The sequence below is a fragment of the Rousettus aegyptiacus genome, unplaced genomic scaffold (genome assembly GCF_014176215.1).
Source record: "Rousettus aegyptiacus isolate mRouAeg1 unplaced genomic scaffold, mRouAeg1.p scaffold_m13_p_6, whole genome shotgun sequence".
Classification (NCBI taxonomy): Eukaryota; Metazoa; Chordata; class Mammalia; order Chiroptera; family Pteropodidae; genus Rousettus; species Rousettus aegyptiacus.
In genome coordinates this window covers 53,063,802-53,352,117 of record NW_023416309.1, presented here as the reverse complement: position 1 = coordinate 53,352,117, position 288,316 = coordinate 53,063,802, and the positions used below count along the sequence as shown (strand labels likewise).

The following is a 288,316-nucleotide window of genomic DNA, read 5'->3' as shown; positions in this document are numbered from 1 at the left end:
GTCGGAGGGCTGAGCTCCCGGTTGTCAGCCGGGAGCCTCTCTGAGCTCCTTAGGCCACCTACTCTCCTCATCCTGTTGCCCCTCCTTTGAACGAGTGGCAGTCCTTCGCATACTTTGGAGCGCTCTGACTTCCTCTGCATCCCTCCCGCCTCCAGCTGGAGAACGTTCTCTGCTATTAAGGGCTCGTGAGGTTAAATCGGGCCCACCTGGATGAGAGAGGCTGCTCTTCCTAACGTAAGAGCTGTAGCGTTACTGAACGACACCTGCAACGTCCCTTGTGCACATGCCAAGGCCCTGGCACAGGAACTGGGATAAGGCCCGGGTGGCTGTCGGAAAGCAAGACGAGACAGTGGAGACGCGCCCCACGGGCCCCCGCTGGGCCAGCGGCGAGGAGCGGGATGCGGCCGGCCTTGCGGGTCATGAGCAGAAGTGGAGGTTCGGTTCTGAGCGCCATGGGGAGCCGTGCAAGGCCTGTAAACAGGGACAAGACGATCTCGTTCATTTTTTTTTTTTTTTTTAATGATGAGCTGCTGGGTAGAGAGTGGGCGGGGGCAGGGGCCTGAGTGCGAGTGAGGAGACCAGGTAGGTGGCTCCTGCAGTGGTCTAGACGCCGGGGGGGGGGGGGGGCCGTGGTAGCGGTGGCGGTGGGATGGAAGGCAAGGAGGAAATACAAACACGTTTTAGAGGAGCCTGGTGGATGGAGTGGATGCGAGCAGTGACGAGAGGGGTGTTCTTAAGAGTAAGAAGGAAAGACGGCGGGAAAAACAGGTTTGGGGCTGAGGGTCACGAGTTCGGCCTCCGACCTGTGCCGCTCAAGTGGCCATCAGGCATCTAAGCACTTCTGTGACCTCGGGGAGGCAGGCCGAGGCCCCAGGCTTCTGCCCACCCCAAAAGGTGGTTCCAGCAGTCGCGAAGGCTCGAAATTCTCATCACGAGCCTCATGTCGCTGGGGAAAAGTTTTGGGTCTCCAGGAGGAGACCCGACACACTACAACACACTACACACAGCACTCGGTCGACGGGGTCTGCAAGCTCTCTCCTGCGGAGGCTGGGAGCTAGGGGCGGGGGGGAGGAGGAAGGCACACGAGACAAGGTTTTTGATGATGGGAGATGAGCCCAGGGCCGGCCCTGGGAGGTGGCGGATGGGGCGGTGCGGGGTAGGGCCCTGTGTGACAGATCTGTCTCTCCTCCACCTGACAGGTGGGGGCATCTCCTGCAGACATGTCCTTCCTTTTAGCCCAGGGCAAACTTGGGAATCGAAAGACAAGGTTTTGCGGCCCAGCTTTGCCATCTTTGGTGTAACCTCAGGCAAATCACTTCGCCACTCGGAGCTTCAGATTTCTCCTCTACAGAATGTAAATAGCGAGAGTGCAGTTCCACTTTGGGGCCGGCAATGTGAGGAGCTCTGCGGACCTGCTCTCTGCTGAAACAAGCATAACTGATGGAGACTACTTAAAGTCTATAAAAACTGTCCTAAAGGCACACAGCAGATGAAGAAACATTTGTTCAAGAGAATCTACTAGAATTTAGTGAGAACTGCAGAGTCTGTGGCTCTCGAGCCACAGCCCACTCTCTCCCTCCCACCCCCACTCACACGGTCCCAGGAGGAGGGCACCCTCCCGCCTCAGCTCACTGGGGGAGCAGGTTCCCAGCGTCTCTCACACCCTGACTCCCGTTGAAGGGGCTGAATTCCAGGGGAGCTCAGTCAAGAGAGGGGAGCTCCTCTCCTCCGCCATGTCCCTCGCCCAGGAGGACGCTCTGTCCCAGCCTCATCGGGCCCTTGCCCCAGCTCACTCAGAGGGCAGAAGAGCCACCCAGGAGAGACAAGCCGAGAAGACCAGAGGTCACTTCCCACCCAGCCTGGAAGAATGTCTCAGAGATGTTGCCCAGAGGGGAGAAGGAGTCCCCAAAAATGACTTTACTTGAAACAGTGTGGGGAGTCCAAGCTTGAGGGCACTGTGGAAAGCAACGGAGATTTTGGTCGAAACCACGAGGAGGCTGGTAGCTCCTCTTAATTCAGAGCAACAAGCTAACTCGTCACTTAGCCAGCTCACCAGACAGAACCAGGGGAAGGAACAGCTCCAAGGAACCCTTCTGGGGTCAAAACAAACCTCAAAGACTGGCCTCAAAAACTACCCTGCCCTAATGAAACTGGATCAGCGTGGAGCAATGGGGGCCCCAGGGCATTGCTGAAAACAGCAGGGCCACCAGCCGGCATTCCATGGAGCCCAATCACTAGGTGTGATACCGAATGAAGCCGACCGCTTTACGGAGAGATGGGGGTGGGCACAGTCAACGAGGGGCCGCTAGAGCCACCCACCGTCATCCCAGGGTCACTGCACACACGCCTGGCCCTCCGGAACTTCCCCTTTGTGGATAAAGGAAGTCGGGAATTAAAATGAGCACTGCAGAGCTTAAGAAGAAATCTTAAATCACTACAGTTATGGAATTACACTTAAATTGGTTAATTTTGGCAAAGCGCTTTGCAAACTGCAAAGGACTCCAGATATGTTGGGCATCATTACTACTTAATGGGGCAACCAATATTAGGTAGTAATTAAGAGGACAAATTCTAGGGTGAGGCATACAGGTTCAAAGCTCAAAGCCATCACTTCTTGACTTGCAGGGCTACCTAACTTCTCTGAGCCTCAGCTACCTCCTTTGTGAAATACGTCTCTCCCAGAGAAAACACTTATAAAGTTCTTACACACTGCCTGGTACCCGGCCAGTGGCAACCAGTGACGGCTGTAGCATAAACATAAAATAGCACCGATATCCAGCCGGGTCACTGCAGAAGCAGAATTTATCGGGACTCCAACGCCAAGCCTGAACATAGAAAACTGACACTAATTCATTAACTTGTTGGGAACAAATGAGATCTAAGGAAAGATGTACCTGCCACTTTAAAAAAGGTCCCGTCGTTGATCCGTTAGGTTTTCTGGTACACGTCCGTATTCCCGAGAAGGGTTCACTTTATAGTTAGAGGGTGCGTCGAAGGGCATTCGCCGGTGATGTACAGCGATGTGCATTGTAGTGCATTTGATGGACATTAGAAAGACTTTCGGCCGTTTCTCAAAGGCACTAAAGGATTGTTCTTTCATCCTTCAGCTTTCATCTTTAACAGAGATCACGCAAACGTTGTTTAGCGGGAGCCGTGTTGCTGGTGCCAGCTTTGAGTTTCTGCCTTAGTGGTCCCTGTCTGACCACTCTGTTCTTGCGATGAAAAGGTGACTCAGTTTCCACAGGAGGAAAGTTTTGATGGTTTCAGCCAATTCTAGAAGAAAGCAACAGAACAGAGTTACATTTATATCCTTTTTACAGTAAACTACCCTAGGAGTTTTCTTTGATTGCAGCCTCTAATATCAATCTAAGGCTAAGTGTTGGCCTTAACTAGGTATCTTTTAGATGATACAGACAATAGCTCATCTCCAGGTAGCCCCGTATTTACTGAGATATACCACATACTGTGTATGCGTTCATTCTTTAAGCCATAAACTCCCTTTACCTACTAAAATATCTCCCCCAAAATAATGTTTTATTCTTTTTTGCATCTCCAAATCCTAGAGTACACAGTGAAATTTTTGTGCTGCACAGGGGGGCTGGGTTGGATATGACTTTTGTCATGAAATACTTTCTTCAGTCCTTGTTAAGTACTTTTTCCTAAGAATTGTGTTCTATTTATTAGAATATAGAGTACTTTTGCACCCAAACAATTGACAAAGCATGCAGGTCACTGTCCTGTGCTCTCCTGGCTAAAAGCTAGGTCACTGGGTCATTGCTCTGGCTCAACCTGACATCAGCCACCTCTCTCCATCCCCACTTCGTCCAAGCTGTGAAATGCATTTAAGACTAACGTCAAGGAACACTCTGTTCACTGAGAAATTTATGTTCAACTGTACCTAATGCCCCAGGCTACTGATGTCCTATTCTCAAATCTGAGCCCTAGGTGGCAATGAGCTGTTCAAAGGCAAGTGGCTACAAGCCAGGGTGTCTATAAGGACCTGGAGTGCTAACCTGTTAATACCCACTGACCTTGATGAGCCAGCCACCTGAAGTAGCGCTCAGGAGGAAATCTGATATTGTCCCCACCCTGGAGTGGGAGGGGAAATGGCAGGTAGAGTGGCCATTCCACTCTTCACCTGCCATCCTGGGTTCTGACCAGTGGTGTGCTGGACCTAGCTTGTACCAGCTCGAAAGAGGTGACCATAAATAAATGTTCAGGAATTTTGTGAGCTAGTTGTTAAACACAGCCATTATTTAAAAACTAAGTCATATAAACTGGTAATTAAACAAATAGTAGGAAAAGAAAGGCAATGATTACTCAAACCTCAGCAAATGCTTCCTAATTAGTTTACTCTCCTGTACAACTACGCTCTCAACATCATTACAGCTACGATATATTCATGGAGATAATGCTCTCTCATGGCGTGCTACTGTGCATTTCTTACCAATTCCACCTTCAGTGATGTTACGTGGGTAGCTTAAAACCAGCCATGGGAGGAATAACTACACCACAGAAATCGGCAAACGCCTCAAACCAGGGCTCCCCACCCCCCTTCACCAGAGCGGGCTGTGATACACTCAGGAGCACACCACTCGTCCTAACCCGCCTCCAGTGGGCATGATTCTGCAGAGTCTTCAAGCAGGAGGCGTAGCTCCTGGGCCCAGCGATGGGCCCAGGACAGGTCACAGGACCCAAACAGGGCCGATCAGTTATCTGGAGAGGATGCTGGCAGAGGAAGGGTCTTCCTCCCTTTGAGACTGCAGCCTGGAGGGGTGTGAAAGCCTCCAGTTGCCCCAGCATTTTCATGTGGAGAGGGTTTGTCAGAAAGGAGAAGCCACACAAAAGGAAGTCGGTAGGGGGTGGGGTGGGGGGTGAACTTGTGATGTCACTCGAGCGCATCGATCCAGCTGTACCTGAAATTAGAACCCTTTCCTGGAGTCCTCAGATGTAGGAGTAGAAACACTCCTTTGGGTCTTGACAAATTTTAAGTCCTTTGTAACTGGAAAAGTTCTGACCTACATACCTTTCGGGATTCAAGCAGAATCATCGGGCTCTAAGTCAGGCTTTGCTCTTCTCAAGTAAAAACTGTCAGCCGCCTGCCGGGAGGGAGGGAACCGGAAGGAACAGAGTGGACGGCGGAGCTGGCCGCCTGCCAATCAAGTGGGCCCTGACCACACATCTCGTAATGTGGCAGGTCCCAAGGTGCCTGAAAGAATACGAAGTGCAGAAAATCAGATACACACTCACACGAGACCTCTGCATCCAGAGCCCGCTCCCAGTTTCAGGCACGTGGGTCTGGGACAGCTGACTTGTATTTCCACCGAGTTCCCAGGTAACACAGCTGGTCCAGGGACTTTACTTTGAGAAGCATTATGCGGACATTAGAAATATAAAGGAAGAGGCGGAAGAGGTCAGCTGGGGAGGAGGGGGCTAGTCCCCAGCTTCAGTCCTCCCTCCTCTGCGAAGGGCCTCAGGATAGAGGGTGCCCCGGGGGCCAGGTTTGTGCTACTTAACTCTCACACTTGTTCAGAGCTGATCGAAATTGGGCCAATTCCGTGGTTTTTCCTAAGAACTTGAAACTTAGCAGGGAGAGAGACAGAGACTGGAAGTCACCACAGCTGAGTCTCAAAGGCAGAAGCCTAGAAAATGGATCGGGAACTCTGCTCCTGAGGCTTCATCCCTCCTAAAGGCTCTGCGGTCAGCCTTCTGGGTTCTAATCTCTGCACCCCAAGCAGCTCGTTGGAAAAACTGGGGTGATAATAACAACACCGATTTGATGGGGTGGGTGTGGAAATTGAGTCGGTGGAAGGTTTTAGCCCAGGGCCTGGCAGGTCGTGAGGCCTCAGCTACTACGAGCTACCGTGACCTCAGCTGTCGCCACCATCTCATCCTGTTGCTGACCTGGCTCCTGCTCCGCCCTCCATCCTGGGAGCTTCCACAGCAGCCTTCCAACATATGATCCCCTTCCTTTAAGTTATCCCAAGGGGGTTCCAGTGGCTCGCAATCAAGGAACTTAAGTAAAAGACAATTACGGAGAAGAGCTTTGGGCCTGACCGCGCTGCTCGAGCACCACGGGACCCCGGAGAGCGCTCCATCCTAAAAACACAGCCTGTTCTTCATCCGCCAGCACTTACTGAGCGGCTCTTAGATGACAGGCACTGACCAGACCCTGTGGGAAAAACAAGGTCCTTTTGCCCTGAACCTGTTTCAGGCCTCAGAAGAAATCAGGGTCTGCACACGATTGGCCGAGAGGCAAGGCAGGACGCAGGGTGGGCCATCGGAAGGCAGCTAGCGAAGGTGCGATATCTCTGCTGCACTCAGAGCAGCTGGGTGGGGAGCGTGGGAAACCAGCGTCGGACCCAGGCGGCAGAGGCATCCCACCCCAGAGGCTAAGGAGCCGGGGAGTGACACGGGGAAGCCCACGGGTGGGGCCTGCGCATCCCCCAGCACCTCCCGCCTGTCCTGTGAACGGCGAAGCAGGATCAGGGCACAGGGAACCCAGCGACTGGCGGTCAGAAGCCAGGCCCCGCGCACCAGAGTGGCAAGCCCCAAGGCGCACGGCAGGGCACCAACAGCATCTCGCCAAGCAGGGCGCCTAGAAAAATGGCGGGCCACGCAGGAGCAACGCTAAAACACCCACTTATCTCTGCGGGGGAAGTCTGAGGGAGGGACCGCCGCTTCTTCCAGAAGCCTTATTTGTGCAACGGGACTTACAAAAAATATGCCCGTTGATTTAATTTTTTTTTTTTCAATTTATAAAGAAAAACCAAGGAGCCCCCTGCCCATCCCGGCCTCCCTCATCGGGTGGCCAAGCGTGTCCTGCGGTGACGTCAGGGCTGGCAGTCTCCAAGTGCACGGCGGGAGCAAAGGATGAAGATCTGCGACTCATCGTCCGGCATTCGACGTGCACCAGGGGAAAAAAAAAAATGCAACTGGCACATAAAATCTATGATTTCTCAGTTGTTATCGCTTGGGATGAGGCTAATCTTTAAAAGTGAGTAAGAGTGCGGGCAGTGCAGGAACGCAGAAACAAGGCCGAGGCGGCGCTCAAACGACTGGAGCCTGTGAAATCGTTGCCACGGCTCACAACTCCGTCAGGGCTGTGGGTTTCAGGTCTGGCGAGTCGAATGGAGACTGAAAGAAAATGGGAAGTTCCATCTCAAACCCAGTCGGAGGTGGGTGGGCATTCGATTGAGGGCAGAGGGGATGTCTGCTTCTTTGACACCCCTTCTCCACTCTGGAACATCAACCCCCCCAACACTCCAAACGCCTATACCAGTGAGATAGGTGGGCAGGGGCACAGCATGGGGGGGCGGTGGCCCTTCAAGGGAGGGGAGCACCCTTCTGGGATCGGGTCACCACACCCTGCCCCCTCAAGCCCTGCAAGAGTGTGATGTCCTAGAGTGAAGGAGCACGGACTTGGGCACCAGACAAAGCTGGGTCCGGGTGGACAGCAGACCCTGCCAAAGGCTTGGGCAGGTCACTGAGCCTCAGTTTCCTCATTAACAACAATGAAGCATGCCAGTGATGATGTGATGAGAATGGTACCTTACCTCTGTGGTCTTCCTCCCAAAAACCCTTAGCTCCAGTCTAATCATGACGAAAACATCAGACGATTAATGTCCCCAATTAAGGGACGTTCTATAATTATACGACCAGTATGCCTCAAAACTGTCAAGGTCATCAAACACGAGGAAAGTCTGAGAAATTGTCACAGCCAAGAGGAGCCAAAAGAGATGTGACAGTTAAATATAATGTGGTATCCTGGATGGGGCCTGAAATAAAGGACAGTGAGTAAACCAAAGAAACCTGAATAAAGTATAGACTTGGGTTAATGACAACGTGTTATTGATTCATTCGCTGTGACAAGGGTACCATGCTAATGTAAGACGTTAATGATAGAAAAAACTGGGTCTGGAGTGTATAGAAATTCTCTGTACTATTTTTGCAATTTTTCTATAAATCTAGAACTAATAATATAACATTTAAAGTTTATCTTAAAAATGGAAGCAAACCTCCTCCTTCACAGAGCTGCTAGAAGGCTCGAAGGGACGTCGTATGGGACATGAGTGGTAAACAGAGGCTCTGAGGCTCTGAATAAATGTTAGCTCTTCGGGAAGCCAGTAAGATAACTAGAAGTCTGGAGAACAAACCCTGGTTGAATGAGTGCTCGGTCTCCCCCCTTTACCCTTCCTCTCCTCATGCTTAGTGATTCCATATTCTTCCCCTTTTTCACTACATTCATTATTTGATCAGTCTTAGGTACCAGCACCCATTTCTAAGTTAGTTTCCATACGACTCCCATAACACTAAAGAATACTGGTAAATGAAAAAAAATAAAAGTAAACAAATGTGAGGTTCTTTTTACCTATGGAAAGCAAAATTCAATTGTGGGGTGTAACTATACAGATCCCCCACACCCCAGTGCCCGAAGTGTCTCTCACGATCCTACTCAATAACCCCAAGGCAACATCCAGACACAGGACAGAGAGCCCCACGAACACCAGGGGCCAGTGAGAGGCCAGGCTGAGGCCACACACACATTGCTCACAAACAAGGGTGAGCCGCGTGCCGTGGGGAGCCTGACTAGAGGCGAGTCAGCACCCGAGAACGGCTGCTGGGTTGTGGCCCCTGCACCCCAGGCCTGGGCTGGGCCTGCTGGGATGAGCAGGCTGATGAGAAGTGAAACCTTTGTCTTCGCACAGATCCGCCACCAGGCAGGGCGAGGAGAGGAAACCTATCAAAATATTAAGGCCATGTGGATGTTTCTGAGGGCAGAAAGATGAGCCCGGGGCCCTCTGGCTCGAAGCATTGATTCGAGGCTATCGGGTTCTCTGTTGAGTGCTGAGGCTGGATCGCAGGAGATGGGGAGAAATCATCCACTGATTACACAAATGGATTTCTTAGGATGGCCTCGGAAAGTCATATTGTCAGTATAGGTTCATTGCTTACTTTCTATAAAGGCTTTCTCCCAAGGACACTTGAATCTGTCTTATCCCTTCTAAAAAGTGAAGTCTGCTTTTTCCTTCATTGGCGGAGGCCTACAGGAGCCCCCAAATGCCAAGCACAGGCCCCACACCATGCCTGCCCACATGCTGGAGAGGACAGGGCCGCTTTGCTTGGGCTCGGGATCAGTTGGACATGGGCTGAATTCCAGCTCTGGCACTAGGGCACCAGGGACCATGCGGGAGGCGCTCAGGAGGGCAGCCCCCTCGGAGGACTCCATGCTACAGTTAGAGAGCAGCAGCCTGCCAGCTCCCGGGGCCCTGGAGCTCTGAGCACAGCCTGGGGCTCTGGGCCTTTGCTTCAAACCGTGTTGCTGTGTCCTCAGCCCCTGCCACGAGGCCAAACACAATAATAAGACACTTCCGGCACCAGCCCGTGGTGCTGCTCGGAACAGCCTGGCACTTCAGGGACCACCTCCCAGCAGGGACACAGCCGGACCACAGACCAGCACCTCCGTAGCATCCCCCACTCACCAGCCTATAATTAAAGGGACAGAGACGATAAACGACAGAAGGAAAGATGGGTACAGTTAAGGACTTTAAAACTTTAAAGGTCTTTATAAAAAGAGATATAATAGATAAAATTAGAAAGCAAGCCACAGCTAAAGATGTTTGCAACTTATTTCATTGGCAAAGGATCAATACCTATCACCTGTCAAATGTGAGGATAAAGGATTCTTTATCCTTAAAAATCAGTAAGAAAAAAAGGCAAGTCTGAATTGGCAAAAAATATATGAAATGATACTCAGCCTCACTAATAATGGGGGGCGGGGAGGGGTTGGCACATGGCATCCAAGAGGTTTAGGGTGGTTAAGAACATAGGCTGGCTGAATCCTAGAAATAATAATAATAGCAGACTGAGCAGGGAACAGGCCCCTCGCAAGGTTATGAATAACCCCAGGGAGTAGGGGAAGCGGGGGGCCTTGCCCTGCCCCCCTCCAGAGGCCCCTCCAGGAATAAGAGGTAGTTCATTTTATTTCTTTTAAAAAATTAACAATCTGAAGCAACCAGGGTAAATTATAATATTTGAGAAAGTTGCGTGGTGGGCCACGAGCGTGTTATTTTTGGAATTTTTCTGCACGCGTCAAAAATTTCAAGATTTTTATCAAACTCATCAGCCATGACAAAATGAATGAAACTATGACACTAGAAACAAGGATGAAGTCAGAAGAGGAGCCCAAGATGCAGAAGCCATTCCCTTGGGACACAAACCTGGGGCGGGGTGGAGCCGGACGCCCCTCTCAGCTCCGAGAGCCACACGCCTCGCTCGGGCCCTGGGTTACTCGTGACATTGCGAGGCGGCCTTCCCCCTGCCTAGCCTGGGGCTGTTTCTGGGACTCCCCCAGCCCATGTTCCACCCACTGGATGGACTCCGATCACAGGCCATCAAGACTGAAGTTTTAATTTGGGGCATTAAGCAAGTGTGTGACTCAAATGAGCCAAGACTGACGTTAATAAGAATACTCACCACTTATTATAAATGTGGCTATACCGTGAAAAGGCACGACCTGAGTTCTTATCATCTATTACAGACGGTCTTTCAGCAACAAAACTTTCATTTACATTTCCCGAGGTTTGGGTTCATCTTCATTTCCCATTCTTTTTTTTTTTTTTAAGTTCACTGTGTAAGAATATCAGTTCCAGTTGGGTCAAAGGTAGTTCTATTACTAATTTCCAACATGTCAAGGATTCGTGCTTTTGTAGTCCACGAAACATCCGATCACAGCAACTTGTGTTTCTGTGTGATAGCAATTAAGTTCAAGTAGCAAGAACCTATAATTTTAGGCTTGAAGTTGACTCAAATGGGTGAAAATATTTATTTTTCCTTTGCTCTTTCTATGGACTCACATAATGAATTAAATGCAGAGCTTTCTTTCTTGATTATTGCTTTGAAAGAAATTGTCATGCCTCATTACTCATTTTCAAAAAGAGATGATAGCATACTTTGTTATAGGATTTTTATGTCTTGCTAATGTCTAGAAAACTCAGCAAATTAATTCTCTCTACACAAGGTGAAATTGATTGAGTGAATTGGATATCTATAAAAGCCCATCAATTGTGACCTGAAAACCTTATAAAAGAGGGCACACAAGGACCTAATGAGAAATATATAAATCTAACACACCGGGCATATGAAATTATACTCAGAAGTTTACTGAAGATTGATCTAAGAGCCGTGGTATTCAATAGGTAATTTTTTAATATTAAGTAGTATAAATTACCTATAGGAGGTAGAAGACGTAAAAAATAGCTTAAAATGTATGCTGACATTTATAAGGAATGCCCAGAGTAAAGAAGCTAAGTTATTTGCAGGCATTTAAAAGCCGGACATATGTAAAGTTGCAGGTGTACGTTTTAAAGAGTCTCTGATAAAATATGACACCGGTGATCACAGGACAATCCGTTCTAAACCTCGGGAAACTGTAGTAGCACGTTAGTCTCGACATCGAGAGACACTGGTTCCTGCATCTCCTTGATGTAAAGAACTGAGACTCTCTCGATTTTTGTTTGCCCCGCACGCTCTTCTGACCCTTCCGCGGGGTTTAAGTAAGGAAAGTCCACACTCGGTCACATGCGATGCTGGGTGTCTCATGCTTGGTCCTCCAAACCCAGTCTCCACCCTGGGAGGCCCACCAGTCTGGCCTGTGTTAACAGCTCCCTGGCTTCCGGCTGACCTGACCCCATGAGAGCCACCAGTAGAACAAAGGCAGGAGGAAACTGAGGTTTGGAGATTATTTCCCAGAGCCAAAGGCCACAGCTCCTGTCGGGAGGTGCTCCCAGGTCCCCTTCCCTGCCCCTTCAGGCCTGAGGATGGGGACAGCAGCCTGGAGTATTGTTCCCTGTTGGTTTCCCTAAATACTCCCTTAACCCTCTGCAAATTACCCATTTATTGCATTCTTATCGAGTTGCCCACATTGAATGTGCCATCGATTTCCTGCAGGGACCTTGGCTAATGTCCTTGATCCTCCACTGACAGCTCCACCAGTGGGCCGGGTCCTGGCCATTCTGGACCGAGGTCATCTCAACAACTGGTGCTCCCAGAAAGGAGAGCCTTTTTCTTATTGCCCAAAGCAAGCGAGAGACAGGTTTGCGGCTGCATTTAGAGAGAAAACTCTGGCAAGAGTAGAGGAAGATTAGGAAGAAGCAACAGGAAGGCTGAGGGGCTTTATTTCTCCATGCCTACTACGTGCCAAGCACTGTGCTAGGTCCTGGGAAGGCTGACATGATCAGAAACAGCAGTCTCCACTCTAAAGAATGCACGGGATCTGCTGTATTATCATCACCTTGAACTGGACTGGACTTCGCTTGGCTCATTAACATCATTTGCCAAGCAACCTCAGATTTAAAAGTCCAATGCAGAAGTTTCTGGTTTATGTTCCTGAAGTAATATTTAGATAGATCAGGATAATCCAGTTCTGGATGTTCGATTCACCTTGCTATTTCAATCATCATAGGCATAGTGCAATGTCTAATTTAATTTTTATAACAGCCAGAGGAGGAAATTTGTTATCACCCCAGTTTTCCAGAAGAGAAAACTAAGGCTTAAGATCACAAAACCAAAAAGAGGTAGGGCTGGGAGTCAAACCCAGCTAATTCTGACTCCTTATACTCTTCATCTTAACCTCCACCCTATACCATAATCTTATTATTTTTTTATAATTAATCTGATCAGAACTAATATTCTAATCTAATTCCTAAAAATCTCCAACAAAAGTTAACTATGCCAAAGAACGGTATGTAGGAAAATGAGAAAACCCCCATATCATTTATACCCCCAGAAAACTATCCAAATTAACATTCACGCATATTTTCAACACTAACACATCATCAAACCAAGCTGTTATTCACATCATTCCAGCGATACCGCCACATACGTCTCGACAAAAGGGTCCTTAGAAAGGAGTCCCGGCACAGTCTGGGGAGGCTCTAATCTATTTTCGATTGTACCCGGAATATCACGGAGCCAGCTGGAGGCTCTCCAGTTCAGTCGTGCATTAGCACTTACTGTTCAGCCGGTACTTCATTACCATTAGTTATGACTGAGCCGCGACGGGCTTTTTAATGAAGTGCACACAATGTTCTCTTCATCATTTGCATTTACCATCAAACATGCTATTGTGAAGCACGGCACAGTCGGGTTTCAGTAAGATGTATACATTTAGCCTTGATTAGAGCAGGCTTTTTCTGCACCTGCTTCTCGGCAGACAGGACAGGTACTTACTGCCTTCGCTCCAGAAATGGAGGTGTGATGCTTGCTTGGTCAAAACTCACGCTTCGCTTGGAGTATCTCACTTTGTTCAGATGTCCAGTGATGGTGAGTTAAGACCGAAGTCCTGGGGATAGAGAAGGAAACAGATCCAACTAGGAAGGAGAGAGAGATGTTTGACACTTGCTTGGCAAATAGTGGAAGTACTTTGAAAGGACCCTGATGCAGAATGGCACAACCTCACTCAAGTTTTCACTGTTCCATCGCCTGCACTGGAATTTTGAGGGTGCCTGGAAGGCATAAAAGCAGGGAACCAGGAAATACTAAAAACTGATTGATGGGGCTAAATTAGTAGAACAGCAAATAGATGACAAGAGGCGGGAAGGAGATAGTTACAATTTCCCACAGGCTACAGAACCATGACAAGGTATCCAGAGAACAAATGTCAGTTACCAGTATCCAGGAGACCTGATTCATTTATGGAAATCCATCTGGTCCAAAAACCGTCTCTTACGCTCCAAGACTGGCTGACCTAGATCTGCAGACAAATAGACCTGCTGAAGTGAGGGGTTTGGGAGGCTTAGACTGTGACCTTAAACTGACATCACTTCACGGCTGCTGCGTCCTCCTCGCGTAATGTCACCCGGGGGCCCTTAAACTCTCCCCCACTCTCTCTCGTCACCACGTTAGCTCATTCGCATTGGCCATCTACAGTGACCTAATTAACTGGACGACTATTCGGTACTTCTCTATATGCCTGATGCACACCTAGAACCAATGTTCAACCTGAGATGAAGGAGGCTTTCATTATGATTCTCCCGAAATAACTAGCGAGGGTTAATTAATTAGCACCTAGTGGAAATTTGGCGCTAACAGAGGCTGACCCTGGGTGATAAAAGACAACTTTCTTTAAATAAATAAATGAAATTGAAACTCTACGTTAGACCACCAAAAAGAAGTTGTGATGATTAATTTTACGCATCAATTTGACTGGCCATGGGGTGCCCAGAGTAAACATTATTTCTGGGCGGGTCTGTGAGGGTATTTCCAGAAGAGATTAGCATTGGAATTTGAAGGCAAGTGAAAGTAACTTGCCTTCCCAGTGTGGGTGGCATCCACTCCTTGGGGGGACTAGAATAGAACGAAAGGCAGAGGAAGGAGGGGGTTGCCCCCCTTTTTTCCTGCTTCACTGTTGAACTGGGATAAGTCATCGTCTACTGCCCCCAGGCTGGGGTTGATACCACAGGCTCTCAGGAGACTAGGGTTTGCAGATGACAGAGCTTGGGACTCCTCAGCCTCCATAATCTTATGGGCCAATTCTTCATAATGAATAAATATATACATAATAAATATATACATGTAGTTGGTTCTGTTTCTTTTGAGAACCTTGATTATTACAGAAGCCAAAATTCTGCCTGAGTCTTCCCATTTTTCACTCAACTTACTGCCAAAGCTATGTCTAGATTATCACATTCTAGGATTTTTATGGGAATATTTATATTTTTAAGGATGCTAAACAATTACAGTCACTGGCATGTTAAATGAGAATAAAAATAAAAGAGGTCCTGCTTATTACAGTATCCAGAATTTTCCGTAAGGCCACTCTGTTGTGGCCGCCAGGGTCACAGTCCCTTGTCAAGCTCAGATCAGACACCAGGCCTAAAAGCCTTTGTGCAACATACACAGAGATGTATTGTCAGCAGCCAGAAAACTGAAGAAATGATGAAAATTACTAACTTTATAGATGCAAATATTAGGAAACTTAAATAAAAATTTATACTTAGTGTGGGAGGAGAGAACATTGAATTAAACAACTACATTTAGCTTTATTATAGAAAGTAGAAAAGATATGATCGATATACAGTGAAATCAATAGATAATTCCAATACACATTAAGCTCCAGATTGCACTGAAATTGTTTTTCAAATGAGATTTCCATTGCTAGAGTACCTGCTAAGAGATGCATTAGGGGAATCTGTTGAAAAACACTATTTAATTGCAAGGTGACAATAACTCTCTGAACTAATGTAAAGCCACAGATGTAATTTGAAGTTTAACACAGTGATGAAATCTTAAACCCCAGGAAGAAAAATTACTGCTTGATTCCCGTGCACTTTTTTCAAAATGTGTTCGCTTGTCTCAAACCACCCCCCAACCTTCAGCCCCAACATCCGACTCCTTGGCCATCTGTCCCCTGCACCCCGGTACCCTTGATACACACCAGGACAGTAGGACGAGAGCCAGCAAAAGTCATAATCATGGTTAATTTCCCAGTACAGCATGTCCTACCAGAAGAATGACATTCCAAAGGTCCTTCCCAGAAGTGGAGAAAATAAGGCTGGAAAGAGCTCCTTCTAAAATTCAGCTCTAAGATTCAAAACATAAACCTCTCCAGACTTAGTTATAAACCTCTTTTCCGGTAACTATGAAAACCGTACCATCTCCAAGCATCTCAGGAGACTTGGAGATCTCAGAAAATGAGAGCCCTTCAGAGGTCAAGTGCAGCATAAATCTCCTTAAGCTTGCAGCGCTCCTTCCGAAATTTAAGTTATTACAAATAATCCACAGGAGATCTGCCCACGTGCTCGATTGACATTTGTTCAGGATTTGAATGTCTTTTCCATTGTAATTCAAGGAGGTTCTCAGTGCAGTGGTACCACGTGTGTGAATCAGAAACAGGAGAATCAAGGCTGGCCACGCTGGAAGGCCGGATGGAGAAAAAATGAGAAAAAATGTGCACGCCATTAAAGAAGGTTGGTCGACCTGTTCCTGGTGAAATTTAGAGTCCAGTTAGAAAGGATCCCTCCAACTTCTGAATGAAGTCTTGCCGTGAGTAGCTTGGAGAGGGCTCCTGGTGACTTCTTACACTTCAAGAAAACATCACTGGCCCTCCCATCGTATATAACTGCTACTTCTCTAGAACATCTGGCTTATGCGAGCACCCAAAAGTTCTCCTCTCCACATTACAGCTACGCTTTAAATCACTGCTGACCATATTCTGTCTTCCCACTATGTTTTTTAAAGTACTCATTAGCTGTCAAATGGGGAGATACTATCGGATCTGTTCTATGTGCTAAGAGAGGCATTATATGTTCAGATTATTTTAAGCATGATAATGTGCTTTCAAACTTGGTTGATATAAATATCGTGTTTTTGACTGATGCCGCTCTAAGTTTAAGTCTGTCATTTGCCTGGCCTGACAGTTTAATTGTCAGCTCTTCTTCCCAACGTAACTGATGAGAGCTTCTCACTTTAGGGTTCCGTAATTGTTTAGGATATACCTCAGTAATTTTAAGCACCTGCCTTACCTCCTGGTATAGAAAAACTCATAAACCACTCCAGAGCTCTAAACAGTCCTGTGTTCACTGTGCCGCCTCCTTCGCTGGGAGGACAAACAGCGTCTCTCCACTCCATTTGACTCAAATCAGTGACACATCTCAAGATTTGCCTCTCCGGGTCTCTCATCTCACACTTCACACGCACAGCCTACTTAAGGGCGAGCTGAGCTACTCATTTAAAGGTTTAAGCGACTTGTTTACCTTCACCCTTTTGGGGGATGAGTCAGTATTTTGCTTAAGAGTCAATCTCATCCTGAGAAACTAATTTTTCCTCCCCTTGAACATGGAGTAGATGTTTCTCTTGGGTCCTTATCGAATTCAGATGACAATCAGTGGAATACCAACCAAGTTTGGAGCGGAGTGCTTAAGAGACAGATGGAAAGCATCCAAAAGAAAGTAATTAGAATAAATTAAAAGATGCAAAAAGAAGGCTGATAAAAGGAAAAATGAACTGAGACAAAAAGGCTGAGAAGAAATTCCTTATGCTACTTGCTTCACTAATGGAAAAATGTCAACTGCTTATAAACATACATTTACATAAATCACTTAGTGCCTCTTCAGAAGTCTGTTTGTCCCAGATCCATAACACCATTGTCATCAATCTTGCAGATGTATTGAATTTCCCTGGGTTTATGGGAACGTACCAAATGTGTTCAAGGTTTTAGGGCAATGCGATTGCTATTCTCAAGAAGTTCAACATTTAGGAGTCATGGCAAAATGCGACCAAGTTAAAATAAGGTTTTAACCTCAAACTGTGAATGGTGAGTGAGGACCCTACAGACAACGGAGGAACGATGGCGCCCTTCACACTCCAAAACCAATCGCCGAAATATGCGCATTAACTAGTCCGTGGGTGTGGAGTGTCAACTCTCTGCAAAGGACAAAAGACGGCCACTTCTAATCGTTATTTTCATTTGTAAAAATGACCCAAACGTTCCCCATCCACAGCGCCTGGCGTATTCGTAGTGCTCAATAAATACTTTCGAGTAAGTGAGACAGTGCCTGAGTGACATGCATCTTATCGGGAGGCGATGACGGGTGATGAAGATAGGGAGATAGATAACGGCCGCAGCTGATTAGACAGAGTTGCCACAACATACATTTTAGAGTGAGAATCAGATTTTTCTTACTACACAATAAAATTTCACAGGTAAATACTTTGCTCAGAAGTTTCTACGTTTGCTCTCGTTCCTGTCATTTTATTCCTCAAATCCACCTGCCTCAACTAATTAGACCAAAACCATTTTAAACTCAGTGTGTGGACTCCCAGTTAGATATGACAAAAGAAAGTCATCTTGTAGGTCAACCTCGGCTTAAACCTACAAAAATATATATATATTTAATAAAAGAACAGACTGTAGCCATGCCACCCTGAACAAGTCCAATCCCTTCTGATCACGGAAGCTAAGCAAGGTTGAGCCTCATTAGTACTTGAATGAGAGACCATCTAGGAAGACCGGGTGCTGTAGGCATAAAAAATAAAAAGTAAGGGATCGGAAGTTGAAAAGGTCCTTGCAATCTGTGAGGGCAACCAAAGGTTGCCTTGCCTAAAAAAAAAAAAAAAGAAGAAGAAAATTTTCTTGTCAATGACACAAGGCAATAACCATAACCCCAAAACACGAAATTTGAAGAGTAGCCACCAAATACTGAAGCACGAAGCAGAACAGTATCAATTCCAAGACTTTGATAAGTTAAAGACCCATATTGTTGGCCCCAGGAGCTACCACTAAAGAAACAATAATATAAATTGTAGCCAAGGAGTCAATACAGAAAATAAAATAGAATACTAAAAGGTATTTTATGAATCCTTTTTTTTAAAGCAAGAATGGAGTAACCGAGGACCAAAAACCAGAAGTCACAAATAGTAAACAAATAACAATATTATCGATCATGCTGAATGTAAAGATAAAGACACAAATTGGCAGGATAAGGATGGGAAATAATATATCATGCAAATCGTAATCGTAAGAGATCTGGGGTGCCGATATGTTTATCAAATAATTTAAATGCTAAGAAATGAAATATTACAGGACATAAAGAAAACTATTTCATGATGATGAAAGAAACATTTCATGAAGAAGACCTATAATTCCAAATATGTATGCACAAGGTAACAGAGCTTCAAAAACTGACAGAACTAAAGAGAGAAAAGACGAACCTACAGTTATGGTTGGAGACTCTGATATCGATGTCTCTGTAATTGATAGAACAAGTAAACGAAAGTTTATTAAGGAGGGAGAAGACCTGAACAATATTATAAACCAGTTTGACTTAATATTTACAGAATGATAAAACCAAACAACATCAAATTACACATCTTTACAAGCGCATGCAGAATGTAGGCACCAAGATAGACTATACGCTAAGCATTAAAATGAGTTCAGTAGATTTCAAAAGATGGAGATCTTACAGAGTCTACCCATAAAGAGATTAAATTTAAAATTAAAAAATTAATAAAATCAATATAATATATCTAGAAAAAGCAATGGAACTTAAATAACATAGTCCTATATAATCTATGGATTAAGGAAGGCACAAGAGAAATAGAAAATATTTCAACTGAATAATAATGACAACACAAAGTATCGAAATTTGTGGAATGCATCTAAAGCTGGCTCAGAGGGGCAACTATTGCTTTAAGTGCCTATTCTAGAAAAAAAAAGATTTCAAAACTTCAATCAGATTTGAAGTTTCATCTTAAGAAGCTAGAAAAAGAAAAACATATTAAACATCAACTAAAACAAAGGTAAAAGCAGAAATCAGTGAAATAGAAAATAGTCTAAAAAATAGAGAAACTTAACAGTCTAAGATTGTTCCTAGTAAACAAATAACAATATTATCAATTATTCTGAATGTAAAGATAAAGACATAAATAAGGATCGAAAAAAAATTAACAAAATTGATAAACCTCTGGCAAGGCTAATACATTTTTTTAAAAAGCACAAATTATCAATATCGAGAATGACAATAGAGCCTACAAATTGTAAAAGAATAACAAAGAATTATTATGAATACTTCATATCAATAAACTTCAACAACTTAGATCAAATAGAGAAATTCCTTAAGTGACACAAATTACCAAAACTGATTCAAGAAAAAATAAAAAATCAGAATAGCTCAATCTCTGTTAAAGAAATGGAACCTGTGATTCAAACCTTCTCCCTAAGAAAACCCCATTCGCAGGTGATTTTGCTGGGAGAGGCAATCTGCCATGGGCCCTGAGCACCTCTGAATTTCCTAGCTGAGTACGCCATATTGCAATGCCTAACCAACTCCAGCAATGGGCAGTTGCTGTGGCCGGTCGGTCACACAAGCAGTTAAATAGGTCAAAGCAACCACAGAGTAACTGCCGTGAATCTACTCACCCCACGGGGAGGGTACTGGCTTGTTTGCTGCTTGCCAAAAAAATGGTTCCTGAGCCTTTGGCCCTGGGTCTCTAGCTACAGCATAATCCATTGCATGTATAGCCATCTAACTGACTTCGATAAATCACATTGCCCTGTGGAACCTGAGGCAGGGAATGCTCCTGCTGTTTGCCATGCTGTAAGTAATAAACTGCCTTGCTCTGATCCATCAAGGCTCGTTGTCTACTTTCAACACCCGTGGAGTTTCAGAGGTTTATTCCGTTCCCTCACTAGAGGTTCTACCCAGACATGAGCAAACTTTAAGAGATAATGTCAATTTTGTACAAATGCTCTCAGAAAACAGAGGTGGAAAAAATGTTTCCCAACTCATTTTATGAAGCCAGCATAAACCTAATACCAAAACCCGACACATGCATTATAAGAAAAAAAATTACAGAGCAATATTTCTCACGAATATATTGCTCAAAAAAAATGTTTTAGAAATTCAGGAATAAATAAAAGTGACAACATATAATGACAAGGTGGAGTTTATCCGGGACTGCAGCATTGATTCAATATTTAAAAATCAATCAACGTAATTCACCATATTATATAATAAAGCAGAAAATATCAGATCATTTTAATACATACAGAAAAGAAATTGGACAAAACTGAACAACAACTCATGATAAAAACCTGCTCTCACCAGTTCTATTCACTTTTGTACTGCAAGTCAAAAATATAGCTATGCAATAAGACAAGAAAAATAAATAAAAGACAACGAATTGGAAAGGGAGACGTAGACAACATAATTATCTACATAGAAAAATTCTAAGGAATTTATTGTAAATATCATCAGAATTAATTAATACAACAAGGTTCCAGAGTACAAGATTGATATATAAAAATAACTTCTATTTTTATATATAAGCAAAAAATAATTGAAAAATTAAATTTTTATAAATACCATTTGTATACCAGATCAAATACATAAGATACTTAGGAACAAATTTAATCAAAAGTGTACAGAACCATACGCTGAAACTTCAAAAGCATTCCTGAGAGAATTTTTAAAAGTCCTAAGTAAATGGGAAAATATACCATGTTCATAGACTTAAATTCCCAATGCTGTTAAGATGTCAATTCTCTCAAATTGATCTACAGAGACGACAAAAATCCAAATAGAAATCCCAGCATGCATTTTTGTACCAATTAATAAGCTGCTTCAAAATTTATGTGGCGATACCAAAAATAGCCAAAACAATTTTGAATAAAAGGATGAAGCTGGAAGACTTGTGCTGCCTGATTTCAAAACTTACTATAAAGCTACAATAGTTAAGGTGAAATGATGTTACCACGAGACATATGTGTAGAGAAACGAGACAGAATACAGTGTCCAGAAATGGATCTGCACGTGCACACGACCGGCCTTGTATAAAAGCACCAAGTAATTCAATGGGAAAAACAGAACCTTTCAACAAATGGCGCTAGCACAACTTGATATCCATCTGGGGAAAAAAATGAACCTTAAAACATACCTCACGCCATACATAATAATTAATTTCAGATAGATCATAGACCTCAAAGTAAAATCCAAACCATAAAGCTTCCAGAAGAAAACACAGGAGAAAATCTACACAACTTGATGGAGCCAACCAATTCTTAGGACGCGAAAGTATCAACTATAATGATAAACCAAATTCCATCAAAATTAAGGTGCATGCTCTCCAAATGACACTGCTAAGAAAATTAAAAAGCAAGCCATATCAGAAGAAAATATTTGCAAAAAATGACACCATATCATCTTGCAATTCTAAATGCAAATACTATTAATAAGATACATTTTATATAATTTACAATTTATATATGCAATACACATACTATATAATATGGCTATCTAGTATTTGCTTTATAATATCTATTATATAGGATTTAGTCTTACATATTTTACATTATTTGTTATATATTGTTCATAATTATACAAATAAAATATACTTACATAATAGATAAAATACATTTTATTCTTATAAAACACAAAATTATTATTCTGTCCACGTTTCTGTTTGAAATTGTGTCCAATAATTAAGATAACTGAATGTAAAAATGCAGATTCATGTGCCCATATGCATAACCACAAGCTTCTAAAAAGACATAATTGTTTTACATCGCTTTAGGTGTTAACAAGTATGTTACCTTGTCAGTAATTAACGCTGTTGCAGAATTTAAATTCTTAGCATCATTAAAATATGCTTAAATTATTATTCACATTTAGCTCACGATTTTGAAAGAGCGTTATGGTAAATTATTGCTGTTGCATGAAAACTACGCACAAAACACAACCACTGAACAAAACATCACTGTTTAATAACTTATCACTTTATATGCTGGGCCCCAACTCGACAGAGCAAATTGTGTTATAACGATAAAATAATAATGCTTGCCATTCTAGAATTGCCAAATATTTATGACTTTGAGTGCATTTTACACATCTCAAATAACAACCATTATCCTCATTTTTCACATGTTAACCTTCATTCCATGTCATGTGCTTAAAATGCATACTCTCTTCTTCTAACTGCTGTACTATCTTTGGCAACATCAACTCCAAGAGCCAAGAAATATGTTTTGGGGACCGTACCAGATATTAGGAAATTTCCTTCATGAAAATACTACTTTTCTCTAAACATCTAACTTGAGAATTTCATTTTTTCAATGGCTTACATAGCCTACTAATGGCAACTATCAAATTCCTGCAGCCCTACCACTGGGCAGAATACCCCCAGCACTGACATACATAGAGGCGGGGATGGAGGGGCCCTCGGGCCAGTGGGGCTGCGTTTACTAAGCGACTCTGAACAAACTTCTTACCTCTCTAGGCCCCTGTCTCTTGGTCTGCAAACTGGAGATAACGTCTACCCTGCAGCACGATGTCAGGGGATATGTAGAGCAAGAAGCCCCTCCAATAAATAGTAGTTCTATTTCTCTGGCTCTCGGTCTTCAAAGGTCTTACAGAGATTATTGTGACAACTGGCAAATCATTTGGGAGGAAAAAAAAAAAAATCAAGGCAAATCCCTACCTTTCATCGACACACGTTCACCTAGATTAATAATTTAAAGGTCTGAAATGAAACCATTAGAAGTAATTAGGAAAAAATCGAGATTACAGGTTTAGCATTCTAGAAATAGAAAACCTATTCTCAAGCTGAACGGGAAAAGTAAAACTAAAGAACATACTGATACAGTTGACCTTGTAAAATATGAATAATTCTACATACAAAAATAAAAATCCTCAAAGTTAAAACATAAAAAGCAAATAGGGAAAACTACTTGCACTGTATGTGACAAAGAGCTAATATCTGTAGCATATTAAAAAGCTCTTCAAATATAATAATAAAAAGATCAACACCTTTTAGAAAAAAGTGAGCAAATGACAGGAAAGGTAATTCTTGCAACATCTAGCAAATATTTGAGCTACTTCTGTATGTCAAATGTCTTCAGGAACAGAGAATAGTGAGAGATGAAAATCTCAACCCGATGAGTTGATCTTCTAGTAAATAAAGAATAAATCAAATGAAGAAAACAAAAACAAAATCCTTAACAATTAAGGGAACGCAAATTAAAACAATAATGAGTTTCCACTTCTCTTGGCAAAGGCTTAAAAGATAAGAGTATGGGACAGTTGAGCAGTATGTTTTAAAAGCTCAAAATACTGCACACCTGTTTCCCAGAAATTCTTCTTTCAAGAATTTGTCCTAAAGAAGTCTGTAAAGATACAGTTTCGAGGGTATACATTGCAGTCTTCTTTTTAATAATGAAAAACTAAAACTAACCCAAACATCCACCAATAAGATGTTGATTAAATATATTACAGATCATCTATATCATGAAATACCATGCAGGTAATAAAAAAATCATAGCATTAGCAAAGTAGGTCCACGACGCTGCTGAACAGACAGAACAGGTGGCAAAAGATGTGCATGGCATTATGCTTATGTTTAAGCATACGTCTGTAGATTTAAGTATCTTTAAGCATCAGAAAGAATCCTGGATGACTGTACATCAAAATATTATATTAATGGTGGAGTTCCTTGGGTGGGGAGTCTAGGGATGTTTCTTTAAATATACCTTTCTATAGGTTCTAAAACAAACATTAACGATAAACATTATTATTTTTATCATCAGAAAAATGCTAAAGCTGTTTGCACTGGAATTTCTCTTAAGGTTGGAATAGAAGATGAACGGCGGCCAGCGGCAAACACATTCCTGACAGAATTATGCTCAGAGCAGTAACGAGTCCCCTAGGATTTAATATGAAGCATCAGTACCTAGAAGTTCTACACCTCCTCCTTCAGGTCTTTGTCATAACCAGTTCTCGGGAAATGTCAGCCTTGGGGACCAAGAAAACCAGACTTTGGGGACAACAGGAGAGTCTGTACTCCAAACAACATTTTCAACTGGAAGAAAAAAGTTCCCACAAGGCCCAGCCCGTCAATTTAAGTGGATGTGCGGTACCTGTGACAACGACTCTCCACTCCCAGGCATCACGGGGTCCCTTCGCTAGATGGACCAGAAAGACCCGAGCAATTATAACTCAAATCGTTCTTTATCTGTGGCACTCAATTTTTAATATATAAAATCCCGTTCTAAAGCCCATTTATGAAAACCTGTTACAATGAAATGATAAATCTCACTGTGATCCGTGGAGTGTCTGTGGTCTTAGCCTCTTAACCAGGAAGCAAGGAAATTAATTATTTTTATTTCAAACCCATTCCACTTTCTGTCACCGGCAGTAACATTCACACCACACCAGGAGTCTTTGGGGTTATCAGCATTTCTTGCTCTCTCTTCCCATTTTAAATTTTTATCAGAATCAAGCCCTTTTTTCTCCAAAAAAATATGCATATCATTTTCATAACTAATGCTTTTTCGAAAATAACTCTCTGACCCACCTCGTTAACGGTGTCAGTTCACAGGTCAAACAGATACCATTAGTGAGTGAACTACCATCTTTGTGAAAAGCGTGTACGTTCAAAGGGTTTAATTCAAAGGCGGTTTTTTATCTTCCCGGAAGGCGCTGCTTTGCTCGGCAACACGTCTGACAGGCTGCTGGAAAGGAGCGCCATTAGCCGGCAGTAACTTACGTTCTGGAAGGTGGGAGGAACGTGCCGGGGACGGCTTCACCTGTGTGAAGATACTCGGTCTTCTCACTGCGTCCCGCGGTGTGTGTGGCTGCTGCGACAGGTAGTCCCGCCTGCACGTGACACCTGCACTAGAATTGGAAGGGTTCGGTTTCCCGTCTCCCCACGTGAAACTCGAGAGCAGATTCTGTCGGATGGACCAGCAAAAACTAGGCCGATACCGGAATGGGCCCGACGTCCTCCTCGCCAGCTCTCCCCTCCAGCTGCAGTGACTCTGAGACATCGAGCAGCAGACTGCAGGTGGAAGACCAGGCTCCTGGTCCACGCTGTGACGTGTGTTCAAGGGTGTGATCTTGTTCTTTGGGGCTCAGCTTCCCCATCTGTAAAACTAAGGGATTGAAACCAGGAGAGAACTTTTCTAACTACGCATTGTGGGAAATCCGTAGCTATGCCTTGCATTTCTGCAAGTTTCCAGAGCGATGAAAATTAGGGGTTACATTTCTGTGGTGGCTCAGAGCTTCTGTACCAGATCTATCCAGATGGGGGTTTCTAAAAGCATCCCAGGCGTTCTGCCAATCGGCGAACCACTGCTGGAGAGAGTCACGGTGGCCTCTCCCCATCTGGCAGCGTGAACTTGACTTACTTTTTTATTTATTAAAATTACCTCTCAAAACTGACTAGAAAAAAAATGTGTTGCCTTGACCCAGATTAAAGACCATCCTCCTGAGAGAAGATGAGAGAACAAGAAAAATACTATCCGGCCAGTATCAAATGCAGACACAAAGCTGGCCTACACCTGTGTCTCAGAGCACAGGCTTCAGAAATTGGTGTCCCCACATGATCTGCAGAACAGGACCCTGGAAATGCCTCAACGGCTGTCGGCTGTCACAAACAGTCCCCTTGTTCTAACCCTCCCAGTGGTTCTTCTTCGGCCCAGAGTGGCTCCGGTTTGCACCCAGCCATCCGAATTATTTCCCGGAGAGGGCTCTTCTGCCCACTCCCATGGTTTTGGTCCCACACAAATCTTGCCCTACAGACACCCCCGGATTAAAACCTTAAGAAACTACTCTGGTATCTAACTTATCACAAGGTCTGAAAACACTGAACTCATCTGAAGACACTGTCCTCCTCTTCTGTGCTTCTCTGAGAAAACTCAGCAAAGGGATTTCTTCTTGGAAGGAAATTGGCCCCAGTACCAGCCAGGGTCCCACAAGGAAGCAGACAGCAGCGTCAACAAAGAATGAGTCAAGGAAGGGTTATTTACAAAGTGTGGCTAAGGTGACCGAGAGGGGTGGTGTGACAGCTGCTGAGGTGTTACAACCCCAAACCCAAGGGACAAAGGAGAGGGAGCCACAAAGGGAATAGATATATAGTTTATATATGCTAATAGATTATATAGTATGACATATTAAATACCTTATATAATTATATAATACACAATATAACATATACTCTGTTGTAATTATTATATATAAGTATAATATATTTTATTATATGATTTATAACTGATATAATTATACTACAGTATAATATATATTCCAATATACATTTCATTTATGAGATGAGGTAGAAAGAGAGATAGAGATAGAGATAGAGATAGAGATAGAGATAGAGATAGAGATAGAGATAGATAGAGATAGAGATACAGATGTAGATATTTCTTGCTCAAAAACACACTCCCCTGTTGGGTAGTAGCATTGAAACAACGGTGTTGCCTGGTATGACCCCATCACCAACAAATACCACAGTTTAGTCATTTCAGGTATAATAACTTGTGTATCAACCCAGAGATTCAAATCTCAAACATAAATATTTTGGCCATAAGTATATAAAGCTCATATTCTATGTTAATCATACTGATTGATCATTTTACTGGCTTCTGTTTATTAGTTCAATATCGATATGACATCATACAGAAACACAGACTTACTTGAAAACTGTGAGCAACATGACTTATTAACATTCACATCTAAAGAACCTTGATGTAATCTTAAAAGCAAAGCAACCGTAAGTACCTGCTTATATATTATTAAAGTTTATTTGAGAGTTTGCCCGGACTAACTGCGTATAAAGCCATCTGTGTGTCCTCCTTACTCTTTCCCTAAAGAACTTCGAGTTTTCATGACAACGCTCTTGAATCCATGACTTTAAAACACAGAAATTTAAAAGACACAAGTATCTTACTCTTCCATGCCATTTTCTACTTACATTTATATTACCTAGAAAAGTGCTAAAGTCTCATTTCCAGACTGAACCCTCTCATGACCTTCGGACCCAAATATTTAACTGCGCGCTAGAACTTTCCACCTGACCATCCCTCAGGTGCGTCCGGCTCGCAGTGTCTGAAACCAAATGCTGACTCCGCCCCTCTCCTTCCCCCCCTCCACCCTCATCCTGCTCCCGTGTCCTTGGCCACCACACGACACGTCACCTCCACACACCCAAATGGCAGCTGAATCACTCAGTTTTACACCCGTGGTTTTTCTCACATCCTGCTCTCCTCTCCTCTCCCCTCCCCTCCCCTCCTTTCCTCTCCCCTCCTCTCCTCTCCCTTGGCAACTGGCAACTAACTGTCAGAGGCAGAATTTGAACCCAGGCAGTCCACACTCTCAACCACTGACCCTGCCCCCTGCATTGGAGCCCAGAGCCAAGGACTGGCAGCCCTCACACCAAGCCTCTCAGGGGGTCTGAGGTCGGAGAAGGAGAGGGACAGTGAAGTCGAGAGTTTCCGTTTGCACTCTCGACACCGTTGTGTGAGTTTTGACAATAATCATTCATTCATTTGTGGGTCACATAATTTTAAAATATTAAAATTTCTTAACACTTATTTTATTTCATTCCACTAGAAAAAAAAAAGTTGATCGGCTCCTCCGTGAGCACCTTCACTCTGCCGATGCACTACAGTGGGACGTGTCCCCCCACGTGGCCCCGAGTTACATGCACACTGTCTCCCCGAAAGCAGGAGCACGTCTCGCTCACATTCATCTGGACACATCCAGGTGCCACTCAGAGCCCAACCATCTGGTGGGGACTCTCTGAACACATATGCAATGTAAGCACGGTCCTATCAAAAAGCGGTGGTTTGCTCAGACGATGGCTCGTCAAGCCAAAAGTACATCCATGGGCATTTACGGCTTCCTAGAACAGTCGTATGATTAGGCGTGCAAGCAGCCTACTGGGAATTTCAAAGCACGTGCAGCTCTTCCAAGGAGTGAGTAAAAAAAAGGATGTCAAAGTCAGTGCTTTTTTGAAAGATTATTAGATATTTTTCCCAGAAAGAAAAAACCTAAGTATCTTAAAAAGGAAAGCCATTAGGAGAATGAAAAAAATCACCCTCTTTTTTAATTTTTTTTATTTAAGTGTCGTTGGTATACAATCTTATTTTGGTTATATTAGTTTCGCGTGAACAATATAGTGCGTCAACATTTTTATACTTGACAATGTGATCGCCCCACTAATTCTAGTAATCAATAACACCCTCTTTTATGTTCACAGGTAACCACATTTGAATAATGGCTTCTATGGTCAGGCCGCCTGTCCGGGGCACAGGTTCTGGTCACCTGGTCCACAACCTGGGTGTCACTCCTTGGGACACCTGTGTAGGCCTGGACTACAGGTACAGCAATGCAACCTGGTCTCTGAACAAGCAGAAATTCCAAGTCGCTATTTAATTTCAAAGCCCCGATTCTAAGTTTCCAAGTCACACCGCACACCCAGGTCGCCAAGAGCTGTGGCTTCCGTGGCCAGTCTCCATGAAGGCTGAGAGGTGCCTGAAGCTCTCGGTTCCAAAACAGCAGAGCCGGTCGAGGGACCCAAGCACTGACCAGGGACATGACCAGGACAACTAAGAAACCAGCCCCTCCCGTGGTTCTGTTTCAAATTTCTTCGGCCTTATTTAAACGTCTCCTCAGTCCGTTTATTTAAAAAAAAAAAAAAAAGTTAGAGGACGATTTATAATTAAAGGTACATGTTACATAAGTACGATCAAAAATCATACAATCACATGGAGATGGGGGAAATGTTTTCTAAGAAGCTTAATATGAAATGATTACTGCCTGGAGTGTGAAATTTAGCTTTGAGGAGCGAGAGAGGGCTCTGATGACGGCATACTTCCTAAAAGGCCACTTAGACCCATCTGACGCTGATGCTGGGGGTCGGGGGGGGAATGGGGCGAACCCCTTTTGAAGGAAGATCTGCTCTCACGAAATGGGAGGGTCCCTCTGCCTCATGGTGAATGACTCGCAGCCCTGCATCAGCCTCTGCAGGACCCCAAAGCCCCAGCTGGTAGGGGCAGCCACTGGAGCCTGTGGTCGGCAGGGAGGTTCCCATTAGAAATCCTTGCTAAGGTCCAGGCTGAGTTTTAGTCTCACTAGCCACACACATTTCACCATCTAGCTAGCCTCTCTCCGCGGGTGGCGGGCAACGATGCTCGGCCGGAACAGGACTTCTCAACAGCCCTTTCCGTCAACATCTTTCCGTTTTGGTGGTTATGGGTCAGTCTGTAGCAGGTCCAGGGCTTCCTTGAGACATGTGCGGAGGGGCCGTGGTGGCAGGTGGCTGACTTTCAGGCTGTCTTGTACCTCCCGACCGCCGAAACTCTTCAAGAAGTTTTTCATTGATTCGCTTATAAACATTTATTAAGCCATTGCCTGGAGCCTGGCACGATGCTATCAAACTTACTTTATTTACTCCTACCCAACCTCGTTCCACAAAGGATTTGAAACAGGCTAACAATACAATATAATACCGAATACAATATATGGTAAAATAGAAATACACAAAGTGAAAAAACAGAGCCATCCGGGCCAGGGCAGGCAATCAAAATACCGGTATGCTGCAGCCATGAGCCCTGCAGGGGAACAAACTTGGCTATGAGCTCTAGCAAAGAAAACAAGGAAGCGTGACACATTCTCATCTGCGGGATGCAAGAGCTAGCATGCAAATATATCCTACTTAGTACACTTGGTCCGTGCACCGTAAGCATGTGTTTATATACATATGTATATGTGCATATATATACAGAGCCTGCTTGAATTTAAAAACCTGGTATCATCACAAAAATCACTGTTCCACAAAGATCCCCTCCCAGCAGAACAATGGTTCTCAACCCCGACTGTGCATCAGACTCCCCCGGAAGCTTTGAACAAAGGCCAGGCCCAGGTCCTGCCCCCAGAGACGGACTCAGCCAATCTGGCGTGAGGCGTGAGTAATTTTTAAGGGCGCCCCAGGTGATTCTAAAATGTAGCCTGGGTTGAGAACCACTGATTTAGGATGATCTCTATTGAATCCTAAATTAGAATTTTTAAAGAAACTTAAGGGAATTTTAAGGCAAATTCTACTATCTTCCCTATTTTCCAAAAACCGAATGACCCCTGTCACCTGTAACAACTAAAATCATCTAGGAGCATCTGCTGCTCGCTGGGCCTGGCACAGTTTACCCTGGTCCACCCTCCCCCTTCCCCTTCCCCACCTAACTCTGGCCCATCCCGCAGGTCACGGTCATCCCTTACCTCCTACGCAAAGCCTTCCCTTAACCTCTGGGCATGGCTGGGGGGTTATTCTCTGTGTGTCCCCCAAGAATCCTGCTCCTTCCACTCTCCTTTCCACACCAGGCTGGGTTGGTTCATTATGTCTCTGCCAATCGACCACAAGACCCCTGAGGACAAGGACCTCGCCTGCTGTACTCACCGGCACACCCCAGCCCTCCTGAGAACAGTACGCATTGCAGAAGCTGTGTAATACTTGTCAGATGAATTAATTTTGACTTCTAAACTCTTCTTCTCCATAAGAGAAACTGTTATATTTCAGTATTGTTTCTAAAATACAACACAGGCAGCCTGCTATAAATTTCAAAGCAGACACAGCTCTGCAAGGAGAGAGTAGAGAAAAAGAATGTTAAAGTCAGGGCTTTTATTTTAAAAAGCAATGACTAGATATTTTTCCCAGAAAGAGAAATCTAAGTATCTTTAAAAAGTGAAACCATTAGGAGAAGGAAAAATCAAACCAGAGCCTGGGAGAAAATATCGCAAAACATGTATCCGATAAGGGACCAGTATCCAAAATACACAAAAATCTCTTAAAATTCAACGATAAGAAAATAAAACAAACAATTAAAAATGGGCAAAAAAAATGTGGACACATCACCAAAGAAGATACACAGAAGGCAAATAAGCGTATGAAAAGAGGCTCTGCGTCACATGTCATCGGGAAATTAGAAATTAAAACCACCATAAGACAGCCCCGCGGACCCAGTAGATCGGCCAGTTGCTGGAGAGAATACGGAGCAAGGAGAATGCGCGTTCATCACTGGTGGGGATGCGAAATGGTACCCCAGTTAGGAAGATGCTGTGACAGCTCCTCACAAAGCTGAATGTACTCCAACCACGCAATCCAGCAATCTTGCTTCTCGATATTTACCCAAATAAGTTGAAAACTTACGTCCATGCACCAAAAGAGAACAAAACAAACAAACCAAAAAATTGCACTTGAATATTTGCAGCAGCCTAATTCCTAATTGCCAATAATTGGAAGCAATAAAAATGCCCTTCAGTATGGTAATAAACTGTGATACAGCCATACAAGCAGTTCTGTTCTCAAAGGCCGTCACGTGTGAAGCCAAACTCTCCCCAGCACACCACGTACACCTGCAACTAGACCACGGTACTGGAGAAAATTATAAGCACATCGGGAAGAAGGGGCTTATATTCATGTGTCCTTCTTGTCAATAATTAAGCCCTCCTGGGAGGGGTCTCCCTGGAGCCATGGGACACTGAATTCCACGGTTTGCAGGATGGAGCCTGACGCAGTTACCAGTGTTGGGGCTCAAAGCACTAGGGAGACAGACAGAGGCTGGATGCTTAAAAGATCTGTGATTCCAGAAGCAACGAGTTTGATCCCTTTACTGCTCGATGTTATTTTTCTAATCTACACAAGCCTTTCTCCTTTATGACTTACAGTATGACTATTCCCTTTCTTGCTACCCAGAGGAAGAACTTTCTGGACCGCTCGAAATAGCAGCGTGTTGGTTAGGAATAAGGGTCTTGGAGACAAAGAAACTTGAGTCTTAAACGTGAGTTCAGTAACTCGGTCGCTTCCTAACTACGTGACCATGTAGAATGGGCTTAACTACCTCGTTTCTAAAATGAAATAATTATGAGACCTCCATCGGATGCAGGAAATGAGATAATGCATGTAAGGGCCTGGGCGCAGCCACAGCTCAGAAGCAGTAGCATAATAAATGGCAGCTATTATATTTATTATTCCAAATCCTATACTTATTCCACAATGCCATGAGGTCTCTCTGCAGCTGACAGATGGTAATGATTAATGCAAGAACACGGAGATATTGTGCTCTCCAATGTTATCACTCCTATCTCACAGCGAATGAATCCCGTACGATGTTAACCCCTTCGCCCATCACTTCTAAGGTACCCCAAACTGTACTTGTCGAGTGCTACACTTTCAAACTGCCACCTGGCGTATCTACAGCAAATGTCTCTTTCCACTTATACCTAGTAGTAGCCAACGGAATCCATTTGAGTCAAAGCAATGAATTTGCATCATGTGGTAAGTGTGCCAATAAAAGGGACATTACAGGAACCTCATCAAATGCTGGGAGAAGGGCTCAGGCAAAATCACAGAGCATGTAAATGCATTCTCCATTTTTCCTGTGATTCGGGGCCACCCCACTCTCGCCAGAGCCATATTGAGCCACACGGGTGAGGTAGTGGTTGATAAGTGTTTAGGATGCCTGGCTTCCTGGGGATGTTCTTAAGAACCAAGAGAGCCTTTGAATTTAAAGGAATAAATCTAGACCCACTAGCTATTGCTTGGGAGGAAGTTGGGTAGGATAACCTTCCTGGTACCCTCTACATCCTACCAACATGATTGTATGCCTTAGGTCAATCTGTAAAATTTTACTGAAAGGCCATAAAAGCCAGGCCAACATGCTATGTTCACAGAAAATTCATTCTAGAACCATAACATTGAAAATCTTCCCAAGATGTCATCTAATTAGTTTTTATCTTTTGACCAGAATTTGCTCTAAGCTCTCTGGCCATGTGGCTGGCGAGCTGATTCCAGAAAGTCTGTGGATAGCCGATTAAGCCTACAGGTGCTCCGGATCTATCTGGGGACCACGAAAGCCATTAGAATAGCAAAGGAAGTGTGCTTCACTTCATTATTGCTGGTGCTCAGCCAGAGCGAGAGTCGCCACATAAAATATTAATGAAAAGTAGTTCCAGATTGGGAAAATGCAAATAACGTCTCAGCTGTTAATTTTTGTTGCCAACCCAGCAAAGCTGAGTGAAATACCAAATCCTTCTCTGCCAGCCACATCAAAGAGGTCCGACTGCCAGGCTAACCAACTGAAGCTTAGAGCTATGTTTTATTGTCCCCTGCCCACCCATTAATAATAACAGGAGGACAATAATTCAAAATAATTACAGAAGTGAAAGGTAGTAATTAGCAGTACAAATTAGCTATTAAATGATTCAGAAATTTCAAAGTGAGATGATGACCTTTTCACGTCTTATCTGGCAGTGACAAATTGGGTTCTGATTGGAAAAGAAAATAAAGCACTCTAACACACTATGGATTTTCTTCACCTCCCAATGGGAACTGAGCCGAGTTAATTAAAAATATGGTAGGAAGCATGCATTTCGGGATGTTCCTTGGTGGCTTTCTCACTTGCCTACCTGGCAGGGTCACCTCCCTCTCAGCCCATCCTCGGCATCTTCTCTCACAGTTATGAGAAGGAAATGTGAGAATTCCTACTGCATAATACCATATTACATTAACTGATGATCTAATAAACTTGTGTTATGACATTTCCCACTCTTATGAAAAATTATTGGCTGCATACCTTCATGCTGGGTGTTCATTAATTCCTCTAACGAGTAATTTCACTTCACAATAAACAAGGTGTTATGGTTCTATTCTTGGATGTTTGCCCTCTGAGAACATTGCCAGGTTATTCTTGCCAGTTCACCTGCAAAACCGCATCTCTCCTGCTTTGCTGGGGAGCATCTGTCACCACGCCCAGGGCAGGGCTAAGTGAAATACAGCCAAGTAAACTCTGAATTTACAGAGGGATTAAGCCCAGAGACCATAATTACCAGCTCACAAAAATAGTGTCCTTTCTATTTTTAAGCTTAGAGAAGCGGATTAGACAAAATGCAGGTTTTTAAATTAAATAAAGTTGATATGAAAAAGGTTTGGTTTTAAATCATAGACTTTAAAGCTCAGAGAATTTTTCAGGCTTTCAGTTTTTTGAGAAATTTTTTCATTTTCAAATCATATTAACTACCATCCAGGGCTTTGAGCATCTACTTACGTTGCTGTAATTATAACTAAATATTATTCCTGAATGGCAAAAATGTGGCACAGATGGTGCTTTATTTCTCTCACCTGCCAGTGGCAGGTGTTCTGAACCCAGCACAGCTCAATTTTCCAGCCGAGTGCATTCAGAATCCATCTAACATGGCTCTCCATGCAACTACCACCAAGCCATCGGAAATCGCATTCTAAGACTCAATCCGTTTCTCTACAGAAACAAACTCTTATCGTTCCCAAGAGACACTTTTTGAGCTCTTCAGAGATGAAGATTACCACTCAGATATATAATTTCCTCATCGATACAGGAGAGGTAATATGTGCCCACAAGAGTTGTCGCAAAGATTATATGGAATCACGTATTCCGTAGCTACAGTGAGGTTCGCCGGCACTTCCCACCTTCTAATCTGCATTCTGCAAGCGATTCTTTCAGCCCAACAAATTTGACATCCATTGCTTTGCAAAATTAAGACCTGCGCCCTATCATGCAGGCTTGAGGTGATGCCTGAATGGTTAAACTTGTGGGAGTTCTAGCTGCATGTACCAAGCATGTGTCGATGTCGAAGCCCCTCTGCAGACGGGCCTTTTTACAGGACGTGCGAAAACCTCCACTGGTCTCACCCAAAGAATTGAGGCCGCCGTGCGCTCCCTGGAGGCCCTTTGAGGTGAATGCAGGCTCCATGTGAAGGCCCTGGAGGACCCAGGGTCATCGTGGAGAGTGCAGAGGGGACAGGAGAAAACCCGAAGGCAGAGATGAAAACCTAGGGGTGGAGGCGGAATCTCGCCACAAGCAGCAAATCGCACGTCCGGCTCCCCTTCGTCCCCAGACGATCTGGTTTCACCTCTTCCTTACAACTCTCGGTTTACCCTGGGGCCACGGAGCAGACAGACGTTGTGGATGTTCCACCCCACATCTCCTCGGCCCACCTGAGCTCACCTGCAGCTGCAGGAGATGGTTTCCAGCACAGACAGGTCACCCCGCTCACATGCCTCATAACCTGGCCCTGCAGAGCTGGCTCTATTGCGAGCAGGTACAACCCAGAAGAATGAGGACCTTACCCCGCCACCACCTGTCCTCTGGACAACCCTCAAGCAAAGGGAGGGAGGGTTGAAGACAAATGCCCCAGCCTCCCCGTCTTCTGGGCATGAACTTCCCGAGACTCTGCAGACGGTCCCCATGGGGCTGAGCCCCTGGTGTCCACAGAGGTGCCCGCTCACCTGCACACACGATGGGCCCTTCTCCCTTCCCTGCCTCGCCTTCCCACGTGCCCACTTGTGCGTCCTGATATTTAACTCCCATGTAAACCACCATCACCCACATGTTCATCTCAGGATCTGCTTTGCGGGGAACACAAATTAGGGCAGGTTTTTATTTCCACTGAACAGATAAACAAGTAAAGGTAGAAAAAAGCAGAATCTTGCTCAAGGTGAATTTGTTTTCTTTGTGTTTCCTGCAAAGACGGGGAACCGGCCCCATTCCTCCTGCAACTCAGAGTGCTGGAGGGAGCTCCATGCAGCCTCGGCCTCGGAGCAGGGAGGGCGTCCCTGGGCCTTCAATCCAGGTGCAGACGGGCCATGGGCGCAACAGAGAGGCCAGGCGGGGCACACCCCAACGCCCACGGCGTCCGTGTCCTCAGGACTTAATCTATGCCCAGAAAGCAATGGCACCATCTGACGTATGTTGTTCACAGGTCCGGCCAGACAGCAGGAAGTCCTGATGAAGAGAAGCGGTCACACTCCAAGGAGGCCCCTTCCGAGAGGTGGCACCAGGAACAGCCCCATCGGGCTGGGCGCCTTCCCCTGCTCCAGCCCCCTCTGAGGGCCACCGCTCATGTATGACCTTCTCACACAGGAATTCCCGGTCCTCGTAAGCACATCCAAGAAAACGGGGCAGGAAAATCTCCAGAAGGGCAGGAAAATGCAACCATGTTCAGGATTTCATAGGGGCCCTATTTTAGTCCAAGGAGAAATTCCCTCCCCAGCTCAGGACGGAAACTGGTGTTCCCTGTACCATGTTTATTTTTTTTTTGGCTGACAGACTGTTATAAAATGAGGTTTCTCCTAAAAATAGGAATTTCCGGAGCAGGCGGGGGTTGTCAGGGGGCACCTCACATCCACGTCGCTTCCTCGGCTGGCATTCAGCCCATGTGACACCCACCTCCCTCAGAGGCTGGGGGCGCTGGCGGAGCTACGTGTGGGGGGGGGGGAGGAAAAACCCTGAGCTATGCAATGGTCCGTCACATAAATTGTTCCTCCCGGTCTGGGCATTTTAAAGCCGAAGAGAGTAGCGTTTTCATCCTTGTCACCTCTCTCAGTCCCTGCCCGTGTGGCTGGCTAAACAAACACGCATTCGGAGGCCAAGAAAACAATCCGGGAACAAGCACCTTCTCAGGACACCCAGGTTCAGGTAAGCAACAGAGAAGACTTCGCTCCGACCTGTCTTCTGCTGCTCCAAGAGCCAGAAGGAACCACTGACATCCGGAGAGGTTCCAAATAGGACCAGACTCTGCCTCACGGGGGACGCGTGTCTTTCTTAAACCAAAGCGAAATCAAGAAACCTTGCCACAGATACTCTGCAAAAACAAGCAGGGGACGATGCTCGTGGTTTTCTGTTGAGCATCTGGGAAAACAGGTCAGGAAAACTTCCACAAGGGTAGAAAAATGCTCCCATTTGGCGACAAGGAAGAGTGGAGACAAATGGATTTAGAATATAAAGTGTCACTTCTAAAATCAACAAATTCCATTTTGCAAAATTAAAACTCAGAGTGGAAACGGAAGGGAAAGGAAAAAGCAATTTTCTTATAAATCATTAAGTCTTGGAGGAGATGAAGTATTGCACAATAGCATTTCAAATGATGTCCTGGGAAGTAAAAATAATTTATGAAATGGAAATCGAGGAGAGAAAAAAAGGAAACAAATGCCCAAAAGCAGACACTGTCTGTAGTGCTTGGAGGATTCAATAATTATTTACAGTTCAGCGACTGTAGGATGATAAGCTGCTGATGGTAAATGCCCTATAAGTGTATCTGTGTTTTAATAGGAACACATGTCGAATCATTTCCTAGTACAGACATGAGACAGGACTAAGACGTGTGCCCCTGCATTAAGCACAGGGGAGGTCGTATTAGTTTGCTGTTGCTGCTGTAATAAATTACCACAAACGTAGTGACTTAGAACACAACGTATCATCTTAACAGTCCTGCAGATCACAAGTCCGACACAGTCTCCCATGGCCAAAGTCAAATTGTCAGCAGGGTCAAATTTGTGTCTGGAGGTCCCAGGGGAAGATCCATTTCCTTGCCTTTTCCAGCTTGTGGGGCCACCCGCATTCCTTGGCTCATGGCCTCACTCCTCCGTCTGCAAGGCCAGCGACAGCCACCATCTCTGATTCCCTTTTCTGCCCCTTTCATCTCCTCTTAAGGACATGTCTGGATTGGATACACGCAGATAATTCAAGAGACTCTCCCTATTTTAAGGACAACTGATTAGCAACCTAATTTCAATTTCGACCTTAATTCCCTTTCTCCGTGTGTTATAGACTGAATGTGTGCCCTGCAAAATTCACTTGTTGAAATCTTAACCCCGACGCAATAGTATTTGGAGGTGGTGCCTTCAGAAGGTGATTAGGTCATAAGAACAGAGCCTGGATGAATGGGATTAGTGCCCTCACAAGAGGAGACCAGAGAGCTCTCCTGCCCCGAGTGCCATGTGAGAACACAGTGAGAAGCCAGAGGCCAGCCTTCACCGGGACCCCACCATGCAGCACCCTGATCTCCAGCTTCCAGCCTCTGGAACTGTGAGAAATAATGCTCGTTTAAGCCCCCCAGTCTATGGCATTTTTGTTACTGCAGTTCGAATTAAGTATTACTATACTTCTGGTGTGACAAATCAAGGAAGGCTGCCTGGCCGGTTATGTTTAAGTTGGACTTTGAAGAACAAATGGGATTTTGAGATGCAGAGCTGGGGATGGAGACTAGGGCATTCCGGGGAAATGAACAGATGAAAACAAATCTTGAAGGCAAAAAAAAAAATCGCCAGTATGTTTGGTGAACAGTGAGGAGCCTGGTTTGTCTGGTTAGAGGTGAGAATCTAAATAAGGGACCTGAGGGTGTTTGGTTTGAATTGATGAGAGAACCTAATATGTAGGGTCTGGAACACCGCATTAGGAAGTGTAATTTTATTCTGAGGAAGGAAAAGACGTTATTTGCCCATGTCTAGGAAAAGAGATCAAAAGTGATGGGAGAAGAACTGAAAAGAGAAGAAAATGAGCACTGTGTTAAAGAGTCGTAGGACGGCCAAGTGAGAGGAATGAGCAAGGAAGTGACGGTCAGACCGGGACCCTGAGCGGGAGGCCAGCCGAACAGGGTGACGTCGTAAGGAGATGGGAGAAGCTGGTTGTGGAGAGTAGATGACAGGCAGCTATTTTGTTTCTGGCTTTGCCGTGTGCAGGGTCCCAGCATTACCTGTAGCTGGGTTGACCCAGTAAAGCTCCAGACACGCAGAGACAGAGCTCAAGGCGCATCCGTATGTGAGAAAGAGTGGTCTGCGTGTGGCGGAGATGGTTGCGACTGTAGAACTGGATAACATTTCTGGCACAACGTTCATTCTCTGTGACCCCTGCCAAGGCACAGGTTCTGTGGGCCGTCATCAGCATCTTTGATCTGAGAAATGAAGGTCACTGACTCACACGTTTATAACATTTTACAGAAAGGCCAAGCCCCTTACTCAACATAGACTCGTGAGTAAAATCAAGGTTTCTCCACTGCCCCTTTCCCTAGATCTCACTGTGACACTCTCCCCTGACTAGCCCTTCCCCTAGGAGCAAAGGTCAGCCCTTGCAATTGGCTGATGCAATTCCAGAACCAAATACGTCCTGCGTAGAATTGTGGTGGCTGACCTTGTTCTACACCAGCTCTTACTTTGTGTGTGTGTTATAAGGTGACGGCCCAGCTCAGATAGGATGACTAAGTGACGACCCTACAGATGGGTTACAAACTTTTAAGTTATTAGCAATGTGTTTAGCATGTTGCACTTAGATCTATGCGCACTTAAATACGCCATCTCAGCTGTCCTTGCGAGACTCATGCTGTAAGGGTGGAAATGGGTCATTCCAACTTTGCGAATGAAAATAAACTGAGGCCAAGAGTCTCTAAGTGGTTCCCAACGATACCTTGTGCTCTATCCTTTCCCTTGTGCCAAAATTTCCAAATCGGCTCCCAAGGGTCAGTGAGGTAGACCGAGCATCTACCTGAGTGCTGATGGGACGCCAGTGTGCTGTAATGTGAGTGCGGACGCTACCACGTGCTTTCTTCAGACCATCCGCTGGGCGTCCAACACAGGTCTTCTTAAGGAAGACCACAGGATTCTAAAGGGGAGATAGACTGGCACCGATCGGCTTGCCTGCTATTCTCGGTTGCCTTGAATTTAACGAGAAGAAAAATTTTTCACCAAGTACAAGATTTTGTATTTGTATTCCCTTGGGTTTTTTTTTTTAAATGTCCTTCATTTATACTAGTAATAAGAACATATATTCTAAATAATTCTCATATGGACAACTGATCAGAAACAACTAACCAGCATAATAGCATGACAGCGAATTCAAAACACGTTGACTTAGGGAAAAGACTTCAGGAGGAAAAAGAATTTTCAAAGGAAATTCAGTTAGTTATAGTCACGCAATCAGAAAGATTTACCGACCCAAGCCTTTCGCATTTAACAGATGACTCGTACACCTTCAAAGCGAACTAGCTCATCTCTACCTCATTTTACACAAAATTAAGTGAAAGGAAGGATAGAATAAAACTCAAATTAAATATTTTGATGACCAAAGTGTGCAGGATGAAGAAACGTAAATTTATCCATTCGTAGGCCCTGCGATCACCTGACATAGTCATTCAAATCAGAATAGAATGAATAAACGAACAGGACTATGAGATTGGCTTTCCAGCTGTCAGAGTGTCTCCCAGAGGTTAAGGGAACCTCCTGGGAGCAGGGAAGCTCTCTACCACTAGAGAAATTCAGGCTCATCAATCTTGCTCTGAGGATAATTCACAACTTAGAGGGAAGCTGGACCAGGTGACTGGAGATGCTTGCTTCACAGACCCTCTGTGACTCTAAGGAGAAAGGGATCCTAAGTATGTGGCTTTCAAATGTTTTGATCTATGCCCACTTGTTAAATAATCTATGCCCCTCTAGGGATTCAACGCTATAATTTTAGGAAGGGATGTAGTCATTCGCTCAACAACATGTACCGAAAACTTACTATCTTCCAGGAGCCTTTTTTATTATTATTATGGATTCAACGAATATTTATTGAAGGTTTGTTACATGCCAGGCATTGCACTTGGCCCTGGCTATAGAGTGTTACTCATGGAGATGAGACGAATACATGAATGGGATGAATTCAGATATCGATGAGCATTATAAAGAAATAAAATCAGGTGATGGTAACAGCACAGCTGGTTACTGAGGGCCCCCCTGGATTAAGAGCAGGCCTCCCTGAGATGGGTATCTTGGAGCTGAGAAGTGAACATCTGGAAGGAAGAAGCCCGGAGAAGAAAGAGCAAGATCAAAGCTCTAAAGCAGGAACAAGATGGGAAGATTTCTAAGAAGGCTGAAGTGGCCAGAGTGCAAGGAGATTAAGAGGTGGTCTGAGCGGGGAGAGGAGGCGGGTCAGGAGAGGTTTGCAGGCTACTGTAAGTCCAGACTTCATTCCAAGTTAGGTAAGCAGCCAAAAGACAATTCTAAACAGACAACCCACCACCAGCCCCTTCCTTTGGGATTTCATGAAAGACTAGAGATGCCTTAAACTTGAACATAGGTAAGAGGAACATATGTAGAAACAGAGTGAGGTGGTGAGGTCCTCTTAAGTCTGAGCATAGGGGAGTGGAGAGGCCTCAGCAAGGGACTTGAGAAACAGGAGAGCCCTGACTCTTCAGGAAGGAAGTCTAAATCTATAGACCTATGTTCAATCAGTGACCAGAGATGGCTCTGCACAAGGTGAAAATATAGACCAAGGAAGGACAGGCTGACCCAGCTACTCAGAGGAGCCTGGGTCCAGAGTTGGGGAGGAGGGTTAGAAGGAAAAGTCACTTCTCCCTAGACACTTCCCCCTTCCAATGATGACCCGATTGGGACAGGCTCTGACCCAAATGCCTTGAATTCTAACCTCTCAGTTCAAAACTCCTGGATTTCCTTGGCATGTTTGGGTCCTCGTTAATGGAGTCAGAATAGAAGGAGAAATTACTGCAGAGGAAAGTCCAAAGATGCCCCAAGTTGCCACTGCTCCTTGGCCACCTAAAACATTTCTACTAGAATGATGGAAAGCGTGACTATTCTAAAAAACCACCTGTTCGGTATTTAATACCATAAAGGAAGGTATGCTTCCACGTCCGAACAAGGATAGTCGTAGCAATAACAGGGTCGTCAGTTCACAAATGCAGCAGTGCTCACCCCATAACACCCCTGGAGATGCGAAACAACAGAAGGAAGGCCGGCCGTGAGCTCAGACAGGCTCCGGTGTGAACGCAGAGCTGAAAGTTATTGACCTTGGGCGAGTTCCTCCAGCTGATGGAGCTGCGGTTTCCTCTTCTGTACCATGGGGATTATAACATCTGCTCTCAGAGTTGCTACATGGGTTGATGAGCCATGTAAACACTTGGCAAGTCCCAGGCACAGTGTAGCTGCTCAGCAAAAATTGCTTCCCTTTCTTCCAGGTGGGATTGGCGGATCTCTGATGTTAACTTGTGCTTTTCCCCTTTCTGCAGACATTGTCAGCCAGGTGAAGGTAAAGAGAGACCCTGGCAGTGCTACACAAAACGGGGTTGAAAAATAAACTCGTCCTCCTGGAGCATGCCCACCACAGAGGGAACTCCAGCAAACGGCCCGTCACAGTCTTTGTTGCTGCTGCTGCTGCTGGCGATACTCAAGGGCTGACATAGAAGCAAGACTCCCAGCCACAGCGAGCTCGTCCTTACCCAGAAGCATCTTAAACTTGATCCACTACTCGAGAAGCCCAAATCTAAGACCTAAGTAGAACTCTCTTCATGAGAACATGCCATTCTCAATTACGCTGCTGAACCTTGAAACCTGGCACTGACTTTCCACTTCCTTCACTCCTAAAACTCTTGAGAAACCTTCCCGATGAGGGAGTTTGAGGCAGGATTATGCAGTGAGGTCCCGACATCCCCTGGTAAGTACGTAGGAACATGAGAGAGGACACAGGAGGCCACGGAGACTTTTTCTCATCACAAAACTGGGCTGCATTTGTTTTTGTGTTTTTGTTTTTTTCATAAGAATCAAACAGCCACGTGCCAAACCCCATTGGCACTAGATGGAAAACTTAATAACTCAGTTTGTACTCCTGGGAATGTGGTTAATTAATCTAGAGAAACATCTCTGGCCAGCACCTGTGTTTTCCCAGTGTGGGTCATAACCAGGTAAGAGCCATCAGGCCTTGCTGTGATATCCGATGTTATTTGTCAATGTTGAATTAAATCACAGAGAAGCTGCTTCTGCAGAAACTCCTTTAAATAAAAGCGTCGAGTTAATAACAAACAATGAAGGACAGAAATTGCTGGCAGAGATTATAACCACAAGCCACGTACTGGTGCTGCTGCAAAATGAATGTTGGAAAGCATATGAATTTTAAAATCCAAGCGAAACTAGTATCTTGCACAATGAAACACAAAGGAATTCCTCACAGATGGATCAAGTGAATGACAGAATCTCATTTCTTTGCAAAATACGAGAAACGCCCGTTTTATTACATTCAGTTTCTTTCTTTAAAAACATTCACTCGCTTCACATTTTTCGAAGCCATTATAAATTAGGCCGCACTATTGACACAGTAGACAGTAAGCTCGCAAACGTAACGTGGGCTCAGTGCTAGGGTTTTATTTGCGTATCAATCCCAGAGCGCTTGCAAGCGCTCCAGGTTCGTTCCGGAACCAGTGTGCATATGTGTCCCCGAGACCTATTTGTTGAGAAGGAGGGACAGTGAGAGAGCAGGTGGGGCTTTTGCTGAGGCTTCCGGAAAGCTGAGCTCAGGCACTAGCCAGGGGAATGGTGGTTCTCCCCCACAATGGCCCTCAGATCCTTCATGGGCTGCAAGAGTTCTCCCGAGGGTGCCAGCTACAGGGGTCCTCTGTCGTTTCTGTCTCTCTGGCACCACTGCCTCATCTTTCTCCTACTGAAGTCCGTCCTCTCTGGGATACAGCTCCTCCCAAACCCCCTTAACAATAAGGTATCACGGTCTCGAGTCAGCGCAATTAGTCTTCTCCAGGACTTTGCTGCCGGTGCTGTCAGGGAAGATGGTGTCTTCGGGGTTGTGGGCTGATGATGTTAATGGGATGCGAGGCTCAGGCTGTGGGTGGCCATCTCGCCCACCACGTGGAGAAGTCGGTCTAAGAGGTGGGAGAATGATTCCCGGTGGTGTCATTTAAGCCTCTGGATCCAACCAGATCTGAAGCCAGATGTACTCTTAGACTTGCAAGTTATGAGAGCTAATATGTGTCTCGTGTGCTTAAGCGATTTGAGTTTTGTTTCCTTGACTTAAAACTAAAAATATAAAATTGACTGTTATACCACAGACTGAACCCTGAAAGAGCTGTTCCAGATAAGGCACTGAGTGGTATTTCCAGGTGCCATTCCAAGGTCCATTCAGGATGGACCTTGAAGATCCATCCTGTGCCAAGTTTGTATAAAACACCAAACTGATGCTAAGATTCCCAGAGCGGGACTTCTTGGAGCTGTCCCCCGCTCCTGGTGCTGAAGAGGAAACCGTTAAGCAGCTTGCACCTGAGCTCTAAAATAAGAAAGGGAGCAGCAACTAGGACCCCCAGCTGCCACGGGAAGCCTACCAACTGGCTCAGTGGTTTGGGGAGAATAAGGAACCAGGCCAATTCATAGACAGGTGCCAGCAGCATCTAGATGTGTGCTGCTGTTAAGGGAGAGCCAGTGGCAAGAACGACGGTAAGCAGAAGCCCACAGTTAGCATGAACGTGGGGGCAGAAATCCAGGCAGACCCGGGGTCGGGAGCTGAGAGCTGTGGTCCCCGAGAGAGAAATGCAGAGCCCCAATTTTATAGCAAGTGAAGTACTGAAGTCAGAGGCTCTGGTTCAAGTCCCAGCTCTGACGTTCGTAAGCTACACGGCCTCAAATTAAGAAAGTAGCCGTCCTCAGCCTCGGTGCTCTCACCTACAGATTGGGGGTGTTGGTAATAATTGCTACCATTAAGACGCGTGCCCAGACTAGTTTTTATCTCTACTACTACAGTCCTGGACTCTCTGAACTGTAGTATAGTTTATGTGCCTGTTTATACGTCTGTCTCTCAAACTAAGTTCTTCAAGAGCGGAGACTATTAACTTAATAAAAAGAAAAGGAAAAATATGCAGGAGGGGGATATTCGTGAAATTAATTGGCATAGGATGTCTTACACAATTTCCGCTTTTAAAATTATTTTCCTCATTAATGCTGTTTCAAAATGGGTACCTTTGTAAGAAAACAAAACAAAACGAAACGAAACAAGGATACTACTTCTCTATCCAGAAAAAAAGAGCAGAGACTGTTGTATTCGTCTCTTTGTTTCTCCTCCTTAACACAGTACCTGAAGCTCAAAATTATACACATAACACATTAACGAAAGTAGGCAATGCATAAAGAATCACCTTATACCCTCCTGCACACAACTCTATTGCATAGATCTACCAGGCAGAAAACAAAATCAGAGACCTGGATATATGGAACAAGACAGACACCAAGTTACTGGACCTGAATATGCCAGCAGAGATCACACAAAGACGAGAGTCCTGGACTTAGTGCTATATTCCGAACTACAGGAATCAAAGCCTTCCTGAAGATAAGCCAGATTGATCCCATAGAGGGAACCTGGTTTAAGTCCTCAATGGGATGTACATCAGGGGAATAAAGAGTAAGGCAGGCACCTCATTATAATGAATTATAATAAATGCTCCATTGCCAATGAAGGAAGTAGCTATTGAAATATGTGAGACTATGTTATGGTCCAGATGCCTCTACTGTCCCAGTATTTGTCAACATTGAAGGAGATAGGGGTCATAATGTGGAATTATCTGTACTTTTCCTATATTGTTCACTCAGAAGGATGATTTAGCATCTTCCTCCAATAATCTGGAATGTGTTGGGCTATGGAGCTGTGGATGGGCACTTGAATGAATCACAAAGACAAGCAATACAGGACCTTAGGTTCTCAGCCAGGAAAAGAGGATTGTAATACATAGAAACCACTGGACAGTCCTGCCTAAGACTTGGACTGCCCTTTCTAGTTCTAGTAATAGAAGTTCAAAAGCATGCTTCCAAAGGTTAAAAGTTGCTATAGTTCATGAAATATGCAGGTATGTTTTTTGTCTTCTCTAGTTTCCAAAATGAATTGCAACGGAATTATAACTATCTAATGTACTAAACCAAATAAACAACTCTTAATAGCTCAATAAGCTTTTTATAACCTTTCCTCTAGCTCTATTATACAGTAAAAGTTCATGATCCTTAAATTCTAATAAGATCATATTGTATATACTAAATAGTATCAAATTTCAAAGATAGCTGCCCTTGGTATTTTTCTGCTTCCTATTAACTTAATGATATAAAAAGCACAACAGGAACAAAATATTATGGCTTTTTTAGTACAAAAAATCTATTCCTTGCTTCTTCTTTTATAGAGTTTAATGCACTTTCTAAAGAACATACTGAGATTATAACCAATTGACCATGAGCATTTTAGTAATTAATGTCATATTTTCTCAGATAAAAATTCCATGGGTTAGACTAAACAAACAAAAAAAATATTTCCTTGTCTGTCAGCTGAGAGAGTGTGGAAGCAATGACTCTCCCATAGCAATGAGTACGCCTAGCACTGAGATCGTGGTTTCTAACATCATTCTCCAAAAAAAGAAACCTTGGATCGATGGCCAACTCTAGGACTGGGGCAGGAAATCGATACGATGAACTTGGAGTATCTTGTGGTTCCAGAAAGTAAGGAAGTCAAAAAAGAAAAAAGAGGGAGGAGGAGGAGGAGGAGGAGGAGGAGGAGGAGGAGGAGGAGGAAGAAAGGACAAAACCACAATGATGGAGTTAAAGCAAAGAGACATCGAGGTCAGCTGGAAGAGCATCTGATGATCAGAGCTGAAACCATTACATAAAGTGCTGGACTGTAGACAGAAGATAAAATAATGCCCATGCTTCCATACTGATATAAATGAATCAATTATTAGATAAATAAATGAGGAAGAAGAGACAACTGTGCTCCAGGAGGTAGAACATAGTGCTGCTCCTGAAGTATGAGCTGCAGATAGTGACTTCATTCCAAAGAGTCAGTTCGGAAGGGAAAGGGAAAAAAGTAACTTTACAATGGAAAACTCTAACACTACATCAGCCATGTGGTCAAGGCCAACATCAACAGTGATAAAGTCCTGTTGATACTCTGAACCCTTGATTAAAAGTGATAAAAATAGTTCTTTATCTTTGTGGTATTTCCCCCTACCAAATGCCCAAGTCTGAATAACTATGGTTTGTCTCTCAGTTATTTCTTTCCATTAAAAAAGGTATTCCCAGAAAAGTAGCAACTAGACCAGCCCACAACCCAAACAATCATGCACAAGCACTTCCTTGTGACAATCATCCTACTTTGGTATAGCAGCAGAAGTACGCTATTCCCATTTGTCACACTGAATATTAAAAGAGTATGTACTCAGGGCGTTCAGTGGAATCAATGATAGATAGAGTAGATATAGTTATTGGTAATTATATTAACAAGAAAGCTGATTTTTATCTTTATATCTTTAGATAATTCCCCTTGGAAGGAGAGGAAAGTTTTGGGTGCTATTGGCTTCCTTGGGTGACATCACGTTTGAGCTTCAGTTTCTTTGCTAATATAGAACACTGGTTCTTGTGATGGCCCTTCTTCTTGCAAATATCTAAGGTATCTTTAACCATAGAGTTTTGATCCTGTTTTTCTCCTTATGTCAAAGGTCAATTACTATGCCTGGAGACTCAAAATTTTGTTTTCATTTCTTGCTTTTTGACTCTTTAAGATATTTAGCCATATGTAGATGTTTTAAATTGGCAGTTTTATCCTAATTTATTTGTTTATGACTAAATCCTCTATTTCATGTCTAAATTCATTTTTTTTTTAAATAAGAGGAAAAGCCTCCCTTTACTTGAGCCATAGGGTCTAGCCAGAATACTGCATGAAAGTCTCCTAGAATCTGTTTTGTATGTCTCCTCTTGATTCATCTTCATTTTGTCTGTAATTATGAATCATTGCACAATCTCCTCTTTGGAAAAGACTTCTGCAATAGCCTAAAGGAATACACTGCCTGCTTTTCTCGCCATCTCAAGGCCATTATTAAATTATGTACTACAGAATTATTCAAATTCTTTGTCTTTCCCATCCTGTGCTTTTTTTTTCACCATTTCCCCCATCTGAGGGGCCTAACAATCAAATGAACTCATTGATACGGACTTGATAGTCCAGAAAACTAAGTATCTAATAAAATCTTAAATTCTGTAGCAAAGTTCTGTCAGTCTCACTGAAGTTTAAAATTTTTAAATTATAGTTCTTAACTCAGCTCTAGATAAGCTTTAAATGTAGCCTCTATACATCAATACTTTGGTCTAGCAATTTTATAATGTGATAAAATGTGAATGTTCTTTTCTTAAGAAAATCCAGAAGAAAGGATAACTCATTTAGGAGGTTGAAGGAAAGAACAGAAAGAAGAGAAGGATTATAAAGTGGGTGAGGATAACACAGAGAAAGTGGGGTGCAGGGAGAGTGGGTTCCACATGGTTTGAACAGGAGTGAGCTAGAGCTTTGAGAGAAAATAACCTTGGAGTTGGCATTTTGTTTTGTGGGTTCCTTGGCTCATCAATTTTAAAGAAGCTGACCAGTGAAACTTTGAATGTTAGTATTTCCTAATTTTTCTAGAGTCCTTCTTAAATGTATTAATTTGACATAACAGAAATCTTCTTAAATGGGTATTATTATTCTAAATCAAAACATATTTGCTGTTTACCAAAGTAGGTGTAAAAGTTAAGATCACAGGGCAACTTCACATAGAAAACAAGTTCTTCTTGAGGACAGTGAAACTTTAATAGAGACCAACAAGACGGACGTAGGGAACTGCATGACCATGACTCAGAATGTGAACTAAACGAACGATCTCCAGTTGACTCGCCTGTGTCCTTATGCTGATTTTAGGGGGATAAAAGGCAAAGTTTAACCAATCACTGTTGCACAAATTGGCCACCGATCAAACAAACCTCCAACCATTTGTCTTCAAGGTTGGTTTGGATCGGATAGGAAACTTATCGGGCTTGCACCAACACCCACTCTCTGTGGAGAGCTTCTTTATATGTTAAATGGACACAAGATACTCCAAGAAGTAAAAAAAAAAAAAAAAAAAAACTGCATTAGACATTACTGTGTAAATAGTCAAACAATTGCAAAAGCAAAGCCATCAGTGAAAGACTATCTGTCCTGTTTGGATTTTTTTTTTACAAGGTACATAGATAATCTACATAATTTTCTTTTCATTTGAATAAAATTAAGCCCAAAATAAAGATTGTTGCAATATATGATTTTGGTAAATAAGTTTGTATCAACCTTAGTTCTTTATCAATAACATTAGCAATACCTATTATTATAAATGCTGATTGTACTTCTTTTTGTTGGGAGTATATTCCCTCTTCAGAGCATGGCGCTGATATTCTCACAGATCATTAATAAACAAAGTCTTGATTTCCCATTCAAGGACCCTAACTAGTTAAATAAGGAGAAAATACCCACAAAGCCTGAGATGCTGAGTTTTCTATGAGCTCCACTGCCTGTGTTTCTCCCCGAGGCAATGAACAGGCCTTACTGGGATGAATAACTTACTTCACAGCATGCTCAGAGTCCCAGACAGCCTCAGACGGAAAGCAGGAAGCCTCTCCATCCTAGACCCACTGGGCAGAGCTTTGATCTGATTCTACTGACTCCAGGGGTTCTTATTAGTGCTTCCAGAAGTCAGATGTCACATTCCCTCAGTGCTAAAGACCATGGTACAAGGCTAAGACCCAGTGGATTCGGCTCTGCATTTATAAGGAAGAATAGATCTTTTCATGAAAAATGAAATGTGTTATAGTAACAAGGTTATTGTCTCTTCAGTGGATTTCTAGTTATCTCAGACACACATTCCTGTAGTCAGAGAAGAAATAATCACTTTTTTTAAAGCTTGCAACCCATTCCTCACAATTTTTGCAAAGTCCCACTCTAATTCTTAAAGACCAGAATGTCAGCATTGCGAGGGGAGGTGGATAAAGGGAAGCAAGCGTTCTTTAGAGGCATTCGGGCAGGTGTTATTTGATGAGTTTGCATGCGCAGCCCACAATCAGAAGCTGCTGCCCCCACACGCGCAGGCGTGGGGCAGGCTCTTCGCAGGACCGGATTATCTCTGGCAGGTGCACATACACACGCCAGCCTCAGAGGAGGCGCCCCTGATAAAAATTAAACTCCGTTGATGGAAAAGAGAATATTCAATGGCTACAAAGCATCAAAGGGCAAAACGACAGCAAGCTTTTCATGAATGTATGTATAGTTGAGAATACAGGGTATGTATGTAGGGACGAGAAAGGGAGAAGGTGGTTATTGCCTTCTCTAGGGACGACCGAAATCATGTGAACGGCAGACGAATGTGGACCAGACTGCTCTGCAGTTGTATCCGGGCCGATCTCGTGATGTCAGAGGCACCACTGGAGGAGGAGGAGGAGGCCCGGTTTCTCCCTCAGCTGCCCCACCACACCCCGGGAAGTGCCGGGATCGCGCGGGCGAGAAGAGCCCACACTCCTGCGCGTGGTCGTGGCCCTCACCCTGCTTCACGGTCTCACAGCGCTTACGGTCGCTCAGCGTATCGCAGATTCGTTTGTCCCCCGACTGTCTCACCTAGTGCACTGTCCACCCCCAGGAGAGTAAAAGCTTTGTTTTGTTCACTTCGAAATCTCCAACTGCTGGCCCCACAGCATGGCGTCCATAAATACGGGTCGAACGGATGGATTCGTTCTTTCATTTATTGAGCATTCGCCGGGCACCAGAGGATTTTGCTAAGTGACTGGCATACGATTGATGAATGGATAAACCGAATGTGGTATAGTCACGCAATAGGATATTTTTCAGCCATAAAAAGAAACGAAATACCGATGCACACTACGACATCGAAAGTATTATTTAAAGTAAAAGAAGCCAGGCACAAAAGGCCACAGGTCATATGGTTCCATTTAAATGAATTGTTCAGTATAAACAAATCCATACAGAAAGGAGATTAGATTAGTGGTTGTCAGGGGCTGGGTGCTTGGGGCATTTGGAAGGGTGGTAAAAAGACCAGGATTTCTTTTTAGGCTGATGAAAATATTCTCAAATGTATCGTGATGATGATGGCACACCTCCGCGACTAGGCTAAAAACCCCTGACTTGTACCTTTTAAATGGGTGAATTACGTGATACATGAATTATATCTCAATAAAGCTGGTACAAAAATACTACATCTGGCTATATCATCACACCAAAATCCATACTCCTGCCTTTCTTTGTTCTTCACCTCTCATCAAATTCCCTTTTCTAGGAAAGACATAATAATAGAAAAACTAATGATAACGTATTCCTCAAACGTGTTCCGATTTTCTAAAACAATCCTCGTCAGCATGGGATGGCCCACGTGGGGCTCCCATCTCCCCTTTCTTCACCTGTGGGATAGGCACTGGACTAACCTATCCAGTGTCGAGAGGATATGCTAGGATCCGACTGTCGTAGAAGAAAATGAAGAATATACAATTGAACACCCTGGGAAATCTAGAATTTCCTGGCCAGGGAAGAGTTATAATTTCAGCAAGCAGAAAGTTTAATTTGATTTCTAAACTATTTAGAGACCAGGTGATGAAATATCGCCAACTTCCATAGTGCCGGCTAAGTTTCCAAAAGCAGTACAATAAAACCATCCCATCTGTTATTTATGTATTTATTTTGTAATGCAGAGTGATTCTGAAACTTAAACCCCTTAAACTTTTCTATTCTCTGCACTCTTCGCTCTACCCGAGTTCTGAACATTCCAGAATAGCAGCTTCGCGTCTTCCCTTTTTTCTCTCTCCCCTGGCACAATCTACAGACGAGCTGCCCTCGTCTGTCCCCAAGAGGACGAGACAGGGCCTCACGACAGTCCTGTGCACCCTGCACTCTCAGAGGGCATCTTTGGGTCAAAATGCAGAGAGTGGCATGTTTACATCTTATTGAACAACAGTTCGTGAAAGCCTTCTTGCAACTGCAAAGAAAGAACGTGGTTGCAAATGGAAATATTGATGTCTACAAGATTATTCAGCTTTATGGACTTGCAGAAAATCATAGTCTTTAGTTCCAAAAGGGAAAAAAAATTATTTCGTTCTCCTGTATTTTCGAAGGAAAAAAAGTAGCTTGTTTCCTTTTTCCATATACATTGAAAGTAATTAACCATGAAAAGTTAATCAGCATCAAAAGATTTCCATTGCTCACTTGGTAGGATCAAAAAAAACAGATCGAGTCCCACCTGTGACTGTGGGATTCCAGAGGTGGCGATTGTGTCAGCATAGGCATCCCCGAGGACCCACTGGGCGCTCAGCCCCGTGCTGGGCACTGGACACATATCTGTGACATAGCATTAGAGCGGGGTCTCTCGACTTCAGCACTTCCCACATTTGAGGCCAGATCACTCTTAGTCGTGGGGTCTGTCCCATGCATTGTAGGATGTTGAGCAGCACCCCTGGCCTCTACCCACTAGACACCAGAAACACCTTCCCAATTGTGACAACGAAAAATGTCTCCCGAAATTGCCAAATGTCCCCTGGGAGCCAAATCGCATTGCATTAGAGGTGCTACCGATACATGGAAAGTTCTAGAGGGGTTCAGAGCAGTAAAAATCAAGAGGAAGAGGAGCAACGTACTCCCCTGGGACCTTACTCAGAGACCGCCAGAGGACAAATGGGGCTCAATAAATGTCACTTCAGGCTGATTCGAAGAGGAAATGGCCAAGAAAAGATGATTATTGTTCTCAAGAGCCACAGGAACAAAAGGACATTTTAATAAGCTGCTGGGGCAGCCAGGGCAAGAAAGTCTCACTGTTCAGAGCATTTAAGTGGCGCAGAGTCTGTTGACTAGGGCGGCCTAACTTCCATCTGGTTCTGAGAATCAAGAGCCAGAATGCAGGGATTTGTTCCTCCTGAGTGTGGGAGCTGAGGCCAGGAAATTAGCTAGCTGCCTTCTCATTCCAAGCTTGTATAACAGGACACTTTCCACCCCGCCCAAGTCAAGCGGTCCTACTACAGGCTGGGAGGAGGGAGGAGCCAGGTTCAAGACGTGGACCGTCTGACCGTGTAGGCACACAGTCAGCTTCACAGGTGAGTACGGAGGGAGAGGAACAGACAGAGCAGAAGTTCAGAGAATGCCACCTCACTCCCCAAGTGGGCAGGGCCCAGGGCCTCATAGCATCCTGGCCTGGACAAGCCCTCAGAAGAAAGAATGTCCAGTTTAAGTGCTACGTTCAGTTTTACATTCAGTGCCTTGACTCCCTTCCTCACACCTTAAATAAAATGAACCGAAGGAAGGGAGTCCATGCGTTAACCTTCGCCTCACAAAGGGACCGCGTTAAGGAGCAAGGTGACAGAGGCTAGACAAGTGCTCCCTGCACAAAGGCTGGCGTGGCCTTAGAAGGGTGGGGCGGTTTGATTCATTTTTATGGACATGCAAGCAGTCTACATCTCTGATTTCCAAGATGGCGAAAGGAGGTGGTGAATGAGAAAAGCATCACTTAGCTCCATGAGTGAATGATCACTGCCAGCGAAGCAGTCACTCCGGGTAATTAAACTAATTTGTCTCGTGGACATGCGATGCGCCAACTCTCCGCTGACAAAGTCTCCTTCCTAGGTTTGACTTAACTCTTGGATCTTCTTTGGATGTTGAAATTACTCCTTAGCTTCTTATTCTCAGAGAGCCAAACGGAGTGTCTGTCCAGCAATCGAACACTCAGAGAACATCGGAGCTCTGGAGATGTGTTAGGCTTGCGGAAATAATGACAAAGACGGAGCCTGGTTCTGGTCCTCGTGCAGTTAGAGCTGATGTTCCATAATCACACACGTCCTGGGGACAGTGATGAACAGGACAGAGTGCCATGGAAACGGCCGCAGAGAGGAAGAAGGCCTCTCTCGGAGGTGAGACCTGGGAACGTGCAGGAGTGAGCTGAGCAAAGGCAGGAAAGGGGCTGCCCCCGCCCCCGCCGGGGAGGTGGCAGGATGGACCCGGGCCCTGGAGTGGAGGAGAGAACGCCGTGCGTGAGGAGGTGGTCACGATGGCAGTCTGGCGCAGAGGGACACCAGACGAGGCCAGAGAAGCGGATGGAAACCAGATCGTCCTGGGCCTTACTTAGCCTGGGTCCCCTGAGGGCACAATCTCTGCCCCGGAGCAGTTCGCAGGCCAGTGGGAAGGACAAAGAGGCTATTAGGGTGCAAGAAGATGGAGTAACGGGGACCGCCAAAGGAAAAAGGGGAGTTGGCGCGCCGACGTCAGGGCATGAGAGCGCCTGGGTCCCAGAGCATGAGCACAGGCGTCCAGGCGGCCGGGGGGCAGGGGACAGGGGAGGGGACCCCAGACGAAAGGCAAGGGGAGTACAGGGGCACAGAGCCCAGGATGCAGACCCGCTGGGGCAACCCGAGCCGTTAGGTGTGAGCGGGAGGCAGACGACGAAACACATAACGGGGACTGGGCCTCGTTATTTAGTATTTTACGGTCATTATAAAACTGAAAATAGATCCGAGTGAAGCTGATATCCCTATGTCTTGTGCTTTACTTTCGACATCCCTCAGCAATTTAGACCCTGTTTACCAAGAAAAGCTACACTTCTAGCTCCTAAGAAAACAATGTCAGATTTCTCTCCTAGGAGAGCCACACCCATGCCTTCCATCAGTGGTGGGCTAGAACCAGCACTGGCTCCGAAGATCTGAAGGTACACTTTCCCAACTCTGTATTCAGTGACGTCTCACTGGTAGCTTGAAATCAGCCATGGAAGAATAGTTACACAATGGAAATTGACAGACGCACTTATCCGGAGACCCAGCTGTTGAACATTTACCAACAAATCACTGGACATATCACTTAAACATGTTCCCTCCTGAGAACTAAAATGGACATCCGAGGAAGGCCAATCGAGCCTGTGTAATATCCCCGCTCAAGAGTTGAAGTCGGGATGAAGAAAGCAAAGAAAGTTCTGGCTCTTCTCTGTGTGGCTTTAATCCTATTCTCTCCCATTTAACGAAGCAGATTTCTCTCTGAAACGCACATCCTTCTCTCCTTTCCAACGTCCAAGGTAAGGAAGTGCTGGGGAGTGAGTGGTCATGGGATCAGAGCCATCGATGGAGTCAACGCCTTCTCATTCGAGAAGCTTTGTAACTTGTCCCAAATAAAAGGGCTTCTCTTAGGCTGAAATTCCGCCACGTGAGTTCAGTCTTTGGAGGATAATCCTCTTCTTCTAAAACACAAGTGTGAGGCTGGACGTTCACGGTCGGACCTCTGCCGTGAGGGTGTTCAACAGTTTGTGCCAGAAAATCCGCCAGGCAAGGGAGCAGTGTGGAACCCTGAGCTCTTGGGGACTCACTTGGACGGGGCATGAGTAACTACAGACCACTGCTCCGTCCTTCACTCTGTGCCGCCGGCCCCGCCAGGTCCAACAGGTGGGACGTGGAGCCCCAGCTCAGCGTGACTCTGAAGCCTCCCCTGACGCATTCGGACTGTCCGGCGCCGCCACAGAGCTGGGGGCTTCTCCGTCCCCCCACAGACCACTCGCATTCCGGGGCACCAGACGCCTTCCGTCGGAGCTTCTCCTGAAGTCAGCAGAAAAAGCATTTCCAGTCTCAAGTCTTCTGAACCAACAGACTGTGTGAGCCAAGGCCATGAACACTCACTGCCCCGCGGTCATGATGGTCCCAGCCCTGAACCTGCGACTTTCCTCAGCTTGTGGCACATCAGCCATCTGGACTCCCAGGCATGGCCTGCGGGGGGCGCTGCTGAGCCTCCAACTGGCCATGATTATTTTCCCATGTTCATAGAGACCTACTTGATTTTGTTGGAAACAGCCTTAGACTTTACCGATCAGTTCTGTGGGCAGTGGGGGAGGGTGCATCTTCCCATGATTCCCTGAGACAGGAGCTGGTATTTCTGTTTCCTCTCAGGTAACAGAAGGTGAGGGTTGCGGGCTGCTCTTCCATTTACTATTATTCGCATGTTATTTCTAATGATCCTTCAAGGAGCCCCAGAACATTGGGCGGGCAGGTAATGGCTCCATCTTACAGATGAGGAAAGCGAGGCTTGGAGGGGTTAAGGAATTGGCCCAAGGTCACACAGCCAAGCCTCTGACTCCTGGCCCAATACACATCCCACGGCTACACACCACCTGGTAAGACCGGCTTTCCTAAGAGCTAGCCTTGCATACAGAGGTGTAGAAAATCTTCCAGTTTTCCAGAAAAACAAATTCACCTTAGGCAATAGTGAGCTTTCCTAAATGGGATCCCATAAAATAGCAGGCGAGAGTCAGATGGCAGGAGAAGCTGAGTCCACAGGGTGAGGGGGCGGGAACGCCCAGAAGAAGCTGCCACATGGCACGTGTGGACTCTGTTCGTCCTCCTGCCCTTCCCAGGGACAACGCCCCGAGGGGCCCTGCGTAGCCTGGCCCTGTGCAGACCTGCTCCTCAGTCCTAACTAGCAGCTAACACACCAGTTTTCCAGCTCGACCTTGCTGTTCTTCTCCCAAACGCTGGCGCTGACCTCAGACTGTCAGCCAAAAATGGCTTTTAAAGCATCATTGAAAAAACCCTTTCCTGGGCAAGCGTCTATTTCGGGTAACACTCAGGATATCACAGAAAAGGGCTTCGGTTAACGAAACTTGTTTCTCAAGATGCTCAGTGTTTCAGAAGCAAAATCATCAGCTAGTTATAAAACTCTTGGCTTAAAGAGTTTAAGAATTAAAGAATGGATCCAGTATGCCCCAGGAGAGGGCCGCAAATGGCCTCCGTGGTCTAGGCGGGAGGTCCTCAACCCGAACACGTTGGACCCAGGCATGGGTGGTCAAACCCGGATGTGCAGGCCCCACCCCAGGCCAGTGAGAGCCGGATCTCTGCGGATGAGGGAGACTCAGCAGCTTTTTTCAGACGCTCCCAGGTGATTTGTCCCAATGTGCAGTCGGAGTGAGGACTCCCCAGTCTAGGCAAACTAGTGGGTTTAAAATTTATCTGATTTCAGTTTTCCAAAGAAACCTCCAGAGCCCAGGAAAATCAATCCTAAGGCAAACTAAACAGATAAACAGATACCCACATGGTCAGCTATGCAGTGTTAAAGATTATCTCCTGCATATCTATGGCAAGCCCAGAACGGTATTGAGTGCGATGAAGTATCCATGAAAATATCCCCCACCATCGAGTGTGTGACCCTACTCGCTGGAAAAAATTAAAGCCATTGTCTCTGGCCTCAACGAGGTTAAAGACTAATCTGAGCAGATTAGCGAATGCTGCAACAATTGTCAAATAAGAGTCTCAAAGGTGACATTTTTAAAATGGAAGGAAGGAAGGAAGGAAAGGAAGGAAGGAAGGAAGGAAGGAGGGGGGAGGGAGGGAGGAGGGAGGAGGGAGGAGGGAGGAGGGGAGTCGGGAAAAGAGAGAGAGAGGGAGAAGAGAAGGGTTCTCTCTCTTCTTTTTCTCTCGAGAGAGAGAGAGCCTCTCCTCCCGCTCTCTCTATTTTTGGGGGAAAAACTCAAATTATCGCAAGGACAAATAAATAAAATAAAATTCTCTTCCGTAATTCGCAGATTCCGCTCCTAGGTTTATGATACTCCAGAGTGTTTAAAATCACATAAAGAGGGATAATACTTATAAACTAGCAACAGCAACATAATTTCAATTAATTTGAAGGTTTAAACCTAGTTGATTACATAGGGTGCATTTTCAGGGAGGCTCAGGAGGGAGCAGAACGAGACACAGCCAAGAAGTCAAGCCAACCACAGGGGTATCCGCTCCCAAACTCCTGAAAACCTGCCTTTCACTGATGGCAAAAGGCCTTTTCTGTGATGAGCTGCTGGGCAGCTTTCCTAAGGCTGCCGAAATCCAAGCATTTGGGGAGCAAAACCTTCCCCGATAGTGAGTTTGGGGTCGCAGAAGGCACTTCCTTGCGGCTTCCTCTTAAGGAAAAGCTGAGCACTAATTCTGTATAGTGACTGACATTAGAGCATCTATTGCGTTAGGGAAAGTCAGTCCTTCAAAATCTGCCACTTTTGCGTGTAGAAATCCAAGGGTCGCTGGCGTGTTTGCGTTTTAGATTTATAGTTTTACACCTAAGAGCCTCTTAATTAAAATATGAACCACAGACTTTGAACTGATGTTCACATTTCTTCCACACGAACACATTGGTTTTCTTCCCAGAGCAGTGCTGCCTGGCAGCCCTGGGGTCTCCAAACGCACCCTGAGCCGGAACGGTAAGAGCAATGGCACCCCAAGGCCTTGGCCTAAAAGCCTTTCCACACACTGGCTCAGAGTCCGGGTCTGAGGGCCACTCAAAATGTAAACCTCACTCCCCTCCCCTAAGCATCGCATTCCAACTCCAAAAGCCAAATTAATCAAGCGCAGAATTGCAAGTCGTTTTGGCCTTTTTTACTTGGAAGTCGTTTGCTGTGATCTTATGTAGAGAGAATGTGGAAACCAAGGAAAATGCCTGTAACAATCACAACTGCATTACTTGGGACCAGCTAAAGATATTCAGGAAAGTAGGCGCACACACACACAAGGGCATGTGGACACACACTCACATACACACACTGTCTTGGCTGCGGGCAGAACAGGCAGTATGAAAGCCACCCAGTTTCGTGTCTCGTGACCCCGTGTGCCCACGCTTCACTGAGTTAAAAGGGACAAGAACTTGGCTGGCTTTTCCATGCTTATGTAGATGCTTTTGTCTTGGAATGTAAAAGCAATTTGAAACATTAATTAGGCTTCACATCACTGCTGACATGTCTTCTGAATTCTCTGAAGCTAGAAAAGAGAGTTGTACCCCCCCAAGACCTTTCTTGGGGGGTCCCCTAAGCAAACTGATTTCATCTAAAATTTAAACTAAGTTAGAAAAATATTTCAAAAGAATCATATACCCCAAAACAACCGAAGAGACATAAAAATGAGGAAGAGAGAGGCAATGTAAAAGGATAAAAAATAAAATATGCCCTTCGAAGTCATAGCTCCAAATATGAGGCATTATCTTACTTGATAATACTGATTCCTTGGGGGGAAATATTCTTTAAAATAGTTATCTGAATTCCTAGACGATGGCAGGTTGTTCTGAGGCTGACAGTAGGCGTTCTGCTTATGAATCCAATACACACCCAGAGCCACATTTGCTTTTATGTTTCAGGCATGAAATACTTTAATATCTACTCTGAATGCATTATCAACTTAGCAATGGAAAGGAACACTTCTAGACTCAAAGACTTCTGAAGTGAATACAATCTCATTACATTAGCTTTAAAAGAAAAAAAAATTGCAAAGAGTTTTTGTTTCATCATTTCAGTTCTTCGAGATTTTATACGTTGGCTCTCAGACATGGGCAATAACCAAAGAATGAAGGCTTGAAAAATTAATTCATGGGGTGTCTTTCTTTTGTTATGAAAAGTTATCTTTTTCTCCTAAAGACATGACACACTGACGCATGGTTTCAAGCAAATTTAATTGTAGCATCTTTCATCGCATGGGATATAACTTTGCTGCACCAGAAATGTAATTGTGAACTTGAAAGGGGGCCCCCAACTGCCCACTGGGAGCTACGGAACTGAGAACCATTTCAGAGCTTTCTGCAGCGGCCTCATTCTGCCTTGCCAGCAGGCTCCCCTCGGTTTGTCTGCTAGTTCTTGCTCAGATCTAAGTCCATTGTTTTACCTATGTGCATCCCACATGGTACTTGCCAGGGGAAAAAAAAATCTTTCCGACGCTCATCCTCCCATTCTGGAACTTGGCCCACTTAAAATATCACTTCCTGATCCTTCCAATAAGCTAAACCCCAGAGGCACTTAACAATTAAAAGAAGGGACCAGAGGCATTCGGTTGGGACATGTACATCATGCATAAAATCTAATTATTCTGTTTTATGGCACCATATTGCGAACATTGCCCAGCTAGAAATGGAAACTGCCACATAATTTAATACGTGCAGGATTCTCACCTTTATGCAATTGGAAGATAATAAATTAAGAAGTTTCTATTCTTTTGTTTCCTCCTCTAAAAGAAGTTAAAGCTTTAAAGCCACTAGAGATTTCAAGTTCACACTGAACCCCTCTAAGCCAGGCGGGGTGGATCGCGAGCAGGCACTCACACATCCGTCATGCAGATAGGCAGGCAGGATCAAATGAGGTTGTTCAGTTTTCATGGCCCTCACAGGGTTTCGTTCTCTTTGGCATCATCAGGCAAAGAACTTATAACTCGGCAAGTTCAGTCTATTTCCAAAGCATTTTCCCCCTGAGGTCTAAATACTGGTCAAGCAACCTCAGCATCACACAGCCACGCAACAGGCGGTGCCCGCCCCGCCTCACTTCCTTCCCCCACAGGCTCCTTTTTAAGAACCTCAGCCATGTGTATCAGGCAGATATGTGCTGGGTGGGTACCTCTTGAATTGGGCATGCCAGCGTGTCCCCTAAATCTGTAGATCTAAGCCGATAATAAAGAATAGCATTTAATAAGTAAGTCTTACTATGTGTACATTATAGATATTCTCTCTCATTTTCTCTTTGCAACAACCCTACAAGGTTGATACTATTATTATCCCTATTTCACAGAACAGGAAACTAAGGCCCAGAGAGGCTAGATAAGTTGCAGATGGTCACGCAGCAAGTAAGAGCAAATCTGGGCTTCAAACCCAGGCCTCTTTGACTCCAGGACCCTGCGCTTGACCTCTACTCTGCCCCTCATGGTTCCTGATACGCCATCCAGTGTCCCCCAACTGTCCTTACTCCCCCTGCGCTGGCCCCATTAGCTTCAGAGTTCTCGCATACTTTCTTAGCCTTTCCTGGAAGTGACCTGAGTTCTCCCCAGCTGCAACCCAGATTCCATGGCCCACCGGGCTATTGTGTGTCCAAGTCTGGTCCTGGCCCCAGAATATTCCATCCTGTCTGCCTTGCAGGTAACAATTCCACCAGGTTCTCTAGGAATCTGGGTACTTTGTCGTCAAGGTATCTCACTGAATCCCTCACAACATCCTGCGAAGGATGAAAAGGCACATCCACGCTTGACTAAAATTGGAGGAAGGAAAGGATGAAGTCACTCCCGCAAGCCATGCAGCGTAGCTAGTGGTGATTCCTGTTTTCCCCATTATTCCTTGCATACATGGGTCCTCAATAAATGGCTGTTGATTAACTCACAATGATGTCATTCTCTCCACCACAACTTTTCTCATTTTGTAGTAATTTCTAGTTCAGAAAAAAAATTTTTTTAAATCTCAAAAACTTATTTGTTCAGCTGTGATAAACAGCACCATTAAAAAAAAAAAAATCCCGTGGCTTAACCAAAGAAAAGTTAAGTTTTCATTCATGCTAAGTCCACCGTGGGTCCAGATGACTCACCAAGGATACTCTCCCCCGCGCTGTGGCTGCGCACGGACGTCCACATCAGCCCACTCTTACACAGGTGCCACATCGGGATGGGAATTAGGTGGGGAGCGAGCAGCAACAATTAATTCTTCCTCTCAGAAGCGACACACATTACTCTCCCACACAGTCTGTTGGCTATAGCAAGTCACATAGCCATCCATGCCCTTCTTCAAGAAGGCAGAGAAATACAGTCTTCTTGTTGTCCAGAAGTGAGGAAAACTGATGTCAAGAAAACAGTAACATCTACTACAACCAATGGAAAAGGAGAGATTTGAGAAGCGACATAATTTGAGAAGTAACAAGGCCATGTGGCTAAAAAGTGGCAGAGTCAGGACCCAAACCCAGGTTTACCTACCTCTAAAATCTGAGTCCTTAGTAGTTAAGGACCTCATCATTCTCGAGAGAGTTGTGCCCGTGGCAGAGGCCACAATGATTCTGCACTAACAATAGTACTTATTGCTTATTGGCTGATCCCACTCGATTATCTGGGGGTTGCTCAGCAGATACCTGATCAAGGCCGGCCTCTGCTGGGAGAACTTGGATTGCTCAGCTCTGTTTCACGTGCCTCTCATCCTCCAGCAGGCCAGCTTGGGCATCTTTAACGGCAACAGCATTGGTAGAAGAGCAAGCAGGCCCAAAGCAAATCATCTGACTGAGCCTGCGGTCAGGAAGTGGGAGGGGAAGAGGGAGGGTTCCGTAGTATTACACAGCAGGGGGAGCGAAGAATTTCCAGGTATATGCAAACCCTTTTCTGTAAAAGGCCATATAGTATATATTTTTGCCTTCTTCGGTCATACCGTTTCTACCGCCACCACTCAACTCTGTAACTGTAGCATAAAAGCAGCCATAGATAATAAGTAAACTGATGGGTGTGGCTGTGTTCCAATAAAACTTTATTTAGAAAAATAGGCAGCAGCCAGATTTGGCCCGAGGGCTGTTGTCTGCCAACATGAGTTAGAGCAATCTTGCACAGGGGGTTCTAGTCCTAGTTCTAGAACTCTCGGTTGTTTAGTTTTGATGGCATTACTTTTCTCTCTCCTGACCTTAATTTTTTCACTTACAAAGTGATGAGGTTGGAGTAGCTCTTCAGAACTATAAAATTCTTACATTCGCAATCCAAATTATCATGTAAACCAGAAGGTATGTTCTGGGGTCTGGTTGAAGAGATTATTCTCAGCCTGTTAATAGACTATTTATTATATTTGTCTTTAGTATTGCTGCTTACCTACTCAGGCTAAAAGTCTATAATTTTACTTGAGCACGAGTTGCCATGCAAAAGACATTGATCAATAGCAATATGATCTTGGTTTCATCAAAGTCAAATAGATTTTTCCATCCATCCAAGCAGGAAGTCAGCCAGATATATGGAATGAAAAACAAACTGACACTTTTAACGACAAATGGGTAAGCGGAGTTTTATCGATTACAAGAATTAAAAAATGAAATACTAGGGATTCAACGTTGGGTGAAACCGATGAAGGTTAAAAAGAAACATACAATTAACTGATCCAGAAGGATAAGCTCTGGCGAGGGGCGTTATAAAGCAGGAAGCAGACGTCCGCAGGGAACACAGCACTTAACTGAAAGTTATTCTGTTTATCATCCCCTCCTTTATTGGCACCTCAATAGCATGTAATTCAGTGCACTGCAATATCACAGGAGGATATTTTTGCTTTTTTTTCCACCCATTAATCTTCTGCCAAAATTACAAATAAGAATATTTATGTTAATAGCCGCTGCAAAGAGAAGGCAGCTGTGAAATGCTCTGTAACTATTCATAAAATCGGGGCGACGTGCAGAAGTTTGCGGACTCCTAACTTTCTGAAACTTTATTATTATGGTTCTCAGTGGCGGGTGCAATGTTGTCCCCAGGGGACATCTGGCAATGTTTGGGGATTCTGATTGTCCCAATGGTGGGGGGAAGGCTACTGGCATCTGGTGGGTAAAGACCCGGAAAGATGCTAAATATCCCACAATACACAGGACAGACACACAGAAAAAACCTGATCTGGTTAAGTGTGTTGGCAGCATCGAGGTTGAGAAATCTGCTTTTTCATGGATGAGAAAAACATCGAAATTGACAGCAACTTTTCAATCACTGGGAGCACCAAATCATGAGCCTACATCACATAAAAGCAACATATATTTACACCACCCCCAAGTGACTTTATTTTATAGCTTAGCAACATTTCAAGCCAGGTACACGGTGTCAAAAGATTCTGCAGGAGTGCTAGGAAAAAAAAAAAAACAACCCCACTCCAAAAGGCAGACAACAAATTCCAAAACCTGTTTCAGAAATGATAAATGACTCAAAATACTGAAAAAGAAAAACCTGTTGGATTAGCATATCACTTTTTAAAATATTTTTTTAAAAAAATAATAATAATAATTAAAAAACCCTACAATATCAAAAGCATTGTGGCCAGTTTCTAACCAAACAACCTATGTGGCAGGAGAGTCTTCACAGCATCTGAGTTATGTCTCCACAATCACATGCAGCACCAGCTTTCACTGTGACTTGTCACGATGTATCTCCGACAGGATATAATTTATCAGCTGGTCAAAGAGCTGGAAAATTAATATCTGTTTAGCTAAACAGATCACATCTGTTAGCAAACTTGTCCAAATAATTTGGCACCATTGCTTACAATATATGTAGACAGAGATTATTTATCATTTGGATTATTCCTAGAACCCCCAGGCTTGTTTTCTGTACATTGCATAGAAACGTGTGTGTACCTGCACGCATGCACACACTCTACACGTGAAGCCTTTGGAATGTTCTTGCGCAGCTTTGTGTGTTTGTTTGTTTTAAAGTGGAAGAAGCACAGAATCACGTCTGTGACTTACTTTAGTTCTGTTTCTCCTTTGCATTGTCCATCAGCCTTGCCAGCTATCGGCGCCATTTCCACTTCGAGTCATTCCTAAACTACCTCAGGGGATAGGTTTTCAGAAAAAGCAGACGAGTGTTTAGGGTTAAGTTCCAGGGCCTGATAAAAAGTTCCTGCATATGTACCTTCGCCCCCATGTATACCTCAGAGGCTACCCCCAAGCAAAAGCACATATCCTCGTGGAGAAGAGCATGAGCAGGAAGTCAGGTCAACCCAGGCCCAAAACTCGCCTTGATCAATTTCTAGCTGTGCCCTTAGGCAGATACCTCTTGATCCACAGCCCCCTTCAGGGAAAGAAGAGTCAAAATTGTCCACTTCCTGGGACTGTGTGAGGAAGAGATGAGGTCATACTTATAAAGTAGTGAGTATAGTTTCCAGCGCAAGGCCCTTCACAAATATTAGGTATTATTAGATAAGCCGAGTCTGCAAGCTATTCCATCAAGTCCATCCTGAACACGCATTATCCTGACCCTGCACTGGATGCCAAGAACAGCACACAGGAGAAAGATGGATTCTCCCCTCAGGCTGTTCTCAGTGTCACCAAGGACACACCTGGAACAGGTGGAACGGCAGATTGTCTTTCAGTTACGTATCATCTTGCAAAATACATTGGCTTTTTGGTGTTTTATCCTTTCATTCGTTTTTGGCTTGGCTTATTTTGTTTGTTTGTTTGCTTGTTGAACAAAAACCTCACCACTAAAGAAATGAAGCTGTCAGCACATAGTTTCCTAGACCCTGGGGCTCCCTTACTAAATTCAGAAAATGGCAACAATCATCTGAGGGATGCAAGGTGCGCGGAAAATGCTCCCGTGGTCCCCTGCCTCTCGCCAAGGAGCCAATGCGAGGCCAGCCTGGGTCCCCTCTTTGGCTTAGAATTCTGAAAACAAAGTGTATCAGAGTGGAAATGAGCACGAAGATGGCATGCTCCACCCCACGTTCAACGCAGAGAAACGGAGGCCTCTGCCCAGGCAGGGACCTACACTCCGAAGGAGCCGGGATGCCCTTCGGCAGGTGGCTCGATAAACCGGCACATCCAACGGTGGAATCTAAGAAGAAGTGAGCTTTCCTGCCGTGAAAAGACATGGAGGAAACTTAGGCGCAGATCGCTAAGTGGAATAAAACAACCACCACCTGAAAAGGCTACGTATTATATGATTCCAACTATATGACATTCTGGAAAAGGCAAGACTATAGAGATGGTAAACCGATGAGCCGCTGCCAGGGCTGAGGGAACAGCCAGGGGTGCATACGTGGAGCGCAGAGGACTTTTAGGGCAGTGAATGTACGCCGTACGATCCACAATCATGGACACGTGTCATTCTACATCCGTCCAAATGCACGGAATGTACAACATCGATGTAAACCACAATGTAAACTATGAACTTTGGGTAACAGTGATGTGTCGCCGTAGGTTTATCAACCGGGACAAATTCCTACTCTGGCGGGGGACACTGGTCATAGGGGGAATTGCGCATTCGGCGGGCGGAAAGTGCATGGGAAATCTGCACCTTCTCTTCAATTTCGCTGTGAATCTAAAACTTCTCTTTTAAAAAAAGTCTTTAAAAGAGAAAAACTACGTTTGTGCATCGCTGTGTGCACCCAGCCATCGCTAACGAGCACAGCACTGTCCCCGGGAACACTCAGCCCTCCCCCGCCTGCGGCTTCCCCATCTGCAGACTTTGTCCCCGGGAAATAATCCCTTTACTCATCTAGCCCTTCATCTGCTCCTTGAACTGAGGGTTTTTAAAAACAAACTCCATTTGGCAAGAGCTTGGTTTTCCCTCCTGACATCCCAGGGCGTGGGATGCTGCTGTGAGCAATGAGGAAGGGTTTTTCATGTCCCAGCCCCAGACTCGCCAAGGCCTCCCCCGCTCACCGTAACCCGCCTAACACCCCAACTATCGCCCTGGGCCCAAACGCCACGTAATTTTAATTCTAGCCAGCACCGCATGATCCCTTCCTGCAGCCGACAAGAGGATGAGTGCTAGAACTGATCCCATACTCTGCATCCTGTTTATGCAGCAGTCCAGGCCTTCCCGCCTGCCTCCCCCCACCCGCCCCCTGACCTCCGGCTTCCGGGGCCATCCTAGGAAAGGCTCACGCCATTCTGTCAGTGGTACAACCCTACTCCTGCCACCACTGCCTTCGTCTCCATCGATCATGAGCCCCGTGTGTGGCATCGACTGACAAAGTCCACTCGGCCTACACACTGACCACGCCGGACCCACAGAAGCTCTGTGTCCCCCAGCACCCTCCCGGAGGAGCCAGGAAGGAGCCAGCTGGTCAGCTACTCACCCTTCCCCCTCCCTGCCCCACACTGTACGGTCTGAGATGCAGGATCCCGCTCCAGTGATGTCCTACGCCACTGTGTTTTCTTACAAACTCTGGCCCGCCTGCCTGCGGAAGATGGAAGATCACCCTGTGTTTACTTCCTCGCCGCCCCCTCTCACCTCTCGTTTGGCCCTGGGATGTCACCACGCCCCGCTTCCCCACCCTTAAAGCGGTAGCACAGCGGCCAGCAAGCTTCCTCCATAAACGGCCGAATAATAAATATTTCAGGCTTTGCAGGCCGTACAGTCTCCGTCACAACCGCTCAGTTCTGCGACTGCACCACGGACACGGCCACTACCCGAGTGGGTGTGACTGCTCGGCAAAATTCCCCTTAAGGACGTTGACGTTGGGCTTCCATCGTAGTCGCATGTCACAGAAGATCACCGCGCTTCTTTTTTTTTTTTTCAACCATTTAAAAAGAGAAACGCCGTTATTAGCTCACGGCTCACATAAAACAGGCGGCGGGCTAAATGTAGGCCGTGAGCCGTAGCTCGCAGACCCCTGATTTACATCGCTGAGCTGTCGGGTTTCTTCGCTCACGATTTGTACAGAACTGTGTGGCACAAGCCGAAGCCTGCCGGTCTCTGCGTTAGCAGCCAAGCTTTGCTTCTTCAAGCCTGTTTTCTGGAGACCCCAGGGTAACACACCACATTTTTAATCTTTAGGCAAGTTTTTTAAATAATAATAAATGGGGGAAAAAAAATTTTTTCATAATCCTGTGCACTGACCCAGGAGCCTGAGCTGGCCCTGGAAACCAGCACTTAGTCATTCATCTGCTGTATAATTTATGGGGGCCAAAACGTGTCTCCTCTCTTTCCAAAACTGGCAAGTGCCAGCAGAGAGCCCCAGCCACGCACCCTCCGCAGAGAAACTCTGTTCCCATCACGGTCTGACTTTTGTTTCCACTTGGAGCCCACCTGGCGACACAGCCACCGAGTGGACCGAGCTCTCTGGACCTCGCGCCCAGGGCACGCAGAGGGGCTGCGTGCGGGAGCCCGAGGCAGGGCTAGTGTCTCCGCGCCCGTTCACTTAGCCAGCCGCAGTAGCCCAGAGAGCGGAAACGAGACACCTGCCTGCGGTGTGCCAGCCCAGAGGAGCAGCCAGGCTCAGGGACACGTCTGTGCCCCAGGACGCTTCCTACGCTCACAGGCTCACAGTCTTCTCACCGCTTGTGATGCTGTCGTCTTGGAATAACCTAGAAGGCGAGCGCCCGGAGCCCCTCCCGCATTCCCAGGTCGGCAGCAAGACTACAGAGAAAGAGGCAGAAGGAAGCGGCTTTTCCTCTGCCTTAGCTCAAGTCGCAGCAGTGGCCCCAAGACCAGCTCTGACAGCCCGTGCGTCTCGTCATCTCGTCATCTTGTCACCTCTGCGGAAGCAGGCGTCTGCTCCTCCTCCCCAGGCTCCTCCTTGCTCAGCCCTCACCCTGCGATTGCCTCTACTGACGCCGCTCTCCGCGGCTCGTGCTCACAGCTCCCCCTGCAGAAACGATTCGATCTGTCAGCCTGTCATCTTCCAGCACGGAGTGCCCTGTGGGCCGAAGTCCTTGAGCCAGGTCACTTAAAAGGCTACCACTGAGTTACACTGGGTTTTATTTTCTCTTTTAACCCTGCCCCCTGCCACTAACAGAGGTCACCACTCTAAAGTGCCTCGTGTGCATCTTTCTATGTGTTTTCGCGGAATGAGTACTGCGATTATGGGTGCACTTTCATAAAAGTACAGTATGTGCATGCTGTCTATCTCATTCTGGCTCCTTAAATCCTGGTTATCTTGTGAGGTCAAGCCCCACCTCCTTCATGAATATGATAAAAGTATGGATACTCTTACCGGAAAAGTATAAGAAGCAAAACAGAAAATTTTGCACACAATTTTAGCACACATGCTAAAAGCCATCAGTGGACCCCTTAGGGTCAGGAGCTCAGGTTGGACCCTCGTCAGAGATACTGGCCCTTGGCCGATATTTAAAGGCCTAGTCTGGTTAATGGTAGCCAGGGAAATAGGGTCGCATGGCACAAAGCAGAAATCTGCACACAAAGAACTTCCTGTGACTGCTCTTCTGGAAGCAGGTGTGGCCACCTGGCCACACGGCACACAGTGGATTTCCCCTCGGTCTGTTCCTCAAATAAAGGAATGCTGTGCAATAACAACCTGCAATTGTCCCTGTCCTGAAAAGCCCTGCCAGCTCTTCGGCTTCATACCCATCCCCTCCTTCTTCAAAACTCAGCACCCCCGGAGGGAGCTCTTCCTCCTCTTTACCCCGTGTCTACCCTGAACTTGTCTCGCGTATAATTATGAAACTTCTTGGCATGATGCTCAGAAAGAGTTCTGAGCAGTTTTCTTGAGGTTTGTCCCTACACTGCTGAGGGACCAGTCTGTTAATATGTGTGGGAAGAAGCAGAGAGTGTTTTTCACCTGAATTCCACGGTGGCTGGGGCGTGGGAGGTGATTCTCATGAGAAAGATGAGGCGGGCTAAACCTCATTTTCAGGAGGCACTGGTCTGTGGAAAACTCCTGTCATAAGACCTTGGCTACATAACAAACCACCACAGAACCGAATGGCTAAAAATCATTTTTTGTGTTACTTCCCATGGTTCTGTGCACTTACTGGACTTCGCTGGGCTGCTCTCGGTTGGGTCTCATACAGATGCCATCGCCTGCTGGCTGGGGCTGGAGTCGGCTGAAGGTTCAACTGGTGTGGAGGTTCAAGATGACTCTCCATTCACACGGCTGGTGGCTGGCTAGCTGGGTACCTCATTCTCTCTACTTGGCCAGCTTGGGTTTCCTCAGAGCACTGTCTTAGGGCTGTCAGACGCCATACATAACAGCTGGTGTCTGAATTCCCTAGGGCTGCTAAGACAAATTGTCACACACTGGGTGGCTTAAATCAACAGAAATTCATTCTCTCACCATCTGGTATAAGAGAAAGGTTGTGAGTCAAAGAGACATCTATAAAGGGTCTCAAGAAGTTTCACAACACATCAAGACTATCCTCTCCCCTTGGACATTTCTCAAGAGACTGGGTAAAGCTCTGAATCACTTTCCTTTGGATGTTTCTGCCTGAAGATTAGTTTCTACTTGTGATTTTCCTACAAGCCAAGATCACAAGGTTCCATTGTTTTCATATGAGCTAAATCTCTCTAGCCCTCTCGGTAAAGCCAGCTCAGGACTTTGCCCGTGAAATGTGATCAGCGGATAATGACCATTTTAAAAGCACTTATGGGTTTAATTCAGGAGATTGCACATTTGATTGGTGAAAAAAGGGATTTTGTTCCAATGGGAATGAAAAAAAACTTTCAAAAAATATCAACAAAATTCTATAGTTCGCCTTCACAAATGTAATAAGTTCCAACACGGGTATTATTGGATTTTTATAGTTGAGTATCATTAAAGGTGATGTTTGGCTAGTTGCTTTTGCAGGAAAGTTTGAATGGACAGTTCGGTTATAGAGAAGATAGCTGGCAGGTAGTCTTCAGAAGGCGAAGACTCAGAAGACACGTGCAGTGTTCCCAGACGTGGGCTGCAAAAACGGACCCCCTAAGGAAGCTGTAAATTCTTCTATCTCAAGAAATTGTTGGAGGGTGACTAAGATCCCAGGCAACAAGTGGAGATTTTGTGGCTACAGGCTTTCCTGCTCTGAGGGACTTACTTAGTTGACCAGAAAAATCAAGGGCTCTGATCACTTGGATGATGTTTAGTCCCCAGCCAATGAAACACATCAGCCTCAAGAGGGAGCCTACAGAAATACTTCCTGTTTCAACATCATAGATGTAATCTGGGTACAAAGGGTTTGAAACTGACCTGAAATGAGGCCACGTGTCCACAACCAGTATGTCCAATCAGGGGTTTTTTAGCTAATATTTATTGAAGATTTACAATGTTATACATTGAATATACATAGTCTCATTAACTCTCAGAACAGCCCTATGAAATTGGTACCAATGAAAATCAGATGTACTGGTCTGGAAATTTGGGTGGGGATGAACAGAATATTCTCTGCTCGAAAAGACTGTCTTGCATTGGGTCTCTATAAAGAAAGTGGTCTGTATATCGTCTGGATGTTTTAAACCATAAAAATAAGATAAACTAAGAATATAGTTTGAGTTTTAATAAGTAGAGCCGAGGGCTCAAAGAGGGTTTAAATATAAGTTTAAATCTATTTACATGCTAAACATATATGTGTTCGGAACAATTTATGGATGTGTATGTCCTTGTCCCTATAATCAGGGTGTTATGGTAGCCCCTCTATGTAGTAATATCATTTAAATGAAAGAGCGTTAAAAATATAAATTAAGCAGCAACTAAATATTGAGGAAGATACCACTTCATACCCGCTGAGATGACTAAATCAAAAAAGACAAACACTAACGAGTAGTAGGGCTGGTGAGTTGTAAGATGGCGCAACCACTTTGGAAACTAGTCTGGCAGTTCATCCAAATATTAAGCACATGTTTGCCACATAACCAGCAATTTCACTGCAAGAGAAATGAAAACGTATGTCCACACAAAGACTTCACATAAACGTTCACTGCAACAGTATTTATAATAGCCAAAAGGTGGAAACAATCCAAGTATCCGCCAACCGATTAATGGACGAACAAAATGTGGTATGTTTATCCATACGATGAAATCTTATTCGGTAATTTTTTTTTTTAATGAAGTACTGACCACGCTATGACATAAGGACTGTGAAAACATCACGCTAAGTGAAATAAGCCAGTCACGAAGGACCACATAGTGTATGATCCCATTTACTTGAAATGTCTAAAATAGAGCGATCCATAGGGACAGGAAGTAGACGAGTGGTTCCCAGAGACTGTGAGGACTGGGACATGCGAGGTGGCCGCTAAGGGGTACGGGGTTTCTGTCGTGTGTGGGGAGGGGGGATAATGAAAACGTTATGAAATTCGATTGTGGTGACAGTGACACAATTCTGCGAATATACCAAAAACCAGTGTTTTGCAAAGTGTGAACTTTATAGCATGTGAATTATATCAATAAACTGTTATGGGAAAAAAAAGAAAAGAAAACATATAGAAATATGTGGTTTTAGAAGTGCCACAATGGAGTACAGGACAGGGAACAGAGTCAATAATACTGCAATAACTACGTGTAGTGCCAGCTGGGTACTGGACTAACCGGGGGGACCATTTTGTAATTTATACAAATGTCTAACCGCCGCGCTGTACACCTGAAACCAATATAAAATGCTATTGGATGTCAACTCTAATTGAAATTTTGTTAAAGGGGAGAATGTGAAGGGGAAGAAAAGTTTCAAATTTCCAGTTACAAAACAAGTAAGTCATGGAGATGTAATGTACAGCATAGGAAATACTATCAGTAATATTGTAACAACATACGGTGTCATATGGTTACTAGACTTATTGTGATGATCACTTTTTTAGGTTTATAAATGTACGCCTGAAATTAATATTGTATGTTAGCTATACTTTAATTTTTTTTTAATTTTTAAAGAAAAAAATAAAATAAAAAGCGCCACAGTGAAGGGAAGGTCTGAGAACAGGGGCCGATTCAGATTTGTAGACCCTGAAATTTATACAGTTTAGGGGGCCTTTCTTCAAGAAAAATAATTAAAAGTACAAATACTATGAAACCATGTGTATATAGTTAACAATACAGTACTATATACTTAAAATTCTGTCAACAGGGTAGATTTCATGTTATGTGTTTTTTACCACAATAAAAAAAATGCAAATACAAAATTAAGTGTAAAACTGGATATTTACAATGAGAAAATAAATGACGAATTATGAATTTTTAAAAGCTGAGAAATATCCAGAACCCATTTAAAAACCGCATTTTTTGTTAACCGACTGCCTGCCACACATCTGTAGTTCTATTTTCCTCCACTGCTGCCTCATAGTCTTTGTTTACTTTTCTGTGAGACAATCACTTCTTATCATTTTCTACAGAGAGAACAGAAAGAGTTCCACTTTTCCTCTAGCATAATTGATACAAATTGTTTTTTACTACACACATATGCCAGTTTCCTCCTCCAGATGAGTCTCCTGCCTTCCCAGGACACCCTTCCCAGAGATAGAGGACAAATTTCATCTTCTCTTTGAACATGGCTTTACCTTTCTGCACTTGAATTTTCCCACACCAGCCAGGCTAGGCTGGTGATGATGTGGCGAAATTAGCTCAATTGTTTTTGGAAAACAATCTGGCAAAAAATATTAGAGAGCCTTCTAAATTCCACCTCTGAGAATTTGTCCTAAGGAAATAATCCTAAAAGCATAAGAATGATCTAAATGTTTGATATAGGCAAACAATAAGATAAATTATTATATTTAATCGAATACTGGCACCATTTCAAATGGTCATAATGTGGAGGAAATAATAATACATTTAATATTGTATAATTATAATAAGGAATGCGTGCTATAAAATTATATATGTAGTATGTCTAGAACTGGATGTGTTTTTAATCCTAAGCATAAAGAAAAAAGCCTGGAAGGGAATGCACCAAAATGCTTAACTGACTGTGTCAGGATAAGCTGATGTAAATTTTTCTTCTCTCATATAAATTTCATAATAAAAATAAGGCTGCTAAATAATCCTGTCTGTGCCCTGCCTCAGCTCATAGAATTAATGGCCCTATATATTAACAAAACAGCTGACCCCTTAGAGAGGGTTACTATGATATATTTTTTTAAATATTGTTTTTTTTAAGAACTTTCAGCAAAATCATCTACTTACACAAAGCAATAGTCTGGAGCAGGGCCGGGGCGGGGGAGGAGGGGGGATCCATTCAGTTAAATATTTTCACCTCCAAAATCACGCCACGTTCCTGTGGCTGGAACCTCCACTCGGTGATTTCCGAACGCTCAGTTACAGAGTCGGTGTCATCTCTGCCATCTGCTTCATGCCCTCCCAGAGTTAGAAATCAAAATGACTCAACGAGAAGTACACAAAGCCGCCAAGAATTGTCAGAGGTGCACGTTGCAGTCATAACAATCTGGCAGCAGCGACTGAGCCAAAGTCGGGGCACACCGGCCGCTGGATCAGAACCGATGGGGGAAACGACAAGGGAGAGGATGGAAATGCAACTAACAGCGGACACCTTGCGACCTGGACAGTATTCACAACCGAAGCGGCGCTCTGGCCGTATTTTAAACATCTGAACGTCACCGTTGAGAGAGAATTCCGTTTCAGTTCAGCCCAGGTTGGGCTTTACGCCATGGGCGTCTAGCAGCGCAGCTGTGTAATTTAAGAAGGTGAGGCCCACACGTATGAAGCTGATTCCACACGCTCATGGTGGCCTTTCTACGTCAAATGTGCGAGACCTTTGGCTGCTGAGCACAATAGAAAGAGCCCCAGCTTTGGAACTGGGAAGACTTGGGTCCATGCCCATACCCAGCTACTTCTCAGTGATGTCTCATTGGCAAGAGGCTTGTCTCCCCAGCCTCGGTTTTATCATCAGTAAAATGGGAATAAGAACTACTGTTTTACAGAATTCTGAGGAGGATCAGAAACGATATGCGTAAACATAAAAGTTACCCAGCAATTCAGTCCTAGGTATCTGCCCGAAAGAAATGAAAACATAGGTCAGTACAAAGACTTGTGTATGAATGTTTGTAGCAGCATTGTTCAAAATAGACAAACAGCAGAAACAACCCAAATGTCCATCAACGGACGACTGGATTGACAAAATGCGGTGTGTACATACCATGGGGTATTATTCAGCAATACAAAGGGATAAAATACTGATACAGGCTACAATACACACGAACCTTGAAAACATTATGTAAATGAAAGAAGACACAAAAGGCCACACATTATATGATTCTATTTACACAAAAAGTCCAGAATAGGCAATTCTATAGAGATGGGAAGTCAGTATGTGGTTGCTTAGGACTGGGAAGAATGGGAGCTAGGGAGGTGGGGAGACGGGGAGAGATGGAGAGACGGGGAGATGGGGAGACAGGGAGATGGGGAGGTGGGGAGATGGGGAGATGGGGAGACAAAAGCTAACGAGCATGAGGTTTCTTCTTCAGGGGATGGAAATGCTGAATTTGGCTGTGGTGATGGCCGCATATATCTGTGAAGATACTAAAAGCTATTGAATCATACGCTCTAAATAAATGAATTGTGTGGTATGTAAATTATATCTTGATAAAGCTCAAAAAGAAATGATATGTATGAAATGCCTAGAATAGTTCCAGGTGATCAATAAGTCATGGTCATTAGATCTGTCATTCCCATACAATGTACCTTGCTTCTCCTGTCCTAGAAAATGAACAACAAAATTTCTTTAGTACAATGCGTTTCCTTCTCAGAAGGTAATGTTAGAAGTGGAACTGCAATCCTTAGAGAGACTGTAGAGCTGACTTTTTTTCTTTTTTTCTTTTTGCAGATGGGAAAAATCCGGCCCAGAAGACTGGCAGTTCTTACTTGAGGAACTGCAAGGAAGGGACGGTTAGATCCAAATACAAAGGAGGAAAGTGGATTAACCAGTACTTTGCCAGCGGAACACAGCGACTGCAAAGCCAGCAAAGCTGGGGGAACGGGACGCGCTCCAGCCTCGGGCGGCACCCGGCGGCGGGCTGCCGGCTCCAGGCGGGAAAGCGAGACAAGGGCAGTGCGTGACGCAGCCTGGGAACGGCTCTCCTGCGCTTGCGCAGAAGCCCTGCTCCGTGACTTTATCCTACGACCGAAACTGGAAAGCAGGGTCGATGTGGGACCTTCCGGCAGTCTGTATAAATAAAATTAAGCTTGTCTAGTTTTTGTTGCATCACGTGAATATGGATCTCAGACTTCCAAATTTGGAGAGTGTAGGGGGACTGACCTGTCGTCAAGAGTGCCTCAGGTAGCATCCCAGAAATTCAGGGAACAGCCATCCTCCAGGGCCGCCAAACCAAGGCTGGCACGATGAGAGGTCCGCCAGGCGGCCAGCCTGCAGAGAGCTACCGCACACAGGAGGATTCCAAGGACAGAGGAACCAAGTAATGGTTTCAAATAAAAGCTGCAGATCAGAAGTTACAACTTCTAGGCTGCACTTGTGGGTTCGCAACTTGGCCGCCGCTCAAATGGGCGGCTCTCAGCCCAAGGAAAACAGCCATAGGGGTGCATTTATGTAAACGCGGTTCGTTCTTTCAAGGCCCCAGCATCAGCAGAGGCCACTCAGCACCTGATCCAGAGAAGCAGCTGCAGACCAGGACCAATGCCCCGGAGACCTCGGCAGCCTCTGGAAACCGCGGAGGCTGCCAGCCGCACACGAGCATCCATACTCTTCCTCTCCCTTGTTTGGCAAATCTAACTGTCATCGTGGACATCGCTAACAAGGCCACATTCCCGGCCTCTTACAGGTAGGTGTGTCCACGTCACTTAATCTCGGCCAACATATTGTGAACAGAAGTCAAAGTATTAAGAAACAAGTGTGGCCTCAGAATAACCAAATCGTTAGTGAGAAACGTTTCTCTTTATAAAGAAACTCTGGCTAATAAATGAAGTAGGAACAATAAATTAGAATATCATCATTTTACAAACCCCTATGAAATAATGAGTTTATGCAGTGATCACTGAAAATTAAAACATACACGGTCATCGATAAAGTAAACTTGCCCCCCAAATCAGCTTGAATCTGGACAAGACTCAAGGTACAACGAACAGTTTAGAGGAGATACAGAGGAACATGTTAAACTATACAATGGAGACGCAATCGGCAAAACCCAGACTGTGGGAAACTCTGGAGGACAAATGATCTAGTAACAAATAAATTTCAAAGGGCAAAAATGTGGACAGAGGGACCTGGAGATTAAGAGACACCTAACAGACTTATCGACCAACTGCAACTCGTACCGACTTGATTCAAAGAAACTGTTGGGAGGGTGAGAGACAGTGCGAATCAGGGAAATTTGAACACGGAATAGATAAGTGACGACGTTAAAGAACTGCTATGTTTTAGGAGCAATAATGGTGGGGGAGAGAGGAAACAGGCATGACCCTCGACCCGTTATTGTTGAAGCCAAATAGCGAGTATTGGGGACGAACTGTAGTATCTCTCTGCTTTTCCATATGTCTGAAATCTTCCATAGGAAAAAATCGAGTTTTTAAAAAACAAATAAATAATATAAAGTACAACGGTGTGCCACACTAGCGTTTGCCTTTTCAGACTCACCCCCAAAGCCACCCGGACGATCCTCGGGCGCCCCCTAGAGAGTAGTGTACGACTAACAATCCCCTGGAACCCAAACCGTCCTTGTCATTCTTGCTTCACATGTCACTAGAAACCCCTTGGTATTTTTGTTTCAAAACAAGACAAAAATATCCTTTTGTCTTTGACATTTTTGTTCCGAATCTCAAATCATCGCGAATGTTGTTTTCGGACACTGCCTTTACGGCATCATACCCGATTGTGTGACTTTCTTGCCTCTTTTATAGCTGGCCACTCATTCGAATGCTCTGTCAGAAAAGAACAACCCTCCCTAGGACTGCCTCAGACGCTCCTGTTCCCTTCCTCCCTTCATGGGCCTGGGCTTTCCAAGTGGAGTAATAGTTTTTTAAACGTCTCTATTTGATAAATCTCTTCTCTGCTGTCCGACCATGGAACTGTATCTATACTCTCTCTAACACCTGTGAAATCACCTCCTTCAAGCCTGTGGTGGGCACCTTACATCCTGCCTGTCTCTGGTATACGTAGGACAGAGGTGGTAATCAAATAGGCGGAGGTAATCAAATAGGGATCATTTTAAAATCTGCAAGAGCTGGGTGATCTTAGGAATTATATGAAAAAAAAAAGTGTAACATTCCATCAAGGTCAAAGGTCTTTAGAGTTAGATAGGAAAGACCTTTATGTATTTTAAAAGCTATAAAATCCAATACGGCCATCAAATCGGGTGGGCCTGCATGCAGACAGAAGGATGAAGAAACGCACATGCACGGCTTGAATCCAGGGACACGGGCTGGGTGACTGCATCCCTCTTGAAGTTGCAGAGTCTTTGACGACACAGCCCAATAAGCGTAGTGTTCAGTGGGTCCCGACGAGTAGTCAGCAGGGTCCGCTGTTCCTACAAGCCAAACTCATAATCTCTTTCTGACCATCTCGTAAAGACTGTATTTCAGACAAGCTCTGGGCTTACGCAATAATTTTGCAAAGTTGCTCTCCTACCAAGAAGAGCATTCTCTCCAAATATGCCTTTGAGGAAAAAAATCCAAGACCTTTACAGTTCACACCTACAAAGATAAGATTAGACAAACCTCACATTCTGAATCCCAGTGACCTGTGGATGCTGTTAGACAATTCAGCCACCTCGATAAAAGTCTGGCATGTCAAAAGCTCTAGGGCATTATGTTGTCTAATCTGGCTTCTTAAACGGCAAAGGTTGAATTTATGATTTATAGAGATCAGGAACAAACTAAAAGAGGTTAAGTTCAGTAGCAGATGGCACACTGAATTACTTCGGGGGCAATAAATAAGGGCAAGAAATATCAACGCTCCCAAAACATCCAGAGTTGAACTGCGAAATCGAAACAGAGATATTTGAATATTGCCTTGGAGAGAGATTATCTTCCAGGGCCAAGAGAAAGGAGAGAGCAAAGGAAGATTGGGATTACTGCGCAAATATCTGCCAAAGAATGAATGAATGAATAGTGCTGAGGAGTTAAGAGATGAGAAGAAAGGTCATTTGCTTGTGATGCGATATAGGTGAGTAGAGAGATAGATAGGTAGGTGGGCAGAAACACACACACACACACACACACACACACACACACACACACTGGAATATTATTCAGCCTCAAGAGAAGAAGGAAATTCTGCCATTTGCAACAACATGAATGGGCCTTGAAGACATTATGCTAAATGAAATAAGCCAAATGTAAAAAGATAAATACCACACAATCTCTCACACAGAATCTAAAGTAGTCAAAATCACTGAAGCAGAGAACAGGATGGTGACTCCCAGGGGTGTAAGGGGGGCTGTTGGAGGAGGAATCAGGGAGACGTTAGTCAAGTGATGCGAACTTTCAGTTACTTAAGATAAATTCTAGGGATCTAATGTACAACATGGTAATTAGTTAACAAATACTGTATGGTACACTTGAAGTTTGCTAAGAGAAAAATTTAGCAAAATTTGCTAAATTTTGTTTTCATCACAAAAAAAGAAAACGGTAACTGTGAGGGGTAATAGGTATGTTAATTAGTTTGACTGTGGTGATTATTTGGTAATATATATATATATGTGTGTCAAAACATCAAGTTGTACACATTAAATATACGCAATTTTTATTTATCAATTATACCTCAGGAAAGCAGGGTCAAGAAGGAGAAAAGTCATTTATTAAGGTATCAAATATCTGTTAACTGGGATATGTGCGCATCAGTTCAAGGCAGTGGTAAATCAGACATAGTCTTTGACTTCACGGAGCCTACAGTCCAGTCGAAAGCACGGTCATTCCAGCAAAATACCCAGCCCCGGGCTCCCACGGCCGGGGCCGGGCTTCCCGCCTCTACGCCGAGAAGGAAGAAGCCGGCCAGGCAGACAAAGCGAGGCAGCAGAGAGAGAGGACGGCGTGTGCCGCGTGCCCTCCACAGGCGCAGAGCCAGTGCCGTCCGCCTGCCCTGTCGGGCTGACTGTCGGGGCCAATGCTGGAGGCTCTACTGACCGGTAAACACCCAGCTCCCGCCCCTTTCTTCTTCAGTTCTGGGCTCAGTAAACCCCGTCCTCGTCATAACTCGGCTCTCCAGATATGGCAGAACCATCAATTGCCTTCCTAACACTTATTTTCCCTCCTTCTTAAATGGCACAGCATCTCGTGGGATGTGTGGCCACCTGGAATAAAGACTACATTTCCCAAGTGCCCCGGCCGTCGGCTTGTCCACGCGACCTCGTCCTGACCGAGGGGATGTGAGGCGCCTTCTGTGCAGCCTCTGGCTCCAGCTCCCGCAGGACTTGCATCTCCCTTCCTTTCCCGTTTCCTCCCTTCCCACTGGCTGGAAAGCGGACAGGGTGGGGGGCATTTTCAGACCATGTGGACAAGGCTACACCCAAGAAAGGATTAAAAAAAAAAATAAGTAAACAGAAGGAAACTGGGTCCTTAAGTTCTTCCCTGGGCTTAGACTTTTATGTGAAAGAAAGTCTTTCGGTCCCAGGAAAATAAAGGCCGTTGGTCACCCGACGGGATGCAGCCTGGACAGGCACCCACATCCTCCTCCGGACTCTTCTAACCCTTTGTGTGGCATCGTTATCATTTTCCTCATCCCGTTGTCACGGTACACTGTAAACACGCCGGTGAGCCCCTCCCCACCACCCATCACAGTGCCTGCACCCTCTGCAGATAACTAAGGGCTTCCCTGCACAGCCTGGTGCCCAGGTATTATTGTTTAATTCCAGGTGCGGGAGCCCGATTATCTAACGGAGGTGACCTGGCTTGATGAGCTGCCTGGGAAGGTGCAGAGGAAGGCTGGCCACACATCCGGCCATCCGAGCCCGCCCTGTTCTGGCAGAGGATGGGGAAACGGCTCGTGCAGCTAGAACATAAGTGTTTCCAGATCTGCCTGCTGAGCAGCTTCCGAAGGACAGAAACTTACGGTTTGCAAATGAAAAACAGACTCTACGACTGGACCACGTACTAGGTTAATAGAAACTCCCTGTGCTATCCCCACCCACTGTGGTGAACTACGCGCCAGGCACTGAGCTGAAGGCTCTTCACATAGTACTTCATTTAATCCTCCCTAAATAAGCAAGCAGATGAGGACACAGCAGCCGAGGGACCTGTCCGAAGTAACACCAATTATGAGATGCTGAGTCAGGCCCCAAACGCAAAATTAACCTTAACGACAACACTCGCAGCCTTCAAGACACCGAGCCCCGCCTTTCCCCAGCAGTCAGCCTTAGAATGCATATGAATCAATGTTCCATGGTAATAAAGTCACAGCGCCTACCCTCCAAGCCCTTCACAGTCCAGCCAGGGTTGATTTCCCTGTCCCTAATCGCCTGTCCTGGCCCTCGTCTAAACTCTACAGGAGGGTCAGGGTGGTGGCTCTAGATAAGGTAACAAATGACCTTTCTGAATTACTACCATTTGGTGGAACAAATAAATAATTAACCTAAAAGCTAAATTCATTTCCGGTTTAAAAAATAAAAGTATGTTATAAGGAAAACCAAGAGTCAGTTCTTTGAAACACTGAATGGAAAAAAAAAAAAAAAAAAAAAACCCTAGTAAAACAATTCAAGAAATAGGAGAAATATGTGTGGTGATGGATGTTAACTAGATTTACTGTGATGAGCATTTCACAATATATATAAACATTAAAACATTATGTTGTACCCCTGAAACTAATATAGTCTTGTGTGTCAATTATATCGTAATAAAAAAATAATGTTTAAAAAATACATAGGGGGAAGTAGAAAGTAATAAATATAAAAAATGGGACTACAGATATAGAAGCAATTAAAATAATCAATGAAAATAATTGCATATGCCAATAAATTTGAATACCCAGATGAGTGACTGTTAGTAAGATATGAAGTAACAAAACAGACTCAAGAAAAGGTATCACTGAACAATAATCATAAAATGAGTGGGAAAAAATGTCAAACATCTGCCAATAAAATGAGAACAAAGCCCAGATGATTTTACCAATAAATTCTATTTGTCCTTCAAAGAGCAGCTAAATCCTATGCTGTTTAAATTATGACAGAGCACAAAAGAAGATTTGGAAAGCTTTCCAAATCATTTTGGGAGGTAAGCATAATTCTCATTCAAAATATAATTTTTTAAAATTACAGTTATTCTCAACCAACATTACTAACGATATAAATGGCAAGCCTTACATAAGATACTAACAAATTGAATTTAAAAGTGTGTTTTTAAAGCACAACGATAAGTTGGGTTTATTACTGAAATTTTAGGATGGTTTAAAATTCTAGAGTGATTTCATATCAGGAAATCCATTGATGTCATTCATTATTTCAGTAAATCGAAGACAAAAAAAAAAAAATACACAGGCCTCTATTGATAGATGCCAAAAAAGCATTGCATAAGAATTCTAAGTAAAATTGAAGCAGGGAAAAAAATCCTAAATTTGATAAAGTATTCATTATATGCCATTAATAAACATCATATTAAACAAGGACATTCTACTTCAGGTAAAGACAAGAAAGGGTGCTCGTCATCACCGCTATTTTTCAACATTGTTCTTGAGGTTGTAAAAGTATTATTTATTGATTTTATTCCAAGAAAATCCAAGCACTTCAACTAAAAACCTATTGGAACAAAAAATATTCAATAACACAACTGGACACAAGCTAAATATACAAAAACCAAAGCTTTTCTTTTCAAAAATAATAATCAATTGGAAAACAGAATGAGATAGTACATGCCTCTTAAAATATTTTTAAAAGATATGAAATATCAAAAAATAAAATTAACAAAACATACTCTTGTTATTTAATAATCAAGAGAATGATATGGATAATTTATTTAATGGTTTCTTGATTTGTTTTGTATACAACATAGAATCGGTAGATTTTGTGGCTAAAAGAGACCTTAGAAATCAACTAGTTTGGCTCCCTTTTCACTGAAAATGAAACTGCTTCCCAGAGAGTTTGAACAATTTGACTAAACTCATAAAGCCTATAAGAAGCATGGTAAACACTGGAATCCCAATCCAGTCCGTTACTCTTCCCTCTACGTCCTGCTACTTTGATTAGAGGATTCGAAATACCAAAAATATTATTTAAAATGCCATTTGACTTAAGAAAAATAATTAGCGAATGACATGGAGAGATTATAACAGTGCATGATTGTTTTATGTACCTTAAATTATCTTTGAGAAACAAGGATCTACAGAGAAGACAAATGTATTATTATATCCTCCCAAGTTCTGAATTTAAAACTATCTACCTTCGAACATCTTTATTCAATTTGTTTCTAGCATCAGTAAAATCTCATTATTAGTCATTTTCAAAAGAAAATAAATGCATTCCTGGTTTCATAAACCTGGTCAGACAGCCTTTCGGTCTTGCACTTAATGACAGCCTGAGACAGAGAGAATGAAAGCTGCCCTGTCTCTAAGGAGGCAGTTCTAAGACGAGACTAGAGAGATGAAGATCACTTAGGGTTTCAGATGTGGTAAATCGTTAAAAGCAATTTACAAGTCAACTCTCCAAAGAATAATACAACCAGGAAGAGATTATCTGTAATACAAACATGAAGTTACTCTCAAGCCGTAATGACAAAATGCAAACATTTTTCTCACCATCAGCATTATGAATGAAAGGATGTTGTTAGTTTAAAAACCCTGCAGTTTCTGAAAATTTCCATTCCAACCTTTTTACTAACCATTTCTCCAGAAAAGTAAAATACATATTAGGAGTAGATGCAAAAATCGAGACTTCAGTACAGACTGTACCATTTTCTATTGGAGTTAATTGCTTCTCTTTCTCTGTAGACAATTGTTCACACGGTGAGGTCTTTAAACACGTGTTTTGGACATCTGTTGATTTAGCCTCCTTTCCCTCATGTTTGTGTTAAGAATACCCCACATTTTCTGTGGGGACTGCGCCTCCCCAATCCTGAGATTGTGGTTTGGGGGAAATTGACACTGTCCCTTAACAGCACAGCTACACCAGCGGGCCTTCACGAGCAGAGTAAGCCCCTCTGCCCACTACACTGTGGGTCCCCAGAGCCACAGCATGGAGGAGGGGGAAGAGTTTAAATCAACTATAGATTAAACTTCTCACCAGGACCAAAGCTGAAAGCAAAGGTAAGGAATTTGCCCAAGATTTTATTAAAGGACAGGAGAGAAGAAACTGACAAAATACGTATGTATGGCTAGAGGCAATGACTGAAAGAAATAAAAACTGTTTCTTGTTTACATCCCCACAGAGTTTGACAGGTTACAGATTTTTGTTTTTAGTTTAATGAAAAAGAACCATGATAGCAGAGGAAAAGAAAGGCCGTCAAAAGGCTATAATTTCTTTTAAATACCAAGAAGATGGCAGATGGAATTAAAGTAATAGAAAAATCAGAACTGGGAACATCCCACCCCAGGAGCTCATCACATGATCCCTGGAGAATTTCAAAATGGCAGAAGAGTAAAACCAAGTGCAGGAGCTGGCCATGGACCATGATTGGGGAGATTTATTCAAACACTACATTCAGAATCACAGCTCATCAGTGCTTGCCTGGAGCTGTAGAGGGAGGGTAGAGACTGATTTCAGAGAGGCACAGGGGAACTTTAGGGAGTGATGAAAATGTCTATATCTTGATTGAAACGATGGTTACTGGCTAAATAGACTGCACACTTAAAAATATTATATGCAAACTATACCTTATATGGAAATAAAAGACCAACCAAATGAGCAAAGCAAAGACTGAACAGAGCTTGCTGGATAGCAAGGGAGTCAGCCCCCCATTACTTGCATCTGCTGGATATTCAGAGACAGGCAAATGCATGCGAGAGCTTTATGGTGGGAAAAGGGAAGGCATCGGGCGCGCCCTGATTGGAGGCCGTTGGCACAGGGAAGCTGGAGTCAGGATAGTTAGAAGCAGGACAGGCTATGCGATAGGTTACAGGAGCATATTTGGCTTTCGCTGATTAGTCCTGAGTGAGAAGCAGGGACAAAAATTAAGAAAGCTGTTACTTATTGATCCTATCCTGGCCATTTTGGGCCAATGTTACAGGAGTTATTGTTTAACTTCCTGGATTGTCACTGGAGATAGGAGCCTGCTTCCTGCAAGTCTAACTTACAGCAGACTGGCTTCCTGGCTGGTTATTGTAGTTCAGGGGTTAGTTTCCTGGGCAGACTGCTGCAGGTGGTGGCGCAAAGTTCTGCTTTCATGTATGTGGTCTGGCTGTTGTCTATTTGCGTACTCAGTCTTACACTTCCTAAAGCTGATGTTTTTAAAAAGGGGGTTAAGAAACATATTGACTGCTTGAAAGGTAGGGATCTTGTTTAGATCTTGATTCAGACGGCTTAGGAAAGAAGAATTTATAGGGAAAGTTGGAAAATATGAACATCATCTGGATATTTTATGCATACTTTAAGCCACTCTTTCTAATTTGGGGTGTGAGTGATGATGGGAAAGTGGTACATTTAAAAGGGGAGTCCTCGTATCTGAGAGATTCAGACTGAAATGTTTAAAAGTGAACTTATACATAGGACTTGCTTCAAAATAATTTCGGGGATAGGTATAATGAAAGGGGATATAAAGGAAATAAGATTAGTCACAATAATTGGGCAATAGATATAAGGGGTTCATTATACACTTTTCTACTTTTTTGTACGTTTGAAATTTTTCATATTAAACACTCTAAGACAATTATACACATAGAAAAAAGACCAAGAGAAAATTTAACAATATATTAAGTTGCTAATGGTTTTTAGAAATAGGGTTATTGGTGCTTTCTATATTTTCTCCATACTCTTCCATATTATCAAGAAATTTTAGAAAACGAGACCTTCACGAGGTTTTTTTTGTTATAATGTCACCAATGTTACAATGTCGTCCACCCATTAGAGGGCTAATTCCGGTCCTCTCTCCTCCAGGGGCCTCCCCTGGCCCTCCCCACCAAAGGTCTGCTCCCTCCGGTGAGCCCCTCTGAAACTTAACACTTTCTCTTCTCATTAGCAGCTGGCACATGCTATCTTTGGTTATTTATTTCACATATATTTATTGCAGTTTAGGAATCCCTAAGACCATCCTTAGGTTTAATTTTTCATTAGAAGGACTCACGGAACTCAGAAAAGTCATTATGGTTATAGTTTATTACAGTGAAAAGATTCAGATTAAAATCAGCCAATAAAGAAGGCTCCAGGAGGGACCAAGCACCAGCTTCCAGCTGTCCTCTCCCAATGGTGTCGTGTGGGCAGAGCTTACTTCTCCCAACGACTCTGTATGGCAACACACGCAACGTGCCGGCAGCCGTGCAAGCTCACCCTAGCCTTGGCGTCGGCGCTGTTGTCGAGGCGTGGCCATGTAGGCATGGCCGGCCACCTGCATGGCTAAACTTAGTCCCCAGCCTCTCCAGATATCGAGCTGATACTGTGTGGCCCAAGCCTCCCACCACACATCGTACTGTTTGTATAGACGATCCAATGTGACCTCAGGTCCCCAAGTCGGCAGAGACCCTCTTAGAGGTTACCTCCCAGATGTCGGGCAAGAGCCAAAAATTTCTTTGGGCAAGGTTAACCCTTTACTAAAGAATTTCCTTTCTGTTTGGGCTGTCAGGCCCCTCAGAGGAGAAATGCCATGGATGGTTACTATTATTTGGCACGTGCTTGGCACAAAGAAAGAAACACTTGCCTCGGGCCCTTGCCCCACAGGCACTTGCTGAGAGGACTGGTTAAGAGTCTATCAGAAGTTAAAGAACCCGTGGAGTCAGAGCTTCCTCCAGGAGAAACAGGTTTCGTGATGGCAAAACCTGTGAGAACGGGAAGCGAACAGCTCAGAGAACTGAATGAGAAAAAATGCGGGTAACAATTCAAAAGGCAGGTAGAGCAGTACTATTTAAAGTGAGGTCTGCAGACCAGCAGCAGCAGCTCCCCTGGGAGCTTGTTAGAGATACAAGTTCTTGGGCCCCACCCAGACCTACCCTTCAGAATCTGTGGGGCAAGGCCAGGAATTTGTGATTTAACAAGCTCTCCGGGTGTTTCTCATTCACACCGAAATTTGAGAAGTTCCAGTGTAGACAATAGTCATGCTTGCCTGACATCCTCCAAGAAAAGACGCAGAAGGAGACTCTTATGAAATTGGAGAGAGGAAAGTCCAAGGGGGACCCACAAAGGAGATGATCGTATGGTTGGACACTTAGACACTGGGGTCACAGCTCCAAAGGCTCGTCTTCACTGAGATACTCAGCTCCCACAGAGCTAACCAAGGTGGTATCCAGGAAGGTTACACTCCCATGAAAGACCAGGATGTAAAGACTTGTTGGCAAGAACCAAGAATGCATCTAGGTCTCCCAGCTTCCAGAACGAAGACACTCTGATCTCTGAAACCAGCAATAAGACACAAAACGACCTACGTGATAAATCAACTTGATAGTATCAATGAAAAATTAAGGTACTAGGTTTTACAGATACTAAATTCCTCTTTGGTCTGAACACTATTAGGTTTAACTTTTCTCTCTCCTCAAGCTCATTGTCTCCTCTGCACCCAGTTTATGAGGAAGAATAGATAGGAGCACGGGAATTTCCATAACAATGATTTCCCCTCACGCTGAAGACACTCTTCATCAATGAGCTGACAACATAATGGACTCTTCATTAGATCCTTCAAGAACAGTAAGTCCTGGCCAAGTAAGCAGGCTCTGCCCAAGCCAGAAGTCAAGGAAACCACAGAGGAAGCGTGGTTTGCAGCAGGCCCTCCAACAAAGGAACTGTCTGGGTGACGTACTTGGTATTTTGCAAAGGGTTAGCACCAACTCTGCAAACATAATGAGTTTCATTTAAGATTCTTCAATACAAAAAAAAAAAAAAATGAATAATGAATTTGGTGTTTTGATTAGGTATCCTGAAAAAAAAAAATTCAGGTCAGATACATGTATTAAAGGAAAGGTATCAGTAAATTATGGCTGAGCAAAGAAACCACCCCAAAATTCAGTAGCTTAAACAACCAGCTACCACTTGCCCACGCGTCGGGGGGTTCTGACGATTCTCTCTGCACTCAGCTGGGATAGCTCTGCCCCACGTGTCTCTCACGTTCCTTGGACCAGACCAGGTCATGGTGGTGGCCAAGGCATAAGAGGTCAAATGGAAACCCATAAGGTCACTTGGCCTAGGCTCAGAACTGGCATGGTCACTTCTGTCTCATTCTATTGGCCAAACAAAAGAGCATAACGAAACTCAAAGTCAAGAGGGAGAGCAATGTGTTCCACTTTTACTTGGAAAAAAAAAAAATCCAAGGTCACATACGTGACAGAGAGACGGATAGAGGTGTGGCAAGAGATGGTGTCAACATGGCAATCCTAAAGTCCAACAATGCGATGTTCCTAGAGAAGAATGCATGTTCCCATAATGCATATGAATGGAAATTTCCCCGTCATTGGACACAGCGCCTTGATTTTTTTTCAGTTATGAAACTATTTATTTAAAGGTGACAGTGATGCACGTGGCTCTAACCCCCTTTTCTGCCTCACCTCCATAAATGCCCTGACTTGCACGCACCCTCCACTGGAACCCACCTGACCAAATGTTGGGTTGGAAGCCCAACTGGTTTCCAGACGTGCCCTGTAATTCTACATCGTCTTGTCTTTGCTTAGAGCAGTGGTTCTCAAAGTGTGGTCCCTGGGCCAGCAGCATTAGTGTCCCCTGGGAACTGGGTAGAAATGCAAATTTGACATCCTTATCCAAGATTTACAGAATCTGAATCTCCAGGGTTGAGGCCCAGTAATCTGAGTTTTCATAAGCCCTCCAGGTGATGCTAATACACATTTAAACATGAAAAACACTGGCTTAGAGTATCCCCCCGCAACCTCCTGTCCTGGAAGAGGACACCTGACCCCTTCTGTTATTAAGCCTGGGGCAGATACCCTCTACAGAACGCTCTCTGCCACCACCGCCTCCAGCCAACACTGTCTCTCCACTTCGAAACTCACAGCATTCATATTCACATATTCTGTGAATTATTTCTTTTTCTGTATCTTAACTCCCAAGCCCAGCTGTAGATACTGGTCAGCAGGTCATTTACTGTAGAAATTACAGAGTCAGAGGGACCTAGGTTTCAATCCCCACTAGGCTCCTTACTGGACGCATGGCCTTGGATCCGAGCCTCAGTTTCCTCCCATGAACGTGGGCTAGATTGACAATACCCACTCCATTCCACAGTGTTGTTGCAAAAGTGGAAATAAGCTAAGTACTTGGCACAGCGCCTGGCCCACAGCCAGCACGACATCTAGAACCCTGCGGCCTGGTGCTTGGCCTTCACCTTACAGCGTCTGACCCAGAGCAGCTGGACACGTTAAAGCCCGCATTAAACGTTTGCTGTTTTAACTACAAACAGGATTTCACTCTCTGGACTCTCTCCCCCGCCCTCCTGGGACGTGCAGGGTTTCCTTGATGGCCTGCGTTCGTTATTCACTCTCGCTCCTTTATTCCGTCACAAGAGAAGAGGGAGAGCCGAGCCTGGGGACATCACGGCGCGTCAGAGAGCTCACTCGGATCCCCACGTGCCTGCCTGTCTGCGAAACATGAAGCAGAGACGTTTACGAGATGCAGACTTCTTCGTGGACATCGTCTCCTGGCCTGTCGCCTCCTTTCGATTGCGTTTACAAGAGGCGAAAAGTCCATTCCTATTGAAGAAGGGTGGCACCGGGGGCATTCGGCTGTCACGTCAGTGCCGTAGGAGGACTCGTGGTCCCCAGCATGGGCCCGGACTAAATGTCCCATCACTCCAGCTACGACCCCCATGGAAGAGAGACCACGCGCCGGAGCTTTCTGAGCTGGCTCCCGGGGCCCCCGCCACCGATGCGTTAGCTATTGTCGTCCTGTCACTGGCTAATCTGACTTCTTCGTGAATAGAATACCCCAGGGGTGTGCATGGAGATGGTGACTCCTCTAAAAAGACAAAGAGAATTAAAATGTCTTAATTTCTAAAGAATTTGAATTTGTTTGCACCTAAAAATTTAGAGGTGTAAACTCTGGTTAAAACCATTGTGCAGAAAAGATGTGTGAATTCAACCATAATTACTTTCATTCCATTCTAAAGAAATGCTAATTACGAAGGTAGTTTTTGTAAAGAAATTGTTAACTGTGGGGGGAAAGGTTCAATCACTACACATTTGAAGACAAAGAATTTATTTGCTGGCAGGTAATGCGGGCACCAGAACTGAATTTCTAGGAAACAACATAATTCTACTTTTAAAAATATATATTATAGCCAATATATGTGTGGAAACATTTCCACCTTCCTGAAGGATGTCTAGACCCTGGGAATCGAAGTGCTGGGAAAGCGGCCAGTAGTAATCAGGACCTCATTTCCAAGGACGCAGGGTGGACATGACAGTGGGGGATTTTGCCTGAGCTCCGAGCTCCAGAAAGCAGAGAAAGGGCGAAGGACCAAGGATCACTCTTCTCTGACCTATTCGCAGCCACCAGCACCACCGCCCTCCCTAAATGACCCTCTTATTTTATAAAATCTCGAGTTTTCACCCTCTTCTTGGACATGGTCCCTCATCGAGGAACATTCTCCCTGTTGCAATATCCTGAATGAAATCATCTCAGTTTTCCGGGGAACTTGGGCCTTGATAGAAGGAAATTGAAAAAAAAAAACAAAAGCAAAAACAAAAACAAATAAATAAAACTCTCTCACCCATATTTTCTCCCAACTAAAAAACGATTAGCAAGTTACGAAGTAGTATTTGCCTAGCACCAGGTACAAAGTGGAAAGTAATATTCAATGAGTCGTCTCAGCCCAAACCACCTGACTTCGAACCAACCTCGCTACGCTCATGCCAACCCATGCATTTACAATCACTTTTTAGCCAGACGTCTAGCCAGATGTGGGGGCTGCCCGTTAGAGAGCTCAGCTTTTGGTTTTTTACCATAAAACTCTTCCACAATTCTGCCTGCCTTGGAGTCTCAGCCAGAGGCAAGCAATGGAGTTTGACTCTCTGGCCATGGCAAAGCTTTAAATAGCCTTTGCTCATTCTCACATGGGTGGTCTTCATTTATTTCCACATGTTAGAGTTTATTTTAAAGTAGAACTTCAATATGGCCAAGGGCTATCTCTCTAGCCCTGTATAAATATACCCAACTGTGCAAAGGTCATGTTTTCCTGAACCACTTTCGAGCCAGCGCTAACAGCTGGTTGTGAAATTAAGTCTTTATTGCTTCACATAAGTATAAGGAGTAGAGAGAGGAAAACAGAACTGGGCTCACCCAACAGTTGAGGGTCAAAAACTGAACATGACCCTACTGTGCTCTACCGTGCTTGTGTATTAGAGTCACTAATAGAACGTATTCTGGAGGATTGTTGTCCTTTTCACTTCAAGTACCTCAAACAACCAACTCTTAAATGTCTCTTCTAATTAATACTGCTCCCTCCAGCAGACAGAGAACGCACTGGGAGGATGCCAGCCTCCCCGACCGCGCCCAGCTCGTCCATGGGCTTCACTCCTTCGGCCCTCAGCTCAGGGTTCCCCGAGCCCTGGGAAGCCTGCCTGCCTGGCCCTGCTGCGTCAGCTGCCCCACCTCTGCACGCCGACCGTGTGCTACACGAAGGTAGACCAGGAGCCCCTGGAAGACAGGGACGCTGTTCCCCAGTATCGGTACCGTGCACGGCTGGTCTTGGGAATTCCATAAATGTCTGTTGTACATACATATGAATTATCAAGAAGGTAAATTCTATGCAACAGATATTAATCACTGTTAACAATGTAGCACTTTTAAATTCCTGAGCAGCCGTCAGTTTCAGCCACATCCATCCTGCCTTAGAGTCTCTGGTACCCTCTCCTCCACACAGCAAATTTTCCGTGTGAACTTGGGATTACACCATTTATCAACATTATGTCGCTCTGGAATAGGAGGCCATGCTCATTATTGTGGACTCAGTGTTATCTGGCGACATAAACACCTAATTAGAAGCCATCTCACATGTTTCAGATCTCGGATGTTTTTCTCGAAGGGCTGAAGTTGAATGACGTGCTTGGCATTTATTTAAATAACGGATACCTTTGACTGTGCCCGTACTGAAGGAGCTGGGACTGGACTAAGCATTTTACGTGTACGATCTCACTTAATCCTCACAACAACCTCCGAGGAATTATTGCTATTTAATAGACGAGGAGATTGATGTTTAGAGAGGCAAAGTAACTTGCTCATCATGGTGCGGATGGTAAGTGGTAGGGCCCAGAGCCAAGAATACCAGCTTCTGAATCACCCGTAGCTCATTCCTATGGGTGCCTGAGGAAAAGAGGAACTGAGAATCAGTGGGATCAGAACCCAAAGGGATGATGAGAAAATCGACTGAAAACAAAGAACCACATTTCATTATGTCCCCATGCAACATGTTTATTGCTCTAAGAATATCTGTTTCTTTCATCATTCTTCTCTTATCTGCAGTAAACTAGAAACTGGAACCTGAGGCCAGGAGGGTGTCATTCCTGACCCCTCCACTGGGATTTGACATGACACCACAGATCTAAGACCACGTTATGAATCTTTCGAAAGCAGTAAGTTCGCAAACTAGACTACAAGCAGCAAGCAAGCCCCCTTGGGATTTGTGAGGTCTCCATTCCCTGAGCCTAGGATGCAAGCCATAAATCACCAAGACTTATGAAGACAAGGAGGACCCCTTGAGGGCTCTGGACGCGGGAGACAGAGGCGCTGTTCTGTGCCCACCCCCCCACCCCCCGCTACCTGGGCTTCCTATGGACGCTTCCCTAAGAATTATAGTGATGCTTAAACCGATGGCCGATGCACATCTCATTCAGATTAACTGGGATAGATGGGTTGAAAAGCCGCAGTTGAGTCTGAGCACGCAATCTGCTTGACTTGTTCTCATCAGGGGAGATCTCTCCATCGGGTCAGAAAAAGGAAACCATTATGAAAGTGCTGAGTCCAGGTACTTTACATGAATACAAAGAGCATATCAAACTTTAATGCGGGAAAATAGGCCAGCTTCTACTTTTCCTCAAGAAAATAGTCCCGGTGGTAAGGCGTTGGAATATGCCACCCATTAAAAAATATCACCATTAGAGGAACCGAAACTGGGACCTGAGGATTTACTCCATCTTGGACTTTCTGTCTCCACAAGTGACAAGAAATGTGGTTTCTTTGTAGAATTTCACTGCGGATTGCTTTAGGAAAGTTGACTTGAAAAAAAATCTATTGAAATAAAGACAAAAGTTTTGTGTCGGGCTAGTCTACAAATGAAATGTTTAAGTTCTCCTGAAGTACTGATGATTTTCTAGAATGGTAACAGAGAAGCAAGGCGGGGTTAGCACTCTTGCTGACTGGTGTGTGTTATGCCTTGTCTAACTCATCTTGAGAACAAAGGGGAGTTAAAGGGAGATAAAACGGGGTCATTCCAGGCCTCGCTGACGTGCCAATTAACAGGAACTTTCTTCTCTTTCTCTCTTGCTGTTTGTCATGAACTAGAAATTGGAACCGGAGGCTGGGAGAGCATTATTATCTAAGGGGTAGACTTATTATCACTCCTTTACCATGTGTACTGTGGAGTGACTCTCAAAAGAGAATTCTGTGTCACATGAGTTGCTGCATTAATGTCCCATGGTCCTGCGTCTAAGTCTAAAACAAAGCATTCAACCAAAGGTGCAAACAGCCCAAATGTCCATCAACGGATGAAGAGATAAACAAAATGTTAGCATATCCATGTGATGGAATATTACTCAGCCATAAAGAGGAATGAAGGTCTGATATATACCACGAGGCGGATGAACCCTGAAAACGTCATGCTAAGTGAAAGAAGCCAGACACGGAAAGCCACATATTGTACGATTTCATGTATGTGAAATCTCAGAATAGATAAATCCATGGAGACAGGACGCACATTGCTGGTTGCCAGGGGCTGGAGAGAGGAGGGGACAGAGGGTGACTGCTTGCCGGTCACAGATTCCTTATGCAGCAGCAAAAATGTTTTGGAACTAGATTGAGGTGGTGATTATACAACACTGTGAATGTAATAAATGCCACTGAATTTTTCCTTTTTTTAATCTTTAAAAAGCATTTAAATTGTCAAAATATATAACTGTAAATTAGATACATTAGAGTTATAATATGCACATCACGAATAAAAATTAGTGTCTATAACACACAAGGATATATACTTTGCTGTAATTTAGATCTTAAAAAACTAATTTGCATATGACCACTGAAAAAATGACAATAATGCCTAGCCCAAAGCACTTTATCATAAGGGCAGACACATTCGCATGGGAGCTGATTTTCTATTTGGCTTCTTTCTGTAAATCGATATCTAAGGGCCACTGAATTTTTCACTTTAAAATGGTTAATTTTATGTTCTGTGAATTTCACTTCAATAAAAAAAAAAAAAAATTGCAGTAAGACAAGGCACTTGCTTTATGGCTTTACAAAAATGCCATATGGAAATTTTATACAAAAGAAAGAGTTAGGACAGTGTGATAAATGCTTCTAATAAAAACAAAACGATGAGAGCCCGCCCCCTGTCCTCCACGGCACTCAAAAGTGAGGCATAAAATCTTCTGGATGGGCCATAATCTTCTGAGGAAATATAGATTTAATCAAAGAACTATGGGTTTCAATGAGCAGGAAAACTTCCCCCCACAATATTCTACCAGCCACCCACTATGAAAACAAAAAAAAAGCAGAACAAAAAATACCTCAAACGGCAACACGTGCCAAGGTTCTTTCGTTAAAGGTGTGCTCTGTTATGTCTGCCTCTTGCTGAGCCCATTGGGGGAGCGCGATCAAAGCCCTGCCCCCGCCAGAGATGGCGCAGCAGGTTCAGAAAAGCACCAGGCACCACAGGGCGGCAAGCGCCCATGCTTGCCTGAAGGCATAAATCTGCCTCTAGGGTCCAACCTCCCCTCAGAGAGAAGGAGAGACTTGAGTTGTAACCAAATCAGGGAATCTGAGAACACTGGAAAGTTCACCTGGTGCTGTTTCGGGCTCCATAAGGTTTGCTGTATAGCATGCTTGCACAAAACCGCACTCTAAAAAAAAGGTACTGTCCAAGAGAGACACATCAGCTATGAATCCCAGGTCTCTACTCCCTCCCCTTCCCTCCCCCAGAAAGAAATACCCCAGTGTCTGAAACTGCCTGACCTGTAAAATGATTTATTGGGACTTTAAAATAACTCTGCTGACCTTGATCATAAATGGCATCAAATTGGTTTAAGCAGGTTCAAAGCTGAACTGGTGGAAGAAACAGTGCGTGTGTTTCCTGGTGCAATTCTTTCCACACAGAATGATTTGGGACCATGACCAGAACACACTGCCATTCCTTACGCACGTTCTTTTCCAGCTCCATAGGTGCACAGACGGTAGCTGGAAATTAGGCACACCTGAGTGCACGCAGGACGTACTCCATAGGCAATTACATAGAGTTGAAAGCAGGAGCTGAAATGCAAACCTGAAAGCTACATTTGTGCAGCATCTTCATTTAGAAATTCCTAGATGTTACGGCGGGGGGTGGGAATCTAATTTGTCAGTGTTAACAGGAAAACATATGTGATCGCTCTAAGAAATCCTTCACGTCGGGGCCCATGTTCAGCAGACACAGGCACGAAATGCACCGCAACACGTATGCTCTGAACTACTGAGCGCGTCTAACAGAATCTCCTTGAATAAACCAAGAAAACAAACATTCGTGCATCAAATCGATAATCAGAAAATCAGTAAACTAAATAAGCCCTAAAGATTAGATACCATGATATTGGTCTTCCTCTCTTCATTCTAGAATTTTCTGCGTATCTTTGATGGGGGGAGGGAGCATGGAATCCATCAAAATAATGAGCTACTGGCAGGCTATCTCTACTCCCCTCAAGCCATGAACACAGTATTCTTCTAACTATATTCATTCATACCAAGGAACACAAGAAAGAGGTTCATGTTGAGAGTCGCGACCAGAGATTGGCCGCTTGAGTTTGTGAACTCTCTGGAATTTTTACAGAAGGTCTTGTTTACGTGTAACATCCAAAGAGAGGATCGAAATTTTCGTCAGGCTCTCAGAGAGATCCTGACTCAATAAAGTCTTCTTGAAAGGGCTCCCGCGAGAGACTGAATGATTGATCAGAAACTGGTTTTGATTCAGCCCTAGAGTTGGCACAATCTTCACCATATTTAGAATTTCACTACATTGGTTTGTTCAACCAGTTTCGGTAAGGCAGAGAACAGTTGTAAAATTTGAAATCAGGTCTTAGAAAACGAGGCAAAAGTTACACAAGAGAACCAAATCAGGTTACACAATCAAATCAGGTTACGCAATCACATCAGGTTACATAACCAAATCAGGTTGCTCATGACTGAGGTTGACCTGATCCACTTGAGATTCGAGTTTAGATCAATTTCTGGTTTCTTCTCACAAGACCCGTGTCGGCTGTGTCCCTCCAGTCACGGGACAGCAACAGCACTACGTGTGACTTAACGACAGCACACAGCTAAAAATGAGGTATTCTCACGCCAACAATTCTGATTCCGGTTTATTCACAAGGTCACTGCTCATCTGATCACTACGATTCTCAGCCTCACTTGTCATTTGCAAACAAAACTCAAAGTTCTATAAGCTGTGCTAACATGTAGAAATTTTTCTCATTCCTCCTCGGCCATGTTCATACCTTACAGAAATTTACATGATTCAACCCTTTCTAACATAAATGGAGAAAGAGTTAGAGAGAATTAAGAACAAGGGAAAGTAACTATACTGCTTGGTAACCCCATGTTATGGGCTGAATTGTGTCCTCCACCACCACCCCCCCAAAAAATAATTCATCAATTTAAGTCCTAACCCCCATTTAGGACTTAAGAATGTGACCTTGCTTAGAAATCAGGCCACGCTGATATAATTCCCTAAGATGAGTAAGGTGGGCCATTAATCCAATGTGACTGGCGTTCTAACCAGAGAAATTGGGACAAGGACACACACACGCATACCCGGAGAAGTTCACGTGAAGGCAGAGGTTGGGGTGATGTTTCTACAAACCAAAGAACACCAAAGAATGGCCAGCAAACTACCAGAAACCAGCTCGCGGTCCTAGAACAGATTATCCCTCAGAAGGAATCAACCCTGTCTACACTTTGATCTTGGACCTCTGGCCTCCAAAACTGTGAGATGATTTCTGTTGCTAAGCCACCCAATTTCCACCCTCCCAAAGCAGAGTGGAAAGAAAGTTCATATGGAGGGTAATATATAAATAATGCTCTGTGGCCCGTGGATGTCCATGGATTTGTTCCACAAAGATTTTGAGGTACATGCCCTGGGTAGGTCCTGTGTTCCATCCTGGAGCTACAGTGAGAGCTAAATCATGGTCTCTTGATGTAGGTGCTCAGCACTGAGTTCCCTACCTCCCAGGCCAATGCTTGGGAGGACAGAAGGAGCCATGAAGAGCTTGGATGTGGCCCCAGAGGGATCTGGATGTCACCAGTAGCAGCTGCACATAACTGAGGAGAGCCACGGGGGGCCAAGGTGACAGATGCAACGTCATCCAGAGTCTGGCAGTGACGGAAGAGACTCCTGTCAGCTTCATATGCCCACAACGATGTTCATGATGCAAAAATATGGAAGGAAGACATTCTCTCATAGCAACAGTCATGACCTCTTCTCTCACTGAAAAGACATTTAGTGAAGAATTTGGCTGGGGGGACTATGGTGGAACCCCAAAGATTTTGCTGCAGTAAAACCATAGGTTCATTAAACTGCTTTCAGGTTAAGTGCAAAGTCTGTTGACCAATTTTTCACAGGGCTGATCCAGGTAAGCTGAGCTCTGCACAGAGAAGGGGAGACCCCTAGTGGCAGGGCAAGAGAGAAGAGACTTAGGGGAAGGGACAGAAATGTTCTTTTATGGAGTGAGGAAGTACTGAGAGAACCCCACCCCGCCCCCATCTCCCGTGGAATTTTCCAGTGACAGCTCCACTGCTCCTCAGTGCTTGAGGAGGGGCTTAGTGGGGGCAATCCAGCGGAAAAGAAAAATCAACACCGGACAGCTGGGTTAGGCCAGAAATTATTTTATGATACTTTTCCTATTCTTGCTCTGGGCATGTAGACAAAGAAGAACACAGTCTGACTCCATGTAAAATCAATTCCCTGAAGTAAAATTCCCCCTAATGGCAAGATGTTTGCTACACTCTTGAACTGGCTCCTCTCTAGGCAAGGAAGCTTGTCTCATTTAAGGATCATGAACACCCATTTAAATGTGTAGCATCGGCCCATTTTAATGATGAGGAAAGAAGGCTCAGCACAGCCCAAGTCACTCGCCAAAGACCGCAGTGACGTTTTGTAGAACCTGGATCCTCACCCCATCCACCAGGATGCCTCTCTCTCCAGAATGAGCCTGCCCAGCCCCTCCGTGCCTGACAGCCCACCAAACTGGAGATCACAGACTGTGTTCTTAGAAGTAAGCATCCTAGCGAACTTCCTAGGGGAGGGGGATAGTTGGAGTTGGTGTGAGAGCTTTCCAGAATGAAAGCATCTTGTGTTCATGAATTTCATGGTCAAGTTCTCCCCGTTGAATCACGTCCCCAGAAGCACTACCGACCTTCTCTTCTTTCGCTTCTGGACCCGTGTACAGAAAGACGACCTATAAAAGTTGCTTTTGTCACATTCTCCCAAATTTCAATTCACAGGGTGATAATTTTACAGCCCAGAGGAGCCCAAATGTTTCCTTCAGCAGCAGAAATCCACTGAATGCCTAGTTTTTTTTATGTTATTTGGTTTTAATTCCATCTGACTTGATTATGAGTCTATACATATTAAGAGTTGAACTCCGCCTTCAGGCTGCTGAATTATATTTTCTTAACAAGTTCACGAACTGTGGTTTATATACAATGAAATTCTGTGTAGCCATCGAAGAGTGCAGTAAATCTATAGACACGGAAGAGAAAATATGTCCACAGTACGGCAAACAAAACTAAACAAGGAGAACAGTATATAAATATGGGCCTATTCTTGTTTAAAAAAAATAAAAGGCCATTGTATGTAAAGAGGTACAAGACTGTCACACAACCACACAATGGTGAAAGCCGGAAAAAGACCCTCAAAGGACAGGGATTCGGTAGTTGGCTTTCAATTGTTTCTACTGGTTTCGTTGCTCTGAGGTTTTCTGTTTTGTTAAGGTCTGTTCTTAGGCTGGATGGTTAGTAATGATTTCAAGTCCTCTTTTTTAATATTAAATATAAATATGATATATATATTGTTATAGAAATATATATGTACTATATCATATTGAATTCTACTACATATTTAACGTTATCAATTTCCTTCTAAGAAATGCCCGTATGTTTCGATATTTTATTATTTCCTCATGTGCCACTTACCCAAGGTGCTGTGACTCGGGTCCTGCCTTTCCATCAACGCCCCTCACGTGCTACGGTGCATTCCCCCTTCCTTGCAAACAGAACCCCGGTTCTGTTCAGGTACTGAGTGTCCTTGGCTGCACAGGCTGTCTGTCCCCAAGCCCAAGAGGTAAACACCCCTTGTGATTAGTAGGCCAGAGTGGGAATTCGATTTCCTCTGCAGTGACTGGTAGAGACCTGAACATGGGACTCGGTCCTGGCCATTGGGACTGGGGGAAAGCGGGCAGTGGAGAGCGGGCGGAGGGTGCTCAGAGAAAGGCTTTCCTTCCAAATAAAAAAGAAAAGATGCAAGGGAGGAAACACTGCTCCCCCTTTCTGAATGTTGTTAAGTTCAGAAGTGGGGCCTCCCGGGGCTACCTTATGACTATGAAATGTCATCAACGAGCGGGGAATGGCGGAGCGGGAAGCGAAGTCCTTGAACGCCGGTGCCTGCATTCTGCTGCATGAGAGAAGCGGCTCCCCCTTATTTAAGCTCTTTCTAGCCAGGTCTCGAGGTTTGCAGCTGAACGCGTCCTGCAGGTGCCACATGAGGCCAGCCTGCCGAACGTCCCCTGATGGCAGAGAGACTTTTAGTGATATTGCAACATGATCTTTGCACTAGGAGAGATACTCCTATGTTATGATAACACTCCTGATGTCATCTTAGAGAAAGAACAGTATCCTGCGTCGTTCCTGTGTTCTTAGGAACACAAGAAAAGCTTCCCTTTGCAAATTGATCATAAACTGATACATAGAATATCCTGCGAGAAGAATAGAGAAATAAGCGTGAGGTCAGAGCGAGACCAGCCCTGGGGCACCCAGCCCTGGTCTGCAAGGTGGGCCGTCCCTGCACACGCGTCTCTTCCTGCCAAGGAAACGCCAGCACGCTGGGGCGGCCGCGCACTGGCCGCCCTGGGCGGGAGGGTGTCCGCGTCACAGCCCTCTCTCACGAAATCTTGAACTAATGTCTATAAACGACACGCCTTAGGGTCCAAATGACTGAAAAGCGATCTCGAACCGGTTTAAGAGTGGATGGGAAAGGGGACGCACGCGTTTAATGACTCACGGGAGCAAACCGAGGAAAGGCGCGTCCGGACGCGAGGATCTGGGCACCACCAGGACCGTCCCTCGCTCTGGTTTTCTCCGCACGCCGGCCCTGTTCTCTCAGGCGGGCTTCTCCACCGGGCTGGACGCCTGACGGCCAGCAGCCCCATCACGATGCTCCCAAGCAGAAAGTCAAGACTGTACCCACCCAAAAGCTCCGGTCGGAACCTCAACGCGGGGACCCTCTGGCTGGCCCAGTTTGGGTGATATAATTACCACGAGACCAGTCGCCATGGGAAGGAAGGTGCTGTGGGTTGAACTGTGTATCCCAAAAAGACACGTTCAAGTCCTAACTCCCGCTATCTGTGAATGTGACTTTGCTCGGAAATAAGGTCTTCGCAGCTGTAATCGAGTTAAGGGGCTCCTTAGAAGATGAGGAAAATTTGGACACAGAGACAGGGGCACGGGGAGAACTCCACGTGACGACGGAGGCAGAGAGAGACTGGAGTGAGACAGCTACAAACCAAGGAACGCCAGGCCTGCCCGCAGCGAGCAGAAGCCAGACGAGGGGCAGGCAACAGAGCCCCCCTCGGAGCCTCCGGAAGGAGCCAGCCGTGCCCACGCCTCGATTTTGGACTTCCAGTCTCCCGCACTGAGAATACGTTCCCGCTGCGGTATGCCACCTGGCCGCGGGATTCTGTTACAGAGGCTCTGGGAAACTCACCTGGAGAGATAGCACCCAGGGTGGTCAGGTGCCCACTGCAGAGGACAAGGAAGTGGGGCACTGTGAACAGCAGCCCCCAACACGTGGCTGGAGGGAAGGAGAGAACTATACCCCAGATAAGGAGGAAAGCGTCTATCGACAGGGAGAGGGTAGAGAGGGCTGGGCCAGCAAGCACGGCAGCCACCTCGTCGATATATAGCCATCGTGGCTGACTGAATTTCTTATAGAAGAGAAAGATATATGGTGTTTCATGGCAGAAAATGTTTATTCCACCATCCAAAGTCAGGAATTTATAAGCCGCTACAGTTTGAACAGTTTTGTTCTTTAAATAAGATTTGAAGTAGCTTGATTTGCTTTGACACTCAGGGAGCTCATGGATTCATTCGGTTGTGCTAGTCTGCTGTAAGAAATGTTTTATTAATTACACGCAGGATTATAAAAAATTAAAAGTTACATTCCTAAGAAGCACATATGCTATTTCAGTTACCTATCAGAGTTAACCTTTTTATCTCGGCCATAAAATTCAAATTATGCATCAAATATAATAAAGAGCTATTCCAGTGAATTGAAATTCGTTGTCATTTTAACATGCTTTTAATCTATTCGTAATTGATAACATGCTCATATTGAATGGTCACTTCAAAGATGCTAAATCGTTACTGATAAAGAGCAATCTCCAAGTGGACACTATCAGAGGCTCTGTGCTTAAAGATGCCATGGCAAGGCCAGCCCCACCGCGGCTCGAATTCTCATGAACCGCACAGACAGAATTTGTTCACGGCCTGGGCAGCGAGGAAGATTCTCCACGACCACAGTCAGTTTAAAAGTGCAGAGCGTCCAAGCGAAAGTTAAAAGTAAGGGGATTAGCCAGGTGACGACGCATCCAAGTCTGTCGACAAACGAAATGCGCTGAGACCTCACTCCTGACAGCCAACGTGTGAGCGTCGGCTGAGTGAATTCTCACGACGCTGCCCACCTTACAGAAGGAGACCAAGAAACAGAGAGGTTACCAGTCGCGCCCAGATCAGCTAACACTGTGCAAGGCACCAGGACCCAAGCCTAGACTGGCTCCGGAGTCCCTGATTGTCACCTCCCCAGGACAGGGACCCGGCCTCGTGCCTTCAACGGTCTTACGAGATTTCGGGTGAGACAAAACCTTTCCACAGGAAATCAGACAACAGTGCTCAGTGGCGTATGATGAAGATTCTTATGGAAGTCACTCCTACCAGTTAACAAGGTGTCTGATGACCCCCATGGTGCTGGGGGCGGGGGCAGGTGACCAGGTTGGGAGGACAGGCAGTGTCAGGTCAAGGTGAGCAGGATTTGGATGCTCACAGCCCAGAGAGGACCACAGTCTGGCTCTGCTTTGCCTTAAAACAGAGTCATCTGTTACCTTTCATGCAGTGTGGGCCAGAAGCCATAGGTCACCAAGAAACACATGACAAAACCAACCAGGTGAACCGCTGCAGACCCTTGGAACTAGAGGCACCAACTTATGCTGGTCTTTCTGGACTTTTCGGCCTTAGCACTAAAGTCCTGAGTCCCAGGGACTCTGTGTGTCCCTGGCAAACGAGGATGTTTAGTCACCCTGCTTGTTAAGTTATAACAGGAGAACGACAGCTTTTTGGAACGAAACCGTTTTAAAAGCAAAGCCACTGCTATGCACACGTCACCCTGGATCAGGCGACCCCTCAAAAGACTGAAGCCATGGAACCTAAACTCTTCTGACACTGCTACGTAGAGGCCGTGGGGTCTTAGGACAGTCTCCCCATCCTTAGGCTCGGTCTGCCTACCTCTGAAATTAAAGGGCTAAAGTTAGGTGAACTTTAAGATCAATTCCAACCTATTATTCTTGAGTGAACATCAGTGTTGGGGTGAGCCTCCTGACCATAAACACACACACACACACACACACACACACACACACACACACCCCTGTGAACATCTGTACAAGTTTTCTTACTTAGAGGAAAAAAAACGTTACACATTATTTTTCATTTGAGATATGAATTAACTAGAAGAATACTCTAAGATATAAAACTTGAGGTTTTTCTTTCATATCATGATTCTTTTTAGATTTTTTTAATGTTTCCTAATTTTACCGTAGCCAGTCTTAATCAATTTCACAAACAATGGAGGAAATGCCTTCGCGATAACAAGCGCGTTCTCATGAATAGTGGGCCTGGCCCCCCACACACGTGCCTTGGGGAGCCTCAGCGAGCTACGACAGGAGAGAGGCAGCAAGAGGACCCCCTCTGGCTCCAGGTAACAAGCCCCTGTGAACTGCGCTGCCACGCTGAAGATGAGGGCAGAACGTGTGTGCTGGATTGACTGGGGATGAAATTCGGTACAGAACAATTCAAGTCAACACAATCTCTTAGCGTGTATGCCAGAGGGGAATGCGACAAATCTAGCTGAAGCAGCTCAGCTTTCCTAAGTATAGTAAGATATTTGTCAGCTCTCCGCTTTTCGTGCTGATGCTGGGGAAGGGGAGAGCCTAGGCTCGGATAACGTGCCAAAAAGTACATCGCGCGCGATCCGCTCACCTCTCCTGCGTGCCCTGCTGTGTCCAGACTCTTGCTCGGTGAGTTCCAAAGGATCACGGGGCCATCTTGGTGGTCCCGGTCTGTTCCCGGAGGCAATCGTGTCTCTGTCTCCAGAAACAGACCACGTGGTCTGGGGAATAGGTTCAGACTGTGGACACCGACGCCCTTCTGAACCCACTCAGCCTTGTACTTGGCTCCTGGGTTCAACCCGCTTCTATGGAAGGCAGGCGGCAAATCCACACGTAATCATGTCGTCCTAGCCACTGAAACGGGGGTGCATCGCAGGGAAGGGTCACAGGTGTCAATCAAAGACAGCAGGACTCGATCCTAGACATCTGGCAAACAGGGCAATAAATATTTTTACTTTTTACATCCGTGAGAGGGAGACCTCATTTTTCTTTACTTGATAAGAACTCCTCCTGTGGAAATCGCAATTACACTCCCAGGGTGCCATCTCTGGCGGCAGGAGCACTAACCCCCTGCCGTTTCCTATCTCCAAGGTTAATGTAAGCGTCCGAGGTTGGGTTTATTTGAGGCACCCCTAAATACAGACGTACCCCTAATAGAGAAACATAATTAAGGGTTTAATCCCAGACTAGTAATTCTCTTCACTGCAAATGGAACTGTCAGTATGATTCGAGATGCTCCCAAATCACACAGCCACCGGTCATTCTTTCATTAGGGTTTACTTCTGAGGCGTCTGACACTTCCTCCCTTCCTCCCTCCCTTCCTCCCTCATTCTTTCTTTCAAGAAATGACGTAAATATTTCTTCCTCTGTCTACCAGAGGTACTTGACATTTCTTATCCTCCTCTTATAGTATCTTCCTAAACTTCAGTCATTTAAGACAGTGTGGCATTTACAAAAAGATAAACATAAATACCGATGAAACAGAACACTGTCCAGAATTAGACGAATACATATATGATCGGTTGGCTTTTAGCAAAGATGCCAAGGCAATGGGTAAAAATCAATCTTTTTAACAAACGATCCTAGAACAATTTGTCATCCATATACAAAAAAAAAAAAAAGAAGACGATAAAGAGAAATGAAAACTTTTATTCAGACCACAGAGAATAATTAACTCAAAATGGATCACAGACCTAACTATGAGGGCTGATATATAAAACTTCTAAAAGAAAACATGGGAGAACATGTTAGGGTCTGGGATAGGCAAAGATTTCTTAAGTAAGACACGAAAAGCAGGAACTATTTTTTAAAACTGATAAATTGGACTGCATCAAAATTGAAATCTTTTGCTGTTCAAAAAAAAAAAAAAACAACACTGCTAAAACAATAACACGGCAAGCCACAAACAAGAAAACTTGCAAAACTTAAGCCTACTCGAAATATATAAAGAACACTTACAGCCTTACAGCTCAATACGAAGAAGACAAATGGGCAAAAGATTTGAATACGCACTTCATCAAAGATGACATTCAGATTGTAAAGCGGCACCTTAATCATCGGCGAAATACAAAATAAAATCCCAATGACATGCCATTACCCTCTAGAACAGCTAAAATTAAAAAGACCGACAATAACAAGTGTTCATAAAGATGTGAGACAACCTGAACTCTCAGACACTGCTGATGGGAGTGTAAAATGATATGCTTTGGAAAAGCAGGCAGTTTCTTTTCAAGTTAACGTCCAGCTACTGTGAGAACCGGCAATTCCACTCCTAGTTATTTACCCAGAAGAAATAAAAACATATGTCCCCACAAAGCTTGCTTGCAAATGTTCAAAGAAACTTTATCATAAGAGAAATAAAAAACTAAAAAAAATCCAAATACCCATTGATAGGTGAATAGATCAACAAATTTTTGGTATATCCATACAAAGGAAGGCTATTCGGCAATTAAAATAAACTACCGATATACACAATATTGTTGATGAATCTCAACAATATTACACAAAGTGAAAGGAGCCAGGCATGAAACACAGAGATCCTATATGATACCACATATTATTTTAAATTCTAGAAAATGCAGTCGAATCTATAGTGACAGAAACGGATCTGTGGTTTCCCAGGGCCAGATGCAGAGGGAGGGGTTGACAAGGCCAGGAGGAAGTGGGCATGATGGACATCTACCTTGACTGTGCTGGTGGTTATGTGTATACACACAGTCATCAAATTCACAATTAATATTGGTGCAGTTTGTTTTCTGCAAATTTACCTCAATCAAGTTAATTTTTAAATAAAAAGGGGTGGGAGGGACAGGAACGGCCAAGAAGAGACATCGAAATACTACATATTGGCAACAAACAGAAACTTTCTTCCTGAGATAATCACAGGACTGAAACGAAATAAAAAGAAAGTAACTGTTCATTACTTGAATCAATGTTTTTATTTCTAAGATCAACTGTGAGAACACGGTGAAAAACACTGCCCTTTGTCATTTCAACTGTCTCTGGAAAAGCCTCCCTTAGCCCATCTTTGGTTCAGATTTTAATTATCAGCGGCCGATTTAGCAGGACCGTGTCGGCAACCATCCGAGAGCACAGGCTTTATAGAAGTGGAACAGAGGAGAGAGGACTGTGGTTTCGCCTAAAGATTTAAGAGAGCACCCCCAGGAGCTCTGGAGGGACAGACAGAGAGAGAGAGAGAGTGAGAGCAGAAGGGTCTGTCCTCTTGGATGCTCAGCCTCTTGGGTCCTCAGGCAACTGACCCGTTTGGTTTCCTGCAGGACAACCTGGGCAGGTTGGGGTGGAGCAGGGAACTCAGCAAACAAATAAGCAGCCCAGGTGGCTGAGGACGACAGATATTCTCAGACTCACCCCGAACAAGCACAGGGCTTCAGGTCACGAGCTCAGATGGAGGCTCCCGTTCTTTATGCCTAAATATTTAGAGTTATAAATCAAGCTGTCAGATGCTTACTAGACTTACCGAGGCCATGTTTTTGTAAGGTATATAAATGTCGAGTCATTATGTTGTGCACCAGAAACTAATATAGTATCGTATGTCAACTATAATTTTTAAAAAATTTTTAATGGAGCTATCGAACTGCTAAATGAAATGTTTTATCCTCCTGCTTTGAACAAACATACCTTCCTAATGACGGAATCTAAAATAAGTATAAAGTTAGGTTTTTACGGAACTGAAAATTGGCAAAATGTCAACACGACTGAATTTATTATCACACATGTCACGGTGTTCTATTAATGGACTATTCATGTTTGATGAGTAATAAAGGTATGTATCATTAAGTTACATTTCATAAATTCTGTTTTTCACTTTATTTCACCAAAATCATAATTATATTTTTATGATCAAGATTTTCACATCGTTGATGTTATTGATAGCAATGACCTACACGATTAAATAATCAAAGTGTAATGATATTCAACATGTACAAAATTGCAATAATTTTCACTTAAAATGTGAGTTCAAAACATTAGAATTTGAAAATTAAAATTATTTTTATGCTTTCGAAATAGGTTTTTTTCTAAAATATTCAAAAGTACATGTGGGTTGGGAGGTATATATGAACAAAGTAAAAAATTTTAATAATGAACATGTAATTTTTAATCAACAGAACTTAAAATTGAAGTTTTATTTAAGTTTTTGAAAATGTAATCAAAGCTTATTAAACATATCTATAGAAGTAAAACTATTCATAATTATAGCATTCGATTTCCATCCAGTTGCCTATATAAAGACTCAATATCACACTTGGGGTGTGTTATATTTAGACCTACCTCTATATAAACTTTAAGAATAATATACATTATTTTAATATTGCAAAATATTCCTCAGCTGCCATGTGTAACTACTGCAAGTATTGTGGTAACTTATGAGTACCTCTGAAACCAAGAATTGGAACGCAAAAAGAAGAAAATGAATGCTTCTGGGAAATAACAACTCTGTATGCAACTCTTTATGCTAATTAAAGGTAAACTAATTAAACTGTCTTTTCTTTACCTCAATCCTCTGCTGTTCGAATCATTCTTGCGCTCCAAAGCAGCTCCAACAGCACAGCCATCGCCTTCAGGGTATTTGGGGGCAGCTGCCTTTGCTTCAAGGACATAGGGCAGGAGACCTGGAGAAGCATTTCCTGGGTGTCCAAAAAGCAGATGTTGAGGTTTTAACATCGGACTGCGCCCATGCTAAGTACTAACTAGTTCCTAAGTAACAAAGCTGCCCATTTCTGTGTGTGTGTGTGTGTGTGTCTGAGAGAGAGAGAGAGAGAGAGAGAGAGAGAGAGAGAGAGAGAGAGAGAGACTGATGGAAGGAGGGAGGAGGGAGGAAGAGAAATATGCAGGACTCTAAAGTGCAGGGCACAGGCAAGTTCCACGCTGTCCAAGTCCAAGGGCAGCCGTGTTTGTGGTCTCTCTCTTAAATTTTTAGTCTGACTATATCAGCTTACTTTTTTTAGAATCTGTTAAATTAATTGTTAATTATACAACCAATTTGTGCACATATTCCTTTATTGCAAAAGCATTTAAACATTAAAGATAAGGCTAAAATTCAACTCTTTCATCCATCTCACGCTACGGTTATAAGTTTGGCTACAAGTTGGGTACAAATCATTCTCAACGCCTTACATCACAGTAACAGCTTACACTTGTGACACTTACACTGTGCCACACACTGTTCTAAGCATTTTACACCCATCATCTTTTTTCATCCTCATAACGACCTCATGAAAGAGCTACTCTTCATACATACACTCACGTATTTAATTATAGAGGAGCCATATAGCACTGTGTGCTTCACATAAAACGCATCACACTCAGGCTTAATCCTAAAACTTACAGTCATGCGCCACATAACAATGTTTCGGTCAACGACGGGCCACAAATACGATGATGGTCGCAGAAGATTTTAACTGAGCTGAAAAGCTCCTACCGCTGTGGTGCAGCCCGCGTGACCACGCAGCCCGCGCCACGTCGCAGCCCCCGTCACGTCGTAGCCCACGTCACGTCGTAGCCATAGTAACATCACAGCGCAAGGCGTTACTCGCGTGTCTGTGGTGATGCTGGTATAAAGGTACCGCTCTGCCAGTCGAATAAAAGTATACACCGCATGCGATTATACACAGCACATAATACTTGATCATAATGAACAACTATTGTTACTGGCTTCTGTATCTACTATTCTATACTTTTTATCGTTATTTTAGAGGGTACTCTTTCCGCTTACAAAAATAACTTCTCTGTGAAACAGCGTGTTGTGTCGCTCGGGCAGCAGCCTCGCACGTCGCCTGCCTCTCCGGGATTTGACTGAATTTCATGTTGTTTAGTGCAGTAAAGTAGCCTGGGAGCAGCGGGCTCCACCAGGTCACCCCGGGGTGCAGTGGATAGACCATCCGGGTTTGTGCGGGCACAGTCTGTGCGGCCCCCACAACGAGATCCCCTAACGGCTTATTTCTCATATCCTAGTACTTCGGTGGCACATGACAATATTTTGTGGTCTTAATATATCTCGGAGACATACTCCTGTTAAAATATTTAGATCATACTTTCCTTCGTCATAGCGAGAGGTGCATGTAAGCAAAATTTGCTTTTGGAAGGAAACAAGAGTTTCTTAAAGACCTTCAGAATATCCCATTTACTGAGATTTCTGGTTTCTTGATTACATAATTAGTTTCAGCTGCCAAGATTCACAGATAATTAGCTACCAGGTGAAAGGCTCGCGGCATGGCTGCCCAAGGCCGAAGCTTCCCTGTGCAAAACCCCCAGGTGGCTGTGCTTCGTTTTTCTCCCTCTAGACAGCTCTCTAAATGAAAGGGCCAGAGTCCCACCAGGCTGGTTCAGCACGATGCTCTAGACCACACACACGAAGGAGCAGGAACTGTAATGTCCATGCAAATATTCTTGAATTTAAGAAGCTCCTTCTACTCCGGACTAAATTACGGAAGAGGCAAAGTTAACCGCAGCCTCCACTCCCCGCTCCCAGCACCAGCACCCCCAGTATCACCAGCGGTTCGCACTCGCATTGGGATTGCCAATGGCACCCCCATGTGCCACAAAGACTGTTCCCCTTCCCCACCCCCACTTTCTTCTCCGCCTCACAAGTAGACAATTCTCCTCCTTGATGTAGCTTTCAACTGGGAAGAAAAGTCATCCGAGTGTTTCACACGAATCAGTGTGTGGCTGGCACGTCCCCTTTCAGCTGTCCAAAGGCTGGCTTTTTAGGATCCGAAGTCTCCATCTGGTGAATCGAGGCTCTTAGGGAAGAAGAGTAGGGACAGAGAGAACACCCAAATACTCTCTTGATTGTTGTCGAGACACAGCCCGTCAGTATTTATGAGGCATCAGACAAACTGGGACCAGACAGGGTGCCGAGTGGGGCCAATCATAAAGAAAGAAAGTGAACATTATGAGCTAACCTAAGCTGCTGGGACCGATGGCCAAGCAACGGAAGGAGAAATGGGGCAAAACACGCAGCGATTAAATGAAAACAAACATGTTTGTCCTTTCTTCTTTGCAATGGCGATGGACTTCGATTCCTTTATAAATCGAGGGTCTGGTTTTGTGCGCTAGACCCTTTCTGTTTCTTCATGGAGAGGGGTACCAGGATAATTTTTCCAACGCTTATGTGCCCTCAGATTCTCATTGGGTAAGTTTTCCACCATCACCCAGAGCCAGTTAGGAAAATAAAATTTCCTAACACCTCGGCCACCGAGGTCCCGTCCCTAGGTGACTTTCCACGGTTCTAAGGCTCTCTCGCCCTGATGCGTGGGACAGCATTGTGACATTCATCCCACGTAGCTCTGAAACACAGATCCAGTGCACTTTGCGCCTTTGGGTAAGTTTAATCAGCAGGAATATGGTGTTCGCACACTTCAAAGGGACTGAATTCCTGGACACTCTGCCCATCCCACGTTTGCTCGAGCCCCCCTCTTCCCAGAGATCCCACGGCCCAGCTCTCTGCACAGACAGTCCTCACAGAGGATCCCAACTAAATGAATCCACTGGCTTTGGTCCCCCTTGGCCCAGGCAAGAAGTACATGGTCCACACTCACAGACTGACTGCAGACTTGGCCGTGGGTGGGACCCAGACGGCTGGGCTTGTCTGAGCAACTGCCGTGTCTAGGTGGCTGACGCCAGCTCTCCCCGCCCCTCCTGTTTCTCTGGAACAGCCTACCGTGGAAGTTATCACCCAGCTCCCTAGTGGCCAGATCATTGTCCCACCGGGGCCCTGCAGTTTTGCTGTGGGGCGTATTTTGAGTTGCCCGTTCACACTTGGGCTACCGCCACCTAAAGGTAGCTGTCAATACAGGGAGTCAAGCCACCTTCTCAACAGGAGAAGGACACGATTTCTCTAAGGATGGCTCTTAGCTTGACAACAGGGAGCAGGACCCGTCCCCCAGGCCCCGGAAAGGGAGGATGTAAGCTGGCAAGCCAAAACAGCCTAACGCGGTGGGGAAGGAAACAAGCCTCAGAATTAGGAGTGTCTGCATTCCAACCCCAGTTCTGCATCTCACTGGCTAAAGGGCCTTGAGTTTCTCTGAACCTCAGCGTCTTCATCTGCAAAACGGAGGAAGCAGTCCCAGTAGATCTATAGCTCCATTGTGAGGATTAAGCGAACTCATTATTCACGTCAAACCTTTAGCGCTCCATGAAAATTTGCTGCTCTCCTTATCCAATCAGCAGACAGTCTGAGCAACTAGAACCTCCAAACATCAGAGAGTGAGCGTCCAGGAGACCCTGTATTCCAGGCCCAAGATAGAAAGCAAATCGGGGGCCGTGGCCGTGGAGTCTATGCTGCAGATAAAATAATGCATGGGCAGGAGTCGGGGAAAAGAGGGTTAATTCCTGAGGTTCTGGATTCCAAAGGCAATGGGTAAATGACAAGAGGCAGCCCGTGACCCACAGCACTTCTGGAAGGAGTGGTTGGTTTACACAGCTACAGCCCTTTTTAAAGGCCGGGACTCCTTGATCCGTCTCAGGGGTGCTTACCAGGGTCTAGCCTGGCTCCACACGACTGAGTTCAAAGCTTAGTTGGAACATGCAAGGGAAATCTCCTAGTCCCCCCATTCCTACTGGAAAGTGTTCACTTTATATTTAAAATATTAAATGTATATTTATATTTCTATATTTAGAATATTAAATAACCCCTGAAATTTAATGTTTAGAATATGAAATAACTCCTGTGCTTGGCATGCAGGATTCTAAATTATTTGAAACATGATGTTATGCAAACACTCTTTTTAAAAGTCCCCAGAGCAGTGGTATTACGACTTTAGCAAATGTTGAAATCACCTGGGGATTCCAAACGCCGAACCTGAGACACCTCCAAGATTCTGAGGTTGGAGCTGCGTTTTACCAAGGGCTCCAGAAGATTCTGGTATAAGCAGCCCATGGATCATTTTAAAAACTAAGACATGATTCACTAGAAATATCTGAAAATGCATTTTATAAATGAAATGTAGGTGGCTTCGGTAAACAGATTCTTCCAAAGTAGAAATCAGATAACTGTTATTTAATTATCTTGGGAATTTCAATGGGCACCTGGGTGGGGTGGAGGTGATTTCTACTGAGTCATTAATTCTTAGTGAAGACCTACTGTGTGCCAGAAATTGGGCTGAAGGTAAAGGACGCCATGGTGAGTAAGACGCTGTAAGAAGCTTGTTGCCCAGGGAGGGAATTCAGCTGGGGGCTCTGCCGAGGCACTCATACTTGTTTCCTAGCTCAGCCTGACTCCAACAAGCTGGGCAGCCTTGGACACAGAAGTTGGTGACCTTCTCTAGGGCTCTGTGACGGGAAGAACTGGAGGGAGAGGATAACTCAGCAACACCTCAGCTTTCTTCCAACTCTAAAAATTCTCCGATGCTACATAGAGCCCTGCCAAAATAGCTACAATCAAAATGCTCTTCCAAGTGAGAATAGATGATATATTTAACTGCAAAAGATTTTATATCTCACAAACCTTTTAAAGAATGAAATAGCATCCTAAACAGGCAGTACTACAGAGAATGGGAACCGAAAGCTCATTTCTAAGGGTCTTAACCTGAGTTCTCTGAAAGGGTCCCGGGAAAAATGGAGTTCTTTATCTGGGCATACAGACCACTGGCCTAAAGAATTCCACATACATACAGTTTGGAATATGCGCCTTCAAGAATCCTGAGCTAATTTATGTTACCTGTCAAAGTAACTCTCTTTGTGCAAAGTCATAGTGAGAATCAGTGAAAAGAAAGGCCTTTCAAACCTTATGGGACTTAAATGTTCATGAAAACAACCTCACCTTGAACCCACTGTAGCCAAAAATATAAACCTTAAAAAGCAGTACATTTCACAGTAATGATTTGCTTCACAATAGAACCCACCAAGTATTTCTTTTAAATAAACTCTTTCATGGCATCATAAATGAAATTTCATATCTGAGCCATCATCATTACAAAACTTTTCAGAAACACAAAATCACAATGGCGAACATTTTTTCAGTGCTTCCTGAGTCGACAGCCTAAATCCCTAATGTGTTTTGATTTAGTAATCTTAGGAACCTCTCGAGCTAGGTATTATTTTCCCATGTTAGGAGTGAGAAAAAAATAGGCCCAACGCGGTTAAATAGCTATTCTGAGCTGACACAATAATACGGTGGCAAAGCCCGGAGTCCAGAGCCGACGCTATCACAGGAAGCAAGGTACCATGAAAGACCAGAATGTGCGCAAATGGCAAAGGGGGCAACTCGGGTCGACAGCTGGTTCGACATTCTCTTCGGGCTCCTCCAGATGCAAAATCAGGGGAATTATCGATGTTGACCTTTGAGCTCCATCTAATCCTAATTTGACTGGAAGTTTAAAGTTAAAAGATAGCCTCGTCCCGACAGATCCAGCCAGACTCCTCCATTAGTTTATAATTTCTCAGGCTTTCTGCGTTACGCTTATGATTTTTGCCATATTCCTGTATCACCTAAACTATTATTTACTTAGCACCTTAATTTAAATTATCTATTTTATTTCAAAAGGATTATATGGTATCTTTGAACTCACTTGATAAGTGTGCTAGTTATATTTTTTTTTCAATTAACTTTAAAATTAGTATATAAGCACTTAAATTTAAAAACCATTCATGTATCCCATAAACTCATTTCTTATTATATTAGTGGCAATATATACTTCAGTAGGGACACGCTGTAATTGAAAACCTGTGGCTTCTAGAACTATGTTAAAAGCTTGTGTTCATGAGAATATCTTCACCAATAGAGACAAATGCAAAAAAAAAAAAAAAATTCAACGCAACCATCTGTGACTTTTAAGCCTCAATTGATTGTCATGAAGAGCTATGAAGAAATAAATATGGCCCTAAGGAACAGTTTTTGTGACTCTCTAATTTATGGTTTTTGTCCTCACATTAAATGTAATATAGCATATCATTAGGAATTAGATCTTATTAAGCTCTATTTTCCCCAAAAAATTAGCAAATTTTTCCTCATTGTTGGACACTTGAGTTGTCTTTGGAAGAGAAATGGAAGGCAGAGTTTTAAAGTCTCCAGTGGTCTAAGAACTAGGTTACTGACACTCAGAGCCTCAGACTCCTATGAAAAGAAATTCCCATCAAAGAAATGGCTTTTATCACAGCATGTCACTCCAGTGACAAGAACATAAAAAAGTGAAGGCAGCAACTATGGCCAAATTCTCTTCCCTCATTTTTCTCATTATTCTTACAGAATCACTTATTCATTGTTCTTGGAGCCCTGAGAGCCAGTTAATTTCTTGAAAGAAAAAGGTGATGAGCCAGAAAATGGATGAATCGCTAGTCAGCGCTGACAGCTATGAGGCTGCAGTATATTTTTAGAATATACTAAGGAATTGGGAGAACTATATGTATTGGGGCGGGGGGAGAGGGAGGGAGAGCATCTGATATTTTTCTCTGTAATTGTCATCTTTATTTCACATAGAAAAAGAAGCTTTGGATTGTAATAATGGAAAAAGAAACTGCAAGACCTTTTAGTTTTATAATTTATGCTATCATTTTACTCTGTTCAAAGAGATAAATGACATCATAACACTCTTAAATCAATTTAGGCTTGAATTTATGTTAGAAAGGTAAATGTGACCACTGATATTTCTATATTAAGTTGAATTTCCATTCAACCTCCCTTTATAAGACTACAGAACTCATTTTATAAACCGAAATCCCATTAGTATACATTAAAAGTACATCCAGAAGAACAGTCACCTTTTGTTTTAAAAACAGCCCACCAGTCCTATTGGAGGCTAAGCTAAAGGGTATTTAATACAACGACTCAGCTGAATGGCCCATAAATCACATGATATAGGCAAATAAGGACCTTGAGATTTCAGGGATAGATGAAATATCTATGCAAAGACAATGCAACCTGATGGGCGGTTAAAATTCGCCCTTACCTCCAGTTTCATTGATGCCAAATGGAGCCCGCAGATTAGGGTTTTTTTCCCACCTGCATAGAGTTTGGGGAAAATGAGTTAATAGCCTGCATTTTAAAATCGGAATGGTTCACAGAAAAATGTGGGTTTCCAAGTACACTTTAAAATACATTTCTGGCAACGCTGAGCCCACCCTCCAGTATGTACGTCACGGGGAGAGGAAGAGAAGGAGAGAGCAAAAGAGAGAGCGGGAAGGAGGGAAGGAAGGAGAGAGGGAGAGAGAGCAAGTCCCGATGGTGACGGAGCTACGAGTGCCCCGGGAAGCCACCCATCCCTCTGTCGGTGGCCAAGCCAGCGTTAATACTCGCCACCGCCCTCCATTCGAGGTGAATAATGCTGGCCACAGACGTGCTGCCGAGAGAGAAGTTAGATTATCTGACTCTCCCACGCTTCCTGACACCGCCGAAGCTTTTCAGACAAGGTAGAAGCCAAGTCAGAGTATCCGAGAGGCTGTCCGAGGGCACGTTTGGAACGTGTACGAATGTCCAACCACAAACGTTGAGGTGGGAGACATGCCGCGTCTTTCATTTCTTTAAGTCAACTTAAAGGCAGGTAGCACCTGCTAAGCAAGCCATGATCACCGCACAGAGTAATGCTGCGGGCAGATGGGAGTGACCGAGCACGGTGACCGCACTCAGACGGGACCAACCCTGCCCCCGGGGACCCTACGCAGACGCCGCCGGAAGAAGTCCTCTCTCCCAGAAAGGAAAGCGGACTTTTGCTCTCATCCGGTGTCCTGGAAACCATCCCACCCACGTTCGGTGGCCCGTCCAGTGGGAGTGTCATCATGTACTGTGACTGACTCCAAAGGGTACTAGCTAGGCATTGACCAGTGGCCTTGGCCTATTAAACATGGCGAGCTCATTAACTGAGCCAACCAGGCACCACTACGGGGAACGAAAGAAGACATTGGAAATCGATGACCGAGTGGCCGTGGAAAATCAAATCCACCTGCAGAGGGTGCAGGTGTGAGGGAAGTACCCGGGAGCATGCACGCCAGACGTGGGCGCTGGCCCTCTGGGACGTGGGGACGTGGTGGGAGACTGTTAGCTCCGTGGTCTGCCCTTTTACAATTACGAAAACTTGTAATATAAAATATTGACAACAAATGAGGTATAGCATAGTCTCATGTACTATATGCAGGAATACGTGCATAGAAAAAAAAACTTATCTCTGGGTAGTGGAATGATGGGTAATTGTTTTCTTCTTTATGATTGTATCCTCCGAATTTTCTACTTTTATTTCAAGATACATTGTGTATCTTAAATCATCTCGCACGGTCATCTTCTCACCCTTAGAAATTTTAATTAAAACAGAAGGCTCCCATTTGCCTTATCTTGTGCCCCCGACAACATTCCATCACTTACAGCTCTGCATCTCGTGGCTGCTTCCAATGACACGGCCAATAAGTGACAACATTTCAGATAGAATCTCGGCATTAAGACTGGCTCGGAAGTCAACCTTTAGAGGCCGCTGGCTTCTAAATGTCATGTTCCACCAGCCTCCCTTGGTGTCCACACTCACTGAGTCCAGATCAAAGCATATGTCCTACTGAAGATGACTACAGACCATCAGGTGAAGAGCAAATCCCCCCTCAGAGAAGTCTATTTTGTAACATCCCCCAGTCCAAGGCTGTTGGAGCATCAGATGTCTCGATCTAGAGTAGATTCTGGATAAAGAGTGTGTGGCTGAACGACATGCTACCCTCACTCATGAAACCAATTACTGGGGCTTGTCTTAAATCCTACAAACCTCGGATGAATGTTCTTGATATGAAAGATGTCCTGTGGTTGCTTGGGATAATTCCTCAAACAGTCCTGAACACAGAGAAATTGACATGTGCTGAATCCTAGTGGTTACCAAGTAACAGAAACATATGGTCACAACCTAGTTTCTATACAAAGTTGTCCAACTTGGTGGAATTTGTCCTATCATTTTAAGAATATATGAGACAAAGGGAGGAGGCAAAAACACACGTACACACAGACTCACACACACACAGACACACACACACACACACACACAGAGGCTCCAAGCAAAGATACCCAGCAGGATGACTTTGCGAGGTAGGAATTGTGCCCTTTGGATCATGAAAAGTGGACCATATTCATGTCCCAGGGGCTATGACCAGAGAACGGAGCCAACAAATTATCTGCTTCTAAGCTCAAAATGCACAGTCCAGGTAACAGACAGAAAATACCTGAAACAAGGTGTCTGTCATCTGGCAGGAGCGGTTCCCACCCTGTGCCCTCCCCGCCCCCTCCCCATACCCCCACCCCAGAGCTGAGAGCGAGGCAGAGAGGGGAGAGGAAGGGAGGGAGCTGAAGTGGTCTGTGCGGGCCCTGCTCCCAGAAGGGAAGGCCTTGAGGCTGGCGGCAGACACGGGATGGATTAGAAATCTCAGCATAGAGAGGGCCGAGCTTCACCTGTCCCACCTGGAACCCTGGGTCCTTTCCACCTTGTCCCTGTGCCACGAAGAGCAGCAGGGTGGTTTGGAACTGAGGCTCCTCACAGTCAGTTACCACTCTCCCGACCCCCCCAAAGACCCAAAAGGCCAGGGGACGAGAACCATGTGAGGCGAGAGGAGGAGGACCAGAGATCCTGGAATGTGTGGTCGACTCAGAGCCCTCTTCCCTATGACTTTAATGTCCCCGATGACCCTACAAAACTGGGCGCACCCCACCTGGGAGACACTGCGGTAAGAGTTCCTCCACTCCAGCTGAGGAGAGAAAAGGGGCGTTTGTCCCTAAAGGGTTGAGAAGTGACTGGGGCCTAGAAGATCCAGGGGAGAATGGGCCTGAGGGTCCACCACGGGGGTCTGACATTATTTTGGTTGGGCACATTCTGGAACAGTTGGAGGTCATCAGAGGGGGAGGGAGCTTGCTGACACCCACAGGTGGTCAGGCACCTCTAGGGAGGATACGCCAAGCTCACTGCCCACCACACCTGCTTGGCTCCTTGGCCCTGCTACCAGCACTTAAGGTAGAATGGGATTCTCAAGGGGTGTGGACAGTCATATCTGGATCTGCCATGGGCCAGTTGGGTGACTGTGAGCAGATAAGTTACCTTCTCTGAATGTCAAAAGGGATGCGGTCACCTCCCAGGCCTCAGTGACTGGTGACTACTTCCGGTTTCCGGTTCCTGGCACCAGCTGGAATTCCCGGATCTCCACCATGACATGGTTACAGAGTCAGCTAACACACATCAGCGTGCAAAGGCCAAATGTTTACAATTTTACTTATGTCCTTGGCTTCCTCCCTTCTCAAGTCTGCATTTAAGAAAACTGTACATAACTTTACATTTCCCATGTAACTTTTTAATAGGAAACGTGTGGAGAAATATTTTTTAGAAACTTTACTTTAAAAGGTGCTTAATAATTTATTGAGCCTACTATTTACCAAGCATCTTGCAAAGTACTTTATAAACATATATTCTTATGACATAAGGGATCTTCATTTATAAATGAGGATAAGGAGGTAATAAGTATTATCACCTCTATTTTATAGATGAGTAAACTGAGGCTATTAAGTTACATGAAGTTAGGTCATTAAAAACAACAATAATAGGTCATTTTTATTAAGTATTTACTATATAACAGACACTATTTTCTTTATATACATTCCATAGATATATAAATGTATTTGTGTGCTTGGGACATACTAAGCATTAAACATGTGTTAATGGTTTAATGTTATCAGTTGACACTTAATTTCCCCAACAAGCCTAAGAAAGTGGATATTTGTATTATCCCCATTTTGGACATGAGGAAATCAGGTCACAGAGAGGTTAAACAAATGGTCTTGATTTTACAGTTCCTAAGTGGCAGAACAGAGATTTTCACCCAAAGAGCCGCATCTCAGCTAATACAACCTTCCTCTCAGTCTCACAGTGGTGAGTGACAGAGGCAGCATTCGAACCCCACGTGTGTCTGGCTCCAAAGCTCTTGACCACCTTGATAGTTTGCAAGGGCTGTAATTCACTTACCTAGAGAAAGCTCAGGCAGCCTCTTTGTTCTGGCAGGGGCTGAGTCCCTCTGGCATATCTGAGTGCTTATTCCCAGGTCCGAAGGTGGCGATTCTGTGCCAGACACACAAACGAGGTAAGCCAGGAAGTTGCAGCACCATGAATAATCATGTTCATGCCCATCACACTCTAGATGAGTGCTGCTCTCAGCAGTCGGGGGTCCTAGTTTCTAAAGCACACCTAATCCACTCTCTTAATGGATGTGAAGGCTCCCTCCTCCTCAGAGCATTTGTTGACCTCTCTCAAGGAATTTCTCCTCTCCTGACATACGTTATGGTTATTTGAGAAGTGCTCTTCTCACCCTGCTGGAGTTGAGCGTCTTGAGAACTGCGTGGTTAAAAGATGGATTTGGCTGCTGTGTGAAAGATATCTCCGAATAACAATGGCTTCAATAAGATGGGAATTTGTTTCTCCCTCACATAATGGTACAGATGCTGAGTGCGGGGCTGGAGGGCGGCTCTGCTCCATCGTGTTATGCAGGGATCCAGGCACTTTCCATCTGTGACTCTCCCATCCTCAGAGAGTCAACTTTATCTATCTACAATGGCTCAACGCCTTGTCTACAGTCCAACCAGCAAGAATGGGGAAAGGCGGTCAGGTGAGGGCAAGTCCCTGCCTTCTAAAGATAGAACCACATTAAGATTTCTTACTAGGAAGGAAACAACATATGAAAGAAAATTAGCCACTCCAATGACCAGGCCTCAGGAAACACATTCAAAATGATGTTATGTGCATGCAGACAACACTTCCTCATTTAATAAATGTGCATAAAATGCCACTATATGTCAGACGCTGAGCTAATCACTGGGAATCCAGTGCAAGGCATTTACCAACAATGGATGAAGAAATGGATGAGCCCTTTTACGGAATAGCAATCTGGAGGCGAGGCCATGAAAATTTCATGAGGGCAAATAATTTACAATACGGACACAAGTAATTTCTTCCCATGGAAGGTCATAGATTATAAAAAAAAAAAAAAAGACATATTCAAAGCTGAATTTTTTGTGGTTTGCTGAAAAATATAAGAAATCAATTATAAAGAAAGTAAACAAACAAACCTGATTTATTGGACTATACTGCCACCAGCAAAATATATTACATAGTCCCAATCTTGAATTGTTACTGTAATGGCTTTTTCTGTATTTTACTCCGAAACACATTTTTACTCTTCCCCCTATACAAAACAAAACAAAATTGTCACTTACCGCATTTAGATAAATATACAGGTCTAAAATTGAATTCTTTCTGTGTCTTCTATAAAATAAACATTCGAGGGGTTTAATCCGGGAGAGGAGCCAAAAGCCCAAGTCCAATTTATTATTATTTCTAAATTATATATAAAGCACCACATAAAGCCTTTAATAATGATGCCAGTTGCGCTGCCACTGGAATGCGTTATTGCTTCCGGCCACAGATGTCACCAACTCAGCGTTCCTCATGTCCCAGGTCCCATTAAGATGCAACTGTCCATCATGCCACCACCATAAAACGCCCAACCAATGTTTTGGTGCTTAGCATTTTCACTAAGATTTGTAGTGATAAAAATAGTATAAATATGAAATGCCAATATTTAGAGTAACGTGAATGATAACATGAAAGAACGAAAATTGTAAATCCAAATGTTGAGAGACGGAGGAAAGTTTCGTGTTGAATTAAAATGAAATTGTATTTAACGAGGAGAGTGTTCTGCATTTAGGCGTTAGGTTTCAGAGAGGCAGAGGTGAGTCCCAGTCCTAGGAATTTGTAGTTTCTTCCCCCGTGCTGTGAACTTGTGACACTTTCCTCTGCAGAGACTGCTCCTGAGAACCTGACTTAATTTCTCTTTCCTTATTCGGCACCCAGACACACTGGACATACCCACTATGGTATTTCCAGGAGAGCAGCCGCCTTGCCCCCTCTGGCAGCTTCCTTCCCTCTGACTGCATTAGGCTTGACTAAAAGGAAGAAGTCCTGGGGACCAAATAACAGTTCTTCATCTACAGGAGGCAGAGCATTGTCTCCTGGAATCTCTCAATTCTCATTTTATGTAACTGAATTATATGCATATTTATTCAGCCAGTATAGGTAAAGTCTTAGGCAGTGTGTCTGGCAAATAATCACTATTTGTTTAAGACTTACTGTAATTAAGACACAATTCTAAGTCCCCAGAGGAATACTGAGATTGATTTATTCATTAAAAGGACTTTCGGATCATTAACTCTGTACGCTTATGTGTAGGAATGCATATATTCATTCAGTGTATATTTATGGAGAAACTACTATGTGCCAGACATCATGCTAGGTCTGCAAAAGCAAACACAGTTCCTACTTTCATGGATTTCACAGGCTAGTGGGGAAGGCAGACAACCAAAAAATTGCACAAATGAATGTAAAGCTAATTATCGAATGAGATAATTATTGTAACCCTTAGAAAGACTGCATTCCTGCGGCTCAATTCCCTACTGGTGTCACAGTCAAAGAAACACAACCCAACAAACGGAAGTAATTTCAACATAGCTCAGACCTCTGTCAAGGTGATAAAAAATGAGAAAAGACTGAGAAACTGTCACATCAGTAGGCTGAGGAGGTATGACAACTAAATGCCATGCAACGCCCTGGATTGGATCCTGGAACAGAAAGAGGATGTTAATGGAAAAACCGGTAGATCTAAATAAAGTCTGCAGTCTGGTGAATGGCAACGTACCAATGCCAGTTTCTTAGTTTAGACACGTGTACCAAGGTGATGCAAGATGTTAACAACGGTGGAAGCTGCTTGAGAGTTATATAGAAACCCCGTCTACCATCTTTGCACTTTTCCTGTAAATCTAAAGTTATTCGAAAATAAAAAGCTTATTTTAAAAAACAGCTCCTATCTTTACTTAAATCCTCAACGACTCATGATGGTAACTAGGTACGTTGATAGTTGAAGCTTATAAAAGTCTCCGTTTGTGATTTACCTCTTGTATTAGTCAGCTGTTGCTGCATAACAAGTCAACCCAAAACGAAGCGGCTGAAAACAACATTTATTGTCTCGTGCAGGTTCTGAGCAGACGGAATCTGAGAATGGCTTAGCCGAGGGAATCTGCCTCAGGGTCTCTCATGAGACTCAAAGTTTATTCATCTGTCCAATTTGTAGAGTCCATTTAAGTCCCCTAAAAATACCCTTGGAATCTTAATTGGAGCTGCACTGAATTTATAGATTATACGAAAATCAACGGATTTATAATATTGTCATTCCATCTATAGCTCTTCATTTATTTATATCTTATTTTATATCCTTTAATAGCATTTCAATTTTTTTATTCACAAAAGTCTGGAGACTTTTTATTATGTCAATTCCTAGAAAATATATAGGTTTGTGGGATTTTGAGTTTTTTCTAGTCTCATTGTTTTGTTTTGTTTTTTTACATTTTATGAGTTATTTCTAGAGTAGAGAATTAATATTGATTTTGTACCCCGAACCTGATGAACTTTTAATTCTCCTCTAAGTTCTAATGTTTTATTTATACTCTCTTGGACTTACTATATAAATTCTCATACCATTTGAAAATAAAGACCCTTTTGTCTTTTCGGTTTGATATTAGTTATGATTTCGGTTCCGCTGCATCTAACAGAGACGCAAAACAACAGTGGCTTAAAGAAGACAGAACTTTCTCTCTCATGTAAAAGTGAGGACGTGGGAAGTTTTGGTCTGCGGGACGGCTCTGCGGTCATCCAGGGCCCCGGCATGTCACTAGCCTCAGAACGTGTCACTCGTCGTCATGTTCCACAGTGGTGCTCCTGGCACCGTGGTCCCATTCCCCTGTGGCAGGACAAACGAAAGAAGCACCTCGGAAGGTGCCTACACAATTCCTGTTTCCAACCTATTGGGCAGAACCTAGCTGCAAGAGAAGCTGGAAAACGTAGACTTTATTCTAGGTGGCCGTGGCCTTGGCTAAAATTCAAAGAGTCTATTATAGAACAGGAAGCAAAGGAAAGCTATAGGCGAGTGCCCGGCAGATGCTGTTGTAGTTTTCAAGGCCTCTTACTTCTCCTCACCTTACTCTGTTGGCAAAGATCTGTATTTAGTTCCAGTCCATGTGATGTCAACTGTGGTTTTTGTGTGTGTGTGTGTGTGACCACACATTTTCAAGTGCTTTTTAAAAAATATATTAAAATGGTCATGATTTTTCTTCTGACGTCTATTAATATCATAAGTCATATGGAATCCAGAGGCTTTCGGATGCAAATAATAGAATGATCAACTAAAATGACTTAAATAATAGAGATTTATTATTTCACATTGTAATAAGGCCAAAGGGGAAAGATATCAAGGTTAGTTAATTCTCTGGAATGTTCCCTCACAGTCAGAGTTCAAAGATCATTTCCTCACGTAACCTCACATAAAGGTAGACACCAAGGGTGAAGGCCCTCGTGACTTGCTCTCTTTCTCCATTCCCAGGGCGTTGTTAGATCTTCGGGTTCTCCCATTCGGCCCATCTGAGTCTCTGGGAATTGGCAGTCACCCTTCTTTCACAGGGCTCTGGCTCCTGAGATGTTCTAATTGTTCTGAGTTCATCTCTGCTCCCTTAAAACTATGCCTTGGCTAGTGACAGCTCTCTAACAGAGAAAAGGCCCTACCTTGTGCTCCTCCAGGCACGTTGGGGGTATGCAGACAGGGAGCCCCTCCAGGCCCAAGCCGTTCTTGCCTGGGCACCCTCTGGGGTGGCAGTGATAGAAACTCTGGTCTCATGGAGGTGGACACTCAATCAATCAGTGTGTTCGTTTGTCTGCTTGTTCGTGAGCAGCTGTAGATTGTCAGGTTTTGAACGCCCTGAGTTCCAGTCTAGCCATACAAGTTCAGGTTGGCTGCTGCACTGGAGAGAGCCTCCCAGGTATCACTGGGCTCACCCAGGGCAATGCACAGGAGAGGAAAAGCCCTGAGTAAAACTCGGGCCTGGCCCACCCTGGCTGTGGCTTCCTACCCTGCCCAGCTACGGTCCCCATGCCCTGGACCCGATGCTTCCCTTTCTCCGAGGAGTTCAAGATCAGTTGCAGAGTGAGGCCTTGAGCACCATCTCCCTTCCCCATCTCCTCTCAGGCATCTCCAGGGCTGGGATCAGAAGCTGTTGTCTTCCTCAACCACAAATAAATCCTAAACAGCCTGTAACAGATTTGTTTTGCTTGCAACAAATTGTGTAACTTTATTGCCTATAAATCAACTTAACTTAGATACTGAATCTCTCCTCTGATCAGGCTGGTGGGGAAATACAAGCTCTTTCTCTTTATTTTCCATAGGCGATACATTCACATGGCTCAAAAATAAAAATATATATGTAAAGTCATACTGGGAAAGTCTACTTCCCACCCTCATATTTAACCACTGATATTAGTTGCTTATGGCTTTGCAGAGTTTCATTGTATATACACAAGCAAGCCAAAGAATGTATTGTATGTGCACGTGACACACACATTCTCATTTGTTCCGGTTTTTTTGTTTGTTTGTTTGTTTTTGTTTTGCAATGGATAGCATAATATACAATCTACTCAGCATTTTGCCTTTGTTATGTCACTTAAAACGTCTGGTAGCTCTTTCTCTGCAGAGAGGCTGATCATTATTTTTTATAGCTACACAGTATCGCCACCATTGTGATTTATCTAACCATCGCCCAGGGGGAGATACCCAGGTTGCACGCCGGCGTCCGCCATTACAAACAACGCTACACCGAATAACATAGAGAGTTTAGACAATGGGGGGAAGTGTAAAAAAAATAGCCCAGGCATTTCATTCTGTGGGTGTTTCCCAGTAATTCCTTTCTCCTGCTGCTGTTTTTTTTTTTTTTTTCCTGCTGCATTTTTATTTTCTGGAAGCCAAATGGTGATGGCTTTATTACAGTTCGCACATTGTTCGGTCATTTTAGTGGTGGGAAGTACACAATAAAATAGAAAAAATGTACATTTGGAAGTCTTGAAAGCAGCAACGACAGCAGCAAATCTTGCGTTTGTCCAGCACCCCCTGCAGTCCGGAGCGCTGAGACGGCGGGCGGGCAGGTGGCGATTCTGCAAGCTCAGCGTGCAGTGACGCGCTTGGATGCAGACCCCTCTTTCCTGTCAAAGGAGGCTAAGAAGCCCGGGGCGTGATAGTTAGGTGGCTCTTCCAAGGGCTACTGGCACCATGGAAGGCACACAGACATTCTTCCTCAATGCTCTACAGCTTTCAACACCCACTGGCACATAGACCTAACGGGATTTGAAAGCAGGGACTCAAAGCGATACAGGCGCACCCATGTTCAAAGCAGCACTATTCACAACAGCCAAGCGGGGCCAGCAGCCCGTGTCCACTGGCCTGGTGAGTGGATAAGCAAAATACGGAATGTTATTCGGCCTTAAAAAGGAAGGAAATTCTGGCAAATACTACAATATGGATGAACCTTAAGGACATTATTTAAACAAAACAAGCCAGTCACAAGGGGACAAACAGTACATGATTCCAGGTACATGAGGCACCTAGAGTAGTTAAATTCACACACACACACACACACACACACACACACACACACACACACACACAGAGTGGAGTGGTGGTGGCTGCCCGGGGAGAGGGGGATGGGAGCTATTTTTTGACTGGGACTGAGTTCCCCTTCTGCAGTATGAAGAGAGTTCAGGAGATGGATGGTGGTGAGGGTTGCACAACAGTGTGAATGTTCTAGATGAGACCGAACTGTTCACTTGAAAATAGCTAAGAGGTATGTCTGATGTTATGTGTATTTTACCACAATCTTAAAATTTTTAAAAGAGTTAAAAAAAAAAAAAAAGCTATTGGCAGCCCCTTGATTGATGTCAATCTTTCTGCATAAGCCGCTGTGAGCAGAGCCCTTTCTAATCAGTCGGTGGAGGGAGCCCTAGGGATGATGGCAGTGAGTACACGCTAGTGTCAACCAAGCCCCACCGAGCTGCGCGCTAAGCTAGGCGTCCTACTTTATCTCACTTCATCCTCATTAAGCCTTGGCAAGGTCAACATTATCTGCAAACTGATATTCAGCAACTCCAAGAAAAACAGCTGATAAAAGCAAGAGCTGAGGAGGATGGACAGACATGCGATCAATGAAATCCAATGCTTTCCCGCGTACTAACAACACCCCATCTGCCGTTAAAAAATCATCCCATTCACCGCACCGACCAAAATTACAAAACACTGGAGAGACACTATGAAGATCTACTGAAGAGATGTAAACAAGAGGTGGATTGGGGCGAGGGGATCGAGTGAAGAAAAATCACTTTTTACCTGTTGCAGTGAGTGGACACGTTATGTCCCACACCTCCCTCAAATGCACGCTAGTTCATAGCCCTAATGCCATGGTATTAGGAGGTGGACCCTTTGGTAGGTGACTGGGTCATGGGGGTGGAATCCTCATGATGGGATTGGTGTCCTTACGAAAGAGACCCCCAAGAGCTCCCTCGCCCCTGCCGCCATGTGAGGACATGGCCACCTCTGAACCAGGCGGGGACCCTCGGCAGACACCGAATTTGCCTGTACCTCACTCACGGACTTCCCTGCCTCTGCCATCTATACACTGCCCAGTCTGTGCTGGTTTGTTAGGGCAGCCCAAGCGGACTAAGACGCCCAGCCTTACCTTCAAATAATTTGGATTTTTGTCATTATTTTTATAACAACAATAAAAAGCTGTTATGATAAAAGTGAGGTTAAGAAAATTGTCCAGAGTTGGAATTTGAAAGCAAATCATTCTGAATCCGGAGGATTCCTCTATTCTCCAGCACCCCAGAACCCACCCGGCATGTCCTGTTTGTTTCCGTTTAAAGATCACCGCCAGTCTACGGCCACGCCGCCCTGAACAAGCCCGATCCCGTCTGATCTAAGAAGCTAAGCAGGGTCGGGCCTGGTTAGTACTTGGATGGGAGACCACCTAGGAAGACCAGGTGTAGTAGGCATTAAAAAATAAAATAAAATAAATAAAAAATAATAATAATAATAATGGATTGTAATTTGACAAGGTCCTTGCAACCTGTAAGGTCAACCAAGGGTTGTCTTGCCAAAAAACAAACAAACAAATAAACAAAAAAAGATCACCCCCCAAAATGAAAACACAAGATCATAAAAGCACTCACCAATCCCCAGGCGCACAGTACAGACACCGCGGTGTGAGATGCGTTGCTTTCAAAGGTCCCTGATTTACCAACTCCCTGAGCCAGGGCCACAGTGTGGCACGTGGGGTGTGTGGCACGTGGGGGTGACCCATGGGAGTGGCCCGTGGAGAGCGGGGTTGGTGGGAGGGCGCGTCGCATTCTCAGAGAATCGTGTCCCCTGGACCACACACAGCTTGGCGCGGTCATTGCTCTCTACCCAACCTCCTAGCCAGTCTCCCCAGAGGTTTGCTGCATGTCACTGTCCCCAAGTCTGACTCTTTGGCTTGGACTCAGTTTCCCTACCCAGGCTTTTCAGACAGACCCTCCACTCAGACCGTCCACCTTCACCCCTGGCCACAAGCTGTGCTTCCCCTTGCATTGAGCCTTGAAGCTCTGAACCAACCCTGTGACAGGCCAGACCCCAACTCAGCGAGATAAGATCCAGATCAAGGCACTCAAGGGAAAAGAGCAAAGCATCCCTTGCCTCCCTGGACGAGCACACTGCACGCAAGACTCCCCCTCCGCTTCCTCTCGGCACCTTGTTGCAAGACCCCCCGCACCGCGTGGCCCGGAGCTCCCAGCACGGACACCCGACTGCTCGTTCGTGCTCTTCTCCCTAGTCCCCAAGCCCAGATTCCTAGTCTATGAGACGCGCACATCTTTTACATAGATTCACTTTATGCACAGCAAATCCCTCCCGTGCAGCCGAGTTCCTCTGAAAGGACGACATGGGCAAAGCGCTCCTGCATCCCTCGTTTCCCCTGGGCCTCACGGAAGCCCCGTCAGGGAGCCCCGTTCTGCCCAGATGGGCCACCCACACAATAACAGCAATAGTGACGTCGAACATTACCGGGTGTGTCCCAGGCAATGCGCTACCGAGCGAGCATCTCGTGCAGATGATCTCATCTAACCTTCCGACCACATGCTGAGGCCATTATTACCCTCGCTTTATAAATGAGGATGCCAACCTCACGCCAACTCTCAGAGATGTTAAGTGACTCTCCCAAGTTTGCATAGCTAGCGAGGGGTAGAGCTGGGATTCGAACCAGGTCTTTGAAACTGCAGTGGCCATTTTCTACATCTGGCTTGGAAAGATGAGTAAATCTAGACATTTCTGACAATAACTTTTATTCCAACACACAGTATATACTCTGGGTCATCTACCTGATGACAGAAGTCCTCCCTATAAGGGAAGGTCGCCACCAATGTTAGCACCCAAGTTTATATCTGTAGTGAAATCTTATTTCTGCCCAGTGAAACGAAGACGGACAGATGATGGCCTTGACCCACCGTCGAGGCTTCCCCAGGCCGCCGCGATGACGACGTGAGACCACGGCAACGGCTCCTTCCAGGGTCTGACACTCCGTCGGAGCTCTGTGGAAGGCGGACTCAGTCAGTCATCTCTTTTATTTCTTCTGAGTGCTCATTGTACGAACCCAAGGGGAGCCAAAATACCACACGGGGCCGATGCTAACGGTGGTTGGGTCTTGTCTCTGACATTAGGTGATATTTATTTTCCAATTTTCTGCCATGTAGTTGAAGGTACAATTTAAATTGTATAAACATGTGAGTACCTCAGGAGGAGGACTACATTGTGAATAAAAGTAACTGGAATAAAATGCCCAGCGTATGTAGAGGTAAATAATTCTATATGAATTCATATGCATGTATTTTAAAAATATGTTAACCGCCGAGTTAGTAGTCAGGTTAACAGCCAGTTAAATCAGGAATTCCAGTTTCAATGAAGGGAAATTGTTCTTGAAGAATTTTCCGATAGAGAAAATGATGCGTTTAATGCATCGATGGTTTTAAAAGGAATACACGAGGAGCGAATTTAAATCGGGTCAGGGTAGCAAGAGTAGCAGCCTTTACTACAAGGAGGAAAAACCCTTGAACCTTAATCCAGGTGATTTAGTTCATCCTAGCAGGGTCTGATCTCTCTGGCTCTTCGGGAAGTTTTCAAACGTTAACGTTGACTTCTTCAGTCGAAGGGCGAGATTCGCCAACTCTTGTGTATACACTTGGAGATTAATCTTTAATCTCTCTCCTCTGCCATGGCCTCCCCTCCTTTCATGTTACGCTCCCACGGGGCCAGCGAGGTGCAAAAAGTTTGAAGAGTGGGAGATGGGGGGGGGGAGGTAGATGGGGTAGAAGGGGTCGATTGTGTGGTGACAGGAAGAAATCTAGCTATGGGCGGTGAACACACACAGGAGATTGTGCGTGTGTGTGTGTGTGTGTGTGCGTGTGTGTGTGTGTGTGTGTGATTATCTCTTCAAATATTGCCCCTGCGCCACTCTCTGTCTTCCTGGCCTCCGAGGCCTCCAGTTACGCGCATTAGATCTTTCGTCATACATCCCTCAGTGCCCGCGTGTGCCTCGCGCCCTCTCCTGTGTTTTCTTTTTCCTCTGTGTGCTTCACTCTTTTCCTTTCTGGCACACCTTTCAATTCACTATCCCTCTCAACTGTCTTGTCTGTCGTGAAACACGCTATTGAATTCTTATCTTGTCACTATATATTTTTCCGTTTCAAATTTCCATTCCTTTTCTCTCCCCGGGTTTCGACTAGAAGTCTCCAAACTGTCATCTAATTTTTTGACGCTATTTTAAAGTCTGTGTCTACTAACGCCAATGCCCGGGCCCACTGGAGATCTGTCTTTACTGTGTTTATTCTTTTGGTTTTCAGCCATGGAGCTTGGGCGTCGTGTATGAAAAAATTACAGAGAAAATTTGAAGCTCCGTGTGATGTTATCGTCCTCCCAAAAGAACTGATTTTGCTTCTTGCAGGCAGTTCAGATACGGGCAAATGACCTTGATACCATCAGGGGTGAAGGTGACTTAAATCTGGGCTCGGTCTGTGTGGGCTGCTCTGCTTCCGGTTCGTCCCTGTCTGAAGGAATAAATACACCGTCGGAAGCCACGGCTGAAATCCTGGGGTCCTTGTGGGGATCTCTCCTTCTCGGTGTGCTCTAAACTATAGTCGTTGGCCCATAAGGATGCCAGGAGCTCTGCTGTCCACCTTAGCAGGACCTCGGTCGCCACTTTCTGCTTTGGCAATTCCCCCACGGGGACAAAGGGCACCAAACGTCAGACTCGCTTTGCTTCTCTGGCAGGTGTCTGCTACCTGCAAACATTGTTTTCTGCATATTATCTTTTCTGATTGTCTTCAGTGGGAGGGCTGGTGTACGATAAGCGAGCCCGCCGTGACTGAAAGTGGAAATCCCCCTCGTGGCATTTACATTGGAAAACGTGATGAGTTAGGTACTGAAAATTGGGTGGGAAAAACAACAACAACAACAACAGGGAACGAGAATATTCTGGAAGACAAGATTGCTTGGCAAGAGGAAACACTGGATGGCGGCTCTGCTCTCTCTCTCTTCCCCTCTCATATGCTTAGTTTGGATTTAAGAGCCTTTGAGGTAAATTAGAGACTGAACAGGTTTGTGAGGAAATAATACCTACAGCCAATAATTGTGTTTTCTGAAATTAAAGTTTTATGTTCAGAGGCAAATTTCATTTTTAAATTAGAGTAAATAAATGAAATGCCACAGATATTGCAAAAGGATTTAAAATATTGCTAACACTGGCTACATGAATCAGACCGAGTACCGAAGGAAGACACAGGCATCTGAATGAAAACAAATGAGTACAAGACAAATCACACACACAGCCTAAAGAAGACGATCCAAATTTTCTGACGTACACAGACTCAAATGAAATCAGGTAGAGAGTCTTATTTCTTTAGCAACTTCCCATTCCATTTGACCTCAGAGAAATCCTAAATGTTCAGTGATGAATTTAAAACATAATTCATACTGTTCACAAAGCTTTCTCTAAAAGGAGGCTCATCAAAAGGTGGACCTATCTGACGTATCTTTCGATACACATACACACACACTTGGAAAATTAGAAACAATCCAAATCAAATAACAGGAGATTGGTTAAATAAAAATTGATTTGATCTTATATAAGATGTTTAAATAATGTATAAAAAAACTCAAGAAATAGCAAATTAAGAAGTTCCAAACATTATAATGTGATCCATTTTTATAAGGAAAAATGCAAAATAGTGAAGGTGGAGGATGTATGATTTTTATTTTCTCATTTATGCTTCCCACATTTGCCAAATTTTCTAATCCAACACAGTGCCGAGAGCTATTCCATATTTACACATTTTAGGGCCTGTCGGAACTACCAATCCTATGTTGACAGGTGATATATTTCCACACAGAAGCAAAAACGGCGCCACAGAAAGAGGAGCCGAGTTCGAGTCCCAGCTTCGCCCGTCACTCCTCTGAGTCACTGTCGACACCTCACCTCCGGGGACCTGAGTTCTCCCATCTGTAAAGACAGGCGGGGTCATCCCTGCCTTCCTGCCTTAACTAGCATGAAGAGCAAGGCAACAAAGTTCAGGGACAGCCTTCCGCCGGGGGGAAAGCTTGACTCGGTGAAAGGAATAATCAGTAACTGCTCCAGGTGCCCTCAGGGTTCCTGTGTGGCTCTGACTCAAGCTCATAACATTGAAGGCTCTGGATTCTACGTCAGAGAAAATATCCGTCCCTACTGTGCGCCTGTGCAAACACGAACGTGGGACCCTATGCGGGGCCCGGAGCAGGAGTGCTGGACAGGTAGACGGCGCCGGCCAATAGGAAGAAAAAACAAGATGTCGACGAGTGAAGGAACAGCTAGCTGTCCCTGGCCACCAGCGGCATGTGGTCAACCATGACATGAGGCCGAAAAAGACAAGGTAAGGACATTGTGAGAGACACGTCACATGTTTTCAGATCATGTTTTCAGATAACATCCTCCGCTCCCCTCCAAATCCACTAAATAAAAGAATCTTCACCAACGGGCTAAAAGATTTTTCTAAACACTGGAGGAAAAGCTATAATAAAAGCTGGAATTTTCATCTCATTTTCAAATGTCCGCTTTCCCCACACTGACCACATTTCCACCGCTCCACCATGGCGCGGTCTAGGACAGGCCGCTCCACTCTTCTGACCTCAGGTTCCTCACCTGTGAAACGGGCCTCTGCCACTCCTGTGCCACAAACATCAAAGTGGCGTGGGAAGCTGTTATTTGGTTTTGAAGTCAAGGTGGACACAAATGGACTTGGACTCAGGAGACCCTGGACTCCAAGGCTGGTTTTATCACTAGCAACTGGCAGCCGTGACCAAGCCGTGACCGAGCCCCTCCCTCTTTATCCCTCAGATTGACGGGGACTGGGTAGGGCTCCCCGGCCCCTGACTTCCGCTCCGGCTCAAGCGATGAACGTCCGCTGTTCTCCCAGATGGGTCCGTTCCTACGCAAGTGACCGCCCTACTTCAGGTGGCACCGTGAGCGTGGACACCGCCTGTCACGCTGACCTCGTAAGATAGTCCTGCCAGCCTGCCATGGACAGGAATACATCTGAGCTATTTTCATAGTTGTAGAAATAACAGGTTTGCAACAAACTGTCTACAGGCTTTAATTGCCTAGTAAGACTCGTTGTGGCCAAGACTAGCACTGTGTAAAATTTCAAGTCTTTCCCTCTCTTCTCTAACTTCAACCCCAACCATTTCACTGCACTGAACACTGGTTTCCAGATTTTTGCTTTCCCATGAGGAATCATCCCATGTATATAAATCAGCTTTTTTAAGATTCTATTTCTGAAAATTATTGCACTAAAAGGTACAGGTGATGTGAAGACTCTTGATACCTATTACACCAAATTGTTTTCTGGAAAAGCACCAACCAATACTCCCATTAGCACATGTGAAGTCAAGCACTCATCTCTCTTTTTCAATTTGCCATTATGAGTCTTTTAAAAGGCCCTTCTTTTTTAAATGTTAATTTGTATTTTTGAGATAAGTAATGAGGATGAACATATTATTTCAAGTGTACTAATTTTTTTAAGTAAATTATCTGTTCATGCCTTTCTCATATTTTTTAGGTTGCTGAAAATTCACGGTAAGAAAATCTGTGAAGTCGTTTCTTCCACAGCTCCTCCCTTAATTAGCACAAAGATCAACGCGATAAAGTTCACGGATGGCCTTCCTCCAGGAGGAGAAAGTCTGACTCGATGAAAGGAATAATCAGTAGCTACTCAAGACTCTCTTAGAGTTCTTGTGGCTCATGTGGCTCCAGGAGACAGTCCTAGACACAGAAGTAAAAAGTGGCCACTTTTAAACTGGTTGGGATTGGTACTACGCAAAACTAAACAAAATCTGGAAAGTGAAAACTTCTTTGAAGACCCATTTCCCTTTGGGGCCCAGTGAATGGGGATTTACTGCCAGTTTTCCACACACGCTCACTCTTGTCGTTCGAGACAGCTTTCCAGAACTTCGAGAGATGCCAAGGAGTTGGTGGTTCGTGTTCTTCTGTCGGCACCAGAGAAAAAAATTACAGATACGGCTCTGAACTCCAGCCAACAGACTGGCTCTAACCCTGCATGCAAGCAGCTCGTGTTCAGCCAAAGACACACAGAAATTCAGGAACCTCAATCTTCACGTTTCTTCCAGAGGAGACTTATTGAGACTCAAAATCACCAATTCAAAACTCGCTACATTGGAGAACACTTGAGACAAACCGTCCTTCTCAGGTAACAAAATATTGTCACTTTATAGAGAACAAAACTCCACGGGGCCCAGGGATAAAAGCGATAATGGAAGGAGATGATCATGTCGTCACCCAGGGACCACAGCCGGACTCGACTCGGATGCCGACAGAACCGATTGGGGGAGGGGAAAAACGACGTAGGAACATCTAAAACGCCATGCCGAGAGTTACCGGAAAATGAAAAGTGGCATCAGAAAATGAATTTTTGAAAGAAGTTAGGTGAAAGGTGTTTGAGCTAAAAGAAAGGAGACGTCATCTCGAGAAAACAAAAAAAGCGACTTTGCATTACGCCGGTTATGTCTCAAGTGTAAGACTGAAGAGCTCGCTCCCCAAATGCTCAAAGAAATAACATAATCCCCCCTCACACACCTGACCAAAATGAACTATAGAAAGTTCTGATGAGAATGACAGGAAAGGGATACTTCAAAACTGACAAATGAAGGATTCCTGGAAGGTATCCAGAAAAGCCGATCTAGTAAAAGCTATTGTGGGTATTACTTACTATGAGCCTAGCACTGGTATCTGCACTTTACTCGTATTTTCATTTAAGCCTCAAAACAATTATACGAAGTCAAGGACTTTCATGACGGAGGAAAATGACCAAAAACAAAAAACACTTTGCAGAGAGGTTATGGGTGGGAAAATCTTGCTCGAGGAACCGTAGGTAAGAGGGAGAGCTCGGAGAGGAATAAGGGCAGGTGGGCACCAGAGCCCTCTGTCATGTGATCAGGTTCTCAGTAAGCTCGAGTTAGAGGTGAAATACCAGGACGGCCGTAACCTGTCGGCAGTATAGAAACATCGAGGAGACAAGGCAGCGGACGGTCCACCCAGGGCTTTGCAGGGAGATGGACAACAGCGGGAATGCCGTGTCAGCACCGCGGCCCAGAGCAACTGGATTCTGCCGACGCCCCTCGGAGGATCCTGTCCTGGGGAACCGAATCATGCTTAGCCAGGATGCCAACTTACTGTTACCCTGACAACGGTGATTTGGAAGAAAACCAAAACGCTTAGTGTCTGCGGTTCAATTCACACTCTTCCCAGATGGCAAAATCTACATGGGAGACCAAGTCGCCACCAGAACGTCGCTCGGCAAGCACTGAGGTCCAGCACCGAGGTGGCCGATGCCTCAGGTGCTAAAAACCTAAGGAGGGGAACAGCCTGCCAGCCGCCCGGGTTGCCGGGGCAGCGCTGGTCTGCAGCTGTTTACCGTCAGACCACGTGCTGTGAGCGCGCATCCCCGCCGGGACGGTGGATCTGCACGCTACCTTCCTCATTTTCAAGGCTCTGTGTAGATCGCGCCTTTCCGATGGTATACTTACCTCAAAAATCTGTGCGGCCTCCTTTTATTATCATCGCACTCTGGTTTTGAGAGTCGAGACACACACAGGTCTGCCAGACTCGGGACGGAGTCTCCCCTCGCTGCACACGGGCCAACGCACCGGGCCAGGGCAGCGGCAGCGGTGGCTTCGCCGTGACTTTGACCTTCAACCCCCGACACTGACAGGCTTTAATTTTTGTCCCAGACGCGGCATATGAAACCCTTTCAGAGTAACTAGCCACCTGGGGAGAACGAGGGCACTGACCCAGGTTAGGGGCTGGGCCGGAAGGCTTCCATGAGGCAATGAGCCGGCCCTGGGGAGAAGTGGGGTCACCCTTTGCGCAGCAGCTGTACCCCAGCAAGCTTATATACTGACAGCTGGTGCAAGCTTCCACTTGAAAAAGGTTCTGCTGCTCTTGAAAAGTTTACAAACCACTGATCTACATAGTCTTCCAAGGTCTCTTCCAAGTGTTAAATTATGTTTTTGATTTTTAAAATTCTTCTATTCAGTGAAAATTTGGAATGTGCCTTATACTATGTGACAGGATTCTGCTAGGCACGGAGGTCACACTAGAGGACAATACGCTAATAAAGAGAGACTCTGCCCTCAAGGGGACTTAACTGCTTGTTTGGGATTTTGGTTTTTTTTTTAAGAAATTGACATAAACATGAAATCACAGACGGCCACCACAAATTTGTTCCATGTTTCCTCCAGCGTTAAAACCACAGGATTCCTGGGACTCGGCTGGGACAAGCTTCTTCCACGGACCCTGGTCCAAGTGTTCCTCCTCCTCCACCCAAAACTCAGGACACAGGCAGAATAATGCAGACAAAATCGACTGTAAATCGAAAAATCAAACTGGATTTTATTAAAATATACATAAATAACCCTCATTTGTTTCTACATTTCATGAGTTTTGGGGAATTTGGGTGGAAATTAAACGAAAGGTCATAGTACTAGTATAGAAAAACGAAGGCAGCAGGGAGCCAGTGACACTGCCTTCCGGCCCAGGGCTGCCATTGAGCAGCCTAGAGAGGCGTGCAGGGTCCCGTCCTCGGCTACAGGATGAGCTGGTGCAACCTACCTCGTCTGGTGTCAACTGCAGGTCTAAACTCTACTGTCCTGATTCTATTAGGAGTAAATGCTATGTATTAACTATATACAGCAGGCACTCACAGTATAAAGGAAAATACTCCAAACTCATAGGAACACTTTTAAGGAAGACATGAGAAATACAGAAGTTTGCTGCTTAAAAAGTATACTGATGTTACTGCTTTTTATTCACACTAATTAGAATACATACACAAAAAAATGTGTATTGTATGTTGCTTTAAAAAATTCTATGTTCCATGAGAACTATGTAAACAGTGTAAAATGTTTCTACTGCATAACGAAAGGAGAAAAATCAGCATTCCCATGTAGTATTAGGAAAATATTTAGGATAATTTGAAGTCACAGTAAAACAAAGTAAAATATTACAGAACGGTCATTTCGTGAAGTACATTTATGATTGAGAAGCAATACATTTCATACTTTTAAATACTTTGGTATAAGTGAAATTCTTACAAAGCAAAAAAACCCCAAAACTAAAATAACTCGTTTGGTTCTCACATTAACTGGAACTTCGGTAACAAGTCGACTGCACGGCTCCCTCAGACACCGGAAAGGAAAGCCTCTCCTGCGCCCCGCATCCTGGCGGGGATGCACACGCTGAGGGCAGGGGGTGGGGGGGCGCCCCCGAGGGCTTCTGTGCAGTCGGGAACATCGCACTTCTTCCTGACTATGCTCTCGGCAACCGCTTGAAAGGCTTCACGAAAACCTCAGATGCAACTTGGAAGAGAAGCGACCTCGGTTCCTTTCTCGTAAATAAAAATGACCCCGCGTTAAAACAGCTCAGAACTACAATTCATATTTAAAGTAGAACATAAATTTTTTAAAAAGTCGTGTTCCTATAGTTTCTCAAGAAGTCCATACTTGAAGAGAAGAACATACTACATTTTAAAAAATACAAGTTTAATAGCCCACTGACAATAGGTTTTTTTAAAAAAAGAAACAATCGTCTGCATGCTACAAAGATTTCTTCATTGATGTCACGCTTTGACATCTGTAAAGCTAAACTGATCCGAGGAATTTTTAGCTGCGCCTTTTTTGATAATTACGTTTCCTCATCTACGCTGTCCAAACGCGGTACCGATTGCTTTCGCCGTGTCTGTCCTGCATGTTTTCTCTGAAATGAATCCCTACATCTGAGAATTAAACCCGAGCACATGTCGACGCATCACTTTTCCGCCGTCCATCACGGGAGCAAACTGGGGATGTCCTCTGAGGATTTTCTCAGCCATGTAATTTATACTGCAACTTTCTGGAACGACAAGAAAGTCTTAAAAAGAAAAAAAAAATCCTTGGTGAACTTCACAAACTTACAGTAACAATATAATAATAATGCATCGTTGTTCCTTTCTGAAGCAAAAGAACACACTGCCAAAAGCTACACTGTACTCAACACACACTGCAAAGTGCCTCCGAAAAGCAAACCCTGTGCGCACAAGTCCTCAGACAGGCCGTCATCACAAGGGACGGGACGAAAGGGCAGCAGGGAGCATTCTGTGAGATTAACCAGCTCGGTAATCTTTGTAACAAAACGAGTATGGAGAGTAAAAGAAAATATTGGCCAGGTTAATCTGAGGCTTGTTATAGAACAATTCTAAAAAGGACTAAATGAGATAAACATAAAAAATATTATTCAGCAAAACTGATCCATGCTTAAATAAACCATGTATAGAAGAATTCTTAATATTTTAAAATATTTTATAGCATGAGTATGATATTATAAACTTTTACAACCAAGTATAAGAAATAAAACAAGGAACAATGAACAAATTAAGTGTGAAATGAAAGGCCCTGAGTTTTTCACATTAGGTGTTATGTAAGGCACACCATTATTTTATGTACCATGCTAAGGAAAGATGCCCAGGACAGGGCGTCTCCAAGGAGTAAGAGACCCTCGCAAAAAGCGGGGACACCAAGAAGCTGTGGCCTCAGTGACTGGTAAAAAGGGAGCCCTGGCCACAAAGGGACAGCGAAGACGTCCGCACACCTGTTCCCTGACGGCGGGAAGAGGAGAAAACAAGCTCCTCGGGATTTGAACTGGTGTATCCGCCCGGTCCTGCCTGCAATTTTTTGCGGTTTGAATTCACAATACCAGCAAGTCCCAGAAAATCTCAGAGAAATTAGTTTAAGCAAACTCGGGGTGGCAGTGCCCCCCGGTGACTGGCTGAAGAAAATGCAAACCACCTCCGGCAGAGCGCAACTTTCACCCAGGCAAACAAACGCACTCCAAATTTAAACACGCTAAAATACGGAAAATATGTAATTTGAAGTCAGTGAAATATGGTAGACAGGTAAATAAGTCATAGAAGAGATGTCAGAAAGCCTACAGAACAAATATCGGGACATGACAAAAAATGTCAAACAATGACATACTATTAAAACGTCAAACCAATGCCAGGTTACGCTATTCGATACCTGCACAGGCAAAAAAGATTAACTATTTAAGAAAAAAGTTAAATACCTCTCTAAACCATATTCTTCAAATGAAAAATTAAACCTTTTAAGAACTTTAAGAAATAAAAAAAAATCGCAATACCTCTCACCCTACACCTCCAGAAAGATGAGCAAAGTCAATAGGCAGGCAACTGGCAGAAGAATTACGAACAGCCGGTTAAATACACCAAAAAAGCTCAATTTCACTAGTAATGGAAACGTAAACTAAAACAATGATATAATGATTTCTGGCCATCGAATTGGTAAAATTTTTAAAAAACAATAATACTGAGTGTTGGCAAGGGCGCAGAAAAATCAGCGCATATATTGGTGGTAGATATGTGAATTGAGCCAACCTTTCTGAAATGTAATTTAGCAATTAAGCACAGAAGTAAAACATTTTAAAATGTGCAATATTCTTAGATCTAACATACTGCTTTTAAGAATTTAACTGAAGCCAACAGTCAGAAATGTACAAAAAGTCTGGAGAATCACCTACACACCCAACAATGGTAGATAAATTAAGTATTTTAATAAACAGAACTATAAAATGGAATACAATGCAACTACTAAATATCATGCATCACTGAAGCACTGTTTATAGTAAAAGATTAGAATAACCTAAATATCTAACAGCAAGGAACTCATTTAAAAACTCATGGTTTAACAGTCAATGGAACACTACACTTCCATTAAAAAGAACGAGGCAGCTCTGATCTCCCCTCTGCCTGAAATGATCTTCTTCCCCCAGATATCCATCTGGCACTTGATCAGTGAGGGTGTCCTTTGCCATCTTACATACAACAGCAACTCGCTCCCATCCCAAAGGCACCCCCCTCCCCCTTGCCTACAGCTCTGTGTAACCATCTGACATACTCTGTTTACTCCTGGTCTGCCCTCCCCAGAGGAAAGATCTGTGAACCCCAGTGCCCAGAACAGCAACCAGCACTTAGTACGCGTTCCGCAAATACTGAACGGATGGGTGATGGATGGGGGACGGGTGGGTGGTGGATGGGTGGATGGGTATGGAAAACCCAGATACAAAGGTAATAACAGTTTGTCTCTTTCACTATCATTTGTCTTTTAAAAAGGAAAAAACCACCTATGTGCGTGTGTCGCAGATACACGGAACGTGAAACGCTGGTTGCTTCTGGGCAGGGAAACTGAGGACGAGGTGCGGGAGAGAAATCCGCTCCTGCCGTGTTTAAAAGGTGGGCCAACTATACACACGCACGTATATGGAACCCACTCAGACAAACCGATAGAAATTATAAATTCACATCCACACGCATTGCAGGCTGATGTGGGAAAATTTCACAATACATTCTTAAGTGGAAAAAAACAGGCTACAAAATAACAAATAAAATGAAATACTAGACAAGTTCAGGGTTAACTTCTAACGCTTTTAACGGACAAGATTACAGGAGATTTCTGCTGCTTCTTGTCTTTTTCTGTATCAGCTAGGGTTTCTGTACGAGGCACTATTACTTCACAATTTTTAGATGGCTTTTCAAGCACCCAGACTGGGTCCCCTGACCCCAGTAGGTCCCCGCTTGGAACCCCCGCCCGACTCCCGACCCCCGGGCCCTCGTCGGGGTCCTCCTCTGACCTCCTCCTACCACCGGCCTCTCGCTCCTTCCTCTCTACATCACCCTCCTCAGCTCCCTTGTCTTCTCTTCCTGTCCTATTTACCTGGCGAACTTCCAACCCTAGTGAAACCACACACCTGACCCTCACCCCAGCAGCAGCACGTGGCCAGAGAGAAGTCAGGCTGCTGTGCTCACCCCATTTTTGGCCGGAATGTCAAACGGGCGTCCGAGCCTGCAACGGAGCCCCGCCCCACGTGGCTGGTGAAGTCCCGTTCCCACACCCTGGGATGGAGATCGTGCTCTTCTGCCCTCGCGTCCCCCACAAGCCCTGGGCTCACTCGGGGACCTTATCACACACTTTCGAGGGGAAGCTGATGTGACCAGAAAAGCTCCCTCCCCACCAGCAACTTCACCCACCCGTCTGTACCTGCGCCCACTCTGCCTTCCTCGGGCACCACGAAAGATGCACCCCGCTCCTTTTCTAAGGCTCGGCGCTTCACTCGGCCCTGGCCCCACCCCCCACTGCCTTTCCAAGTTTTTCCTTCAACAAAGAGCTCCTCCTTTTGCTCTCCCATTATCAATTTCTCCCTCAATACTGGATCACTGCGATTGGCAAACAAACACATCTTATTATAATAAAATGTCCCTGTCTTATTCCCAGTCCCCTTCTTAGCAAAGCTCTTTCCTCCCCGACCCCTTACCTCTCCCCAGCCCACGTTCCCTCTGCAGTGACATGAACACGGCTCTGCTCAGGGTCGCCAGTGATGTGCTACGTCTTCTTCAAGCTAATGGCCAATTCTTGGTCCTCCTTTTACTTGGCCTCTCAGCAGCAACCAGCATTTATCGTCAGCAGCACCTAACGTGACGCTCTCTCCTTGAAGCAGTCTTCTCTTGGCCTCCCCGAGATCACAAGCCCCTGGATTTTCTTTTTCTTCTCTGGCCCCCTCTCCACAGACCCCTCTGCTTCCCACCTTTCAGGCGATCTCGCCCAGGCTGTGGCTTCAAATGGCCGGTACATATGGATGACACTAAAGCTGTCTTTAGCTGAGCTTTCTTCTGAACTTCAGACCAACGTCATCAATGGCTGACTTGACAAAGCAGAACTACCAAATTCCCATCCCCTGCATCCCCCCAAAACCCTGCTCCCGTCACAAGCCTTCCCAGGAAACGGGGCCGCCATCTACCCAGCTGCTCACATCAAAATCCCGGCAGTCACCCTTTCGCCTTCCTCCGCTCACGCCCCACGGGGACTCACCGCCCCCTTCCCCCCTCGTGTACGACCCTCTGCTTCACGGCACTGCCTGCTGTCCCTCTACACGGCATATCCTGTCCCATTTCGCGACCTCTGCTGCTGCTCTTCTTTCTGCCTGATTGCTCTTCCCCTTATCTTCAGAGGTCCACCTCCTGCTCATCGAATTTCAATCCGAATGTCATCAACTCAGCGCGGCCTTCCCAGAAGCTACCCCAGTTCCGGTCACTCTCCACATATTCTTATCTCCTCCACAGAACGTGTCGATAACTGATACTGACTTACGGGTTAGAGTACAGACTCACTGTCAACCTCCTCCCAGTGGGAGATACAGCAAGTTCTCGCTTAACGTTCTTGGATAGGTTCTTAGAACTGAGGCAAAACGGACATATAACAAAACCAATTTTCCCATAGGCTAACTAACATTAAAAAAAGAGTTAAGTTTCTATGGCATCTCATCGACATTAAAATGAAATGGTGATGAACAAAACGACATCATTCGAGGACTTGCTGCGATGTCCTTGAAGGTAAAAAATGCCCTCTTGTTCACCAGGTATCCCCAGCATGAAGACTGGTGTCTGGCACTCAGCAGGTACTCAATAAATATTTGTTGACCAACTGAATGACTATTTTATAACTGAAAATTTGGACTGTGGTAGCTTTTGACATTATAATCAGTTTATTTTAACACTAATATCAGAAATGGTAAGAACAGATAAAACTGTTTCAAGAGTCTGATCATAAAATGGCTTTTTAGACCTCTTACCTACTCTATTACATATTCCTTTTAATATATATTAAGAAGTGATCTAGATGGCTATGAACAGGAAACTGGCTAAGTAAGGTGGGATACAGCCACACGATGGAGTACTACGTAACTATAAGAGAATGAAAGCGAGTATGGAAAACTGTGCAAGCAATATGGCTGATAGAAAACATCAAATTACAGAACAACACATTCAATGAGGTGCCTTTGTTTTAAAGTATACAAGTATTTGATTGGATATGCACAAGAATATTTCTCTAAGAAAATCCTACTAAAATAGTTACCTCTCCAAAATAAGGCAGAAACTGAACTTACCATTTATTATCAGAAAAACCAAAAAGTACCAAGAACTACTTTTGATTTCAGCAATTTAGAGCTCACCACTTTGTTTTACTGTTTCAAAGGCTTTAAAATTTCTAACTTTTTAAAAAGCACATTGCCGATTTTTTAAAGTGATGCATACTCTAGTAATGAAAAACAGGTTGGTGTCAGGTGTCATAGAGAGTGTGGCTGACTTGCAGGCTGACTCGTCCATCACATGTTAATGCCCTTCTCTATTCCTTCCCTCTAGAAAGCCTGGAAATGCTTAAAACATCACTGTCACAATCTTTCACGTAGTTTGGGATTGAGGGGAGACATGCGACGCAGGCTTAGTCAAGAGGCACGAGTACATTTCTGGACATGATTCTGCCTTCCTAATGAAAAGGGACAGATATGACCGGTACTGTCTTCTGCCCTTACTCATGCCGTGAACGTATGTATATATGATGTCTGGAACTATGGGAGCCTCTTATAATTATGCCGCAGCAAGAGTCAACACACAGGTGAGAGGATGAAAACAACCTGGGGATCCGGTGGCATCATTCAACAAATGAAGCCTTCCTGTGATGTAAGAAAAATTAACCTGTTTGTTGACAGTACTGTGCCTTGGGTTGTTACCCACAACCAAAGAAATTCCCAGCGGATGGTACTGGGAATCTATTTTAAAAAGAAACTAAAACTAAAAGAATTCAAATTCTATGCAGAATTAGAAGATTCCCCACCTCAGCTGTCTCTATTCTGAACTTTTAATAAAGAAAAAAAAGGGTATTTCCTCTGGGTAGAAGAAACAGACAAAAGTGAAAATTATAGTAAACATTGACTTAATAAAAAAAGACTTCAAAATAAAACATTCAAAATTCATACACGCGATAAACTCACAGAGAAACTGAAGTCCAATCAATGTTGGGGCTGTTCTGGACTAATGTTCATTGTTCGATAGATCTCTTTAAGTAATAACAAGGCAGTATCTTCAGATTCCCTATCAAAAAAAAGAAGCACATTTACTTAAGAGACAATTAGTTGAAATTAATCTCAATGCATAAAGGTGGAAAATGCAGCCTTTGCTCTATTCAGCTCTATTTAAAAAGGGCAAACGAAACTAAAGTAGTGTAATCTCGAAGCTGACCTTAAAAACTGGATAGACACCGCTTAGCTCTCAAAAGCCATGCTGCAGTCCTCCCTGGCAAGAGCAGACACATGAGAGGATGGCTCTTCTAAGTCCCCAGCACTCCCATTTTGGGAAAGGCATCCCTACAGAGTGTGTGCAACTACCAAAGGCTTTGGTCCCAGGCAGATGCCATACTGCCATCTTGTGGGTAACTAATGGGGGGAAATACTGATTTTTAATTTATAGGCATTCGAATTAATATTCCATAACAAATGATAAATCAGCAAAAGAGTCTCACTAAAACTGCAGCCTGTGCTAACACCTGAAGGCCACAAAATGTTGTCGAAGATGAAAATACTCACCAATAGCATAAATGACTCTGAAGAGCGAAAAGATATTCATTAAAACTCTCTATTGGCTTTTCTTGAAGAACGTAGTCAATGCGACGACCTCCGTTTAGCATTCCAACCTTTCCTAAGTAGTCCTCATCCTTGGAAAAATCTGGACTTTCAACAATCTTTTCTGCTAGAATTTAAACCATTTCAATATCAAAGTCAATCACTTAATCATTATCCTTCTGACTTTAGCTGACTTTCTGGACTCAATGAGAATATCGCTGGACACACGTAGCAACCTGGGGAGCTACCAGGCTCACTTCCCATTCCTCCAAAGAGCCAGGGGAAGAGGGGCTGGTCACCCCAGAGAGAGGAGAAAGAGCCAACGAGCTGAGAGAAGTTTTGAAGAAAAGGAGTGAGAGAGCATCGTAGAAAGAAAGGAAATAGAATTAGAATCTGAAAAAGTCAAAAAACATCATGGCACAATGACCTGACATTGCATTAAAGTCTATAACAACACAGTTGAACAACAGCAGGAAGAAACTTCTCAGAGTCTTTCAAATGCCTGAATACCACCTTGGTTCTCAACTCTGATATTCCACTCTGACAAGAATCTCAGTAACATTTTAACCTTGCAGAGTAAAACCTTCAGCAACTATCAGACAAAAACCTAGTGAAAAAAGATAACGTGCATACTGATGTACTGTTTATCATAAAAGATTTTCCTTTATAGGAAGAGCCTCCATATTTTAACGAAAAAGACTAGAATGGAAAGCATCATTAAATAATTCATAAGTGCTAATGTTCACATAACATTTGTACTGGAAAACGCCTCAAATGTCGAATTTACCTTCAACTACTTGCTTTTCTTCTTCTTCTTTGATTTGATTGGCTACCTTCTCCAATTCTTCTTGCAATTGAGTTGAAGAGGTATGAGCACGGGCAAACTCATTTAATGTCTGCCAAGCACTTTTCAGAGAGCTAATAAAACCCTGCTTCAAATCAGATCCCATGCGCGAGAGACTTTCTTTCAACTCTAAAGAGATTGAGACAGCACATGATGTCATTAGTCACTGGGTGAGCTTCTGCACCACAAAAACTGAAAGTTAACACCATTCTCAGGCAGGGCAAGACTGCTCCGTCTTCTCTTAGCTGTTATATATACATGGAGCATCTCAACCCAAAACCTTCGATAGGTTAAAATGTTTTGAGGAGTCTTGTCCCTGTTTTTTTTTTTAATAACTAAACTTGATCCAACCAAAGTCTATAAATTTCCTCTCTCCAAAGAAAATGGGAGTTCAAATATCACAAAAATGTAAGCACCTTCGTGTGCTTTTTCTATTTGTAAAAGAGTGGGCCCACAAAATTACGAAGAAAAAAACACAAATATGAGGGCATGATCATTTTTCCTCCTTCTACACCTGTGGATAAGTAACATATGTCATTAATAGACTTAAGAGAAACTTCGACTCCACTTGATCCATGTGTTTAATAGTTTGTTTTTAATAGGAAAAGCTTGTCTATTTAGCAAGGAAACAGAGCTCGCTTGACAAAGAAAGCATCAAATTTATTTCTTGATGGTCTGTTTGGTCATTGGTTCAAATGTCATTCTGCTCCCCAATTCCCCAAATCATAACCAAACGCTATCAAAATCTACGCATCCTATCACTTTACCACCATCTTCCCCCTACTCCTAATTAGCTCAACACTTAGAATGGTATCAAGAAGGAACTCGTTCTCGACTTTCTTTACCTCCAAATATCTAGTAAACAAGTTCTGAACATAGTAAGCATTTAAATAACATTGATTCTGTAAAAAAGGATTTACTGTTAAAATTTCTATAATTCACTATAAATGACAGGAAAAATATAATTCGCTATAAATAATAGATTACAAAACGAGGGAAAAAAACAAGTTTTTTTATAATATTTTCTTTTTACCTAAATGAAGTCTTTTTCTGCCTTTGTGATGTGGAATGAGAACTGCTTTTAGGTCCAAATCTGGAACAATCATAGGTTCTAATCTGTATGCCACTGGATCAAGCTGTAAATAGAAGAATTGAAAATTTATAAAAAGATGTTTTATTTTGAGTTATATACCTTAGTTGGGTGAGAAAACAAATAACTGGAAAACCAGATATTTTGATTTTTTCCACACCTATTCAAATACTGGAAATTATAAGGAGACTTTCAAGTCTGGGCAAAATTACTTTGCAAGCAAAGCAACAGAATCATTTCCTTCAACGAAGGCTTTCTGGCAGAAAAGTTTATTGGAAAGTATCAGATTGTATCTATCAGGACAGAGAGCTGAGCTGTACAAAATCCAGATCAATATTAATTCCTAAGAAATAAGAATCTGAGAATTTATTAGGATAAAGAGTACAAGTTTTTCATCTTCTTCAAAATAAGAAGTTAATTCGGTTCACTCACTGGATGATAAATATTGAAGAATCCTTTACAGGTAGGAAGCCTGTAATTCTCATCTATCCGATCCACTCCTCGAATAGTGAGAAACATACCAACTGGAGATCCCAATGCAAAGAAAATCTCTGGTTCAAAATCTAATGAGCTGTAAACAACGGAAACCTACAGAAAATAAAAATAAATTAAAAATGATTGTTCCAATGTCACATAATACCAAATTCAAAAGCTTTGAAAGTTCCTGGGATTGCACTAATTAAAAGCATCCCACACAGATAATGCCCTTCAAAGTGTGGCTTATGGTACTTAACAACCACCACAGACATCTACTGCTGGCGTAAAAGGGCTAAAAAATTTCTCTTTAAAATCTTCTGGTTATACTTCTACTTATTATATAACATAATCTATATGGCATATGGTAAATATTGCACTTATTGGTTATAACAGTGGTTAAAACTGTGACTCTAGAATCAAATTGCCTGGGTTTGAATCCTGGCTCCACTCTAAGCAGCTAATGGTGGTTAGTTCTTTTTCTGCTTAATCAGTATTTCCTGGCTTCTGGCAATGAAAGATGCACACTGCCGCTATTGTTTGAACTGCCCGAAAACCGTTTGGGTAGCAGATCTCACCTGCCCACTAGGCCCACTCACCATGGAGTGGGAATGTGATCTGGGCTAGATTAGTCAACCTGCACCCCATTTCCCAGGCAACAAGAATTGGTCCCAAATGAACTTCTGACTTAAACCAAATCAAGTAAAATCTCTTCTTGAAATTTTCCTAACTGGACCTATTAGGGGGATAGATTCCTTTTCCTCTGTGGTCATAAAGCTGTAAGAGGAGCCCACAGCCACCAACACCCCATGACTCCAGTTTCATGGAGAAGGCCACAGAGAGAGGCACATAGGTAAAGCATCCTATTGGCACGGAGCTCCATTTCCACAGATTTTCTACACTCTAATCCTTCACAGTTAGGTGAGGAAATATCTGCCCTTTATTTGCCAGTGTCTGTTCAAGTTTGCTTATGTTTTCAAAACAGAGACATTTGAAAGATGCAATCTTTGTGAATGAATTGGGCCTAAAAGCTTGAGCAAGCTATAGCAAACCTCCAGTTCCACTCCTGCCTTCTTTAAGTCAGTCGTGAACTCACTTGTGATAATGGAACCTTATATACGCAACTGTGAATGTACTAAAAATGACGTCTAAAAAGATTTTCAATACTTCTAAGCAGTTGAGAAACAAGTATTAAGCTACATTGTTAAATGTAGCATTATCAACTACTTGTCGATTTTTATAGAAATTTTTCGCCAAGGGAAGAACTGTGAGTACTAGAAACATATAAGTTGACTGAAGGCAGCAAGTTTCTCTCATAGAAACTTAGTATATTCTGAACATAAATTTGTAACTATCGCCACTTCTGTTGCCAGTGGTAATGAGAGCCTACTGCTATAAAATTGAGTGGTGGAAAACTGAAATAAAGACAATTTTGAAAATCAGATGATATGTACAGTACATGATCAATCCCTTATTTTAATTATAAAAGAAGCATATATATATATATATATATATATATATATATATATTTTATCAAGTCAGTGTTATCCACCACCACTCCCACCCAATAAATGCTGAATAAATATTTAAAGAATTTAAAGCCAACCCAAATCATAAAGATAAGTTACTCCAGCATAGAACACGCAGGCCTGGTCACCAGGTAAACGTACCTGCCCGGTGCCGACTTCGAAGGACTCATAGTCGACACGCACAGAGGAAACGAGGGCCCCCACCGGGAGCCTCCTCTTGCTCTCGCTGGGCTCCGAGGGGGCAGCGGCCGCCGCCTTAGCTCTCTGCACACTGTCCTCTGGTCCTTTCGTCGACGCCGCCATCACTGCCTTCTTTTCTGATGCTGCTTTTTTCTGTTCCTGTGAAATACCAAAATTTCATAACATAACCTGAGGACAAAAAGTTCAGTCATCAGCTACCACTGCAAAACATGCCATCTCAATATTAAGGAACGTTTAGTAATTTTTTAGGCACAATAATGACCCCATAGTTATCCGGGAAATGTCCTTTTTAGAAACACGTACTAAGTATTTAGGGAAGAAATATCATGATATCTATAATTTACCTTAAAATTCTTAAGATAAAACGGTTAAGAGGCAATGAAAAAATACAGCAAAACAGTCGGACTACAACTGAATCTAAATATGGGCTATCATTATACCATTTGTACTGTTTTTCAACATAATTTTTAAAATTTTAATATAAAAGTAAAAAATGACAATTTCATCCTTTAATATCTCAACTTTAGACAGATAGTTTAGAAGTACTACATAATTTTAAAATACACATGTTTATTCCCATCATGATTGCGTGGAGCTCCTGACAAGTTTTCCTCAAAAGCATTTTGGGAAGAATGGATATGCACATTGTGGCATATTCACACAATGGAATAACTACTCAGAAATAAAAGGGAGTGAACTGCAAATGATATAACAATTTGGTGAATCTCAAAAACATTACTATGAGTAAAAGAAGCCAGATACAAAAGAGTACACAGTGTTCATTCCATTTATATGAACTTCTACAACAGGCAAAATTTCAGCAGTGAAAGAAATGAGAAGGGAGGTTGCACGGCGGGAGCAGCAGACTGGGAAGAGGCGAGGGAACCACCTGAGTGGCTTCCGTTTCCTGTTTTGGTGGTGAAAACACCTAAACGAAAGTGAGTTTTGACAATTACAAACAACTGTCCAAACTGCCCCAAACACTTAAGATCTATGCATTTCATAAATAGGTCAGCAAAAGCTTTGGGAGCATCCACAGAACAGGACATTCTATAATAACAGGAAACCCACATTAGTTTGTGGCCATGCCCTGATCCAGCAGCCACACGTCAGGGGGTGTGAACAGCTGTCACAGGGGGAGCCGTCCACTTCCCGCGAGCACGTGCTTCAAGTGACGACCCTTGTTCCCCAGGCTTGAATGACTGTGTGAGTCCAGTTTAAACAGCTATTGACAGTGCCTAGACAAAGCAGCTGGCCAAATAGGTCTTATCTAGTAATGATTTCCAAATACTAGGAAATCAGGAAGCAAGTCCAATCGGTTAATTTAACAGGCAGTAAAGAACAAAAGGGAACTCTCTGCCAGCCAGCGTGGAACCGACTCCACCCTTGACGTTCTGGAAGGTTTGGTTTTCCTCTGCTCTTTGGGGGCGGCAGGCAATTAAAACCTAAACCCAAAAATGAAGAACATGTTCGGAATTCTTCAGTGTAAATGTGCTTTCTCACTCAGACGTACGTCCCATTATAGTCAGAGAACTAAACATATGAAATTGCTGAGAGCTAGCTATATAGAACATAAAGTGTTCTATTGCAAACTGTTTTGTTTCCCCTGGACACATGCAGCAATTTCAAAACAAAGTGAACCAACATACACATCCTTGACTATCAATACTTCCAACACTAAAAACTGTTTCTTTTCAAAAGAAAATCACCAAGATGGTTTAGAAAAGGGGGAGGGGCAGCTCTCAGACAACAAATACTTGATCTCATCATTACGAAATAATTGGCTAATTTTGGTCCCATTATGTCAGTTACATTAAATCAATAGGACACACCATATTATCTTGTTATTGATCTGGCAGTACCTTGTTATCTATGAAAAATGTAGAGCAATCAACAGCAACACGGCTGAGAAAATGCCATGGTTCACCCAGAGGCAATTACTTTTGAATTTCAAAAATAAGATCACTTTATAGATTTTCACTCCTTTCATAACATTCTTATAATGCCATAATTTATAATCCAAGCAACAACTGTATACAAACCAGACTCCTTCCAGAAAATTTTCAAGAACAATATTTTTCTACATTTTTTTTTCCTTTTATTGCACAATAAAATCAAGGACATGATGCAGGGCCTAAAAACACAGCTTCTCGTTTCCCATTTTTGGTTTTTCCAGGCCCGTGCTTCACTGGTGTGCACGTGCAGGCGAATGTGCCTACACGTGGAGTACACACACTCGTGCCCTGGTTTCGGTTTGACCACCGTGCTCATGAGAGTTGAACACCTCAGAGTTGCCGTGAGGCTCGAGGGAGATGAAGAGCTCTTGTAAACTGCAATTATATGATTCAATACCCAGGAAAAATGAGACGAACTTAACCGCCAAAACTAGTAACCTCTTTCTCAACTCTTAACCTCCATCGTCCCTTCATCTCTCCAATCAACTCTCAAAAACACTGCTCCGCGTCTAAAATGCCTTTGAGTTTCACTCTTCCTTTCCGTGTCCTCTTATTCCCCATCTCCTCTCACCGAGCCACTGCCTCCTGCTTCAGGCCCTTGCGCCTCCGCACTGTCACCCAGTGAACTCCCGAGAACTGACTCCATCACAGACCTGCCCCGCGGCCCCGCCGCCCCGCAGCGGTGGCCAACGACGTCCCTTTATAAACTGAACCAGGCGGTCACTACTGCCACAATGAAACTGCAGCCCATCCGCACACTAAATAAATAGTTTAAATTTTAAAAAATTAAGTTGCTAACAGATAAGATTTGCTCCAATTATTTTTTTCCTTTTGGTGCTCCACTGAGCCAGTAGGCCCTAGCCAGTAGCAAAAGAAAGTAAATGTTAATGGAAAAACCAGGCAAGAACCAGTATGTTCAAAAAGTTCATTTATCTACGCCTATGCCAACATAAACATTCCCGATCCCGTCTGATCTCGGAAGCTAAGCGGGGTTGTGCCAGGTTAGGACTTGAATGGGAGACCACCTAAGATCAGGTGCATTTGGCATTAAAAAAAAAAAAATTCATTTATTACAGACATATCTGCTCACAGCTAAAAGCGTATAATATGGTTTATAAAATGTACCTTTAAATATTTAAATTTCTAAAGTTAAAATAAAACTTTAGACAAAACAGATGATTTACTGCTAAATCATAATTTGTGATAGAATTAAGATGGCCAGCATTTCATGGCGTTTAAAAGCACCATGACTTGGCCATGAGATGTCTGAGAGTCACTCCCTTACAAGAGAAAATCCAAACTTCCACAGCTGCCACGTGGGCCTTCGGGACCCCTGCCCTGCCCTACTCTGAGCTCACCTGCTGGTCCCGCTGCAAAACACACGCCCACGCAGGAAGGCCACTTCCCCTGACCCCACCCCTCTGGGACGTCTTCTCTTACCAGCCCCAACGTCCTCTCCCCAAGCCAGACTGCCACCCTCACCGGGTGCTGAGTGTGGACGGCACTGTTACGGGACTCATGTGTCACCACCTGTGGTCAAATCTCTCCCTCTAACTAGACAAGAAACCCTCGGTTCATCTCCAAATCCCAAGAATTGAGCACAGCGCCTCACCAAAAAGAGTAACTCCATTGCTTAAACTAATCGCGACAAGCAGTTCTAGGACTATAGTCAAACTACATATAAAGAATTGGCTAGTTAAGTTCCAAAGAACTAACACAAATGAGAATTGCAGAAGTTCAGAGGTGGGTCAATGAAGACCACATTAATGACAATAAAAGAGCTGCCCTAAGTGCTACCTAATTTTTCTAATTATTTTTTAAAATCTCTGTAAAATTAACTTAATAAATGAAAATTAAGTAAAAGGGAGTTTTTCCCAACTGTTTTCTTTCTTTTTAAATACATTTTAATTATTGCTATTGTTACTGTTTTGTAAAGAATTTTTGTTTTTTGGTTATTATTTAATGAGATCTGTGAGTGTTCTTTAGAAGGTGTGAAGGATTGGGAAGAGAGAAAATAAGCTAACATTTATTAGGTCCTAATTTTCAAATGCATTACTTCATCTTCACTCCAATCCTATACGAAAGCTATTATCACTCCCATTTTTGAAATGAAGGAAACCAAGCATCAGAAAAGTTAAATCATTCATGAATACGTAGTTAACAAGGGGATGAACTGGAAATTAGGGTGATTGACTTATCTCTTTGTCCAGGGTTTGCCTAGATTTTGCAAGGGAAAATTCCCATTTTAAAACTGAAAGTCCTTCATCTGGGGAATTTCCTCAGTCCTGAGAAACTGCATGGTCAGTTGCCCTAACTAAAATTTAATTCCAGTTCTGGCTGACTCCCAAGTCTTGGGCTTCCATCAACTCCACTGCCGTGTCCTGGGGCAGGGAGCACACTAGCTTGCCTGACCATGATGACATTAATAATTTCCAAAACGTAAACAGGCTAGTCACAGATGAGTTTGGTTTTCTTTTGAGGCAAAGATGATCGTTACCAGTTTGACTGCTTTATGTTTCACGAAGTTAGCTATCTTCTTTCTGGGTCCCAGGGGTATCCCCATTTCCTTCAGGTCGTCAACAGTACACATAAGCTTTAAAAGAAAACAAACAAGCACATTAATTAATCAATTAATCAGCTGAGTGACAGATGAACTGAAATAGAAAAAAAGAAATTATAAAAAAAACCATATCATCTAAACCAATCTAAGATCTAGTCAATTATTTTAGAAGTTATTGTTATTTGTTTTTAAATCATGGAGTAATTTAGGCTGTAAAATCTTAGGCCTATACATCAAATCATTTCATTAACTTTTTAACAGAAAATATATGCATGTTGTACAAAATTCAAAATCTGCCACAACGAAGGCTCTCCCCTCCACTCCTGTCCCAACCACCCGGCTCTCTCAGCAGCAACTGCTGGCAATTTGCTCTCCTTCCAGAGAGAGATATCTTCTGCATACACAGCATCCGTGAGTGTGAGTGTGAGTGTGTGTGTGTGTGTGTGTGTGTGTGTGTGTGTGGCCTTCTATGCAAACAGGAGTGAACTTTGGTCTTTTCCCATAATGTATCTAAGAGATCATACACACCAGTATCTCTGACATTGCTTCATTCAACAGCTGCAGGGTGCACCATTACGTGTATGCACTATAAATGGCTTCACTGCTGCCCTACTAGGGGACGTGAAAGGTGTTTCTAAGGTTTTTGCTGTTACAAACAGTGCGGCAGTGAGCATCCTTGTACACATTCATGTGTGAGTGTTTCTCTGTAGCAAATATTCCTGGCTGTGAATTTAGTGGGACAAAGGGTATATATTTTTTATTTTAAAAGATACTGCCAAACCGCCGTCCAGGGAGGCAGTACCAATTTACACTGTTAACAACCCCATGTAACCGTGTCTGTTGCCCCTCCCCTCATCCTGGACACAGTGTATCACCAAACTCTGTTCTTGCCAAACTGATAGGTTAAAAATAATTTCACTGCACTTTTAATTTGCATTTCCCTCAGGAGTTTTGATATAAGAAGACATTTGTTATTTTCTTTTCTGTACATCATATGTTCTTGCTCTTTTCCTATTTTCCTACTGTGTTAACTTGGGTAGTTCGCTTGTAGAAGCTCTGACTAGCAAGGGAATAAGCCCTTTGTCTGTAATACGTATTCCGAATATTCTTCTTAATCTATTATTGGCCTTTACATGTTATTTATGGAGTCTCCTGCTATGCAATTTTTTTTTAGGGCTTCTGGGTTCTGTGTCATGCTTAAAAAAAAACCTTCCCTTTTTATTTTTTAAAAAAATTATCCTGTGTTTTACAATTTTTTAAACATTTAAGTCTCCACTTTATCTAGGACGTATTATGATGTAAGAGTGTTAAAATCATTCTCAATTTTTGATTTATACACAAGAAAAACAATTTTAAACAAAAATAAATCGATCATCAGTACCAGAGATTCCATATCGATCTTTTCCTTTTCGAAAGTGCTAACATATTCAGAGAGGCTAAGTGCTTCCAGAGTTTCTTGCAAAGTTAGGACTTCTTCATTTTCAACGTCAAGGTCACAAGACTCATCCAATATCAGCTTTGGCTCTTCAGACATCTTTAAAAAGAAGTTGAAGAACATTACAAAACTCATAAAAACTCCCATAAAAACTCTACTGATCTACAAAAAAATCTTAAACAATTCTGTTCAATTTTTAGTAGTTTGCCACTCAAAGTTACATATTCTAAAAAAGCATAGAAACAAATCATTCATGCTCCCATAACAACGAGCTATATGATTCTGTTACACTTGAAAACCTTGGTGTATTTTGATATACAGAAACAGTTGAGAATTTGGAAAACTGTTCAGCTCCACCTCCAAATCTCAATGTTAATTGGGTCATACCTGCTTTTCCTGAAAATGTGGCTGCTTCACGGCTCCATTAGCAAAAGGCTCAGTAGACTTGGGTAAAGTCAAATCTTGCTGATTAGACAGGATGTCAAACAATATTAAAGAACCTAAAAGAGAAGTAGCATTTTGCTTTTTAATGTACTACGTGCTTTTTATAACACTAAATACATTATACTTTTGTTTCAAACTCCCTGGACAGAAGTTATACAAAACTTAGATATTAATCAAGATCTGATCATCGAGATCCTGGTTTTACCAAAAAGCAGAAAAAAATTAAAATATAAAGCATTCCTAGGTACTATGAAAGGTGGATATAGCAAAGGTAAAATATAAAGCATTTGCTTCTGCCTTTTATAAAACTTAGAGTGTGTAATTCTCAGACTTGCACTAACAATGTCACCCATAAAGAAAGCGGTGATGACGCAAGAAAAGCTGTGTTTAAAATGTGGCTGTTTGACGGTTTTACCTAAACTGTGACCAGCAACAGAGACCCCCCCTCTGAAGTCTGGGTTCCGACTCATGAAGAGCGCGTGCAGACGGTTTATCTCCATTCCCACTTTTTCCACGATGGTCTGACAGTAGGTGGGGCTGTTGTAAAATAAAATGTCTAGCAAGGTTTCATTGGTGAAGTGACGAAAACGACCAACACTTGGTAAAGTGATTTTCTTAATATTCCTGTTTGAAAGAAAAAAAAAAAAAGAGTATATTCAGTCGTTAGCCACCTTAAATCTACGGATTTTTTTAAAGTTTAGACTTTGAATCCTGAAATTACATTGAGTGAAAAACCATCGCACAGAGATTTTGAAATCTTGCTTCCTGGCATATCATCGGTTTGGCTCAAATAAACTCATAAAAATTTTTTAAAATACAAAAAAAAAAAAAAAAAACTCCCATGGACTACTTATGAGTTGATTTTGTAGACAGTTATAAATAAATCAAAATAAAGCAAACAAGCTGCTGTCTGTGCCTATATCTGTACTATGAATTTTGGATTCTCTGAAGAATTATCATCTAAATTAGGGCCTGTGAAAATATTTTAATTTTTAAAGAATAAAGTCTATTCTTCCAATTTATTGGAAATCAAGATACTAGACCAAACTTGTGGGTGGAAAGGACAACAGAGAATGTAGTGAGAAGAGAGAAAGGGGCTTAATGGGATAAAAACCCTTCCTGCTGAGGACAGCCACAGTGGAGCTCCCGGACATCCACGGGGAAAGAAAACGCCCTCGTAACAGGCGCGGCATGGGGAGAATGCTGTTTGTAGTCGTTCCATTAAACCATGAGCCTTGAAACTTGGCGGTCACTAAAATTCGGATGCTATTAGCATAACTATTACCTAAACTTAAAAAAAAAATTACCAAAATCTGTGGTTCTCAGTTGGGGACATTCAAAATTGAGTAGAGACATTTTTAGTTGTCACATTGCCTGGTGAGTGCTGTGGGTATTTAGTGGTATTTAGATACTAACCGTCCTACAAGGCTAACATGACAAAGAACTGTCTTGCCAAAAGAGTCCCCACTGAGAAACAATCATCTAAACCAGCCATTCTCAACCAGCGAGGTTTCACCCCCAGTGACAGCTGGCTTGTCACTTTAGAGGGAGGAATGTGCTACTGTTCTCTAGCAGGTAGAGGACAGGGACGCTGCTAAACACCCTGCAGGGTGCAGGGCAGCCCTCTAGCTAAACCTCTGTAGATGAGTATTTCAAAACCAGCAAAAATTTCCTAGATTCTCTTAAACATTTACAACAGAATACATATATACACACATGTGTGCATGTGCTCACAGACACGTGCAGAAAAGCAGCATAAAAACTTAACAGCCAGTATTTAATGTCAGAGCAAGTATAAAATTAAAATTAAAAAATGCATTTGTCCAACAGCCAAGATATAAAAGCAATGAAAGTTTCCAACAAAGATGAATGGATAAAGAAGATATGGTATCTACAGTGAAATATTACTCAGCCATAAAAAAGAATGAAATCTTGCTATTTGTGACAACATGAGTTGACCTGGAGGGTATTACGCTAAGTAAAATAAATCAGACAAAGACAAGTACTATATGATTTCGCTTATATGTGGAATCTAAAAAATAAATAAATAAACAAATTAAAAACAAACTCATAGATACAAAGACTATTTTGATGGTTGCCAGACGAAAGAGGGGTTGCAGGGATGGGTGAAAAGGGGGAAGGGATTAAGACGTACGATTTGCCAGTTACAGAAACAGCCATGGGGATGTAAAGAACGGCACAGGGAATATAGTCAATAATATTGTAATAACCACGTTTGGTGCCAGGTGGGCACTAAATTTATCATGAGCACTTCGTAAGATATATAAATGTCTAATCGCTATGTTGTAAACATAAAACTATTATCATATGTCGACTATAACTAAAATATTTTTAAAAATTTAAAGACATTTATTGAGTCATAATAAACTACTTTATGGTTTAAATTTTAAATCTAAGTTCGACCAATCCGAAAACCGAATTACCAACACCCACGAACCTGTCGACGCCAGTGGCATCCCCGCCCAGGGAGCTATGCCAGTGGACCGGAAGGAACTCCACTCTGCTTATTTTCCGATCGTCTAAAGATTTCTTGAAATGGGTCTGGAGCAATTTGAGAGAAACCACCCTAAAATCATCCACTTAAAAAAATAATCAGGAAAAACAACAAATTAATTAAATTTTACTAGTTTGATAGGTAGTTAGCAATTACCTCAACTATGCCAGGATTTTTATAACACAAACTTTTCAAGAAAAAAAAAATTAAGGATTCAGCCCCAAAATAATAAACTTAATGTTTAGGAAATTCTTTAAACTTTTCGTTATTTTAGAGAAACGTATAAGTGACTGAAAAACACTGAACTACTACATACAGGCAGCACACGCTGTGGGCACGGACTCTGGAATCAAACTACCCGCTCCCAAACCCAAGGACCATATGGGGCAGCTTAACTTAGTCTCTGGGCCTCAGTTTCTCACCCAACAGTGGGTATGACAGTAACAGCACCTACACCTCAAGGCTTTAAGGGTTAAATAATACAATACACGTAAGATACTTGGCACATACCAAGCAGTCAGTAAATATGAACTATTATATAGACATAAACTTCAAAAATTTATGTAAACCAGGCAGATTCATTCTTCCACTAAAAAACTTCTCACAACCGGTTTACTATAAATCAGTTTAATATATGTAGGCGTTCCTGGTTGCTGGAATATTTTTAAAAATTTAAATATTTATTGAATCATAATAAACTACTCAGGCAGAGGCTGTCAGAAAGGCTCAATCGCTTCCAAGATCCCATCTAATTCTTCACAGTCTAGAATTTCATGAGTTATATATGTCACAAGAACAAATCAAGTACAAATTAATGATTCCCAGTGATCATTTAAATTTCCCCTTATAGTCCCTCAGCCAGTAGTATACAATGAAAGCTATCTTAAAAATGAACACTTAAAAAGTCCTTCCAAAAGCTCTCCAATCACTCCATAAAATAAAATGACTAACACTTACCACATTCAATAATGCTTCTAAAGCGCAAGTCACACACTGGTCCAATGCCATGTACCATGAACACCAAATGGTCAACCTGAGGCATCTCCCCTATGAAAGAAATACACGAACATATACATGTTTGGGTTTTCTTAATTAAATGGCAGCATTCTAGATATCCCTTTTGTCACCACGAATTTGCCAAAGAAATTCATGACCCTTCCAACCTAATAAGCCTCATTACCCTCTACCAAATTAGAAGAGAGCTCAAAGTCCGTCCTGGCATATAACGTGAGCCAGACCAAGGACTGGCGGAAGGAGGCCGTCTCTGATCTGAGAGGCCATGAGCATCTGATGTCCAGCAGTTTTGTACCTATTGAGGCTCCATAACCTTGTGATATCTTCAGAACTCTCCAGGGCACTAAACCCCGCATGGAGAAGTAATTTGTCAACATAAAACTTTAAAACCTTTCCTCCAAATTCTTCTCCTTGATTTGTTAGATTCATACATACTACATATAGGAACATCTCCAAGTTAAATCTACTATTTTACTGATTATTTCATTTAGACTCATGAGTACATTCATTTTGTAATTGTGTAAGACAATAAAACAAATATGAAGTATGTAATTGTCCAAATAAAATCCTATTTTAAATGGTGTAATAAGAGAAACCGAAGCGCAAACACTGGAGCAAGGGTTAGCAATCCACAGCTCATGCACCCAACTCTGCTCGCTGCCTGTTTCTATAAAGTTTTACTGAAACATGGCTATGCCCATTTGTTTACCTACTGTCTACAGATATTCTCACGATACAGAGCTGTGTAGATGCAATAGGGTCCACATGGCCTGCAAAGCCTAAAATATTTCTTAACTGGCCTTTTCAGAAAGTTTGCCACTCCTGCACTAAAGTAATACATACTAGTTGAGATATGACAAAACAAGCCCAATTCACTGCCAAAAGCCTAATTTTGACCAGCACAATGTTTCTTTAGAATACATATTTTAGAATCTATATTACATGGTTTGTATATCTTCATAGAATTCTAAAGTAAAAAATAAACAGATAAAAAATAAATTTTTTAAAAAAGATATGTGCGGCTGATTTCTGAATGTTATGACAGGTCATCCAAATAACTATTTCTTTTTCTCACCATTCTAAAGAACGATGCTAAAATAGAGAAGCCTAGAAATTATCTTGGTCCTAACAAATAATACACACCATCAGGAATTTCATCGAGGTTATCATCGATTCCACGCTTCACAACCCTGGGCCTCGTCTGTCCATCTTGTGTGGTCCCCCATTCATCTGGCACTGATGAAGGCTGGAACTGAACGATAACCTTCAAGATACAGCAGAAGGGTTATGAGAGCTCACTATCGAGTACGTTTAACTACAGGCTAAGTAATGTATTTCAATACATTATGAACTACTTCAGAGAATGGATAATTTACAAATCCAGTACTAGTACTGGTCCCCCAAAACCAATTTTGTAACAGTCCTGCTAGTGTTCATTAACCATTAAAACTAAGCAAATAAAAACCAGTATTTCCAATGCTTATGTTGAAAAATAATATTACTAAATCAGAAGTTCTATACCTTGATTTAGAAATGTAACATGTAACCAATGTACTGTATACTTAAACTAATAAAATTAAAAATTACTTAACCTAAAAAAAAATGTAACATAAACATCTAAGTTTACACATAAGAAATCAAGTAAAGTTATCTACAATAGAGGAGTCTATTCACAAATTCATTTTCAATGCCAAAAACTAAATTTCCCACCACTTTTTAGGAAGACGTATTTTGTTAAATCAATTATATTAAATAATTAAATCAAACCTGATCTATGAAATTTTTTTTCAAAAAAATGAATGGTATGCAAAATATTTGTACGCAAAAAGTTAAAAAAATCAAAAGGATAAGAGTTACCATCAACAGACACTGGGGAAATGCAGAGGTAAGAAGCCTCTATTCTTCCTTTGATACCTTTTTATACTGCTTACATTTTCTTAACATATAAATGTTTTATTTTACTTCAGTATCAACAAAAACTACAGAGGTAGTTAGAATATAGATTATTTTGGTTTTTATACTTTTCTATAATAAATAAATAGCCTATGTTCTGAGAAACTACTGTGTACCAAGCGCTATGCTAAATGCTTTTGCACAAATTACCTCACTCCATCTAAAATATGGCCCTGGAAAGTAAATGTTCGAGGTGAGGAACTTGGAGCTCAGAGAGATTAAGGATAGTAAATGAAAGAATGTGAACACCACTAATCGATATTTAAGAAAAATAAAAAAGGCAAAGAAAAGTTTCTGTAGACAATACAAGGAGGAAGAACATACTTTACTTCTCAAAGGTTGAAACAAAACATGTCAAGGGCAGGGTGGGCAAACGACGGCCTGTAGGCCGAAACTGGACCATCGCTTGATTTGACAAAGTTTTATTAAAAATAGCCACACCCATTGGTTTATACAATGTCTGTAGCTGCTTTCAGGATACGAGGGCAGAGTCAATAGTTGCAACAAAGACCACGTGGCATATAAAGACTTAAATAAATACTTATTCTTTAGCCTTTTACAGGGAAAGTCAGATGACCCCTGATCAATTGCAAAAAAAAAAAAAAAAAAATTTATCAAGCAACTTCTATGGTGTATACCAAGCTTCAGATAACATGCTGCCATACACAGGAACTTCATGAGACAAATTTAAATTTAAATTTCATTTTTGTCTATGAACTTAAAAGCAATGCACTTGCTATATACATGTACATCCTAACTGAAGAAATTAATAAACATTCGTCAAATATATTTGGCAAAATAATTATTGAAATGACCCTCAACATTTTCCTATCTTAAATGATTACCTTGGGATTGTGTATGACAATTGTCTCTCCACTTGGAAACTCCAATCTGCGGTGCCACTGATTTGTGGTTACAGCTTTTTTATATTCGGCCTACAATAATGCAAACAGCATATAATCCATTATGACAGATCTATATCATATTAAGGAAAATTGTGGAAGAAAATTATAACTATCATGGTAATAAAAATAACAGTAATAGAGCTCTACCATACTTATTACTTTACATATATTACCTCATTTAATTAATTACTCTCAATCACTCCTAAAAAATATCCCCATTACACAGAGGCAAAAACCAAGATTTAGAAGGTGTTTCCTAGAGCTACCATAACAAAGTGCCACAGACTGAGTGGCTTAAAATGACAGAAGTTTATTTTCTCACAGATCTAGAGGCTCAAAGTCTGAAATCAGGGTCGCAGCGGGACCATGTTCCTTCTGAAATCTCTTGGAATCTTCTTCCTCACCTTTTCCTAGCTCCTGGAGGTGTGCCAGCAATCTTCGGGGCTGACTGGCTTACAACTGCATCACTCTGATCCTCTATTTTCACGTGGCATTTTCCCTATGGCTGACTTAAAAGGACACAAGTCGCACTGGATCGGGGGCTCACCCTATTCCACTATGATCTCGTCTTTTACTGAATATTAGTTTGAAAAGCATCCATATGCTTGGCACGTATTGTCAACAACAGATCTCAGCAGTCTAAGTTCTTTCGAAGGTCTGATAAAAGTGCCTTATTAGATCTGTGACGTGCCCCTGAAAAACATTCTGTCTTTGGGTACTAAGGCCACCATTAGCACTTCGTGAATGATGACGCCACTGAAAAAGCGACTTTTGTGCACAGAATCAAGATAGGCTCTCTTGTAAATAAAGCCTGCACCATTGCGGGTGGTGTTACATGGGCTCCAATGTACACAGGGCCCACATTTTTTAAAGAAAAGCATCGAGGAATGAAGCCCACGTACCTCTAGTTTCTCGCTGAACTCCTCTGTATAGGGAATAAACCTGCTATCTGCGTCCCCTTTGTAGAACCAGGTACAGCGTCTCACTTCGGCTGGCTCCTCTTCCCAGTACACAGCTTTCCGCACTCGGTCATAGAGGTAAACGTCGTAGCGCCCTCCGTCCGTGCCCAGAATTACACTCTCAGGGTCTGGCTGGACTGGAGCGCAAGTCCATATTTTAACCCAACAGTTAAAGGTGTATTTCAAATTAACAAAGGAATACAGTGAATACAGTAGCTGACTCTTAAAGACAAAGAACTAAGCTCACTTCTGTTTAAAAATAGAAGTTCAAGATTAATCTATGCTGATCTAAATTATGCTCCTTCTTAAGAAAAATAGCCAGGGCAAAATTTTAAAACATGACCATAAAATAATTCAAATAACTGGTGGATTTTTTTTTTAAATCAAAGCAACAACGCTCCATGAAGTATATTTCTAAAGAATATTAACAGTAATTTTAAAGTACCATGATGAAACACGATCGGGATAAACAAAGAAACATACTGCACGACTTCTCAGAGCTTTAACATACTCCTGTGCACTGTCTCAAAAGTAGATGGCGTTGCAGCACTTCCAAAATTCACCTAACCATGGAACACTTTTTTCACAGCATCTTCAGAAAGAAGAGTTCCACAGAAAAATGCTTTATAAGTGCCCCATAACTACAAACGAGTAAACTAAATAAAACTGACACCCCCCCCCAAAAAAAAGGAAAACAGGAAAGAAAATTGACACCTGAATTATATGAACTACTCTATTTCTCTGATTTAAAACACCTTCACACGAAGAAGCAAGTTAATAAAACATTTCTTCAAACACCTTGCTCAAATAACTCAGGACTTAGATCAGCACCACCATCTTAAGGTATAGAGTCTGGTGGGGTCTCCAAAGATTAAGGAATTTGACATTCATAAAAAGCCATAAAAAAATACTCTTCATTTCTTCTCTTCCTAAAGTCAGATATGCTCAGTGCTTACCTGAATTATAGACTTCTTCGAGATTCAAAGAGTCCAACATGCTGAAAGGCATCCACAGTTGTTTGTATTCTACCTCCTTGCAGTAAAACCAGTGGGGCTGGACAGGTTCATATTGGTTTTGAAGTATAAAAGGAGGTGGCACTTGCACAGAGGAACCCACAGGTCTAGCAAGCGCCTGCTGCTGTGGAGGGGACAACCCTGACTGCACTGAAGGAGGAACCTGGAAGGAACAAAAAAGTTAAGACCATGATGCTTGTTCGAAGGAAAAGTTTTATATATGCGTTAGACCCATTACCAAGAGTCTGTGTATTGGTATGATTCAAATTAAATAAAATGAAGCCCATTCTTCATCCCCAAGTATAAAGTTAGGTTACATTCTTGATTTTAGTACTGCTATCTCTGCCACTTTGGGTTGAGTTCTTAATTCTTTCTTTCAATTGGTTCTCTTTTTTTGATTTAGCTGATTTCTCTTTGAAAGTCAGTTGAATAATCAGTTGGGGAAAAAGCGTAAGGGAATTTCATAAAATTTACCCAAAACAAATGTTATTCCACTACTCTCCTAAGACAGTTTGTCTGGATCCAAACTCCATAAACGTAAATAAAAGAAACTACTGGGAGAATCGATTTTAGTCCTCATAACTGAGTGTTTTGATTGAATAGTATAATTAAAAAATGAGAAGCTGCAATCTTTAAAGAGAATAATTGCTTCAACTCTCAGATGATCTTAGATCACATTTATTATTGGCATCTTACACTAAAATCTGGACGTACTGGCATAGGTTAACTCATTAAAATCAATTCCTACTTCGGTAAATAAATAACATAAACTAAAATGTGAACCATTCAATGAGCTACCTTTAAAAGAATGTTAACTTCAAAGCATATACCTTAAACAGAGTATCCTCCGAAAATAATTTGTCATATTGATTATAGATAGTGCTTTTCAAAACACGGGCTAAATGAGAGATTAAAAATTAGAGCGAATAATCAGGATATAAAAAGGTTTCCATACCGGTGGCAAAGATCCTGGAGGCATCTGGTACACCTGCACAGGGGGTCCGGAGGGTGGAGGATGGGTGGGATGGCCTGGTGTTTGGCACTGTTGCAGCTGTGGTGGTGTAATATAAGGATTAGCTCTGCTGCTTACAGGAGTGTGGCGGTAAGGATTATATCCTTGTTGGGGTATTCCTTGGGGTGGGCTCCCGAAATTTGAAGGAGGGAGGCTACTTGGCTGAGAAGGCAGGAAAGTATTTTTTCCCATTTGTGAAGAAGGTGGAGCACCATACTGAGCCTTCGACATCAGTGGCGGAAAAGCATTCGACACGTCTTGGGATCCAGTTGTAAAAGGGAAAGCAGCTGGGGGCTTAGAGAATGCTGACTGTCCAGCTGATGTGGCTGTGGTTGTTAGCGGTGACTGTCCAATAGTCCCAAAAGGGTCACTACTGCTCGATACCTGAGAGAAATAGCTAAATGTCTGTGGGGTGGATGCGTGAGCAGAAGTCTGACCAAGGAAGCTGTCCTCCTCACCAACATCTGTGGAATCCTCTGAAAGGGACAGGAGAGCAACAGTTTATGCTCTCATTCTGTAGATATGATTCTATACAGCAGCTCTAACCCCTGCACCTCTTATCTGTAGTTCAAATGCAAATTTCTGCATTACAGAAAAAAAGGAAAAACTTTTTTCTTTGAAAACTTTTCTTTAAAATGAAAAACTAGAAAATATGAGCAAAAAACAAGAAAAGAAGTAAAAGTTATAATTCATTTATAAGCCCACTTCCCAGGGACAACCACTGTTAATAATATTTTGGTACATCCCTTTCATACTTTTTAAATAAACATAAATACATATACTTTATTCTGTAAATATATATAAATCATACATACTTGTATGTAAAGTTTTTTAAAATAAAAATCTATACCTACTATTTTTACATGTTCTTTTGAATGCTCTTTTTCCCTGGTAAGAAATTAAATATTACTCTGTTACCCAAATACACATAATTTTACTTCTACAGTAATGACAAGAAACCAAAGTACAAACATTACCTCTGTTGACAAGAAGAGGTGTGTCAGGGCTCTTACCTACAAAGCACTCACTGTACAAATGCACACGTGGTATTTGTATTCACAAGGCAAAGTAGGTCAACCATGAATTGCCATCCCTAAAATCGCAGAGTATCACAACCAGGTAATTCGTCATTAGAGAATACCAAATCACTAGAAAAGTCATTTCTCACCAAGGGAAGCTCTCTTCACTTCCCTTTGTCCAACTCAATCTTCACTGCAGGTGTTAGCGGCACCAAACTATCTTCACTTCTGCTACCGAGTCGTACGATAAAAACATTTTCCCTCTGCCTGGCCTCAAAAATCCAGCCTACTCTTCGTTACTAAACCTTCACGAGCCCTCAGCTCACTGTAACTTTCATTTTCCTCTCCCTAACCTTTTCCTTCTGCTATCTCATTCCCTTGTCTTTCCTACTGCTGAAGGCATGGAGCAGATCAGAGGGAGGGGACTCACTCCCAGCACACAGGCTCCCTAACCTTGAGACCTGACAAAGGGCCTTCTTTCAAGCTCCGGGCTCCTCCCTGACCTGCTGAAAGAGCTCACTGGGCTTGTAGAGATTCTGGCTTCTAGGTTGCTCCCATTATGTTTCATCGATTTAACTAAAATAATCCACTATTCAAAATACGCCTCTTGAAAAGAAAAAAAAAGATTAAAGAAATACTCCTCTAAGTTGTTTCTTTGTAACTAAAAATGTCACCTGCTCAAGGCCCTTTGCCTTGTACCATTCCACTTTTCTTAGCATTTCCAGCTCCCATCATCTCTTTCTTGTTATGTAAACCTCATCTGGACTCATCTGTGTTCATCTCTCAACTGAAAGCATGGAAAAACCTCTGTACTATCTTGTATCCTTTAAGACAACTTGGGGATCTTTTTCTAATCATCGTCAATTACAAAAGAAATACTGATCTATGATGCTGGCCCCACCTCAGGGGCCCTAATTAATGTGGATACATTTGGCATTAAGACCCACTACTTTAATGAATACCTTACCTGTATACTTGTGACACGCCCAACTCTGTCTCAAACCAAGGGTGTCATCTTTAGTTCCAGGAGCTATTTTCCAACTGCTTCCTCAAAACTTTTGGCAGGCTCAGCCACATACACCTCAAACTTAGTGAGCCTAAAACGGAATTTAGACTCTTCGCTGCTCCCCTCCATGTGCTCCTTTTACCACATCTCAGTATCTCAAGAGATATTTGCGATATCCATCCCATCCCCTCAAACCAGAATCCTCATCTATCAGACATCCTCCTCTTTCTCATACCCTGCATTTAATCATTCAAATCCTCATTCAAAAAATATATACACATTAACCATTATATGCCAAGCACAGAGCTAGCTAGGTCTTGGGGCTAAAAGTGAATGAGATAAAGAGGCCTCCCTGTGCTGACAGAGCAGACTGTCTGGCCTCCAGTGAGTCACTAAGTCCCAACAATTTTATAGTCAAAAAATCTTTCATACCCGATGTGGCTGACTAGGGCTTGAGCACCATCCACTTCTGCCTGACTCCAGGCTGACTGCTTTTGCTACATCAGCTTTACACAATCTCAGAAAACACCAATCTTTCCGAAACACACCTCTAATTTTGAGGTCTTGTTTAAAATCCTTCAAAACCTCCCCTACTCCCCACAGGATGCCTTCAAACTTCTCAGTATGTTAAATGATGCCTCTCCCCTGCACACACTCTGGTACACTGATCTACTAGGAGAGAGGAGAAGGGACAGGGAAAGAGAGGGGAAAGGTGAGGAGAGAGGGAGGGAGGAGAGGAAAGAGAATGAGAGCACCTACCACCAAATCCCACCCAATCTGCAAGTTTCTTGCACTTCAGACTTTGCGCGTACCTATCTTTCCAAACTCCCTAATTTCTGTGTATCTGTCGACACTGAGCTGAAGAATCACCTCTTCTGCGAGGCCCTGAAGACCTAAGGGATTTCCTCTTCCAGGGCAGCCAGCCTGAAACCCACAGCTCCGACAGCAGCCTATCAATCCCTCTCTCTAGCCATTACAAACCAACAGGACAACTGTTTGCACAGTCACGTATTGTGTTCATGTATACTGAGCGGTCACTGAGAGCAACGCTTTCTGCTCTTCCGTGTCTCCCGGACATCTGGAACACAGCCTGGCAAACAGAAACTGCCCAGCCCATGTTTTTTGAATGAATGAAATTGTTTCCTATGTGTCTCTTTCACTGAGTTGACTAACTGTTGCTTCCAATGAGACAGGCTCTTTTGTCCTTGGAAATTCTCTGAATGAGTTTCTAATGATCGAATCTCTTTCGGAGATGGAAAAATTGTTACAAAATTTTAGTTCTAAAAGCTATTAATTTTCTCATTAAAAAATAAGCTATCTCTAAGAAGTAAGACTCTCCAAGACAGGTACAGTTATCCTGTACTTGACAATGGAAATGTTTAGCACTGATAGTGAAACACACAAACCAAATACTGTATAGCAAGGAAGATGGGCATGAACCAAACATTCGTGAAGCAGAAGATGATATAAAAGCCCCATATTATTCCTGCAACCTCCCACAGCATTCTGCTCCAGCCTTGCCAGTTCTTCACCAAAAATGGCAATGCCTCATCTTCCAGCCACGCTGTCAACATGAGACATACATATTCCTGACTCCCATCTTTTCATTCATTCAACAGAAATTCATTGAAAATTTGGTTTACAGCATCCCAAGGGCTGTTCCGGGTATAAGTTCCTGCTCTCATGGAGCTTACATTCTAGTGGGATAAGATGAACGAACATGTGTACGTGTCAGATGGTGACAAGCACCAAGAAGAAACAAAACACAAGGGAATCTGCACGGACAACTGCCTCCAGTTTGCCCTTCTTCGCTTCTCCATGAAACTGTCCTTAGACCTCCAAGCAAGATAAATTATTCAATGGAAAAGTGTTCAGCATTTAATGAGGATCTATGTGCTAGGCACTAAAGATCCTAGAAATACAAAGGTGAATAAGTCATAACTGCAAACCTCAAGAAGCCCACAGGCCAAAGAGAGGCATGTTTACTTCGCATGTACATAACACTATGTGAAGGCCCATACTCGGTTTTTTTACAAAAATTAATTCACAAATCGTTACGGCCCAGTGAGGCAGTACACAATAGAAACTGAAGCGGAGAGGTAAAGTAACATGCCTGAGGTCACACAGCAAGTTGCTGGCAGGGTCAGAACTGGAACACAGTCTGCACTCCTAAACACCATGCTCCCTCTGGGTTATGCCACATAATCGTTAGAAAGCAATCTCCCTGCAATAATAAAGATGTGAACGAGGAGCTAAAGCGCGCATAGGAGTGGGGACCTAAGAGAGGAAATGATGCACCGTTTTTAAAAGATGAGGATTGCATTCTGTACCTCTACTTTGCATAGACAATATGCCTATGCTAGGAGACATCCCATTATATCCTAATGTATCCTAGGAGAGGGAGCACCGGTAGGTGTTCAACAAAAACTTGTGGGATGCCAGCGCAGGAGTGCCCAGCGCTCGAAACAGAGGGGTCCCTCGGCGAAGAATAAGCCTTCTGACCTGGCCCCTCGCCTCCAAGATCCCAAAGCACCCAAGCCACTCGAACTTGGCCACTGCTACCCAGAGGGTCGGATGCAGGCAGGAGGAAAACCTCCAGTCCGACCCTCGTCACCCCATGCCCTCGCCCGCCTCCCCGCACACACTCGCCCGACCGGACCCCCTCCCCCCTCCTTACTACCTCCAGGCAGGAAGGAGGCCGAGGCAGCGGCGGCTTGGGTGACTGGGATGAAGGGCACGTTGAAGCTGAACTCCGTGGCCGAGGATGAGAAGAGCAGATTGGTGCCCGACGAGGACATGGAGGCGGCACCGCCGCCACCGTTAGGTTTTCTGTCAGCCATGGCTGCGGCCCACCGTCCGTTACACGTCTCCGGGCAGCCGGTGCGGCACCACCGGCCGGAAACCAGTCACCCTGGGGACCCGCACACTTCCGCACTTGCGCACAAGGGCCGGAACTCCGGGCGGCTGGACAGCGGCCCTCTCCCTGCCCCTAGCTGGCCCCGCCAAAAGTTAAGATGGCGGCTCCGGCTTCACGCCCGAGTGCTAGCACGTGACACGCTCAGCCTCCTCCAGGGCGCAGCTGGAGGCGGAGTCGGAGACCGGGACCTGATCGTGGGAAAGGAAGCCCTGCTGGTTCTGAATCAAGGAACGAGTTGCCCCTGGAAGTCACGGATTGCGGGGGCGCGTTGGGCTTTGTAAAGGTACTGACGAGAGCGTTTAACTGGGAAAGATTTGGAGGAACAGCGGAAACCTGCAGGAGCAGGTAGCAGAGTGCTGTCCGCAGACGGAGGTATGTGGGCCATCAGCAGCTAACTCACCCATTCCAGCACCCACACCTAACCCGCCCCCGTCTTTCTGGACAGAATGGAACTCTTGTCGTGGGCCCAGAAATAGAAACGGTAAAACTTTTGAAGGTTTTAATCCATAAAGGTAAAAAAAAAAAATGTTTAAAAGAGAAACCACATGATTGAAATTTAGGAGTGTGACTTTTTAAATAGCTTTCTATATACGTCTACAATAATCTGACTAATTTAGTCCCAAAATCACTGCGGATAATGTGGGTCTAATTGTCATTTTTTATATAGTTGAATATATATACATATATATATATGTACATATATTCATCAAGCAGCTTCTTGGAGCGTGGGAGAGGGAGATGGAAGAGGCCTCGAAAGCAGCTTTCACATCTATATGGAACCTTTCTATTAATGCAATAACTAGTGTGCTTAGTGACAGAGATAAACACCACCAGACACTAATTAAAGCAGTAAGAATAGATTTTATTTAGTATTGACTCTTGCAATAAAGAAGGTACATCGTGAACTAAACTTTCCCAAAACAAAGGCTCTAGAATTTTTAAAGACTGTGCTAAGGCAAAGGCACTGAAGGGTGTCAAAGGGTGTTGGTCCATGTGACTAGGCCACCTGGGTTTATTAACTGGCACTTATCTGGAAGAGCAACAAACTTCTCTTATCGTTATGATAGGCAGTGGTACAAGTTAGACCAAGGTACCCACCAGGCTGGGAGGAGACAGCGGTCAGGTTCTTGAGAAGATATTTCTGGATGACAGAAGATGTGTATCTCAAAGGGGTGGAAAAGGATTTATAATTGCAAGCTTTCTAAAAGAACTGCCTTAAGAAAGGGTTCAGGGGACTGTATGCCTATCACCAGGTTTTGGCTAGAACAAACAGTAAATTCTAGAAGTATTGAGCTTTCTCATACAGGGCTAGAGGTCATCCTAGACACATGATCTTAAGCTGCTGGAAGCCATGCCGAAGGCTTTGGCCAAGGGGAGAGTCTTTGTCATTAATACGAGCGGGCAAGGCAGTATACTAAACACTGGGGGTACCGTGGTATATAAGGTAGACGCAGGACCCTTCCTTCTTGGAGATTGTCATGTCTGTCAGAAAGACACCTAAACACATAATAATAAACTAAAATGTGATGGATGTTACGGTGTAGCATTTCTCAGCTGTGTTGTGGAGTAGTGATACGTCAGGAGAGAGCAGTATAACCCTTCTGTGGGGAGTGACAGCAAATTTCGAACAATCAGGTCATCAACGAAGGACCTACCTAGTGACATGAAAGGCTTCCCTGAAGAAGAAAAATTGAAGTTAAGACCTGAAAGACAGTAGAAATTACTTGGAAAAGCTTGGGGAGGAGGGGTTGGAGGAATTGGTAAGAGACACATTCCAGATAAAGTTAGAGTTCATAGGGCTCCCCTGACATCCCACCGTTGGCTGTTAAGAGAAACATAGGTTACAGCATGGATGGAACCCAATGAGCAACTGGGAGAAGTTGGGAGATAAGGTGAAAACTGGATGAAGGCCAGGTGATGCACAGTCTTACAAGTTAAGAGCAAAAGGGAGTCAAAGAAGGGTGTAAAGGAGGGTGGAGAAATAATAACATTTGGTCTGTAGAAAGTCCACTCTGACTTCAGTGAAATAAAACAGATAAGGAAAGGGCAATCCTAGAAGTAGGACAAGCAGTTGGCAGGCTGCTGACGTGAGCCAGCCGAGCAATGATGGTGGCACAAATTAAGTGACTGCAGTAGGAATGAACAGAAACAGGAATGATTTCTGGGGAAAGATGTCAGATTGAACAGATGTATCTTCATTTTCTTCCTCCTGAAACTGTTGAAAACACAAATGGGTTTGTTTGTGTTTTTTTAAGCTTAAGTCCATACGGGTGGGAAGAATGAGAGAGGATGCTACGGCACCAGCATTTTGGAAGGCTCAACAAGTACTAGATGATTTAGGAAATCAGTAATGGCGAAAGCTCAAAGACAACTTTATTGGCACCATAGAATCACCAAAAGTTATGTGACCTGCTAAGAACCTCAGGCACTTTAAGAAGTGGCAATGAAGGGAAAGAGAGGTCCTGTAATTAGGAGGATTGGTTAAAACTAGTCAAGAAGCTATTGGGTCCCCTCCCCAACTTGAGTAACTGGACTTTTGATGTCCTCCCTTTTGGGGAAAAAAAAAAAAAAAAACACTAAGCTTTTCCTTCTGGAGAGAATAAAACAAAAGGATAATTAAGCAAATATGTACATACTGAATAATAAAACAATTTATTCCATAACCCTAGCCCAATTTCTCTACTTAGCTTCAAGAACACTAGCTGCCAGGTTTTCAATGTCTAGGAGGAGAGTAGAACCTTCTTTGGGCCATGCGAACAAAAGATCTAGAGATAGTGAATCAGGATTTCCCAATGAGACAGCCCAGCCAGATCATCCCGTAATTAAGCTCACAATCAACAAGCCCCAGAATACACCTTCCACTAGCCCAAGTACTTCTTCACCACTTGTTGTAGACTTCGGGCCTCACCTCGACTCAAAATGAACCCGAACTGCTTCTGCTTCCCTGGTGGCTCTTACATCTGCGATGGCTTCTGCAAATGCAGAGTACACATGCACCTTCTGCAAGAAGAACTGCTGCTCCTGCTGCCCCGTGTGTTGTGCTGGGCATGCCCAGGGCTACATGTGCACAGGGCATTGGACAAGTGCAGCCGTGGAGCCTGATGTTAGGAAAGAGAGCAACATGTACAGATCTTTATCATATTTTTTTTTTCCTACTACCCCTACTCTCTTGATACATTCCCGTTTCTGTGAAATATTAGCATGGCAGTGTAACTGGTTCAAAGGCCGTGTGCCTGACGTTGCAAAAGACCAAAACTCAAAATGTCAGAGTTTTGAGTAAAGGAAGGTTTATTGATCGAGAAAGCACTAACCAAGAAGATGGGAGCCCCTGTGGTACCTTACATCCATCTTTAAGTACAGAGATCAGGCTTTTTTTTTTTTAAGTCGTGGGAAGGGTAAGAAGTGACTGACCACTGTAGACATCTGAGCACCAGCAGAGGTCTGAGGAAGACTGTACTAGTTGATGTAAGTCCAGTCACAAGATTCTTGTATATCTTTGATAAACGATCATTATTTTTGTATGTACTTCCCTTATCAGGAGAGGCACCTTCTGGTAAGAGACTGTTTTTGTAAAACTCAGACTATAAGCAGACTTCCTCTAATAATTAGCATGACTGTATGCAACACTGAGCAGAAGCTATTAGCCTGAAGGGCATGGGAACAAGCAGGCTTGAACAAGATGGAGTCAGAGAGGCCAAGCATTTCACTCTGTTTCAACAATAAACTTATATAAACAAAGCAAAACAAACACCAAGGCTCATTTATATGTTCTGAGCTCCCAATCACCTTTTTAATCTCCACACTTTAAATACAACCACCATATAGTTGAAAAGACCCTTTAACATAAAAAATCAAAACACACACAAAAAGAATAGGAAGTAGCAACTTGGAAAAAAATAACCTACACAGGAAGGCAAAAAACATTAAAATTTCTACCAATAATATCTTCAGAGGGATAAAAGGATTGGTAACAAAGAAATAAATTATTTAAAAAGAAAAATATTCGGGAAACATAAAAAGTCAAGAGAAGACAGATAAATAGGAAGAAAATTACCCCAAAGTAAAACAAAAAGACAAACATGGAAGCTAGAAGAGAAACCTAAGAAAATTAGAGTGCTAGGCAAGGAAATCACATATCTGAATATTAAGAGTTCTGCTAAGAATAGAGACAGAAAATGCAGGAGAGGGGATCACCAACGGAAAAAAAAAAAAAAATTATTCCCAGAAATGAAGGATACACGTTTCTAGATTAAAAGTGTTGAGTACTCAGCACAATAGTTAAAAACTTACACACCGCAGAGCAGGTAGACAAAGATCCCTCAAGATTCCAGAAGTATATAAACAGGTCAAATGCAAAGGAATTCAGCTCCCGAAATATTTACCTCTCAACTATACTTTCTAATGAAGCATATGAAAGAGATGCCCCACCAAAATAAAGGAATAAGCTAAGAGAGGCTTCTTATGTGAAATATAGAAAACAAGATATGGTTAAAGAAAAAGAAGCAGGCCCAAGTTAGAGGTCACTTGCCCTCACAACAGCAAACCAAGGCTTAATTGCAGTTTCAGCCCCTCCCAGGAATGGACTTTAACCCAATCAGCCTGAAATTTCCTATCAACACTAGTGAGGTAATCTGCCTGATAAGACCCCTGCTTTCCTTTCCCTAAAGGTAGGTGATCTTGCCTGAAAGTTTTTCAGGGGGTTTTTTGATTTTTTTTTTTTTTTTTTGCTAATAATGTCCTTGTCCCACCTTCCTGTCTATAAAAGCCTTCCATTTTGTATAGCTCCTCAGAGCACCTCTCCATTTACTAAATAGAATGTTGCCCAATTTATGAATCATTCAATAAAGTTAATTAGATCTTCAAATATACTCGGTTGAATTTTTGTTCTTTAACATATTTGGTGGCAGCAGCGGGATCCAAAACAAACTTCTGAAGGCATTCGGGAACAAGAAACACAGCCATGGTACCCCTAAACCACTTGAATTCAATGTCTTTCTCATCATCTTTGGGCACCCTGGTAGGTTCCTCAAAGTTCTGAGCTTCACTTTCTTTGCATCCAGCTCCCAATCTAACCTGCTTTTCAGTCAAGGGCTTAGCGGGTCAGCTTGAGCTGGCAGACCGTTCCATCCAGAACACAAGTCCCTGGCCTTTGGTTTAGTCCCCAATCCCCCAGTTTGGAATCCATTTCCTCAGTTCCGGTCCGCATTCTATGCAAGTTTATTTTCCTAGTCTTAAGGCTTGGAACACTTTTCCCTCACTTTTCACCTAGCTAATTCTCATTTATCTTTTAAGTCCTAATGTAAATGTCACATTTTCAGAAAAGCTCTGAAGCGCGCTTCCCCCTCACCCCAGAACCTCCCCTCGCAGTAGTGGATGGTGCTGTCCATTCCTCTTACAGAACTTCACTTTTTCTTGCGTGGTACATATCGTGGTTGTAAATGAATAATTATTTAGTGCTAAGTCTCGCTGGCCTGTACATTCCATGAGGACAAGGATGCTCTTTTTTCACCCCAGTATTTCCATTGCTCTCAGTAGCAACTAACTTGTAGACGGAGTTACTTCATGCCCTCCTTAAAAATACAGACTTGTGATGAAGGCAGAAGCGTAATTACTGGTGATAGGAAAAAATCTCGCCATGGAGATCTACCTTCATGGACGCTCCCCTGGCCTTTTACATTTTCGTAACTATTTATTAGTAGCATCAAAGTGTCTTGCCCCAGGAAAATTAGAGGGTGAAATTGTTCACGTTATAAAATACTTATATTTCATAAGGACCACAGAGTCTCTAAAACTTCAGCAATTATTCAATTATTAATCACTCTACATTCTACAGAAGGAGAAACCCAAAGCTGAAGTGTTCCTAGCCGCTGCCAAATTGACATCCAGCTGCCATTTTATATAAAACATCTGAAATTACTTAAAAACATTTTCATATCATACATTTACAGTTGAGCCTTGAACATTTTCATGTCATACATTTAGAATTAAGGGTGCTGACCCTGTCGAAAATCTGTGCATAACTTTTGGTTACCCCCAAATTTCAGTTGTCCCTGGGTATCTGCAGGGGATTGGTTCTAAGACCCTGCCCACACCAAATTAAAATCCACAGATGCTCAAGGCCCTTGTATAAAATGGCAGAGAACAATGCATAAAGTTGGTCCTTTTGTGGATTTCCAACCAGATCAATTGCGGTTGAACCCAGGATGCAAAATCCTGAGATACAGAGGGCTAAGTATTGGGGGGGGGGGGGGCGGGGAACCCCAGTATATGTGTGAGCAGTTCAAACCCATGTTCAAAGATCAACTGTAATTTGCATATAACTGGTCACGAAGCTAAAATATGGAATTTCTCTAATACCAGGGACTTGCAACGCTCTCTGCTAAATGAATGAGTGAGAAAATTGGTGGTCAATGCCCTTTTTTGCAACTCAGTTATCTCGGTTTACCCAACTCACACAAACCAGATGTATAATCCAGTATGCCAGTTAATTAGTTCACAATGAGAAACACCAATTACGCTCCTTTGCCCTAGAGAGGGCGTGAGATGAGTTCGGCTCTTGTTTCTTAGCTCCCCATTTTCTAGACCCCACTCCGATCGTCCTCCTGCTGTCCACATGCTCTACTTTCAGCTGGTGAGATGTTTTCTCAAGCACATTCCAGGCCTAGGGCGGACATTCTGACTTTACTGAACTTGGATATTTCCCAAATTTCCTCATTGAAAGATTACCATAGACTTGACGTTTTGCGTGCGCCCACGCCACCGTCTTCATTCTGCGGGGATCTCGATCCACGTTCTGCAAGAATCTTGCCGAAGCTCCCGGGCTGTTTCCGGTTCCTGGGCGGATGCAGACTAGCATGTGTTCTCGCGGTTATGAGTTCACCTGGCAAATAGGAACTAGTCCCTCTCCTCGACCACGATGCCTGGGACGACAGCCAAAGCAGGCTGGGGTCTTTCAAAGTCTCCCTCATCCAAATGTGTACCCGCCCGTCTGTGGGGTAGGGCTTTATCCCGCTGAGGGAAAGTCATGAAATACAGTGTCGGGCAGGGCGCCAGGGAAGATTCACCACCAGCAAAACACACACACACACGCACACGCATGCACACTCCCCGAGAGGGGGGCCCACACCAAAGGCTGCTTCACCCATTACATGTGCCCAGAGATGACTCTGAGGTCCGTGGGCTCGAGCTTTTTGTGCTGCTGAGGCTTCCGACCCGCGCGAGGCCTCGCACCAGCACGGACCGATGCGGACTCGGCAGCTTCGCCCCTCACGCTCGCACCCTGTACCAAACCGCCACACGCGCCCTCGGCCCGCGACGCCCAGCCCCGCGCGCCGCAGCCTGCGCGAGGCCGGCGCGCCCACCCTCGTGCCCGTCTCCAAGATGGCGGCGTGGCCCCGCCCCGGCCCGCCCCGCCCCCGGGGGGACGGCCCGCCCCTCCTCCCCGCCCGCGGGGCCGCGCGGCGCGCTCCCGCCGCCCCTCCCGCGCGAGCTCCACCCAGGTCGCAGGCAGCGCGGTCGGCGGCGCCTATTTCCCGCCATTGTGCGAAGTGGAGGCTGGGGGCCCGCGCGCGCAGCCTGCCGGTCCCCTGCAGCTCCCCGGCCGCCGCCGCCGCCACAGCCGCCGTTCCCTGAGGCCGGGCGGCCAGCGCCGCGAGGCTCGCCCTGCGTGGGAGGGCGCGGGCGAGGAGCTGCCGGGCCCCCCGAGGAGGAGCCGCGGCGCTGGACGCCCGGCCGTGTTGGCCCCGGCCCGTCGGCGAGATGCCCTGCGGGGAGGACTGGCTCAGCCAGCCGCTCGGGATCGTGCAGGGCTTCTTCGGTGAGTGGCGGCGCTGGGGGCGGGCCGGGCGGGCCGCCGAGTTTGCCGAGCCGGGGCCGGGCCCCACGCGGGGCTGCCTCGGGGGCTCGCGTGGCCGAGACGGCAGCCGGGCCTGCGCCGGCCGGCGCCCGGACGCCCCTTGCCCGGGCCCGGCCGCAGGTGCCTCCCACCTGCCCGACTCGCGATCCCCGGGCGGCCAAGGTTACGGCGCGAGCAGCCGGCGGCCGGCCGTGATTGACGGCCGCGCTGCCCCTGCCGCGGCGCCCCCGGGGGCCCGAGCCCCGCGCGCGGCAGGGCTCGGCGAGGTCCCCGAGCCGTTGCGAGGGCCCGCAGAGATGGGGAGAAGGAAAGGCACTTTGCCTGTGGGAAGCCTGCAGGGTATTTCAAAACTTCCGGTGTGCCGGGGGAGTGCGTGCTCGCTCGCTCGCAGCAGAAGTTGGCTCTAACTACTGCTGCACACATCCTCTCTTTCCGAGATAAGATTTAGTGGAACAGCTCAGTTTTGCTCTTAGGGTGACTTTAAAACCTGCGTGGTGCACAGCTCCTCGTATGCCAGAGCTAGCCAGAAATGAGAAACTACTCAGATGAGTTCCTACAGTACAGAAAGAGCTTAGAATGCTGCAGACAAGCTTAGTAAATTTTAGTTACGGTTGTGTTGTTACACTACTTTTCTGCTAAGCGTACGCTGGGCATTTTGACACCTCACTCACGTCTTTTTGCAATGAGGAGTGGTGGAGGCAAACCTAACGAAAAATCAGTGTTAGATCCGGGGCACCTGACTTGGCTGGACGTAACTTTGAACTGTAGAGTAGCCTTAGTTCATTTAGAGCATCGTGGGATATTAGTAAGAACGCCCAATAAGAAGCTAAGTAGTCCCCAGCCGTCAAAAGTGGTGGCGTACAATGTATGTATTTCCTGTAGGAGGGACTGAGCAACTTTATTCTTTTTCTCTATAATTTGAACTACTTTAGTTCTCTGGTTTCCCAGGCTGAAACTAGAGGCAGCAAATTAGATCTAGATAGGCATCCTGATTGTAGCCAGTGAACTCTGACAGAAAAAATAAACTATGTTAAAGGGGGGAGGGCGAAAACAACAACAAAATCATTGTATATCCATCCAAGGGCGCTTTGAGGAAGGGGCAGATAATCCTCCACTAAATCCTAGTAATTGACGTTGATAGTGAATACTGGAACCTATAACTGATGTCCAAAATAATGGCCCCGAAAGATGTAATGATAATTAAATTGCACAGTTGGTTTACCGGGGTGCAGACATGTAGACACTTTATATGAAAATCCTTCAGAAGTAAGAAGTTTCAATGCTTAAATGATGAAGTTCCAGTTACTGATATTTAGAAAATTTATTCATGAAAAATACCCTCATACCCTAGTATAGATGAGATGATTCTATATTTGATATAGATTTGAGTGTATTTTTGTAAGATTTTGTCTCTTACGTATATGACCCGTAGTACAAAAAGGATATAATTTGAATATAAGATACAGGCTTTATAGTAGTTTGTAAATTTTGTAAACTGTGGGGATCTGGACCTTGTGGATATGTTCCCCCGCTCCACCACACCAGAATGTCTTGTTCCCATATAGGTCTTGTCTCACAGAGAAGAAATTAATACTGTCTTCTGGTTAGGATTTTTTGTAGAAGCTGTTCTGAAGTATATTACATATTTTTGCTGCATGTTCCTGTCACTTAATATATTGAATGCCATTACAGTAACAGCACGATGGTTATGTTTGTGTGAGAAGCCTCTCAAACCTGTAGACTTGTTTTGCTTTAGTAGGAAATATGTTTCCCACCCAGACATAAAAGTAATGCACGTCCGTTGTGCTTTATGAGGCCTTTCATGGTTCCACCTGCGCCTGGCTCTGACCTCATCACCACGTTTCCCCTCATTCTGAACCCCCTTTCAGCCTAGGCCTTCTGCATCAACTGTTTCCTTTCCCTGGTCCCCCTTTCCATCCCATTTCCACTTAACCTGGCTAATAGATCTCACTCTTCCTTTGGGAACCTAAGCTAGGTACCCCGCTCCATTTTACTCCACGATCCTGTGTGTCCTGAAAATGAGGATGTAAAGCACATTGTTGAAATTACTTGTTTCTTGGATTCCTTTGCTGGATTTTGACTCTGGAAATTCTTGGCTTGTATTTGCCTTATTCACGGTATAGCCTCATTGCGTAGAATACACCTTGTACACCAAAAGTGCTCTGTAAACATTTGTTGAGCAGAGGCAGTGGAAAAAGACTGATTTACCAATCAGAAGTGGTATAAATTGGGATGGTTATTGTGACCAATGTCAAACTTAGGACAGTCTTGACAGACCTTACATTGATTCAGAGAATTCATGATCATACCTCGTATGAGTTACTTTCACATACAAATCTTGATTCCTTTTTATTGGTTCAGATAAGGAACTGAAATTCTATGAGTGGCCAATCATAATTATGAGTCATTGCATCTTCGTGAATCAGTCTGTGTTTTGAGTTTGTATCTGCCGTATTACAATGATTCATATGTAATTTTTTCTGTAAGCCTTGATAAAATGCTTATAATGTTTCAGTTCCAATTTCTAAAAGATTTTATAGGCTTAAATTAAGATTAGGAATATTTTGGTTCAGCAGAGCTCTCTGTAGGGCTTTATTATGAGCATAAGGCTAATGAGCCAGTCCCCACAGTGATTGCTCATTTAGTGACCCATATCAAATTGCTTCCCTTAAGCAAAGGCAGGAATTTTTTAAGTTTCTTTACTTGAATTAATGACTCAGTAACTGCTGTTAATTTCAGAAGTGGGAATGCTTATCAACTCTTTCTTTTACTGTTTTCTCTTTAGACTGTTGGTGGGTCAAGATCACTATTTTTGGTTATATTCAAGGTAATTAGGTTGTAATCTGACAAAACTAGGAGTATCTCATGCAAAAAAAGCAGTGGTGTGTGGAGGAGGGCAGGGAGGAGTATTTTCTAGCATTTTAGAGAATATAAAGCAGCAAGAAAAATTGACTAAAAGTTGGTCTGCTTTACTGTCACCATGATTCTAAACAGAATCATGTTTTGTCTGCGCGCACCTCGGATTTCTCCTGCCATCCTGTCCTTGGTAGGTCACTGCAAAGCAGTTTGTTATGATGCTGTAGAACCCAAAGGCAGGGTAGGCAGCTTGGTATCCCGAGACTGCTGAGCGGATCAGAACTGGAAAGCTAGCAGAAATCCAAGCCGCTCTACCTGTCTTGACTCCACGGCTCCCAGATTCACTTGTTCTCAGTTCCAGCCCACACCAGTTAGTTCTTCCCTTTAACCCCAGATTCCAAGGTTAGAGAATCTGTGGAGTCAGGAGTCCACTCACGGCACTAGTTAGCTATGGCCAAGACACAACTATTGAGGCCCACGCCTCCAAGCGGGGCAAGTTCTCTGAGGAGAATGGATTGGGCAGCTGGGGCCAAAGGCACAAATATGTACATATGAAATTTCAAATCATTAAATAATGACTTGTACATGGTTACAAAAAAGAAAAGAAAAACCCGAAGAGTAAAAGTATGCCCATTCCTCACTGAGATAACCACTTTTAACTTTTTACTTTTAGTTCTTTTTTTGTCTTTGCAAGATTTTTCATAGAGATATAACTAATGTAAGATAAAATTTACCATTTTAAAATTTACTAGTATTGGTTTTTAGTATATTCACAATGGCATGCATCCACCACCGCTGTCATTTCCATCGCCCCAAAAAGAAACCCTGTACCTGTTAGCAGTCATTCCCAATTGCCCCCTCCCCATCTTCTGGCAGTCAGTAATCTCCTATTTATGATTTACCTGTTCTGGACACTTCATATAAATGGAATCATACAACAAGTGGCCTGTTTTTGCCTGGCTTCTTTCACATGGCACACTGTTTTCACGATTTATCTGTGTTGTTTGCATGAAAGCTCTGCATTCCTCTTTATGTTCCTACTAGTCCACTGTGTGGACATACCACATTTTCTTTATCCACTCATCCATAAATGGACACATGTTTCTACTTCTTGGCTATTGTGAATAGTGCTGCTATAAACATTCGTGCACAAGTTTTTGTGTGAATGTGTTTTCAATTCTCTTAGGAATATATACCTAGGAGTGAGATTGCTGGGTCATACGATGATTTCCTGTTTAACTTTGGGAGGCGCTGCCAAATTGTTTTCCAAAGTGGTGGCACCCTTTTTACATTTCTGCCTGCGGTGTGAGAAGTTTCCTTCCTTATATTTTCTCCTGGTGATAATTTCTGTCTTTTCATTAGTCACAGCCATCCTAGTGGGTGTGAAGTGGTATCTTGTGGTTTTGATTCACATTTTTCTAATTAATGGTAATAACATCTTTTAATATGTATATTGGCTATTTGTATATCTTGTCTGGGGAAATGGCTAGTCAAATCTTTTGCAAAATTTTTAATTGGATTTTTGTCTTTTTATCGTTGAATTGCGAGAGTTCTTTATATACCCGCATGCATGCTAGACCCTTATCAGATACGTGATTCGAGAATATTTTCTCCTTTTAGTAGATCGTCTTTTCTTTATAGTGTCTTTTGATGAAAGTTTTTAATTTTGATTAAACCCCCTTAACCTGTTTTCCCTTTGGTCCGCACATGGTGCCTGCCGTGTTTGGGAACTCTGTTGTCTGATGTAAGGTTGCAAAGATTTATACCTACATTCTCAAGAGTTTTATAGTTTTGGCTCCTACATTTAGGTCTCTGATCTGTTTTGAATTACTTTTTCTACATGATATGAGGTAGGGGTTCAAATTCATTCTTTTGCGTGTGAATACCCAATTATCCCAGCACCATTTGTTTTCGGTTTATTTTTTTACATTTTCCAGTTTGATATAAAGGGTATAAAGCAGCAGTCCCCGATCTCGATGGCACCAGGGACCAGCGCTCCTGTGAGACTCTAACGCCTGATGATCCGAGGCAGAGTCGAGGCGGTGATGCTGGTGCTGGGGAGCGGCCGCGGATGCAGGCGAAGCTGGGCTCGCTCGCCGCTCACTCCTGCTGTGCGCCCCGGTATCGGTCCGTGGCCTGGGGGGGAGGGGGCTCAATATAAAGTATGTAGATGGACAGCCAGATGAAGAGGTACATGGGTGAGGTCCGGAAGGGTCCTCGGTGCAGGAACTTCTGTCCGGGAACCGGGATGTGCTGCCCTCCCAGCCCATGGTACATTCACCAACCCAGAAGCTCCCCAGCACCATGTGTTGAGAAGACTGTTCTTTCCCCGCTGAGTGGTTTTGACACCTTTGTCCAAAAAACTCACCTGACCATGGATGTGTAGCTTTATTACTGAGCTCTCAAGTCCATTCCATCGGCCTCTCTGTTTAGTCTGATGCCAGTACTGTGTCGTTTTGATTACTGCAGCTTTATAGTCAAGTTTTTGAAATCAGGAAGTGTGAGTCCTCCAACTTTGCTCCTTTTGGATAGTTTTGGCTCTTCAGAGTCTCCTGCATTTCCGTGTAAATTCAGAATCAGATTGTCCATTTGGGGGGCGGGGGAGGCAGTTAGCATTTTGATAGAGATGGCATTGAATCCCTAGTGCCTTTAGGTCTTTTGATAATAGAGAATAGTTTAGGTTATAGACTGTAGAGCCAACTGTGTAACTCTGGGACCATCCCCTGAGTCTTTGGCTGTGTGGTGGGTGATTTTTTAACAGCTCCCTTCTTTTTACTTCAGAATTATTTTCAGTAATGATCATGAGTTGAAGCTATGCACAATGCCTGTTTCTCAACCAATCAAGACGTCATTGTTTCTCCTCCTTCTCCTCCCCACCCCATTTTAGAATTTTTGTTTGTTTATGTGTGTTTGAGTTCTGCTGCGTTGGTGTCATTTCGTGTTGCATGGATATCACACCTCAGATTTTATTTTATTTTATTTTTTTAACACATACAGCACTTGTGTGGTCCCCCATCCAAGTACTAACCAGGCTCAACTCTGCTTAGCTTCCAAGATCAGAGGAGATTGGGCACGTTCAGGGTAGCATGGCTGTAGACCAGATTTGAATAATTTTAATTATATAGTTAATTTTTTGAATTAAGAATAACTACCCAAGTTCCTGCAAGACAGAAAGCTCAATTCTTTACTCAGAAGTATTTATAGCTATTAATAGTTTGAATTGTGGTCTTTTGGTTATAGTTTGATATAATATTTTATATAAACAATTATCTGATAACTAATGCAGTTGCCAAGTCCTACCACTGAATCTTACTGACGCATTTTCTTGAGTCATTCTTTGGTTTTAAGACAAATAACAGTTTAAGGAGAATACATTTCAGTATTAAAGATAGTATTGAAATTCAGCAGAACACGTCACGTGTGAGCCAGATTGTACCTGCTACACTTCTTCTCACACTGTTTTCACTTTTAAATATTAAACACAAAAACTCTAAGTCGTCTCATAGACAATAGAATTTAAGTAACACAAGTTCAGTTTCTTCGTCCTTATAGTCACTGGTTATGGTTTACTTCACTCTGTTGTGTACATGGAGGGCTCTCAAGTGCCACAGGGGCCGGGACACGAACCATTCCCTAAGCAAGTTTCGACTGTTCTGGACCGCTGAGAGCTCTACCGTCCAGACCAACGCACCGAGCAGAGTCTCTGCTGGGAACCGCAGTGTAACTGAATTAGTTTACATGTAGAATGCAATGTTTATTACAGGGCGAGTGGTAAAAATGCTAATTTGACACTTCCATATACATTAAAACTCAGAAGTATGAACAATCGTTTAGGATTTAGACCAACAAAAGATTTTCCAAGGAAGACTATTTTATCACAGAAATTATTTAGAATTGCAAATGAATGGTGATAATAAAAGCAGACTTTTGGTTTTATTGTTTTTAAGTGCCCTGCAGGAAATGCATCTCCTTATGGCTGGCTCCTGGGGCCCGCAACTCCTGCCACTTCTTCAGTAGGCTGCTACTTGGCCCCTCTTCCTAACTTTTGAGTGTGAACATGTCAAATTAGGTACTATTTTTTCTACCACAATGTCATTATCTGTAGAATGGGAATAAGATTCCATAGGTCTGTGGAAAGGATTAGATGAGAAAATGCATGTAAAGTGCTTAGAATGGTGTCCCGCATAGTCTCAAGAGTTCATTAAACATTAGCTACTGTTACTTTTGTTATAATTTATAATCATTCTAAAAAGATATTTTACCTTTTTTGCATCTCTGTTGCTTTCCCCCCCATTCTGGTTTTTGAAGACTTTGTTTTTTTAGAGCTGTTTTAGACTGACAGCAAAATTGAGTACAAGATACAGAGATTTCCCATATATCACTCTCCCCATTATCAACATCCCCCACCAGAATGGTGTATTTGTCAGAATTGATGAACCTACATTGACACACAATTATTACCCAAAGTTCATAGTTGACATTAGGGTTTATTCTTAGTGGTGTACATTCTTCAGTTTTGGACAAATGTATAAAACATGTATCCATCATCGTAAGAGAGGATATAAATGTAAATGCACCCAACGACTGAGCTTCAAAATGCGTGAAGTAGAAACCAGCAGAATTGAACAGAGAAATAAACATCTGCAATTACAATTGGAGATTTTATTGCTCTTCTCTTGGTACTCTGCAGAACTCTAGGGGATAGAAAATCAGCAAGGATGTAGAACTGCACAGCAGTTGCAATCGATGTTTGTGGACCACCACCCAACAACAAGAATACGCACTTTTCAAGTGTACACCAGTCATTCAGGATAAACTACATCCTGGGTCATGAAAACAAAAATTAAACTTAAAAGAATTGAAATCCTCAAGTATGTTCTCTCACCATTATACAATTAGATTAGAAATAAGTAACAGAAGATGACACAATTCAAACTTGTGGAAATAACACATATAAACAATCCATGGATCAAAAAGTCTCAAGGGAAATTTTAAAATGTTTTGAACTAAATGAAAATGAAAACACAACCCATCACAATTTGTAGGCTACAGCCGAAGATGTGCTAAGAGGCATTCAGTACATTTATTAGCAAAAAAAAAGGGGGGGGGGTATCAATAATATAAGCTTCTACTGTATGAAGCTAGAAATAAAGAGCAAAACGAATCCAAGTCATACAGAAGAAAGGAACTATTAAAGAGCAGAAGTGAATCAAATTGAAAACAAGAAAAAAAAGAGAAAAATCAATGAAACCTAAAGCTGTTTTTTTTGGGGGGAGGGGTTTGTTGTTTTTTTTTAATGAACAAGATCAATAAAATCCTTAAGCCTATAGCCAGACTAGCAAGGAGTGGGAAAAAAATAAAAGGAAGATACACATGACTGACATCAGGAATGAAAGAGGAGCCGTCTCCGTAGAGTGTATGGAGTGACGAGGACGGTCACAAAACCAGCTCTGTGAGTGTTGATTAAACAGCTTAGAGGAAACAGACCAGATCCTGAAAAAACATTACTAGTTTCCCGCTTATGTTGTAACAAATCACCACGAATTTAGTGGCTTAAAACAGTATAAGTTTATTATCTTACAGTTCTGGAGGCTGGAATAATGTGTGTCTCACTAGGATAAAATCAAGGCCACAGGACTGTGTCCTTTCTGGAGGCTCAGAGGGAGAATCTGTTTCCTTGTCATTTTCCAGCAGACTCTACATAGAAGTCGACAAGTTGGTTTTCAAAATTATGTAGAAATGTTGAGAATTAGAATGATCAAGACAAACTTAGCTACCTGATTTTGAGACTTACTATTGAGTTATAGTGATTACGACAGCATGGTATTGGCATAGGACAGACAAATGGATCACTGTAATGTAATATAGAATCTAGAAGTAGACTACCAAATACAGTGAATTGATTTTTGACAAAAGTGTGAAAACAACTTAGTGCTAGAAAGTCTTAAATAATGCTGGAACAAGTGTAATCTTTTGGGGGAGAAATAATGTGGATTACAGACCTAAATGTGAAAAATAAAAAACAGGATTATATCTTCATGACCTTGGGGTTAACAACCATTAAAGAGAAAAAATTGATAAATTGGACTTCATCGGAGTGAAAAACTTCTCATCAAAAGACACCATTAAGAATGTCAAGAAGGCCACAGATCAGGAGAAAATGTTGGCCCTACACATACCTGACAAAAGACAGACATCTAGAATACACAGAGCTAATACCTCAGTTCCCTTGACCCCTTAACCTAGAGCAAGATTGAGTGCAGTGGTGCTCAAATTCAGATGGCCAAGAAGTCATAGGAAATATAATGGAGAGGTACATGTGTGCTAAACAGGACTCTTGTTCGCAAATGACCTGGCTTGGTCCCGCTTAAACCAGAAAAGACTAATAATACGTAGCAACAGAATTCACGAGTGGGCTAGTGCGGTCGGCTCATTCACAGCCGAAGAGTCGAACTGTCTGTGTCTGCTTTTCGTTTTCCTCCGGGGCGGTTCGGTTTTGAGACAGGACTTGGTCACAGTGGCCACATGCAGCTCCCAGGCACGGAGCGCTGCAGGACCTTGAATTTCTGGTAGCGCGCATCCTTTCCCTTGCTCTGTATCCAGACTATGCCGGTCCCAGGCACTTCAGCAGGTTTCAGTTCTGCTTCACCCAGCTCACGTGCTTCCGCCATCAGAGGCCTTTCTGAGGTTCTCGGACCTGCAAAGTTGTTCTTTTTTGCTTTTGGCCGTTGTTTTATCCACCCATATGATATGTTTGCTTTAAGTGCCTTCAACTCCAAGATCCTTGTAGAACCTGACAGAGAGCTGGGCACACAGTAGGCCTAATAAATAATGGACAGTTATTGCATGCTTGATTTTTTTGGACTTAACCTGTTGCAGTCCTTTGTCAAGCAGTTCCAGGTATGTGTCAGCTAGCTGGCTTTTACTCAAGAATAGCATTCGTGCACGTGTAAGTTACTTAGACGTAACTTACCATTCCCTAGTCACTCTTTGAGGAAGCTTCATCACCCGTTACGTGGTAGATTCATGTTTCTTACACAAATGCAGTCAGCACAGCAGTGGTGGTATGGCAGTCATGGCTGCATGTAAGACTTTAGACAATCATTTTGTCTAGAAGCAAAACTCATTCTTTCTATCCAATTCAGTAACCATTTTTGGCACTCATCAAGAATAGTGGTTCTCAGGCTTCAGAGGGCACTGGAGTCACTTAGAGGGCATTTTAACGCACGAGTTGCTGGGCTTCACCTCCAGAGTTTCTGATTCAGTAGGTGTGGGATGGGCTGCAAATTTTGCATTTTTAACAACTACTCCAGTGATGCTGATGCTAGTGGTCAGAACCAGGCTTTAGGACCAATTTACCAGCAGATTTAAACCGCATCACACATCAGAATCGCTTAGAGTTTTTTCCTCCTGACTCCTTTTTCAGAACTAGCCTTCGCTCAGTTAAGTAAAGCCTTCGGAGGCCCTACTCAGGCCTGGTGTTAGCAGGATTTTATGAGTATTTCTGACAGAACTGGCTCCGTAACAAATATAGACAAAATTTCTTTACTTCACATCTCCATAGCACCTTTGTGATGAATATAAATGGTGAAAGTGTAGTGTAGCTCAGTGGTTCTTATTCCCCAAAACAGGTATTCCCGATTCTGTCGATAATTCACTCTTTGGTCATAGCCAGTTCCTCTCATTTTTCAAAGCTTTGGTTTTCTTATCTTTAACATGACATTAAAAACATCTTTCTTATCATTTCACAGTTATCATTATAAGAATCATCGATGATGCTAAATCTAGATTGGGGGAGACGAGTTTTCATGAAAATTATTTGCATGATCTTGAAGTGTTTCCCACAGATTGCCTATTAATTTTAAAGAGGGGCAAGTCACTCTGAAGTGGAGAAGCAAAATCACTCTGACTGGGTTATCGCAATTAACATCATTGACGGGAAGATGGACATCTGGTCTCCAGATGGTACCAGTGCAGGGGCACAGCATCACTTATGTGGTAGTATGACTGATAATACATAACTGCAGTTAATCAAGGAAACATCAGAGAAACCCAAAATGAGGAGCATTCTATTTTTTAAGGGCATGCATTCTTAAATATGGATGTCTCTAAAAGATAAAGATTAAGAAACTGTTCCAGCTTAAAGGAGATTAAAGATACATGATAAGTAAAAGCAGTAAGTGATGGTAGGCGGTCTCGTAGTGAAGGAGACAAAGTATAATTGCATTGGGTCAAGTGACAAATCGGAATGTGGGTGGTGGAGTAGATAAAAAGTGTTGTGTCAATTTTGAATTTCCCGAGGTTGATAAACAGTACTGCGGTCATGTGAGATTATCTCTTTATTCTTAGGAAACCTTCCTCGAAATACTTAAAGGTAAAAGTATGTGATGTGTGTAGCTTAATCTCTAACGGGTCAGAAAAATACAAGAGAGAGCAAGCAAATGAAAAAGCAAGTGAAGGAAAGATGCGAGTGTTCTTTGTACTATTTATGTGACCTTTTGGAAAATTTATTCCAAAATAAAAATATTAAAAACAAAAAACAAACTTCTGCTCAGGGTAGTTATAACATTTTTTTAAAAGCTATATAAAAATGTTTTCAAAGAGCAATTCACTTTACAAATGACGGTTCAAGCGCTGCTTTATCTGGGTCGCCTCACGTCTCGTTCCGTGGGTGGCGTTCGCTCCTGAGAACCGGCAGGTCAGCATCGCCCGGATTCGTGACACCCAGCCTGCCAGGGGGGCGGCCGCTTTCGTGTCTCTTATGCGATGAATGCTTCGCATGAATGTGCGACTCACCCGAACAGTCTATTATTATATATTGTACCTTTATCTTTATAAAGTCTATTTGTCTTTCAGCCCAAAATGGAGTTAATCCTGACTGGGAGAAGAAAGTAGTTGAATATTTTAAGGAAAAGCTGAAGGAAAATAATGCTCCTAAATGGGTAAGTTTATTGCTCCTTTTGGGGGAGAGAAGAGGTGGGGCTGACTTCCAGTTTCTCGGAGCAGTAATCCACATGTGATTTAAAAATATATAAGTTAATGTGTGCTGCCTCTGTTTTAAGTGCTATAAGTGGGTATGTATTAAAAGATTTCGGTCTCTCGCAACTTCAACTTAAATTCAAGCAATTAAATGTGTCTATTGGTGCCTCTAGGTGGCAGTAACTGTCCGTAGTTGTGAGAGCTTCGATGATTACCTTTATTTAAAAAAAAAAATTGGCATGTACTAGTTAAGAGACGAGCTTAGTAAAGTATATGCCTTTCTGCTGCTTGAAAAGTGTTCTGAAGGAAAAGCATCTTTTTACATTGTAGCCAAATGTCTTTAGACAAACTTGCAAGAACCCAGAAGTACCTTTGTTCAGCAGTTTGGGTCTGGATATAAAGTCTGTGGATGTATATGAACTTACTGTTTTATAGACAGAATATTTTTTATTACCTTGATTGCTTGTTTTCCTTTAAGGTACCATCACTGAATGAGGTTCCCCTTCATTATTTGAAACCTAACAGTTTTGTGAAGTTTCGCTGCATGATTCAGGATATGTTTGACCCTGAGTTTTACATGGGAGTTTATGAAACGGTTAACCGAAACACAAAAGCACGTGTATGTATTTCTTTCTTTCATGGAGCTTGTCTCTTTATAATTAGTGGTATTAATTTTGTCCTTGTGTCGTTCATGGTAGTTTTGATTCACGTATGCTGACACTGTTATCCTTCGTTTGGGTCACAGGTTCTTCATTTTGGAAAATATAGAGATGTAGCAGAGTGTGGGGTATGTATCCTTAAGATATGTAAAACATTTTTAATAAGAATTTTTTCTAAGAGAATTTATTACTTTCCTTTGGTTGATCTTAAATTTAATTACTTTGTGTACAAATAAGGTCTAAGAAGTCATGTGGAATGTTTTCTTTGCCTTTGTTTCGATGATATATTTTGATCTTTAAAAATCTCTTAGGTGGAATATCATAAATGACAATATTGTAAATTCCTTTTCTCAGTGTCTATATCCTCGGTTTAAAAAATTACAGGTTATAATTCTTTAAAAATGAAAGTGGAAGATTAACTTAGGGCTTAACACTTGCTTAACTAAAGTCAATCGTATTCTTCCCTCTTTTCCTGAGAGAAAAGTTTTTACTAAGCTTTCTTTGATAGAAGGAAGTAATGGCAGCTCTCTTACATATCAACGACGGAAGAGGGAAGAAGGCAGAACAGTGGGTATGAAAGGGACAGTTGGGTAGAAACTTACTAGAAAAGCAGTTAGAGAGGAACCACAGGACATCTGCATTTTTTAAAACAGATTTTCTGATAATGAATGAACAACATGCAGAATGAAATTTAATTTTATTCAGACACCTGTTCAACATCCCTAGCATTGTCACTGGGGAAAGTTTAATGGTTTAATAGTAAAAAAAAAAAAAAAAAAAATTAGCTTGTCCAAAAATTTTGTTCCGAAAATGCCTCCCATATTTTGTTTTTTGTGTTTTTTTTAATGTGGTTCTGTCGAAACAAATGAGAATTGTCAATTTTTGGAACAAAAACGGGTGTTACAGGTGGGGATTAACTAACTAGGGCCAGAGCCTCCGTAAGAAGGTGGGACCTCAGTGGGGGGTCTGGGGTTCCCTCCTTTCTGGGCCTGATTCCCTGCAGATCCACAGGCTCAGTTTACTCAGGTTTTCTATGTCCTGGGAGTCTGACTCCTGCTTACGCAAATCTCAAGAGATTGATTTATAAACCCTAAAACCAGCCCATTAAGTCACAGAAGTTGTTCCTCATTGACCAAAGTGTTCTAGTTCAGTGGGATAATCTGGACAGAAAAACAACTGTAATTTGGAAGATTGCCAGAAAGGTTTTATTAAACAAAAACGTAACTTCCTACAATTATTTACAGTAATTGACTCATGAAAGATGGATTTATTTGATCTAACACATGCTGACCTTAAGGTCTCCCAATGTCTTTTTTCTTTTAGAGTGTTTCCGTAAGATAAAATGTGCCGTCTAATGAATCAACTTTTAAATGCTTACTGGATCCCTGTTTGAGGAGCCTAAGGCAAATATGTGAATACACAACCTTCTCTAGTACCCAGTAGCATAGTGTCACTAGAGCTCAGTAATGTCAGCGTCTGTAATAGGAAAATAGATGTGGTTGTTTATCTGTGACACTTCCAAAGAGAAGACAATTTGTACTATGTTGTTAAGAGTCATAAATAACAAAAAGCACCATACCAAGAAAAGGGGACTTTGGGCCCGGAAAGAAACAAATCTCAGCTTATACATATTATCTCGGGCTCAAATTTGATGTCTCCTGGGTCTTTTTTCTCTGCCCTACAAAATGGCATATACATCTTATTTACTTGTAAGATTTTTTTGTACTGTAATATTAATTTTTATTAAAGTAACTTTTCAATATTATATCATGGAGCCTTTCCTATTCTTAGCATTTGCTATGTGAAATACAGAATACGCTTTTTCTAGGCAATAGTAGCTGAGACTTAAGTTTCATCTCAGCGCTACCTCGTAATGAATATTTTATTAAATTCTTATAGGCTGATTCTGATACTTCACTGTGAAAGAGACAGTGGGATTACCATGCGCTTTGTCTTTGAAAAAAATAGAGCGTCCTGTTTATTAAAAAGGATTGAATTTTGTAACATAGGGTACTGTGTATTACGAGTTGAGGGAAGATTGCATATTGAGTATTGCATACAAAACAATTTTATGTCTCTTTTGAAAAATAATAGTTTGGATTTAGTAGTTGCTTGTTAATTAACTCATAATGGGAAATATTTACTAAGGTTTTATAAATAACATGAAAATGTGGTTGCTAATTTTTAAATTTTTTTAAGTAAAATTCTAAAAATACTTTTCGTGTCCATCATAGCCTCAACAAGAAGTTGATTTAAACTCTCCACGAATTACCACTTTGGAAAGGCAGACTTTCTATTGTGTCCCAGTGCCTGGGGAATCCGCATGGGTAAAAGAAATATCCTTTGTCTGGGCTTTCTTATGTGGTGAACGGTTCTTGATATTTTCTTAAATTGAAGAAAAAAAAAAAAAAAACAACAAAATTGAGATTTTCAGTTTTTAAAAACTTAGTCTTTTTTTTTTTTTTTTTTAGCACAGTGAAGCTAACAGGAAAAAAAACGTATAAAACAACTTAAGTATTCACTCACCCTTGAAGGCATTTTTATTGGCTATAGAATTCTTGATTGACAGTCACTTTCTCCAACTCTTGAGTGGTATCGATCCAGTGTTCTCTTTCCTTCATCGTTTTTTGATGAAAGGGTTAGTCATGTTATTATTATTCTCCTGTTTATAATGTGTTTGATTTTCTTCTGGCTGCTTCCAGTCTGTTTTTCTGTAGTTTTCATGAGTGTGATTATGATGTGCCTGGGTGTGGGTTTCTTTGTGTTTTTCTTGCTTGAGGTTTTTTTGGTTTGGTTTGCTATGAGCTTTTGAATCTATGGATTGACTTTTTTTTTTTTTTTTTTTTTCAGAAGAGTTCAGCTTTTTATTTCTTCAAATATTTTTCTGTCCCAGTCACTCAGCATCTTTTTTTTTTGGGACTCTAGTCACGCGATCGTTAGACTACTTGTTATTGTAATCTAGGTGACTGAAACTCATTTCTTTTTTTTTTTTTTCATTTTTTCATTTCAGGTATTGTATTTTTCAGTTGTCGATTTTTCATTTGGTTCTTTTTCATGGTTTCTATTTCTCTGCTAATATACTTCATCTTTGACTCACTTTTAAAATGGTAATTTTTATAATTGCTTTAACATCCTTGTCTGATAATTCCAGGCAATATCCAGGTCTTTTCTGGGTTTGTTTCTGTTGACTATTTTTAATCCTGGTTATAGGTCATATTTTTCTACTTTTCCCTTTATAACTGATAGTATGTTATTGTTTGCCGATGTACAACCTTGTAAGTTTGGTTTTGCCTTCATTTCAAGAATGTCACATTTTGTTCTGATGGGCAGGTGATTTATATGGTTCACTTTAACCCTTCGAGGCTTGGTTTTGCGCTTTTTTAAGGTTGGTATGGAGCAACCCATGCTACCTGGGACATGATCCTTACTCGTGAGGTATATAGTTTCTGGGTCTCACCTGAGTGCCAGGATGTTCAGCAGGGTCCAGTTCTAAGTGCTGTGTAATTTCCAGAATCTCCATGTACCTCCTAGCCAACCAGCATCTCTTCTCTGCTTGGACCCAAGGAACCTTGACATGCATCCACAGCTTTGTATCCAGCCTGAGACCCAGGTGGGACCGCACAGATTTCTGGTCATCTTCTCTCTTCTAGAGGGGTACTGCTCCCCCTCCGGGACTGTCCTGCACATTCTCGTTGCTTCAGCTGTCCTGAACTGTGTACCGCGTTCTCTCTGCCCAGCAGGAGCAGGATCTCCGCTGCTCTTTGTTATAGTTTAGAAAGTGGCCCTGAGAGGAAGCTGGGGACAGAGTGGAGTTACTCAGTGCGCTAGCCCTTATCTGAGGATCATGACCTTATGCTCCCTGTTGTCTGGTGACAAAACCGTTTCTTCATGTCTTTTGTCCAGGTTTACAGCTCTTTACAGCTGAGGTGGGGGACGTAATCTCGAGCTGTTTTTCTCCTGACCAAAACTAGAAGTCCAGCCTTTTAACAATACATCTTTAGTTTAACCAAACTACCGGGTTAATAACCTTTTATTAGTCATGTAATTAGCGTAACTTCGGATCATCCTGAGTTCATGGTAGTCTTTTCTTAACCCTTCATTTAACGCCTATGTTAATGCAAACCAAGCTCGGGTCAGCCCTTCAACATCCTACACTCCCAGTCGGCACAAGAGGAGTTACGAAGATGATGAAGATATGGACCTGCAGCCTAATAAACAGAAAGACCAACATGCGGGCGCCAGGCAGACGGGTAGGTGTGCCGGCAGGCTTTCTTCAGCCTTCGGCTCTCTCTCGTTGGTTCTGTTTGCAGAATTCACCGTTAGATGATACAGCTCTCGATTTAGGGACTGGCAGTAATTTGACAACCTTGTTTTCATGGTAATCAGAATTATAGACAGTGTTGAGAGTTTTTACAGAACTCTGATCAGGTCGTGCTTCATAACTGAGCAATTAAGAATCAGTGAGAAGTGGCTGCTCTGTCAGTTTTTAAGGGTGTCAAATGGTTAGCTGAAAAAGGTCTTTTCTCTTTATTTTTATCTCCGCTGTTAAGTAATATAGAAGTATAGTCCTTTAGCCTAAGAATGATTTATTTATATCTGAAAACATCTTTCTATTTTCTCTTTGGAATAGTGGCACTTTAATTTAGTAAGACTGAAAACATCAGAGGAAAAACATGAAATTGTTATATACTAGATCACTTATTCTTACACTCTAAAGCAGATCACCCTTAGAACAGTCACAGCTCTGTTCTGTTTACATACATTTGTAGTGACCGATAACCTTAGAACAGGCTTTTAAAACACAACTACTTCTGACTGAAACGAGGAGACCGAAGCTGAGATTTGCTAAGAGCGTGAGGGAGTTTCAGGGTGGGTATGTATCATCAGCTCCACCAGTCACACTTCTTCATGTGCCGCGAATTTCTTTTATTATGGCAGGTAGATACGTGTGTCTTTATTTCTCCTTTTACATTCAGTCAGTTCTCCTTAGCGTCTTTAATCAGAGGGCCAGTTAAAGGGGGAGGAGGTAAGACAAATTAGTTACTTGGTCTCTTAGATCGGGTTGAGAGGACAAACATAACAGCGATAAAGAAAAACTAATGAGTTCCATCTGACCATGTGTCAGTCTGCTTTATAAGTTCGTATTACTGTATTTAATGCTGAGGCATATTTTAATGTTTTTAAAATTGGAATGTTTTACAGTAATTATATACAAATATGGTGGTATTCTTTCACCCACCTCAAATGTTTATTAAAATTAATGGTGTAACAATAAGTGACAAAATCCAGGTCATGTGATAGTTCTTTCTTTTTACTTAAAAAAAAAAAATCGATGCTCCTTTCTATTTCTTGTTCCTTTTGTTTGAATGTCACACTACAGGGCTTTTAATTTTTTATCCGAGTACATTATTTATGTGAAGTTTAACTTGCTCCATTGATTTCTAGGCAATCTCTCAGGCTATCAATATTTGTAAAAATTTTTTTGAGATAATAGATTCACATACAATAATAAAGAAACAATACAGAGAGATCCTGTGTGCCCTCGACCCAGCTTACCCCAGTGGTTACATGTGGTATAAGTGCAGCAGAATATCACAGCTCGGAAGCGGGCAGTGACACAATCCACGACTTGTTCCGAATGCACATTTTTTTTTTACGTGCACCTATTCACGTGTATTTAGTTTATGCAGTTTCATCACTCGTGTAGAGGTCATGTGACCACTAGTACAGACAAGATACAGAACAGTTCATTACTTGTTTTTTCATGTTGCCCTTTTAGAATCACACCCACCTCTCCTGCCCCTCCCGTTTCCCCAAGTCTCCAGCCCCGATAACCACTCATCTTGCCTCTATCTCTATAATTTTGTTATGTCAAGAACGTTATGTAAACGAAATCTTAGAGTATGTAAACTTTGTAGATTGGCGTTTTTCATTCAGCCAAATTCCCCTGAGATCCAGGCCGTTGCATGCGTCAATAGTTTGTTCCTTTGTATAGCTGAGTAGCAGTCCGTGGTATGGCAGGCTAGATACTGATTCTGATTGGTAATCAGCCCTGACCTGTGACGACTTCAGGGGTAGGGGCTATCTTTTAATCATCTTTGTATCCCCAACAACTAGTCTGATTCCTGGCACATAGCAGATGTTAGTAAGCATTTGGTAAGTGAATTTATTGCTGTATAGTTTTATTTCTGCTTACTAAGTAGCAAATGGTATGTTCTACCAAGGCAGTTAACTTTTAAAAGTACTTACACTTGAGATTTGATGGAGGGGGAATTCGTTCCTATTTTATTGTAGGAGGAACAATGATTAAATTTTTCAGATCATCATCATAATCTTTGCTCTCTTTATAGGTCAGACAAGGGGTTTTGTTAGTATGGGTTATTTCCTTAAACACTATAACAACTTGGAGTTTGGGAGCTCAGAAGCCTCGTAGATGTCAGACTTGAAAGGCTCCTAAGGGAGGGCTCTTTGTCTCCAGAAGGCCTTAGAAATGGCTAAGGACAGTACTCTCCTTCGATTTCAGGACGCGTCGGTGGTCTTCAGTGGTGTGGAGAGCCGAAGCGTTTGGAAACTGAAGCATCTACCGGACGACAGCTGAACCCCCTCAACCTCTCTTCTCCCTTCGACCTAAACTTCCCACTGCCAGGAGAGAAGGGCCCTGCGTGCCTTGTGAAGGTGATGAAGCTTTCACAGACCCGACCCTGACAGACGTGCTGTGTGTTTCAGAAATTAAAATGAGAAAGTCTTGGCGTTTGTATTGGTTTTCTATTGCTGCTGTAACAAATCGCCACAGACTTAATGGCTTAAAACAAAAGCATTTACAAGCTTTAGGTCAGACGTCTGATGTGGCTCTTCCGGGGGTAAAATCAAGGTGTCGGCAGGGCCATGTTCCTTTCTGAAAGTTCCTGGGGAGAATCTGGTTTTTTTGCCTTTTCCAGTTTCTAGAAGTTCCCCTCTTCCTTGGCCCATGGCCCCTTCCTCCATCTTCACAGCCAGCAACAGTGCATCTTTCTGGCCATTTTTTTCAGTCACAACTGACCAGAGGTAGGAAAGAGTCTAATTTTAAGGGCCTGTGTGAGTAGATTAGGCCCACCCAGATAGTCCAGGACAATTTCCCATCTCAGGGTCCTCAATTTATGCAAGTCACTTTTGCTTTTTAAAGTAACATATTCATAGAATTTAGGAATTAGGATGTGGACATCTTTGGGAGGCCATTTTTCTGCCCCTCATAGCATTCTTAAAGAATTAAAGAATATTCCAATCGCAGCAATGGAGCAATTTTTTAATTCATGTCTACTTCCTTTCTATATTATTTCTAACTTTCTGATAGCTACTTCGTTTTCGCCATTCTCTTATCAGAATCTGTTTCTCATTTGTATTTAAAATGGAAGAAAAAAATTCTGTTTATAGTTTTCCTATCTCGCTCATTCTTGTATTTTAATCTTGATAGGTGAACAAGTGATACCAATTTCAGAAATGATCACCGAGAATTTCTGTTCTTATCTGTGGTTTTAACTTAAACAGCACTTCAGTTAACAACAGTATTTGTTCACAGTGTGCGTCCTGTCATGCTTATGTTGGGTTTCACCAGGAGGAGCCTTTGACAGTTATTAAAGTCCCTCGTGACAGGCAGCTGTGAAAGTTTGCTTTTTTTTTGTGCAAAACCTCACGTCCACTCCGAGTTTTGTGTCGGCCCTCCTGATCCTGCGCAGTTTGTGAGCCCAGAGTTCATAATCTGGGGGTTTCCCTCTTCTCTCGGTGCGGTTGGTTAATGGACTGGGAGATAATGCACCTTTCCGGTCTGAGTTGACCATCATCCTTCGGGAAAGCCTTTCCTTCGAAGCGATGTGGTGTGTTGAAAACAGACGTTAGCCCGGGAGTCGAGTCCTGTGTTTTGGTCGTTAGCGTGTGTGCTAGCGAGCAGGATGACTTCAGGCAAGCACTTTACCTCTCCTGGCCTCAATTTATGAACGAAAGGAGTTGTGTTAAGATGCGTTCCTGATCTAAAATTCTAAGATGTTATTACTCTACTTCAAGTCTAAATAGCTTATGCTTTGTTGGCGGTGGTTAGTGCTAACAGCATGATTTCGTGTGGTGTCTCGTCAGGTCTATGAAGACTGGGATTGTTTCAAAGTCAACGACGTTCTTGAGCTGTACGGCATCCTGTCCGTGGAGCCCGTGCCGAGTGCACTGAGCAACGACGAGCGGTGGGTCTTTTTGCTCTTTTTTGGGGTAAACGTTATTTTGATATTATCTCTCACGTTCAGAAAAGTCAGAGGACGGTTACAATGAACTCTTTCCCTTGACCAGATTTATCCGTTGTCAGCGCTGGTGCCCCCATTTCATTTGTCCCTCGTTCGTGCTCTCTTACAGACACACATTTTTTTAAAATACGTACGTTTTTATGAAACACTTGATAGTTGCATATGTCATACCCTAAATACTTGAGTCCACGTTTCCCAAGAACAAAGACTTTAACTTAAAAAAAATTCATCTCTCACAGTTCTGGAGACTGGGAAGTCCAGGATTAAGGCCTCAGCAAATCCGGAATCCAGCGAAGGCCGGTTTCCTGGTTTGCGGAGGGCTGTCTTCCCTCGCGTGGCAGACAGCAGAAAGCCTCGACACCTCGACGTGTGGAAGCTTCGCCCCCTTCCCTTCCTCCTTCCCGCAGAACCAACTTCAGCTTCTGCTCTTCCTGAGTTTCTTTCTTGCAAAAATAAGTAGATACGTGTATATTTTATTCTAGAAGAGGCGTAGTATGTGTACTTTGCTACTTTTCCCCACCTAACAGTATATCCTTAAAAGCCAGCTCTTCCTCATTTTTTTCTTGTTTTGTTTTGAGATTGCCAAAAGAAAGCAATTGTATCTGCCTCCTACACACACACACAGTTTTCTTGTTGAATATTGGACAGTCATTTTAATGTCTCCATAGGAAGAACTTATCTTTTTTTCCATAGTAAAATGATGCAAAACAATAACTTTAAATAAACTTCAAGTTCCTCAAGAATAGTATACATAGTGGCTTGACGCGGCTGTTCCTTGCTCTGATGATTTTCTTGCTGTAGTCACTTCATTTATCAAGGTGGTTTAGTGCCCTGACCGAGCCCGCTGGCCGGGGTCAGAGTCCTGGGGTGGCCGTTATGCTGCGTAACTTTGGGCTTCACTGCTGCAGCGGCTTGGTTTCCTCCTTGTAAACGAGGGTGGTTGTGAGGCTGGAATGAGTGTGTGTGTGCAAAGTGAAGAACGTCACCCAGCTCGTCGAGGCCGATTCCCGTTGTCGCATTGACGGAAGATGGTAGTCTGAATTGCTTACTCTGCAGTCTGTAAGGTCTGAAGCTCTAAAAACATTTTACTCATTTGTTTCGATCAAAAATATATCATCTGCTAATTTATTTAGCAAATCTGAAAAACTCACTTTATTTTCATTGCATGTCTACTAACTATTCGAGAGAGATATCACACAATAAAATTTAGGTAAAACAGCAAGACAGATGAATGGACTTCCCACACACTAAATAAGGGATACCTGATAGCTTTCGAGAAAAAGACGCTGTTTTTGAGACATTCCGTGACATTTGGGGTCTCGCTGAGAGCTCAAGAAAGAGTATTTGTGTTTTGAAATAACCTAATGAGCAGACGGACTATCTCGCGTTCAGCTCAGCGACAGCGCACTGAGCACAAGCCGCTCTGGAAGAATGGAATGCAGCGTCGCGTCCAGCTGGCCCAGGCCCCGCGTGAGGCAACGAGGCGCCGGGTTCTGGGGCGGTCACGGGTGGCTTGCGTTCTCACTGTGTTCAGCCCGCGGACGCCGGCTTTGCTGACGCCTTCCGCCTCCCCGCAGGGACGCCTCGCTCCTGGACCCGATGGAGTGCACGGACACGGCCGAGGAGCAGAGAGTGCACAGCCCCCCCGCTTCCCTGGTGCCGAGGATCCACGTGGTGCTGGCGCAGAAGCTGCAGCACATCAACCCGCTGCTGCCGGCTTGCCTCAACCAGGAGCAGAGCAAAGCCTGTGAGTGCGAGAGCCTCGCGACCCACACTCCGTCCCCAGCGTGTGCGGAGCTGCCCGTGGCGGGCGCTCATGGCGTAGCTGGGTCAGTCCGGTCCTCGCCATCGCAGTAATCACTGTCTCTGTGCCCCGTTGTCCTGTATTAGTGGGGGGAGGGTACACAAGCTGTCTTGTAGCTTGAAGATCGGCGCCTCTTACTAACATCGACGAGTCTGTCCTCCTCGTCTATCGACCTGCCGTGCTTTCGTTTCACGGTTTCTTTTTTTAACCCCAAGTTCCTCTCAGATGTCTTATTCGAGCGCGTTATTCTGAATCATGTCTCCCTTCCTTCTCCAGTTGTTTCAAGTTTCATGTCCGAATTGTCTCCAATCAGAGCAGAGCTGCTTGGGTTCCTCACGCACGCCCTCCTGGGAGATGGCTTGGCTGCCGAGTACCTTATACTGCATCTCATCTCGACCGTGTAAGTGCTCAATTCCTGGTGGGAATTAAGGAGTTTTTTGAAAGTGGAAAAGAGCGGGAAGGTTTCTCAGGTCATCTGTGCACCGTACTTTGTTAGGCTTCATCATCGAGTGGTTTTGTGGGTCCAGCGTAACAAGTGTTGCACCAAGTCACAGCCAGATTCCTTTTTTGGCCTTTTCCCAGTTTCACATTTAGCATTTCAATTATGTCTCTTTAAATTTAAGAGCCAAAATCAGATAAAAGAGCCTGGCTGATGAGTAAAATGAGCTGTTTTATCCTTTTTGCATTCTGAATTCTCTGTTTATACGTCCCACGGCTCATTATCTGGAAACAGTCAACGAGGTCGGTCATGCGTTCACCTGACTTGTTAGAGGAGGTGAGCACCCCTCCCTCCATCTCACCGTAGTTGTTTTCTGATTTTGAAAGCAATGCGCGTGCCTTCGGCAAGTTCCAAGAGCATGAAGCAGAGGTGCAAATCATCTGTAGTCACCACTTAGAGATGCTCCCGGTTAACACGTTCGGTACACGTTCACGCCATCTTTTTTCTGTTTGCATACATGTACATCCCTACGTAGGATCTCGACATGCCCTAAACGCAGATCCACGTCTTGTGCTTATCATTTAATATATATTAAACATCATCCCATCATGATTCTTGAACTTTTTGAGGACTGCACAGTATTTCATTGTAGACAGTTGTACCCTTTCCCTAAATGCTAGGTTTTCCTAATTTATTATATAGTACACAGATGCAGTGAACATCTTCATACTATAAATCTTTGTTTAAATAGGATTTGACACAGTGGTACATGATGGTTGTGAGCACAGATTCCGAAACTAAACTACCTGTGTTCAGGTCCAAGCTCTGCCACTTGCTGGCAATGTGAACTCGGTCATGTTTCCCTAACTTTCTGTGCCTCAGATGTCTCATCTGTAAAATGAAGATAATCCTACCAGCTCCAAAGGGTTTGGGGATTAAATGAGAAAGCATGTAAGCACTCAGAACAGTCTCTGGCACATGATAAGACCTCACTTAAGTATTGGCTGCTTTTTATTGCTGTTATTCTGATTAAAAATATTAATCTATTTTTAATGAATCTATATTAAGCTGATTTTTCCTTGTTTGCTTTTTGACGAAGATCAAGAAGTCACCTGAGGATCTTATTGATGGGTACCTTTTTTTTTTTTTCTAGATATACAAGAAGAGACGTTCTTCCACTAGGAAAATTTACAGTTAACTTGAGTGGTTGCCCGCGGAATAGCACCTTTACGGAACACTTATATCGAATTATTCAGCATCTTGTTCCAGCAGTAAGATCAATACAAATATGTATTATAAATTAAGCACACTTTAAAATCCAGCCAATTGTCTTTACTTCAAGCCAAATATTTAACTTTGAGATTTTAATAGATGTCATTACAGGGAAACAAAGCCTGCACGGTCCATAATTTACAACGTACTTGCCCCTAAACCTTCCGCTTCTCTTCCATCTCTCTAACAATGAGCCCGATCGCAGGAGCTCCCTTACAGTCGTACACTCAGGCAACACCGGGTTTGGTGCCCGTGTGCGCAGCCGAACACTTGCCTCTTCAATGTCGTGTGGTTTTCACACCAGATGACGAGTGTGAGCGACCTGCTTTCGCTTACATGCGGCCAGGTCCTGCTCGTGGCATGTTTTGTTTCAACAGGCTCTGCTTCTTCAGGGGGGGCTCGCTTGTGTCTATAAAGTGCCTCCCCACCATTTTCTTTGACTTCAGTGGAGCCAAAGTACAAAAATTCTCTAAATTTGGAAAATACATCTCATGTCCGCCTTGACACGCATCTCCTCCGTGCACACACACAGACGCACCCCGTCTCCAGCCCGAGTGCACACACTCCTGTAGAGGCTAATGCGGCACAGGAGCCGACTGGAGCGTGGAGCAGGGTGCAGGCTTTGGGGGTGCCGGCTCCAGGTGGGGTTAACGGGGACTCGGCTCCTACGACTGCGCGAGGAAGGCCACGCAGCCAGGGGGCGCGAGCTCCAGACGCACGGCACCTAGCCAGCCCGTGTGCCCTGCTGTCAGATCTTGGAGCAGTTTGTTCAGGAGCCCACAGCAGTCTGTGATGAATGGGTATGATCTGAATTCAGGGAAGCGTAGAGAATTAGGCTTCTCTCCCATGGTGATGAGTAAACGACCATTTTCTGTTTTGCTGCCCTGCGATAGGTTAAGAAGTTAAGCTTCTGGATACTTGCTATATGTAACATCTCAGCTGTCTATCATTTGTTTCTGGCTCACTAGTAAAATAAAAAACTTCAAGAATACCGAACAAGACAGTTAAGAATAAAGCAGCTCAGTGAAACTCTTATTTAGGATATAGATATTATTTTCACTCAAGAGACCATGAGACTACTGCCTTAGGAATTGATAAAGTCTTTCTTTCTATATAAAAGAGTGTTTAACTCCAAATCTATGTTTTCTTAAAACTGGGAAACTTAGTTCCTTGCTCATCAAAAAACTTCTTGTTGCAGTCTTTTCGTCTCCAGATGACTATAGAGAACATGAACCATCTGAAGTTCATCCCTCACAAAGACTACACAGCCAACCGCCTGGTCAGCGGGCTCCTGCAGCTGCCCAGCAATACGTCCCTGGTGATTGACGAGACGCTCCTGGAGCAGGGGCAGCTCGACACCCCAGGTCAGTTCGTGGGCGTTTCCGTTTCTAACCTCCCTAAAGCCACATCTAACCATGACTTAAGAGAATAACCGTGAACAGAGACAAATGCACATTTCAGATAAAGGCTTGCTGTGTGAATTTAATTGAAGTGTGTATTATGAATTGTGTACGTCAACTATCTTTTGTCAGTTTTATGAAAATGGTACAATGATAGAACAAGTAACTAATAGCTTTTTAAAGGCTGAAAAGGGAAGAGGTTTTGCCTTTAGTCATATTGTTACCTCAAAAAAAACCATATAGACAAGATCTAGTAAAGTGAAGTTTTAAAATTGTTTTCAAAGATTATCTGAAAGAAATATTTAGTAGGTCAGATGGTTTCAACTAATTAACTTCAGTTATGGAACATAAAATTACAGGAAAGCAGATTGCTTTATCTGCTCAAATGAGAATTAAGAAGTCTCTCTGCTGGTGATAAGGTCAAGACGAAGAGGCAGAATTAAAAATTATAGACTGAGTACATTTAAGGCAAAACTGAGTAGCAGATTTGTAAAATTCAGTAACCTTATCTCTATGGATAAATATTTTCTAATATTTAGCTCTGTTGAACACACCCCAGAAAAAATACTTACTGGGAACCTGTTTTTTGGTTGCATACCAGATACTCTGCTGGGTATTAGATTTGGGGGGATCTTGACCCCAGAAATATATTTGTCTAGTTTGACAAATATTATGTGGGAAACGCGTTACTTAATGAACACTGAGCTTAGTAAACTGGACAGTATCTCATACTTTCTCAAAGCAGTAGAAACCTCATGTCTCATAATCAATGTCAGCAAAACTCGTTTAGGTGATCAAAATCCAGTAACTGAAAAATTTTCTCACTTTTTCTAGGTGTTCATAATGTGACTGCCCTGAGCAACCTGATAACTTGGCAGAAGGTGGATTATGACTTCAGTTACCACCAGATGGAATTCCCCTGCAATATTAACGTTTTCATTACTTCGGAGGGGAGATCGCTTCTACCGGTACGATGAGTCATTTTTAAGTGGAGGGAAGCTGCACTGGAAAGATACTGTATTTCTCGGTACTGCTTATTACTAAGAAGTTAAACTTGTTTTTAAATTGTGGCTGCTGATTATTAATATGGGAATTGATTGTTTCGGTCCTGCCTTGGGATGATAACCTCGTTTACAAAGAACCAGTATCAGCGTATCAAGCGGCAAGCAAAGGAGGCAGCTGGAAGCAGGAGCGCCCGCATCTGGGCATAGGAAGGGGAGGCTGGCTGCACCTCGACGGGGTAGCAGCCTCCAGGCCTTTGCCCCTGCGGCCTCTGTCCCATTGTTTTCCACGAGGCTCCTGTGAGAAATATTTTAGAGAGCCTTTCAAAGCGTCCCTGATCACTGGTAGATCATCAGAGTGACTGATGAGAAATAAGCCCAGTCTAGAAGGTATCTAGTTTCTCCATATAACAGTGTTCACTGTGATTTATGAGAAAACTGCCTGTGAACGAATGAAACGGCCCATGGGTAAGTTTTCTATGAGAAAGTGTGATTAAGATAAAAAATAGATATTCTATGATTAAGGAAACATCTAGAACATTTTAATTAGCTGCTTTTTACATGTTTGCTGATACCATTGAGGAAACACAAGAAAAGTCTTAACTTTATAAATTATCGCTGAGGTAGTTGCAGTTACGTAAATTAATTTTTTAAAAAGTGACTTCCGCCCAATGAGGAGTAATATTTTCTAATTCCCTGAGGGGCCAGTAGAGATGCTGCATCCACCCCCCTGAGACCTCAGGTTAACTCAGGAACGGGGAGAGTACCGTGTGCCGCTTCTCCCTGTAGGCAGACTGCCAGGTCCACCTGCAGCCCCAGCTGGCGCCCCCGAACGTGGAGGAGCACATGAGCAGCCTCCTCGCCGCCGTGCTGCCCTCCGTGCTGAACAAGTTCCGCGTTTACCTCACCCTCCTGCGGTTCCTGGACTATAGCATATCTGATGAAATAACCAAGGTATGTTCGGGTTAGAGTAAAGGGTTTCCCAGCGTCGAATTGGAATATGTGATCAGTTTATATTTATTATACTTATTGATAAGGTAATTTTGTTACTTTCTATTAATTTCCATGTCTTTTACAATTTTTTTTCTTAGTAGTTGCCCCAGGGGCTACAATTAGGAACTGTGACCACAGATTTGGGATTAATGCCAATTTAATCACAATAGTATACAAAAACTTTGCTCCTTTATAATTTCCTTCCTTCTCCCTTGCTTTGTGCTTTACAGATTACATCTTTATTACATTGTATATTCAACACATTTAGAATATTGCTTTAAATCAGAAGAAAAAAGTTAAAGACATTGATACTGCCTTCTGTGTCTCCCTGTGTGGCTCCCTTGGCCAGTGATCTTTACTTTACGGTCTCCCTTCATTTCAGCCTGAAAAACTCTTTAGTATTTCTCATGGGGCAGATCTGCTTATGACAAATTCTCTTAAGGTTTTGCTTATCGGGAAACATCTTAATTTCTCCTTCATTTTTGAAGACTAGTTTTGCTGGATGTAGAATTCTTGGCGTATAGGCGTTTTCTCTCAGCACCCTTTGAGTCATTTAAAAAGCAGTGTGTCCTCCAAAGCAGCAGACCCCTCCACCAGCAGCGCCCTGCAGAGGCCTCCCGGCTTCCGGCGAGAGGATTCCTGTACACAGTGCATCATTTTTCTTGTCCTTTCATGATTCTCTTTGGCTTTTGACTGCAGCGTGTCTAGGTGTGGAGCTCTAAATTTTCCTACTTTTGGCGTTTATTGAGCTTCTTGGATGTGCAGATTAATGCACATTTGGGGGGAAGTGTTTAAGAAATTTGATAAGTTTTGACTATCTTTGTCTTTCCGCCCCTTTTCTCTCCTTCCCCCTGGCACGCCCGTGTCCCCCCAGTCTTTGATTTGAGGCGGTGTTCATAGTTCCTCATTCTTTTCCTTTCTGCTCCATAGACTGGATAATCTCAGTTGACCTGACTGAAAGTTTGCCAATTCTGCTGCTGCTCACATCTGCCGTTGAGCCTTTCTGATCATTTTTTAATGTTAAATTTCAGAATTTGTTTGCTTTTTAGATAATTTCTTTGTTGATATTGTTAGGTAAAACATTCTCATATTTTCTTGTAGTTCTTTATACATGGTTTCCTTTGAATGTATTTTAAGTAGTTGATTTAAAGTCTAATATTTGTGTTTCTTTAAGGATGATTTCTTGTGACTTTTTTCCCTAATGAATGGTCATACATTCTTGTTTCTTTGTATGTCTTCTAATTTTTGTGTGGAAAATCTGACATTTTAAATAATACAATGTGGCAACTCTGCTGACTTTCTCTCCCCTCCCTAGGGTTTGTTGTTGACGACTTTTCTGAATTCTATAAAATCTGTGTTCTTTGTTGTGTATGGGCACTGAAGTCTCAGCTGTTAGCTTAGGGGTCAGTCTGTAATTGGATAGGAATTTAGATGCCTGGAAGCAGTATGTCTCCCGTCTAAGCCAAGGGGCTGTGGCCATGTTGGAGCCAGCCTTCAACAGAGCCATACAGTTTACAGCTCTGCCCTAGCCTTCCTTCACTCTGCTTACATAGAACCCCAAGGGTATCCAGAGATGAGAGCTTAGGCCTGTTCAGATCTGAGCATGCACCCAGATCTGTGCATGCATGTGGCCTTCTCAATGCCTAGGAATTTTTATACACACACATACATGTATATGTGTATATGTGTGTATGTATATATATGACATATACGTGTATGTATCTATATGTATGTGTATATATACACATACATACATACACACACACATAATACATACATCCATTTACACATACACACACAGTTTTCAAAGCCCCTATGGACATCTCATTCTCTATTTTTCCTTTTAAGGGTTTTGGTTAGCCTATTTGCCCAACTATTACCCAATACCTGAGGCAGCCAAGATGACCAATAATTCCTTGGGTTGTTTCTGATAAATGCCCTGGGGGGAAGAGGCTGTTCACACCAGGCAGGCTCCAAGGCAGGCGTGCAGATGGGTGTTCCAGGGAACTATCCACCGAATGATGATGATTCTCTGGGAGTGGCGCTTTGAAAGGCTGCAGCCCCCCTGCCCTCTTCAGTGGTCGCCAGGCCGTCCATTTTCAGGTGGGGTGGGAGTGTGGAATAGGGTAAGTTCAAATGCCACAAAGCTCATTGTCTTTGAATAAACGCTCCTCAGATCGCTGTAAGCATCTGGCTGGTTACTTTGCAGAGTTTTGAAGAAGCTGTTTTGTTTTTGGCTAGTGTCCTTGTTCCTTCTGATGTAGAGAGAAGTTTTCAGAGGTCCTCACGCTGCCATTTCTGCTGACGTCTTTCTCCCCTGTGTTTAAAGGCATCGTATGCTGTGCAAGTTGCTGACTTCTGTCTGCCCTGTCTTCGCAAATGAATCCGAGTTTTATTGTTTGGAATACCTTCACTGATGGGATCATTTGTTTGTATAAAGTTTGGTTCTCAGTCCTGTCACCCAGAGTCTCATTTGTCTAAGAGGCAGGGCTACTTTCCCTATTTTCACATCAGTCAAGGAGCCATGTCACTTTCCTCTTCCCTGTTAAATGCAAATGTTTCTTCCTGGGGAACAGTTCTAACGTCCCTTCACTCTTCTGGTAAAGGCAGTTGAAGACGACTTTGTGGAAATGCGTAAGAACGACCCTCAGAGCATCACGGCCGATGATCTCCACCAGCTGCTCATCGTGGCGCGGTGAGTGGTGCGTGTGCCCGTGTCCCCCTCGGTCGGCTGTGTGTGACACCTGATTTCCTTAGTCAGAACTGAGGCGGACTTCTAAAAATAGAACTGAACGCTCCCCTTGTAAGAACACCTCGCGGAGTGGAACCGTGTTTGGCCATGGATCACTTCAGTGGAACAAGTGCGCTTCTTGTTCTCTAAGCTTCTGAAAGCAAGTCACCCTCCAGACTTGACTTAAAGAATTCCTTTGTGGAAATCTGAGTTAGCTCTTGTTTGCATCGCCACCAGAGATCCTGTCTCCTAACCCAGAACTCTCCTAGGTCATAAGAGAAAAAGGAATCATTCTAGATCTTGACTTAAGTTTGTTTCTGTATTTCAAACCAGGTTTCTGTCTCTCAGTGCTGGTCAGACGACGCTGTCCAGAGAACGATGGCTAAGAGCAAAGCAGCTGGAGTCTTTGAGAAGAACCAGGCTTCAGCAGCAGAAATGTGTGAATGGAAATGAACTTTAAGATCTGATACCTATGAAAGAGTAATGGGCAGATTGTAGCCACATTATTGTAAAATTCAAATACCATTTATACCACATTGTTTTGTAGATAATTTGTATCAAAAACCAATGACTTTTCCCGAAATCAAGCCTGGTAACATCTTAAGTTTATATAATATTCAGTAAGGGCTTTTACCTTACTGATTTTATGGAGCTTTTGAAGTTTGTTTTATAATTATATAAATCAGTAACAATGTACAAAAATTGTATTTGATATAAAAGTTTAATATTGATAATGTTGATCATACCATTTCCTTAGCTTCAGCTAAGTCATAGGCCAGATTCTGTTGAAATGCTAACATCAACTTCATTTGAAGAAAACTGTTGGAATTCCAGAGTTAGGAACTGTTCACTTAAGGTTTTTTCATCTTTCTAATTAACTGGGTCTGAATGTGTTTAGTGGTCCCAGTTTGGGGAATGGGGCATACTTACCAGTAATTCACATGACCATGCGAAGTTCTGTAGTATCATTTCCCAGACATCTGACCACAGCAGCTTTTTTTCATCTAACAGTTGTAACTGCAAAACTAGTCTTTAACATGGCAGTGGTTCCCAGACTTTTGGAGTTCATGGACCAGTAGAAATATTTCCAAAAATTTTGGGGATGGACAAGGTTGCCAATTCATTTTGCCAAGCTATCTGAAATAAATCATTGTATTATCATTTTTTTTTTTCATAAGAGGACAATCTCAGGAAGAGAGAGAGTCCTTTAAATGGAATAAATGGAGCTTTTTGAAAAAACACTCCACTGTCCTTATTTTCCTCATTTCACCCCAGTGCATTTGGGAACCACTGTTCTATGGGACTCAAGGGAATTCTTGCCCTATGAAGTTATTTTGCCTACATACAAAGAGCGAAGTAGTTAACTTTTTGAAAATGCCTTCTTTAGAAAAAAGGTTTTTAATTCTTTTCTTAATAAATGTGGTTTAATTGCTTTGATGACTGTGTTAGTATCTATTAGTTCCAGATATTAGATCAACTAACATCTGCTAGTCTAGGAAAGCCCTGAGAAAACTGTAGGTAGGTTTTCCCCAGACCAATTACAGTTTTAACATAAAAGTTTTTAAAGGAACAAAAATATCCATAGCTAGAAAGCAGATTAATACTGTAGTATAATCGTGACGTCAAAAATATTTGGAAAGGTTAGAACCATTACATAAGCTACCAGTGGTTGTTTATAAAGATTAAGTCAGTAAGTTACCTAGTTGGAAACATTAGAAATTGGTTAAAATGATTCCTCAAATTCCACATTCCCCTAAACTGACATTGCTAACCAGGAAGCAGGATCAGCCTTAAAAAGCCAATAATTTATTATGCCTAATGAACTGAAGTGAAACTTACTAAAAAAAAGTTGTTACACTTTTCCTAAACTCAAAGCTATTTTTATAAACTAATGCAAATGATATGTTTATATTTAGAATTCTAACTGGTTTTCATTTTTATAACTGGTAGACTAGAACATCCTTAAACTTTTAGAAGTGAAAGCTCAACTGCATTTGTGAGAATAAAATTCATCAGAGTAGAATAGTTACTGTGTGTTTATTGTGCCAATGTGAATTGTAATTTACCAAAGGAAAGTATATAACTTGCTTGGTCTTGCAGAAAAGTTCCCTTCACAGGGAACTTGTTGAAGAGCTGCTGTGTCCTCTTGATGCAACACCATCCCCCAGGAACACTGAGTGTGGGGAGGGGTGCAGCATGGCGTCCCCCGCCTCAGGCAGGAAGACACTCCGGGCTTCGGAAACCCTGTTCCTGCTACACACGTGGACATTAAAGTCTGTCAGTCTAACGCAATGTTAATCCTGTATTGAATTACCAGGAAACTGGAACTAAACATCGCCTCTAGTTCTCAAAACTCTCTTTGGAACTAACTTCTGCAGAGTTGAAAATGTGTATTATCACATGATTTTGCTTATATTGTGGAACGGTTAATATTTTCAAGAAAAGTTGGGTAAGAGCAGGATAAAACATTCCATTTCAGTGTTTGGGTTTTAAAATCTGTTGGTCTCTGATCCATTTCATCATTTTTAAAGTCATGAAAACACTTTCTGAAAGGAGTAAAATATTTGGAAAAGCAAACTTACCTTACTTACGAATTCTTTAATTTGATTCGAAAATCATTATCTTTAAAATGTTATTCAAGGAATTCCCATACATTGTCACTTTAAATTACAATAGTATTTTATTTTTAAATAGTCACAAGATCTGACAATTCACACACACAGGAAAAAGATACCACTAATAAATAACAAAAGTGGAAATACTTATCAAAGTTACAACAGACATAATGTTTAGCTGAGAATCACCTCAACAGAGTGAGGCTCTGAACACACCAAACCGCTGCTTGCTAGGATTAAGTGTCTGGGCTTACAGAAGAGGCCCCAGTCCCAAGTGGTCAGGGTTACCGTATAGAGCCAATTTTAGCACAGTTGTGCTTCAGACTAAGTCTTCGATAGTTGTAATAACCTACACAAGATGTTAAGGAATGCCCCCTAAGAGAAATTAAAATTTGAAGACTTCTTTCAAGAATAACCAATATCCAGTAAATGTACATTCTTACCTGAAAACAGCAAAATAAATAGGTGCTGGTATTCGCATCTGATGTCTCAGCTTTTAGGACTGACGAGTCTTAACACTCCTAGACTTTGGGGTGTATAGGGTGGTAGAAATTTTAAAATTTAAGTAGAATAGAGGGAAAATTAGGATCCAATGGGCATATATTTCTTGACTGTATTGCCAATAACCCTCAACCCTTCATAGGGAATGATTAAGCCATCTTTAAAACTAAACCAGCAGTTTTTAATATTCAAATGCGTCTCCATACTAGTAACACTTTAAAGTCACTAAAAACTAAATATATTTACCTTGTAGAGGTAATACACAAATGACCGACAAAAACAAATTATAAAAAATGCTAACCCCCTAAATGTATCCATGACCATCCTTTATGCACCCACCCACCTCCAAAAAAGTTTCAGGTTACTGTGTCCCAAAGTGACCTATCCCTGAATTACTTTCAGAGACAAACTGCTCTGTAGTGTACAAGCTACTCAGGTCCACACATTCTAGGACGATGCACTTCTGTCATCCTGACCCTCAAATCTGGAAATCTGTTCAGGTTCACACTCAGATAAAACCTTTCCCAATAAACAATTAGAATTTGTGACCTAGATTCAAAGACAGTACAGGTTAAAAGAGCCTAATATGTGAAACTTTTTTTTTTTTCTTTTTGGATTAAATAAAAGCCACAGGATTCTTTGTGGCTACAAACTAAATCTGAATTATTCGTGTCTGGCACTGTGTAAACATACTTTTGAGTTCATTTTGCTGGACTTCGTGGACCACTTCAGGTTCGGCAGGGCTCTTCTGAACCTTTGCCACTGCAAAGTTTATCCCCTGGGTTAACCCAGCTTGGGTAATGCTAGCAACCTGGACCATGGAGCTTCGAATCTTTGCGAAGGGAGAGACTGCTCTGCTGCTGCTCTCTGAAGGAGAAGGAGTCACATGAAGCCCTGTCTCAAGTTCAAGCACACTGGATCCAGAGCCAAGAGTGTTTTGAGTTACAGCTGGTTCAACAGACAAAAACTGTGGGCCTGTTGCAGAAGACACATCTAACTGAGATGGTCTAGAAGGTATCTGTTCCGATGATTCAGATTGGGTTTCTTCATTAGAAACTTGATTGGTCATTTGATTTCCTTCCTCACTAGCCTGCTGAGAAACAGATCTGGTTTCTGATAGCTTGGTCGTTTTGTTTTGTGCATCTTGTACAAATCTGTGGCAGTAAATATCCACAGGCTTGGTAAAGCCAGTCAAGATGTGTATGTTGTCAGCAGAAGGACTTTTTTTCAAAGGAGACTCACAGCCTTTTCCAAGGTCACTTCCATGAGTGATAGTAGTCTCCGAAGGAGGATGAATGCTGATATCAGTGCTGCTAATAGACTGGGATCGACTGCCTAATCGAGGTGCTGAAGCAATAATACCACAACTAGGAAGAACGTAGTCTACTGGCCCCACGTTCTCTAAAGAATCGGCTAGCTGCCTGTCTTCATCAGACTTGGAATTTGTAAGGAATTCATCAGAGCGGTACGAGTCATTATCTGAGGACGCTTCCCCGTCAGACTCTGCCTGGACTTTACTGTCCATCACACCTGTGTTTTCCATGGTTTCAAGACTACTGTCTGATTTCCAAAGATTGACTTTTAAGTTTGGTTTTAGAAAGTTAACTTTCATCTCCGGTTTTGTGAAGTTTCCTAGTTTTCGTAGATTGCTAATATTTACATTGGATTTGGTCTGTTTGACTTTTTGATTTAGAGATGAAAATTTGCTCATTAAAAAATTTTTCCCCTGGGCCAGAGAGCCTTGATTTTGAGATCTGATGCCAATGATGTCTTCATGTGGTTTACTGCTCTTCCTACAAATTAGAAGACAACAAAGTTAATTCCCCCCATGGAATTCAACATACCAGCTCCAGTTATTTAAGTGGAAATTATTTAAATTGGCCTCGATTTCTTGAAAACAGTACACTGCTGACTGATAAACTCAGAACCTCTTGGAGCTGACACAAGAACAGTATTATGCAATAGAGATGTGAGCTGCAGATAATTTAAAATGTTCTAGCAGCTGCATTAAAAATGTGAAATGAATTTTTAGAGTAGTTTACTTAACCCAGCATATACGAAATACTGTCACGTCAGCATATAATAATTGATATTAAAAGATGAGACATTTTTCAGACTCGGCCTTTTAAAGGGTGTAGTGTTTTACAAGGGCAGCAGAAGCCTTGGTAAACAACACTGATGAGTTGCTCCCAGGTACTGGTGGGAATGGGTGTCCTGACTGTGTGACTTTTACACCGAGTCCAGCAAGCAGGCCACAGGCATCATGTGCTCTGTCCTCATCTTCCTCAAGCAGGCCACCAGGTGCACTGAAGAGCCACCTTGTGAAGCCACTACCATATCTGCAACATCTTAATCCTACTCGGTGAAGCTCTTCCTGGTAAGTGGAGTAATTATGTTGGATGCTTTGGGACCAAACATTTGTCTTCAGAGTTGATCATTATTACGTATTTCCTTCGACAGTAGTCTCCCAAACGTGCAGAGGAGACAGTGGGAGAATGGAGAGGATCCCCCCAGCCAGCGGTGGCCTCAGCCTGTGTTTTTGTAGATTCTGAGAATTTCTTCCTAAAACTCCAAAAACCCCACGCCCAAAATTCAGACTAGTGTCATTTAAAGGCTCCACATCCACATGTGGTGAGTGGCTACCTGGTGTGGCAGCACAGGTCCACCATGCCTGCAATCTGAGCCACCAGCAAAAAGGCAGCCGTGGCTATAAATGGGAATCCATAGCACCTTAACTGAAGCTGTCCACACACATCCAATTTGGCTGGATTCAGGTAGAGAGAGGTAGGAGGAAGGATTCTGTTTCCTTACGTGTTCTATGGGATACCTGAATTTATTTTAAAAGGTTTGGGACATTTAACATAACTTAGTGTTTTCTCCTCTGGCATTCCTGATAGCTTTAAATAAAAATTCTGCTATTCACCACATGTCTCAGTGTGACTTGTTGAGTCATGCAGGATCGCCGGTCTTGAGACTCCTTCATAAAAATTATGATGCTAAGGACCTACTCAAACGATTCCACCAACAAAAGACTGAACAGTTTTTCACTAAATGACCAAATAGCTCTCTTCTCTAGTGGAATGTGGCCCACGAAACCTCATTAGATGGAAAATACACAAATTTAAATGCAAAATAACATTTATAGGCATTCTTTTCTCAAATTCAGAAATCTAGTGTTTAAAACTGTGTTCTCTACAAAGTTATTTAAAATTGAATGCGCCCTCTCTTGAGTATACAGGTTTAAAATATATCACTTGTGACCATAATTTTAATAAAATGTTTTACTTTTTGATCCACAGAAATTTGATACTTCCCTCTCTAAATTCCAACTCATTATTACAATGTGATCCCACCCACCCACCCACCTGAACTCTTTGCAATACTTTCAAAGAAGTAAGGCTTTGGATAATGTCTTTATTCTTGAGAGAAAATCAAAGTGTACTTACCTCTCGAGTTTTTTCTCGATTATGGCTACATCTAATCCCATGGCTTGCTTGGTGATCTGCAGCATCTCTGCAATGCACTGAAGGGTATCTGAAACCCAAATATAACTACTTGTCAGTTTCTCCCTAAACATACTTAAAGAACAGCAGTTCTAACTCAGAACCCAAATGAAATTTGTGGCCTTACTATTAAATACAAATTTACTTGCTACAATTTACAGAAAACGGCTACTCATTCATTATTCCCTCCACTAATTCGGAGTGCTCTAAAACCAATTTTAACAGGAAAATAAATAAAGAGCAAAAGAACCATATCAATTAGAATAAAAAGTTTATTCTAACTCATGTGTGCAAATATTGCTAGAGGCAAGGCAGAAGCTGTGAACAAAACAGGTGTGGTCCCTGACTATTATCCTCGAGAGGTGTATGTGGCAGGAAAAGCCCTGGCATCCATATGGCTGGCCACACACGCTGAATTCCCATTATAGATTCCCTTGCCACAAACGACATCATTAGTTCGACATCATTAGTTCGAATAATCTCCCTGCATTGTTGGGAACAAAGATGCTATTTCAAGGTCTCAAATCACAAAGCTATTTCTCTAGATGATTCGGTTGGTCATGATATGTACTGCCCCCAATTCCACTTGGGCTCGTAAGCAGATAAAAAGTTATCACTCAGTAATTTCATCTCTTCATTACCTTTTCCATCCTCTTCTGGATTACGCATTACAGCTCTCAGCGTGTGGAAATAACCACTTGCTCCTTTGTACCTGTAGTGCAGTCGCATGCAGGAGAACTTCGGCTTACCAAAAAGAGTGGGTTCAGGACCTAAAGACCCAAATGCATACGTGTTAATCTTTTACATGACGTATACTTTTTTCTCTATCTTCAAAAGACCAACACATTGATCAGGTATTTAGTACATTTCTCTTCATAATCTAAACATGAGCACACAAAAGCTTATTGTGAATTTGGTTTGATAAGACTATAAAAACTCTTCTTTGGTCTCATATTTAAACTTTCTTAATCCCTGGGTTAATCTTCACAAGGTAAGTAGTAAAAGAAATATGGTTATTATTCGACTATATCATTCACTAATCTCTAAATAATAGAACAGAATCCTAAGAAATGGACTTCTTGGAATATCTCTTTTTGGTTTTAATAAAATGTTATACCATCTGAATGAATAATTTGAAGAAATGGTGTTTACTTTCTATGATTTGGTTAGTATGTTAAAACTTACCTATTTCTATTTTTTCCAGGTCCTCTAGGCTTAGTCGTTGATACTGGTTTACTTTATCAACTTCATCATCATAGCTAGATGTAGAGAAAGGCAGGAAAAATCAAAAGCATATTTGGCTTGTCAGCTGAGAACAGTAGCAACTACTATGCAGTTAAAATCTTCCATACACATAGTTCAATAGCTAGAAGAAAATCACTTTATAGATCTTACACTAAATCAATTACAAAGAAAAATAATTTCATTTTTATAAACTTTTACAAAACAAAATCCAACAAACCAAACATTTAACCTAAAAGGAAGGCAAAAAAAAAAAAAAAAAAAAGATACATATACTGAATAATACAGCAGTAGAATCTGATAGCCAAATGAAAAAGGAAAAATCCATTTGATCAATACCAACTGGCACCTGGACCAATGACTAAAAACTGACAATTCACATAGGCCAAAAAATATATATCAGAAAGAAAAAAAAACACCCTCAAATCCAGCAAGGCTATGAGACAGTACTTGTATTTTTCCTGTGGCATTAATTGGTAGTCTTTCTGAAGATCAATCTGACAATAAACCACAAAAGTCCTATAATTCATCACTGTAACCAAATGATGTAACCAAAATAATAATCTTGTAACCAAAGAAAAGTGCAAGGGTGCACAGGCAAAATCATCTGCACACGCAGCTGTATCATTCACAGCAGCAAAAAAATGGAGGATTATTTCAATGCCTAACGATGGGGAAATATTTAGCTATGGTATAGTAATAAAAACAATGACAAACAGTCCTTAACAATAAAAATGTGTGGAGTACATCGAAACTTGGGAAAGAGGAAATACTACTAAATGTTAAAAGAATACACTTTATACTGACAGTTATGTAAGGTAAAGGGGTTCGTTCAGTATATTTCTTAAAATACGTAACAAAACCAGATTAATTTTTTTGTTACGGATTCATTTAAAAACAAAATTAAAAGCTTTAAATCAATAAGAAACTTACTAGGCTATGTAGTAGGCAGAGTTAGAAAGCAGTAACAGCACATCCACGTCTCTGTGAGTAGCATCGATGAGGCTAAACATGACACAGACAATAAAATGTTATTTTCATCTACATTTTTGCCAAGCTTATTTTTTTTTACAGGGGAGCCACTTATTATAAAAGATTGAGGAAAAAGAAAATCAAATAATTAGTGAGTCCTACTTCTGAAGTTAAATGCATATAATCTACCCTTTTGGAAATTTAAAAGAAAAATGAATCCAGTTTAGGAAGAGGGGAGGTGGGAAGACTGGAGCTGAAGAGGTCTCAGAGAAGCCACCGAGGAGGACGGAGGAAATGGGAGTAACGGGGGACGGGGCTGGACAATGGTAAAGGGGAAGCCAATGGGAAGAAAAATGTGAGACCGAGAAGTGAGAAGTTATCTAGATTATCGCCTGTGACCTAACCTTTGAAATGACTGCACGTTTAGGGTCTTTTCACACTTGTGTAGAATGCATCCTTTGAAAGAATTTTACATAAATATAACATGTGGAAAACTGGAACTAAGCCCAAGCTACTTTGCATTTTTCTTACTACAGATTAATTTACTTGGTTTTTAAGGAACAAGCAAATATTTCCTTACTGTAAGTCTCTTTTGCCATTCTAAAATATCAAAATGAAGGTTAGAAACTAAATGAGTGTGGTGAACCACTAAATCCCCAGAGTAAAATGTACACCTTTGTAAGATTACAAATAAGAAAATGGTCAACTTATAAAATCTGCAAACCACGTAACGGGCAGAATCTGAACTCAAAACATTCAATCTAATATTCACGTAATAATAAGCCTTTCCAAACAAAAGGTGGAAATTAATTAGTCTTATATACCTATTAGCCAAGACAACAGAATGCTACTGAAAAACAAAAACAGTAGAGGAAAAAATCGTTTGTAGATGGAAATTAAACATACAATGAAGGTGCATAAAAATGAGGTCATTGTTTAACCAGTATTGCAAAGAAAAATTTACCAAAATCTTAAACTGAGGTACTTTACATCAACAGCACCTTGCTGCAGCATAACTGTCTTAATCAAAAATAAATTCTCAATTCTCACCTAAAATATATCCCGAAATACAATAAATAAGATGCCAGGACCTCATAATATACCAATTATCAATCAATGGGAAAAAGCATAAATTTGTAATTTCGTTTTGCGCGCTGATACTTACATGCACTCTGGAAATTGTTGCTGGGGCCAAGCCATAAAACTTACGTCGCAACACATTTTGATATGAAAAATATCCTATTAATTAGTGTTATTTGATCCTAGTTTCCTGTCTTGGCATTAATATTTACATCGGTCAGACACGATCCTCAGTCAAAAACATTATGTCCTTAAAGAAAAGCACTTGGCACGTAACAGGCAGTCAAAAAAGATGTCAGCCCGCCCCCCGCCCGCATTTTCACTGAAGTTTTAGCTTCAGTAAATACCTAATTTCCCTCCCCAACCACCCTTCCCCATAAACAAACGAAAAAGTACACTTTTTTAAAAAAACCACGGACAAGAAAATAAATAAAACCCCTTGAGGTCCTCCCCGCCCCCTGCGCTCGCAGCTCTAGAGGAAAAGCTGCTCTACTCGTTTTTTTCCCGCCAGTCGGGCAAGCCCTCCTTCCACACGACGAAGACAAAAACCGACAGTACGACATGCAGCCCAACCACCGCGACAATGGTGGCGTAAAAGCCACTGTCGTCGGGAGACATTAACAGGAGACTTTGGAAAAGGAAGAGTTTGCAAGAAAAATATAACCCCACGGGAACTTTAACCATGAGTCCTGCAAAAAGGAGGAAAATCTTGAAAGTTGTTGCCAGGCTGCCGCCTTCAGGCTTGGGCTCAGCGGCGTTGCCCGCGGCGCTGGCGGACCGCTGGGCGGCCGGCGGAGGCCTGTGGGAGCGCGGCATCGCGTCAGTCCGTCCGTCCGTCCGTCCGTCCGTCCGTCGATGACAGTCAGAGCTCGGTGAGAGCCACCTGCACCGGACCTCACGGCGGCAGCGACTGCAGTGACTGCGGCAACTGCAGCGCTGCCGCGCCAAGTCCCGCCCAGGGACGCGTCTCGCTCCCGACCGCCCCCTTCCGCCGCGGCCCGCGCCCACCGCGCATGCGCGGCTGCCCCAGGTACGACCAGCAGTCCCGCGGGAGGGGCGCCGAGACGGCCCCCGCCCGGTCCCGCAAGAGTTCACAGGCGCCTCAGTGAATCAAGAGCTGTCCCCACTGCTCAGGGGACCCTGGCAGGCGGGCTGCGGCACCATGACCAAGCCTCTGTTCTCCGCACTGTCACATACCTAAGAAAGTGGTCGCTTCGCTACGCCACTAAAACGAGTAGAGAAGTGATCATCTACTCTCGGTGCAGAAAAAGTGGGGTAAATAGCGTTGGACAGAATAAAGAGCGGGCTGCGTGGCGATGAAGGGCACTTGGCCAGGACACCGATCCCCCCCACGTTCCACATTTAAGACCCTCCGGCCCGCCGTGAACCACCGGGCGCTGAGCCGCCGTCATTCAAGTCAGAGCTTTTCCTGCAGCAACTGGGGGCGCAGGGAGCCGAAGGCGAAGGGCACGGTCTGACTTGTACGGCGCCACAGGTTGTATACCGGGAATAAACAGAAAAAGGCCCGGGGCCGGGAGCGGGCACTGGGTATGCTCCAAGGAGATGCTCAAAGGAGGGCGGAAACCAAGCAACGGCGGCGCCGGGCTGTGCTGGACAGCTCCAGCTGCAGTGCGGGGAGGTTAAGAAAAGCCACGAAGCCACGGCAGCCATTCCCGCCGCCCAGTACAGGGCTATGTGTTAACTGCTTGCCATAACTTTTTCTGCCAGATATTTAAAAAGGTCGGAAATGCAGTGAGGCGAGTGAGGCACTGGTCTCTGGCGCAATGTTTCAGGAGGTGCAGAAAAAAAAAACTCAGCCATCGAGATAATTTTTAGTGCAATATTTTTAAAAATCAAAATTAATGCAAAAACACAATAATGAACAAAACAAGATTTTAAATAAAGACAGGATCTGACCCTGCACTTGTACAATCCAATCTCACTTGCTTCCCCTAATCCCAGCCCTGGTCCCTGTAAAACGATACTTAGAAAAAACACGTGGCCCAACTCAATATAAGACACAACCCAATTTTTAAAATGTGCAAAGGATTTAAATACAAGAGACTTCTACTGACTCTTAGCAAGCATACCCAAACTCTGTTGCAAACTTTAAAAACATAGCTAAATACACTTTACATTTTTTTTTATACTTCTAACCCAGGTTACCAACTTTACACAAGAATTACAAGACCGGAAATCAAATCAAATCAGATGTAATATAACCTTACAAAATGGTGCTCAGCTTTAGAAACAAACCTTTTTGGTCTTTTTTCAATTATCTCCAAAGGAGCAATAAAAATATTTGATCTAAAGAAGATATTGACAATTGTGACAGCTTTAAAAAATTGGAGTTGAAAATCAGGCATGATAGCTGCAGCTATTTCTGAACGAGAATTAAAAGTACTATTTTTTTTGGTGCTGCATTAGGTTGGACTGCCATTAAAAAACTGAAGTACATGAATCAAAAACTTTTTACCAAATGGATTATAAAAGCACAGAAATTTTCTGCTAAATTGTGTGAGAGAAAAACCTCATCTTTTATTTTAAGTCTGCAAATTGCATTCACATACTGTATTGACTACCAAAGCAAAATAATCCATGAAAATAAAGTCATGAAAGGTTTCCCTATGAGCCTACAGTCAATACTTTTTTAAATTCATTTTAATATATGTAAGTAATACTTTGCATTCAATTATTCTTTCAAGCTTGTTTTATGCTCCTTTTATTACAAATACATGAAATGTAAAATAAGACAAAATCTAAATAGCCTCTTATTCTCAGAGCATGGTCTAGAATTTTCTAAAATGTTCTTAATTCATAAGGCTGAAAATTATAATTGGATGGTTTTGTTTAAAAAACGTTAAGCATTAGTTGGCCTGTTTATTTTATGAAAGGTCAGGACCACTTTACAACCAAAGCAACTAACTAGCATCACTGTACCCCCTGGTGCCCTGTTATATACATTAATAAACCTAGATTCTGAGGGAGGAAAACTCATGCAGCCAGCTGCAAGCCATAGTTTTACAATTTGTTTTTTATTTAAAATATTGCATTAAAATATTTCTCTTCATTACTGAGTTTTTTAGTGCCCCCTTAATTAAACGCCCAAGGCAAGTCAGCTTCATTGGTACCAGCCGTGGATGTAAAAACTGCCACACACCATGCATCTGTGCCATAGCTTTATGGACAACTGCTAGCATTAATTAGGAAAACTTAACATCACAAATTTAAGCACGTTAGTTACCACAATACCACTCCGACTCACCTGGGGTCACAGTCAATAAGGGCCCAGCCCCCATGGAACTTTTCATCATCAGGCAGCAGTAACTTCATGTAACTTTGTAAGAGCTGGCTAATTAGTTCCTGGTGACTTCTTTGGTTTTCCTTATGCAAAGCTTCATGTTCTTTCTCCTTGTTAAATATGGAATAAAGATCTTCTGTCACTGGAATGCCTTGCATCAAATCTAGAGTAGAAAGTATTAATATCTATCGTCATCTTGGTTTACTAATTAATGTGTTTTTTAAAAACAGAACATAGATGTAAAACCATAAAACTCTTATAGGAAAATATAGTCATAAGTCTTTGGGACCTTGGATTAGACATGTTTTGTTTGTTTGTTTGTTTGTTTTTTAAGATAGGACACTAAAATCACAAGCAACAAAAGAAAAAAAGACAAACTGGACATCATCAAAATTAAAAACTTTTATATTATATTTCTAAGGGCAATATCACGAAAGTGAAGACAATCCACAAAATGGAAGAGAATATTTACAAATTGTCTGATTATAAAAATTCCTACGACTCAATAAAAAGACAAATAAGCCCATTTAAAAATAGGTAAAGGATCCAAATAGACAAGCTAACGTCTTCCTAGTGTGGCATGTTCCTCAAGCTTTAGTGAATCATTATAACAACATTCCCTATAGTTGTTTGGGACAATGAGACTGGAGGAGGCTTTTGAGAGAGACCGGCCCCACAAGGGGAAGCAATAAGCCCAGACTGCTACCAGCCTCTCTCTCTCTTAACCTTGAAGATGAACCTGATGCTATGGATGGTCGAACTGAGGGAAGGACAAAGCCTGAGTCCTCCGGGACATATCTGAGTCATTATACCCACTGAAGTTATCTTATTTTTCCTTAAATAAACTGCTAAAACCCAATTTTCCAGTCAACAAACAACCTATCTGTAGCAAATGAACCAAATCTTTTTATACCAGACTTCTCAAAATCCTAACTGGCCTGTGTCTATTCAATGTATAATAAATAATCAGGTTAAAAAAATAGGATTTAAAAAATATTCTTAGTGATCATAGGACAAGCTATTACACTTGGTTCTAATCCAGAACACTCTACATTTATTTTAATCCTATAAGGTAACATTTTAGTGAAAATTAAATTTAAAACATGCCAAGGCATGCATCCCACTGGGTAATCTGCCTTCCATTTCCTCTTCTAAAAAATGATTAAGAATTGGTTAGGATAATCTCTAAATCTGATATGCTAATATCCTCTTAAATCATGCTTATGGAAAGGATGGTGTACCTGTCCACAGCAAGAACACACGATAAATGTCATGGAGAGAAAGAAAATCATCTTGTCACATCTCACAGCCTTCAGTAAAGGAAAAACAAATAGAACGTGGGCTTTTCAGTTGATTTGGTTTTAGGGTACCTTACTCCATACTCCAGGAGCCTCAACCCTGCCTTGTTACACGAATGGCAAACTGACAAATACATATGGAAATGAGTGGTTTCTTTTGTTGCTCCAGCCTTAAAAAAATTGTCAAATTCTAATCTTCTAAAAATTTGAATTTGATTGATTGGGTAAGATGCTCAAAACTGAAACACAAGTACAACTATGTTAATAAAGTCAGTTTCTATAAACATTAGTCATAGAAGGAATAACAAATCTTAAAGAAAGGCATTTATGATCCTTACCTATAACAGCTTGCCTATAAGCATCCTTAAATCGATTCAGGTAATATCTATTTGCCGAGTTAACACCATCTTTCATAACTCCTGCTAACTTCCTTTCTCCTGTCCTTGTAAAGTCACCCTGTCGAAAAAAAAAAAAAAGGGAGCTATTTTGACAATTTATTCAAACACAAGAATGTTCCCAAAGTCAATGTGGGCTTTCAATTCAAGATTGGACTTTTCTTTATGCTTTTATAATTCTTAAAGTACTTAAAATATCTACTAGTATTTGACTCTGGCCCGAGCATGTCAAATAATTAAACAAGATATTCGTAACAGCAAGTCTTCACAGTTAGATGGTGCTTTAAAGTAAAGCCATTCTTGGCAATTTACAGAATTTTGAGAATTTGCAGGTTAAAACTTATTATATAACCAACAACAAAGCAAACAAAGATTTTCAAGCCTCAAACTGGTATGATATTCAAAAACCACAGATTTCTCATATGAGAAAATATGGACAGCTCCCTAGAGTTTATTACAATGAGACTTGACCTCTGTACATGGATATGTGTACATAGAGAGCAAGGGTTTCCATACCTTACTGCACATTACAATCCCTGAAGAACAAGCCAATGAGGTTTTAAATTGTTTCTCTTGCTTTTCACAACAAAGGTGTCAGAGCAAGTCCCTAGAGAGGCAGTGACTTAAATGTAAGGCAAGGAAAAAAGTCTCTTTTTTCCCCATCTCAACCCCCACTACTTCTATCCAAGACAATCTCAGAAACAGGCCTAAAACTGACAATTTAGGAAGAACATACTGACAGTTAAGTCAATCACAGGAAATATTAAAGAAGAATCTATCACAGAAGAGAAAGACATAAATGCCGAGTCCAAAGAAGATTCTTATCAAAGGGAAAAAAATATTTTTCCAGATTTATTGAGATATAATTGACAAATAGCATCATGTAAGTTTAAGATATACCACGTGACCACCTGGTATGCACACGCGTGTAGTGAAATGATTATATTTAGTTACTACATCTATCACCTCACGTAATTCCCTTTTGTGTGCGTGGTGAGAATGTTTAGGATCTATTCTCAGCAAATTTCAAGTATACAATATAGTATTCTTAACTGTAGTCACCATGCTGTACATTACATCCTTAGAACTTATTCACCTCATAACTGAAAGTTGGTACCTTTCAACTAACATCTCCTCATTCCCCCCAACCCTTGGTAACCACCAATCACCTCCTTACTCCCTGGTCTGCTCAGTTTTCTATTTCTTCATGATTCATTCTTGGTAGGTTATATTTCTAGGAATTTATCTATTCCTTCTAAATGTCTAATTTGTTGGCATATAATTGTTCAGAAGTCTTTTATGATCCTATGCATTTCTGTGGTATTAGCTGTCTACTTCATTTATAAATTTGAGTCCTCTCTTTTTCTCTTGGTTAGTCTAGCTAAAAGTTTGTCAATTTTGTTTATCTCTTCAAAAAATCAACTCAGTTTTGCTGATCTTTTGTGTTACTATTCTCTGTTTCATATATTTCTGCTCTAATCTATTATTTCCTTCCTTCTGCTAACTTTGGGCTTACTATCTTCTTTCTTTGGTTCTTTGAAGTGCAATGTTAGGTTGAGTTTTTTTTCTCTACACAGGCATTTAAAGCTATAAATTTTCCTCTTAGGACTGCTTTTGCTGCTGCATTCCATAAGTTTTGGTATGTTGTGTTTCCATTTTCATTTGTTTCGAGATATTTATTTTCCTTTTGACTTCTTCTTTAACTCATTAATTGTTCAGGATGTTGTTTAATTTCACATATTTATGAATTTTCCAATTTTCCTCCTGTTATTGATTTCTAATTTCATAACACTGTGGGTCAAAAAAATACCTGATATAATTTCTACCTTCCTGAACTTGTTGAGATTTCTTTTGTGGCCTAACATATGATCCATACTGGAGAGTGTTCTGTGTGCGCTTCTGAAGAATGTGTATTCTGCTGCTGTAAAGAGAAAGGTTAAGTGACTTGCCTTAAGTCACAGAACTAGTAAGAGACAGCACTGGGATTCAAATTTGGAGGAAGCAAATTATCACATGAGGGACCACATCCCATCATCAGACATGTTTATTTTGTCCAGTTTAAAAACCAACTATTTCACATAAAATTCCAGATTTCCAAACTCCCTTGAAAACCGGGAAGACCAAGCAACGCTGGGCCTTCATCCCCGTAAGGAAGCAGAACGGTGCCTTCTTGGGGCAACGAGTGCTCTTCTTAGGTCCACACAGGCCCACTCCCTTCTTTAACCGGGTGTGTGGCCTGCTGGAGTCACATGACCGGGCCCCAGCAGAAGAATGAATGTGTGACTCATGCCTTAGCCAAACACTCCCAAAAGACGTCGACTACACAAATCTATCACCTGTTGCCCACATACCCTTCTCTCAAAGACAAAGATGGTTTCAAAGCACGTTCGGGGTCCCACAGAACGACCTACCAATGGCTGCTGCAGGTACTCACCTTCAGAGCAGCTGTCCCAGCATACTGTCTGCTAATGGAGTCCCCGTTGTTGGCCCACATTATCTGATAGATCCGATTGCACTTCACTGGTAGCGGCTGCTCCGGGGGCATCACGCCTAATTTTTTCAGCTAAAATTAACGCAGTGGTGGATTAATGACATATAAGCCAGAAAGCCATGGCATAAAATGTATGCTGCAGAAAAAAAGAATTATGCTAACATGGAATTCAGAAGCCTTAAAGAAATGCTATTTTCAAACTTTTTCAAAATAAAGTACCCTCTGAGAGGTAATTTTATGGATTGCTACAGGTGAAAGAGCAGAATGGAAAATTTACCCTGTTTTGGTGTAATTTTTAATGTATAGGCTCATTATTTTGTCTTTGTTTTAAATTATATTATATACTTTGTCTTTGTTTGAAATTTGACTATGAAGTGAAACTATCAAAGAAGCACACTGCAACAATAACATTAATAGTAGCAGAGCAATAACTGCCCAATAAACATCAACTTTGTGCTAGGTCTAGGGTTCTAAGAGCTTTTTAAAATAATCATCTCATTTACTCCTAACAACCCTGTGCCATCGATACTCTTCTTACTTCTGTCTAAAGGTGGGAGAGGAGTTTGGAGAGGCTGCACTCTGCACGTGGCCATCACGTACCATGTGGTGGGGCCAGGACTTAGACACAAAGGCCTGGCTGCTCCAGGCAATGCTAGAAAGAACAGACTCACGTCCTCAAAGGACAGTTACTAGGTTCCATCCCAAACACCTAGAAACTGGGCTAGGAACTCCCACCTTGGGAATTCGTTTCTCAGGTGCTGGAGAGCTGCAAGGTCTAAAAGGGGTCACTGAGGAACAGACACAATGACTGCAGGAAACGGTTGCCACCAACTGGAACGTAAAGGCAAGAGGCTGGTTCTGCGGTGCCAAAGCAAACGACAGCCCCAGAGACAGCGCTGCTGACAGGCACATAACACAGGCGAAGAAGCCTGTCCCTTCTTCCTCCTCCAGCCTCACCGTCTCCTTTAGTGCCCGCTATTGGCAGAGCCTGGCATGGAGCCAGCTGGCCGAGCAGAAATGCAACGTGCAGCCTCCCAACTCCAAATACCGAAGGGAAGGTTTAGAAAAGAGAGAAAAAACGGTAAATAACCATATAATGCCACCCAATAAATTTGAAAATGTTGGGCCTCACATTTTTGACATGAGTACTCAAGAAAATGCCACTTGATTCGATTTATTTCAAGTGAAGGTTGTGCTTTCCAGCTTTCATGAGACAAGGATGTTTGTATGCTATAAAAGTTCTATAAAATAAAGATTTCAGTTATTTGTTTACACAAGAAAACAATTAAACATGAATATCTGCAATGCAACAGACACCAAGTTACCTGCTGTTCCATGACCACTCGAGCGATGGCAGCTTGGACCACGTTGGTGCGATCCAGGCAGTCCATGCAATTAACTCGGAAAATCCCTTCTTGTTTACATATCACCCCAGCTTGATCGACCCTTTAAAAACAGTACGGGATAGTTTTGCAATATGAAATACTTCGAAACATTTTTCAAAACCTACAATTCTTTATAACAATAAGAATGGTGATGTTGGTTATTAATTTGCTTGGAATATTATTCTGTGGCAGGCATGCCTGAGTCCTTTGTAGACACTGTTGTTAATGTACACAATAACTTTACAAAGAAAATAATATTGTCCCCAGATCGAAAAGAAAAACACAACCGAGGTGCCAAAAAGTGACACAGAACTACTAAACCGAGCTGACGCATCCCTAAATTAAGCTTTTCTGCACATGTAAAACCAGAGGTACTTTAAAACACCATCCTGACCCTTTCTGATTCCAAGTAGAAATGCATCTAGATGAGCCTGGACGGACCAATTCACTTTACCACCCAGTGGCGAGCCAGGCAGCATGCCTTCTCATCTGACTTTTCTGGCCGCCCATGATCTGAAAGTCTAATTCAAAGTCCCCTCTGGTCCTTTTATTTATTTATCTTTTAATTGTCTATTTACTGAATAATTTAAAGTGTAAACCACAATGAAAAATCAGACTGCAGGTCTTTAGATTCCGTCAAATGCTTTCCATTCATTTTGCTCTGTGAAATGCTAAACATAATTAAGTTTTTAATGCTTCAGCCATGCTCAGAACACTGTGGTAGAAGGATGAATTCAACCCACTCATGCCAAGTTGGGGTGACAGGAAAGGAACTAATGAGCTATGATGCCTGGAAGAATCAGAGAATCTAGCTTAAGATGAAAGGTTCTATTCTCCCAAAGCAAAGCATTAACTTTTAAACGTCAGCCTACAATGTTCTCAAGAGACTGAAAAAAAAATTATTTAAAAAGTTCCACACAAATAAGCACTTTCCCATGATTTGTTTTGTATCTAAAATGGCACAAAGAAAGGCTTTAAAAATCTAGCAGTCAGAACTAAGTTTTCCTAAGAGAAATCATTTCTACTCTTCAGTCTCATCCTTTCCTGCCCTTTTACACCAATTTCTTCTTCCTACATCTCCCTCCTGCAGTCTGAGAATCATCGTCCTTCTCTGATCATCTTGAAATGCCTGAAAACTGAGACGAAGCACCCCTAAGCCTTCCTTCCCATGTTAAGGATGGTGAGAAAGAGCGGAAACGTAGGCCATGAAGCATTAGAAGAACTTAAATGATCATCATAGAGCATTTCATTTCATGTTGCCCGACCATCTGGCACCTTTTCCCTATTCAAAACTAACACTGCTATTATTTTAATGCTTAGTGGCACCACACAAATACACATAATTTCACAGACCAAGAGTTTCCCAAACTGACTTCTTATGAAATAAGAAATACCTACCAACACCACTTCATGTCAAGAATAATGTCATAAATGGCATCTGTTAGTGTTTGAACGTTCTCAAACTTCATTCCTCGGCTAAAATAAGTGCCAAAAAAAAAAAAAAGAAGAAGAAAGAAAAGAAAGAAAGAAAGAAAGAAAGAAAGAAAGAAAGAAAGAAAGAAAGAAAGAAAGAAAAGAAAAATTTTTAATAATAGTTTTGTTTTTTTTAACTTAAGATACAATATTTAAGGTAGCTTAGGAAAATGAAAGAACATTATTACTGTAAGTACATGAGGTTAACACTATTGTAATTTCTGTAGGCAACTGTATAAATGTCTGTAGCTAATCTGCATTGCGGAAGATAATATACTTAAGAACATACTGAAATATATCAAAGGTATCAAAAGCTTCTCTCCCCATCAAATTTTCAACACCTAGGTGAATGAACCCACATTAGAGCCAAGACTATGAGAAAGAACCTTGCTTCCAGAATATATACAAGTTAAAGTTACCATCAAAATGTTTTCCAGAGCAAATTCTAGTGATGCTTATCCATAAGGAAAGAAGTATTACTAACAGAGTATGAAAACAAGCCTGAAGGGTGAGCTTTAAGGAAGGGAACTCTATTCCTCTGCCAGGCTCAGACTCAAGCAGAAAGGAAAAGTTCCAAAAGTGTTTTGACTGAATGATAAAAGGAGAAAGGGAACTCTTAAGTCTCTAAGTCATTTTGGAACCTCTAGAAATATTTCAAGAACAATTAACTTAAATTTTTAGCCACAAGAAAACCCATATGAAGATTAAAACTAAGTAAACAAATGATACTGCATCTAACACAAACACTCATCTCAGGCAGTCACCTTACCAGTGCTCATGGAAGTCAAATGACACGTAAGTGAGGTGTGAGTTGTTAAAGAGCAACACCTGCTTCAGGTAAGCGTCGCCAATAATTTTCTCTCTTCCTGCCTGGTCTACCAAGTTAATAATAACCTGTTAGAATAAAGAAAAAAAAATCAGTTTAATCAGATGTTAGAATCATAATGTGATTTGTTTGGAATTACGTTTTCAAAATATTTTATAACCATGTTTAGAAATTAATCCACTCAAGCATTAATTTTTTCCCCATAAAATTAGAATTTTTATTTGTTACATGTAGGTTTATAAGAATTGCTTAAGTCATTGGCATTATTTTTCTCCACATTATACATTTGCAACAGCCAACTAGAATATATAATGAAAACAAGGTCCTTTATAATAGCAAATATTTAAAATATCTCAAATACTTTTAAAAGAAATATACGAAACCTACATACTTGACACTTTATAACTTTGCTGAAATATACATAAGAAAACCTGAATAAATGGAGACGTACCATGGTGTAGACAGCAAGATACAATACTATAAGGATGTCAGGTCTCCCCCGATTAATGTAAACATTCAACAATCCCAGTCAAAAATCAATCAGAATCTTTCTATGGACCTGAAAACTTAATTTTAAAGTTCATCTAGAAGAGTAAATATGTCAAAAAATTTTTGAAAGCTCTTAATAATAAAAGAGGACTTGTGCCATTGGGGAGCAAAATGTACTCTTAAATCTGTAACAATTAAAACTGTGGTGTTAGTGTAGAAATAGATGAGATGATTCAACAGAACAAGACAGGTGGCCTACAGATAGGCCTATGTACAATGAAAAACCAAGATTTGATAATACTCTGGGAGAAATATGGACTACTCTATAAATGGTACTGGGATAATAATCTATATAGGGAGGGGAAAAAAAACACATCAGCTCCCTAAATAAATTCTAGATGCACTGACTTAAATATTTTCTTTCTAGTTATAAAAACACTAGGACAGAATCTGGGATGATATTCCCATAATTGTAAGATAGGACATGACTTTCTAAGCATAACATAAAAAATGGAGGGCATAAAAAGATGGACAGATTTGGCAATGTAAAAATTTAAAACCTCTATGTACCAAATGTAATTGTAATACAATTACAATTACAAGCAATTGTAATGACAACAAAAAAAAGGACTACCTGGGGCACTATATCTGCAATATAAAAATGAATCACATAAATTTAGTAAGAAAAAAATGGGTAAAGGATACAGAGGATATTCACAAGAGAAAACATATAGACAGCCAACAAACATGAGACTACAATTTTGTTAATAATCAAAGAACTACAAATTTTAGAACAGCAAACTAGTTTTCACCTATACGAGGCAAAAACTGAATACTAAATATAGAAGCATCGGTGAATACACGGGAACCAGAGTGGTAGGTATCAACTTTGAATGCACACCTTCTGATCCAGCCATCTCACTTCTAGAAATTTATGCTATGAAGCATACAGAACATATAAAAAATGATGTCTGGAGAATTTTTATAATAGCAAAAACTACACCCTGAAGGTCTGACAAGGAAGAAATGGTTAAATAACGGCCGTGAGATAGTAAATGAAAACGGCTGTAGACCAATGTATACAATATAGCTCTCTTTTGATTTAAATTTTGAATGAGCATCTACGCATGTATCAAGATGGCGTTTTGCTGCAAAGGACAAATCACTGACTCAAATCTCAGAATGAAAAGTCTGGTGGCTGCATGGTTCCAGAATTGCTTAATTCAGTGGTGACTGATACCAGTGCTTTCCCATCTTGTTGCTCCACCATCCTCAGCATACTGGTCAACCCTCAGGCTGGTTCACTTATGGTCTTGACATAACTACAGCAGTCCCGCATCAAATCCAGACACAGCAACCACAAAGGACTGCTGGTTCCTGCATCTCTTTTTATTAGAGCAGGAAATCTTTCCCAGAAGCCTCCTGGCAGACTTCCCTTCCCATCAGGCCTCACTGGCCAAACTGCCAATGAACATACACAGGCCCACACCTAAACCAACAACTGGCAATGGCAACAGTGGGGCCACCATGACTAAGTCAGACCAACCGTGGGCTCACTTCCCTGGGGGCAATTACCCAGGGGAGGAAGGTGGATAAGCAGACATTGTTGGGGTGCTGTTAGAAAAGAGAGAGTCTGCTCAAAATATATGCCTATAAAATTGATGTGTACAAACAAGTCTTGAAAGTCAACAGGGAGCAAGGACAAGGGAAGTGAGGAAGTTATTTCTTCTACTTCTTTTATACACAGAATTGCTTCAATTTTTACAATGATTATGTTACGTTTAAATGTGACATAAATTTATTCTCTGTAATGCTATTTATAATTACATATATTGCTAATACATGAATGCATTCACAATGTAAAAATTAAAATGGTCAAATCCTTCCCACCACAACCAAATCCCACGGGCCCTCCTGGAGGTAACTCCTGCTAACAGTCTGACATGTACCCTTTCAGTCCGCATAAATGCACTCCTATATAAATGATTGCCAGATGTATGCGAGAACATACATATATATGGAAGAGAATTCCATATATATAAATGACACGATTCTGTTTTGTAGGTTTTAAGAGGTAATATACCATATGCTATTAGTTTTGTCTTCTCGTTCCGTTATGACTTTAAGATTCTTCCGTATTAGCACACACAGATCTGCCTTATCGTTTTTAGGCACCTGTGTTTGACATTTTAGATGTGCTATGCTTATGTGCCCGCTGATCTCCTGTTGAATGACCAGGCAGGTTGTTGCTATGCTGCAATGCTCTCGTACATGCCTCCCGACTGAACACATTTCTTTCAGGGAGATTTAAAAAGCTTTATGTTAGAGTCCAGTTGCTCCACAACCTTGACAAAACTTGATACTTCCCATCTTTTTTATTTTAGCCATTCTAGTGTGTATATGTGGTGGTTTTAGCTGCATTTTCCTGATGATTAATGAAGTGGAGCACTTTTTTGTATGTTTATCGGCCTTTTGGATTTTCTTTTTTATGTAGTCTGCTCAAGTCTTTTGTCCAATTTTCTTTTGGGTTGTACATATTTTTTATGGATTTATAGGAGTTTTTAATATACTCTAGATGTGAGTCCTTTGTCATATATATCTTCTTGCACTTTGAGAATTGCCTTTCCATTCCCTTAATGATGCAATGCCTTTTAGTAATTGTTATTTTAATAAAGTCACATGTTATCAATTTTTCATTATATTTGGTGATTTTAAAGGCCTATTTCATTTTAATAGTTTTAATAAATAAGATTTAAAACATCTGTAATAGCATTTTAATATTTATGATAAAGTTTTAATAAATAATGATAAAAATTTTAAAATAAAAAATCTAGTAAGTCAATTATGTCATTTTTTTCATTATGGTTAGTGCTTTTTAAGTCCTGTTTAAGATCCGAGGTCAAAGAGATGTTCTATATTTTCCTCTAAAAGGTTTTTGTTTACATATTTAGATCTATATCCATCTGGAACTGATTTTTGTACATGGTAGATAGGATATCAAAAAGCAAAATTAATGGGCTAACGGTATAAACATATTTTATTTTGACTGATACCACTCCAAATGGTCGTGCCAACTATGATCCCTCCAGCCATGTGTGAGAGTTCTCACTTCCCCACGTACCTGCCTTTATTTATTATCCAACTTTATAGTTTTTTTCCATCTTAGAGTTTGTTTTTTATTTCCCTGCTGAGATTTTCTCTGGGATTGCAGAGAATTTACATATTAATTTTGGAGGAACTGAAATCTATTCAAGATTGAGTCCTTCCTTCCAGGAACATGGTATTTTCTCTCCATTTATTCAGATTTTATTTGTGTTCTTCAGCAATTTCCACACACTCACTCCAGGTTTCTTTTTCGTATGTTTATTCAATTTTAGGTTATTTCTTCCTATTTTATTTTTGTTGCTGTCAGAAAAACGCATCCTATGACATTACACATTCAGACTGGCCATTGCTAATAGAGAAGAAAGTTACTGACTATATTAATCTCGTTATCTGAAATCTGGTCATTTATTGAACCTGTATCTCACCTAACAGGTTTCAATTAATTTTGATTTATATGATCATATTCCTACATGAGTGTATGAATACATAAGAAAAGTGGGCAGAGGAAAAAGATATTGAAAGATACATGTCAAATTGTTATTTCTAGGAGGTGGAACTATACGGTTGGTACTAAGAGATAACGTTCATTTCTTACTCTAGAAACTTCTTGGATTATAATAACTGACCATAGACTAATCTCTTACCTAAAAGCAGTCTAAAGTAGCTGACAATATTTCTTAAAAAATATAAACAATACTTGTAGCTTATATGTATTCATTAACTACATGACAAATGCCATTTTGCTTAATTATGAATAGTACATTCTTATTTTCATGAAATTTAAAGAAACAGATACACAGTCATTTCTATATATGAAGGAACATTTTACTACTACAGATCAAAGCCCACCTGTTTTTTGTAAATTTTCAGTTGTTCTTCGAAATGGGCACAGAAATAGGCAACAGTTTCCTTTTCACCTACAAAGAAGTGATACAAAATCTATTTTTCCTTCCCATGTTTAAGACAGAAATTAGTGTCCAGTCCATCTTTACTCTTACTTTTATATAATTTATTGACAGCCAAATGTAACTAAGATTTTCTATAACCAGTATTTTTAAATGAAATGCTAAGCCAAAGATCTGATTTCTTTTTCCCAATTAGACTAAATTGAAACATACTTAAAGCGCAAATTGTGAAATTATAACATTTATTATTTGTATAGCTGGCCTACGTGTCAGAAAAGGTCTCATATGGTTTATAATAAAATAAAAACCCCTCTAAAACAAGAATATTAAAAACTGAAGTTTTACTGTATTCTCAGAAATATAAATTAAGTTTTGAAAAATGTTCTGTTAAACAATTTTAAAAATCAGCCTCATTCAGTATTCTACTTAGGTTGACATGACTTGGTTATTCCAGTGCTACAGTTAAAATACTGAAGAAATTAAATTCTCAATATTTAAAACAACAAGAACAAGTGAGACATTTGAGTAAAGACATTTCATCTGTGGATGTCATCTTGTTATTTCCTGCTTCTACAAATAATGGCTACATTTACCCTTTTCCACAATTAAAAATCCAGGAAAGTAGTCCTCAAAGAAACAATAATTTAAAATCTGAAATAAGTTGTTTTTCTCTATTGTTGGGGAATTCTTTATTGTTAAATTACTTAAATTGTCAACAATCATTATTACTGTTGTGTTTTATGATATCACTTTCTATTAAATTTCACTGTATGGGCTATTGTTTTGAATGACATATCTGGCAAAGCAAATCCAAATCTATAAACTAGCTAATATTTTAGAAATCATTCTCTCTGAAGTCGTCATCCGCAAACCACGTGACTGACATGCTTACTTTTGTCCAGCCGAGGTCTTGGATTATAGCGATACCCCACCTGGCTCCAAAAGACAGGCACAGAGCCTCGGGTCTGGATAAATGACAGCGTGTGATTATGAACATGAACTAACTGCTCGGTCTCCACATAATTTGCAACATTTCCATTTTTATCCACTCCCCTTCGTTTATAGCGCATTCCTAAAAGAAAATTAAAACAGAAAACAACGATGCTTTAGAAAATTATTTAGTCTGACTAGATTATACTTCTTAACCAAATCTGCGTTTTTCAGGATTGGCCTGGGAAACCAACATGCAATTGCCGGGCAGAACTATATCAGCTTTCCCCAAATCACAACTGTACGCATCACTGCTTCTTTAAATGTCGAAGCTACGATAGTTCTTGTGAAGGGAAAGAGAAGGGTTTTCCCAAAGGTGCGAGCGCTCAGGAAGGGTTTATTTCTGTGACACAGGCTGTCAGTGGGAACAATGGTATTTTAGATGCTTCCCAAGTGACTTTATTCTCTTCTCCATATATATATACCTCTTTCCTTCCTCCTTTTGTTCTCTCTCCAGTAATTGGTCCTCAATCTCATCAGAGTCACTGAGCACTTTGAAACCAACTATGTTTCCAAATCCATTGTTGTCATTAGCATTTCGACACCTCTGCAGATTCTCCACTCTTACCTGGATTTGATTTGCATGCTCTTACAGCCCCCTACTCACCTGCTCTGTGCCTACTGCGGCGTGAAATGAGAGCCACTAGAAATCGCGGGTGAACGTCATCTACACAGGTGGACTCCTGAGGCGGGGTCTCTGGGCTGCTTTTCTCATCATCAGATGACTCATTATAATTAACCACAAGTTCTTCAATCTGCACAAAACCTTGAATAATGGGGATAATCCAGAAGTCCACATCTGGTGTCTGAAAATAACAGGAACATCATGTTGTTTCAATTCTGTACACATTGCTACTTTCTTAAACCCAAAGATTAGCTGGCAGCTACCTGTCAGTTGATTAGAGACAGAAACCCTCCATTCTTTAACCATGTTTCCTGCTTACTGGAGAACACTGGGGAATGAAGGGAGGAAGGGGCGTGTGGGTGGAGAGCCTTTCCTTTTCTTTATAAGAATCATTCGGAAAAGAGCTGCTTGAGAGGGACCATAGCACAGCTGGGGTACAGATTCAACCTCCACCACTTACTACCACACCCAGGTGAATCACTGGACCTGAACAATGCCTGCACGTTCAGCTTTCAGAAAAAACTACTGCCCCATAAGGTTGTTGTGAAGATTAAATAAGTAAAAGTATTGGGCATAGTGCCTGGCTTATCGTAACTATTTCACAAATTGCAGCAATTATGATTATACCTGTTGGTATGGAAAAAAACAAAGCTTAAAAACTGATTTTCAATTCCCGTTTAAAAAACCTTGCTTCGCCAAGTTGAAGTCCAAGTAGTAAGTGAACTCCCCAAAATTCCTTTCCATAAATACCTTATTTTAAAAAGTCGCCCAACATAATTAGGAGAGGATTAATTACAGTTAGAGATTTCTGCGTCTTTCACCCTAAGAATACTCAGGTCTCTCCACTGACTGGATGCGAGGACAGCGAAGAGTAAAGAGCGCTCTGCGAGGCTGTTCTAGTCCCTCTCTATCTCCACAACTCTATCGAGCCTGAGTCTTGGCGTCAACTTCAAATCTACCTCTTCTCCCGTAACCATAAATTCCAGGTCTTATCTCACAGTTTCGTCTTGTGCTATGGAGCCTGCAGATAAGATCTTAGGAAGGTGTTTAGATTTAAAACGAGGGGAGGATCTACCTGCATTATTCTTATCACGATTCCTGTTATTTGTATTTTTGTTCTAGCAATAAATGTAAAACTCTTGATAGGCACCAAGAAATGTATGTTGCCAAATGCCACCTGTATTGCAAGTCATTGGTTTTAAATAGCAATGCAAAGTGTCTGACAAAAACTCTGCAAAACACATTAGAATTCACTATGTCAGCCAACAGGGCCAATACTCATCATAGGCACCCTTATTTTTATTCCCATCACAGAGTTCTGGTTACAGTTTCGGCATCATAAAGAGAGGTGAGAGCGTTTTCATGCCTCATTCCCGATAGAAACAAGATAGATATCTAGTGGCAGGCACCACTAGCTCATCAAAATCATTGACACTAACCACCAGCAAGTGGAAGAAATAGAATAAAAAAGATCTGAAATTTGTGAAAGGTTAATAAGAAAAAGATAGTATGTGACCCTATTCAGTCTACTGTGTGTCCTACTCTGGGTCAAAAACGTTTTAACTGGCAAATAGCAGACCTTCCAGAATTATCTGTTGATTGACTGAATAAATGAATTAACTGTTCTTGAACAGTCATAATTCTCCAACATATGGAGCAGAATAACCTGTCTTCCTGGATTCAAATACTGGCATTGCTGGACTATTCTTAGAGCTTTGTCTACTCCAATTCACAGGGGAGGAAACAGGAAAGTTAAATAACTTGGTATCATTAAAGGAAGACTGGGCTTCCACATTTCCAGTGAGTAAGCAAAATATCCCTTTTATAGGAACTCTGTGGACATTACCTCCCCAGCCTTAAATTACTGCTATTCCATGGGAACCTGCTGGAGAGAAGAGATAGGCCTCTGGCTATGCAGTGGAAAACCATGAACTGCCTTAAAACAACACCTTGGTGCCTTGGTCTTCCCTAGCTAAATGATTCTTATTCTTTAGGGCAGGAGTCCCCAATCCCCGGGCCATGGACGGTACTGGTCCGTGTCCTGTTAGGAACCAGGTCGTACAGCAAGAGGTGAGCAATAGGCCTACAAGTGTATCTGCAGCCGCTCCCCAGCGCCAGCATCGCCGCCTCAGCTCCGCCTCAGGTCATCAGGCATTAGATGCTCCTAGGAGCACCGGTCCCTGGCGCCGGAAAGGTTAGGGACCACTGCTCAAGGGGAAAACGTTACGGTAAGATTTTAAATTTATTTTACTACAATTTAAAAATATCTGCTCAACAACTATAACTACCTCAGGATATTTCAGAAACAACTACTCACACCAATCGCAGTAAGATCTTGCACCATATATTTATTCCAAAAAAATCGGTCATCCACCTGGAAGAGGCCAGAGAACACACAGTTCAGAGACACGTTTCAGTTCCCTGGAAAGCCAGACGGGCCCACAAACTGCTCTGGAGGGCAAACCCTGCTCTGAGCTGCGAGAGGTGAGAGGTACCTTCTGCCAGAGGGGCCGGGGGTCGCTCTCTGCAGCGCTTTGCCGCTGCACAGAATTGGTCAGGTCATAGGTCAGGCTATAGTAAAAGGATTCGGAGTCCATGAACATCTTCAGCAGCTCCTCGAGTAATCTCCTCTCCAGCTTCTCCTTTTCTTTACTTTCCTTAACCTGTAAGAAACGAATCTACTATGACTGCAGGAATTAAATGTAAAGCATTACGTGGATAGTACACATCTTCCCAGGAAAGAAGGGAAAATAATCTCAAAGACGTGCAGAGACGGTGCTGGAATATGATGCATAGTTTGAAAATAAAGAGTTTGGTGGTAGGAAAATCACTCCTCAAGTTTAAGACTAATTAACAAGGAAGTCCAAGCCCATATCGATTAAACTCTTACTTTCTTTTTATTAGGAGCAGACACGTTGGATTTAATGTGCGTAAAGGTCTTCAGTAGGAACTTTGAGTCATCAGGAGACGGTATAATCTTCTCTGGTTTGTTAATTCCAAAATGATGCTTCTTGCAGAGCTAAATAATTAGGGAGAGAAAGGGAATTCATTATTATCAATATCCGCTTGTTAAATGTTCAAGTACAAGTGCAGAAATGAATGCTGCCGCATGTGCACTGTGGTTAAAAGCAAACCTCAAGAGACAGCAAAGTGCGCAAGCGGACCCATGACGCCAGGAAACACAGCTGTGCTTTCAGCGATCAGAAAGCCACAGCACAGGACAAGCTGAGAAGATGAGACACAATCTCCTGAGGATTTCGAGGTGGGAAATTCAGGTTACAATTGTAATTATAGTAAGTTCTTATCTAATATAACTGAAGAATATAATGCTCCAGTTGAGGTTTATTAATGCTTTAAAAATTGGCATCTGAAATTAAAAAATTACAAAATATCCATTTGCTATGCTTCGGGGCATTACTTTACAGCTACCTGTGCGAAACAGTCGTTCGTGCTGGTTAACTGAGCGTGTTGGTTTAGAAGATGCCAAGTGTGCTCCACTGGGAATCTGAACATTTCAACCTTTCCCTCTCTCATCCTCACACGCACTAATGACATCGACATAAAAACATACTCTTTGGGGCCAGAGATTAGTTAAATTTGAAGAAGCAGTAAGTAGGGGTTGCAGGAAACGTGCCGCCCAACTGACGAAGGCGAGAGAGGGTGGGGACGCGTCGAGACCAGAGAGGGCACAGAGGCTGTAAAGGTGAGTCGCAGCTAAGGTCAAGGGTTTCACATAGAATTCCGTGTGGCTCGGCACACAAGGCAAATATTCGGAAAGGTACACAAGAAGTCTAGTAACCAGGTGCAGACTAATTCCATTTTTTCAACACACTCGTTTTATTCTTTTATTCCTACACCAAGTGGTAGACTCTTGTTGAGAGCCGATAATTATAAACGCTTATTAGTGTCTTACAAAATAACTATTACTAGACACACAGGATGAACAAAAACGTAATGAGAACAAAAGTCAGTTCAAGCTTTGATTATACATTTTTTAAAAAGGAGGGACTATCTCTGTTTCATCAAATTTGGAAATGAACGAATTTGTCAATTGATATTCAAAACAGCTGGAAGAAAAATTAGAAGTAGAGACCAATAACTGGACCAAGTTTTCAGATGTAATGAACTATTATAGATTTTATGGCTTTTCAAAATTAAATCTATCAAAAACTCTATTCGCATGGGTTTCACAACATGATTACAATTTACACGGTTCCTGCCCTACCATTAAAGACAAGAGAACTAACGATGAGGTGGGAGAGATTTATACAGTCCCACCTGCCAACACTGAGCTAACTTCCCTTCCAACAAGCAAAACTAAGAGCTCGAGCGGATGGGGAAGGACAGACGGAGTGGACGGACACCACTCCAGCAATTCTCTCCTCGCCCCTCTCTCGCGCTGGGTCATTCCCACCAACATACGAACACACAGACATCTCTCTCTTCTAATAAGTTCACCTGAAGTCTCCTCCTCTGCCAGACTTGGGACTCCTCACTGCCTCCAAGTCTTCTCCTCCCATCTCTTCCCACGGCCCACTCCAGTTTGGCTTGGGCCCCGTGCCGCTCCACCTAAACTGCTATCTCCAGTGTGACCAGTGACCTCTGCTTGGCTAAACCCAGTGGTGGAGTCTTGGTCCTTGCCTTAACCTCTCAGTAGCTCTGACAGTTCATCATCCCTCGCCCCCTTTGATACACTGTCTTCACTTGACTTCCTCTGGTCACTCTTTCTTTAACTCTTTTACTGGTTCTTTTCCAACCATTTGATTTCTTAGCATCTCAGCACCCCGAGGTTCAGTCCTTGACCCCTTCTCTATCTGTAGCCACTCCTTCTGTGATTTCATCCAGTATCATGGATTCAAGTACCATCTGTACGCCAACCCCTCCCTCCCGAATGTGTATTTCCAGCCCAGCCCGCTCCCAAAATTCTAGCCTCACGAATCCAGTACTTCCACCTGGATTTCCGCCAGGCGCCTCAAACACGAGGCTCTCGTCCTGCCTCTACTGGCTTCAGCTCCCACTACTCTCCTCCCCGCGCCCACTCCACTGTGCACGGCGGCCTCCTAGCTGTTCCTCCGTGTCAGGAATGCTTCCACCTCAGGGCCTTTGTCCCAGCCATTCTCTCTGCCCAGACATCTTATGACACTCTCCACCCCTGGGCACCCCTTCCGCCACGCTTTCTGTGCTCAGCTTTACCTCCATACCATTCATTACCTTCTAACGCACAACATGTTCATTATTATGCTGATGTGTACTGCCTGCCCCCTCCCAGACACACGCACTATAAGCTCCATCATGGCAGGGATCTTTGTTCTGTTGACTCATCTCCAGTGTCTTAGCGGTATCGGGCATTCAGAGGTCTCAATAAATATGTGATAAATGAATGAATGGGCTCTGATGTTATATACATTGAGTGGTAACCTCCAGATTCACACAAGTAGCCCTGGGAAAACCATCGCTCCCCTTCTTCTGTGAACAGTCAACACACACCCCACCTTCCTTCGTGCAGAATCACCGGGGCAGCAGAGAAGCAGCTTTACGAACTCTCCCTCAGTCCCCTGCTGTTGCCACTAATTGCCTGTAGCACTGAGCAGTCGTCGGTGAGCAATTGTTAATAGAATGTTAGTAATTATCTAGTCATATTAATAATGCTTTCTTCAAAATAATCTGAAAACATGCCCTGAACCTGGTTATAGATTATTGCAATATTAATATTCAACACAGGATATTATGCATTCATCAGACACAGTTATCCTCAAGAGCATTCAAGCCGGCAAACTTTCCTCCACCCGGGAATACATCAAAGACGATTCTAAAGATCTGACTATTTGAAATAATCCCTTAGCAGCACGGCTGGTCCACACCCCCCCTTTCCTCGCCCTCGGAAGCACAGGAGTCGCTGTTCTCGTCAAGGTTCGTGTCCTGCTGTGTGGATCAGGGCCTTGCCCCGTCCCTCATCCCCTCTCCTCTGTTCTAACCTCTCTCTTAGCCCCCTCCCACCACCTGTTAACATTGTTCACGTTTACTAGAATGTTAAACTTTGTAATGTTTAATTTTTTGTTTTTAACGTTCGCTGTTTTTTAATCCACCCCTCACATGGAGTCCCCTCCATGAGTCGGCAGGGGACAAGCTGTGCCACAGCCACTGAGACTGCGAGGGCTGCGGGCTCACGGCGGTGGGCGGGCACGAAGGCCCAGGGACACCGCTCACTCAAAGGAAAGACCTTATCACCAAGGACGTGACGCTGGCAATCACTCCCTGCCGTCTCTTCCTTTGCTCCCTGTGACACCAATCCCTTTGGGTTCTTCCCCACCTTCTTAGTCCCCTTTGCTGGCATTTCTGTCTCTGAAGATGATGGTGGTTCCCAATGTTCTATCCCAACTCTCTGCCTACTCTTCAAGCTCCATCTAGAAAATGTCATCCTCCTTCCTGATTTTAACTACCCCCGTGTTTAACTCCGCATTTCTAACTCCACTGTTTTGCTCTGAGCTCAACACCCAAAAATATAACATCTCCCCGCTCCTAACATACTAGCCCCCCGAATTCAGCATCTCCAAAACTGATCGACATCTGTTTCCCAGATCTCGTTCCTTCCCTGGTACACCCCCTCTCAGGCAGTGATCACACCACCCCCTGGATCACTGACGCAAGAAACCCAGGAGTCATCTTCCATCAGCCTCCCTCCTAAAGTCTCTCCCATCAACCCCAACTACTTCTTGCTGATTGCTATTGTGTTAATTCAGATTATTTTTTGCCCAGACTACTAGTTCTCAACGTAAGTGCTACTGGCTTAACAGACAGGAAAATTCTTCATGCATAATTATCCCACTTCGTGCAGACCTAATAGCCTCCTTTCAAGCCATTCCAGAGTCAGGTCTCAATTACCGAGTATAGCTCCAAGCTCCCATCTCCCGTGTAAGCCCTTTTGTTCCTTTTTACTGTGTAGGGGCCAAATCTCCACCTGCTCTGCCTGCTTCTGGATCCAGAGTCCAGGAGGCCTATGGCCTCAGTTCTAACTTCTGTTCTGTTCACGGTCCATAGAGATGCTACTTCTCTCTAGGCCTAGCTATATCTTCTATGATTTTCTCTTTCTTTTTAACCTATCCTATTCCTGGCCTGGAAACAGAATTGATATAGGCCCAATAGCCCTTAACTTCCTTTTCAACAACTCCAAAATTCAAAAAATTCTGACAGCTGAAAGTTTATTTTTTAAGTCTGTTGCAACTCATTTAAAATTCACCAAAATATACCCTGAACTGATATGAGGCTACTGATGTCATCCTTTACCATGATTCTTTAAGAAAATTTAATTTCTTTAAGAAATATCAATGTGTTGTATTGAAGAATAATGCCCCAGACTCACTGGTGTATACAGAATACATGGAATAATCTTTTGAATAGCCCCTCAAAAACTTGACTTCTGGAACAAATATGGCCCTAGAGGTTTTGGATAAGCATTGTGATCTGTATAGCACAAACTACCTACACCATCTTCTCCAGAAGTCTACCTCTACCTCTTAAAACTGATTTTTCTTAATAAAAAATTTAAAATTACTATGAATATAAACATTTCCAATGAATATTTTAAAATCATCCATATAATCACCTTTAGAAAAGAAACTGTAGACCACTACCTTTCTTAAAAGGTTAAATTCATTCCTACCACAAAATAGGGTAGAGAAAATTACTTCTTGGGATCCCTTCCAGTCCTAAAATGCTTTGTTTAAACAGAGTTCTTGGGTTTACAACACACAGTGTGGAGAGAGGGATCATCTTCCCTTTTCCGGAGGCCAGTTCTGTGCTATATGTGCTTAGGCCCTTATCACAACGTTGATACACATGGTCTCAAAAAAAATAAAAAATAAAAAAAGCCACCCCAACCCCACGGTGCTCCCCAAGTTTATCCGTTACTCTAGCAACTTACATCTCATAATCAAGATTAAGGGCTGATGTTGCTGCTGCTATCTCAGAAAATAAAAATAAATGATTTTACTTTAAAAGTTGACATCTATGTCTGTCTAGAGCTAAAATTTTAAAAAGATGTCTAATGGGAAACTAAATATGGAAAATGATGCAGTTATCTATTAAGGCAATGAGATACAGCAAGATATGCAGACATGGAACGTAAGCCTGCAAAACTTTAAAGAATGCTTTTTCAAAAGAAAGGATATCTAAGTTCTTATTTATTTGAACCCCCCAGATTTTTCACACCCTTGTATAGATTTTTTTTTTTTTTAATGGCACACTGCTTTGAAAACTGGTGTGGCAATTCCTCAAAAGGTTAAACATGAAGTTACTATAGGACTCAGCAATTCCATTCCTAGGCAAACACCCACGGTGAAAGAAATGTCCACCAAAACATTTGTACACAAATGTTCATAGCAGCATTATGAATAATAGCCAAAAAGTGAAAACCCAACTGTGTATCAACTGATGAAAGGATAAAGTGTTTTATCCATGCATTTTTTGCTTTCTTATCCATACAATTAAATGTAAAGGAACTAGTACTGATATTACTTAGGTAAGAAACTTAAAAACACTGTGCTAACTAAAAAGAAGCCAGTCATGAAAGGCCACTTACTGTATGACTCCATTTATAAGAAATATAAATGTATAGAGTCAGAAAATGAAGTAGTGGTTGCCCAGGACTGGTGAAGCCGGAGTTTGGAGGAAAATGAGGAGCAACTGCTAATGAGCACGGGGTTTTTTTTTTGTGGATGATGAAATGCTCTGAAGTTGATTGTGTGATGGTCACAAAACTGAATATACTAAAAACCATTACATTCTATGCTATAAATGGGTGAACTGTATAGTGTGTGACTAAAAAAAAGGCAAACAAATAAGCCGTATACTTGAGGTAAAAAGGCAATTAATTCAGAAAACGAGAAATTCTATTAAATTCAGAGTGAAATAAAACTGTTTCTGCTCCGATTACAGAAGACAGATTAGGCCTTAGTGAATCTGAGAACAGTGACCACACTTAGCAGCCTGCAGGTCTTGCTGGGAAAGGCTGAGTGCAAGAGTCTCTCAAAGCAATCGACAGGCGTTCAGACTAGAAAGACATACTAAGAAGATGTAAGAATCAGTTTTATTTTAAAAGACTTTTTGTGTGCATAAGATATTCATTACAAGTAATGAGTTAAGTAGGAAAAATATGTAAAAATGCAAAAATTAAACTATTCTGAAAATTTGAAAGTAATCTTGCTCCTCTAAAGAGATTAAAAGACAAATGGAAGCAACCATTAAAACTCATCAGAGTACTGACGATGATTTTTTCTAAGTGGTGGGCTGTTTCATTCTCCTGACTTATAATTTACTATACAATCAAAAATAAAATAAAATTATTCAGCTTTTAAAAGCTCCTTTTAAATGCAGTTATATGGAATATGAATATAATGAAATTCCTATTAAATGTAGTTACTAGGAATACCAAAGATTTAAATCAACATGCCAGAAAATAAGGAAGCCATTCGTGACTTTCAACATAGCTGTTTCTTTGTCCTTTCTCCTATTGTCCACTGTTATAAAGCTCCTTTACCAAAAAATAAGATTCAGAGAAGGGGGAAATGGCTTAAGTGCGAATTTCTAAAATTATATTCTCTTGAGAGAGAGGTGTATCAAACTATTCGCTGAAATAGGATCTGCAAATACTTTCTCCATCATCACCTTATCCCTAATTATCAAGGGTCATTACACATTTTCAGCCTTTAAAATGGGCTATATCTTCAAAGCCCCTGGTAAAGACCATAGCTTACAGGGTCCAACAGTATTGTACAAATACCCAAGCATCTCGTGGGGGTGGGGGGATCTCATTTTAATTTTAATTTGAAGATAATCTCCTTCATTTGAGAGTATGAGTATCAAAAGAGAGAAAAGGAAAATCTGAATAAAAAGTCTTAAAGCTTTCATAATATTTACATTTTTGTGTTTAAAAGCCTATAGCTTACCACCACCATCCCTAAATTTATACAATAGTAAGCTACTAGTCTCAAAAATTTTACAGACTGTGGCCACAAAGGGCATCAGAAAACCTCCTGAAAAGTCCAACAAGAGTCGCCAGCTTCTCTGGATGAGGAGTAAATAGTTCATTTCCCCAGGGCCAGCAGACCCCAACATGTAAACTGATGACCAACAGGCGGACAAGGTGCCAGGTGAGACAGTCCCCTGCTCTACATCTAAGTGCCAGGGCCCCCAGGCTTAATGCTCAAACCAGAATGGCAGCCCAAGGGGTGCTCACCCTCAAGGCAAAGGTCAGTGACAGAAAGCCAAGCCAGTCTTTCGATCTGTCAGCAAAGCCATCCAAAAGACACTGATGACAAATTTATTGGCTTAATACAATTTTTGCTAGTCTGGCTGCTCTTCCCTAAAATAAAATGGAAACAAAAACTGCAAACAGATTATTTTAATGTGCCTAACTGCCAACTAAGTTCCTTGTCTCTGGCTTGGCAATCAAAAATAGTGTCCTAGCTTTAGTCCCAATAAAGTAGAATAAGAAGTACTCGAATCATTTTTGTTTCCTATAACAAATAGAATATCAGGGTCATCTCAAATTTATTTTATTTTCAAATTTAATGTTGGTTTCTTACAATTAGATTGTCAAACTTCCAGTAAAATCTGAAGCATAAAAATCATTAGATTTTTTACTTTTTTTAAACAATTTCACCCTGTTCCTGAACTTTCTCCCCAAGAATGCAGCCTGGAAAAACACTAAGGTGTGGGGTGGTGGGTCCACGTTACTTGTTACCTGCTGGTCAAGTAAGGTAGGCAGCCCAGCAGAGTGATACAGGACCAGAAGGCCTGAATCTAAGTCCAGACCCAACCACATGACAGCTGTGTGACTTAACCCTTGCCAAGCCTCCTTTCATCCGTACAACATAGATCGTAACAGTGTCCCCCTCATAAAGTGGTCCAAGGGATGAAATATGATAACCCAAGTAACCCTCCAGGCCTGCCCGGCACATCACACAGTGATCAAAACACGCTAGGACTGTGGTAGAGTGATGACATCCCTAGATGCCATATCCCCACACTGATACACATGATACTAATGCTTTTGTAGATTACTTCTTCCAGGCAGCAGCACAGTATGGTGAAAAACACTGGCCCTGGGCAATCTCCTGGCCAACTAATTGGGTCTTAAGTCAGTCTATTGTGGATCTGGTTTTCTCATGGAAAATGTAAAGATCACACTAGATCAATGATTTTCTTTCTTAAAAAAAAAGAAAAAAAAACTTTAAAAAAATTACAAAAACAATGCTTAGAAAAATTTTTAGAAACATAGATAAAAGAGGATATAGTAAGTTACATCTCACCTTCTTGCCCCCCCCTCCCCCAAATCAAGAGTTTTCAAACTGTGCTGTGCAGAGTCCTAGGGCTCCCTGGAAGCAGAAGGTGGCCTTCCCTGAAAGCCCAGTGGGCAGGGCCCCGCCAACCCCCTGGACCCCATCTCCACCTCGACCACAGCAGCCCGGCTTTTATGTGTCTCACATACTGCATTTCACAGTTTGGGACAAAGGTTCCACTGCTAAAATGAAGTTTGAAAGCCACGAGGTTAAGTTATTTTAAAGACATTATTCAGCTCTAAAATTGTACGATTCTGGTCTATTAAACCAAATCCTCATAATTGCTATTATATTTTCATCAAGTTCCCATAAAATTTCCTGAGACGACGCCTTACCTCTAGCTCGAGATCCTGAGGTTCCATTTCAGAAAGTGATAGCACAGCAATTTTGGTAACTTTACAGACCTCATGGTCTCCTGGAAGTTTGCCCACCAGTGCTTTCTGCCGAATTAAAATAAGCCACCACGGAAGATCTGAAAGAGAAACGTCATATTAACACCTAGTATCTGAAAAGTGCTACTGTCCTGGCGAGCCACGGGTGAATAATCTCATGACGACAAATATGTGCATTAGATATAACCCTTTAAAGTAAAGCACACAACAGAGATAAAAATGACCCTTAAACATGTGAAAAGATATTCAATCTCACTCATAATTAGAGTGATAACATTCTCAGCCCACCAGATTGAGGGAAATAAAGTATGACAGCACGTTCACCGGCAAGGCTGTGGGGAAACAGGCATTCTCAATCAGTGCTGTTTGTATCTGTTTGGACTACAAACAGGTACATTTTCTTCTAGAGGAAAGTTTAGTGATTCCTAACAAGAAAACATATACATTTACCTTTCAACCTAGCAATCCCACTCTTGTGAATTTACCCTGAAGATACACAAGAACACACAAGTATATACACATGAGTCTATTGATTACAGTAGTTTGTAATTGCAAAATACTGAAAACAACTGCTCAGACACAGAATGGTTGAATAAACTGGGACACACACACTCAATGGAGTACTATGCAGTTGTATGAAAGAATTAAAAGCATTCTATGAACTGATCAGAAGTGATTTCTGTATATATTAAGTGAATAAATTGGATTTATATAATAAGGATCTAATCATGTTATATTATTAAAGTCTAAAAGAGTATCTATCTAGAGTGTGCCACTCTTTATATAAGATAAAATATGCATATATCTCCTCATTTGTACATAAAAACAAGAGGCGAAATAAATGAGAAATTAATGAGATTAGTCACCTACAGGGAGTAGGCAGAAATGGGATGGAAGAAGGAAAAATGGGAATGATCAAAGGAATTGGGGAAATAATAGTCCTCTGAGTGTATCTGTATAGTTCTGACTCTTAGAACCAACGGCAATGTTTCAAGTCTCCACAAAAATAAATAGTTCAACCAGAAAGTGGAGGAAACCTAAAATGAAATGCAAATAGTGACCCAACCCTGCTACAAATGGAAAATGTAACTACACTGTAGTAGGCAGGGAAGAAAAAACGAATCTAAATAACTTTGGAAAACAGTATTTTGTAAGGATATAGACAATAAGAACTGTACAGAATATTGCACTCTGCTTAGTGAATTTGTTGTTCAGAAGGGTATGACTTAGCAATTCCAAAACTACTTTGTGTATACACTAGGACAGAGTAAATACATGTAGGAGAAGGGAGAGGAGGGGAAGAAGATGGTAAAACAAATGAAAGAACTCTTTCATAAATACAGAAGCGAAAGAAGAAAACACCCAGAGGTCCAACGGTTACTTCTCACAAGCTTTAAATTCTTACAAAACATGTTTAATTAAATGAGAAATCGTCTATGAAAAAGCACTTTTCCGTTTGAGGTTACACCCTTAAAAAAAAAAAATACTGTACCACCTAATTAGTACCAAAATTAAAAATAATCGAAATATTGTTTTGGGAATTTCTTATTATAGAAAAATAACACAATAGATATATATTTCCCATAGAAAAAAAATTTTAAGAGATATGTAGTATTTCAATTTCCCCCCAATATTAAACAACTCTCATTTTAGGGATTACATTCTGAAGATGTGCATAAGCATTTCATAAATGCGAGTGTTTGGAAGCGTTTCGTAATACTTTATAAAGAGTGGAAATTTACTCCAAAGTTTCAAGGCTTTTACAGGTCATTTCATTATTCATTATCATTAAATATTAACCGAGGACCTACCACATGCCAGAAAGTATGTCGGGCATGGGTCAAGGTTAGCATGGGTCAAGGTTACCGAGCACTTAACACATAATAAACCTCCACATAATAAATAAAGCACATAATGCATAAGATACTGTTGAATGTCAACACATTTTGTTGAATAAAAAGAAACCTTACCACAGGTTTCTTAATCTCACAGGAGTAATTTGAGGCTGAGAATAATTTAGAGCATTGGCAGATGACCAGACAAGCCGGCAGCAGGAGGCTCTATTCCAAGTTTATGCCTTCTTGCTGCAATTTCTTTTGGATTCATTTTATATTAACATTGTAAATTGTGATCTTAGTAAATTACAGCAATGACAAACACAATGTGCATAATCAAATGTAACAGATGTCTTCTGAATAAACCATCTAATGGTATAATGCCAAAAGAGGAAAATATTAACATTTGAACACAGAGGTTTTACCCCATACATAAAACTCGGCAAACCAAAAGGCAGTCATTCCTTTGCCACAAAAGCATCGGTATTCCCAATATTTAAATTCAACTTATGAACTCAAATACATTTTAAAATAAAATACGCATATTTTTAGAGTTTAGTTAGCTATTCGTACAGCATAAATCTGAAAAATTAAGGTGCTTCTTTTAAAAACTATTACAGACCAAAGTTCAATACACCTTGGGAGTTATGATAAAGATTAAATCGAAAAAAATATAAATAATCTCAAACAACAGAGAGGAATTTTGTAAGTAGCAGCCTTCCCTTTTACAAGGAGGCGTCAATGGTCCAGACTGTGAGGTAGGAGCTCAGACTCCAAGTTTAGCCCGTCACTTATCTGCCCGATATACTCTGCCGCACGATATATAACTGCGCCGATTCCTTCTCATCCACAGAATGGGGTAAAACTGCCTTCTTCAGAGTAGCCGTGATGATGTTTATTTAATTCATGTTATTAATACTAAGAGCTAATGTTTACTAGACAGCAAAACAAATTATAAAGCTATAGTAAATAAAACAGTGTGGAACTGGTAGAGAAATGGACAAATGAATATTAGCATAGAAGAGAGCAGACACAGACCCATATAAATATGGGCCTCTAGCAAATGATAATAAAGAAGGAGAAAGGATGGTGTATCAATATATGGTGTTAAAATACATACTTAAGTATTTACAGATAAATATGTTATCTGGAATCTGAAGTAATTTGAAATAATTTAGTAGCTGAAAGTATGGAGCCCACAGATAAAAAATGTCTTTATACTTGACTCTGATCAGATCTACAAATTGCATTGGGCTGACATGTCTCAAGTCTTTTCATCTATAGTATCTTGTTTTACTGTTTTCAGTCTCACACATCTATCAAAAAGAAAAACTTAACAGTAAAATTGATAAAGAAATAGATATCGACTAGTTATAACCTAAATTGGGAAGATGAAAATGTTCTGGAATTAGATAGTAGTGATGGTTGCACATTCCTGCCAATATACTGAAAACAACTGAATTGTATATTTTTAAAAGGTTCTTTTATGGTATGTGAATTAAGTCTCGATTAAAAAAAAAATGAAAAACTCTTTCTAAAGAACAAAAGAAAGTTGTTAGAAATCTCACCAACCAGAGCAGAGAAGGAAAAACTAAAAAGGGTATTTTCTGCCAAAGACAGGTTAAACTGGGATGGCCTATTAATTCTTGAAATGCATCGACATTACTGAAAAGATATAGCTGTTTGGATTAGCTTTAGAAAGAATAAATTACCACAACAGTAAGAAAATGAAAATTTTGAATTGAACACTGAGATATTTCCAGGCAAAATCGCTGATCCTAAAAACAAAGCAAAACAAAATACCTTGCAGGAAATAACAGCAATCTCTCTTTCTGTAATTATTTAGCCTTAGGTGAAACAGAACACCCATAAGTCTGAAAAGTCCTTCGAAAATGAGCATGTCAGTTACAGGGTTAAATGATCTAAATATATTATTTTATAATTTGAGATCTAGGTCAAGAAAAATGTGGAACTATAGCATCACTATTGTTTAGCAATTCCAGTATCCATCAGGTACATATATATTTTTTACATTTATTTCTTATTTTGTTTTAGGGGAGGAGGGGAGACCCATCTGTCTATTCTTTTCATTCTTTCAACCTCCTATCCATCCACCCATCTGTCTATACGTCCATCCAAACCATTTTCTTCTTTTTAATTATATAAATTTATTTATTTAAGTTAATTTCAAGTACACAGTACATTGGTTAGACATCTATATTGTTCATAAAATGATCCCCCCAATTGCTCCCTCCCCGCCCCCCGGCCCTCCACCTAGCCACCATATTAATGCTAACTGTATTCCTTCTGGGTGCTCCCCATTCCCATGCCCAACTATCGACTACTAATTTGTACTGCTTTAACCTTTTGCCCCATTCTCCCAGCCCCCCCATACCCCCTCCCCTCTCTGTTGCCAAATTGTCAACTATATTCATGAGTCTGTTTATTAGTTTGTTCTTTTTGTTCCTTAGATACCACGTATAAGTGAAATCATATGGTATTTATCTTTCTCTGACTTATTTCACTCAGTATAATAACCTCTAGGTCTATCCATGTCATTGCAAATGGTAGGATTTCACTTTTTTTAATGGCTGAGTAATACTCCACTGTATATATAAACTATAATTTCTTTATCCAATCATCTATTGATGGGCATTTAGGTTGCTTCCATATCTTGGCTATTGTAAATTGTGCTGCCATGAATACTGGAGTGCATAAATCTTTATGAATTATTGTTTTGGCTTTCTTTGGATAAATGCCCAGAAGTGCAACTGCTGGGTCAAAAGGTATATCTATTTTTAATTTTTTGAGAAACCTCCATACTGTTTTCCATAGCAGCTGTAACGATTTGCAAATCCCACCAACAGTGTATGAAGGTTCCCTTTTCTCCGCATCCTCACCAACATTTGCTGTTTTTTGATTTATTGATGATAGCCATTCTGACAGATGTGAGGTGATATCTCATTATGGTTTTAATTTGCATTTCTCTGATAATCGGCGACCTTGAGCATCTTTTCATGTCTGTTAGCCATCTGTATTTCCTCTTTGGAGAAGTATCTGTTCAGGTCTTCTGACCATTTTTTAATTGGATTGTTTTTTTGTTGTTGAGTTGTATAAGTTCCTTATAAATTTTGTATATTAATCCCTTATTAGATGTATCATTAGCAAATATCTTCTCTCAAACAGTCGGTTGTCTTTTTGTTTTGTTGAGGGTGTAATTTTGTAATAATTTTTGAAAAGTACCAATGCAAATTGCTGTATTAATCTAGATCACTCACCAAGAAAAGAAACCTGGCTCCGTTAAAGCTTCCACATTGAGATCTGGATATGCGATGTAACCAAAAGTCAAAGGAAATTTAGTCTAGCAAGGTCCTTTAACATAAAGAAGTTTTTTTCAATTTTGCAATCATATTATAATGAGGAAAACATCAATTTTGCAATTCTGGCTCTCCAGGAAAAGACAGACAAGGAAATCTGACTTCCCCAGCAAGATAAGAAAACTGATTCGGATGTGATTATTTTGAAAAGCATGACCAGCAGGGCAAGCTAAAACAATAGTCCAGGAAAATGTTCAATCGCTTGCCCTTTACAAGGGGGATAAGCAATTGTGGGAAAATATTTTTTTAAAAAATTTGTTCATCCAATTTTAGAAAAAAATGTTTTCTCTCTATTCATGACCTCTCCTCTAAGAAGTATTGCATCTACATATTTCTTGACATAGCTATCCATCTACCAACATATAGAAAAGATAAGCATTTCATTCAACAAGTGTCTAGCAATCCTTTTTATTTTTATTAATGTTAATGATATATGAATATATTCCATTTGTTTACAAATGTAAATATTACAGATAAAACTGAAGTTCCCTTTGACCATTATTCCCCACTCCATAGAAATTCTTCAAATCTAACCCAAATACACTGTGAGTTCTCTCCTGTAAGGAGACTAGCAAAGATGGAGAGCCTACCATTCTTGGCATCAGTCCTTTTAATCTTGAGAGCCTAAAAATAAATTTCTTAAAAACACACATATTTTTATTTTTCATATGAAACATTTAACATACATTGATTAAAAACTTTTCATTGAAAATGAGCCACTAATGGGTAGTCGATGTAATCTTTTAAGGCAACATAGCTGTATCTAGTCTTTCCAAAGCATTCAATTTAGCTTTCATAGAAATGAGAAGTCTTTTGTTTTGCACTTTAGTTGATGGGCTTAAATATTTAAATTTTGTAATGACAGTAGTGAATAAAACAGGCAGAAACGGCTCGGGAACATACATAACCTGCGATCCACAGGAAGAGAGAGTGCTTCCTACCCAGCCCCTGCCAGCCCTCAGAGTAGCCAGTGTATCCAGCTATACAAGCTTTGCAGTCATTGGGGCTCGCTGGTTAATCTGGGAAATCAGTTGCATAAGATTCAATTAAAAGAGCTCCAACCGATAGAAATACATATGCAGTATGTATTCTTATCTGCCAGATACTTGAAGTAAATGAAATATTCGTGTGGAAATGATTTTGCTCTTCTGTTTTTGTTTTTTTTTTCTGGCTCACTTTTTCCAAAGACTGGTTCTAATTTGAACTGGTTCGACAGAATTTCTTCTAAGACTTTTTTTCAAGAAAAAACTTATTTTTGTAGCTACTGCCAAAACTTATTTTGTAGATTCTGCATTTACTGCTTTTTGGGACACTACAGTTTCTCTGTATCTCTCTATAAACATTCAAGTGATGACCAAAGGTAAAAATAAAAAGAGAAGGTGGGTTCACTAATGACTCTCACTCGTTTGCCTCCTTTAGCTTGTCCCAATCCTGTAGACCACGTTCCTGAGGACAAAACACTCTCTTCACCTGTCCTAGGTTCACAGATCCTGGAGCGTCCATGGAGGAGGGGCCGGGAAACAGAGAGGCATCAGCTGCCTGAACGCCCACAACCACTGTGAATGGAGGACCCGGCACAGCAGAATTCATAATCACACGTGCATGCCAGTAATACCAACCCAGGTGGATACTATGGACTCCAAAGTCATTTGTGACATCATATTCAAACACAAATATTTAAAATCTTGAAGGGCTTCTGTAGATTATGCCCCAAATGGCCACAGAATACTCTGCCCTTGTACCAGTTATGTCAGAGGATGGAGATGTGTTGATAAGGAAAATGAGGAAAGGGGATTGTAGTTGGCTCACCTTTCCTTTCTTCTGTCAGGCTGACAAGAATAATCATGTTCCTCTGTCATTGCAAATTGACAGTCTGAACTAATAAACTTAAGCCAAATGAATCACTGCTATTTATATATTTTGAGGTTATGACGTACAAGAGATGCACACAAATTTAAAAGTGTTGTTTCTGGTGACTTAAACCTTTTGTTATTTTTTAAATATACATCTCTCTACCTTTCTTGCCTTAAAGTCAGCTTTGGTGTTAGTGTAGTGGCATCAGTTTGCAGTAGGTCAGCATTTGCATGGTTTATCTTCTATCCCTTTACTTTTGGTTGCTCTGAATACATATACCCAAGGTGTCTGTCTTGGAAGCAGCTTGTAGAAAGATTTTATTGTTTTACCAGGATAAAAAGCTTTATTTTATTCAGTATTAAGTCCATTCATATGTAATGTAGTTACTGATGTATTTGGGAACCAGTCTCCCATCTTAACTATTTGTCCCACCTGTTCTTTATACCTTTCTTTTCTTGCCATCTTTCAGGTTGTTTTTAAATTCATATTATTCTCATTTCCCCCCTTTATTAATTTTTACAGTCTTTTACTATGCTATGCATTGGATGGGTATATCACAGGGAAGAACATGATCCCTAACTTACGAAAACCTAATTAAAATTAGTACTTTTACCACCTACTGGGCAGAAAGGACAGAAAGGACCTTAGAATACCAGTCCTTGTAACTCCTTATTTTTATTGTTGTATGTTTTAATTCTACATTAATTTTAAACCATATACGAAGTCAAACCTAAATTTAAATTTACCAACGTTATTGACCCTTTCCTATGACCTTCCTTCCTTCTTACGTCTCCACAATTTCATTTTCTTTTTTGCCTGAAGAACTTTCATGTTTCTCTTAGTGCGGATACAACGAGTGATGAATTTTCTCCATTTCTGTTTGTCTCAAAACGAATTTCCCTTATTTTTGAAGGTATAAGATTCTAGACTGGCGCTTTGAAGATATCATCCTATTATCTTCTGGATTCCATTTTTTCTATCGAGGCTTACTGCATGTCTTTGAATTTAATGTATATTTTTTCTTTGGCTGCTTCAGGATGTTTTCTCATCAGTTTTACTATGAGTTACCAAAGTGTGGTTTTCTTTATATATTTTTTCCCTTGTGGTTCAAAGTACTTGTTGAAACTGTCACTTGTATTATAGTAGATTTTGGAAAATTCTTGGCTATTATCTCTTCAAATACTGCCAGTTTGCTGCTGTCAGAAACAAAATTTCTGACTAGTTTCTCTTGATCGCATTTTTTCAAATGTATGAATTATCTTTAAATGATCCATTATATACTAATACGCTATATTAGTATATAATGTCTAAGAGAATCCAGTAATTGGGATAATATCTTAATGATTTATCTCAAAATACAGTATGTTCCAATTAAAAGAATCCTGCTTTTTTTTAAACAAATATTTTGTAGGAATTTAAATCCAGTCTAATGTGTGCATAAAATCTACTTTATTGATTCTGCTGCACAAGCTTTTGATTGGCTACTTAGCACTTTTAGATGATCATGAGCATAAGTCCATAAAGTAGGTTTTATACAAACTTATGAATTTAAATTGCTACTAAAACTATTAATTCATGGTATGTTTAACTTTTTGCTTTATATTTAAAGCCATGTCCATTTTTTAAAAAACAAATTAAGAGAAATGTTTGTTTTCCTACTGGGAAGAGAGCACTATACATCCCTGAATTACACTTCGGGGAGCATCATGCATCAAGTCAGTGGAATTGCAAATACTACCACCACCACACCAGCACTGTTATTTTCAATGTCAGATACCTACAGTCAAAGGCACAACATAGTAGGCTTCTAGTACTCTCAGGGACTCAAGAGCCAATTATTAATTTGTTCGTCTTCCAAACACAGAAGCTGCTCAATGTTTCTTAACCGACTGCTCTGTAGTCTACTAAGGTTTCCCAAGTCTGGGTTTATAGACATCGACAGTGACTCATAAGGAGAGCATCTAGGGCAAGAGGCCCTCTTAACAGGCTCCATTAAGCATCTAGGGCAAGAGGCCCTCTTAAAAGGCTCCATTAAAAGTACCAAAAGTACCAAATGGAATTTGCAATCAGGAGCATATTCAGCTTAGCCTATGAAGCTTACGATGAATTTAAATTCATCCTAATAATAAAATCTCTAATAATGACTTGCCATAAAGTAAAGCAATCTATATTATACTCTATAAAAATATAGTCTTCTCTAACAAACTAGAAAGTCAGACTTATAAAGTATAAATGGGCCAAATAAATTTCTATATGAGTACATTTTCCAGATAACTATAGCTTATCCTCTCGAAGTGCCAAGATGTTTTCTTACATGTTTATTTAAAACTTTTATATTACATACTCTCCTACCTATTAAACCCCAGCATACTACATATAATTTGGGATTCTTATTCATGAGAAAGGGTTATCATCATGAACATAAATTACGGTTTTGAGACATGACATAAGTACACTTTAAGGGTAGAGGTGATTGGCCTGGGGGGACTCAAGCCCACAGGCTGTAACGGACCTGACAGACAAATCAATCGAATGAATAACCTTCACCTTCTGCTCTGGATGGCTAATACTGGCTGGCCACGTCTAAGCAAGTGAAAACGCGCTATATTGATCAAGAATCTTCTTTTTGAAACACAATTAGACCTGACAATTTGATTGTAATCACTTCAAAATGTTCAATAAGATGACAAGCTCAAGGCTATAAATGAGGAGATATGGACAGCACCTTTGTAGGTGGCCCATACATACAGTCACTCTTAACAATCCTCTTCTCTTTCTGAAGCTAAGAACTTTTAATATCGCTGCAGAGGAAACACTGAGGAAACAACTAAAATTTAAGGACAAATGGGCTAATAGAAAATGGAATGATAGTGGAATAACATAAGAATCAAGCTGACCTACCTCTAAATATCTCTCTGCCTGAAAATATAAAAATCTGTCCCTTAAAAGATGTGCTCAGAAACATGAAGCATGCTTATCTGAAGACACTTGGGAGAACTCAGAGCTGTGGGTCACATTCACGTGTCTAGTTCAAGCACTGCTGATACCAAGGAGGTGGGACCGTCTGCACCGAAGCAACTGGAGCTCAGATTAGGGACGAGGGAGGTGATGGAAAATTCTAAAGCAAAAAGTGATGAAACAGGATGAGGTGAGCAAAGAGGAGAGCGGTAAGGGCCATTCAGCACCTAGGGGAGAAGTAAAAGAGGAAGGAAGCAAAAAAGAGCAATGAGAAGATGCCTAACATAGGACCTTCTCACGCCACTTAGCAGCCTGCTTCTAGGACCCAAAGCCAGGAATCGAATAGGTCCAATCTCTTAAAGAGTAATTTAACCAGGAACCTAGTCACCAAAGAAAACTTCTCTCCAAAACAAAAATTTCAAGATCCTCATGAATGACAAAATGAATATAAAATGACTGTATTTGAATTACATTTTAAATCATTCCTATTTTGGTAGAAATGTTATGTCATTTCAATGCTATTTCTTTAGAATACCTCCCTCAAAGCAACTTCAGTACATGTAAAAAATCACCTATCAGTTACCAAAAGATCGATGTATTTTTAATTAAAATAAAATCATAAGTAAAGACAAGCTCCCACAAAAGCTATTTTCTGACTTAAAATGTTTTTAACACCTTCATATACCATGTAGCATAATGGTGTCTTATCCCATAAAATTCAACCCACTGTAAGTATACAACTCAATGATTTTAATAAATGTAAAGAGTTGTACAACCACCATCACAATCCTTAAATGTTTTTATTAATGTGAGCTGTCAGCAGACAAGAAGACGATCTTCTCTTGCAATGCACCTGTACACAGACAACATGACTCAGATTTACACAGCAGCGGCATCCGAAGGCACGTGCCGGGATCGGGCCTCGCGCAGAGGCCGAGAGCTCTGCAGGGCCCCGCCAGGCTCCTCTCGCTTTCCCCCAGTGCCCTCAAGGAGTGGGTTTGCTACTGGCTTTTTAGGAAAGTACCAAAGCAATGCCAGTGGCACTCCATTCATTCATCAGTAAAATATATAAAACATTTCACGTCGTTAGTGTCGTAGCATGAACATGTCCACGGACAGCAGCGGACTACAATCACACGCTTAAAACCCTATGCATAATACATGTTACCATTTTACTGATTGAGACATCTTCACCGCTTCGAAAGTGGAGGAAGAGCAGATGGCGAGCACCGCACTGGTGACCGAGGGCCACTCGAGTCAATTGTCTGCAGCGTTTAATACAGGCAGCAAGGCACATCGCTGCTAAACCAAGATCCTCTATCACCAAATTAATCAAGATTCCTGACACTCTTCTCTTCGGACTATTCCTGAATACACCATGGAATATATACTCTTGTGCCTTTTTTTTTTTTTTTTTTTTTTTGAGAATTTTTATAAGAGCTTTCTTGAGCCGAACTGATGACATATGTCAGGGAGCAAGATCTCAAATGCTCTGGACAACAACAGATTTGCAGCTTCTTTTAAGCATTTGAACTTAAGAACTTAAGGACGGGATGTAAGGAAGACTGGAGAAAGCAAGGCAGGGATTGGATTATAGGACAGTTAAGGTTATGTGCTCTCTTGAGGGTTAAAATCATCTAGGTGCGTTAACCTAGACACACAAGAACAATGGACAGGGCAGGCTTAGAATCTCTCACTGAAGAAGTTGTAGGCCTGGGGTGTGACTACCCCGCATGACTTGTCCAGTTGGGAATTTATGATCAGACCACCATATGAGGTTATTTTCCATAGAACCCCTTTTTGGGAAGCCACAGTTCCCCCTTTTGGTCATAATCAATCCAAAGATGCATCAATGACCAACCTTTTGGTCAAATAATGTGGTCTCACAGCACGAGAAAGGCTCATTCCTAGGAACTGTCAATATCCACATTGTCTATATATTTTTGCTCTCTATATTCTGATATTTTTACCTTAACTGAGCTTATCCTATTCTCAATCTGCAAAATACATTTTGATTTAAAGAGCTTTTGTGATCCATTTAAAGTCTGCAATCTAAAGCAATCTCTCCACAGATATCAGTGTGAAGATAGAGCTATCTCCCAGACATTACACAGAAAATGAAGAGAAGAAACATACAGAAAGACCACGTGGGCCTTTTTCCCAGCTGCTTACTCTGCCAAGTACCATGTCTCCTCTCAAACCCCGCCCCTCACACGGCCCTGTCCAGTTTATCTGACTCATTTTTAGGCATCGACTTGGACATCCCTTCTTCGGGGATGCCTTCCATCCAGGACCCCCACCAGTCAGGCCCCTACATCATGAGTTTCACAACATCCCACATTTTTTCTTCGGAAGCTTAAGTCTAATGATAAAACTGTGTGATCGTGTAATTAATGTGCATTTCCTGGATTCAAGCCTACACTCCCGGAAGTCCGAGTTTTGTTCACCCGGCAGCCGCAGCACGGACTGCAGGCCTTGGCACTCAGTAGGCACTCCGTAAATAGTTGCTGAATATTTTTGAATAGTCCCTGCACAGGAAGAGACTGCACTGAACAAAACAGACACAGCCCCTGTCTTGTAGCTGATCCTCCAGAAGGGGCGGACAAAAAAGAAAACAAAAAGTTATGTATAATTACCACTGTGCTTTCTCCTGGACACTACAAGGAATGGAAAAATGTTGATTTCTCATGAAGCTTTACTTTTCTTTCATCTCTTTAGCATGTCCCTTCTACTTACTGTTCCTCATGTTAATAAATCCCAGCCGATCAAACCAAAGTTAGAGACATTCAGCTTGTCAGCGACAGACCACACGGCCCAGGCTGAAAGGCCACCTGCCTGCAAATGTCTGGGGAGGAGCCTTTCCAAACTGAAGAAAGACTAGCATAGCAGTTCTAAATAGGTGGTTTCTAGGCACCAAGGCTAACAGAACAATATTTCTGGCAGAGCTGGCTAAAAGAAACAGCAATTAGCAGCAAAGGATACCACAACCAAATAATACTTTGAGATCCTTTCGCCATATATTTTTTAAAAGGGGCATGTGAAATATAACCTTCACCAATGCTACTAATATTTTACTACTAAAATTACTTTTTATAATCTCCACCATGTAGTAGTGACATGTTAATATCATTATAATTTCAGCGAATAACATTATTGGGGGAAAAAAAACAGTCCAAGTTTAAAATTTGTTCAAAACTATATAGCTAGAACTTAAGATGTTCTCTAGTAGAATATGTGACATCTCTAAGTCACTTTTAAAACTAAGGGAAAAAATAAGAGCCTGACTCCATCAAATGCTTATCATTATCAGGAACCATGCTTTAACTAAATAAAACCATGTTTTATTAAATCTTATAATATCTGTATCAAGGAGGTGTGATCATCCTTGTCTTAGAGTCAGCCACTGAGGCTCAGATGAAATAACCTGACCCAAGGCCACTGTGTGACCTCCGAGATTACTCCACCTCTGGGGCAAGTGCCTAGTCAAAGCCACCTGGGGGGACAGCCTATCTCACTGTGAAATACAGGGCAAGAAGCGATAGTGGGATTTCTCTCTGATGTGCTTTCGTAACGAGCATCCCAGTGGACACCAGTTTCCTGTTAGAGGCTGAACTATGTCCCCTCGAAATTCATATGTCGGGGTCCTAACCTCTAGTATCTTAGAATGTGACACTATTGGAAATAAATAGGATCTTTAAAGAGGTAATGAAGTTAAAGTTCAAATTAAGCCATTGGGGTGGACCCTGATCCACTATGACTGGTGTCCTTCTAAGAGGAAATCTCAGAAGACACCAACCCTGATGCCACCTTGATCTCAGACTTCCGGCCTCCAGAATTGTGAGGAAATGTGTTGTTTAAGCCACCAAGTTTGCAGAGCTTTGCTACGGCAGCCCAAGCAAACTAACGCGGTTCCTAAGCCAAGCCTGCTGACACTGCGCCGAGCTCAGAGTTCAGCGACAGTCACGAACAGCAGCGTGGCACACCCACGCTGTTTTCAGACTGTCAGTGACATCTGCATCTCAGCAGGCAAGAACGAAAATTCGTGCATTAATATGTAGAGAGTTAAGTAGGAGGAAAACAGGAGAAAGAGTTTAAGTACAGATGTGTTATTCCCCGCATCCTCTACCCCTGGGAGGTAAGATGCTCCCCTGGGAGAACGCACCCCCAGTGGTTATCTTGGTTCCTACACGTACCAGAGGCACACACACCTCCCATTGGCCAAGCTGACAGCGGCCAGTGCAAGAGATTCCGCGGGGCATGGGGAGGGGTGAGGGGGGGCTGAGGAACCCCAGGGAGAGGATGAGGAAAGAGGAGAAGAGTAAGATGAAGGCTTAAAAGCGAGGGGCTGGGGGTGGAATGACACACAGGGTGGGGCTGCACTTCTCCCGTGGGAGAAGCGCAGCAGGGCGGCTCTTAGAAAAAATAAAAGGCAGAGATTAGGAAAGTGAAAAATTGAGACAGTTTCTCTTTGTTTTTAATATTTTTTCTCCAGTTCACTCTATTTCCCCATCTCTCCCTCTTCCAAAATATCCTATTTAACAGGTTCCTCTATTGCCTACCAACCATTTGTCTTTGGTCCAAAGAAAGGCAAGTGGTACAAGGAGAGCAGGTACATGCAAATAGGGGCCAACCACAGGAGAGGGCCAGACCTCACCACCTCCTAATCACCACACTTCACGGCATCATAAACTCATCAACCATTAACACGTCTGCACATTGCTTACAGGAGATATGGGTTTGGTTTGCCTACCAAGTCCAAACCCGTCTGCTCTGACTACCCCTCCTGCCTAGAGGAGTGGACATCTGGAGCACGCCTGAACTTCGAGGCCCTTGTCCTCGTAGGCCAAAGAGAGTCTCTTTCCTATGCGTCTGAACTAGACTCGCTACTCTATCCTTGATGGCTTGTCAGTCTCCAGTGGTTGTAGGAAACATCAGATGTTGGCTGGTTTAAGGGATGAGGTTGGTTTGTGTACCATGTAAGACACACAGATTTTGTCCTACATACACAGAAACAGAGAAAGCCAGAGGAAGAGATCAGTGAATGAGAGGTAGAGGGGAAGAGGTGGTCAGAGAGCACATACCCCAGAAAAAAGTAATCTTGCATCTTATATAATGTCCGCTTCTTGGTTTTGATCCCTTAGGTTCCTTATAAAAATTTGTGGGGTTTTCTTTCTGGTTTTTTTTTTTCCCTATTTATTTATTTATTTATTTATTTATTTATTTGGGGGGGGGCATAAGCTAATAGGTTTATATTCACAATCGAAAGAGTCTTGATAAAATAGTGATTTATAATTTATTAAGCACCTTCAGATTGTTATCTCACTGGACACCCATAATATCCTAGGGGAAAAGAGGGCAGTTATTTTTACTCTTGTTTTACTGCTTATGAAGTAGAGGCTCAGGGATGTTGTAGCCACAATGAACCAGCCTCCTGGGATTCTCGCCCTTGTGACATCCCCTCCCACGCTGGCTCAGGGCTTGGCTGTGTGCCTTTCTTCGGCCAAAGAGATATCAGCAAGCTCAGGGACACAGCTGAGGCTTGATAAGCCCTTGCACATGGGACTCTGTCTTCTAGCTCTGAAAGGCTATCCGGGGATCCAGCAGAGAGAAGACCCACGGGAGAGGCCACGTGAGACGAGATATGTGGAAAGGGATGCCACGTGAAGGAAAACTGAGACGCCCCAGGCAAACCCTCCACTCAGTGCTTCCACGTGAATGACCCCAGCCAAAGGGCAGAAGAGCTTCTCGCTCAATCCACAGGCTCATGAGATATTATACCCTGCTGTTTTAGGGCATTAACTGTGGGGTGGCTTATTACACAGCAATGGATAAATGAAATGGATGTTAAGTAACTTCCCTTATATCTCAAAACTAAAAAATAAAGCTTGAATCCAGGTCTTCTGATTGATTTCAGTGATTTATTCATTGCTCCAGGATGTGACTCAAATTGAAGAAAAATAACTCAAAAGTCTCAAACATTTCATTTAAACAATAGAAAATGAATTTTAGGCTCAGAACACTCAGCTGTGAAATTATCTTGTCAGCATATAAATGAATTAAAAATATATGTATGTAAATGCAGACAGGTAGGAGAGTGTTACTAAAATACTTAGCATGGTTACACAATGTCTAAATACTTTTTTCTTCTATATAGAAATAATTAAACAACTACAAAAGGCAGAATACACAATAATGTTCATAGCAATATTATTTCTAATTGCAAAAAAGAAAAAAAAGAAAACAATTACCCAGTGACAAGAAAAAGGACAAATCATGATATATCCATACAATAGTATAAACAAGGAGCTGAAGTCTCATAAAATCAACATGGATAAATCTAAAAAATATAAAGTTGAGTGGGGAAAAAAAGAAGTGAAAGAACACAAGCGGCCTAACACCATCTATTAAAAAGATTACAAACCGTAGCAAAATATTGTTCAAGGATACTCCATAAAAGCAATAATGAAAATCAAGGGAATAAGTACAAAATTCAAGACGGCAGGGAAGGAAGCAGGATCTACTCGGAGCGGGCACAGTGAGGGCTCCACACACAGCGGCCAGGTTTCACTTCTTAAGCAGGGTGGCTGATATATGTGTTTGCTTTACGACAACTTATGCCACACGCCTGTGATAAACAGCTTTTGTATCTAAAATATACTTCATAATGAAAACAAATTTTTAAAAATAACCAAAGACTCTAACAAAGGAAAATCAGATTTCCTGGCAGTATGTGCTTTATAATACCCAGAAATCAACCGAGGTCCCAAGTACTCAATCATTTTATTTTACAATAAAGAAAAGGCGTACTACAGAGGTAGCTATAGTCGAATGACACAGCAAGAATGGTGAAGCCTCCAATAGCTCATAATTCATATTAAAACTGATACCAAAGAAAAACCAGATATTTAAATTTAGTACTTAAAATATTTTATGTAGTAATTTTCAGGACCTTTTGGGACCCACCTATATGTTTTCTCATGAACAAAATTCCCTCTGAACCCAGGGCACAGGTACTGGTCCTCTCAAGAGAGGACCCGGTGAGTGGCCTAGACTTTCCATCAATTTGCCTGACATGGTTAGGGCTCCCGAAAAGGACCACACTCCCTATTACGAGGCCCACCCTCGTTCCTAGCCAGAGCTGACTACATCAGGAATGGACAGCTGACTCAAAGCCGGCAGTCATGGTCTGCCACCTGCCTGCCTCTCAGCCTTATTCCTACCATCATCTCCCTTAAAATCAGTGCAGTTGCTTTATCTTTCCATCAGAGCGCCTACCACAATTATCAAGTAATTATACGCTGATTCCGGTGTTTACTCACTGGTGTCTGTCTTCTCTCTTAAACTCTAAGCCCACAAGGGTGGGAATGGGTCAGTTTTTGCTTACTATAATGTTTACCAAGTAGCACAATTCCTGACACATAGTAGGCATTTGATAAATTGGGTGTTGTTTGGTTTTTTTTTTTTTAAGATGAAGAAAAGATTCCAATATTACGCCTCCATTTCTCTAAAACTTTATTTCATGTAACTTATATGGAAATACACCCACTTTGGACAGACCCAAAATTATGGCAAAGAAATCGAAGCCATAACAGAATCCACATTTATCATCAAAGAAGAAAACGTCATAAAACGCCATATTAAATTTGACAAGTTTAAGTTGTTAATAGAAACATACCTGTATGAAGCTGAATTTTCCCAATAACACCTTCGACTAACCCCAAACAAATGGGATTCCAGGCAAGAAGCAGATCAGTAGCTAAAAATAAAATAAGAAACAGTCATGAGAGACTATTCATCAGAAAACATTAAAACTGTACCTTTGCCGTATATTAAAAAATGACAAACATCCCAAAAGAACAGTTATGAACACCAAGAACTGAATGCATTACTATCGAACAACTTTTGAAAAAGCATTAAACCCAAGGCCTGAATAAGGCTTCTGATGTAAGGACAGTTACGGCAAAGAACTGACATTCTGAAACTGCTCAGATGGGAAGCAGTACTCTGGCGCCCTGCAGTGGAGGAAAGAGGCTGGTACATCACAAGACAGCAAAGAAGGCGTTGTCCACAGTCCGTAGACAGTCCCCGATCTGAAGGCAAGGCCTGCGAAGCCACCATAGAGATGGCCACTTACCGATCTGAAGGCAAGGCCTGCGAAGCCACCATAGAGATGGCCACTTACCGGATCACAGTCTGGAAAACACACTTTCCCAAAGAAGCTTACGCCAAGCAAAGAAATCTCGAAAGCCTGCACTCTCTTATATGACTTCTGGGGCAAAAACAATAGGAACTGCTTCCATTTATTGAGTGCCTACTGTGTGCCAGGCATCCCAATCAGGGCTCCTCATCTCAGCCACAAAACAAGGATTTGGGTAACTTTTCTCAGTTCTCCCCAAAATGGCAAATAACTGGTGCCATTCTAGATGCACAGGAAAGAAGCTAATTCATTGCACACGATGACTGCCTGAGGATGTTAGAGCTTAATTCTCATGTAGCCCAGGTTGCAAAAGGCTATGATATACATGGAGATAAATGTAACATGAGTGGTAGTTCAATAGCTGGAAAAGATTAGCAAGAATGAAAACAATACTCCTCTCGGCAGAAAATTAAAATTACATTTTACTAATTACCATTTTAATTTTATTTTCATGACATTTATAATCAGTCAGGGATAACTACATACTTAGTTTAGTCTCCAAATTCTTTTGAGTTTTGACTACTGTATCTTGAACATCTTGTTAATGACATATTCAATGGGAGGCGAAAAAGTTGACTTCTCTGTTTTTATTCAAGAATTAAAGTAAAATAAGGAATTAATTTTTTAAAGGTTGTTATATACATTATCACTTCTAATCCCAACAACTCTGTGATTTAGGGATTAGGAGTCCCATTTTACAGATGAGGAAATGGAACCTTAGAAAAGTCACATGGCCACGTTACACAATGGATCAAGGGCAGAGCTGCACTTCAAAGTCAAGTCTGTATAACTCACGGCCTAAGGTCTTGACCATCTTGCCTCCCTCAGAAAATGTAAATATTGTCTTATTGATTAGATTAGATCTAATCAATAAGACAATATTTACATTTTAAATAACATGCATTCTTATTATAAAAGTGATACTGCATAAAGTTAGAAAAAAATATTTTATCATTCCCATCCCACCACCCGGAGATAATTTATTACTTTGCTACACTTCAGGTCATATGTTTGTGTGTGCGAACAACTGCAATAATGTGAATATAGCACTACATACTTTTTTCTTACATTTGATGAGTATTGTCTCATGTCTTTAAAATACCCTTCAAAATTATAATTTCGATGCCTGCATAATTTTCCATTTAAGGAAGCACTTCCTCACTCTTGGACATTTAAGTGATTTCCAGCTTTTCTCTATTATAAAAAATTTTGTGATAAATGATGAGTGTTATGCAAACATTTTATTTGCCTCTATAATCAATAGGTTCAGGACAGATTCCTAAGAATGAAATTAGTAGGTAAAAACACAAAAATTGAAAGCTTTCAAATCAAATTGCTGTCTAAAAAGGTAATACCAAGTTAGATTTATGCCAGAAACATATGAAAATGCTTATTTTAAAATACTCTTACTATTATTTAGAATTTTTTTAATTTTTGCTAATTTGATGGTTATCCATTGCCTAACATGTTTATTTTCTTGTTATTGCTGGTAAGATGAAACATTACAAAATGGACTGTTTGTGTTTCTTCTACTATGATTTTCTTGTTCATTTCTTCTAACTATTTATATTCCTTATTTTCTTTTTGTAATGACATCAACTGACATGTTTGCAAATATTTTCAGTTTTTAATCTATCATCTTTTCATTATCTTTAATGCTTAAAAGTTGTTCCTTACCCAGTATCAACTAAATATTTACTACTTTTATCTGTTAATTTAAAAAAATCTAACTCTGCTGGAATTCATGTTGGTATACAGACTAAAAATACTGATTTATTTTCAAATTGTGAGCCAGAATCTCTGTATCGGACAGACCAAGTGGCATCTGTCAACACAAGTGCCCCTGCTCAGGAAAGAGCTCCAGCCACCCATTACCCTGTACGTGGACCTCAGATAAACAGACTCCAGTTCTAAGACTACCCCTTGGGTATCAAATGGGCTCTAGGAATATAGAGGAGGAAGAAAAGTTAGAACTAAAACAGTCAAGAAATGCTGTACAGAAGAAGTGGAATTTCAAGCATAAGGAAAGCAACAAGAAAAATACAGAAGAAAGAAAACGCAAGTTTTGTTTCAGAACTTGTCCCCTTCATTGGGAAAACACTTATCAGGTACCTGCCAGGAACCAGGCTAAAAAGACATAAAGGCGCAAACATTCTAGAATAGGAAACCAATGGGACTGGTGGAGATGTGAACTGATAAGACTGGAAAAAGTAATCTAAGGCCAATTGTGGAGAGACTTGAATAAAAGACTAATGAGCCTGCATTTCCTGGAGACCAGGGCAGGCAGATAATATAAGTAAAACAAGATTGTAGCCAGCAGTTAGCTGACAGCATTGAAAGAAGGTGGAGGCTGAAAGTAGGGAAAGGAGCTAGAACAGCAGTCCCCAACCTTTTTGACACCAGGGACCGGTGCTCCCGTGAGAATCTAATGCCTGACGATCTGAGGTGGAGCTGAGGCGGTGATGCTAACACTGGGGAGCGGCTGCAAATACAGATGAAGCTTCACTTGCTCACCTGCAGCTCACCTCCTGCTGTGCATCCTGTCTCCTAACAGGCCACGGACTGGTACCGGTACACAGCCTGGGGATTGGGCACCTCTGAGCTAGAAGGTTATTGCAAGTCTTGGCTTGAAAAGACATGGAGCTACCCCAGCGGTGAAGAGTAGGTGAAAAATGCAAAGGAGGTTAACATGCAACATTTCAGAGGAGGCTGTGTGAAGGGCAGGAAGAGAAAAAAATCAAAGATGACACTGAGACATCTGTTCTCTCCTGAGGGGGGAGAAGATGAGGACATGGATGAGGAAGAGGGAGCAAGACACAAGGACAGGGTGCACAGCCCTGGGAGGAGAGCTGGGAGCGAACCTCCTAACTCAACATCCTTTTGCATCTTTGGCATTTTGAACCACGTTAACACATCAGCCATTCGGCAAAATAAAAATTTAGCCTTAAAAAAGAAAAGATGACCAAGTTTTGTGGTCTAAAGACAAAAATAATAGTTACCGATTAATCTGAGGTCCAGAGAGAGAACCAGTTAAACCCGCTAAGACTGAGTACAGAGTGGGATGAAGGAGAAATGTCTAGATGTGAGAAAGAGATTTTAAAGGAGGAAAACAGAAGATGATGACATTAAAAGTACAGATATAAAAGTTAACCTTGGAAAGGAAGGACACTACTTTTTTCCTATGTCTGAAAGCAAAGGTAAAAGGCTAAAAATAGAAATGGAGACGCAGATGAATGTACTGGATGGCTGTGACTCAGTAGAAACAGGAGTCAAAGTCATCTTTGCTTCAGCAGGGGGAAGGACAGAGGGGGGCAGAGGGGCAGCGGAGGCCTGGCGCGAAGGGGATCCGGCAAGTCAATCCGTAAATGTTCTATGTGCGCTTGAAAAGCACGTGTAGTTTTACCGTAGTGTTTTCAAGAAAAAGGGTTTCAAGCCATTAGTAGGTCAAAAAATCAATTTTGTATAATGAGATCAGTATCAACAGTGATGAAACAGAATATAACAGAAAACAGAACAGTTGCACCATGAGAAAACGTTTCATGAAATTTCTGTTTCTGGTATATAAATATATATGTGTTCACCAGCTCATGATTTTAAAAATATTTCTTACTAAGATCTCAAACATTTGAACACAAACTTTGGGGCTAGGGCTCATTATACCAACTTTGCTGTTCAACTCCCCTGTGTCTATGCTAATTTTTTGACAGAGGGCTTATTTTTTTTCAATCTCACACTTGTATTTTTTCCATTTTTCCTTAATTTTTGCTATATTTTTTTTTTTTTGAGACTATGTTGTCAGGCATACACAGATTCTGGATTTTTATGTTCTTCCTGGTGAACTGCTCTGTTCATCAGGATGTAATGACTGCCTGTATTTCAAATAATGCTCTTTGCCCTAAAGTCTAGCTTGTCTAACATTAATATTGGAAATACATTAGGCAAAAGAGGGATAAATATGAACTGCGAATCCAATCGTATCACGTCCCCCCACAACTTTAGAAACAAGTCCAAATTCCTTGGAAAGGCTTGTGAGGCCCTGCGTGGGCTCGTCCCGTCCACCCTCCTCCCGCCTCCCGCCTGCCCACCCCAAGCATCCTGGTCTTCCTCCCGTCACCCAGAATTGGACACAGGCTGTGCATGGAATGCTGCTCCCCACCCACTTCTGCCTGCTCTTCATTCCAGACTCAGAACAAGGGTCACTGGAGTTCCCTGACACATTCCCTACTCCGCCCATCCAGGAGAACCGATCAGGATCTCTTTTGCGACCCCTCCCCCCAACCCTGCTCATATATCCATCATGACATCTTATTTTAGTATAATGTACCTAATTATTGACTTGCCTGTCTCCCTGACTGAGCAGGAAGCTCATCAAGAACAGGAAGCTCATTAAGAGCTGGTCTCATTTGGCTTTATGTCTCCAGGGCATGACACACAGCAGGCTCCAAAATGCTACAGGAACAAAGTATGACACAGAATGCAAAGGCACGGTGAAATCAGATAATTTACAGTGAATCACGTTAGAAGGGTTGACTATTTAAAGTGGCAAAGTTAAAGTCATCTGGTCTATTTCAGATAAAGGCAGCAGGGCTGACAAAGTGACTATCAAAATCAAAATGCCATTTCCCACTATCGGTCCAGGGCTTTTTCTAACATAGCTCCAAAACCATGAGTTTCCCTACCAAATGTTCTAGGGCACGATACTCGTTTCATCTTTGTATGGGGCTTTCAGTTCACCGCCATCATTCCAGCTGCACAAGCCAGAACCCGAGAGACACCCAAAAAGCTTCTCTTCCTCACAAGTCCTATTGATTCTATCTCCTCAATATCTGATGAATGCTTACTCCCTCCATCCCCACTGCCACTATCCTTGCCCAGGGCCAAGGCCACCGCCATCTGAATCACTAAAAAGGCTCCTGTCAGCTCTGTATCTAGCAGGCTGCTTAATACATAACACACCCTCAAGTATCTATTGAACGCAAGCAGGACTCTTACACAGTTTGGTTCCATGGGCCCTAAAGTAGAAGGCAGGGAGCTGAGAACGAGGCTAAAGAACTACACAGGGACCGACAACTCGGGAGGATGACAGAGAGTGGAGCCAGGAGCCGTTTCCTCCAGACAGGGCAGATCTGCATTTGAGATGGAGCATGAGGGCGAGTGTGTGCAGGACGGGCACGAGGGGGAAGAGGTCCAGACAAGGGTGTGTACAGCCTGACCTGCCTGTGGAACCGGAAGCCTGGACAGAATAGGGGTGCAGCGTGACGTGTCCCCAGTGAAGAGTCCTAGCTCTACTGCAGGCTCTGAACCCCTCTCGGCTTCCGTCTCATCTTTTGTAAATGGGAATTCCACGTCACTTACTTTTATAAGGGGCTTTATGAGGATTAAGTGAGAGAATTATATAAAAGCACCCGGCACAATGTCTGGTACATAAATGTTCAATAACTTTTAGCTGAAACGGGAAATGTATATGTATTTAAAATTCCAGGTTCCCATCGCTCAAGCAATCTCTCCATAGATTTTTATTTCAAGAGTATACATGTGGCTTTTAAAAAAAAGAAAGTATAAAGAAGAAAAAAACCCAACTCTGAGATGTTTTTTAACTTATTAAATATTATGGTAGGGGAGCCTTCTCAGGGTAATAAATGTTTTATGAAAATCTCAGAGCATAGATATGCCCCCAGAATTTTATTTTTTTTTCATAATATGAAACAGATCTACAGCTCAATGCAGCTCAAAACTCAGCGCCCGGTCTCAGCCCCAGCTACCTAGTGCAGGTCCACACGGCGAGTCAAGCACAATTGCCCGCCTCTTCCCCTCCCCGTCACACGGGAGAGAAGGCCCATCCAGAAGAGGCAGAGTCTAAAGGGAGGTAAGATTATGCTTGGGGAAAAGACATGAATATTGCTAAATTTTAGTTATATAGGTGAGAATAAGTACTGGGTCCTGCATCTTGAGAAACCGTAGAAGAATATAAATAAAATGTGTAACTTTTAATCATCGACAGACACCTGACAAAAATTCCAATGGAAGACAGGAAAGGTGGTAGGAAAAAAAGAAAAAAAACACAGTAAATGAACAACATGAATAAAAGGTAGAAATAACTCCTAATATATTAATTATAATAAAGTTTCAACTAACCAGTTAAAAGACTATTGTCTCAACCCCTCCATCAATTTATTTAATTCTATTCCTATTTTGTTTACCACTGTACACCTGTGGCCTAGCAGTGTTTGATGCGTAGCAGGCACTCATTCAACAGTAATAGAACCAAATGAATAAATGAGTAAAACCATGAAAGAATGAATCAGAAAACAGATTCCTCCTACTAATCACTTATTTTCATTAACTTTTAAGAGGACTAACATCTTAAGTTGTTATTGTTTTTAAAGGGAGCTCCAAAACACCAGTCTTTGCTATGTGAGCACTTTTAATAAAAACATTCCTTTTTCAATAAATATAATAAATGACCAACATTGTGATTTCTCACAATGAAAGACTTACGTAAACGTTGGGGGAAACTATCTTAAAATGTCTAGTTGGTGCCCATGGTTTCTCCTACCAACACAGAGACAAGAGACACAACAGAGGAAGGCCTGCAGCAGGCAGTGTAATTGGCACAAGATGAGAAGCTCAGTGCGTCTTTTGAACTGCTATGACTTTGTGGCCTGGCACACAGTAGACACTTCAAAATAAGTGTGGGGGTGGGAGAGAAGGGGATGTGGAGGACGGGGGTGTAGTTTTTAACCTGCGACTTTTTACTAAGGAAATAAGACAAGCTGGCATTAGCAGAACCTGTGTGTGCAGAGCACATGTGTAGATGGTATCAGTCTAAGTACAGGCGACAACTACAGTCAGTGACGGACATTGTCACCAATATTAATGGCTACTCTGGAGGCGGAGGGCATTGGGATAGCCAAGAAAATGACCCATGGGCTTACACCACCCTTCCGCAAAGAACAGCCATGTAATCAATCTGCTCCAACAATTTATTGCTTTCTAACCTTCCCTTCAAAAAGTTAAATCCAATGTGGCAGAAAAATCAAAAGAGAAACATTTGAAATGTGCATATAAGTTTTAAAATTTAGGATTATCGATGTTATCTAATAAAGAGTAGAGTTGCCTACAAATTACAAAAGCATAGCATTTAAGAAATGCCAAATTTTAACCAGTGAAATAATTAAATATACACCAAAAAACATAAGTACTTTGTTGTAAGTTCAATTGTCTGACCCATTAGGTCAACACTTCCCCCTTATTTCAGATCCATTTGGCAGTACATGGCTTCTATTTTCACACACCCTCCTCTTCCTGGTACACAGAAAACAAGTGATTAAGTACATGCGCCTGCAGAGAGCATGAGTCACTCACTGCACAGCCCAGAGTGACGGCACTCCCTCAGCCCAAGAACAAGCCTGCGCTTTACACAGCTGCTGAAGTTTGTGGGCAGTTTCAGTTGTCGCAAAAGAAGAAAAAAAAAAAAGGGTGCCAGGGTATGCAGAAATCATCAGACCTGAGTTTCATTTCCTGCTAAGAACAAAGGTCTGAAAAGACAATCACCAGTCAAACATGAGGAAAAGTGTTCTAAAAAGAACCAAAAAGTTCCAATTGTTAGCTCATCTATGCTCCAGTTCTCAAGATCAGGCCAGGAAAACAGGTTAAGGAACAATCTGATTGTTCAAATGCAAAATTTGATGCACGTTTCTTTGAGCTGTCTAACAATTTTTGAGCGTTCGGCAAGCTGAAGCGCTAATCCAGCTAAGACGTCCTGGCCGCTGGTGATGCCCGTGTGAACTCGAGCTCGTGGCTGCTCATCCTGGCTGCTCACCATCATCATCGGGGAGCGTATAAAATCCTGATGCCCGGCCCTCCCCGCAGACAGTCTGACTCAGGTGCTCAGGGTGGGGCTCTGACACAGGTCTTTCATAAAGCTCCTCCAGATGATTCTAATGTAATTAGAATTACACTACAGTAGTTGAAAATTACAGTAGTCCCCCCTTACCTGCGAGGGGGTGGGGGTGGTTGGAAGACCCCCAGCGGATGCCTAAAACCAGATAGTAACAAACTATATATTTACTATATTTTTCTTACACATACATACCTATGATAAAGTTTAATTTATAAATTAGGCAATTTATACACAGAAGATTTGTTCTTACCACAGATATCAGCAGCCTCAGGATATGAAATTTTTTCTTATTAGGTAAACTTTTACCTTTTTCCCTTAAAGTAAGCTACTTACAGCTTTTTTAGCATATCTGAATTCCCAGCATCACTACTCCCTGCTTTGTGGCCATTATGAAGTAAAATAAGGGTTATCTGAACATAACCGTGGTGATACGGTGATCTACTCTTCCATGTAGTAAAGTACCATAAATTGCATAAAGATCTCATACTATAGTAATTTGGCATAAAAGCTGGTCTAAGCTAATATAAAGATATATATTTCAAAAAATAACCCTAAGAATACTTAAAACATGAAAGATACTATCTAAGAAAGGGATCTTAAGCATTTCTAGACTTTTCTATTTAAAAAAAAAAAGGGATCTAATTACAATGCAGCAAGGGGGACAGAGAGCTTTGATCATGATCATGAAAGAGATTAGAAATCGGTTTTTAAACTCTACAACAGCTGCACAAAAAACTGTTGATTCTCTATCTGAAGCATAAAGTTCCTAATTGTCATTTCAATAAAGACCCAATGCAATTCAAAAAAGAATAGAGGACAATTCAAGTTTCATGAAAGGTCAGATGATGTTAGGTCCTGGGAAAATGTGATGGATATGTATGAAATTATGAGAGGTGTGGATTTCATAGTACATTCAGAATACCAGAATAGGAGACACATGTTTAAAAGACATGGTTTTAAAATAAATGAAGGGAAGTACAGCTTAAATTACAACCTTCAAACATAATGACCTAAAGTAGCTGAAAATGTAACCAGTTCAAAGGATTAGATAAATCCTTGAATAATAAATTCATAAGGCATTACCCAGGAGACATGGCAATGTGTTGGGACATAACTCTCACTTTCCGCTCTCCCAAAAGCTATCCTTTGATATAACTTTCAGAAATAGGGATTTGAGAGCTAAATCAGAGCATAGGTGAGCTAGCAATTGGCATTTTCCTTTCCTCGTTTTAGAGCTCTCAAACCAAGATGCATAAAATTAGTACTTCGAACATTAAATAGATGCAACTTTTCTCACAGCTGGTGTTTAAATAATTTCCTAGCTTTTCCTGAAAACTTTGTTCAAAAATAACTTGCTCTTTTCCATCTAGGATTGTTTGTATAGTTATTCTGCTGCTGTACCTTCAAATCCACCATCAGGTAGGTAGGTTTAGGATTTGCATTTTGGCCTCAATTGAAGAACTACTTCTAGATCAAAGGACAAGGCCCACGGGGGAGTGTCCTGTCCTGTAGGGTGGGGACAGGGGGAGAACCTGTACTATTTCAGTCTGGCCAGTCAGGCACTACTCAATCTCTCAAAACTTTTCTTTTTTAGTATCTAATTAGAACAAAGGCATTGTGCATATAAAGAGTTATTTCCTACAAGACAAAAAAAAATAGTCCATAAAAGTCCATAAGTGCATAGAACCAGTTTCTTCCAGGGCTTTCCACTCTTACAGAAACAATTACAGACTACTTAGAGCTGGAAGAAACTTCACAGAATCAAATAAAAGAGCACCTTTCTCCCCGTTTTCTTCATTACAAAGAAAAATAGCTTTCCGACATCTTGAAAAAACAGACTTCGAACTTCAAGACCCAGCTCCGATCTCCCACGAAACTCGCTTCTAGCTCTATCACAGTATCTGTCACTCTAGAATCCTGTGTCTGTCACTCCCCCATTGGACCGCATCCTCGGCTAGGGCGGAGGCAGTGTTTTATCCATCTTTTCACTTTTGCGCAATGCCCAGCAGACGGGCCTTCAATAAATGTTTTTGAAAGAATCAGTGACTTCGCAGAAACTCAGACTTAATATTGGAAGGAGAAAGAAATAGAATAATAACTTAGTTAGAGGGAGGGGGTGGGGCTGCTTCTTCGAAAAAATGGAGGGAGTATCTGAAAGGGGAACAGGGGTACAAATGCAACGGAGAAGGGACAAATGCCAGAAGCGGCACAGCCAGCCGCCCAGCAGGGAGATGAGCAAACGTGACCGCTGAGCTCCGGTCTGCCCACCCCAGCTGTTTCTCAGGGGAAAAGAGTATTTATATCTGGCATAAGAGCATTGAGCATTGTGTGACATAATGCGAACTACTAAAATTAAAAGCGTTATGGCATGTTTAAAATTTCCTAACATTTCAATTAGATGTTACCATTGTTTCGAATTGTATATATTGACCATTGTAGAATCTGTGGAGTTTGAAGTTCAAAGGAATTGAAAAACCTGCACCAAACCGAAGAATAAGTTTTATAAAGAAAATGAATGTACTTTGAAATCTCCCACTATCAAGTTAACGAAACTCAAGGTTAAACTCAAAAGAACTTGAAATTAAAATGCAGTAACTTAAAAGAAAAACTACCACAGGACACTGACCTGAAATCAATCTGCACTGCACTCAACCAGCCTTACCAAAGAAAGTGGGCAGGAGAGGATGCTTATTTGTGTGTGTGTGTGAATGAGAGCAGTTCCTTTAAGGGTCTCACAGCAACCAAAAAGTGAGTCATCCGAACAGAGCATGGGATTTAACTAAAATACTAGCAGTACGTGTTGTGTTGTGATAGTACTACGATACTAAAAGTTCAGTGTTTATCATCACTTTTAAAATACTCTTGATACGTTATTACTTAACTGATTATCAACAGCTCCTGATAATGAAAAATATTATTCCCTCTAGTTAAACATATTCTAATATAAATGTTTTTCTCAGCTCATTTATGGTCAGTTGACACATAATGATAATGACAGACCAGCTAACAAGTAATTATTTGTTAGAGGTTTTTTGACAGTGCCGTTACTTCCTAGACTTGTGTTTGCAAGACTAGATTTTAAAAGGTGATATTTTAAAACACATTTGAACAGGAATAGAACAGTTTACAAAAAGATACAGAGATCGTAATGCAGCTTATAAAGATCTAACACATTTAAATCACTGTAAAATCACACCACATTTACACGATGGCTCTCAGAATTCACTGGACCAGTATCAGAACTAGTTTGATGTTTCCAATAGTCTGGTATCGATCTGAAACAACAGTTCATTTTGTCATAAATCATAAGGACTAAAATCAGCAACACGCGACATTTTTCTTGCATAAGGGCCAATTCGAGGGGAAAAAAAAAACATCTTTCGGTCCCATTTATTTTCATTGAAAAAGAGAACAAATTTATTGCATCCCAGGCTTAAAAGTTAGAGTCCTATTAGTGAATAAATTAGCAATGAGAAATTAGCACTTTTTTTTTTCCAGTTGGCAAGAGAGACAGCGTTCTAGCCTTCTGTTCTTATATTCTCCATTGAATCCTCCCAACGACCTCTTTGCTGCTCAAAGTACAGCAGGTTGACCAGGGTCTAGAATTATTTCAATTCATTCAACACAATCTTTACAGATGACCTGCTATGGGCTGCATGCTGGGGATATGGTGATGAATCTACATCTCCTCCTCCTTGCTTGGGATAAGTTAGGCTGGGCAGGTAGGACAAGGAGAAGCCATGCTGCTGGGCCCCTGGAACAGCACCAATGCAGCCAAGCTGTCCGGGTACCCTGGTTTCTGGCACCTGCATGCTCTGTCCTAAAAGGCCTTGACACTGCCTCTCTTCCGAAGAGCCTTTGGCAAGTCCTGGCCTCTGCTGGCTATGCCGGGGTCACAGCACAGCATCTGGAAAGCAGCGATTCTATAAAGGGTCCTCACCTTTTTGAAAGTAGTTGCCCTCCAGACCTTTTCTCCACTGCTCCCTCTCTGCTGTATGCTCTGAAAGGATGCCTGTGAAATTGGACCTACGACTCTTGCAAAGGTACACTGTAAAAGGCTTCAGGTTGCTCATCACAGCTGATATAGTGCCCATCCAGTGCATATCAATGTTTCTGCACAAAGATCTAGCCTATATCTATTCCCTTCCCAAACTGCAGATGTTCTAAAAACTTAAGAAGAGAAACCTGATAAACTGACTGTAACTGGAAAAACAACTCAATCTATTATACAACAGCATTCCCTCTAACTACATAAACTCATTTTGCAAAAAGTGGTCAGGGCAGGTGTAGGGTCAAAGAACCAACCAGAAGTCCCAGTAAAAACCTTTTCATTCTATACAGATTCTTCCTCAGTGTGTGTGCTCTCACATTTGAGAGGCTATTTTATTCTCTATATAGGCTATATTATAATGATTATGATAACTAAAGAATGTTTCAGATATTATCCTTAAAAATATAAATCCTATAACTTTGTAGTCAAAAAGGCAGAAAGGTTTATAAAACATTTTGTCAATATTGATGAAAATCTGGCTTTGGACCCACATACTGGGTTAGAAGCCTGTCTCTTCCTTACTCTGTGAACTTGGACAAAATCTGTGTCTCAGTCTCCTTACCAGTAAAATAAGGATAATAATAAAACCCTCCTCCTGAGGTTTATTGTGAGGATGATATGCAATGGTACATACAACGAGCTTAGAACAGTGTCTGGTTCAGAAAAATGCTCACTAATTGAAAGCTGTAATTAGCTACAATTAATCTCAGTTGACGACACAGCAACAAAATATGTATAAAAACTTCCCTCAATCAGTAAACCTGATTCCAAAAATTATTAACAGCCCCCTTAGACTCTGTCTTTCTTCCTCTTTTAAAGCTAAAGAAGGGAGGAAAAAACTTTGGAAAAATGAGTCTCTTCTATTTTGCATGCATAAAAACAGTTTATAAAAATAAACATACACACCTCTTCAATCTAACCGCTAGAGTGTTAGAAATACAAAATATGGGGTAAAAAGTAGCTCAGGGTATAAAAGTAGTAAACCATTTTAAAAAACTGAAGGCTAAAAATACTAAGAAAAAAAAGGTTATTCAATAACAAAAACAAAGATTTTTTTACAATATACTTAATAATTAATTTTTAAATTAAGGCATTATTAAAAGGCACTATTTTGTCATGGCAATTTGTGAATATTTAACAAACATTTAAGTTCAAATTTTTTTTTCAAAGTATTAAATGACAAAACTCTAAATACACTGAATAGTTTCATAAAATATGTTCCTAAAAGAGAAGAAGTTTTATGTGGATTTCAGTTCCATAACTATAATTTCTCATTCAAAAAAAAAGTTAACTTCATGACACACTAAAAATAATTTCATTATCAAAAATAGCTATAATAGAAATATTTTTATGTTTCTGTGAATTCTGATAGCTAGTATCCCCTCCAAAAAAGTGCTCACTGGTATTCATCAGAGTATCATCTCTCTATATATAGTTTGCATGCTTATTAATGTTATGTGTATGACAGATGCCTTATCATCTTTGCGTGGTCAGTCTCCAAATAGAATGAAGGAATAGGCAGCAGTATGTTATATAACACCATCATGTCAGAAAAATTAGTAGAAGCAATTTTAAGACTAAGACATATGACCATATCATCCTTCCCCCATAGTAGACTGTATTATATTCTTTTTTAAGTCTTTAAGTTACCATCTTTATTCTCAGATAGTAAAACTCCACTCTCAGGAGATTATTAAATGTTTTACAGTGCTTTATCATTTTCCCTGGTAGAAAATAAAACAATCTAAATTTTTTTCTCCGGGGGTCATTACCTTGCAGAAGACATAAGCATCCACTGAAAAGTGGTGCTACAGACTACTCACTATCCTTAAAAAAAATGGAAACATGTCTACGGCCATGCCACCCTGAGCAAGCCTGATCCTGTCTGATCTCGAATGCTAAGCAGGATCGGGCCTGGTTAGTACTTGGATGGGAGACCACCTAGGAAGACCAGGTGCTGTAGGCATAAAAAATAACGGATTGTAAGCTGACAAGGTCCTTGCAATCTGTGAGGTCAACCAAGGGTTGCCTTGCTTAAAAAATGAATTTTAAAAAAATTTAGAAAAAACAATACTCAGCTGTTTAGCTAGAAGAAAATATTGAAATTTTAACAAGAAAATAAGGAATATACCTAAAGATTTTTTTAAAAAAAAAAAGGTGATGCTAAATCAGATAGAAAAATAACACAAGTGGAAATGCACCTTTCCTCATATCTATTTCCTCACCCAGCTGGACAGAGATTTTCCGCCCCAATTAGAAGATATTTAAAACCGGGCCTAAAATGAGTAATAAGCATAACACGACATACTTATTTTTATGGCAGGAATATTACTAAGAAAACGTGCACTTAAATTTAACTCAGCTCAACTCAACCAAAAATGCCTTCTGCCTCCTAGGCACTCTAAAGTCCAGAGATACCAAGATGTACGGTCCTTTCCTTGGGGAATGCACTGTCCCCTGAGGAAAAAGGAAGGAAACTGTTATTACACGACACAGTAAGAGCTATAATCAATGTGTGTCCTAAGTGTATAAAGCACCTAGAAGCACGATAATGGGCTTATTGTGACAATAATTTTGCCCCAGGAGTATGGGCTAGGGTGAGCCCAAGGTAAAAGTAACATCTAAGCTGGGTCTTACAGCATAAATGAGGCAGGAAAAGTGGCTGAGAGAAACAAACATTCCAGGCTAAGGAAATGGTCATTTTAACCGTCTATATTAATATTGATTCTTCCGATAGCTTCAGGAAAATGGAAAATCCGGTTTCGGGTTTTTCAATAGCCATAAACAAAAACTGCGATGCCACCGGGTCCTGTATTACTGCCCTTTGGGAAAGAAAAGGACTTGGTCAGTAATCTATTTGCTTGAATAACTGATAGGGAACAATGAAATATTTTAAATACTTTCTTTAGGAACAGAGCAAAACTGGCCATTAAAGCAGAGGGAAAAGGTCCAACAAAATGAAGAGAATTTTAAATGATTCTGCAGAAAAAGATCTGAAAAGCACTTACTCAATTAAAATTAAAATACTATTATCCATAGCCATTCTTTAGAAAGGATCTGAGTACTAGATAGGACAAACTATTTGGTAAAGTCAAGTGCACGGGATTCTTTATTACCTGGCTACACTAGAATACCTGAAGATCAAAACAGGCTGTTACTTCTGAAGCATAATGGCCTCTTCCTTCCTCTAGATTTTTGGTGTACTTCAGTCTGTGGTCTGCTGTCTCCTCAGAAGTGAGATAAATGTAATGGCAAAGACTACAGGCATTTTATCCAGAAAAAAAGTTTTTAATTTCCCTTCTGAAGTGGACTTTGGATATATAAACATTAACTCAAACCACATGGCTTAATCAAAATCTAGGCCCAGGATACCCTGCGGATAATCCTTAACCACTTCCTGTTTGCCAGGGTAATACTGGAAGGCCTGGTGGCACTTGTGGCTGCAGCGTTTACCCCGAGATTACTCGTGGATTACAGTCTTAACATTACCCTCAAAGTTTGCCACAAAATATCTGACTTTTTTAGTATTTTCACATCACTCTAGTATATCAATAGTCTTTGGAAACGAATGACATCATTCAATTTACTCCATCCTGGTTTTAGTAGTGGTATTTCCACTTACAAAATACAGTAATTCTCGATCGCTGAAAACATCAGATTCTAGAAAACGAAGCACTCCTTTGCGTGGTTAAATGAATGCTGGCAGTGAGTTGCCCTTTTTTTTGTAAATGGGAAAAGGGTTAAAGGCTTACACCTGTGGCTCATCTGAGACTCTCCAGCTCAGATGTATAGGTTTAAGTATCCTTCCACTGAAAAGTAAGACACCTGCCAGCATCTTAGAAGAGTTGACTTACCTCACCTGAGGAAAGTAATTTATCCCCAAAGCAACTATTAGGACTGGGGAGCCTATGTACAAGAACTGAACACAAGCTAAACAGAATGACAAATAATTCACTTAAAACCCCTCCTATTCAGGACTCCTGTGCTGTGTCTTGTTCCATGTAATTCCACCAGCTTAGTTCATCTGTCAATCTTTGAGGCTAAGAGAAGAAGAGAGTGGCCCTAGAAATGGAGACAACCCAGTTCACCCTATTTATACACGCCTCAACTCAACGCCCAAATATACAAGTGACTACCTAGAGATTTCCTGAGTTTTTCATGAAACATCAATGTCAATTCCTATCTTCCAGGATGTATACTGAACAAACTGACATTGTTTTAAAAACATCTTCATTATATAAAAGGACTAAAAAGCCCAACCTTCACTTCATAGTTAATTAATGAAGCACAGAAAAGTGTTCTGTCCAATGAGTTGGAGATGATCTCAAATTCCATCCAGCTGTAAAGAGTCAATCTAAATAGTCGTCTCTGACAGCCTGGGGAATTTTGCAACCTACCTTCCTTCAAGCTAAACTTGAAGTCTTACTCAAACTTTAGGGGTGGAGGGTGAGGTTGAGCCAGGCGAATGGTCAAATCAGGAAACACAGAAGAGAATGACTGGAGACTAGCCAAAATGAGCCTATCTGCAACAACTTCTCTCCCAAGATAAAGAACCTTATCTGAGTGCAGTAGTTTCTCCTCCATTCTAAAGAGAGGAAACACTATGTAACATCAAGAAAATACACCCAGAATCTAGGAAAAATTAATAAGTTCTCCTTCTTTGCTCTAGCAAATCAATGAGCAGGCCTTCAAAGATAGGTGGGACCTTCCAGAAAGTGTTCTGGAGGCCAGCTCTACTCTGTCGACCGCATGTGAGTTACTCAACCTTTCACACCTGTCTCCTCATCTGAGACAGAGGCTACCAGCACCTGCTTTATAAGGATGTTGTGGAAATACATTAAGCACCAGGTCCTTGGAAACCATTCTGTAAATGGTTAGCTGCTGTGATATGAAAAGCTCATCTGGACCTGTTATACTTTTCAATTCATACCATGCAATTCCTCTGTCTAGATTACAGACAAGAATTATAAGTAAATTTGAAATGGTCTATTTCTTTAAAAAAAAAAAAAAATTTTTTTTCATTTCACTTCTAAAGTGAAAGATCTCCGAAGTCATTAGGAAAAAGGGCTGATAACTTCAAAGTCAGAGCTGTTATGAGTCCCCTCATAACGGAAACTGCCCCCGGACTGTCAGCGCTCTGAGGGCAGGGACAGCTCTGTTTAACGCACCACTGTGAACCAGTTCTCCCAACACAAACTGATCATGGTACACGTAAGCATCTCCTAACAGCTTCCCTGACTCCCGAACAGGGACCCCCAATACGTCCCGTTATCGCACAACATTGAATCATACGAAATTTTTTAAAGTTTAACATGACAAATAGTTTAACTGCAATACGAACATCAGAAAAAGGGTGCTTTAATTCGGTTGCCTTATGAGGAACCAGAATGAAGTCCCGCCTTTAAAAGGTGACCAGAAACACAGATGTCAACAGGGAGCGAAGCTCCGGCAGGACATTCCACGAAACTGGCCCGGTTGCTTACGGCCGGATTTCGGGATTCAAACCCAGAACTTGTCGCGAAGGACGTGTCAGAGGGCCACTCCACAGTGGAAGAGGCCTTAAAGGCCAGGGGTACCGCGCTCGAACTTTCTGGTGGGAGCCGGCCCGACCCCGACCGCGGGCAGCTCGGGTCTGCTCTCCTGGGCAGCGGAGCCGATCTCGAGGGACGAGGGTCGCTGGCCCTTTGTCCCCGCGGAGGGGCGAGGCGAGCGCGCGCTCCGTCAGGAGATAATGACTGACAGCTCGCGCGTCCTCGCTCGCGCCCGCCCGCGGGGGGCGCAGGCGGCACCGAGGGGCCAGGCCGCGCCCCCTCTTCGCCCCCCGCCCCGCCCGGGCCCAGGGTGACCCCGCGCCGCCAGCCTCACCGGGTCGGAGCTGGAGGCCGCCATCGCGGCGATTGCACCACAGCGCGCGCTCGCCCTGCTGCAGGATGTAGTGGTCCTTAGCTTGGAAGAGCTCCATGCCGGCCCCGGGCGCCGAGGGAGGCGGCGGCCCCCCAGCCCGGGCGGCGGCAGCCCGAGGGGGGCGCGTGCGGCGTCCTCGCCGGCTGGGCCGCCAGAGCCCGCGCCCGGGGAGCGGCAGCTGAGGGAGCGCCCCGGCTGCGGACTCGCGGGAGGGGAGCGCGCCCGGCAGCGGCGGCGGCGGCGGCAGTGGCCTTAGAGGCCTCTCCCCCGGCTGGCTCCTCCCCTCGCCCGGCTCCGCCCCTCCAGGCCCCGCCCCTTATGGCTCCTCCCCCTCTTTGATCTTTTCGGTCCTGTCCCCCACTGGCTTCTCCTCCAGCTGCTCTGCGATTTCTTTTCCAGGTTCCTCCTCCACCGGGGTCTTCCCTTTTTGTCTGACCCCGCGGTCCCTCCTCCTGCTCTTCCCAGGCCCCTCCTCCGGCCAGCCCGTTTTCCCGCCCATGACGAAAGCGGGCAGAACCCGACAGAAACAGGGCATGGCTGGGCCAGCTGGCCGCCGCCCTCTCCTGTGGCCTCTGGAACAGAATCCCACTCTTGGGGCCTCCCCCTCCCCCATCCCGGCAGGTTATTCGTTCGTTTCACCAGTCCTGAGAAGATGCAGGCCGATTCCCCAAATCCAGCTTGAAACCCTCCCTCCTCAGGGGCAGGAGCTGCCCGCAAAGACCCAAACAGGGAGTTGTTTTGTTTGTATGTTTGGGGGGAGTGGGGGGAAGGGACTAGTCAAGCCGCAGCCAGGCTCTCCACCCAGCGGGGCTATCTTCTATAATGATATTTCCAGTTAGAACCTTGTGACATTCGATAGCAGCAGGCATTCAATAAGTGCACATCAAGGTGGAACGTGTAACAATAGGAAATACACAAGTATTAGCGGCACAGGGCTCTAAATAGTGGGAGGAAGGAGCAAAGTTCAGAAGCTATTGTGCCCCTAGTTAAGTAGGATCACTTTGAGAAGACAATTTGACAAGGGTAGAATGGCTGGAGAACCTCTTGTGGAAGGAGGAAGCTCTACCCGGTATCTTTGAGCTGTCTAATTATAAATTATTCCAACCCAACATTGCTTTCTCTAGAATTTCCATAGAAAGTCCCATTGATACAGGACTGGAGACTCAAGCCCTACCACACCTGCAGAGAAGGTCCTTGAGAGGGTCCAATTTGTGTAGTTCTTGTTCCTCTTTCCCGTATTACCATGATGACAAAAATGTCCTTGGAATCTCTTCTGATAAGTACCAGGCCTGGGCTACACAGACACTTCAACATAAAAGGTCTAGAGGAATGATTACTATGTGAAATCTTTGTGATGTGACTTGGACACAAAAGATAAAGGCGATAAGGTTCAGAGAACCATCAGTTTCAGACTTGTTGAATTTGGCCATATGCTGACATTCCTAAGCAAAAATGAATAAAGAGAAAGTCCTGTGAAGACAGTGTTCTGCAAATTATTTCATTACTTTTTAATGAATCACATTGCCAGATGTGAAGAAAACAATGCTATTGTAATTGTCTTGAAACAATCCATTAGTTAATTGAAACTCTCCCTGATGCTTTAAATCAACGGTTCCAACCCTGGCGACCTTTTAGAATCATCTGGGGCTGGGGAGTTTTTCAAAACTACCAATTCTTGGATTTCAAACCAGTTAAACCAGAATTTAATTGTGGTGGGCTCTGGTATCAGTATTTTTTTTTTTTTTTAAAGCTCTCCAGGGGATTCTACTGTGCAGCCAGGGTAGGTGACATTGGTTTAAATGAAGTTAATTGGTAAAATCTGCCTGACAGCAGCTTAGCAGAAAACAGCAGTCACTCATTAACTAATACCATGGGGTGGGGGAGGTGTTGGTTACCTGTAAATCCAGAGAGAACAAGCAGAGTCCTTAGGACAGAAAAGACCTGAAGATGCTCCTGGAATCCATCTGACCAGATGCACACTCTCTCTCTTTCTCCCTCTAACTGCACACCTACCAGGCCAGGTAGAGCCCGGGCCTGGCTGAGCAGAATGAGTGCAAGTAAATATTCTGTCCTTGGCGGATATCATGTCCCCCAGCCTTTTTGTCTCATTTCTTTCTTTGTTAAAAGACATAATCAGTAATGGTTCTTCCAGCCCTGAAATCAGTGAACATGAGAAAATGAGTCCACATAGTTAAGCCTACACAAATAATAACAGTAAGTGACGCAACTCTGGTTATCAACTGGCCTTTAGTGTCAAGTTTATTATTTATCTCTGAGATTTTGGAGTCTGTTAGACTCTAGTGTCCTCCAGTGAAATTTGAGTTTTAACATCTCTGGTCACTGTTGACCACAGTCTTGTATATTGTTTGTCTATGACAACTTCCTTCGGTTTTACTTGTGCATGAGAAATCTCCCAAAGGATAGGTTTTGTTTTGTTTATTTTTGTTTTTTACACATTCTGCCAGCCAGGAGGCTGCTAATTTCCTAGGTCAGTGGCTGGGGCCCAAGATACACTCACAAGCCGAATTTTTACATTTGACCAATCATTAGCCAGTTTCTCATGGATCTCTCTGCCAGTAAGTTCATCAAAGAAAACTGGAAATTGTAATGACAACTTTGGAGCACTTTGACCTAAATAACATTTATTTGAGAAACACCATAGAACAAAATGGGAAAGTTCCTCACTCAGGAGACCATCACGTTGGTCTGAAGGAAAGAGATGGCTTTGTTTTCATTTGCATACTTTTTTTAGTTATTTTATCCTTTTGAAAAATTTATTAGGATAACGTTTGTTAATAACGATTTCTACACTTTGGGGAGTTAAAAAGTACTGGCTTTTCAGTTATATGGCCTGATAAAATTGTCGAGGACCTAAGTTATTGTTTAAACCCACTGTAATAATTCTGGTGTGGGGGGTGGGGGAGGGGAGAGGGAGAGAAAATGGAATGTGTTTTCTGCATCTAATCTCCTTCCAGAGAGAAGATAATTAGCCTTTTACGGTGATAATTTCATATTTGTCTAAAGCCAGCTGTTTCTCACTTCCTTTCTATTATGCATTTACTTTTCAATTAAAAAAAACAAAGACAGTTAAAAAAAATTATGTAGTTCTAAATAAGCTAATTTGGGGGGGGAAGTCCAACGTATACTGTTAAATAGAAAAAAAATCATACTGGAGAATTGTATTTTAAAGTATTCCATTTGCACTTGTGAGAGGGGAGAATGAGAGAGAGAATATGTTTTTATAAGCCCAGAACATTCTGAAACAAAACACAAGGAAGCGTAGTGACCTCTGAGGAACGAATGTGGAAGGGCGATTTGGCAGAGGAGGGAATCAGGAACCCAAGGAAAGCAGAAATTTCCATTTCACTATATGTTCCTGTACACTGTTTCGATTTTCATAACCATGTGCTTTTAATGCTTTAAATTAAAAAAAAAAAAAATAGTTGTGTGTATCTGTATGTTTGTGTGTAAAACTCATTCTCCCACCACACACAAAAACATCTTCTTAGGTAATTTATTACCTAAGGACGTAGAACCTTTTGCCTTGACAACCCAGGAGTCCAAGGCATAGCTCTTTTCATTCTTCATATGCCGCTGAGTATTTTCGAGCTTTCCTAACACCTTAAACACTGTCAAGGTTAAGTATAAAAGCCATTTTTCTGCACTCTATACTCTCTTAAATGGAGTATAAGGAACAGTTTTTTTTTTTTTTTCTTTAGCACCTTTTCTAAACCACAGCAGTAGCTGTAGCTTGTTGTTCCTCTCTGCCAATTGTAATTCTCAGGCTGATGGCCTGCTGAGGTCGGTACCATTGCAAACTAATAACAGCGGCCAAAATGCCTTCTATTAGATAATTATGTTAGAAATGTTTTAAAGAATGGTTTATACTGCACTAGAAGACAAAGAAGGTTGAATTACTCCTATAGAAACTTAATACATCCTTGGAAAAGCTGCCTAGATTTTAAACCCATTGTTTTTTCTCCTGGATAAAGAAAAATAATAACAGCTCGCAGTGTTTTACCACGTCGTAAGAGCAGCCCTAAGTGACAAGGAAATATAGGGTTTGGATTGTCCTAATACTGTTCCATCCTTTTCCCTCAACTTTACAGTAATTCTTTAATGAGGCTAAGGAAGCACGGTGAAGGGGGAGCGCTGGGGGAAGATCGTTTGGGTCGCTCTGGGCCTGATGGGCGAAGGGAGTCAGGGAACATAGGTGGAGGGAGTGAAGAATGCAATGTCATTTGCAAAGTCTCCAAGATGGTGTTTTCAGCAAGGCCCATGATGGGTGACCGACCAGAAACCAGCTGCGAAGGTGGCAGGCACACTTATTTTCAGAAATTGGCCCTCCCTCTCACTTTAGGATTAGAGCACTGTTACCTCTTCTCGAATATGGTGAGATACTAACATTTAAATTGCCCGCCATCAGCGCATTATTTCCCATGGTTTTTCTTATTGCTGTTCTATGATTTAATCAAGTCAGGGTTCTAGGTTGTAAGGACGATGCTTATAAAGCTACAATCCAAAGGGTTTGGTCCAGGACAGCATTGACATGTTAAAAAGATTCATTCCATACAATTAAAAATAATTTGAGAAAATGTAAGTCTTTTGTGTGCATTTCTCAAATACTATAAAGCTCTCTAAGCTTTAAAAAAAATCTTATTTTTCTTCCCACCACTGTCCTCGCACAGCACAGATATGCCCATACCTCTCCTCTCCAAATGGACCTCCAGCCTCCTTTCTTTTTTCCACCTCTTTGCTGTGAAATGTGACCTCTTAGGACTACTTCTCTTGGAGAGAGGCCTTGACATACTTAGAGACTGGGAGGGAGGGAAGAAATAGCAGGAGGCTAAAGCCAGAAAGCTCTCCAGCTATGGGGACAAGGGGACAGGCTGGAAACGATCAGACAGTGACAAGTGTACCCATCACTTCAGCAGGACCCTGTTTCTCCCTTGGGATTCAGTAAAATCATGATCATTTTTGAATAGGAAAATATGTGGCCTGTAAACAACTTATTTGGGGCCGCAGACTAGTATCTGGACTTTTCTTTCCTTGCGATTTCATGATTGGAACTCATGTGTCTGGCTCAGAGAACAGGAAGCTTGGGGACAGGTAATCACCTGCAGAGACAGACAAGCACTGGATCTGAAGGCATTCCAAAGTGTCACCAGTCCTTTGTTTTCTGCCAACCTGGCCTATTTGGAGCAAATTACTTACTGTTCTGCCTGTCACGTTCGGAGTTGAGAAATCCAAGGGGATGGAGAAAGACAGGTCAAAGGGATCAGTGTCAAGAGACAGGCAGTTTAAATGAATTCTCTTAGCCTGTGCTCCCCTGCTCATCCTATCCCTTCCTCCTCACCCCCCCCCCGGTCGGCAGAAGTGCTCGCCCATAGTGTTTGGTGCTGGCTAGTGTCAAGCCCTGGGTGCCAGCCCCCTTCCTGTATTAACCTAGGTGATAGGTACTTGGGCAAATCTCACCAACTCTTCAAAGTCGGTTTCCTTTATGTAAAATGGGGATAAAATATAAAATTTCTTCACAAGGTTCTCATCAGGATTAAATGAAGTAAAGGCTTTGAAAGGTTGTCCTAAACTATAACCTGTTATAGAAATATAGAAAACTCAAAATATTTTACATTTTGTAATTTTTTTAAAAATCTACTTTATGTTTTCCCTTCTAGGTCTCAGGTTATTTGACAGATTCCTAACATTATATATATTATAGATTCCCAACAAATTACAAAAATGAAGCTTAAGCTTTGGGACTTTCCCATTTTATACCAAGATCTGGATTTAATTCTGTATTCTTTATTCATATTCTTTCAAAAGAGGACCCTCCATATTTCAAAAAGCTTCAGGTGCCGCAGACCTTGCTCCCAACAGTAGCATAAAAGAATATTCTGTGCTTCTACATTCTAGGAAAATTTGGGGCCTGCTCTTTTGTCTTCTCCTGCTATGTCCTTCCTTCTTGGATCATTCTCTTGTATCATTTTAGTCTCTTCTCCCTTTCTAAGCTCAGATATACTTTCTGCTTCCCTCCAATCCTCTAATTCATTAACAATCATGTAGCTGGATGAACACACACACACACACACACACACACATACACACACGCACACTCCACTCACATCTATCAAGAGATAAATTTAGAGTTCGGAAACAGTGTGTTCAAGGATAGTACCATTCATCCCAAGTGACTCAGAGAGAGCTATTCCAAGTTGGTGTTGAGCCCTGTAGTGAAAATAGAGCTAGGAAGAATTCTTTTATTCAATAATGCTAGGGTTATGGATTTTTCAGGAGTAGATGCAAAAGTACTATTAATAGGAAGAGACTATTTTCATCATGTGATATAAGACTAGGTTGTCTTTGGAAGAAGTGTGTCACTCCATGTGATAAGGTGTGCTTGCCCTTGGGTGATTCAGAAGGAACCTGGCCACAAACATTTGCAGTCAAAGAATTCCCTGGAACCAAGCAAGGTGCCCCAATTCCTCCCCCAATTTGTAGGAACCCAAGCTCACTCTCCCTACCACACACACACACACACACACACACACACACAGGTCACAATTGTCTCCAGTTAGGGATATGGAAGATGAAAGACAGAGCACACAGGAACTTGCCAAGGTCTCATAGACCCTAAGAGAGTAAAGAGTAACCTACATATAGATGCACCCTACTTCCGACCCCAAGAGCCAGACAACTGGGACTAGAGAGGAGACAGGATGGGGTGGGAAAGGCCTAGAATAGAAACTTCCTCCCTTCTATACCAAGCAATGGTTTGTTTAGGAGCTGCTCTTTCTGTTTGTGCAATGTTGCCTCTGACCAACCAACAGAATCAGAATAAGCCACCTTACAACAGAGGCCCATTGTCATGTGAGTCAGGTGGCCATGAGCTAAGCACTATTCTCCACATCTGCAGCCTGCTTTGTTGGGAGGCTGGAGAAAGTCATGAAATATAATCATTCTTTCCGAGCCTAGAGGAGAACCAATGAAATTGAATGATTTGTTCGTGGGTGACCCCACATTGTCTCATCATACCCACAACATTCTTTGTCCACTTTCTCCTTTAAAAGCACTTTATTTACTCAGAAATGACTATATACTAGCTTTAACAAGCTGATAGCTCAAAGTACCTTCTAGATATCGGCTCTTTTTTTCTCTAGAATTGCTAAATCCTAGAGAGGCAAGTCACAATAATTTCTAAAGATTTCACCTTAATGCAAGAAAATTTAAATAACTAGATTTCTTCTTTCTCTTTAGGCTCAAAAATAAAATTT

At 42.3% G+C, this 288,316-nt stretch overlaps 3 protein-coding genes, 1 long non-coding RNA gene and 2 pseudogenes across 11 annotated transcripts; 3 read left to right on the top strand and 3 right to left on the bottom strand.

Moving 5' to 3' along the window:
• Positions 1-102,486: 102,486 nt before the first annotated feature.
• LOC107513002 lies at positions 102,487-107,414 on the bottom strand. Its single transcript, XR_001597452.2, has 3 exons — positions 107,311-107,414; positions 106,477-106,609; positions 102,487-102,890 (listed from the first exon to the last, which is right to left on the bottom strand). It is a non-coding gene; the product is annotated as an uncharacterized LOC107513002 (long non-coding RNA).
• An 18,306-nt stretch (positions 107,415-125,720) lies between these two features.
• LOC118604586 lies at positions 125,721-125,839 on the top strand (annotated as a pseudogene).
• Positions 125,840-134,785: 8,946 nt separating this feature from the next.
• Positions 134,786-167,769, bottom strand: LOC107513005 (SEC23 interacting protein). 4 transcript variants are annotated; one of them, XM_036222438.1, is made up of 20 exons: positions 167,529-167,636; positions 166,962-167,072; positions 162,767-163,299; positions 161,755-161,974; positions 160,742-160,935; positions 159,780-159,869; positions 158,125-158,245; positions 156,925-157,014; positions 155,911-156,052; positions 153,868-154,076; positions 153,396-153,508; positions 152,955-153,107; positions 151,511-151,606; positions 146,999-147,196; positions 145,287-145,442; positions 144,798-144,900; positions 143,708-143,893; positions 142,885-143,047; positions 142,294-142,393; positions 134,786-136,308 (listed from the first exon to the last, which is right to left on the bottom strand). In XM_036222438.1, the coding sequence occupies exons 2-19, from the start codon at positions 167,026-167,028 to the stop codon at positions 142,312-142,314; spliced, it is 2,916 nt and encodes a 971-aa protein (XP_036078331.1). In that variant the 5' UTR covers positions 167,029-167,072; positions 167,529-167,636; the 3' UTR covers positions 134,786-136,308; positions 142,294-142,311. The 4 variants fall into 4 exon arrangements, with proteins under 4 accessions (XP_036078331.1, XP_016004602.2, XP_016004606.2 ...); XM_016149116.2 differs by lacking the exon at positions 166,962-167,072 and having other exon boundaries at positions 167,529-167,769; XM_016149120.2 differs by lacking the exon at positions 166,962-167,072 and having other exon boundaries at positions 142,885-143,044; positions 167,529-167,746.
• Positions 167,770-175,290: 7,521 nt separating this feature from the next.
• On the top strand, positions 175,291-208,064 carry LOC107513006 (minichromosome maintenance complex binding protein). Its single transcript, XM_016149121.2, has 16 exons — positions 175,291-175,581; positions 187,354-187,439; positions 187,955-188,095; positions 188,222-188,263; positions 190,370-190,471; positions 192,241-192,385; positions 194,659-194,810; positions 196,242-196,342; positions 197,977-198,146; positions 198,480-198,603; positions 199,796-199,913; positions 201,113-201,278; positions 202,149-202,282; positions 203,105-203,269; positions 205,915-206,003; positions 206,373-208,064. The coding sequence occupies exons 1-16, from the start codon at positions 175,524-175,526 to the stop codon at positions 206,497-206,499; spliced, it is 1,920 nt and encodes a 639-aa protein (XP_016004607.1). The 5' UTR covers positions 175,291-175,523; the 3' UTR covers positions 206,500-208,064.
• On the bottom strand, positions 206,897-281,245 carry INPP5F (inositol polyphosphate-5-phosphatase F). 5 transcript variants are annotated; one of them, XM_036223795.1, is made up of 20 exons: positions 281,007-281,234; positions 262,666-262,746; positions 244,910-245,046; positions 236,126-236,254; positions 235,731-235,898; positions 235,553-235,609; positions 233,218-233,416; positions 232,513-232,692; positions 231,565-231,632; positions 227,065-227,189; positions 226,221-226,298; positions 224,763-224,883; positions 223,381-223,509; positions 220,890-221,007; positions 219,218-219,416; positions 214,834-214,905; positions 213,844-213,917; positions 213,300-213,428; positions 212,602-212,689; positions 206,897-210,948 (listed from the first exon to the last, which is right to left on the bottom strand). In XM_036223795.1, exons 1-20 carry the CDS (start codon positions 281,101-281,103, stop codon positions 209,808-209,810), a joined length of 3,390 nt encoding a protein of 1,129 aa, XP_036079688.1. In that variant the 5' UTR covers positions 281,104-281,234; the 3' UTR covers positions 206,897-209,807. The 5 variants fall into 5 exon arrangements, 4 of the variants coding, with proteins under 4 accessions (XP_036079688.1, XP_036079690.1, XP_036079689.1 ...); XM_036223797.1 differs by lacking the exon at positions 281,007-281,234 and adding an exon at positions 278,258-280,839; XM_036223796.1 differs by lacking the exon at positions 226,221-226,298 and having other exon boundaries at positions 281,007-281,236.
• LOC118604556 lies at positions 276,989-277,107 on the top strand (annotated as a pseudogene).
• Positions 281,246-288,316: the final 7,071 nt, after the last annotated feature.

Coding starts and splice junctions, on each gene's coding strand:
- LOC107513005 (XM_016149116.2), bottom strand. CDS start 167,688: ATGGCTGACAGAAAACCTAACGGTGGCGGCGGTGCCGCCTCCATGTCC. Junction 160,936..161,754: donor CGAAGAAGTCTATAATTCAG/GTAAGCACTGAG, acceptor CTTGCGCTCCAG/TCCAGCCAGACCCTGAGAGT. Junction 142,394..142,884: donor CAGAGTCATTTATGCTATTG/GTGAGTATTTTC, acceptor TTTTTTTGATAG/GGAATCTGAAGATACTGCCT.
- LOC107513006 (XM_016149121.2), top strand. CDS start 175,524: ATGCCCTGCGGGGAGGACTGGCTCAGCCAGCCGCTCGGGATCGTGCAG. Junction 175,582..187,353: donor GATCGTGCAGGGCTTCTTCG/GTGAGTGGCGGC, acceptor TTTGTCTTTCAG/CCCAAAATGGAGTTAATCCT. Junction 190,472..192,240: donor AATCCGCATGGGTAAAAGAA/ATATCCTTTGTC, acceptor CCTTCATTTAAC/GCCTATGTTAATGCAAACCA.
- INPP5F (XM_036223795.1), bottom strand. CDS start 281,103: ATGGAGCTCTTCCAAGCTAAGGACCACTACATCCTGCAGCAGGGCGAG. Junction 213,429..213,843: donor CCTGGAAAAAATAGAAATAG/GTAAGTTTTAAC, acceptor TTGGGTCTTTAG/GTCCTGAACCCACTCTTTTT. Junction 210,949..212,601: donor ATCGAGAAAAAACTCGAGAG/GTAAGTACACTT, acceptor TCTAATTTGTAG/GAAGAGCAGTAAACCACATG.